The 229,740-nt window shown below is 35.5% G+C and overlaps 15 protein-coding genes, 1 long non-coding RNA gene and 2 pseudogenes across 33 annotated transcripts; 8 read left to right on the forward strand and 10 right to left on the reverse strand.

Annotated features, from left to right (window-relative positions):
• Positions 1-3,047: 3,047 nt before the first annotated feature.
• Positions 3,048-15,689, reverse strand: LOC129250320 (putative fatty acyl-CoA reductase CG5065). Its single transcript, XM_054889954.1, has 5 exons — positions 15,468-15,689; positions 8,064-8,458; positions 5,990-6,099; positions 3,848-4,283; positions 3,048-3,775 (listed from the first exon to the last, which is right to left on the reverse strand). Exons 1-5 carry the CDS (start codon positions 15,687-15,689, stop codon positions 3,358-3,360), a joined length of 1,581 nt encoding a protein of 526 aa, XP_054745929.1. The 3' UTR covers positions 3,048-3,357.
• Positions 15,690-36,971: 21,282 nt separating this feature from the next.
• LOC129250933 (uncharacterized) lies at positions 36,972-37,985 on the reverse strand. 2 transcript variants are annotated; one of them, XM_054890486.1, is made up of 2 exons: positions 37,648-37,985; positions 36,972-37,578 (listed from the first exon to the last, which is right to left on the reverse strand). In XM_054890486.1, exons 1-2 carry the CDS (start codon positions 37,870-37,872, stop codon positions 37,084-37,086), a joined length of 720 nt encoding a protein of 239 aa, XP_054746461.1. In that variant the 5' UTR covers positions 37,873-37,985; the 3' UTR covers positions 36,972-37,083. The 2 variants fall into 2 exon arrangements, with proteins under 2 accessions (XP_054746461.1, XP_054746460.1); XM_054890485.1 differs by having other exon boundaries at positions 36,972-37,587; positions 37,648-37,983.
• Positions 37,986-46,336: 8,351 nt separating this feature from the next.
• Positions 46,337-58,507, forward strand: LOC129240074 (uncharacterized). Of its 3 annotated transcripts, XM_054875558.1 has the most exons (15): positions 46,355-46,396; positions 46,583-46,718; positions 46,781-46,953; positions 47,011-47,445; positions 47,513-48,399; positions 48,450-49,253; positions 49,313-49,872; positions 49,937-50,111; positions 51,527-52,249; positions 53,366-53,506; positions 53,562-55,925; positions 56,973-57,120; positions 57,176-57,381; positions 57,436-57,673; positions 57,768-58,507. In XM_054875558.1, exons 3-15 carry the CDS (start codon positions 46,791-46,793, stop codon positions 57,932-57,934), a joined length of 7,011 nt encoding a protein of 2,336 aa, XP_054731533.1. In that variant the 5' UTR covers positions 46,355-46,396; positions 46,583-46,718; positions 46,781-46,790; the 3' UTR covers positions 57,935-58,507. The 3 variants fall into 3 exon arrangements, with proteins under 3 accessions (XP_054731524.1, XP_054731543.1, XP_054731533.1); XM_054875549.1 differs by having other exon boundaries at positions 46,337-46,718; XM_054875568.1 differs by having other exon boundaries at positions 46,337-46,718; positions 57,197-57,381.
• Positions 58,508-63,784: 5,277 nt separating this feature from the next.
• On the reverse strand, positions 63,785-65,104 carry LOC129247489 (beta-sarcoglycan). The gene has a single exon (XM_054886632.1). The coding sequence runs from the start codon at positions 65,001-65,003 to the stop codon at positions 63,999-64,001; it is 1,005 nt and encodes a 334-aa protein (XP_054742607.1). The 5' UTR covers positions 65,004-65,104; the 3' UTR covers positions 63,785-63,998.
• Positions 65,105-70,096: 4,992 nt separating this feature from the next.
• Positions 70,097-71,011, forward strand: LOC129245332 (c-Myc-binding protein homolog). The gene is made up of 2 exons (XM_054883422.1): positions 70,097-70,238; positions 70,300-71,011. Exons 1-2 carry the CDS (start codon positions 70,227-70,229, stop codon positions 70,819-70,821), a joined length of 534 nt encoding a protein of 177 aa, XP_054739397.1. The 5' UTR covers positions 70,097-70,226; the 3' UTR covers positions 70,822-71,011.
• Positions 71,012-72,123: 1,112 nt separating this feature from the next.
• On the reverse strand, positions 72,124-73,559 carry LOC129245322 (serine/threonine-protein phosphatase alpha-2 isoform). Its single transcript, XM_054883409.1, has one exon. It carries the CDS (start codon positions 73,376-73,378, stop codon positions 72,470-72,472), a length of 909 nt encoding a protein of 302 aa, XP_054739384.1. The 5' UTR covers positions 73,379-73,559; the 3' UTR covers positions 72,124-72,469.
• Positions 73,560-75,635: 2,076 nt separating this feature from the next.
• On the forward strand, positions 75,636-77,848 carry LOC129252978 (sialic acid synthase). Of its 2 annotated transcripts, none has more exons than XM_054891188.1 (3): positions 75,636-75,803; positions 75,871-76,086; positions 76,876-77,848. In XM_054891188.1, exons 1-3 carry the CDS (start codon positions 75,672-75,674, stop codon positions 77,653-77,655), a joined length of 1,128 nt encoding a protein of 375 aa, XP_054747163.1. In that variant the 5' UTR covers positions 75,636-75,671; the 3' UTR covers positions 77,656-77,848. The 2 variants fall into 2 exon arrangements, with proteins under 2 accessions (XP_054747163.1, XP_054747164.1); XM_054891189.1 differs by having other exon boundaries at positions 75,744-75,803; positions 75,878-76,086.
• A 132-nt stretch (positions 77,849-77,980) lies between these two features.
• On the reverse strand, positions 77,981-80,756 carry LOC129252977 (interleukin enhancer-binding factor 2 homolog). Its single transcript, XM_054891187.1, has 2 exons — positions 80,309-80,756; positions 77,981-79,018 (listed from the first exon to the last, which is right to left on the reverse strand). Exons 1-2 carry the CDS (start codon positions 80,600-80,602, stop codon positions 78,128-78,130), a joined length of 1,185 nt encoding a protein of 394 aa, XP_054747162.1. The 5' UTR covers positions 80,603-80,756; the 3' UTR covers positions 77,981-78,127.
• Positions 80,757-83,087: 2,331 nt separating this feature from the next.
• LOC129253088 (SUMO-activating enzyme subunit 1) lies at positions 83,088-84,400 on the forward strand. Its single transcript, XM_054891333.1, has 3 exons — positions 83,088-83,330; positions 83,393-83,821; positions 83,878-84,400. Exons 1-3 carry the CDS (start codon positions 83,224-83,226, stop codon positions 84,353-84,355), a joined length of 1,014 nt encoding a protein of 337 aa, XP_054747308.1. The 5' UTR covers positions 83,088-83,223; the 3' UTR covers positions 84,356-84,400.
• Positions 84,391-85,528, reverse strand: LOC129253089 (proteasome subunit alpha type-2). Its single transcript, XM_054891334.1, has 5 exons — positions 85,382-85,528; positions 85,251-85,327; positions 84,940-85,195; positions 84,728-84,883; positions 84,391-84,668 (listed from the first exon to the last, which is right to left on the reverse strand). Exons 1-5 carry the CDS (start codon positions 85,420-85,422, stop codon positions 84,476-84,478), a joined length of 723 nt encoding a protein of 240 aa, XP_054747309.1. The 5' UTR covers positions 85,423-85,528; the 3' UTR covers positions 84,391-84,475.
• A 2,718-nt stretch (positions 85,529-88,246) lies between these two features.
• Positions 88,247-89,474, forward strand: LOC129235605 (dynein light chain Tctex-type protein 2B). Of its 7 annotated transcripts, none has more exons than XM_054869534.1 (3): positions 88,247-88,268; positions 88,787-89,026; positions 89,075-89,474. In XM_054869534.1, the coding sequence occupies exons 2-3, from the start codon at positions 88,807-88,809 to the stop codon at positions 89,332-89,334; spliced, it is 480 nt and encodes a 159-aa protein (XP_054725509.1). In that variant the 5' UTR covers positions 88,247-88,268; positions 88,787-88,806; the 3' UTR covers positions 89,335-89,474. The 7 variants fall into 7 exon arrangements, with proteins under 7 accessions (XP_054725509.1, XP_054725510.1, XP_054725508.1 ...); XM_054869535.1 differs by having other exon boundaries at positions 88,254-88,268; positions 88,804-89,026; XM_054869533.1 differs by lacking the exon at positions 88,247-88,268 and adding an exon at positions 88,279-88,346.
• A 256-nt stretch (positions 89,475-89,730) lies between these two features.
• Positions 89,731-91,408, forward strand: LOC129235604 (uncharacterized). Of its 3 annotated transcripts, none has more exons than XM_054869527.1 (3): positions 89,731-89,875; positions 89,946-90,281; positions 90,339-91,408. In XM_054869527.1, exons 1-3 carry the CDS (start codon positions 89,830-89,832, stop codon positions 90,917-90,919), a joined length of 963 nt encoding a protein of 320 aa, XP_054725502.1. In that variant the 5' UTR covers positions 89,731-89,829; the 3' UTR covers positions 90,920-91,408. The 3 variants fall into 3 exon arrangements, with proteins under 3 accessions (XP_054725502.1, XP_054725503.1, XP_054725501.1); XM_054869528.1 differs by having other exon boundaries at positions 90,342-91,408; XM_054869526.1 differs by having other exon boundaries at positions 89,946-91,408.
• A 1,021-nt stretch (positions 91,409-92,429) lies between these two features.
• On the forward strand, positions 92,430-93,862 carry LOC129252994 (uncharacterized). 2 transcript variants are annotated; one of them, XR_008583688.1, is made up of 3 exons: positions 92,430-92,512; positions 92,567-92,630; positions 92,672-93,862. It is a non-coding gene; the product is annotated as an uncharacterized LOC129252994 (long non-coding RNA). The 2 variants fall into 2 exon arrangements; XR_008583689.1 differs by having other exon boundaries at positions 92,685-93,862.
• A 3,494-nt stretch (positions 93,863-97,356) lies between these two features.
• On the reverse strand, positions 97,357-114,883 carry LOC129235886 (uncharacterized). 2 transcript variants are annotated; one of them, XM_054869948.1, is made up of 5 exons: positions 114,073-114,883; positions 108,480-109,724; positions 99,237-99,372; positions 97,748-97,920; positions 97,357-97,667 (listed from the first exon to the last, which is right to left on the reverse strand). In XM_054869948.1, exons 1-4 carry the CDS (start codon positions 114,529-114,531, stop codon positions 97,784-97,786), a joined length of 1,977 nt encoding a protein of 658 aa, XP_054725923.1. In that variant the 5' UTR covers positions 114,532-114,883; the 3' UTR covers positions 97,357-97,667; positions 97,748-97,783. The 2 variants fall into 2 exon arrangements, with proteins under 2 accessions (XP_054725923.1, XP_054725921.1); XM_054869946.1 differs by having other exon boundaries at positions 97,357-97,920.
• LOC129236654 (U2 spliceosomal RNA) lies at positions 111,776-111,961 on the reverse strand (annotated as a pseudogene).
• LOC129236528 (U2 spliceosomal RNA) lies at positions 112,204-112,387 on the reverse strand (annotated as a pseudogene).
• Positions 114,884-135,311: 20,428 nt separating the features above from the next.
• LOC129244037 (zinc finger protein 704-like) lies at positions 135,312-187,993 on the reverse strand. The gene is made up of 5 exons (XM_054881668.1): positions 187,982-187,993; positions 155,455-155,508; positions 143,593-143,690; positions 136,606-136,815; positions 135,312-136,262 (listed from the first exon to the last, which is right to left on the reverse strand). The coding sequence occupies exons 1-5, from the start codon at positions 187,991-187,993 to the stop codon at positions 135,326-135,328; spliced, it is 1,311 nt and encodes a 436-aa protein (XP_054737643.1). The 3' UTR covers positions 135,312-135,325.
• On the forward strand, positions 136,927-141,718 carry LOC129250238 (histone-arginine methyltransferase CARMER). Of its 4 annotated transcripts, none has more exons than XM_054889876.1 (7): positions 136,927-137,164; positions 137,214-138,159; positions 138,253-138,384; positions 138,448-138,650; positions 138,709-139,267; positions 139,335-139,748; positions 139,818-141,718. In XM_054889876.1, the coding sequence occupies exons 2-7, from the start codon at positions 137,850-137,852 to the stop codon at positions 139,904-139,906; spliced, it is 1,707 nt and encodes a 568-aa protein (XP_054745851.1). In that variant the 5' UTR covers positions 136,927-137,164; positions 137,214-137,849; the 3' UTR covers positions 139,907-141,718. The 4 variants fall into 4 exon arrangements, with proteins under 4 accessions (XP_054745851.1, XP_054745864.1, XP_054745855.1 ...); XM_054889889.1 differs by having other exon boundaries at positions 137,656-138,159; XM_054889880.1 differs by having other exon boundaries at positions 136,927-137,161.
• Positions 187,994-229,740: the final 41,747 nt, after the last annotated feature.

A 229,740-nucleotide genomic window follows, 5' to 3' on the forward strand; every position in this document is an offset into this window, starting at 1 on the left:
CATGGGGAGCATTTTGCCGCATATATTTAAAACTACTTCGCAACTTTAAATTATTTTTTAAGGACAGAACGAAACATACACTGGGCGACTACTATCATTTATTAAAAATTTTGTAGTTTTAGACACAAATAACAAAACGCTCATAGTGCAAGAATTAGATCTTTTATGTATGTGTGGAGTTATTCAATAAATTTCATTAATTTCAATATAGATTTCACTACTACCAAACCTCCAGTCGAATTAACAATAACTGAAAATTGACGGAGAAAATGCTTTGCCAAATGCAAACAAACATATTGAATATGAATAAAAACAATGCAACATAGGAACATAATTTACGTATACTATTCTCTGTTTGAAGTTCAATGACCAAATTTGTGTGATTCAACAAGCGCGCAGCTTATTATTATGGCCTCTATTATGAGTTAGATTCGATCTTCGATATTCCTTGGTTGTCGAAGATCGAAAATCGAATGTCAATTTGGTATTATGAGCGGAGCAACTCTATCGAAATTTTCGTTGTTTACCGAATTTAGAGTCGAATGCAATTTTGCTTTCGATTGTGTAGCGTATTGTGGGAAAATTAGTTAAAATGTAAGTTGTTTGCGATTATTTATTGTTTTATAGTAACCAAATAATAAATATATACTAATTTTTATAATTTTACGCAGGTCGAAAGTCGTGAGTACCAAACAGCAATTAGAAAGGCTAGTTGCATTAATGGAAGAGAATCCACAATTCGCAAAAGGGATTTGCACCAAAGTTCAAGCAGCAAAAAAATGGAAGGAATTTACAACGGAGCTGAATTGTTTGGGACCACCAGTTAGAACGGCAGCAAAATGGAGTAATGGTTTTTTTTTGTGATGTTTATAGAAATACATTTTTATTTTCCCTTGGCAGGTATGGGCTGAAATACGTAGAGGAACTGAAATACATATTTTTTTCGAATGACGAATAATTGAATAAAGAAAATTTAAAACAGAAACAGTGGCGTAAAGGTCTCTATTTAATACTTTTTAGATTTTTCTATAATATTCTAAGAATTTCATTTCTTATGTTTTCTGCTTCTCCGTTATTTGACTCCACTTAAATATCTTCAGCATCATCGTTGGGGGTCTCTTTAAAATATTTGGAATGGATTTGGCTCGGGTGCACTGCTGCAACTGGTTTTCTGTACTGGACAGTAAACGCCTCTTTAGATAATCTAAAGTTCTTTAAAAATCTGTAAGGAAATTCTGTAACATTAAGTACGTCAACACATTTTGAAAATTCTAAACTTACTCAGTGGAAGCCATTTCTAGGGGGTTGGATGCGCCCCTAACTGTTTTCTACTTCTAGCTAATTCCACTAATCTTTTATTGTCCGATGAATCGTCGAACCACAACTCCGTTGTACTCATTTTCACGAAAAATACTTTTTCTAACTTTTAAAAATGTTGTTAGCAAAGAATTTCAACACAATCGGTTGTTCTTTTATTTTGATTTGCTGCATCAGCTGAGAAAAAAATATGTTTTGTAAATGCGTCGAGCGATCGAAATTCACAGTAGTCCTATTCTTCAACTAATGAGCACCATAATACCAAATGAAAATTCGTTCGATCAGTATTTTCGACAACAGTCGAAGATCGAATGTTGCTCATAATAAGGGCCATAGTTTAAATAAAAGATGCCTATATATAGCACATCAGCATTAAGATTTTGGGAAAAGATAGTCAAATAATCGATCTCGTCGACTTAGTTGTATTTTATAGTATGACTCGTATTTTAGCAATCGTCGGAAACGTGTTTCGAGCAAACCGAAAGTATTTTCCCCTAAAACAAGTAGATGTGAATGCCGCTGGTTAAGACTTTTTTGAATTTTTTTCCGCTCTTGCAAAAATAGATGATCTTCTAATAAGTAAATATCTAAGAACTTTTTGTGTGAATCAGAGATAAACTTCATGTTGAATGAGGTTTTTAAGTTTTAAACTAATTAGCTCTTGAGAAACGCCGATTTTTGTTTAAAATATGGTTTTCTTGAAAATTTGTATTCAGAGACCCTTCATTTTCTATTAATGTATCATCTTGCATGCTGTCATCCTCTAAACAGCAAATTTTGTATAAATACAATACATCCACATATAATTGTTTTAAGGATTGAGTTTTTGTCTGTATTTTCCTTGAAATGAAGTTATCGTCAGAATTTTGTTTTAAGTATCCTGAATGAATTTTCGACAACGATTTTCGTAGAAGAATGTAATAAACTGTACACCTCTCTTCTTCTTCGTACTATCAAAACAGTAGATTTATATCAATGCTGCCACTACCAATAAAAATTAACCGGATTGTTTTCATGGGAATTGATCGGGATTCTTAACCGGATAAACCAAAGAAACCCGTTACTTGATTTAATATTTGTTGAACAGGGATCCCAATTGATTTGCGAATTATAGACAATTTTCGATGAGCGTTTTTTTTTTTTTGCTGTAAAATACCGGAATGACTTTACCCAACCAACCTTGTCTTTTGTCCCTGGAGTATCTCTATGCAGCTGCGTTGCTCCAAACACTTTTATTCAGAGCTGACAGCGAACCTAATCCTGAATAATATTTCTGCAACTCCTTTGAATTCCTTATTACAAAGCCATTTTAACCATCATGCTTATGTAAATTTAGAACTTTGACTCAATTCACAAATTCTAATTCGTTTTTTTTTTCCTTTGCGATCAGCTGTTTTTCTCACTTGCAAATTCTTACAAGTAAAAATTTATCCAGTCAAAACTTGTCACTTTCCCTCAAAATGAAACGACACCTTGCCCTCGCACTTTCCCCTACTTTGCAATTTTTTTGGATACATAAACACCAAAACATGATAATTTGTAATTGTTAATTGTTACAAATAATTTGCTTCATGAACAGATCTAATGTGTGCTCTTTTTAGTAAAACCATATGACTCAAACATAAATATATTGCTTTTTTTAATTATGTTTTATTTCATATTAAATGAGCTTGTTTTTGGACCACCCTTATGTATGTATTTTATATACTAAGAATACAAAAACTTAGATCTTCTTGGCAAGAATCTTGGTACTTCAAATGGCAATATGTTTATTTAATCTTTGAGTTGTATTTAGTTTTACTGACTAATATTCGAAATCATACATACATACACACAAACATATGTATATAGATTTAATAAGGTACATATAGTACCTGTGCATGTATACCTGGAATAGGTTTATGTATAGATGTGTATTTCTTGAATTTAAAGAGTATATGTATGTAGACACATACCGACATATATATGTAAATATATACAAAGTAATGTAGTATTTAGTAAACAACAAAAAATTAAACAGGTCACTTTCAAACATTTAAACTACAAATGCACAGTTTTGTTGTAGTCTTTGTAAATTATCTGCAGAGAAGATCGTATTATTGCATCGCTCTGCTCCAAAAAGCCTTCTAAATGAGCCCACAAGAACCAAAAAACTAATATATAAAACGTGTATGTGGTTATGCGATCTAAAATATATAATCTGCGCAACACCCTCTTCGCTTTCGGAATTGTCTCTTCATTTTCGCCAAGTATGTACGTTCTCATACCGATTATGTAGCCTCGTATGTATTGCTCCCAATTCACTTGACCTACGGATGTGTCAAACAACTCCTGATCTGTTTGGTTTAGGTTATCACTTAAGCGTTGGAAATTCTCGTTGCGAAAATCCCAGTCCTTAGTGGTGTAGTACTGCAATAGTTTAAGTCCCGTTGATATCTTATTTTGTATATGCACCATACTAAAAAATAAAGACGGCAAAGTGCCATAATTGTAGATTTTAGTCAATAAAAATATGCTATGAATAACTTACAAAGGTTTTCGTCCAACAATTAGTAATAAAAAATCGATGATGTATGCCGGAAGATAATGAAATAAAATCACGCAGAATAGATGATGATAATAGCTCTTTTTGATCGATCCATCTGGAAACCATAATGCATAACTGAGCGGGAATTCGTAGAAAAATCTTTTTCCAGTCTCGATGCTTTCACCCCAAGAAAATAAGGCTTTCTTCGAAATGCAAAGATTACAAAATTCTATAGAGCCTTTTTCCTTTGATTTGCTACGTTTGTAACCCGCTACTATCATGCCATTAATAGCTTTATCCACTGGTATGACTGTCGATGAGTATTCAGGATTGCAATGCATTGAGCGAATAATACCGCGTGCTGCTCCAATCATTAAACCGGTGGGTCCGTTAACGCCCTCTATCCAACCGGGCAGAGGTTCCTTGATTGCTGCGGTGACTGAAGTGGATATTAAGTATAAATTCTTCCTTATTAGCACGTTTTAATTATTTTAATATAATGTATACATATATATGTATATATATACATTCATATATATATACATAACATATATACATTCATATATATATACATAATACCTATGTTTAAGAAGCTTAGGTGAAACGATATTTTTAATATGAAACTGTTATGTTACTGGCTAACATTTTCAATTCAAATCTGCATTCAAATTCTCCATGCAATTCATTCTTGTACACACCTATGAGTTTTACACGTATTAAATATTTCAATATTGACTTTTACGAATTGTTGTCAGTATTATTTTTGCTCTATAAAAACCTTTTGTGAAATATCTCAGGAAATTTAATAAAAGTTTAGCCGTAATCCGTAAGTGACCTTGTCCTATATTTCAAAATAATGTCGAGCCTATGTCTTGTATACTTTACAAGGTGGCGCAAAATTAATAATCCAATTTTGTTTTTGAATAACTTTTTTTGCTAAATAATAAAATATTTTTTTGCTAAATGATTTTGAGTGATGGAAATCTCTATTTTGACCTTTACGCGTTCCATTGCTTGTCTGTTTATATACTGCAGCTGACGCAACACGCAATTCGCACACACGCAAAAATTATATTGTAAATCTTTCTTTAGGGGGATTAATTTTGCGCTATCTGGTATAACAGAACAACTTTTGGACATAGTAAATCCCAAGTGAAACCATAGTTAGGTCCATACTTTCACATCAACGGTCATAATTTAAAGCAACGGAAAATGACAACAAAAAATTGTCTAAGAAGCCTAGAAACCGAAGAAATTTCTAAACTAGTAAGGAAACTAGTGGGGAAAGGAAGATGGGCATAGTTATTAACCTATTTCGCCTATTTTAAATATCAGTTAGAGACAAACGTCCTCATAAAGGGCAGTAATGTGCAATTTGAATATTCCAAAAGGATTCAAATCGGGAATCCTTCTAGCGATGAAAACTAAGAATTGTCTTATTCTTCGGTTACCTACAATAAATCAACTTTGCCAAAATCTTTTTTAGTTTTTTCTTAGTTTTTAGTTTCCTTAATTTTACGCCGGTCCAAGAACTTTTGCGGTAGACTTTGTACTCGTATAACACCCAGGCAACGTAGTGGAGAGTACTATGGTATATATTTCAATTTGTTCACTGTAGTATACTTATTAGGCCGGGTCGATTTGTGGGGAGGCAAAAAATCGCCCATTGCTCTGTGAAAATCATATTCTAGGGATCAAAATAAGAAACTTTACCGAAGGAACCATACCTCTAAAACGAATTCTGATGTTCCACAATTTGTGTCGAACTTTTTAGTTTCTTTTCTCATGTAAAGGCCAAAAATGGTGATATTTTGAAATGATTGTATGGGGAACGCCCCAGGGGAGTTCCAGGAGGTGTGCCACTGGCATGGGTGGATCGGCCGTCCAAAGTTAGTGGGGTTCGGTCATACATTTGGACTCGATTGGAGCACTCTAAATGGGTTAAAGTGGGATTTTTCGTTCAACCCAAATTGGGGGACATCAGAATTCGTTTTAGAGGTATGGTTCCTTCGGCAAAGTTTCTTATTTTGATCCCTAAAATACGATTTTCACAGAGCAATGAGCGATTTTTAAATCGACCCGCCCTAATACTTATATATTGAAACATTATTTTAGAGATCTAAGGCAAAGCGGAGAAATTCTTACCAATTGACGGTCGAGTAATAATTATAGGTAAGTTTTTTCCATATCGACATATCAGGTCCTCAGTAAGTGCTTTGCTGTAGGCGTAGGTGTTCGGAAGTCCATTAAGCAGTCTAACATTCAATGAAAATAAAAATCAAATTATATACTTAGAGTTAACATCTCAATAATAGGTACTATATTTAGGGTTAGTTATGAAGTGAGGGATGTGATGTTTTTAAAATTTATTCCTGGCTTAGTAAAAAATGTTGAAAATTGTCAAAAATAACAAATCGTGATCAGTGATTTCCGGCCAGAAAAAATCGTTTATTATGACTCTGTGGTGATTACCGTTGACCGAAATGGCGTTACCAGCAGCATTTTCAAAGAAAAATGAGTCAATGATGCAATTGTCCGAAATTTGCAAAAAACTTTCACTCTTTGAGGATATATTCAGTTCTCAACGATGAGAGTGCGCTTCGTCAGATCAAAAAATGATTTTGATTACCACATTACAATTATTGGAATCCTAAGCGACTAATTTTATTCCGCTAAGTTCTGATACTAATTTTCTGCCAAAAAAGCTCTTCAATACTCTTGACTCGTCCGATCAGAGGAATACTAAGGGCTGCAAATTCGCTTCCATAGCTGTTACCATCCCCCATCATTGATGAAAAACGCTTTCCAAGCATGCATTTTTTTAGGTCTGGAAATAAATGGAAGTCGCCAGACGCCAAATCTGTTGGCTTAATTAAAAATATTTTTTTTTCTTTTGAAAGCTTAGTCTTTTTTTACGAGTTTTTTCAGAATTCAGAATTGATTTTTTCCACAAACAAAATTTCTTTCGCATCCCAAAAAACTGATGCTAACGCCTTTTTGGCCGATTTCTGAACACGAACTCGTTTCGGAGCCGAGGAACTAGGTTCACACAACTCTTTAACCTCTTGTTCTGATTTAGGATAAAGTATGATACTCAAAATCCACTTTATTCATTCGAAAATGCTCTAAATGCTTCTGAGAAAGTCGTATTCGGATATGTTTTTGTTCCATTGTCAGCGAATGCGGCACCCATTGTGCACACAGCTTTCTGAAACCCAATACTTCAGTCAAAATATTGCTTACACTATCAATGTCAATCGGCGTTCTACTAAATCTCTTTCAGTCACTCGACGATTCTCCAATACTATATTCTTTTTTTCTCTACGATTTCTGGTGTTGTTGCGGTTTTTGAACGTCCTTGACGTGCACCGTCACGTTTAAATTCAGCAACCCGCCTTTCTGCTGTACTAATTGATGGCGAAAAGTCCTTATACACTTTTAACATTCGTTCATAAATTTCCGTTGCTTTTAAACCTTCCAAAATAAAAATTCAATCACCGCACGATACTTGATTTCTTCCATTGTAGGAAATACTGTGAGGCGTCGGTACTAAATGGCTTGTAAACAAATGTTGCATTGACAAATTTACATATGTACGTTCATATGAAGAGAGTACCAACATAACAAAAACAATTTAGGTTGTTAGCAACGTCCTCTCTTATAGAATCGAAACTTATTGAACAACCTAGTACGTACCTAGCCGTATTCACGCGCATCAGAACTAATATTCGAAACAGCTGTTTGCCACTAACGCCTGAAACGCCTGAAAAAAGTAGAAAATTCGGTTACATTCAGGTGTTTCGGGTGTTTCCAACTTGGCTTGTGGAGGTGTTTTCATATATAGTATTCTAAAGTGGCAGTTATATATCTTCTGAGACATACGCGGCGTATGCGGAAACGCCTGAAAGGACTGGTATCGAGTTATAGTTTAGGGCTTGCTCCTAAGCGCAGTATCATAGTGCTACTGCAAGAACGAATCCTACATTTTAGTTTGATATTTATTCAAATTGATACTTCCACACGACTTTTTTGCTATCTTCAATCGTAAATACTACTACAACTACGTGTAAATACTACGATTACGTACGAATCAATATAATTATACGCATATTACACTGAATTTCTGACACTTTTTTAACGAGAAATAGATCTTAAAAATGATATGGAACGAATAGGGAATCAATGTTTTTTTGTGTCTGATTGTGGTTTGTATTCATACCTTGGTGTTATTTCCTTCAAATCTTCATCATTCATTTCTTCCACCATTTTTATTACATCGTAAGGATTTTGTGGCGCTGGATAGGCACGTTCCTCCAGAACGCTTTCATTACACTGACAATATGACGTAGATACGTGTATGATAACTTTGAGGTTTGCCATTGTTTCTGCTAACTGGAGTACCTTCAATGTACCGGCAACATTCATTCGCACCATTGGTCGAAGTGGCTGGTCAAATCTTACATTAGCAGCACAATGAAATATCACTTCAACATTCGATACCAATTCGTTGGTGTCATTTGCGCTCAAGCCCAGGCCATAATCCATCACATCACCTTTGACAACTTGGATCTTATTCACGATATCAGGATTTTCCTTCAACACTTTGTTAAAAATCTGCAATAATATTGTGTAAGAGTAGTTAGTTAGTAAGTACGCACACACATATACAAACATATAAGTATTTATTATTATAAATATTCTATTGGGTTTGCACGAAAGTACCAGTAGTTGACCCATTTTATTTGTTTTTGGACACTCAAATATGGGCGTACATATATCTGTAACAAACAAGGTAAGAATTATAAAGGATTCCAACGATTTAAATAAATCTCTTTATAATACCAATATTCATAACATGGAATTGAGCATTAAATCAAATCGCAAACCCCTGCCATCTCTTTATATAACAGTCAAGCGCGAAGCGTCAAATTTATTTGTTGAGTTTTTTAAATCTATTTTTGTTGACGAAGAACTTGATCAGCCGTGTGACTTTTCCTCCGACCCAGATTACGCCTTGAACTTCGGAGATCTAATATATGCCTTTTTCCTGAGGATATTAGTAATGCTTTATTTAAACTGAAATCTTCCTTTTCTGGACTTTAAGCAGTTTTGATAAAAAATTGTCCCCTGAAAGTAATACTCAACAAAATGAAATCTATACCATTGAAGCTCCCTTGCATAACGCCCTTCTTTAAGAGTAGCAATAAAAATGACGTTAGAAATTATGGGCCTATGTAAAATTATCGACTATTTCCACAGTTGTTGAACGCGCAGTCAATGCAAAATTCAGCTTTGCGGTTAAATTTTTAGCATACAATCTGGCTGTTTTTAGTGAATACTGCATTGATTCTTTTTCGGCTGATTTTCAGGTCGACTGTACTTTTCCTTCCACAAGGTTTCTTATAGAGTCTTAAAAAGTAGCTTATTTTGGCTTTGATTCTGTTTTTCTGCAGTGGATAAATTGATCTTATTTGGGCAATATACATTCTGTTGTAACAATTTATGGTATTTCATCTACCCCTCCCTGCCCCCTCTGGTTTTCCGCAAGGAAGAATCTTGAGACCTCTCTTATTTGCCTTATTTATTGATGATATCAAACGTTTTTTTTCTCATTTGCTAAATTATTGCTTTATGCTTATAACCATAAAAACTTCTTAGTGGTAAAGACTTAATAGGTTGGCATTAATCTTCAAGCTAATATTGATAGACTTTACTTGTGCTGCCGGGTATCACGTCTTTTGCTGAACTTGTCCGCGTGCTTTCAAATGTCTTACTCGAAAATATTGAACATTGTGCGTACTAAGTACAGTAACTCGTCTTGCGTCCTTCAGTGTATTAAATAAAAAAGAAATAATTGGCGCGTACACTTCTGTTAGGTGTTTGGCCGAGCTCCTCCTCCTATTTGTGGTGTGCGTCTTGGTGTTGTTCCACAAATGGAGGGACCTACAGTTTCAAGCCGACTCCGAACGGCAGATATTTTTATGAGGAGCTTTTTCATGGCAGAAATACGCTCGGAGGTTTGCCATTGCCTGCCGAGGGGCGACCGCTATTAGAAAAATGTTTTTATTAATTTTGCTTTCACCGAGATTCGAACCAACGACCTCTCAGTGAATTCCGAATGGTGATCACGCACCAACCCATTCGGCTACGGCGACCGCCCTTCAGTGTATTAGTGACATTAAATACCTCGTACTCATACTTATACATCATTTGTTAGGTCCCATTTAGAAAATGCTGTTCTTATTTGGATATCATATAGTTAGCATGCTATCAATAGAATCGAAAGTGTGCAAAAAATGTTTCTCAAATATATCTGAACTTTATTGAACCCATATCATCATATTTTTCTCGTCTCATACTTATAAGTATCAAGTCCTTAGAAATTTGTAGGTCTATACTGTATCTGGCCTTTACTCATAATATTATTACTGGAGTCAGTGAGTGTCCCTACTTGCCTGAAAGGATTCAATTAAATGTTCCTCAGCGATCATTTAGAAACCTCTATCAACAGTATGGAGACATTTTTAAAACTAAGTATGCCAGTCATTCTCCATTACTCGCGCTAACATGAATGATAATAATGATGTTGTTCGTGGTTGGTTGTTCGCTTTCAAAAGTTGCTCTCTTAAGTCTTTTGAATTCTTTATTAGAGTTGTTTTTAAATATAAACAATTGGCTTTAGTATGGCATAATTCTGTCATGGCACTATTCTGTCACCGCAATTAATTTAAGGCATCGATGTGGTGACATACAAACAAAAATATGTACATACGCAGGTACAGTACACACGTACATATGTACAAATGCTCATGCAAGTAGAAACAATGTTGGGCATTGAAAAAATTAAGCACATCACTTCAGTTTTGAAATATTTACAGTTGACAAAATGTGTTCATATGCGATATTATATAGTAGCAAACAAATTATTTCGGTATTGTCTATTGCATTCTGAGGGCCATGGTTTAATTAAAGTAATCATTGGTTAATATTGTACAATTGGTTACATACATATGTAGGTATGTACATAAGTGCTTATTCATTTTAAGTTTGTCGCTTATTTGATGATTTACAAGTTGATTGATGGCCACTAATTGTTTGTAGAAGCTTTGGAAAATTTAAGTCACCAAAAATGTAAAGATGTGAATACAGGGTGATGCAAATGTAAGTTTATTTAATAATCACACCTCCACCGAAATCGTGATCCAGGTGGAGAAATATTGCAAACTTACTTTAAATGCAAGCACTATGTTGCCCGAATACTACAGTAGTTGCAGTTGAAAAGAAGTTTTGGCCAAAATGAAGCGTCTACCTCTCCTACTATGCCTACTATGCAGGGCTATGATTTGATCGATATTATTCAGACAATCTTGAGTGAGCCCTTAAAACGAAAATACGAGTTGCTGCACCAACGCGAAATTATATTTGACTCACAAACTGGCAACTGTATTTTTTAACATGCGAATATTTCTGTGTTAGTCCAGTCGAAATAGATTGCGCGCTTGGTTTGTGTATTATGCGAGTTTTTCGCAGAGTGACTCTGCTTATAGCTCCGATATCATTCGCTCAAGGGAACTCATCATGGCGACATGTTTACCAAGGGTGGTTCCAATCATGAGAGAACGTTGGAATCGTTGTGTAGAGTTAGTGGAAGACTATTGTAAAGGTCCTTGTGGCTCTTTGTTCCTCCTTGGAACCATTGGAAATAATAATAATTATAAAAGTCGATAACTGAATGTTCGTAACTTAATTTGCTTGTATTTTATTGACTAATTCCCGGACCTAAATTAAGGCGTCAGGGGTAGTCAGAATTTTCAAAAAATTTGATTTTTTTTAATTTTCTTAAAGTATAATACCATAAAAATGTTGTGTGAACATTTGGGGTGAATCCGACAAATACTTTTCGAGTTATTCAACAATCAACAAAGGGTGCTCGGGCGCTCCGGAGCGTTCGCAAAACTTTAAATGCATTTTTCTCAAAACTATGTTTTTTGAACTGTTGATCATTGTAACTTAAAAACCGCTTGGTAGATTTCAATAAAATTTATACTGCTTTTGAAAAACATAAAAAACTCGTGCCTGATCGAAGGATTTTTTTTTTCAAAAATTTCGATTTTTTTAAACAATTAATTGTAGGTTTTTTCTCGAAAATCTGAAAATTTTTTCCTGAGTCTACCATATTGTTAATTTTGAAAAAACCAAAAAAAGTTTCGATCAGGCACAAGATTATCTATTAACGAAACTAGTTTCTCTTGACCGATTGATTTTAGATGAATTACTAAGGACTTGTGATGATCACCGCAAGGGACTTCTGGAGAAACGGGCTTCACACAAACAGCGATAAGTTTTACAATTATTAATTGAAATTTTGCTAAAGTCAAGTCGAAACATGATGTATTAATGCTATGTTTTTATTTTTGTAAAATAAAGTAATTGGCTAACAAACAAAAAAAGACATTGAAAAACATAATTTTTTCTGGCCTGTAACTACCCCTAACCCCTTAACAAATCTTTTGGTCCAAGCCATTCATGATATAAAGTCAGAGAATGTCTATTGGTTTTGTACGTTACGCTAAGGTGAGGCAATCTGAGGCACCTATATAAATGAAATCATATGCCAAAATAGGGAATACTTGCTTTTGTTGTAAAACTTGTATTTGGACTAGCCTTAATGTATGTAAATACATATGTATGTATGCAGGCTATTTGTGAAGCTGTGAGGCTTTGTTTAAAGGAAAAGCGAAATATAACAGTTTTCATTTGAAAAAGAGCAAAAACACTCTCGTTTTGTGTGTAAACTTATGGGGCTGTCACAATTGGTCCTTTACGTCCGTTGCGGCAACGCATTTCAGTGAGCGGACGTGTAAAACGTAACGTGGTGTCACAATGAAAGTATTGCCGCATATAAACAAAAAAAAAACAACCATACATATCCTTGTGGTGAAAGCAGATATCATATTTCGTTGTATATAAATAGGTTTTTGTTGAAAATTAATGCTTATTGAAGCGAAAGAGGGTTTTAATAAAATTTATAGGAGTCGTAGATGGTGGGTGTCACTATAGCTTCGGAATCGTGACGCACATTCATTTTTCAGCACAATTTATATTAGTTAAGTCTAGCATTTTCTCTACTCTTTCAAGCTTTTATCGAAAAGGCTAGGGTGCATTTGAATTGACTTAAATCATTCAAATTTCAATTCAATACCATTTCTTTCTGCATTTAATTTGATATAATAAAAAGCACCATCGATAACAATTTGCGCGCTACAAAATTTTTCTTCTTTATACAGGTGTCATTTTCGCCGCACTTGCTGTACGACAAAAGTAGAAAGTTGCTAGTTTTCGTGCATTCCGGCATAGCGTACGACACGTATGTTGTGACGCCTTCGACTCAAATACATATAATCAATTTTGCTGCCAATTAAACTCGTTGTCAAGCCCATTGTGACTGGCCTATTGCTTTGACTTGCATCCTTTGCTGTAGCCGAGCTCCTCCTTCGATTTGAGGAGGGGCGACCGCTATTAGAAAAAGTATTTTCTTTAATTTTGGTGATTTGTGCCGGAGTGGGTTTCGAATCCTGACATTACCGAATGATAGTCACATACCTTCCCATTTGGCTACGGTGGCCGATGCAATATTTGTGCTTGCAATACTTAACGAATATCCAATTTCTTTACAAAATTCCTAAAAATTAAAAATATTTGTCTACTTAAAACATAAGAAATTTAAATTTGTATGCCCAAGGGACTATGCAAAATATGTATGTGAGCCACTGTATATATAATGTATGTAGGTATGCATGCACATATATCTAACAAATGATTTAATACTCTACACTGTAATAAGCTTTTTATGAATGAATATTAACTTCCGCTTTCAATATGGTGTAGTTGGTGTTAAACTGGCACTTGCGCACTCAAGTGGATAAATGCTAGCTTTCATCAATCCAACAGTTAATTGTGAAATAATTAAACAAGTAATAATAGTTGTTCTATTTACAGGTTTTTTCATAGTCATTTCATAAATATTATTACATGATTGAATCTATCTGTATATACTTACATACATACAGCGCATGCAGACTTGTCATTTTTTTATGAGTAGCCATTGAGTTGTTGTGAGTTTTATACACGCGCATTTATGCCCAAGTGTGTTATAATTTTCATCACACAACGGCTGTATGTAAAAGTATAAAGGAATCGAGAAAAATAGGTTCATACAAGTTGGCGCAAAATTAATCATAGAATTTTGTTTTTGCAAATCTTTTTTGCTAAATAGAAAAAAAATATTTTCAGGGATGGAAATCTTTATTTTGACCTTTACGCGCTGCATTCCTTGTCTGTATATTGGAGTTTATAGTGCACAAGTGTCAAATACAATTAACGTACGACGCCATATATAAAAATTTTACATCTTCCGATAGGGTGATTAATTTTGCGGCACCTCGTATATCCATACCCAAATACTCAGAATGATGAGAGGAGGTGGTTTAGCCACAATAACGCTGTGCACAACAATTCGACAAACAATTTATATACCGGGTGTTGAGCTGACCGTATGGCGTCAATGTTGGCTTGAATATTGCAATAAATCGATTTTTAAGCGCGCTATATGGCAAGTTGCGCCGTGCTGTTAAAACCAAAAGTCAAAAATTCAGTCAGTATGGCCTGATAGCGCTCGCCATTCGCAGTAACGGCAGCTTTTTCCTCATTTCGAAAGAAATAAGGACCGGTGATGCCGCCAGTTCTCTATAAATTTCGCAAACAGATTTTTTGTATTTGTTTTAATTTATTTATTTCCATAATTTTATTTATTTATTTTAATTAATTTATTTTTTTAATTTATTTAATTTTTTTTCTAAGTAAATTTATTAAATTTGGAAGCGTTGTTTTGGCGCTAAACGATTCATGGTGACTTGCCAAGCCTTAGTGAACAGAAATGTGAAAACACAGTTTACCATTCTCAGCAGTCAAGCCTTAGCTATCGATATCGATAGCTCTCATACAACTTAAAAAAACACCCGATTCATATTTCAATGAAACTTGGTATACATAGGTATTACTTTTTGTCCAAAGCAGTTAGGTTGTTGTTGTAATATCAATTCATTAGCAGGGGTTTATTGGTTATAGAAAAAATATTTAATATATTAAAAAAGTATGCATAAGAATTTTATTTATTAAAGTTTTCTGAAGTGAAATATTGCTATTTTATCAAAAAATACTTGTTTTTAACGATTTTATAGCAAATTTGTGAAAAAATATATGTTCCACATGTAAATAATTGCGAAACTTCTAAGCTCTGGCTGCACTAATAAATATTTACCGATTTCAAAATAAAAAAAAGGTCTATTTTTTATACATTCTTTAATTCTGAAGGGCGGGAGTTCGAGAATTCCAAAAAAAAAAATTATTATCCTGTGCATTTTAGACAACCTTAATGTTATGATCCCTCGGCAGTTAATGGTAAACCTCTGAGTGTGTTTCTGCCATGAAAAAGCTTCTCATATAAAACCATTTGCAGTTCGGAGTCGGTTTAAAACCGTAGGCCCATAAGTAATTATTTTGAGATTTTGCAGCTTAAACAAGCATTTAGATCACCTTTATCATAAAAATAACTTTTACTTACCACGCATTTAAGAAATTGATCCTTGCGTGCCAAAGGGTCAACACCTTTCTTTGATCTGATCAGCAGATAAATCCTGTTGACACCTGAGCAACTGCGCAACAACTTCTCCACTAACACTTTTCCCATAAATCCTGTGGCGCCGGTTATAAGTACATTTTTACCGGAATACCATTGGGCTATTTCTGAGTTCTCGCATTCGTCCACGGTAGTAAGGAGGTCCATTGTATAGAGTGATTTTCCTGCATAAAAACAATAATAAAAATAAAACCAATTAAAATATTTAGAAATATTAAAAAGGGGCCATTTGTATAAATATGTGCGTTTGTGTAACTTGTATTAAGTGGCAATACAGATGTGATTGAACCGTTATTTATTTTCGCATATATGTAGTGCAATTTTCAACCCTTTCGCATTACGGTTCGAAATGCGCGATGCACTCGAAATACCTTGCGTCGGCAAGATGTAAGACTTTTACTTTTTGTTCTAATGAAAGTTATTTATTTTCCTCAGACTTTAACAAAAAAATGATTTATTGCGGATTATTCCGTTCTTGGTGATAAGAGAGTGGTTTTGTTCACACGGTCTATTTCGCTCTTTGTGACCAGAGAGAGTTTTTGTTCGCGGGTTATTCCGTCGAATGATGCAACAGGGTTAAGCATATTTTTTTTTTAATTGCTATGTTGATTTAATTTTTTCAGCTTGTTGGTTACTTGGCGTTTAGATGGATTACAATTTTACAAAGTTTTTTTTTTTTAAATATCAATACGTTCGCAATTTTTACTAATCCATTCACAATTCTCTCATTGTCTATGATTTTTCAAAGAAGTAAATTTGGCAAATGGTTTGACGTAACTGGCCGACTTGGCGACGCTTCATTGCAATTCGCGAAAGAAATCAAAGGCGCGAAATTCAGAGAAAATTATTTTAATGTGGAGATTTTGGTAAGTGTTATTAAAATATTTTTGTATTCTACTCGTATATTTCACTCAAATCTAAATTCAAAAAAATTGATGTAGGTAGTAGCAAAAAATTTTACGAAACGAGATGTTTAATTTTCGTCCTGTGTCGACCACCTTGAGCTACTTAATAAATCCGTGATATTCTCTTGGAAAATTTACTTTTTATTTCAGAGAAATTTTAAAGAAAAAGTACTTAAAAGCTTAGAAATGAAAACTTTTGCAAAAAAAAGTTAGTATCGCATGGGCAAAAGAGGGCGTTAAATTTGTTCATGTCGCAAAAGACAAAATGAAAAGAAAAGATTGGATGAAATTCTGCAGTACTTCATCGAAACCAAGCAAAAAATGTGCGTGTATCACGAGGTCCGGCCAGATCGGAAGAGGGAGAAGTTGTCTAGTGATGCTCTTCCGATGCCTATCGAAATTTTTCATTGTTGGAATGAGCCCAAGCCCATCCTTTGATTGACGCTTCTATACAAGATTAGATTAGATTAGATTTGTAGGGGGGTTGGACAAGTCTAAGCACTCAGTCAGGAGACCATTGCACTACACCCGGATAGATTTCAGCAGAAAGAATAGAGAGATAGTAAAGATAAAATGTGGGTGGTAAGACGGAAAAATTAGTTTGATGTCACACTTCCACAAATCATTTGCATTCATTGATCAATCTTAAGAGATCCGGAAGCGAAAGAGTATGAACTTTATCCATACTCAGTATATCGCAATCCAATATCCTAAGTCTGATTCTGGAAAACGCCGGACAGCTGCAGAGAAAATGGTCTGCAGTGTCGTCATCCTCAAGACAGGTTAGGCATATCGGGCTGTCGACGACCCCCATGGCTGACCACAGTCGTTGTGCCCTGTGATTACACCCACCAGTACTCTCAGGTCCTTTCTGCTATTTTAAGAGAAGGGTCGCTATATTCCTGTTTGGTTTTTTCGCAAAGTATTTGGCTACTCTGCACGAGTTCAATCTAGACCAACATCCTCTATGGGTAGACCTCATGAAGTCGTCAATCCATTGTTGAATCGATGCAGAATTGACACCTAGAAAGGGTTCAGAGCGTAGTGGCATACTTAAGGCTCTGCAAGCCAGTTAGCCAGTTTATCAGCTAACTCGTTCCCTGTAATACCACAATGTCCAGGCACCCACATAAGACTAACTTTGTTGTGTTTTGCCACACTGTTCAGTTTTGTCTTACATTCACCGACTAACTTTGAAGAAAAGCGTGGGTTAGCAAAAGCTTTTGGTGCAGCTTGACTGCCACTACAAATTCCAATACTGCTACCCCACCACTTTTTCTCAATTAGCCAGTATGCCATGTTCTATACAAACAGAGCAAATAATTTTTTTAAACGAATTTTGATTTAGATCATATAACGTCCTGTATTTCACCTAGAAAAAGAATTAACCCATCTTAAGGAGCGTCTTGTGAAACTGGATAAATTTAAACCCAAAGTCAGTCAAATACCTTCTGAGAAGCAGATTAAAAAGTTGAAAGACACAACCAAAATAATTCATTTGGCTTGGGACAACAAGGCAATATCCAAAATCCGTACATGGATTAACATAAAATGAGAATGGAAAAATAACTTCTCTTTTTATTTGTTCATTTCCATTGTTAACACCCTGTAACCTACAACTGAAAGGTGTAAACCAAAAATTCCAAAAGAATTTTTTTAGTGCGAAATGACAACGAACATAAACCTTAAATTACTTGATCGATACTTTACACGAGATGTCAATCCATATACCAATGGATTTGTTAAGGGGTGTCTTTTATATGTCGGGATTTGGCAACCCTGGTATTGCAATCTGGCAACTGACAACTGTATCGCAAAGTTTGACATTTTTTGGCTTTTACGTACTCAGAACGTTTTGAAATACCAGCGCTATTTGTGGTGTTTACAGTAACTTAAAAGATTCATCTCGGTCCAAAAATGGAATTAAATCGTGAACATTTTCGTGCGATTATTTTTTACAACTTTCGACGTGGACTAACTCTGCAACATTGCATGGATGAACTTAATTCATTTTTTGGCGATGAAGCTCCATCAAGGACCAGTGTTTATCGATGGTATGGTGAATTCAATCGTGGTCGTAGTTCACTCCAAGACGAATTTCGTGAAGGTCGCCCAAAATCAGTTGTTGTTCCGAAAACCATTGATGCTGTGCGCGAACTGATATTGCAAGATCGTCATGTGACCTATCGTGAGATTGAGACAATCTTAGGCATTAGTGGGACCAGCATACATTCAATATTGCATAAACATTTAACTGTCAAAAAAAGTTGTTCGCGTTGGATCCCACACAATTTGTCAATCGCTCAAAAAAAGGCTCGTGTCGATTGGTCGAAGGAAATGCTCAAAAAATACGATCGCAGGGCTTCGAAACACGTCTATGACATCGTGACAGGTGATGAATCATGGATTTACGCGTATGAGCGCCCGAAAGTAAACAGTAGTCGACTGTATGGGTGTTTCAAGATGAGCCAAATCCAACAAAAGTTGTTCGCGCACGAAGCACTTCCAAGCAAATGGTCGCCTGTTTTTTCGGAAAAACTGGACATGTCGCAAACGTACCACTAGAACAACGCAGAACAGTAAATTCTGAGTGGTACACAACCATTTATTTGCCAGTTGTCTTCCAAGAAATGAGGAAAACCAATCGCCAAAGACGGATCACTCTTTACCAGGACAATGCGAGCTCTCTCACATCGGCTCAAACAACTGCATTTTTGAGCACCCAAAACATCGAATTAATGGGTCATCCGCCGTATAGTCCTGACTTGGCACCGAATGACTTCCTTTTATTCCCGTACGTAAAAAACAAACTGAGGGGTCAACGTTTTTCGACACCTGAAGAAGCAGTTGCGGCATTCAGAATGCATGTTTTGGAGGTACCTCATTCAGAGTGGCAAAAGTGCTTCGACAATTGGTTCAAACGCATGCAAAAGTGTATAGATCTTCATGGAGAATACCATATTTTGAAAAACAATAAAGTGATTTTCGATGATTAAATTTTGTTTTTGTTCTCTAATCCCGACATATAAACGGCACCCCTCGTATTCCCCAAAACTAATATAATATAATCCAGATCAGGCAAATGGTAAATCTATAATTCATTCCTGTTCCTTCAATAAGTATTTAAATAAAAATATTTTAAAGCGACATATACATAGATTATTTTTTAATGGTAACTAAAAACAGGATTTTTTTAGAATTTTTTATTTGCGTTTAGCTGTAACGCAAAGCAAAATTTATTGCCATTTTGTATTGCACAATATGTGAGCGATGGAATCTTAAATGACTTTGTTTGCTGAAGTTTTGAAGAAGCACACAATAACAACTAAAACAACAATTAGCACTTTTACTGCTTTGCACGCGATATTTAGTTAACACGCATGCATATGTATGGATGTATGTATGTATGTATATTTGTTTTGCTTGGTTTGTTTAAGCGCCTAGCATACTTCTATATTATACACACACATACATAGATCTAGATTCTGAACATATTACATTTATTTTGCGCTAATTTTTGCCATGTATTGATTACTCGTAGATTAAAGGTATAATAAGTTTATAACAGAAGCTGCGCCACAATGTGCCTTTGCATAATAAATAAATAATTTCGATTTTGAATAACAAAACCTCATATGCGATAATTGCATGAAGCCGGCACTCAAATATGATTACTAATTCGTGTTAAAGAAGTGCAATATTTTTCGAGATTTTTTTGTTTGTTTTCTATTTCCATATGACTTCTTTTTACACATTGTTTTCAGGCCGTGCAAAAAAAAAGAAAAAAAAAATATACTTAAAAGGTGTGCCAGCTCTGCATTGTTCATCTATGGATATACATATGTTTATCTACATACCATATATCTGGAGAGAGAGGTCCCTCCTTTAGACTCAGTCGACAACATGTTTGATTTGTTTACTATGCGTGTTTTTTTAAGTAATTTTTTAGTGGCATCGAGAAAATTAGTGAGGTTTTAGTCAAATCTGGTAAGAAACTCTCAGATATGTCCCGAAAAATGCAATTGGTTTATGGAGAAAAGCGCAGCAAAGTCAGCGGACGAGTGTAAAATGTTATTTGTTTTTTCAATATCCGCAATAATATTCGTTATGAATATATTCCTGCCGCAGGCACGCATTTTCCATGTGCTACCATTTACCATGTGCTATGCGGCCGCCGTAGCCGAATGGGTTGGTGCGTGACTACCATTCGGAATTCAGAGAGAACTTAGGTTTGAATCTCGGTGAAAGTCCAAAATAAAGAAAAAGTTTTTTCTAATAGCGGTCGTCCCTCGGCAGGCAATGAAAAAGCTCCTCATAAAAAAACGGCTACATAGGTCACCCAATTCTTCATTAATTGAACAACAGTTTTTGTCAAAAAAGGCATTTCAAAGTTGTCACACCCAACCCGATAGCGCTCTTTGTCACTTTTTTTATTCGCCAAGATGAAGTTACGGCTGCGTATAAGAGGAGAGTTCATCATCATCATCATTTCCTATAACTCCTGTGGGAGCATAAGGCCGAGATGAAGCATCCGAACCAAGTTCGATTCCCTACTAAATCTTTTATCTCCAGACAATATTTTCAAGCATTTTCTGCTTCCTTCAAAACGTTGCGGCGCCATGAAGTTTAAGGCCTTTCCCTTTTTCGGCTCCCTTGGGGATTATAGTCAAGTGCATAGCGATAGATTTCCACGGGAGGTTTCCGTAAAGCACGCCCGAATCAACCTCATTTTCCCTTTTTTATGATTATGGCGATGGGTTCGATGTTACAGCGTTAGTATGTATAACGACGAGTTACTTTTCAGAATGCGTCCCAGTACTCTATTTATAAAGGCTTGTAACCTGCTTGTAAGGCTGTCGTTAGCTAGCCATGTCTCGGAACCATGTAAAAGAACTGTGAATACATTCGATTTGAAAATGTTCACCTTTGTCTTCACAGATAAATTGGTAGAGTTCCATCTTTTTCGTAAGCTGGCAAAAGCTCCAGCGCTTTTTGCTAATCTGTATTCTATATCCCATAAAGTTGTGTATTTATTCCCTCCAAACATTAATTTTGCTATTTAATTTGAGTACCCTCGCTCACATTATAAATAGTGCGAGTGAAAAATCGCCTCAGGGATACCTCAAGAAACGTTTCCTTTAACAAATGCATTTTGATTTCCATTTTTTTATGATTCTGTTGCGAATTATGATGTACGCCGCTTTGGGCAACTGCTTTAACCTACCCTAACCTATTATGTCCCACGCGCCTCCGGAGATTCACTCAATTTTTAATATTGTGCAATGAAAATTTAGGAAAATATTGTTACATATTTCAATATGGAAATCGTCTGAATAAAGTAATACTATCTGTATTTTCTGTTTTCACTATCTGTATTTTGGTTTTTTTATCTTTAGTTTCAATTTTTCCTTTATAAAAACACCGTTCATATAATATTATAACAAAAACCATATAAAGAAAAGTTTCAAACTTTATACAAAATTTGTAAGAAATTTTCATCAATCATCATCTTCAAACTGTTTACTACGAATTTCAGAAAAATTTGCAAACATGCAACTTTATAGCTTATTAAATTTTAAAGTAGTAAAGTGTAAGTTTCAAGTAGGTCAAAAATCACATTGATTTTTCCGACGTGGTCTTGTGCATTTTCTCCATTTAACGCCAACTCCAGCAAACAACTTGCACTTTATTACACCAAATTCAATCATCTATTGTATAAAACTGCATACCCAAAATTTTTCTAAAAACTCTGAGTAGGTTAGGTTAGGTATATCTGGCTGATCTGAAAAGCTCTCACATAGGCCACAAGGGTCTGTAGTGTTACGAGAGAAACATAGTTCGTGATACCTGTCTTGGCGAAATTTAATAAAAAGTGTAAGCTTTCGTCAGCAATATCCTTCAGAGATAAAAAGTATACTAATCCCAGGCAGTTGTAACTGTAACTGTTGTAAGTTCTGCTTAGAGCAGGTCAATGGCAAAGGAGGTGTTCTAACGTAACCCGTTTTCTTCGCATAAACTACACTTGTCGTTCTGGACGAATCACATTTTAGCTGCCTGATATCGAATGAAACAATGCCCCGTCAGTACTCCAACCGATATTTTACATTCCTTCCTTGTGAGTGATAAAATAAAGTTGGTTGTGTTCGTGTTGCAGGTTCGTAACATTATTTTGGCAATCCTGTGGGAGGTCGAGGCTTCCCTTATAGACTGTGCTTCCAGAGTTAGTTCCTCGCCTATTTCCGTCTTCAAAACTGACAGTGAAGGATATATGCTCAACGTACTCATCCCAGGCAAGCGGGTGCCTACCTTAGCAAGCTCGTCAACTCTCTCACTTCTCTCTATTCCCTTGTGCCCTGATACCCAGTAAATTCTGAGTAAAAAGTTTCACATTTTTATGAAAATTTGCCAAATTTTATACGAAGTTCGAAACTTTGCTTTATATGCTTTTTGTTGTAGTATGAACTATAGTTTTATAAAAAAATAGTTGAAATTACAAAATAAATAAATAAATAGTTAAAACTTATCAATATGTGCAGTACAACTTCTTTTGACGCTGGTATATCTATACTAATATTATAAAGAGGAAAACTTTGTTTGTTTGTTTGTAATGAATAGGCTCAAAAACTACTGGACCGATTTTAAAAATTCTTTCACCATTCGAAAGCTACATCATCCACGAGTAACATGGCTCATATTTTATTTGGAAATAGGGCTCAAGATATAGGTCAAAACGTGGACCCGGGTAACCTTTGGTTGTGTATGTACAATATGAGTATCAAATGAAAGCTGTTAGTGAATGCTTTAGTACAGAGTATTTTTCATGCCGCTCCGTGACTGGGGTCTCGAGATATAGGTCAAAACGTGGACCCGGATAACCTTTGGTTGTGTATGTACAATATGGGTATCAAATGAAAGCTGTTGATAAGTGCTTTAATACGGGGTAATTTTCATACCTATTGATGACTAGGGTCTCGAAATATATGCCAAAACGTGGACCCGCCGTGTCTTTGAACCGAAGTATACCAAACTTACACACATTGTTAAGTAGGTATTGAAGATGATTTTCGTATAGTTTGAATACCTATTGGTAGATAGGGTCTCGAGATATAGGTCAAAACGTGGACCCGGGTAACCTTTGGTTGTGTGTGTACAATATGGGTATCAAATGAAAGCTGTTGATAAGTGCTTTAATACGGGGTAATTTTCATACCTATTGATGACTAGGGTCTCGAAATATATACCAAAACGTGGACCCGCCGTGTCTTTGCACCGAATTAAACCAAACCAAACCAAACACATTGTTAAGTAAGTATTGAAAATGGGTTTCGTAAAGTTTGGTTGTAATTCGGAGCACTGGCAACGGGTACAGCGTTCTTTTGAACCAGCCATAATGTCGTTTACTTTTTTAACGCTTGGGGCGGAACTGAACTGTCAAATTGACAGTGTGAGTTACAATGTGTCAATATTTCTTTCTAATTTGGATGCCATAAGGAAAAAACGTAAGTGCAACATGTAAAAATTGTTTGTGCATTTTTTTGGAGTGGATTTTGGAACAGTGAATAATTTCTTACGAAATTTGAGAATTTAATGTGAAATCCGAATGAAATTATGTGTTCGTGGAAAAAAAATTTTTTTTGGTTTTTTTTTTGAAAAATATAAATGGATAATTGTTAAAAAAGCTCCAATGCTTAATAAAACATATAAATTGAAACGAATTCATGGATGATCAGGAAAAAAGACGATTGTTTATTCATATGCGTTGATTTGAAATTTAAAAACAATCTTCTTTTTTCCTGATTTTCAATTTATATTTTATATTTACTCAAAAACAAATAGAAAAACAAAAAATATTGTTTATGCCAAAGCGCTTGAATAAAGAATAAAGAAATAAATAATATGAAAATCATATATTTTCTGTTCTAAACCATATCTATTCTATTTTAGTGTGCCCAGCGAAGGGGGCCGGGTTTGCTAGTTTAAGATAATTTCATATGTTTTTTCCTTTCTTAGTGGTATTTCCTTTACAAGTGGCATATTTTATGCTTGCTACTGTACTTGCAATCGTATGTAGGTATGTGGATGCGCACTTAAATCAATCGAGTAAACATTTAACAAATAAATACATATCTTTATTTTCGGGCATTCACATTCACTTTTTAGCAAGTTCGCAAAGGCCAGTAATCAAACTTCAATAAATGTAATCGCATTTGTAGGTAACGAATAATCTTTTTGACAAAGCTTTTTCACTTTTGAGCACTCTTTTATCATTATTGAAAATTTTTCACGCAAACTAAAATAATATTGGTCAACAGTTACAATCGGTTGAACGGAAAAAGTAACGGTGCCATTTCTTAACAAAATAAACTTAATTATAGCTACTGCTTGCAATTTTTGGTTGGAATGAAGAATGAGTGCACCTTTTATAATGTCACAAAGTACAAATATATTATCAATTAAAGTTTCCATTTCTATATGCAATTAAAAAAAAACTTTTTAACAATATTTAATTTCAATTAGTTTTAATTTTGTAAGAATTTCCCAATAATAATTTTAATAGTAATTGTAATAAATATTTAAGCGCCTTTCAGCACATATTAAGGCTATCATTAGCTACTAAACATTATTTATAGTCTACGATGCAAACCAAAAATTTATTTATTTTTAATTTTTTTTTATTATTTAGCTTGATACATATAATCACATTTAAATTCGCTGACACCACTTACGATCTTGATGATTGCTTCTATTTATTAGCACATCTGTATTAAGTTTATTTATAAGCAATTAAATATAAAATACCACTCACTTCCTTGATATACAGTAAAGTTCGTGACTATGTTTTCGCTGGCTAGGGCTTCTGTTGCACCGACTGACTGACTGACTAATCTAATGTAAACAACACACAACTTTTATATATTCAATTGCACGCAATTGACGACTCGGGAACTTGAGAAAATACTACATAAATTTCAGTTACTTGTTCCAACGACTATTTGTGGTATTTCCAATAGCAGAGCGATCGCCGCTGCACTGCGAGCTACTTAGCTTTAAAGCGGTTAGTTGTGGTTTTCGTCTGAAGTCACAGCACAAACTAAACTGAATATCATGAAACAGTAGGAAATTATATGATCTCCGTAGCAAAGGAGCCTAGGCCGAAAGATGTACACACACATGTACATATATACCCCTATTATGTAGTAAGTAGTTGATAATATGAGTGGAAAGAAAAACAAGAATAGGTAAATAAAGAAGTGTCTTTTGAGGTGAATCCGTTGAGTGTCAAATGTGTGAGTGTAGCAGTTACATGTAATTTACAATATTTCAATGTGCAGTGATTTGCAAGAAAATAGTTTGGCTCAGCTTAATATGTAGTAAATGCTAATTAAAGGCTGTGCACATTTATCAACGTGTTTACATTTCATTAACATGAGAATTTTGTTGACCTTCCTGCACTACCCATCTGCAAACATATTTAGTCGATGTATTAAAACAAAATTGTTGTTGAAAGAAGATGACTTAGAATGTTAAAACAAATTAAGTCTTTCGTCAAAAAGATGAATTATGGGTGTGAGGATGTTAGTTATATTATGAAAGTAGAATTATATAATACTATTGTAGATATCAATAACAATAATTATAATAATAACAATAATAATGAGAACAACAACAATAGTACGATTCTTTGCTTAAAAAATATTCCAGATTTAATGTTAATTATTTAGAATTTGTTGATTAAAATTAGAATTATATTTTATTTATACGCAAATAACGTAAAGAACAGCACTAGCACATGGCCATCGACTGGTTGTTACAATACATTGATAAAGCTAACGTCGGGGATGTAATCTTCCTCTTCTTCTGCTTCTTCTTCTAAGCGATTTTGGTCGAGTTTAACAAAGCAAGTCAGTCGTTTATTTCTCATGCTAATCGGCACCAGTTGGATACACCAACTGAAGCCAAGTCCTTATCCACCTGAGAGGAGGCCTTCCTCTTCCCAGCTGGTACCAGCTATTGATAGCATTGACAACATTATTATTTGTTATTGCAGTATAAAGTTTTGTGCATGAGCCCAGTAATCGTGTAGTTCACACGTTCAGTTATGCTCGGAAGTCCAGATTCAGGTGAAATGTTGCGGATTGGAGTGCTAAGGTTTATATTAGGATTGCCTTGTATATTTTGCGCCCAATACTGAAAATACAGTAAAATAATAATCATTGTTTTTCTAAATATTCTCCTTGGAAGTCAATACACTTCTGCATTCACTTTAACCAATTTCCAAAGCACTTTTGCCACTCAGAAGTGGATACCGCCAAAACGAGCTGTTCCAAGGCTTCAACAGCCAACAGAAATTGGCCTCGGATTTTAGTTTTGATGTTCGTTGGGTGATCCATTAATTCGATCTTTTGAGTGCTTAAAAACTCCCTTATGTGAGTCGATACGTGATTCGTCTTCGGCGGTTGGTTTTCTTTAATTCTCCGAAAACTTCTGGCAAACAAATGGTTGCGTACCATTCAGAAGTGACTGTTTTAAATTTCTCTGGTGGTCTAGTGGCGATATGGCCAGATTTTCCGGAAAAATCAAGCGACCATTTGCATTGAGATGAGTTATTCGTTTAAGCTCGTCTTTGAACACCTATACTGCAAATTGCTCTTTTGTTTCTGGCGATTACTGTTTTGGTCCTGGCAAATATGCATAGATCCAAATTTTGTCACTTGTCATTTGTCACCGTGGCTGAATTTCTTCAACATTTCTTTATACCAATCGACACGAGTTCTTTTTGGGTATCTATGATTCCTGTGGGGAAGTCGTTTAGATTGTTCTATGTTGACCGTGAACACGATTTTTTGTATGGTGATGCGCAAAGGAGCACTTCGGTGAAACACACCAGTTGTCAACCCTTAATGAGCCTGAATTTGATACTAGGGTTATAGTAATAACCTCCTCCGCCATCCTATTATAGTATATGGGATGATTACCGCGGTTACATATAATATATTGAGATTAGTAGAGAGTAAGTAATCGTGAGGCTTTCAAGGTCATAGGGCAGCCACTTTGCAATTTGGTTATGGAAAATTTCATGAAAAGGGTATTGTACTGTAAGCGTGGTCGTGGTGGGCATTTGCCTGATGTTATTTCCACTATTAATGGTATACCTTCCTCTTTATAATGAAATAAACATCCGATCATTTATATTAAAAAATAGCATTTTTCTTTGAACATCAAAATAACACCTCTTATTAGATAACCCTATATATTAATGAATTTGCCATTAAAGTTTTTCCTAACCAAGATGCAGCTTCTTATCTTACCTTGAGTGGTAGGAATAAGTAGCGTGTAGTTAGGCTTGCCCAGCCCAGCGAGTTCGCCCTGCACGATCCATGGTTCCTGTATAAGGGCTTCCCCCACCCTCTTCTCCTGCATAAAGAGGAGCAAGTCTACAAGGTGCCGGTCTACGAATTAATTTACACCACCTTTACTAGCTGTGGTGTTACTGCTGCTCTTGTGCTTCTGTTCGGGTAAGACCAGATTTAGGTCACTATTCCGTATCTCAAATTTCCGTGCAAGTCTTTGAGAATTTGCTCCGTTCGGTGGCTGATGCCCAACCAAAGATCTTTTCCGTTTCACTTATTTCTGGCACGGTCTCTCACTATGGTCCAAGGGTCGGGCTCATCTAATTGGGCACCATCTGATTATTATTATTTAGCGATTTGGGCAAGTTTAACAAAGCTTATTTCTCATGCTAACCGGTGCCAGTTGAACAAACCAAGTGAAGCCAACTCCATCTGCACCTCATCTTATCAACGCAGAGGGGGTTCTCCTTTTCTCTGTTACCACCAGCTGGTAAAGCAAAGTGTATGAAGTTCAGTAACGTTAGAATTGAGATATTTCTCTACCTGAAAGCGTACCGCAATTAATTAACGACTTCTGCAGTATTCGTCAACAGTCCTTAATTTAGACAAGCATTCTGGAAAACCTCTTTGCGGAGCATTTCACGAATCCCTCACCATTGCCAACTCATAATCCAATTCCCCAAGTGAACAGTGTGAAGAATGCTTCTTTGTCCTTCTAGGTTTCTTTCCACCAGGCTAATTCGCTTTCGCTGATTAAATACACAACCGGGTTTCCCTTCAGACCTGCCAATGAAAGGTTTTCGCCCGTTGCGGCAAACCATGCAATGAAAGCGTTGCTGTAAACAAACCAACTATTTTTGATTGGCTGCAAATACATTTTGGCAGCAAATGCATGGGAAATGCATTGTTCTCCATGCAAAGATACACAATTTACTCAGCTATCGGTCTCATATATTGGCGTAACGGGCGAAACGTATTATATTAATGATGTCAGGCCTGTGACCTTAATCGATTTCACTAATTCGCTAAAATGCACCAGCAAAATCTTAAACTTTTTTAATTTATTATGATGCTAAAACTAAAGGAAGTGAGATTGAAATTCGTTAGGTCGATTAAGTTAATTCGCAAGTTATCTAAAATGGTTTATGTGCTGAAAATACGCTAAATATGTTACGAAAATAAATATCCTTACTGATGCATACATATGCATGTACATATGTACATATAAGGAATGAGTAGACATTTTTATAATGGAAAACCTAAATCTAAGCAGTAAAATAATAGATAATGAAGACATTATAAAGAACTTTGTAAAAGATTTTGGTAATAGTGCACTTTAGTACACGTGTAAGTTGCCTTAAATGGCATCGCAGTTGCATATATACGCACTTGCATATACAGGGTTGGCCATATTAAACTGACCCATTGAGTAACCCTATAACTTTTTACTGTAATTTCAGATCAGCTAATGACATACCGCGTTGGAAGCGTCAGTTGAAGGAGATTTATACCATGAAACAGTACACCCCAATAGAACGCGCTGAAATTGTTCAGCTGTACATTCAAAATTCCTTCTCGATTGTAAAAACGCAACGTGCGTGGAGAAAAAAAAATAAAGTTAAAAGTGCGCCGTCAAAGAACGCAATCAAGCAAATGCACAAAAGATTTTTGTCTTCCGGCACTGTGGCTAATACCCGACGTCCAAATAAAAAGCGGCCAAGACGATCTAACGAAAATATCGCGGCCGTACGAGCCAGTATCGAGTCATCGCCGCGAACGTCAGGTAATCGTCGTTCTGCTCAGTTGGACATCCCTCGGACCACTCTACGACGTATCATTCGTTTGGATTTGGGGATATTCCCGTACAAAATACAACTAAATCAACAACTGTTGCCGGCCGATAAGCCTCGTCGCTTGGAATATGCCAATTTTGTCGTCCGAATGGCCCAAACTGATGAGGATTTTTGGCATCAAATCATTATGAGTGATGAGGCTCATTTCTCCTTGAACGGAACCGTAAATAAGTAAAATTGCCGTTTCTACGCCACTGAAAACCCTCAAATTATTGAAGAGGTACCTCTCCACGACCAAAAAGTTACAGTCTGGTGTGGCATTTACGCTGATATGGTCATTGGGCCGTTCTTCTTTGAAAATGGTCAACACCAACCATTGACCGTCAATCAAGAGCGTTATCGGGCCATGATAACCGATTTTGTGATGCCGATTGTTCGTGAAAATGGTATGGAGCACTTCTGGTTTCAGCAAGATGGCGCACCACCACACACAGCACGAGCCACCGTCAACTTATTGAAGACTTTGTTCCCTGGCCGTTTGATATCAAAAAGCGGCGATTTTGACTGGCCGCCACGATCACCGGATTTGACGCCACCGGACTTTTTTCTTTGGGGCTATTTGAAATCTAAGGTTTACGTCAACAAGCCAAAGACACTAGGCGCACTTAAGGCCAATATCCGACGGGAAATAGCCGCCATATCGGCCGAGACGCTGGCCAAAACTATGGAAAACGCCGAAAAACGGGCACATTACGCTATACGAGCTAAGGGCGACCACTTGCGCGATATCATATTCAAAAAGTGATGTAAACTAATCTCCTTGAACTAAATTAAATGTTTTTCACAATGAAACACAAAAAAATGTTTCTTTTTCCATATTTTTTTAATAATCACATGGGTCAGTTTAATATGGCCAACCCTGTACATATATGAATGCATGTGTTCATTCACTGAGAAATAAAAAGTGCATAAGTAGTTTGCTTTTAGGATGGTGCCATTTTTTATATTGCAGATATGTGTGAATGTGTGTATTTACAGCAGACCAAAAATGTTAAGGATGCAGAAGAAATGTGTTAATGGGATTCACAATATGAGCACACACATACATGCATATGGGCATGTGCAAAATATAAACAAGTTGAAAATGTGACAAAGAAACTGGTTAAGATGATTACTCCTTGCCTTGGCATGCATAGAAAATGAAAGTGAAACTTAGCCGGTTTGCGAGCGTATCCACTGAGTACATTTCGATTAGTTAATATTTCTTTGTTTCAGCCAAGCACAACAGTGCTCTCACATGACAGCAAAGTAGATACGAGTACACACTTTACATGCCATACGTACGTATGTAAATAAATATGTGGTGTAACTGACTCAGAATTAATTAATTAAGTGGTTAATATTCTTAAAGATTTTAAAAACAATAAAAGTAATTGCCTTCTTATACTGAATACTAGGGTTGCCAGCTTCGCTGTTAACTGTGTTGCAGAAAATATGGATAGGTTTAGCCCATTTTGTTTCCGCCTTTCTCGTATTCATTTAATTTGAATATCCATAATTTCCCAATTGTACAAATCGATGCTGATTACCGGTACTGAAGATTTTTATTTAACTTTGGGCCTCTTACTCATCTAGCCGATTAAGTGAACTTTATTAACCAAACTGATAAACTAATCCTAAGTTTAAAGTGCCTTTTAACTCTTTTTGTTTACTCAACTATTCAATTAGTTTTCTAGTTGCATAAGAAACTCCTGTAAGGAAGTAAGAATCCATATTTTTTTCACTTTTTTAGGTCGGATGGTTTTTTTAATTTCATCGCCTTAATTAATTTCAGTTCCCCTAAAATTTACCTTTACATTTTTAACAAGCTTTTGAGAGCAGAAAAATGTGTTTTTTGGCGCAGTAAATTGAGCTCTAGCGTTAGAGAACAGCTGAACTTCTGAACTTTTAACTTCTGAAAAAATCATCACCAGCATTCCGGAAATTTGTACTATATTTCCAAGTTAAAAGTTGGTTAAAAAGTAGTGAAAAATAGAAGTCAATATCAAGCCAAATCCTTGATCTTCTTGTATTTGTGATTTATTTTTCAAGTTAATAAATAAAACCACTTTTTAATTTTTGCATTCACATTTATTCAAACTTATTGTTCCCCACATACTTTTTTTCTGAATTTCTCTACATAAATTTTTCTGAATTTATTTGAAAACTGTCACGTACTTAAACTTTTTCCCAACCAGTTTTTCAGGCTTTCTTATTACATATCACTATCAAAGCCTACTTTTCCCCGACTAGTTTTTCGGGTTGTGTTGTAGCTTTTATGTGAGGAAAATAGTTTGTGGATGTGTGCGTATATTGTTGATAATTTATTGGGGGGGGGGTCTTAACTATTATATTAACTTATATAAGCCATTTTAATACTCCATATTTCATTTGAACAGACGAAACCTATTATTAGGTGATTTCTATCGCAGGCAAAAATGAATGAAAAATTGAAAATTAAGCGATGTATTGCTTCGACTCTTTCAACACCACTTCAGCGCTGAAGATCTATCTTATAAGTCAAATTATATAAACGTTTAGGTAAAATTTAAATTTGAGTAAAAATGATAAATTAAAATAATTAACAAAAATGAGTGAAAATTTATTTATTATTGTTTCTCTTTGAGGTCCTAAAAACTCCTCAAGTTAGAAAGAAACCTCTAAATATGAATAGGTCAAAATGTTCGTTAATGCTCCGAAAATTAGAATTTAAGTTCACGATGATGTGTTTCATTGAAAGCAAAAAATAAAATTGGTATCCGACATGAAAGGCACAGTTAGCTTTTTTGGCCGAATTTACTGCACTATTTAGTAATCAATGGAAAGAAAAACTTTGGTAAATTTATGTTAAATAATGCAGTATATACACACATATATACAAAGTGGCGTATTGTTTTTTTTTTTTGGAATCACTGTTTTTACGAAATACCAAAACGAATGACTTTATGGGATAGAAATTTTTATTTTGACCTTAACGCGCTCCATTGCTTGTCTGTCTAAATTTATTTCTTTCTTGTATGCTGTAAAAATAAAAGGAGCGGTTGTAGGTAATTTTAAGTCAGCATAGAACGTAGTGGCCAGAAGCAGGTCTTATATAAGTTATGCATGGCTAGCCCTGGGCTTAGACAACCCCGAAAGTTAAATATTTTGAATATCATTAAACAAATTCTCCAAGGTGGCGCAAAATTAATCATCGAATTTTGTTTTTTAATAACTTTTTTACTTAACAAAAAATGATTTTGAGAGGTGAAAATTTTTACTTTGACCTTTACGCGCTCCATTGCCTGTCTCCTTGTACACTAAAGCTAGCTTTTTCACAAGTGTCAAATATGATTGCCGTACGACAATATTTGTAATAACTATGTATAAACCTTCCGTCAAGACGATTAATTTTGCGCCACCTTGAATTTTCCCTAACCACTATAAATTCGTACTCCTACACCCTGTGGCTAAATTATAAACACAGCACGGTTTTTGTATAAAAATGTAGTTTATATTACAACAAAAAGCATATAATGCAAAGTTTAAAATTGTGTAATATATTTTTCAAAATTGCTCCAAATTTCATCAAACCTTTCTACTTTTTATCTGTAATTTTTAGAATTTTTCTGGTGTTTACAAAAGCGTTGATTTTTTTTTTCTATGCTGCCAGGCTTTTTCTTCCATATAAAAAAGTTCGAACTTATAATTTGTGTGCAAGAAAAGGCTTTCACGATTCAGGGAAAACATTTTATCAAAAGTCAACGATATTTCTTAGTGACATGAAACTTATAGAAACATGAAATTCAAGGCGTATCTATAAAAGGTGATATCAGTAGAACAGCTGATTAATTCGCCTAGGATACTTATGTCAAAAATGTATGCTTTGTTTACATATTTCATTGTTTACATTGCTATTGTATAAATTCGCCTTGATGAAATTCAGTCGCTGTAAAATTGCATACTCAGAAATTCTACAAGTTCAAGTTAAAAAGTTGAAAGTTTGTAGAATATTTTTATTTAATTAAAAAAAAGAAGTTTCCATTAGATATATAATATGGTTTTGGCCAATTGTCTTATTTAGCCAATCGCGTTGAAAGTTTTGGTAACACTGCTAAGTACTTACTTACATACACACCTTGGTACATATGCCCACACAATTACTAGAGGTAATTAAGAATAGCAATTTACCATTTTATTATTTGAGAGAATTTAATGCTTTGGCTTGAATTCGTATATAAAATTAATTAAATAAATGTTTAGCACAATTATATTTATTTGCGGAAGTAAATTTTGGCGCAAGTTTTTTCGCTAAGCATTGGTTATTTTTACAGCTGTACAACTTTATGTACATCCATACACATGTGTATGTATATAATATGTATGTACGTATGCATACATACATCCACTAATATGCAGTATTTTCAAATATATTTTTGCAAATATTTCTACGATTTGCCATTTTACACTCCTTATTAACCCGAACAGGCTATAAAAAGATAACATTTTCGTCAAGGCCACCGCAAAGTGACTTGCAACTTCAAAAAAAAAAATTCCAAACCTGTTTAGGACTGGACTTGTGGCCGCGTTGCATCTTGCATGTAAAACCCGAATCCACTTCTGGTAAACAAACTCTTTTTAGGCAAAAAGCAAAGCTGCACTCAAAACGAATGCGGGAGTTTAAAAATGCACTAAAAAGTTAGCAAAAATTAACCTGTGGTGATGTGCGTACATATGTATGAATGATGTACGTATTGATGTGGTCTGTGTAGTCTGTGCATGTACGAGTATGTGTGCATATACAGGCGGGCTTGAAACCTATCATGGACATGCAATTTCAAATACTGAAAAAAGGTTTTTTCAAACGGCGGTCTCACCTAGGCACGCAATGACAAGCATCTCATGGCAATGCAAAAGCTTCTCATAAAAAACCACCTAACAAAGAATGTACGCCCCAACTATAAATGTATACATTGTTGCTTAAGGATATAAAAAAACTTTACGCATTTGCATTTCATTGGATTGGATTCTAAAATTTAAATGGTAAAACTACCGTTTTTAAACACTCTTCTTCCTTGAATTGCCACATGTGTATGTGTGGATCGCTAAGGCTTCTTATATGAATATTTCGGTGATTTGGATGAGTGTTTTTGGTGTTAATATGTGCACATAGGCTTTACTGTCAAGATGAGAAGCAGCTGGTCTAGCTTAAATTTTGTGAATTATGTAAGTATTATATTTTACGAGTGCAATTTTTTTTTTTTTTTGTGATTGCTAAATAATTGTTTCAGAACGAACAACAAACCCGAATGCTAGCCCTGTTTTAGGCGAACGTAGCAAACGTTTTAACGACTATGATGACAAGCGGCCACGGTGAAGAGAATACAGAAGGTGTGACAATCCAATCCGCTGTCCCGCCCTTAGTGAATTTGACGTAATAATTTTATATGTATTAATTTTATTTTTATTTCTTATTTTATTGTTGTATGATTATTAATTGTATAATTGTGTAATAGAGTAGAAGATTGCACCCTGAGAATTTCTCTGGCGAAACAATAAAATGGGAGAAATCCAAGAATGGTGCAAATGATAGACAAATTTTCGCACGTTTGCGTAAAATTGTAGACTAATCAACATTTATTAGTTTATTATGAAAATTAGTATATAAATATACCTCAAGTATCTGTAACCATAGGCAATCAGAAGTTACTTAAGTGGAAAAGAAATCTATTGGGGCGTCTATCAGCGTCGTAAGTGTCGCATTGTTCAATGTCGTAAACTTTAAACGAAACTAGAAATACATTTAGGTATCGTACAAGTCATACTATGAATTTTCATGTAGTTAAAAAATAATTGACTGTCATTTGGAGTGCTCATCCGATTCTTTGTTTTGTTTTTCATTGGGGGAGGTCATTAAATAAACAGTCGGCGCACTCGCATATCAGCACCCATGTCACTGTTGACAGTTATAATTTTGAGGTTGTAAGATACTTTGTTTATCTAGGAACCAGCATAACACTGATAATAACGTCAGCTTGAAGTCCCACGGGGAATCTCTCTTGTCAACAAGTACTACTTTGGACTAAGTAGGCAATTGAGAAGTATAGTCCTCTCTCGACGAACAAAACTAACAGTTTATAAGGCTCTCATCCAGCCCGTCTTATTGTATAGCACAGAAGTTTTGACGATAATATCAACCGATGAAGCGTCCCTTGAAGTGTTTGAGAGAAAGATTCTCCGCAAGATTTTTGATCCTTTGCACTTTAGCGACGGCGAGTATCATAGGCGATGGAACAATGAGCTGTATAAGCTTTACGACGACATAGACATAAAAACAAATAAATAATTGTAGCGCGCACTTTTGTTAGGTGTTTAGGTGATCCCCTCCTCGTGTTTGTGGCGTGCGTCTTGATGTTGCTCCACAAATGAACAACATAGACATAGTGCAGCGAATAAAGATCCAGCGGCTACACTGGCTGGGTCATGTCGTCCGAATGGATACAAACGCTCCGGCTCTGAAAGTATTCGATGTGGTACCAGCTGGTGCTAGTAGAGGAAGAGAAAGGCCCCCACTGCGTTGGAAAGATCAGATGGAGGAGGACTTGGCTTTACTTGGTGTTTCCAACTGGCTCTGGTTAGCACGAGAAAGGAACTCGTTTTTTCAAAGTCGGCCAAAGCGCGTCAGCGGTTATCGCGCCAATCAAGAAGAAGAAGAATTTCGAGTTCTATAAACATTTATTTATCCGTTAAAAACTTTAGTACATAAGACAATACGACGCTAACACCACCCTGTTAATCACCTATTCCTCTGATGCCAACTGGGGTGACGTGCAATTTAATGAAATTCCAGTTGGCTGTGCGTCTGGTTTTTACGATGGCAATTAATGAAGCACAAGGACAGCCTTTCGCATGTTGCGTACTCAAGAATTGGAAAACGGAGTATTCTACATATTTATTTACGCACTGGATGGAAAAACGGTAAATATTACATAATTGGCACTAAGCCCCCTGTTGGATGTTTGGTTAAGGTCCCTTGTTATTATGCGTCTTAATGCTTTTCCGTAAATGGAGGACCTACAGGTTTATGCCGCCCCCGAACGGCAGATGGTTTTTCAAGAAGAGCTTTTTCAAGGCAGAAATAGGTATACTCGGAGGTTTGCCATTGACTACTGAGGAGTGACCGCTATTAGAAAAAATTCTTTCTATCGTTTGGTATTCCATGCCAGAGGTTTCGAACCTATACGCTTCGGAATGGCTAGAGTGGTCGCATCACTTTAATTCTCAATAATTAAAGCTCCAAAAAATTGTGTGGGCTGGCGAAGCGGACCGGACTGATGCTATAAATTCATAAAGTAATTGATATTTAATTTATTCCCATGTATGTGCCGACACATCAGTTTTATTAATTTTTAATTTAATACATATATTTATATTTACACACGTTCAAATATACATATAGAGTAGCTTTGTCTCTTTATGCGGTGTCTCCAAATTGAGCTTTCTTAACCACTTTTGTTGGACCACAGATTCGAGTTTCAGCTGCCTCGCTCATAGATCTTGGAGTTGCTTCATTCGAAATCTTTTTTTTGAGCGAAGCAGCGCTGGCTACAGCCCGCAAATTTTTTGATTTCTTATTTTGTACACTGGAGAGGCTACTAGCCTTTTGCTGTTGAGCTAGCTTTACCCGCTTCAGAATAGGATATTGCGGACTCTTCATTTGCGACGGGAATTGCCTAAATCCTCTAACAGACTTCTTTGTCCCTTTCGGTTTTTCTGGTGGTTCCTTGGGCTTGTTTAGCTCCAACGACTGCGGCGGATTTTGCAGAGTCATTATGGCATCCTTATTTTGTTTTATTCTTCTATATCCCTCCGGAGTAATGCTTCTGAATTTCGTTTCTCTTATGGCCCATAAAGTGGACGCGAGCTGTGCAATGACCGCGGTTGAATGTCTAACTTTTTCTTTTATTTGCTGCAATGACTTTGCATTGTTTCCATTAGTATTGAAGTATTGTGAAAGATACATATAAGTTTTATCTACCTTTTGATCTTTTTCGAATATCGTCAGCATAGATACGACCAAAAATGTCAGGAAAATGAGCACAAAGGAAGACAACAACATTGCGTCGAATGTGCCCACAGAGTCTAAATGGTTGTCGAAAATGAAACGGAATAATTTTGAGAAACCGTTACACATCTTTTGTGAATATGGATAGGCGCAGGTGAATTCAGTCCAAAATTTTAAAGTCGGATCATTATCGTCCATCCTGCCTTTTTCTCACTTGACGTAACAATTTAAAAAATTGAAAAAAAATATTTACTTTTAACTGATTTTCTAAATTATATGAAAACTAATTTTTTGATTGAACATTAAAATACAAGAGAAGTAGAAAAATGATACGCAGGAAAGTGTTTTTCTTAAATTTCATTGTTTTTTTTTCATCAAACAGCAAATAAAAAATAGAATCCAGGTCATGGGAGTGATTCGTCAGTCGAATTCTGCTCGATCATTTCGCATACATTCACACACTCGTCCAATCAGTAGTTGTTCAGACGGCAACCAAATGACATTGTGTTAATTTTTTCGTATACCACTAATACATTCTTAGTTTTTTCGTAAACAAACCGATTCGTAGCTCCTGCTACGTCAACGGCCGGTTGTGTCAAATTCCCTGAGAGCCGGCTAACGGTCTAATATTGGCCACACCATTAAACATCTTTTCCCCACGCAGCGAGTCTATTAAAGGATTTCGTCTTTTTCTTTTCATTTTTTATTTCCTTCCAATTTGCAAAACATTGTTGTTGGTCTAATGCCATCACCTTTAATGAATGCGCCTTACGTTTTCATCATAAGATTTTTTACAATTTCCGAAAAAGCTATGAGAGCATTCTTAAAATTGCACATCCATATACTTATATATATTTGTATTATAAGCAGTATTGCCACTTGAGAGCCATGATGAGAAAGGTTCATCGTCTGACATGTAATGCTACAAAAAGAATATGGCCAAAATGGGACACCAGGCGCTCAAGGGCGCTACTTAATCGATCAAGGAAAAACGTATCCATGCTAGTTACTTTGATCGCAGACCATTCAGTTGCAAGTTACAGGGTGTTAACAATGGAAGTCAATAAAGAGAAAATTAGATACATTTTACAGTTTTTCTTTAAAGGCGAAAATGCAAGCCAGGCCGCTGAAATTAATTGTGGATGGTGTTTATGGGGCCGATACTGTAACAGCTAATTAAATGCAATTTTATTATCCTCGAGTCCGTTCAGGCATTTTTGATGTTAAAGACAAAAACAACAAAAAAGCTTCAGACCTTCATTAATCGCTGCCTTAGAGTCATGTTGCGCATATGGCGGCCGAATAACAGGGAGTCAAATGATAATCTCCTCACCGGAGTTAGGTAAAGGCCAGTTCAAATTGCGATTCGCGAGCGTAAATGGAGATGAATTGGCCATAAAAAAATAAATAATTGGCGCGTACACTCCTGTTAGGTGTTTGGCCGAGTTCCTCCTCCTATTTGTGGTGTGCGTCTTGATGTTGTTCCACAAATGGAGGGACCTACAGTTTCAAGCCGACTCCGAACGGCAGATATTTTTATGAGGAGCTTTTTCATGGCAGAAATACACTCGGAGGTTTGCCATTGCCTGCCGAGGGGCGACCGCTATTAGAAAAATGTTTTTATTAATTTTGCTTTCACCGAGATTCGAACCAACGACTTCTCAGTGAATTCCGAATGGTGATCACGCACCAACCCATTCGGCTACGGCGGCCGAATGAATTGGCCGGATGAATTGGTCATACTTTGTGAAAATTTGCGACTAAAATCAACAAGATGTCTTTAAATTGGAATCCACAAGGCTCACACCGTAGAGGTAAACCCAAAGGATCTGGGAGACGAAGCTTGTACGATTCACGACAGCTGATGACTCGCTGGCATGACCGAAAAATCCAGGAATCGATCCCAATAGAATTTATTTGATTCGGCACTTTGCGCCCCCCACCGGCGCGCTAGCAAATAATAATAATAATAACTTTTTTGTGCCTAGAACAAGAAAGATTTTTTTCATCCTGTTTTGGGCCATCCTAGTGTAGAAATTTATTGGTTCAATCATGACATAATTGCCATAAGTAATCACAAGTATATATGGCAAAATGTTTAGAATTCCCAGAAAAACAAATGGAAAATTATCAGGCAGGTTCTGTGCGTGCAAATGTACGTATGTATGCATTTGCATGGATATTTCTTACATACTTTAAGTCTCAATGTACAATATGGGATTCACCACACTGGGGTTCTCGATCCACGTTTAAAAGTGTCGTGTGTAGATTCATATGTTCTACAAACATACATTCATGTATACTTATATATACATACATAAGATGTGCATATGCATATACTACTTATATATTAGATCAGAAACCGGATGGCCTTTAACAAACAATAAATTTAGTTATAAGGGGGTCTTCTACCGTCACGGTTTGAAAAAATCGATTTTTTTTTTTTAGATTTTTTAAAAGCTACTAATGTTAAGAGTATGCTATAAAGAGGGTTTTATGAAAAACATGTTCCTTCATGAGCATTTCGGGGAGAATACATGCATGCGCGTGGCATTTTCGAGCGTTTCTTTATCTTTAAACGCCTTTTCCCGAAAGTTGACTTTTTTCAACTTTCTGGTCACACATCTACTATAAATATTTGTCGAATTCATTCCATCTTTTTTCCAGTTATTCAGTGAACATCTCGCTATGTTTTCCCAGACCACTTTTTTCAATTTTTGATTAGTTTAATTTTGCGGGCCTCTAAAGTGTAAAAAAAAGAGGAAATTTTCAAACTTTTTTTTTAAAATCACGCATTTTTTACAAATTTCAAAATATTTAAAATCGCCACTGGGAAAACATAGCCAACGCTACACTTTATGACAAAAAAAATTTTTTTTTGATTTCAGATAAGTAAAATGGTCGATCGCGTGCCACAAAGTCGCCTAGGACATTTTTACAAGGGCAACCTCGAGGACGGTTCAAGGACACAGGGCCAAAGAATTCGATTTGAAAAATATATTTTTAAATAGTGCAAACTTGTGCAAATTAAATAAAAAAAATCTGATTTCATTATCTCAAGTGGTTGCTTTGTAATTAATTCCCAAAAATAGGCCCGAGATTAAGGCGCGACGGTAGAAGACCCCCTTATAAGGGAAAATAAATGCAAGTTATGGCATTTGTAAAGCTTTAATTCTGAGAACCCCAATAGTATCATATTAGCAAATAGCACTTAAAATATCTTAAGGGTATTTTAACGTTAGTCGCAACTTCTAAATTTAAATTATTCAACGCTTACTGGCTTTAGATTAGGTTACATATGTATATGATCCCGTTTCATATAGTTTGGCGACCGCCGTAGCCGACAACCACGCGACTACCGGTTCGAATCTCCGTGAAACACTAAAATGAAGAAAAAGTTTTTCCAATAGCAGGCAATGGTAAACCTCCGAGTGTACTTCTACCATGAAAAAACTCCTCATAAAAAAATATCTCCCGTTCGGAGTCGGCTTAAAACTGTAGGTCCCGCACGCCACAAATAGGAGGAGCAGTTATTATATATGTTGCTTCACAATACCATTAACTCTCGTGAGCCCAAATACCTTGGCGAACGAATTCAACTTACTGGATCGGCCCAATATCTCAACTTGCTTAGTATGAAACACAGTTGCCTTGTAACAAAAGATCTGAAGTACATTGTACTTTATTATTATTTATTAGGAAAAAAATATAGATATTAAACCTAATTGCATATAAGAATGCAATTTACATTGGTCAGGTTGCAAAGGCAGTGTTTGTTGTTTTAGAGCCGTCAGTAAAAATAGTTAAAAAATTTTCTTTTTTGTAGTTATTGACGATTTCCAAAAAAAAAATGTTAAAAACTTTCATTGGTAGTGTTGGATTTCATTAAAGCGTGCAGAGATATATCAATTTTGAATTCACTTATCAGCCTCTCGGATTGCATACTGATTTTATGGCATTTAGGCGGTATATTTATATCAAGAAATTTGCAGTATATTTTGCCCACTAAGTTGCTAATGTAGGCGCACACATACACACATAGGTCCATATATGTTCTTCTAATGGATCCTTGTTCTTCACTTTCTACTTCCAGTTTTTACAGCCTACTATTTTTTTTTTTCGAATACTTTTCTCTAAAACACCTCTATTTTTAATGTGTTTAGGTTTTAGAATTAAAATTAAAAAAATACGTCTCCTAGCAGAGTGCATATAGGTACAGCTATGAATGTGCTTGATTTCAGCAGAGCGCTCATACATATGTAACTCATAGGCACTCTTCTATTGCGATAGCGTTTATTTTCCAATGTGGCGTGAATGGAAATCAATGAGATATTATAAAAGTGATAATATTTGGCGAAACAACCTCTTTTAAGCCATAAATTAGATACCCCTGGCGACAGAGGAGTCTGCAGAAAGATTGAATAGTTGGAGTTTGACAGACACTTTTTTGAGTTTTTATTGTGGAGAAGTAACGGAATATTACTATGCCAGGCTTTAGACTAATGCTCGCAGATATACAATATTTCTCGTTGTTCCGTACGGTGCGTCAATAAATATCCGTGAGCTTTATTGATTGTCATCGCAAAAGCGAGACGTACAGGAAACTGCAATCTCTTGAAATCGAACATCATTCCAGTTGACGTTATTGGTATTCTTGGCAGTAGCACATCATCTTCTTTGTATTTTCCGTATGATCGTCGCTTTAATTTAATTGTTGCTCAACCTTTTCACAATAAGGCGAGTGCCATTACGCAGACGTAGAGCATCAATATTTCTCTGTAGAATGATAGGCTCGACAACTTTAATTTATCATCTGTGTGGATGGAGGCCTGGAGCGTTGATTGAACTCAAGAATTCAACTTGATAATTTACCGATAATATCAATTGAGTTTGTACGTCACTATATTTCCAACAATCCGATCCAAATAATTTTATTTAATGAATCAACTTCTGCAATTTTTTACGCAATTTATTAGTTCTTCCACATATATTGCCAACGTATAGAGGCTATTTGACAATGTGACTCACCTCATCGTGTCATCAACGGCCGTTTCCCATTTCTCAAATCCAACACTTTTACATCGCGCCAAAGAATGGGAAATTTCAAGCATGCGTGCAATCCATCTACGGGTGCAGATCGCGGAATTAGCGGTAATGTTTGCCAAAAATCTTCTGTAACCAAAAACAAAGCTCTACCAAATGTGTTTATTATTACGTAAATCTTGTAGTAATCGATTAAGCGCTACCAATGATTTTTTAGGCGCCTTCGATTCGCCACTTCTCTGCTTGCTATATCTGGGCTTTGCTAGCATTTCTTTATATGAACGCGGTAATCGTATTACTAATACTCATTAGGTGCTCCTTTCCAGTTTATGTATACCAGTTGTTTTTCGTCTATTCGGCACTTGCCAAAGCTTGGCGAATCGAAGACGCCTTTTATGTGCCATCGTACATTCATCCCAAATAATGATTCTACAATTTTGCAGTATTTTTTATTTTTTAAGAAATCTGAAATATCAAGAGTTAAGTCGTTGAAACTATTAAAGAGAAGTCGGTTCTGTTCTAAAGCAACTTATTGAAGAAACTACCAATAGAACTACACATTTCGATGTAGGGATAAAAAAGAGGTGGTGATAAGTAAAAATCTATGAAATTAAAATAAAATTAAATAAAAAACAGTGTCAGTCTCGGTACTTAATAGACACATCTCGTATAATCGCGTCACTATTAAATCTCCTCATAATGGGTAGTGCGTAGGCCTTAGTACCGGAGAACGTCTGTAATAGAGTAGCTGAAACTCCCGTACTACAACCCGTGCATGACACTTGCAATGGTAAATATCACATAAAAAGGTCAATTAGTTGAATTTGAAATGCGAGGGCCCTTTGAAAAGTCCGTGCAAAGTCAAATAGAACACTACTGGCGTGTATCGAGCTTATGTTTAGTTAGTAGCATCTCTTGGAAGAACATACAACAAGTTTCAGCCAGATCGGTGTATTTCTTTGTGTTTGGCATTTTTTGAATCGAGGAAGTCGAGTGATTTTCCTTTTTTCATCACGACAGTACACCAGCTCACGCCTCAGCAGTTGCAATATTAATGGAAATATGGTTCCAAATCGTTTCACATTGCCCATATTCTCCAGACTTACACAGCTCCCTTGGACTACTATTGGCTCCTCTTTTTGAAGAAATGGCTGGCGGGAAAAGGATTTTATTCAAGCGAGGAAATGATTGCAGAAACGAATGACTATTTTTCACACTTGGAAAAATCCGGTTATTCGAAAGGGATCGACAAACTAGCGTTGGACAAAGTATATAAGCCTAAATGGAGACTATGCCGAAAAATGAAAAAGGTTTGTCACAAGCGATTACCTAGTTTATATTTTGCACGGACTTTTTAAAACGGCCCTCGTTTTTATTGGAAAAATAAGTTATTTGTAAACAAACTTCGCATAGCGCACCAAATAATTCGGCTATAAGCACTGAGAGCCGACTAACGGTACGCGATTATGCACAAACTTATTTTTCTCTATACAAGTGATATCAGTGGTCGATTGGTAGAGTAAAAGTGTTTCGGTAAGCGTTAATCAACAAATCATACAGTGAGAAAACTGGCATGCCAAACGAAAGGAATGTGTTAAATTGCATCAAGAATTGTTTGTGGCAATATTGGGAAAAGTAAGCGTGAAAACCAAACTGTGTATACATAAATAACTGTTTATATTCGTCCAAAAATGATGATTGCACAAGGATGATACTTGTAAGGTTTGACCATCCGAAGCAAAATAGTGAAAGTAACTATGGCGACGTTATAGGGGATTCAACAGCAGAACTGTGCCCGTCCATTTCACATTTACTCTTACGCTCTTTCAATCAGACGTTCAGTCGTCAACGAAGTGCTTAGTCTTAGTTTTTGACGTGATAACGTCTTATAATTCGATTTAGCCGGCTGCACGCACGAAAAAATGTGTCGTTACCTTGCTCATTAGTGGTACCTTGCTCATTTGTCGTTACCTTGCTCATTTGTCGTTACCTTGCTCATTGCCGTTACCTTGAATGAACTGCAAGCGAAAGCGCGGAACGAACGACAAAGCAAACAAAGCAAACGAACGGCAACGTTCGATATCTTGCTCTCTCCTACTTAAGTGAGCGTATATGCGTATGTATATGCGCATATGCACATATATAAATGCACGTATTTGTATTTGCATATCCCTTCTTATTGATTATTATTAATTTGATTTACTTGAAGAATTTAAAATAAAACCAAGTTTGTTAATAATACCTGTTGTTTTAATGTTATTATTATTAATTTTTTTATTATATATGAAGGAAAAAATGTATGGTATATTAATATTTACCATATACCTTATAAGATATGTTGTATACTAATATATGTATATAAACATGCATATACATATACAATTTCGCGCAATTTGCAAAAAGAACAAATCTATATGTAAAGATGCATACAAGTCATATGGACATATCAAATATACGAATCTATTCTGTACGCAAGCAAATGTAAGCTAATGTGCTTGAACTGCAAGCGAGAGCGCGGAACGAACGACAAAGAGCACAATCGGCCCCCGCGTTCGGCACCGTTCGACATCTGGCTCTGTCCTACTTGAGTGAGCATATATATGTATGTATATGCGCATATGTAGGTATATAAATTCACATACTTGTATTTGCGTATGCCTTCTTCCTGTGTGCATGGTAATGAACCATTTCTCTGTTGAGAATAGGACGATGATAGAAAAAGTAGGAAACGAAAGGGAGTGTTTCGAGTGTAAAGTGTCTTGAAAAAGGCAAATCGATGATGGTGCCTCTTAGTGTTGTTGACTTATTAACGTCTGATGCACAATCGAAATTGAAGATATCTTTCATGAATTTGATAAATGTTTCGTCATTTTTCACGTTTGTGCAAATGTAACTTGACCCATTCCATTGCAATTCCATTTACCTCCTTCTCTATATCCATACAAAATATCTATCAAACAAATGAAATTAAAATTTTGTTTTGAAAATTGCAACCATTACATCAGTATTTTCTTATGACGTTGTCACGTTAAACTATCGTCAGTAAACGGATTTTACAGACAACCTCTTTTTAGTTTTTGCCAATCTTTGTTGTAAAGAAACCGCTGTCACTCAAGAATGATAGAATACAAGATTGCACCGACGGAAATAACTATGACGTCGACGAATCATATAAACAAACAACACGAAGATAAATTAGTTGTTTGTGAAGAGAAAGAGTAAGCCAAAGGCTTGGAGGCTGCCAACACACAAGAATTTATACATACACATGCACTACACACTTTCTTGCCATGGCGTCATCGGCAAAACATCATAAAAAACTGCATTCGGTTGTATTGTTATAGTAGTTGCACTGACTATTTAATATGCTTCTCTTCACTTTTATTAGTTGGTTTGATTTTAAAATTGTAAATATTAAAATGTTACCAAGCTGTTTGTTTATTTAAAGTGATGACGTCATCTGCTTGTACAAATCGAAATTAAAAAAGTAGCGGTTTTCAAAAAGCGCCACCTTCTGTATTCTTTTTACTGTGAATCATATGTCTGTTTTTGAAAGCCATATGGCAGCACTAATTTGGTCTTTCAGTATGCTTCCCATTATCAAATTGGTTTCCTTACATCTCCGGTGAAAATTGCGCGTTTGTGAGTTCCACGATTGTGTGTTCAGAAAGAAAATTAGGTATTTTTCATGAAATAATTGGAATTAAAACCATAATTTGACTCGGAAAATTATAGCTAGTGCTCGTTTACACTTTTATTTAGATATTTGTAAGATAAGTGAGCCGGTACAAGTAAAATATTCGCATATTTTGTGGTGCCCTGAAAGTGTTTTTTTCTCTTCTTTCAATTTTATTCTTCGCTATAGTCCGAAATTTTCTTACTTTATCTTGCTTCGAGCTTTCGCATTTTTTTGTTTATTGCATTTATATCCAGTGCTTTTCGGCCTATCGGTCAAGATGGCATAAAAATGAATACAAACATTTGAAGAAGACTTGATATAAGTAAGTATTATGTTCATTATTCTTTACTTTATCTAATATTTTGTTTACCGCAATAAATGTAGAATTGCACCAATGTCGAGTTCGGTATTTATTGAAAGTTGTGCCAAGCCCTTAACGAGCGGCGTAGGATCTGAAAATGATGTTGCTGTTTCAGGTTCACCTAACTCGAACTTGGTTGTGGTGTATGGAAAAAAAGGTGTCAACTTTGATCAGCGAGGAATAGAGAATCTTATTGGTAAGTTGATGTCCAAGAAAAGGAGTCTGTTTTTTTAAATACGTTTTTTATTTACAGAGGAAAAAACACTCTCTTCAATCAGTGTTATACGGTTGACTTCACCAACACCTAGTATGATAGATGAAGAAGAAGAAGCAGAGAGGACGGAAGAACTCTTGCGTAGACAAGCTGAAGGTTTGTCTGACGACGAATCAAATAGAAGTAGCAATAGGAACAGCTCTAGCACAGATGAGTGTGCGGAGAATACTGGAAGTGAAGAAGTTCATACAGCGGATGATGAAAAGAGTGATTGTGACGGTGAAAACTCTACTGATAATGGGAAATCAGAATGCCGTAAGAAGACGCGAAGGAATAGGCGTAAAATGCGCACAGTAACCAAAATCCACAACATTCAAAATAAACTACGCAAGGAACGTCCAGATATTGTTGGTCTAACTGTAGAAGAGTTTTATCCGCCAGTATCTGCAAAGGAAATGGTTAAAGAAGCTTTAAGTAATACTATTTTTTATAATTAGTGTATTATGAACTTTAGTTTAATATTTATTTGTTCTTTTTCTAGAGCTTGCAGGAGTACCTACATTTAAGCGCACTGCTGATTATGAATTTCAACTATATGTTATTAAAAACGATCATTGTTACACTCCCTTTACGTCGCCAGCCCAAATGAAGGCTAAGCTTGCAGAGAAATATAAGGCAGAAAAACACGCAGTAATCGGGCGAAAAATAATTCCACACACAGCGATAACTATGAAGCAATTACAACTGAAGAAGAAAGTTGTACCTGTTGCCAATGACTTCGCTGAACAGTCCACACTGCATTCTGTGAAAGACCAAAATATAAAAGTCTTGAATAAAATACCTTCATTGCCCCACAAACAAGGCGATACAGATGGACTTGTAGAAGGTGACACTGAAGCACATAGCTCAACAGCAGAATCTGACATTGACATACTCAGTGAAGAATCTGGGGATACCGATAATGATCGCGATAGTGACTTAGACTTCAACGTTAACAATAGGAAAGGTCGCAAGAAAAAAGATCTTGTATCTAAAGCAAAACGATTGTCTGCTGGAAAAGTATGTGTTAAGCGTCTCTCACAACCACAAGACGACGATGATCAACGTAATAAAAACATACGACCAGTTACTGGCAATATTTCCATCCGTTCATGCAAAATAGGGACACCTTTAAAAACAGCTGGTTGCGCCCCTATTGCAGTACAAAAATTGCTTTCAGACGCTGTTGCTGCTCTACCTCCCATTCCGAAACGACCCGTAACAGCACAAATAGAAGATAATGCTTTAAATCCTGTGCCACGACCACAAGCAATGCCAAATGTCATTCGTAGAGGGCCTATCATAGAAGTCGGTGTGCAAAAGGTACCAAACGTTCGCAAACAGTTGCTAACATCACCACAATCTGTAAAAGAAATTGTTATAAATAAGGTAATGGAAAGGAGAATTTATGAAACATAGTAAAACATTTTTAATTACAGGTTATGGCTAGCCCAAAAAGAGGATTCACAGAAATAGGTGAATTGCTTGCCCAAACGGATAAGCAAATACCAACCAGAACTGCTCCCAGTACTCCGACGAGTAGCACCAAGAATACACAGTTGATGGTTGTCCCATCGCCTTCAAAAGGATTTATGCCATTAGGAGTTGAAACTGCTGCAAAGAACAAGCTGCCTGCTCAAATTTCAATTCAAACCCACCAAAGCTCGTCCGAATTAGCAGCAAAAAGTAACATCTCCATGGAAGCACAATCAAGTGGTCATCCCGATACTCTCCCATCAAATATATCTGCAATACAGTGCGTGCAAAAGGAACAAAGTTCTTCAGAGTTAGCTGCAGAGCAATTTGATCTCATCGTTTCTATTGTAAAAGGCGAAATGCAAAAAACTGCCGCTGTGGAGGCCTCAAAGTCAAATGAAAACATACCAAAATTGGTTAAAATGTTAGAGAATGCCGAACATACGCTGGAATCAAATGGCCCACAAACTAAAATGGACAACAATCTCACCAATTTTGGCTCGTCTGCAGAAACCAATGTAGATGATATTGACATCTCTAACGCGCCTCTATTAGAAACACCCGATGATTTCCCTGACGATTTACTGCAGCATGTTGTGGATCTTATTGAAGATGATGAAACGCTACAAGAGGCTGTTGAAAAGCAAGTGTTCGGTGGAGATCATAACGAAGGAATTCCGTGTGCTGGTTCCGTGTCTGCTACGTCGACCAGATCTGTTGCGTCTTCTACAGTTCAATCACACACATCTGAATCTTTTGGTCCTCTGGTAATTTCTTTTCAGTCCTATCACACATATTGTATAAAATATACACATAATTTACACAGGAAACGAATCAACCTAAGAGCATTATTGAAATGGCTATATCTAACATACCATCGGTTTCGTCGGCACCCAGCAGTACAGTCAGTCACGCTGTTCGTGTGACTAATATTCAAACTTTGAAGACAGCACCGCCACCGGCGGTTCGTAAAGAGCCTATTCAAATTGTGCGGGGAAATGGCCGAGTTATCACGTTGCCTCCAATTGAAGCACCAACTACTCGTGCAAAGCGCAGGGCTCAAAATCAGCCCGTGACAGCAATTCATGGTGTGTGTGCAAACTCAAGTACGATTTTGAATGAGTCGTCCATGGATGGTTCCCTGCAATCTAATTCTTCAATTACCATTTTTGAGCACATACCTCCAGCGACTATTGAGAAGAAACCCGAAACGACAAATAAACGACGGGTTTCAAAAGAGTCTGGAACTGCTGGCACAGTTTCCAGCAAGACTAAAAAATCCACAGCTTCTGCAAAGAAAAGTGCAGCGGCCAAAACTATTGCGGGTAAATCTGGAGCGGAAGAAGAAGCTTCTGGTTCTCAAGAAGATGACGATGATCCAAATAGGTTCGTGTATTACAGTAAAAAATGTAAATGAAGTAACTTATCCGAATACTAACATATTTATCAGGCTTTGGTGCATATGCCGACAGCCGCATAACAACAGATTTATGATTTGCTGCGATGTTTGTGAAGATTGGTTCCATGGTACTTGTGTGAGCATCACAAAAGCGATGGGAATAGATATGGAGCAGAGAGGCGTTGATTGGACCTGCCCTAAATGTGTAAAACTACAAGAGGAAAAGGTTTGAACCGATATTTTTTTATTATTTATTTATTATTAATATTTAATATTAATATTTAATATTTTTGGTTGTGGAACGCTTTTCAAAGTGAGGTTTAATGATGAGATTATATATTTTTATTGCTGGCATTATATCTATTTTATTACCAATTCTTCTAAAGTGTGCTAATTTCATTGCAATCTCCCTGCAATAATAATTGCTCCTAAATATTTGATTGTGTTAATTTTTTTTTTTTTTGTAATTCAAATGGTCCACTAATGCTAGTTTCTACCATTTTTGTCTTTTTTTTCATTTAATTTAACTTTGTTCATTTTTAACCCTTTAGCAACCTCGCCTATATGAGCTAATATTTTATTTTTACATTATTTCTCCTTAACCATAAATCAGCATATTAGTGTTATTTTACATTTCCTTATAACCATTTCCAAGTCATTTATATAGAAAAGTAAATTGCATAGGTCCCTGTTGTACTCCTTTTTTAGTCTTTCCACATTCCGATATCTTACCATTTACTTTCGTTCTTTGGTGTCTATTTTCTAAGTATGACTTAAACCATTCTAGTACCACGTCTTGAATCCCATATTTGTACTTTTTTTGTAACGAAATCTCTATCAATTATCTCAAAGGCTTTCTTAAAATCTTAAAAAAAAAACCACCATAATGTTGTTTGCGAAACTCCGATTGGATTTTCGAGAAAAGTTCATTAACTTCCAAATATTCTATAGGTTGTTGTTGTTGTAGCAGCATAAACATTTCCCATGCATATACGGGGAATTCTGCTAGAGTGGCAGTCCTTGGCTGGATATAAGTCCGGGTCGTTCCGGTAACGTAGAACCGACTGTCGTAGGAACGTCAGTGCTGTTTCACCACGCTTTCCAAAATATTTTCAATAGTTTTTCATGTCTTAATAGGCCTAAATTGGACCGGAGTTATCATTGACTCGTTCAGTGAATTTTGGATTTTACACACTGTGTTTATGTTTTGATTCCCTATTTCACTGTTTAAATTAGAGGTTAAGTACAAAGTTGCCGTTGCTTGCTTCTTAACTTTAATTGTTTTTAATAAGTGAGAAAATAAAAGATAAAAATCTTACACATTTATTTCACTAATGACACAGAGGTCGCCGTAGCCGAATGGATTAGTGCGTGACTACCATTCGAGAGTGCGTTTGAATCTCCATTCATCAAACACCAAAATAATAGCGGTCGCTCCTGGACAGGCAATGACACACCTCCGAATGTATTTCTACCATGAAAAAGCACCTCATAAAAAATATTTGCCGTTCGAAGTAGGCTTAAAATTGTAGATCCCTCCATAATAAATGATTTCCTATGTCACCAGGATATCTAGTAAACTTGTGTCTTAGCTAATGATATTGAATTTTATAAAAAAGAAATTTTGTTTTCTATTTACAGAAGCAAAGAAAAATCACTGACATGCTCTTTCCAAAGGTTTCATCTACTGAAAAGCACGAACAATTGGAAGTTGATGCCAGAAATGAAGAAACGACAAACTCATCTTTAGATACCAGCTGCGCAAACATCACTGCTTCATCTATTGAAAAGTCAAATTGGATGGAAACTAAACAAACGATTGAGACACCAAAAACTCAGTCAGAACAAGTCCCCCCTATTAAACTATCATTAAAGAAGGGCGTGGCAGCAGCAAAAGCAGCAACGAGTTCCCTGAAGAAGAAACAGGCTTCGAATGCAAAGCGCAAAGGATTAAATACGCCAATTTCACAAACTAAGAAACAAATTCCCTTTTCACAGCAGGAACCGAAGCATGATTCCACAAAATCACCTTTAGCAATTCAACCTGTGAGCAGTCTACAGCAAACGCAGAGAGATTTTCAAAAGTCGGCAACAACCGAATCAATGTCAACTGACCCGCATACTTTCTGCATTGTGTGCAAGAAAATGGCGCGACAAAATTCAATATATTGCAGTGATGACTGTATTCGAAAGCATGCACAGAATGCTCTCAATGTATTTGCAGCAGCTTCTGCAGCAGCCAAGTTTCCAGAGCCAACAGTTGCTTCTAGCAGCAATGAGGAAGCTGCCTTAAAGAAAAAGAAAGCAAAAGGTCTATTTGAGGATATCCTTTCTATGGCAGACCGAAAGCCGAAAGTTGAACGGGTAATATAATATTTTGTTTACTCTTTTTATAATTTTTAGCATCTTAATTCATGTGACTTCTTATTGACTATATTAAACAGATCCTGGTGTACAAGGGTATAATTTTGTTCACCAATCTTATTTGATAATCCCCGCGTAAGCATCACTCTTTAGCTGCGGGGAATGAAGCGACTGCCGCGCTTTGTTAAACTCCGACAAAATCGCGTATAGCACGAACACGGCAACGGTAATCGGAATTACCGGCGCAGTTAATTATGATTAAAATTGCAGTGTGACAGACAGTTGATACGCGGATTAGTGAACAGCTGATTTGCCTGTTGAATAGTTTTGTCAGTAAAGATTGAATGCAACAAGTACGGATGTTAGCTGCTCTGGTACTAAGAAATAATTATTAATTAAAAAAAAATTGAATTGCAATTTCTCAAATTGCGCAGATATGTCAAAACAATTAACCCTCCGTTGGACACCTATTTTAAAACCTTCGACTGGGCACGCGGGTCTGGCCTTTCTTGTTCTTCTCTTTAAAAGTTTCATTATTTTTCATTCGCAATAGATAATAACTCATCATCATCTAAAATTCCCCTAATCCGCTTAAATTATGATAATTAAGTCCAATTGAAATGATTCGAAATTGAGTCGTTAAAGAAGAAGAAGATAAACCCCCAAAAAATAGGAGAAAAAAATTTGAAAAAGGGGGTCCACACCCATCTTGGTCCAGGTATTACTCTCCGCCTCCTCATTTGGGTGCAACTCGTATTTTTGAGATTGGGTAAAAAGCGTGCTCACTCTTATGTTAAGTTTAAATTTCTGTCCGTCCGTCTGAAGTTGCAAACTATCTAATTGTCTAAGAGTTCGAACTAAACTTTGCTAAAATGTGCACGGGGATATAAAGTTCGGGCCGGGCCGTAAGGCTTACGTGGTATTGAAGTCGGTAACATTCAAAGAATTTGAAATATCCTGTTCTTGCGCAGAATTCAAAATCTACATGATTACCGCTGTATTTCTCTTACTTTTGCTATACATTTTTCTTATTTATAATTCTGATTTATTCAATTTCTGAGTTGGCAGCTTTTGAACAATTTTTAAAAATATTAAATATATTTGATACACCCGCAGGTGCATGTGATTGACCGAAAAAGTGGACGTGTACTAACTGGGAGCAATGCACCTACAACTCTCAATCTTAAGAAATGGCTTCAAGAAAACCAAACATTTGAGGTAGTGCAACCAGGAAGTTCCCAAGCTCAAGAAATTGAAGTAAGTTATACAAAATTTAAGTATGTTTTAATAATACACTTAATATTAATTTCAGAAGAAACAAAAGCAGCGGCTTCCCCCACTATTATCTCCTGTAATAAATTCTACTGTGGGCAAACATATCCCACAATCACCACAAAGTGCACAGATTGCGCAAATAACTCCTCATGTTACACCTATTGCCAAAACAGCCCAGTCGCAAAAGGAATGTGAGATCACCGCACAAATGCAAAAGCCGGCAAAACTCTTCATTGAACAAATAGTGAAAACAGCTCCAAATAGTCCTCGACCTGGTACACCCAAGCAACTACAAAAGTATCCACAACAAGTTTCTATTAAACCAGATAAGGTCCCACGTAGCGATTCAAAAGAAGATACAAAGGAAAGAAAGGAAAAATCATCAAAACAGCGACCATCAGTTGAAACCGTCGTCAAAAAGCATTCTGATACTGTGGCATCTGTAAGCACTAATTCGGAACCTATTCGCTTGAATGTTCGCCGAACTCTAAAAGAACAATTGTTGCAACGAATGAATGAATCTGAAAGTGAAAATGACAGCAATTTGCCAAAACTAAGTATAGAGGAGATAGAGAAATTTGTTTTTGAAACAGAAGCTGAAATGTACGAATACTTCAGTCGAGACACCGGATCTCGATACAGGGCTAAATATCGTTCGCTAATGTTCAACATTAAGGATAGAAAGAATCACACCCTTTTTGCGAAGATCTGTACAAAAATAATACAGCCCAAGCAATTAGTACGAATGTCACCGGAGGAGTTGGCGAGCCAAGAATTGGCAAAATGGCGCGAAAACGAAGCCAAACATCAATTAGAAATGATAAAGAAATCAGAACTTGACTTGCTTTCTTGCGCTAAAAATTACGTTTTAAAAACACACAAAGGAGAGGAAGTCATAGAGGGCAAACTAGAGGATTGTGTTAATTTGGATGTAACCATTCCCGTTGAAGATGTGGTGTCTGTGCTAAATAGCTCCGTTGTGAGTAGTAGCAGTTCTGTAGGTGAAAGAGCCAAAGCTGATATGGGAGCAATCTCTTTGTCCTTTGACCACTCACAAAGTGATGCAAGTCGTTTGGATGAGGAAAAACAAAAGAATCACTCGAAGGAGAAGGATAGGGAACGTGACCGGGATCGGGACTGTGAGAGGGAACGTAACCGTGAACACGGTCGAGATCGTGAACACTATCATGCGCGTGCACGTTCTCACGATAGCGATCACAGTCGCGAAAAGCAGCGAAAAAGCAAAGACCGCCATAGAGATAAAACAAGATCAAGGAAACGTAGTAGAAGCCACACTCGAAGTCGCAGTCGGAGCCGAGAGAAACGGCACAAAAGTTGCCACAAGGAGGAAAAACGAGAGAGAGAGGACCGGGAGCGCGAGAAAGATAAGTTTAAAGAGAAAGAACGTGAACGCGATCGTGATCGTGATACTCGACAACAAAAAGATGAATTTGATAGTAAATTGATTGATAAAACTGCAACTTCAAATATACCATTGGTTGGAAACTCCAATAAGAATAACGTAATTAGCAGCGGTAAAGACAAAAGTAGCATAAAACCCGCAACTACTTTAAAACCAATTGAAGCTTACAGTTTAGTAGATCAAATACTAGAATCTACCAAAACGGTAGAGGAGGCGGCAAATTTAATAAGTGAAAAAGAAAAATTAAAGGAGAAAGAAAGAGAAAAGCTAAAGAAGGATTCTAGCAGACAAGCCACCACACCTCCTCTCCCTACATCGTCAGTAATTCAATTTGTGTCTGAACACAATCACTCATTTTCCAGTGGAAGCACAACTGATGATCAAGAGCCAACCAGTACCGTATCCATAGCTACACCACCACAAGATCCATACATACGTTATGCCGATGCTGACTCTCCAACAATGAGTGGAAATGTATCTACTTCTGGCATTTGGAGTGGCAACATTAATATGGTAGACGTTGCAACGTTCCAGATTGTTCTACAAGCAGTTGTAGGGAATTCGCAAAATCTTGGAGCCTTATTACCCGAAGAATTAGATGTGGTTGGTCGCATTGGGCCTGACACTGTTTGGGAATATATATCGAAAATCAAGAGAAGTCCTAACAAGGAGATCGTCATTATACGTCTTATTCCTGCTACGGAGTCAGAAACTGCAGCTTACAAAGTTTTATTTCAATATCTTGAAAATAGAAATCGTTTGGGTGTTATAAACACTGTATCGCCACAGATTAAGGATTTCTACATATATCCATTGGGAGCGGGAAAGACAATGCCTTCAGTGTTGTTACCAGCTGAAAAAATAGAATTCTATGAAGATCCTTACAGGCCGGATATATTGGTCGGTGTTTTAGTGAGAATCATTGGAAAACGTCACTCGGCTGTGCAAATTATTTCGACATCCTCATCAAACTCAAAAGTAATAAAGCATTTCATAATTATTTTGTGGAATATTTCTTGATTACAGGATTTTTTATACTCAATGCAAAAAGACATTTGCACTTAAGTTTCTTTCCAACACTTAGATTAGGTATAACCAAACTAGAAAAATATGTAAAGAAGTAGTGAAACATGTAAAATATTTATTATATTCATGTTAAATTTCGTCAGATAATAACAAACCTCTGCCGGCATTTCGCCATAAAACCCATTTACAGTTCAGAGACGTCAAAAAAATTGTAAGTCTCTTCAACCATTGGAAAAAAAGTTAAGGCGCATGAGACACTTTTTTTTTTATATTTTATGGTTGTTGTTGTTGTTGTTGTAGCAGCATAAACATTCCCCATACACATATACGGGGAGTGCTGCTGAAGAGACAGTCCTTGGCCGGATACAAATTCGAGTCGTTCCGGTTACGTAGAACCGACTGTCGTGGGAACGTTATTTTATTGTTCGATTTGTTTGGTTTTTAGCCAAGAGTACTCAAATTAATTTTAGGAATTTTGGAACTTTTAGTATATCCGTGATGGCGTAAACTTTTGGATATGCAAATTTTCTCAAAAATATTCTTACTAAAGCAAGCGTTTAATACCATTCGTTATGATCTCTATAACCTACATAATTTTGGTTTTGTACCAGGAATTACTGCTTAATCTCTTTCTCTATTTGATGTTCGGAGTCGTTTTAAAACTGTAGATCCCTCCATTTTGTAGAACAGTCACAAAACGCGCGCTACAAATAGGAGAAGCTCAGTCAAGCACCTAGCCAATTATTCAATTATTTATTTTACTGCTTAATCTCGTGCTATTTCTGCGTCTATGTGTATGTTGAGTAAAAGCTTATGTTGCCAAAATTGGACTGCCATTCCTGCAGCATCTCCCGAAATGTATGGGTTATATTTTAATGCTAGGGCAAGGGCAATAATATACAATCCTTTTGAATAACGTCTACGAAAATATCAAAAGCAATTGAGAATCGTGTAGCATAAATTCCAAATTTTTCCAATAATCTTGTTTATTTTTCTCAGTCCTATCGCCGTGGAACTGACACCGACAGTTTTACGCCGCCTGGAAGTCCGAAAAGAAAGCGGCGTATGCATGCATCCACACCAAAAGTTGATGAAATTGACGTAGATGCTATAATAAAAGCACCAATCACTACAAAGTCACACAAAGGTATGAAAGTCGAAAATTCAGTAAAATGATATACCAAAGTTTATCTTATCGTTAGCATCTACAATACCATCAACAGCTGCAACAGATGATGCTGATGAGCCATATTCACCTGGAGGAAGTTCTGAAGATGATACTCCCATAACGTCGAAAATGGCTGCAAGATCCGATGACGATGATCTAAAACGCAAAATGGAAGAACTAAATCGACAAATTGCTGCACAAGAAAAGGAGATAGCTGGATTGCTGAATGTGGAATCAACGGTAGGATGAGAAATGAAACAATTAAGTTAAAGTATACATTTCCCCATTTTTTAGTGTTTTGCAACTACATCATCATCTAAGACTTCCGCAGTTTTGGCAAATATATCGATACCTTCAAATCTTTCGCAAATACTTGCTAGCATAAAGGGCAAGCCGGAAGCTGGGCAAATGCAATTCTCTACAACTTCAATCAAGTCTCAATCATCCGTTACTCACGCTACAACAAAAACTCGTAGTAATTCGGTTGAGGATGAGGAATACAACCCTGAGTTGGTTTCTTTTGAAAAAAGCAGTAAGAATATTTTAAATTTTTAAATTAAGATTCAATTTTTCTCATATTTTTTTTTTCCAAAAAGTTTAATTCATATCTTTAATCATATTTTCAGCAAAACCGACGGCTAAATCAACCAGTCGTTTAGCTCAGTTAAGCGAAGCAGAACTGCTAAGCATGGTTCCTGACGATATGATAGATACTCCGCCGGCTCAAAAATCTCTGCCATCTTGCACAGAAATAAAAACGCATTTTGAGGAGCCACCACCACCTGGCGTTTGAATTATGAAACACACATAATTGCACTTGCCCTCATGAATGATGAAAGCAGCTCATGCGTGTTTAATGATCACCTTTTTATTTTATGTACATTTATTCGAATTATCAAATTAGTCATTAGGATAATTGCGTTAAATTATGCATTACTCATACTTGTATGTATATGAAAATCACCAGCTATTCATTTGTGGACTTAAGAATTTACACCATTCTCAATTGCTAATCATTTAATTACACAGGGTTGTCGTAAATTGTTATTTCACCAAGCAAAAGTAATTAACATGCGATGACAAAAATAAAGGAGGACGGATAGGACCTGAGGTCCTAAGATTCCATGCAAATAGATGCATCTTTGTTATCACCTTCTGGTTTAGAGCTTTCGTTAAGGTTGCTTTCAAAGGAACTGGGTACTATTTAGTACCAATAGTGCAAAGTTCGGGCACTTCACAGATAAACGTGTGTAGATTATATGAAATTTTATATTATATATGTTCTTACTTATGCTCTAATAATAATTCATTTGTAGTTGTATAATAGAAACACTGCTTGTAAAATATAAATAAAGTAAATGCAAAAGCTCAAAGGTAAATAAAAAAAACAATTTCTTATTTGCAGTACACGTTTTTTGTTGGCTCACAATTTTAAATTATATACAAATATAGTTTCTAGTGCATAATTCGCCTGTGTGATGTAGAACTATGCGAAATTTAGAAATACACAAACAAAAAATCTTAAATGAGTTGATACATTCTTGAAAGATGTTTGGGAGAAGCCTCTCAAATCTGTGGTGTGCTCGTGTTAGGTAGAAGTGGCAGTCGGTCTCTAAACATATGAAGAGCCAGGTAATTCTGTTGCCGAATAGTAAATTGTGGAGAAGCTGTTTCATTGCAGAGTTGGATTTTTCATAACCCACCAATATAAAATGTTTTCATAATATTATGTCGGGTTTGGGAATCGAAATCCAGGGTATACTTCCGGTATGTCAAGCACACTGGAAACGCCAAAATCTTATTTTTTTATTTAATCTTAATTGAAGTGTCGGGATGAAAATCCACAACACGCCAGAGTATTCCACCGTTTGCGAGTTCAAACTGTATTCTACAGACTGCATAAAACTACAGACTACCGTTATTAAGGCAGCTTCCAGGTTTTTATGATTTCTATCGTTTTATTTTTAAATTATGTTGAATAATTTTTGTTTTTATCGATGGCTTTAAATTTCTTTTAGTGTATTGCCTTTTTATTAGTTAATTAAATTTCGTATGTTTTTATGTTATCTTGGAGGCGAATATATTATAATTTATTAACTTATTGATATAATTACTTTTTTTTTTTTTTTGTTTAAAAGTCTTCAGTAAAAAGGCTACGAACTTATTCCCCAACCCAATATATTCATTTAAGCGGAAGTTTTTGTTTTTTTAATTCGTTGCAGTTTCTTTAGATAGATTGATTTTCATTTATATGTAATTGTTTATTTTTATTATACGCGATAGATCTAAACAACCTTTTAATCGGTGAGCCATTTTGTGACTGACCCAAAATTTTATGTACTATACAAATTTAGCCATTTTTAAGTGTGTGTTTGTGGCTGGTGAACTAAAAATGTAGCCAGCCAATTGAATGCAAACTCGCAGGATAAGTTTGTCTTTAAGCCAATTAGAAATATATCTCTCAAAATCGGTGCACTAGACTGAGCTAATTTACTGGAGCCGCAGCCCTTTGTCGGGAAAAACCCGAGTCATTCCGGTAACATAGAACCAGCTGCCATGGGAATGAATTTATAGTCTGGTTTGACTCAAACAGGAAACACATATTAGCTACTGGACGGGAAGTATTTTGCTCCAAATCTACTCGATAAGTGACGTTAGGATCGAAATATCTCTAAAACTTTTTGTTGTTGTTGTAGCACATAAACATTCCCCATACACATATACGGGGAATGCTGCTCAAGTTACAGTCCTTGGCCGGATATAAATCCGGGTCGTTCTGGTTACGTAGAACTGACTGTCGTGGGAATGTATTTAAGGTTCGATTTGGCCCAAATGCAAAGCATAGCTTCATGAATAAAAATATTTTTAGTTGGCATATTTTGACGTGATAACGTCTTATAATTCGATTTAACAGGCTGCACGCACGAAAAAATGTGTCGTTACCTTGCTGATTAGTGTTACCTTGCTTATATGTCGTTACCTTGCTCATTAGTGTTACCTTGCTCATTGCATTGAATGAACTGCAAGCGAAAGCGCGGAACGAACGACAAAGCAAACGAACGGCAACGTTCGACATCTTGCTCTCTCCTACTTAAGTGAGCGTATATATGTATGTATATGCGCATATGTACATATATAAATTCACGTATTTGTATTTGCATATGCCTTCTTATTGATTATTATTAATTTGATTCACTTGAAGAATTTAAAATAAAACCAAGTTTGTTAATAATACCTGTTGTTTTAATGTTATTATTATTTTTTGACGTGATAACGTCTTATAATTCTATGTAGCCGGCTGCACGCACCAAAAAATGCGTCGTTACCTTGCTTGAACAGCATGTTATGTTATGTTATGATATGTTATGTTATGTTATGCTATGTAATGTTATGTTATGTTATGTTATGTTAAAGTATATTATGTTATGTTAATGTTACCTCATTCTCTATATCCATACAAAATATCTATCAAACAAATAAAATTAAAATTTTGTTTTGAAAAATGCAACCATTCAATCAGTATTTTCTTATGACGTTATCACGTTAAACTATCGTCAGTAAACCGACTTTACAGACAACCTCTTTTTATTCTACGCTACGAACGGCCCGGATTCAGATATATAGATTCTTCATTATTATGGAAACATACATAAAAATCTTAAAGATTATTTAGTAAAGAATATACGACAATATTCTAAATGGTCATCTGTCAAAAAAAAACACAATTAAATTGGCATTTAATACAAAATTTGTTCCAAACCGATTGCGCAAAGCTTAATTATATTCGTTTACAATCAACTGTCTATAGTTTAAAGCGCTAGTGACAAGCAAAATTAGACGATTCCATCCGCCTGAATCAATTCTATTAAATCTATTATCAACTTCATCTTGGTCTAAGTAGAATTGCCCAAAGTACCGACATCTAATTTGTTTCAAAATTGGGCACCTCCTAAGAAGTGCGCTATGTTTTCTTATTCGTTTGAGTTGCAAAAAGAGCACTTAAAATTTGTGAGGTAAATATGTAAGATTGCATGTGGCCCTCAAAACCCAAAAGATTTTATAGTTTTTAACCCGTTGAAATAGCTTTTACTAATTTTGTGATCTAAGTAGGCTCTTGAATATGCGCGTACTTTTCAAGGTTACCCAGCCAAGGACTGTCAAACACGCAGCATTCTCCAAGATTATGGGGACTATCGTATCCTGTTACAAACATGACAAGTTTTAGTTGAACGATAACATACAAAGTTATGCACTAGAATGATTTTATTTACTTTTCCATTAATTTCATATCAAATTGAGCCGCAGCGAGGCGCTGTCAAGTTTGCTAATTATTAATACTAGTATGTAACCCCCGAAAATCGGGTGGGCTTTTTTCCCACGGAAAGTAAACAGCATATGTGACACTTTTATATATTAAAAGTTATGATGATTAGAAAAGTGTATATTTTTATTCATGGGTAAGACTCCGTCAGAAAATATGAGATTTGCAAGTGGTCTTTCGATTTCTTTGAAACTTTGGGAAATATTAGTTCTAGGTAAGATACATTCGAACCTAAAAGGATTTTGAAAAATTTTCAAAATTGAGTCATCTACGCCATGTTGAAAATCGGGACCGTGTTTTTTTCAAAAATCAATATTTCTTGAACCGTTGGATGGATTTCAATGCAATTTACAGACAATATAAAAACAAATAAGTAGTTTAAATTAGTATTATGTTAAAAAAAAAATTTCGAAATTTTGACCAAAAAAAGTCAAAAAATTTTTTTTAATCAATTTTTAGTTGATTTGGCCAGTTTTTTAGATTTTCTGTTATACACGTAACGATTCCTTATGATTTAACCTTTATTTTGAAAAAAAAAATTTTATGGTGTCTATAATAGTTCTCGAGATATTGCGATTTTAGTGGAAGCGCGCACGCACGGTTCGCGTCCGCACGCACGGTTCGCGCTGCGTTTTATGTTCCTGTATGAAGTGACTGAAGCAGACTGCTGCAGGTGTGTGCTCGTTTTTCTACTCCCGCGCTGCGTAACCGCGAACTTCACGGTGCGCGCTTCTACTAAAATCGCAATATCTCGAGAACTATTATAGACACCATAAAATTTTGTTTTTCAAAATAAAGGTTAAATCATAAGGAATCGTTGTGAAACAATCGTATCAACGCTGAGATATGTGCGCTCTTGACCAGATAGCGTATCGACTATACTCGAGTTTATGATGGCACATTGATCATTTTTTGGACATAATATGGCTCGGCCTTTTAAATTATCGATTTCTACTATTCCATTGTTTGGTTGGAAAACCCAGTCAATGAGGTTTCCGTTTTTTAAAAGAATTTGATCAGAAATTTTTACTCTTGATGCATTATCTTGCCCTTCGCCGTGTCCTATGCGCAAAAGAAAATTACAATAGTTAGGTTCTTGACTACGCATATTGATTGTGAGCTTAAGGGGGAAGTCTACTGTGACAAGGGAAAAAACAGGCTTATTTTCCGGATTTTATTTCTAACAAAATATTGCTCGTACATAAAATCTATTTAAACTCTTATCTTTATTATATATTTAAGTTTTTGAAAAAAAAAATTTTAAGTCAAAATATTCAAAATGGCCGCTGTGGCACTTCTGCAAGCGCAAGTCCGCTTTTCTTAGGTGCCTAAACGGTGTACATGAAATCTTACGTTTCGGTGATCTAAAACAAAAAAACAAAATATTGTTATCATATACATAGTATTGACTCTCGTCTGACGTAGGATTATGTCGATAAAAAATTTTGGCGTTGAAAAAAAAATTCTTGAAATTTTTTTCTTTTTTTTGCCTAAAATTGATGTTACTATTGTTTATAACAATTTAACAAATAACGATATCAAAAAAATCCTATGTCAGACGAGAGACACTATTACAGAGAATATATAATTAAATTTTTAAGCTGATTCATTTATCAGAACTCGAGATATCGTGTACACCGTATACAAAAACTTAGTTTCGAGAAAAATGCGTTTAAAGTTTCATGTGCCGCAGGTACGCGCTTTGGAGCGCTTCGGGAAAAGGTCGAAATTTCAACGAAGTAAAATTTAGCCAGCTGTAACACATATTGTACCTTATTTAAGAGGGTTCAAAGTATTTTTTAAGCTAATAAAAAAAAATCGATTTATTGAAAAATTCACAGTAGACTTCCCCCTTAAATGATTTAAAAAATTTCCACAAAGAGCAACGCTTTAAACAATTACGAACTATGCCAGTTTGCGTATTTCTCGGTACCACAGGCAAAACTTGCCTAAAGTCTCCACCCAGAATAATAATTTTCCCACCAAAAGGCGTCTCATTTTGGTGAATATCGCGCAAAAGATTAAAGAGTTCTTTGCCCATACAATGCTGTGCTCATTAGAAAGAGTGTTAAACAAAGCAAACGTACTAATATATATGCATATATTTGTGTGTCATCCCGCTTTGCATAGACATCGCTGTTATCAATATGAAAATTTTGGTAACTTTACACGCAAATATTTTATGAACAAATTAACCAATTTTAATTTTCATAATTTTCCGTAAATATGCTCATCAAAACCTTTCTTTTGATATATATTTCATATCTGTACATATTGTAGTTTAGTCAGAATAAGCGCCATGTTTTAAAATAATACTATAGATTTAAATACAATGCAAATACGTGTACATACATACATACACTTGTATACGTATTACTCGTAATACGAGTAGTTTTATTTCGATAAATGAATCAACGTTTGTTAGTTTTACGACAACATTACTAAGTAGCTACATATACATATATAATTTCATATTAACATACGCATGATTTCACTAAGTGATACGTAATATATAAAAATGTATTCAGACGTCCATTTAAGCACATGGATCATATTTGACGTTGAAATGTGCACAGGTTACTTTGGGCCCACTACGTGTTCGTGGTACTGGTATTCGAAAAAGCTTGCCCTTCGGCATGCAAACGCAAATTTTGTATTGAATACTGCCAGTGCGTAAACCGAATTCTGAACTGACAATAGGTATTTTATCCATATCCAAATAGATACCAGCACCAGCCTCCAAAATGGTCAAACCTTCGGTTGAATTGACCAACATGTCATATGATAATGACTGAAGCAAGATATTTGCTGCGTCTAATGAAATCCCTTCAGAGCCTTTAAATGAAACTCCTAAATCTGCTTCCAGATTGAGTGAACGATCGATGGGGCTCGCTATGCGGCTGGCGCTTACAGTTCTTGCAAGTAAGTTTCCAGTACCTGTTGGTATATTATAATGTGGACGATGCGAAGTGAAGATAGTGTGGCCACTAGTCGAATCTTTAACTTCAAAATTGTTAACTGCTTGAAATTGGATGCCGGATTTGTCTAGAGTCAAGCGATTGAAAGCCTGGCCGTTCTTGTGCAGACGTACATAGACACCATCATCGGCCGTAATGGTAACTGGTTGATCTATAAAACCATCGATTTGGCCAGTTTGTTTACTGTATACACGATCTAAATCAGTATAACCATAAAACTTCACCAAATCATGTTCAGGGATTATCTCTATTCCATTAATGCCGCGACCAAGATGCATTACTCCAAATATCGTTAGCATAAGTATGAGATTGCCTATAGTAAGTGCCAGTAGTATAATGAACATTGTCCAAAAGGCAAACGTTTTGCGGCCTTTTTTAATAGCGCCGTTACTGCCGCCATCATAGCCACAATTAAATTCCTTTTCTATACAGTTATCAACTTTGGATTGCATATGAAGATTCGATTCCATAGGAAGCGTAGCTGACATAGCGTTCTCCGACGTTGCATCATCAGTGTATGAAGGCGAAGGTCCGCGTACAAAAGTATTTCCAAAGCTGTGCATTGTAAATTGATTTGACTAAATTATTTATATTATTATAGGAAATTTGTATTGAAAATGTACATATCTAGTATAGATACAATTTTATGCAGTGAAGAACAAATGTCAGAAGTGTCATATCGCCTTAAATAAAATATTTTAGTTTCAGTGCTCATGCGCAGGATTTGGCTAGATTTGGCATTGGGATTTAACAGGAGAGGTAGAAAAATTAGAAAAACAAACATATACAATTCCTAATATTATTATTATGTATTTTTTTTAATTTATACTCCTTTGAACGGAGAAATAGCACCATTATAATGCATAACATTAAACCGAAGTTCATTTTACATTCATTCTCACTTAATTGTTCGGATGCTCATTTGCGCGATAAACAATTTTTTTATATTCAACTGAAACGAAAAAATCTACAGTCTTTACAAACACCCAAACGACGTTATCACTAAAAAAGACTTTGCATGTTATTAGTCCATAAAATTTAAAAGACAAAAAAAAATTATAATAACTTGTTTCATTTAATTTTTATTTTAAAATTTGTAAGGGGTTACAATATTTCTGAATGTTTTATGTTAGTTAGGTTAGCCAGGTTGCTTGTCTAAGACAAGATACTCGGTGGCCCTAAGGCCCATTGTCCAATGCAGGTACATTTGATTTCCATCCCTAGTTGCTTAAACCATTTATATCTTTTTAAGAAGGTAACTAGTCCCTTCAGTGAGACATTTTGCAAATTTCCCAGGTATTCGAAGAAATAATCGCCAAAATATTTGGCACGGCTTCGTTGAAGTGCAGACCATTCACAGAGGAGGTGATGTTCCGACTCAATATTATCTTCATCTTCACAATTCCTGTCATTGTGAGGTACACCCATTCTACTGACTAGGGTGCCAATAGTGCAGTGACCCGTTATAACAACTGTAAAGACGCTGGTAGTTGATCTGTTGAATCGAAACAGACAATTTGATATTCGGTATTTTCGTTATCGCTCTCATCGTCATTGGAAGTTTTCAATTTTTTGGATGGTTGAACATACTCAGTTGCCAAAGAAATGTCCTTTATTTTATTACTTTAAAGCCAGTAAACTTTATAACGCTCAACGCGTGCACGTAATATGGTTGTGCAAGTTTTTTGCATTTACTTTCGACCGATTTTTTTTTCCTTTGAGCTTCATAACAGTTGGCGTAATTTTGACCGGCGGTACTTGAGTCGTGAAAAGTTTTATACCGCATACATTTGGTTTTGCATTGGTCATATGAACTCACGAGCCTGTGATGTGCTTAGTATGCAGTTTTTCCAAAATACCCTTTCCTTTATCCATTTGTATCTTTTGCAAAGCCAGGTTATTCTTTAATTCATTGGATTTTGTAGACACTTTTCGTAAGTCATCGATAAGCCTTCGAATATTGCCTTAAACAACTCAGCACTTTCCGCGTGCCAATTATATTGAACAGTTGGCAGCAAAATGAAGACCCGTTGTTTGCCCTCTAAGGGTGCGGCCAGAGTGAACGCTGAGAGCCGAGCCGAGATTGTCAGTGCGATAAAACTGGTTACATACAAGTCAATACAAATAAGCTTGTGTATAACACAGTGAGCGCCGACAAGAGCAGAGAGCAAAGCCGATGAGTGCGAGAAAACAGTTTCAAAGCGTTTTGCTCGCTTTTTTGGATTGTTGATGTTTACTTTTTAGAGTGCAGTTGTGTTTTAACACACTTTTATTAGGTCGGGTTGTATGTATGTATGTATGTATGTATGTATGTATGTATGTATGTATGTAACGGAATCTTTGAGCTTAATTTTCACTGGCTTCTAAAAATATGATCGACTTGAAATTTTGCACACCTATCAAGGACCGATGACAATGCAATAATTTGATAAAAGTTTTCCATTATCCTTATTAGGATTGCCAGGATTAATATTTTCTTTTTTTACCTGTGGGCAAAAAGTAAGGTGAATTTGGTTGTAAAATGAAAAATCTTTATTTATTCTTGTAAATCAATTTCATCCCCTTCAAAATAATCCCCTCTCGATAAAATACACCTATGCCAACGATTTTTCCAATCCCCGAAACATGCCAAATAGTCCATTTCCGGTATAGCCATCAGCACCTTTCGATTCAGCTTTTATCTCCTCCATCGACTCGAAACGCGTTCCCCGGAGTGGCCTCTTGAGTTTTGGGAATAGCCAGAAGTCACACGGAGCCAAATCAGGCGAATGCGGTGGTTGCGGAACGATATGCGTGGATTTTTTGGCGAAATGGTCACGAAGAACGAGTGCAGTGTGAGACGGTGCATTATCGTGATGCAAAAACCAAGAGTTGTTGGCCCATAATTCTGGTCTTTTTAGATGAATTGCTTCACGTAAACGACGTATAACGCTTAAACAATATTCCTTATTAACAGTTTGGCCAGGTGGAAGGAATCCATAGTGCACCACACCACGAAAATCGAAAAAAAACTGGCCAATGGAGTGGGGTAGCCGTTTCTCAGGCTCCCTCCACGAAATAAATATAGGATAAATCATTATATAAATGATGAAATTCACCAAATTCATTCCTTTTTAGTGTAATTGGATGTTTTCCAAACTCTTTTGTGTTAATAATTGCATTAATCACACTAGGAGAAGCAAAATACCCTTCATCAGATGAATCCATTACCGTGTACAGCAATTTTATAAACACAAATGAACAACAAAATTAAATGACATAAGAGCAAAAAAATGGCGGCCGCCGTAGCCGAATGGGTTGGTGCGTGATTACCATTCGGAATTCACAGAGAGGTCGTTAGTTCGAATCTCGGTGAAAGCAAAATTAATAAAAACATTTTTCTAATAGCGGTCGCCCCTCGGCAGGCAATGGCAAACCTCCGAGTGTATTTCTGCCATGAAAAAGCTCCTCATAAAAATATCTGCCGTTCGGAATCGGCTTGAAACTGTAGGTCCCTCCATTTGTGGAACAACATCAAGACGCACACCACAAATAGGAGGAGGAGCTCGGCCAAACACCTAACAGAAGTGTACGCGCCAATTATTTATTTTTTTTTTTTTTTAAGAGCAAAACACATGGAATAAACAAAATTTCAGCGCTGATTCTCGCATTCACTGTGTTATATACAAATTTTCTTCTCGCATGAAAATAAGCGTCAATAAGCTCGGCTCGGCTCGGCTCAGCATCAGCGTTCACTCTGGCCGCACCCTAAAGCGTTGATATCGTGCATAATTGTTTTTGCAGCAGTGTTCCGAATTACTCACACATCGAACATGTCTGAATAGAATTTGAATTTCTTGATTACATTCTTGTTAAATTTATCTGCTTTTATTGCCTTGTACAAAATCCTCATTATCAATAATAAAACTTAGATTATTTTTTTTCACATCTGCCAAAAAAGCCGTTTACAATATAAAATTCAAAATCTTCACTTTCTGGCTTTATTACGTAATTATTAACTTCACTGGGTTACCCATCTTTACTTTCCGAAGAATTATGTACCGCTTTTTCAAAACTATCTCTTGATATCTCTTAACTAGCGCGTTCTTACAATGTATGAAACGCGTGACCATGACTAATAATCGAATCATGACGCGTGACTGAAAAATATTACATATTTTTTAATTGCTTCAAAGAATAGAATAATCTTTTTTACAGTTTCGGCATTTTTATTTAATTTTTTTCGGCTTTAAATTTCTACATTTATCAGGTTTTAGTGTTTGATAGGTTTACATATTTTACTTGCACGACGATTTTTATGTCGTGTCGCTTTTGCATATTTGCGAGTGCTTAATCATTTGCAATGATAAAATACATTAAATGGAAGAAAATCATACACTCGCGAACATTCCAAGGCCGCATAAAACTTCCACTATAAGTTTCTGGAAATGCCGTTGAAGTAACAGTCCTTGGCCGGATATGTGAATGTATATCCGAGTCTTTGCAGTAGCGTATGCCCGATTGTCGTGAGAACGAGACAATGACCTTCTTATCTTCTTTTTATCGTTCACCTTTGTAATATAAAATTGGGCAGACAAAATTACGGACATGTTAAAAGGGGGTTTTTTATTCGTCGAAAAAGGAGTTTACCTTATTTTCCCAACCAGTATAAAGTAGCGACAGTAGGCCAAAATTATTCAGCTTTAGGCTTTTCAAAGCAGACAATATAGTCCTGGTTCAAAGATATAGGTAATTTTGATCAACGCTGATGCGTGAACTCATCACCGTCGTCAACGAAAAATTACGTGAAATAAAAATTGAAAAAAATGAAGTGTTCAAAATTTTTTACATTTATTTTACTAAGCGTATGAATTTCACTGTCCCCTGTAAGCGCCACCTTCTGTATTTTCTACATCACGCCTTGCATCTCACCATGGTTCAACCATTTTTACCAAGGTAAATTGAATACTAAAGGTGGCGCCTTTCTAAAACAATTACTTTGTTTTTCGTGATTTCGACCAGTGTGACGTCAAGCACTATAGTTATACAAAAAAAAAAAAAAAAACAAAGAGAAGAGAAATTACATGTTTGTAAGAATTTAGTGAATGGTTTGGTGATATTGCGGTTTATGGAAACGAACTGCTGCGTGTTAAATTGTGAACGCACGTATTATAAAAATACCTCCAAATACGGGTTTTTTGCGGATGACGCCATGACATGAAAGTGTGCAAGTGTGTATGTATAATTTCCTGTATGTGGTTGTTTCAATTGCTTTCGCCTACTATTCCTCTTCACAAACAAGTAATCTCTCTTCATTTTGTTGGTAATTATATTCTCGGATCATGACCTCGCAACGAATTCGGGTGATGCAATCTCTTATTCCATCTTTTATCTTGTCCAAGCATTCTGCCCGCCCATTTCGCTCGTATTCACTAACTCGTCGAAGCAGTCGAAGTAATGAGAGAGGAAACTGTATTGATTTTTTCGTTTATCGACAACACAATCTCAGTTTTGTTGTTTTGTAAACAAACCGCTTCGTGACCACAGATACGTCAGCCTCGCACCTGATTCTATCATATTCGCTGAGAGGTTAACGGTCTGATATTGGCCACACCTATAGAAATATTTTGACCATGAATATTTCACCACAAATGTATAAGAAGCTCCTCTGCATTATTGCTTTCGGCTAGACTATTCGATATTTTTTCATTCTTCGGTTTAGGCATTCTCATTTATGGATTTGAAATCCTGTTGCTTACTTTTCCATCCCGTTTACTTTAAGTATCAATATTAAATTCAGCAGAAATATGGCATTCAAGGTATAAATATCTTTTCGCTTAATTCTGCTTTGAAAGGAGTAAAATGTAATTAAAATTTTAGCCCATAGATCCTAAACGTGACGAGTTTCGGCGCTACCTTGAGCGATCCGGTGTAATAGAGGCCTTGACGAAAGTTTTTGTACGAATTGCAAATGAACATCCAGAAAACCCACTCGATTATTTGCGTCATAATTTAGGAGACTCTCTACATCAAGCAGACAGTGTGGCATATTTGCAAAGTGAACTTGAAGAAGCTCGCAGTGAAATTCAACGATTGCGTGGTATTATTGAAAGTGTCCACCCAGAAGCTCTTTTGGAACAGCCACAGCTTCGTGAGGTAGTGGACAAAAACAACGAGGACGCAGCGTCAGAAAATCAAGAGGTATCGTCTGATTCGGTAACAAAACCACAAGAGGAATCTGAAACATCAGGACGTCCGGGCAGTGGAGCACCACAAGTTCCAAATGTAGATAATATTCAACAGGATGATCTGGATAAAAATTTAGAAACCCCTGATGATTCTTCCAATACTAACAATCCGATGCCGACAAATGCAGCACAAAATGTAGACAATAATTCTTAAAGTATCTAACCCGTCCAGCATTAAATAGCTTAAGTACAATTGGTACGCAGCTAAGTTCCTTATTTCCAAAAATGTAGGAAATATATTATATGTATACATACATTCTATATACCTAGTATAATAAAGTGATTTATATCATAAAAGCAAGCCTAGAGCCAAGCCAAAATAGTTGGTTTAGTATCGGATCGAACATTTATCTATTTGCATTATCACTTGGGGGGGAGATTCTTCTAATAACGGTCGCCACGCGGCTAATTACGGAAAACCTCTGGGTGTATTTCTATCTTGGAATAGCTTTTCAAAAAAAACATTTGCTGTTCGGAGTCGGCTTAAAACTTTAAGTCTCTCCACACCACATATGGGAGGAGTAACTCGGCCAACACCCAAAAAGGGGGCAAGCAAGCGCCAATTATATATATATTATTACTTGCGGCAGGGGATAACTGCAAGAGCATTTATTAAACCGCAAGAAAGTACTGCTACGCAAAACTTGATAAATATGCGATGTTTGAGAACAAGAATAGAAATTTCAAAAAAATTCCCCAAATCTTTTTGCGAAGCTTTTTCAATACAAGATACTAACTATTCGTATCTTGAAGGCTAAAGAACAAGACATAGTTACGCCAAATATTTATTTAATTCATTTTGATAAGTTGTATATAATGTATCTAGGTATTAATACATACAAAGGATTTTTAATAATACAGATCTCGATTAATAATAGTATGCATATATGTGTTTATATGAAACATCTTACTTTAAGGGTCTATTGTTCATGACAAGATTTTAAACAGAAATTATTAAACTTAATCCGAAAGTATAAAGTATTTAATAAACGAAATGTAAAAATATTTTTTTTACGTTAACTTTATAAATTTCTGTTGATTTGGTTTCCCCTCTACGGGCCTTTACGGGAAGCAATAGAGTTATAAAATGAGTACCAGAAAAAGTCACAAGAATAATAAAATTTTGCAATCTGGAATTTTAAGCGGCGTGTTAATAAACATCATGGCGTTAATTAAGACGAGACATCAATTTAATTAAAACTTGGTTAAACAAAATTCTTCACACGGTTCAAGTAATTGCAGCTGTTTTTTTTTTTTTTTGTGATTACCTTTTGGAATTTATCAGTACAGTGAAGAGTTCGAAACAATAAATTTAGAATATCTTTCAAATTCAAATACTTATGATTTAAATTTCACAAATGTTTGCATACAATAACAATGGTTTACCATTAAATGGTTAGCAAGGCTTTAACTCAATCCGATCTAGAGTGACCGTCCGAAATGAGGGCAATTGTCAAACCGTTTGTTGTTGATTTATTCATGCAAGTTTCTAATAAGTTACAAACTTGGACATAATGTTACATTTAAGTAAATTTAAGAAAATGTATTTTTGTTAATTTTATGTTTTTTTAAACTTATTATTTTAATTTTTTTCGTCTCGTCTGCTTTATTGTATTTCCCTTGGCTTCATATCTCTAAATCTGGTTGATTTCCTTTCTCTTCCTTTGATTTTTTAATTCAAATAAGTTTTCTAACAAATATTTCGTCTTGTGTTTGCTGTTGAAGTTTTGTTTAGACATATGATTAGAGCGTGTAGTTGTTGATGTTTTTTATTAGTGCACTTGCAGCGATTATTTTTCGGCTTATTTTTTACGTTTATCTGCCGGTTTCAATATCTGGAAGGAGCACATCAACGTGTCATCCACAGACATCATAGCGCCAGCATTGTCAAACTCGCCGCAATAGTTGGGTGCTGAAAACAGCGTGACCAACTGCCGTTTAGCAAAGAACTCGTACCCATCCTCGACCACCTGATGTGCACGGCAAATCAAATCGAAGTCATGCTTTTGCAGGAATTTACCAACCACTTCAGCGCCAAACGTGAAACTTACTCCACGATCGTTTTCACCCCAGCCCATTGTATCCTTGTCTGGATCCGACCATAGCAAATCGCAAAGCAACCCCTGATCAGGGACGTCGGTAGGTCTCATTATACGTCGAATTTGCTCCATTGATGACAAATCAGGGCTGAGACCACCATGGCAGCAAAATATTTTCTCGTCAACGATAGCAGCAACTGGCAAACAATTGAAACAGTCCGTGAATGTTTTCCATAATTTTATGGTATAGCGACGTTTGCACTCGTCATAAAATCCGTAGATGCGATTGATGCTGGCGCATTCGTGATTTCCACGCAACAGGAAGAAGTTCTCAGAGTACTTAATCTTGTATGCCAAAAGTAGGCAAATCGTTTCCAGCGACTGCTTGCCACGATCAACGTAATCTCCCAAAAATAAGTAGTTGGATTCTGGAGGAAAGCCGCCATATTCGAAGAGGCGCAGCAAATCGTAATACTGACCGTGAATATCACCGCAGATCTTTAATGGTGCCTCTAACTCAAGCAAAATGGGCTGCGATAGAAATATCTCGCGCGACTTAAGACACAGGCCGCGAATTTCGCTCTCCGATAATTGTACATTCTTTCCAGGCCTTGCCCCACGCACCTCCAACAATCGCGATATGATGCTGTCAATGTTCATTACGTCAGCCATATTGGTTAGCTATTTGCGATTTCAAACGTGTGTACTAGTAATTTTCACGTTTATTCTTGCCAAATCGAATGTGTGTTCCCTGTTTAAATAATAATTAAATGTTTTTAGTAAATTTTTTCACAGCTACTAGAAGATCGAAGAGCGAACACACAAAGACTGACAATCGGGCCGAATTAACCCAGCACACGAACGCCTACAAAATGCAATCGATTCGTTACAAAAGAATATGGCCGAACAATCCGTTTCGAATCCGTTTGTGCGGAGTATTTCCTGATTGACAAGAAAATACATAATATTCCACACAGTGTGCAGACTGTAAAAACTTGTTTAGTGGTAGATAAGCATTGAAAATTGGTGAAGATTCCAAAATAATGTGGTAGATTTACCTATAAGTATTAAAATGCGAAATTTTTAAGTTTCTCGCATCTTATATTAGTTTATTACTTTATGATTTATTACTTATGTGAAAGAAAAATAAACTTTCACTATTGCATAGTTATGCCAAAAAACATTGATACTTATTTCATAAAAAAAAATTTCAAAAATAAGTATGTATATATTTATCGAAACATACATACTTGGACAAAATATCATATGTGAACAGATTTATGGAAAGTATTCGTCATATTCTATTTTTAAACCGGAAAATATGAGCATATAATTTAAAAATGTGTTAGCTTTTAAGCTTATGGTGGCAGATCTGATAAAAATAAAATTTGGAAAAAAGTGGTGCATACTCTCTTTAAGAAGGATGCTAATCAAAATTTATAATTTTTCAGAAAACGCGAAAAACTCTTTTTGAACTTACATAATATTTAAAGAAAATTATTTTCTGGAAATAGCATATGTCCTTACATCAATTATAATGTTTTTAATTCTAATAAGTAATTACTCTCAGTATAAACCCGATATTTACTTAAAAACTGTGTCTAGCTCTTTATATATCAAATATTTATAAATTTAAAATTTCAAGGCTGCAATATTCACATAAATTGCGTAGTTTCCACTTTTTTTGTTGGTGGGTATAAATAGGACTTTCCAAGCGGTAAATACATTTGTACCGATTCAATTCTAACCTAAAGTGTGTATATGTAAATATACAAACACATTCAAACATGTGGAAATGACATGAAGTGATTAAAAAAAACAAAATGAAGCCCTCTACAGGATTGCATTTCGCTCAGCTTTGCTAAAAGCCAGTGGACCTGTTTCATTAAGAACAATTTCTCAGTGAAGGTTACAGCAAAAGTATAAATATATGTATTATATTTCATTCCGATTTTCAGAATCTTTATATGAAATTAATATAATTTATAGCATTTAATGAAAATTCTGAAATATTTGACTGGAAAAACAAAAAGGGTGGGGATTCATTAATCCTCTACAAATTTCAAAAACTTGTTTTAATAATCTTAGCAGTTTGTCGAGAGAAAGAAAATACAATCTCAATACATCATGCCTAAAAATTTACCATGTGAGTTTGGCGAAAGCTGGACAGCGGCAGAGGCAATTTTCTGTACTCTCCTCATCATCCAAACAAGTTTTACCCAATGGGTCATTGATGATGCGGCTAAGAACTTCATTTCTGCTGTATTAATTTTTGTTGTTTAAATCTTAATAAACTTCACATTAAAGTTCAATGGGCATATATTTATTTTCTAAGTAATTAAAAAAGCATTTTCGCAACATTTGCTAAATTAACTTTTTTTGTAAGATGAGAAATTTTAATATTGATTAATAACTATTTTTTTAAATGGAGAAGAGAGTGTTTGGCCGTGCTCCTCCTACAATTTGTTGTACGCGCCTTAATGTTTTTCCACAAATGGATAGAACTACAGTTTTATGCCACCTTCGAACAGCAGATGGTTTTTTTATTAGAAGTTTTTCATGGCAGAACTACACTCAAAAGTTTGCCATTGCTTGCCGATGTCCCATAGAGGGCTTCGAATTCGGGTTCTAACGAATGGTAGGTACGGACAAACCCATGCGGTTATGATCGCATATCCTTAGGTGAATAGGCATATAAATAGTAAAAGATGTTCTGGATATAATTATGAAACTTTGAGCGGTACAAGTCCCACGCTACTGTAGAAGTAAAGTGGAATTTTTATGAGAAGAAGTTCTACATTTTTTTGTTAGAAATTTACTGGTTTAGATATATATCAGCAATACTCGTATAGCAGCAAAGCTCTTGTTCAAAGTATGTAAATGTTTTATTCTGGCATCATTGCAGCCTCTTTTAAACTACATAGTCGTTTAATTAATTAACTCAATTAATAGAGATAGCACTTTTATGATGGCAGCAATAAAATTTGGAAGTAAATATATTTCACCCAATGGAGATATGGTATATATTATTGCAGAAGTTGGACAAAATCATCAAGGAAATCTTAATGTTGCAAAAAAAATGATTACGGAAGCAAAAGTATATCTGAATAAGCCTCGTATCTATATATTGTATTATTACATATACATATACACTTTCGTTTTAGAGAATAGGTTGTCACTGTGTGAAGTTCCAAAAAACCTGCCTAACTTCTAAATTCACCAAATCAGCCCTAAATCGTCCTTATACATCAGAAAACTCTTGGGGTTCGACATATGGGGAACATAAGAAATATCTCGAGTTTAGCGAGGATCAGTACAGGGATTTACAAATGCATGCGAAGGAAATTGGAATAGATTTTACTGCTTCAGCGATGGATGAGGTAAGCACTAAGATTGCATTATTTTAGCATTTTTGTCTGCGGGTTTGCATTTATTGAGGTGATAATTGGTGTAATGTTGTTGTTGTTGTAACAGCATAAACATTCCCCATACTTACATACGGGGAATGCTGCTGGAGTGACAGTCCTTGACCGGATATAAATCCGGGTCGTTTCGGTAACGTAGAACCGACTGTCGTGGAAACGTGGTGTAATCGTCGGGGCTGGTTAACGTTAAGCAACACATGCTTTAGAAGTTGGTTTTATTACCACTTGTCGACTTGAGCAGAGCGCCTCCTCATTTTTGCACAATACACCAAATACAAGGTGGCGCGTTTCTTTAATTCAGTTTCAATAATAAAGCATAAATTTGGGAGGCATATGTACAAAATTTTAAATTTTTCAATTGATTCTTTCACTTTATATTAAATTAATTTGAAATTTCAACCTTTTTTGGGTGTTGGCCAGGCTCCTCTTATTTGTGGTATATGCCTTGTGGTATACACCCACAGATTTATGCCACTTTTGAACGGCGGCTGGTTTTTACTCATGGTAAAGATTGAGCTATTCAACAGCTTCTGTAATTCACTCCCGACTGCATTTCATTGAAAGTCCCTGGTAATTGCCTTGAAATTCACTCGGCAGTAAGTTTCCGAACCTGAATGTATGTAAATATGTGCATAATTTCTTTTTTAAAATTCGATATATTCGAGTAATTTAATCGTAAACATTATATTTTAATTCTTATCAAAAAATATAATTTGTATTAAGGCAATTTGTAAACATTTTTAGATCTCCCTAGATTTTTTACATGCGATAAAGGTTCCTTTTATAAAAATTGGTTCTGGAGATGCTAACAACGTGCTACTTTTGAGCAGAGCAGCTGGATTAGATATACCCCTAATTGTGTCTACAGGAATGCAAACTACTGAAACAATTGACAAGATTGTTCAGATCATGCAGAAGAACGGCAAAACCAATTATGCCTTAATGCACTGCGTTTCGTCATACCCTACAAAACCAAAAGAAAGCTCACTTCGTATGATACCACTTTTGAAAGAGCAATACCCAAGCGTGGTTATTGGATATTCGGGGCACGAAAAGGGCATTGAAATAAGTAAAGCAGCAGTCCTGCTAGGGGCAAGAATCATAGAGCGTCACTTTACACTGGATAAAAATCAGAAAGGCTCAGACCACAAATGTTCGTTGGAACCCGCTGAATTTGAAAGTCTTGTTAAATTTATTAAAAAGTTCGAAAAGCTTGGTCCGTTGAATAATGACCAAGTTTTAAATATACTACACAAAAATAAAGATGTCGAATTGGCCTTAACGGAAGTGCAGTCCCGAACAATACTTTTAAGTGAGTTGCCATGTAAAATGAAATTGGGAAAGTCGATCGTTGCTGTCAAGTATTTAAAAGCCGGTGATACATTGAAGCTAAGAGATTTATGTATTAAAGTAAGCGAGCCTATGGGTATTTCTGCAGAACACTTTGATTCAATCTTAGGCAAAGTGCTTGCAACTGATGTGGATGGAGACTCCCCTATAATGTTTCAGCATCTTTTAGTTTAAATTAGTTTTACTTTCTGTATTATATACCACGTCAGCAACTCTTACTCAAAAGATCCCATTACAATTCACTCATTTACAGTACGGAAACAAATATATATGTATCTTCGTCATTGAAGTTCCAAAAACACCTGTAAATAATGTAACCAAGAAAAAGTAATAAAAATAATATACCAAGTCAAAGGTAATCTCGCTATATCGGTTTCCCTTTTTTTTCAGCTTGTTGGTTTGAATGCCAAAGTACTCTGCTTCTTTATTTGTTTGTTTACATTCTCTTTGAAATTTTGACAATCAAACTACCAAATTGCAAAAACGAAATACATGTAAATGTTGTTGCTCTGGCGAAGTCCCATTCTATGAATACGGTGGCTTTAATTCAATAAGTTATTAATTATAAGTAATCAATTATTTGTATGTAGATAAGTTGGTATGAACTATATTTTTTCAAATACATTAAGAAATTGCAAAGTTATCTTTATTCAACAGCGTCATCGTCAGCAACACCATCGTTTTCGACTGCTTCCATATCCTCCTCGCCCTCGCCGTCTTTCTTATCAGAGGGTTTCTCATACACTACTTCCAAAGGTGATACCACCACTCCATTCCACACGGACATTTCCCGTACGATACTAGTATTTCCTTCTAGGCCAAGTATATGTTTATATCCGCCGTGTGCAAGCACTCGTAGAAGTGTTTGAGCTGTTAAACAACAAACATCTTGTTGCTCTAGCGTCATTGCAGTATGCACGCGAATGTGCCCTGGCTCGCAGGGATCAGTTATACCAGCTGAGCCGGGCAAAAATAAACCAGCAGAAAGCAACTGAAAGACTCGCCTGAAAGCCAAGTTTATAGGCAATGCCTGACGAGATGGATTATTCATGATAGACAAGTGTGCTATCAAATCTAGCATCCATGGCGAAAGTGGAGTGAATGCCTCAAATCTTCTTGTGAGATCTTTTAGTATACGTATTAAGACCTTTATAGAAGAGTGGTGCGCGTTTTCTTCAAACCATCTTGTATGACGAATAGCTGCAAGATGAGCTTGCATAAGTTTTTGATCTAAATGTATATCGGCTTCTAACTTTCGCAAATTCTGTGGGAGCGTTGCTATTAAGATGCGAACTTTTGCTTGCCAATTTGCTACATCAAATCCACGATCATGCGTAGTGGTGTATATTTGGTCAGCTTTTGTTAATACTTCCGTCTTCATAGCGTTCTTAAGATCACCTTCAACTTTTTTAGCTAAAGCTTCGCAAGCTTCTTTCGTGGGTAAAGTTTTCAGTATTACAACAATATCAGCGACATTGTTGCCAGATATCATGGTACCTTTTTTAAACGATCCCACCTGCCGTACTTCTTCCAATTGCTGAAAAATGTTTGGATTTTATAGTACATTGCTATGTCAACTGAGTGAAGTATACTGCCGCACATACGTATATAAAAATATAAGTTCACACACCCTCTTAATTCAGTTATTTTACTTATTTATTCAATTATTTAAAAAATGTCCAAATTGGTTAATGCTTTTGGATTAAGGGTGCCTGTTTTTCACTGTTAACTCCAAATACAATTTATGTCATACATTTACTTCATTAAAAAAAACGATTTCCAAGGAATGTTTGTATATTTTGCATCAACCAAATGAATTCCGGGGGCAGAAAAAATTTAATTATCACCTTGATTTAATTACAAGTCAGGAACTAGTAGTGGATTCGTTCACATAATTTTGAAAAGAGGCGGCTTTCCTTTCAGTCGAAAATTGAAAGCAAGGAAATGACATATTAAAAATCGAACAGGGCGATTGGTTGTCCCGCAATAAGTGCGACAGCAGAGATTAGATGAGTATGTTAGTCATTGTGTGACAACCCACAAGACCTGTAAAAAAATTAGCAGCCTATTATGTGGCCCTGGGGCGGGCTAAGGTACACGTTTTCCGTGAGCGACTCGAACGGTTGGAACTTGTACCACAATCACCCATCATAGCGGCGCAAAGGCCAAGAAAATGTTACCGCGGTTCTTAACGGAATAACTTCGGATAATGTCCACAGTGGGAGCAAAAACCATTGTGTATAGTTAAAGGGAGACTATATATATATATATATATATATACAATTGGCGCGTACACCCTTTTTGGGTGTTTGGCCGAGCTCCTCCTCCTGTTTGTGGTGTGCGTCTTGATGTTGTTCCACAAATGGAGGGACCTACAGTTTCAAGCCGACTCCGAACGGCAGATATTTTTATGAGGAGCTTTTTCATGGCAGAAATACACTCGGAGGTTTGCCATTACCTGCCGAGGGGCGACCGCTATTAGAAAAATGTTTTTCTTAATTTTGGTGTTTCAACGAGATTCGAACCGACGTTATCTCTGTGAATTGCGAATGGTAGTCACGCACCAACCCATTCGGCTACGGCGGCCGGAGAAAGGGAGACTATGGTGCAGGGAAATAATATAGTTTTACTCGTAACTTAATTGGCTTGCTTCATTGAGAAATTCTCGGGGCTTAATCACCATGCCTCGTATATCAAACGATTCCTAGAGATCTCTGGATAAGAATTGGATCATAATGAGGTAATATTCTCCTTTTTCTTCTACCACTATTAAATCGCGCGACAGTATACTACAGATTAAATGTATGTATTACCATATTATACTTACACAAGTATTAAAGTCACCCGGTGCCACCACTAAATTATCGAGAACAGATTGCACTTTTGTAACCAAATTTCCGATCGAAGTTTGTTCAGCTGGGGTGGGACTCAGATCTTGGTTACGCTTCAAAAGTGCTGCTGTAAGAGCAGAATCATCGACCTGTGCCGACACCTTTGGAAATAAGACCTCCGCAACTAACGTTAAATCGAAAGGATGCCTCGGAATGAATGTCTTCTTAAAAGGCGGTCGATGAAGCCCGCCTCGCATGGGTCTACCACCACGCATGGCTCCACGCACCATTTTTCTATTTGCCGAAATAATGATTACAAATTCTTAATAAAACTGATTGCGTTCAAAAAAAATTAGCACACTTTGAGTGATGAAAAGCTAGAAAAACGATTGGGTAGTTTTAAAGTAACTTCGCTGTCATACAGTGGTGATCAGAAACACTCGCCAAAGTGATACGCATGTATACGATATATCGATGTTTTTGAAACAACGATTAATTTGGCAAAACCCTTAAGCCGAGCACAAACGACGAACATATGCGAACGATTTATGCGCGTGCTTTAGCCAATACGAATTTATTATAGGTGACAGCAACCACACATAAGTAAAAAATGTATTTGTTGTTGCCTTTCGTCCAAGCATCAAGTCAAAATCAGCTGTTCATTTGCAGTGTATTTTGCTTGTGAAACGTACACTGGAAATAGTCACAAAATAAAAAGTCGCCACATTTCCCCCAGTTCATTGAAGATTTCGTGTTTAGCTTATGTGCAAGGTGGATTTATTATGTGTGAATTGTAAGTTCTTGTGGATATGAAAGACATCATTTGAGTTTACGGTATTTTAATTATTAATACATACATATTTCAGCATTTGCCACGGGCATGCATTAGGTGAAATTGAATGTAGAGAGTGAAGTTTGAACGAGTAAAAGTTTAAAATAGAGAAACATAACGCAAAAAAACTTCGAAAAAAGGGCAAAATTAAAGTCTCACTGCGTACAGAAAGTAATATTGAGCTCAATTGTATTTGTATCACATTTTTAATTTGCAATTTTTAACATGTGTAATTCTTTATCCTCGTAGGATATTGACGGCTATCAGAAATCCACCTTGGCTGCTAATGACTATAATGACTTCATACTAAATACTGTTGAAGTGCGCATACCATATTGCATGAAAATGTTTGCTATCATGTTTTTTGTGGAAAATCGATGACTATGATTGACATCTAAAACTGAACACTTAAAAATTCTGGATAACAAGTTTGTAACATGCTTGTGAATTCATTTTATATAATTCACCTTTATTGATTTTATTCGACATCTGAAGCTGAGTATTCGCTTCTAGCTTCCAACAGTGCATGTGGTAATTCGGCAGCTTAATTATTAATTATTTTAATATTGATTTGAACTCAAATTTAAAAATTTCAACGTACAATCACAAATGTAAACATGAATGTAAACATACCAATACAAACAAAGCATATCATTTTGACGTAAGCCATATCTACGGCGAAAAATTCAGCTGGGTGAATGCTGTCAACTATAATAAATCCACCTTGGCTTTAGCCCAAAGGCGACGAATAAATTTGTAAACTTAATTTCGTGCTGTACCGTTGTCGAATGCACCGGTCACTAATTTAACTGATGGCACAGTAAAACTATTAGTGATTCATATCGACTATGCGAGACCGTTTGGAGGAGTGATATTGCTGACAATGTATGATGTGCGTAATAAGCACATCAAACCGTTTACCAAATCTCAGTGATTCTGAATGAATCAGCAGACTTACTGACAAAACAAGGATGTAGTTTGCTTACGAATAAATCAATGCAGCCAGTACTGATCGTACTTTGCTGCCGCCTGAACAAAGACTGATGGAAGAAGTATGTAAATAGGTGGGAAATGAGCGAGCAGAATTATGCTGCATATTTCTCTATGACTTTGCAGCCGAAGTTACTCTCACAAATTCCCCTATCGTCCTTGCCTGTGATGACTATTCGGCCCATTGTTATTGTTACGAATTTGTTGCGTTTGTATCCAAACAAAAGGTCTCACAATAATTCCACTGAGTTCGATCACTGAATTGTTAAATAAAACACACATGTCACAATTTATGTTTGTGTTTTAGTTATCATTCGCTCCCTATTGTTGCCATGAGGTTTTCAAAGTTTCCCTACAATATTGTTGCGAACCGAGAAACTTTGCGAACCGACTGGCAACAATAGCAATCGAACGAGATATCAAAATAAAAACTTGAATCCGCCATCGTCGAGACAGCAGATGGCGAGACAAAACCCGCCAGAAGATATGAGTTGCCACACCTAGAAATTATGATAGTTGTTAAGCATATGTGTATAAACAGAGAGATGCATGCATATAGGGTATTCAACCGCAAGGTGAACGTGTACATTTGAAGTAAAGTAGTTAATTATTGGGAATAAAGTAAAGAGACTTTTATTTAACAATCCAGTGATCGAACTCAGAGCAGTTATTTATTATTAATTTGGATTTTAACGTAACGAAATTCGTAACAATATATAATTTAATATATATATTAAGAATTATTAACTAAATTATCTAACAATTCGCGATGACTGCTAGAAAGGAGTGCTCACAGCTTCATGCTAAAAATATCTCAAAATGTAGACGTCTACATGTTGAGATACAATTTCAAACGAACTGTGAAAGCCCCAAATGAAGTTTCTACGAATACTAGACACAAATGAAAATTATCGATAACTTGCCTTCCGTTAAATGAGGTTGTGTCGTCTGTAGTTTTATTGAAAAACTATCGTGCTATTGGTAGAAGTGAGCGTCGTTGTTTTTACTAGTGTTAACTTTTTATACTTTTTTTTATCCTGAAATATACAGCTCAGTTTTTTTTACTTTGCATTGAACATTTAGAGTAAAATGGAAGTCGATAAGAATGAAAGTGTTAATGGAGTAGAATTAACAGAAACGGAAAATGAGTTATATGATAGGCAAATTCGTCTTTGGGGCTTGGAGTCGCAAAAAAGGTAAGTTTACAACCGGCTTAAGAGTATATTTGAAATTTTATGACGACCTTCGGCAATTCTAGATTACGTACGGCAAAAATACTGGTTGCAGGACTAAATGGACTTGGTGCCGAGGTTACAAAAAATATCATTCTTTCGGGCGTTCATTCGGTAAAATTGCAAGATGAAAAAAATGTGACAGAAGAGGATTTTTGTGCACAGTTTCTTGTATCGCGAGAAGCAAAAGGTCAAAACCGCGCAGAAGCGTCAATCAAGCGGGCTCGCGGTCTTAATCCTATGGTGGAGATATCTGCGGACACAGAAGCACTTGCATCCAAAAATGTTGACTACTTTACACAGTTCGACGTTGTAATCGTGATTGGGGCATTCATTTCAGAATTAAATCGTGTTGACACCATTTGTCGCCAAAATGGCATAAAATTCTTTGCTGGTGATGTATGGGGGATGTTTGGTTATTGCTTTGCTGACCTTCAGGAACACCAATTTGTCGAGTAATAAATCTAAATTAATTTGTTTGAATTTAAAATTCACATCGAATGCTTTTCAGAGACGTGGCAAAACACAAAGTTATTTCGAAGCCCAACGAAAAAGTTAAAACTGAGTTAGTTACTGCGGCCGTTCAACGAACTTTGAATTTCCCACCTTTTGATGCGGTTATTGAATTCGACATCAATGCACCTACGTTCCAAAAGAAACTTAAGCGTACAGGACCTGCTTTTCTATTATTGCGTGTTATGCAAGAATTCCGAGAATTATTTGGTAAAGATCCTAGTTATAAAAATCGTGAGAAAGATTTTGCAGATTTGAAGAGTATACGAAACACAATGACCAACGAGAGCTCTTTGACGGATGATTATTTTGAGAATGTGTTCGCACAAGTTTCTCCATCTGCTGCAGTTGTCGGTGGTGTTTTATCTCAAGAAATTATTAAAGTGGTCACAAAAAAGGAGGCGCCCAATTGTAACGTATTTCTGTTTGATCCCGATACATGTTGTGGTTATATAGAAACAGTTGGTATGAATTAATATTAAAAATCTCAAATTGAATAAAACATATAAACTTAAAGTTTATTGTAACTTGTTTTATTTTTGTTGAAGTTATCTAAGTTAGAAGGGTTGATGAATTATTTGTTCATATATCCACCGTTAGTTTGCATTAGACAGGTGATCGTCTATCTCGGTGGGCGTGAGACGTCTGAATCCCTTTTCGGTGCAAATTCCTACTTCGATGTTATCTTTAGTCATTACGCCCTCAAATCCACCTTTTAGTGTACGCATAGCGTCGACAACTGCATCGTCCAGCGATTGGGAAACGGAGTTATTTGATTGCAAGTTAAATCTGAAAGAGATATAGTTTTTATCATACATAATTTTATTCCAAAGCAACAAATGATATACCTCTTTTCCATATAAGTTTTACAACTTTGCGCATTTTTACCCAATGCAGTGGCTCTCCAAGCAAAAAATGCGCCGGTTGGATCGCATTGAAACAAATATGGTTTACCCGAATCCCAACCGCAAATCAGCAAGGAAACACCAAACGGCCGCACTCCTCTGGAAGCAATTAATAATTAAGCTCTGCAATGTGCAGTTTAAATATATTAATCTACCCCGATTGTGTGTACTCTTGCATCACATTGGCAACTTGCTGTACCAATTGTGAGACGGGCATAGGTTCTTTGTAAACTAAGTAGTACTGTTGAGCCATTTTACGTGCCCGTTTAAGAAGTGGGCGGTAATCTGGCACAAGACCGGAATACACCATTCCAATATGGTCAGTGATGGGCTCAACTCGGTGTACGCTATGCTCTTCATACAAAGGTGACTTGTACTTATTTTCAGTGGCAATTACAACACCATCAGATGCTGTAAAAATAATTGAAATAATTATTTTGTACATAAATAGTATTGCTGTACTTACCAACGATACCTACTGACGTTGCTCCAGCAGCAACTGCTGCCAAAGCATATTCTAATTGAACCAATTTACCTGATGGACTGCAAATATTAAACTTTAGAATTTCTTTAGGTTATGTGTTTACTGAACTATACCTGAAAGTGGTTAACGAAAAGCTGTAGCGTTCGGAAGCCATGCTTGCTAGATAATTCTTTAAATATAATATGGAAAAGTTTAGCAAATTCTAAGTCCAACAATATTCCAAATGACACAGCAAAGCTAAACATAAGATGTCAAATTTCATCATTGTCATTTCGGCACGCCAAGCAGGGCTGCCAAATTTCAAAGTTTATACCAAAAATTGCAGGGTTGCATGAAATTTGTGAAGGTGTACGCGTATTACCTAGCAGACCGTTACTCGGTTCTAAGCGAATTTAAACGATATGCCGACGTCATTCGCTTTATGTTTCTCAAAATTTAGCTTTGTGTAATAATATAAGATAAAAATCGTCACAGCCAATGCTTCTACCATTGGTCTGTTTACGAATGCGGTAGATGCATCCTTGCCAATTATGATAAATACCGGGTTTGCTCGATACGTATCGTGAAATAAAAAAATGTAGGGGAGGTTTGGTTTCGCGCACTTGGTATATGTTTCACAAAATTAAGCATATACTGACATACGATAAAAATCAACACATCCAAAGCTTATGCCATTGGTTTCTTTACGAAATACAAATGTGCAAAGCTACAAAATGGTGCGCGAATGTTGCTGCGTAAAGGTAGACTATCTACTTTTTCGTGCTTAACTCACAATCCGTAATTAAAAAGCAAGATTATATAATATATATATATATATAATTGGCGCGTACACCCTTTTTGGGTGTTTGGCCGAGCAAGATTACCCATACAAAATTTCTCTCCCGAAATCTGCGATTATAAAATAATCCTAGATTATTACCACACTTTTTTAAATACAACCCTGTGTTATCGATAATTATTTTTACGAATGTAAGGAGAATCGTCAAATTAAATAAAATAGACGCCGGCAAGAAAAACAGGTTTGTATACATAATTCTAATAAAATGTTTGTTAAATGTTATTAATTATGCACTCATTTTACAGAAAAAAGCGATCGCACTGGTACAGAGAAGCAGTCACGTTTCGTTTGGAAAAGAAACACACTTGAACGGAGACATGGCAGTAGAAATGGCCACAAGAGGCTTTGTGTTTTCGTCGAGGAAAATAAAAGTCAAAATTCACAATATAAATAATAAATAAATGAGTTTAAAATGAAGAATATGGAATAAATAAAATTTAAAATAAACATAAAAACGAAGTGATTGATTCTCTCATGTTTTCTGAGCTGAATTTGTGCTCTTGAATGTAGTACGTCGGCTCTGGCTGCTCTTGTTGATTTGCGAATTTAAAATTTGTTTGGTTTTATCAATTTTTTTAAACCTTTCTTTCAAGTTACTGGAAGCGTTTTCTTTTACTCTCCTAGATCAGAAAAGTTGGTAATTAAAAATCTTTTCGCCGCATCTGGTCGTTGAATGGTAAGGGTGAGGCTTTATTAGAAACTGTGTAAAGCGAAATTAATTTGGCTATTCTTTCTCCTTGTCTTTTCTACATATCGTTAATAATAATTAAACAAACCAAAAACTCTAAAATATTTCCCAAAGCAATGTCTATGAAGAAAATCTTTCAAAACAGGAGTGACAGCTGATTGTCAATTTTGCTGGTAGTTTGCCATATGTGAACGGGTAGATTAATTTTGTGGATTTATTGCTAATTATTGCATATGTGAACGTACTTTTAGCCAATTGTGAAGAGTGGTTTGTTTTAATTTAAATTAAATTTAGCTATATTCGAAAATCAATTAAAATATCAGTTTTAATTAAACCACTTTTAAATACATCCCAAGTGACATCAGCACATCTGTCAAATTCTTTCAGAGTCGAATAAAGGTCTGCTACTTAGTACATCTTTAAAACTCTTTTCACCATGTTCCTCACACGGAATATTGCTCCCTGGGCGGATATAAATCTGGGTTGTTTCAGTAACGTAGAACCGACTGTCGTGCAAACGCGAATTCGCTGTGTTGTTAGAACCTAAGAATAAACAAACAAAAGGAAGGGAAATTACTTGTGTCTGAAGAAGAAAAATAGGCAAAATCAATGGAAACAACCAAACACAAGAAATTATACGCACATATTTTCTTGCCATGGCGTCTTCCGCATAAAAACGCAAATAAACTGCATTTGGAGGCTTTATATACAATATATTAATTTGTGTTTTCACAATTTAACACACACTTCGTTTTCATTAGTTTGCTTAGTGATATACCTTACTGTTAAGGTCAACTAATTTAAGTAATAGGAGAGATATTAATAAATATCTACAAATATGAGTTAGAAATTTTAATTGACAATTTAAACATAAAAAAGAAAATTGAAATAGTCAACCTGACCATTCAACAAACTTAGCGTTTTAGTTGAGGATGTGTATAGTGTAAATCTAACAAATCACAATATTACCAAGCTATTCACTAAATTTTCACAAACATTTATATTTTCTCCTCCTTGTGTTTGTTTGTTTTGTATTGGAAAGGAGCTTGACGTCAAACTTGTCAAAATCGCGAAAAATAATGAAACTGTTTTGAGAAGATGCCAACTTCGGTGTTCAATTCGCCTTGGTATTAACCCAAAAGCAAGGTGGATTTAATAAGGTGACAGCATTCACCCAGCTGAATTTTTCGCCGTAGTGATGGCTTACGTCAAAATGATATGCTTTGTTTGTATGTATTGGTATGTTTACATTCGTATGTTTACATTTGCTTGCTGATTTTGACATGATGCTTGCACCAAACGCAACAACAAATACATGTAGGGTTTTACTTATATGTGTTTGCTGTCACCTGTAATAAATTCGCCTTGCCCAAAAGTGATAGAAAACGAATTCAATTCGCCTTGCAAGTGCCATCTATATTTTGTCTTTGAAAATAAATTTAAGTGGTATGGCAGCTACTCAAATAAACAAAAGGTTTATTTACGTCGGTTTTTATTTTTTATGTTTTTAGCTAACTACAATACCCAAATTCCCTCCAAATTTGCATATATTGTATTAAATGTTTTGTTTTGATTTTTGTTAGTTATTTAGTTTACGACCCCGGTGCCAAAATTGGAAACAAAATAGGTATCAGACACTATTTGCTAAGGTTTTATTTTCCTTACTCATTTTGTGACTACATTTCAAAGATACAGTCAATTAATATTCAAGTTTCGTTATACGTCAATTTAGTGATTTGATGAAAAAAGTGTTAGTGATAAAAAGTTCCACTTTTTCGGAACTTTTTTGTCAATAACTTTTGAACGGTTTAAAAGAATTAAGTTCTGTTTTTCGTATCCATATTGAGTACTTTTGATCAATTTTGGCACTCCGGGCGAAAACTATATAATTACCTAATTTTTTTAGTGGTTGCTAAGCAATGATTGCACATTTACCAAGCACAAAATAATAAACAATTTTTTCAAAATACAAAAACTTTGGTTATCTAATAGTATCTGTAATTATAAAGAAAATGGAAACAATACCAGATGAATCCCAACCAATCGACGAAGAAAGGCGAGGAACTGATTTCAGCGAAACAAATGAAGTGTTGTTAGCTGAGGATGGAGCAGACGAATTGGCACCAAATTTGTCAGTGACTTCATATCGCATGAAACCCTCGTTAAGAGAGCTTTTCCCAGCATCTCAAATTAAACAAATTATTCAGACAACTATTTATGACAAACTACAAGGTAACTTAAGGAATTACGGTGAATTCTCGTTAATAAAATGTCATTTAGGGAAGGTGTACAACGCAGATGAAGCGCGTAAGTGGACTCAAGAGATCTCCGATGCAGTTAGTTTGGCTGTGAAGGAAAAAGTTCAAATGCCCCGTTTTAAGCACGTTGTGCAAGTAAGCTTGGGACAACAATTGGGTGCCGGTTGCCGCTATATAGCGAAATGTTGTTGGGACGCCGAAGCTGATTCCTATGCATCCGACGTGTTTACCAATGCCAGCATATTTTGTGTTTGCACTGTGTTTGGTGTATATTTATATTAGGCTCCTTTAAAATAACTTAAATTTAAACTTGAATATATGAACACATCTTTAATATCAGATATACACATAAGAAACAGATATAGCATAAATGTTAATTATTTTTTTAAATTAACTTGAATTAACAAAAAAAAAAAAATATTATCAGATATTTGATTAGGATATTACGCCATTTAAGAAATAAATGTAAGGCTTATTTTTAAAAAATCCTAGAGGGTTTTCTTATTTATTGCGGGAAAATCGAGTTGTATATATATTTATGAAAAAGATAAGTTTTGTGGTATGAATATAATTTATCAATATCTATGTATGCAACACCCACGTTGTGTTGCATCAACATTTTGATAGTATAATTTAGACCTCTACAACTCTGGCAGCCCTTTTATTTTTTCTTTTTTTTTGCTAATATTTCTCTATACGGACATAATTGAGAATACAATTTTTAAAAAGATAGCCGTTTTAAACTTAATATCAGCATAAAGATAGACACTATTTTTTATGAAAGCTTTGGAAGGTCCTCTAATGAGTGTTATGGATTTAAGTAGTAAGTGTTAAAAGGAGTTTTAGAAAATATAATACCAATACATATTATCTAAAATTCTTCATTGCAACAGTTGCTTCAAATGGTAATAAAGTGAAAGAAAAACGGGAAAGGCAACCAAATTGGACGGAAGCTGAAAAGCAATTGCTACTATCGCTGACACGCATACATAAAGTAATTTTGGAAAATAAGGGCAGCGACACAATGACAATCAAAAAGAAATCGGAAGCATGGGATGATATAGCAACAAATATGCGATCTGCAGGCTATCAGCGCTCAAAAGATCGACTTAAACAACAGTTGGGTCGCATACGAGCTGCGGAGGCAAAGAAAGCAAAAGACGCACTAGCTAAAAGTCAGCCCCTGGATAATAGTTTGGCAATAGCAGGCTGCTCATTAGAGTCATCTGGTAATGACGAGTACATACCCCATAATATGAAATTGGGAAATTTTAATTTTATTACAGCAGCGTCTCTGAATAGGCAAAGCATAAGGAATATGCCAACGCCGATGCATGAAGTGGCAATTAAGATTGAGAAAGCTATTTCTTTAGAAGATTTTGATACATTATCCAATGGCAAGCAACCAAATAAAAATCCGAATGACGTATATGGGTTATCTGACTTAAGTTCGCAATCACCTATACCAGTCATTCATGAGTTAAACAAACGGATGTGTCAAGGACCTCAATATCTCAGTTTAAACCAACAAATTGTAGGCGAGGATGGTGCGAGTGAATCGGAGTGTCAGTTGCCTCCCATTTCTTCTACAAGCCAGAATAGTCATTTTAAGTGCCATTGCAATCATAAGAAATTAAAGCATGTTCGTCTTCGTATTAACGGTTATGCTCCACGCACTCGCGCTCAGCGAGCTCGGCAGTTACATTTGTATCGAGTTGCTGTGGAAAAGGAACGTTTGAAAATGCTTCGATTGCAACAGAAGCGTGATCGAATTTTTTACCGGAAAGACAAAGAAATACAAAACTTGAAGTTGCAAATTTTGAGTAATCTAGCCGTAAACAGAATCAATCACATCAATTTCACCTAATCATTTACGAAGCTTACTAGATTTTGTGCGCTTGAGCTTGAAATAATTAGATTTTAAATTTTTTCGGCGTTTCGCACGTTGATTTAAATTGCATGTGTTTGTATTACTAGCCTATCTTCGTGCAATGAATATGACATTGGAACTACAATTCTATAGATGAATTAACCAACGTGTTTTAAATTTTTTAACCTTCACAAACAGTTACTAATTTGAAAACTATGTTTTTTATTATTAAGGTACATATTTGAAGGGTTCATATTTGCACTCATATGAGCAGCGAATTTTGATAAAAGCTGGTAAATGAGTTGATATGAGCCAAAGTGAGGGTTTTAGTGCTGAATTCATCACCGAATTTTAACACAGGGAACGTACACTTCTGTTAGGTGTTTGGCCAAGCTCCTCCTCCTATTTGTGGTGTGCCTCTTGATGTTGTTCCACAATAGGAGGTATCTACAGTTTAATTCATACTCAACAAATATAGCTTCTAACATCGGGTGGAAAATTAGTCTTAACTCTTTTACGATCTCAATGATATTTATGTCGGATCAAAATAAATTAAAGAGCAATAAATGTAATAGTTTGAGTTTTATTAAGTCATCACCGCCAATTTTGCAAAATTTTACTTGCGCCGTATTTATGCTTTTGGGTTTATTATATGAATATACCAAATATGAGTAAATATATTTGGTTTTTGGAAATTACCGTTATATGGGAGGTGGAACTGGCTATTCACCAGTAGTATTTGATACATCAAGAAATAAACAACATTAAACTTTAAAGTAGTATTTATTAATTATTTTGCTCTTTGCTCATTTCAACTCCGCAGTGAAAACTTTTATTGCGCTTGATTAACAGGTGATGGGCATCAGATTGTAAAGATTTGTAATCGTGACGTTGGCACTTATTTTGCATAGATAGGTGAATGTGACGCCGAAATATAAAGTACTTTATTTATCTAAAACAAACTACACACTTTCTCAATATATTATTTATTTACAAGAAGTCTTTCGATTTTAAATTCATAACAAAATTTCAATTTTCAAATTACAAATTTGAATGTAAATACTACGTTGCGTCTATAAGTTTTGTGCGAAAAAAACATATCAGCTGATCAACTGCTGCCATCTTTAATAGATTTCCCTAATGCTAATTTAAAAGACTTCGTGCAACAATGGTTGAATATTTGATAGTTGGAACCCATGATTCAATTATAGAAGGTTAGGTAAGTAAACAGCTTTCTCGCTCCCTCTTGACATATCGGCTCCCTTATTTGAAAACGTGTTGCTTCTTTACAAAAAAAGTACCTATTTCACAAAAAAATGTTTGAATTGTAGTAAAAACTAAACTTTTGGTGCAAATTATTTGGTCGGCAACACCGTTTCCACTTTGCCGCTTTGTTTTGTTATTATTCGTTGAAATCTTGTATCTGTTTGTAAACATTCAAGTAAGTATAATAATAAAAGCTAATTACTTTTGTAAATTAATGTCGTTTTTCACTATTTAGGTCGATTATGTCTTACATATGGTGATAGTCGATTGTTTGGAGTCGGCTTTCTGCTGCAGAAAACCACCGGTTTGTGAATTTTCATACATGTAAGTCCAGATCAGACAGTTGTAAAAATTCTTATTAAACTTTTTACGTCATAGGTTTTTATAGCAGCGTTTTTGCAAATATAACAGAGACCACCTTACATACAATACATAAACTACAGTAAGTAAGTTCTTTTAGAATATTTGCTAATAAATAAAAAGTTTTTATTTGTAGGACTTCACAGACGAGCAATTTCTGCGGAAGGTGTGTGTTGAAGAGCTAGGCGGCACAACTATTGTGGTTTTTAGAAACGAAAGAACGTATGCGCGTATTTCTACCATTGTCTCATGTGGTGCTACGAACAATTTCATAGGAGACATGGAGCGTGTTGTGTATGATGGTGCAAATACCTGTTTAACATGTGACGGTTATTATGTGCCTAGTACTGCTACCTCTGAAATGAATTTGACTTCCGAACTGGCTGTCCACGTCGATACCTTACCCCGTCTAGAACAATATGCTGTACGTAGATATATGCGCAACACCTACACGAGCAAGTCCTCGCGCTTTAAGTCTACAATTACAGATAAGTTGTAATGATATATTTGTGAGTTATTTTTAAGTTTTTGGTTTACAGGTTTTTGATTTCTGCCTGAAGTAAGTGCAGCGTTCCAACACCTATACGAGCAAGTGCACCCACATTCCTCATATTTCCACTCTGATTCATTACTGAGACACGTGGTATTGATATACGTAAATTTAAAAACCATCACAATTACTAAAAGTGGATTATATTACCAATATCTTAAATTTTTCGATGTATTAGTTTTAGTTTATATTAATACATTTTCCTGTTAATATTAGGGACGCAAAGTATATTAAGGTAGACAAATTTTAAACTATAAACTAGTAAATTTGTAATTTTTATTGCAAACTATTTTAACTCTTCTAATTTCAATTTTTTTCTTATATTTAGAAATGATCGACTGAACTTCTGCTTTCGCAATGTCTTTACGGTAACATACTACATATATCTACATGTATTGTTATGTACGAAATAAGAAAAAAAAAATTAAACTTTCTGTTTCATCTCATTCCTGTCGATTAAGTAAAGCGTTTTTCAATAGGTGCGCTTCAACTTTTTTCTGATAGGGAGGGCGAACGACGCAATATTTTTTATTTTTCGCTTGTCATTTGTAAACTTCATTAGTATACATTAAATGTATATGTTCAAACTCGATAATAAAAAAAAATTAGTTAAAAAAGTCAAACCGTTTGTGTTTTATTCAAAAAAAAAAGTTGAAGCGCTCTTACTGAAAAACGCTTTATATTTTGACCTTTGGTGTATTAAAAGACTTGTACTATTGTAGTAAATTAAACACATTAAATTCCTTTATTATGACTATTTTTTGTTCTCTTCCACAAAATATACTCAAATCTATTGCAAGATTATATATATATATATATATATATATATATATATATATATGTATATAATTGGCGCGTACACGAGCTCTTCCTCCTATTTGTGGTGTGCGTCTTGATGTTATTCCACAAATAGAGGGACCTACAGTTTCACGCCGACTCCGAACGGCAGAAAAAAAAACACATACATAAGTAACATCACATAGTTCTGCGTGCTCTTGTGTTAGATAAACATCGAAAATATTCTAAATAAATATTACATTTGTTTTAAGAAAAAACTATAATTTTTCTGTCGTTTTGTTTTAATGTAGATTAAATAACCAATATACTTGTTTTTCTCTTAGTACAGGACTAATTAGTTACTTTACGTACTTTTTTACTACCTTTAGGCAAGAAGGGGAAAACATTTTTCCCTTTTTCCCATCCTTCGTAAATGCAGCCCTAAAATAAGGGAGTGTCAAAGCGCCCTTGTCACTACTTACCTAACCTTCTATAATTGAATCATGGTTGGAACCTAAGTGGATTTATAATAACACAGGCCTGCAAAAAAATGAGTTCGGAATGTCCTATAAAAGTTTAGTGTCATTTCCGAAGTAATTTTTGCGTAGAATCCGAATCCGGGGTTTAAATTGCTCTATCACGTCAGGATTTTGAGATATCCTAACCTAAAAGTGCAAAAAACGCTGTTTTTGCTCATTTCTGAGGTTATGTAGCTATGCAGATTTTGCTCTTCATAACAAAGTAAGCATCGTATTTTAGGGGTATAAGTCTTCCTCTTTTAAATGCCGTTGAGTTTGCTTAAATATCTTTATTTTTCACTGAGATATCGCATTTTGAAGTTTCCATGTTTGTGAATTTTTCGATATTCGAAAATCCATTGAGATAACATGAGACGTGATACACATAGTCGCACAAAAATAAAATAAAAAAAACTTCAAAATGCTTTAAAATACTATGTTTACTTTTTTATGAAGAGCAAAATCTGCGTAGCTACATAACCTCAAAAACGGGCAAAAACAGCGTTTTTTGCACTTTTAGGTTTGGATATATCCAAATCCTGACGTGATAGAGCAATTTAAACCCCGGATTCGGATTCTACACAAAAAATTACTTCGGAAATGATCCTGCACTTTTATAGGACAAAACATTGCCGACCTGTGTAATAAGTAATAAATACGCTTGGTTAGAACGCTATACTTTTGCTAAAGTTGCCAGAATTTCACATCGAGCGTGATACTTTAAAAAATCGTGCAACTTCTCGGGTGTGACTGCAACTCGGAATAGCACACTACCGCAGTTATCGCAGTAGTGGTATTGTTGTGGAATCGATTCTCGAGTTTTTTATGCTTTATATTAAAAATGAGTTTCATATGAATTTTCCAAAAAACCAAAAATATTTTTCGTTAAGATGCAAAGGCATAACGATTCATACCTTGATTCAATTATTAAAGCTTTTGGAGCGTGACAAAAAGGATAATTGACACTTTTCGGTTGCCATATTAACCAGCTGACAATTAAGTAGATTCAAAAAAGCATATGAAAAAAGTGTTAAATATAGGCTGCGGCAGAATTTTGAAAATACAGAATTGTAATCCAAATTAATTGAGGCTATTTAAATTGTTTAAGAATTTTTACCGGACAAGAATATTGTAATTTAATTTTATTGAAATTTAAAAATACTTATTTGTCAAAATTAAGGTATATTAACAAAGTAGAGGTGCAACCCAGTCGAACTCTCTCATACATGACTATTATGTCTAAAAACTGTAAACCAACAAATTAACCCTTTGTGATGATTATGCCATTTTTGCTAAAACACAATATCGTTTGAAATGAAAGTGTCTGTAAATATTAAAATATATAAAATTATCATAATAATAGCTAAACATAGTACATAAACAAACAAGTGTCCTGCTCCTCACCATATATTGAGTTCAGTCAAGTGGAACAAATCGTTAAGACATTGTGAGCGCTTAACGCCCAGTGATAGCGATTGGCTTCAGCCACTTTTGAATTTCCTAATGTGGTCGCAGCATAACCTTTTCCCCAAATAGGTGTCGAGGCAGACCGTAAAATTTGTTTAAGCTAAATACACACCAGGCAACCGTTGCAGCAACTCGGCCATGTTGAAGCAACCGTTGCCTCGTGTGTAGCTGTGTTGCCAAATGATTTTCGTGTTGCTGCAACCGTTGCCTGAAATATCAAATAAATTTGATTTTTGGGATAGGTTGCTGCAACCCAAGGTGGATTCATTAAGGTGACAGCATTCACCCAGCTGAATTTTTCGCCGTAGGTATGGCTTACGTCAAAATGATATGCTTTGTTTGTATGTATTGGTATGTTTACATTCGTATGTTTACATTTGACTACTGATTTTGACGTGATGCTTGCACCAAACGCAACAACAAATACATGTAGGGTTTTACTTATATGTGTTTGCTGTCACCTGTAATAAAGTCGCCTTGCTGCAACCGTTGCTTCGTGTGTATCATTGTTTACTGCTTTTACTCGTTCAGTTCGTTGAACACAAGCAAAGAAGAAGGTTCGTGCGGAATAAAATAAAGTGAAAAAGGAAAAAATGGCAATTGAAAATAATGAAAATTATTTTAATTTGAGAAAATTTGAAAATTATAAAAATTTGAGAGAGCTGTGGGATATAAGTAGTGAAAAATATAAAAATAAAAATTTTAGAAAAAAAGCATACGAACAATTAAAAAATGAATACAATAAAATTGATAAAAATTTCAAGTCCGCAAAAGCGTTTCCTGTTGCAAGATACCGCAAAGTTATTGCCAGTCTAGTTTCTGCTGATATTGCCTCTCTCATTATGGTATCTTGTTTCGTTATTTTGGCCTTTACGCAGTCCAACAATTTTCTAAACAGGGCTTCGTCCATCCTCATGTAGTTTTTATAGTCCGCTGGCTCATTTTCCTTCAGTTCTTTCAGCAGCCTCTCGTTCGAAAATTCGATTTTTTTTATAAGCCAATTTTTCGACAGATTTTTTTTCTCTTCTTTTATTGCATCTCTTCTTCCTCATTTTCGTACAAAAGTTCGTCAATTATAATAAGAGAAGTAATTTTACGCATTTCGTCGATCATTTAAAAAAATTAATTTTACGTATCTTCCGCTTGTACCTTTCCTGCACCACAGTTATACACAATACTGAGATTGAAGCAACGGTTGCAACGTGTTTCTTAAACAAAGGCAACACGTTGCTGCAACCGTTGCTTCAACGGTTGCCTGGTGTGTATTTAGCTTAACGATAGTAGTTTCAAGTAAAACAAAGAAAACTCATACTCTCGTTGCCAATACGAAACAAGAATAATTAGAATTTGCAGTAGAAATGTAATTACGACAAGAAGAAAAAAGAGACTACGCAATAGTCGCTGGTCATGCTCTCACCAATAATTTTTAAATTTTTTAATGCACTAATAATAAAAATAAACAATTTTTCTTATTTTATTATGTACTTTATATTGCCTTTACTTAACAAACAAAAAGAAAAATAATTTTGTCCATCTAGACTATCAAAATATCACTGCCTTGTTAGTTTGCTCTACTTAATTCTACTTTCGTGTCCTGGCAGTCTAACCCAAACGTGGATTAGGTTGCTTTTGTGCATGGAGATGGTCTGTCGGTCAGTGGTCTAGATGGCGTTGAAGGCATCGAGGAGTGGTGTATATTACGGTCGCGTTGGTTTGGGGTTTTGTTCCAGTCTATTATGCGCCCGAAAGGTAGATGCTATTAACGTGTTGGAGGCATGGTAGGTTGGATGCATCGCTCCAAGTCAATCTGGTACCGTAGAATTGAAAATCGTGACACTGCTTAATTTTTTTTTTATGATTGTTGCATAATATTGTATCAGGAACTACCTTCATCTGATGGATGTGCGACAATATGGTTTTATGTTACTGAATTCGCACATTCAGAGGGTTTAAGATACGACCGCTCATTACAGCAACATCTAGGTCACGGTCGATGACGAAAAAGAGAAACGGATGGTTTACGGAGATCTGGATGGGTTGAGTTTGTGATCCATAGTTGCCTAAGAATAAGAAGTAAGGTTTAAAAAATACGCATTAATAAAAGTGTACAACCAAAACCGAAGCTTGGTGTAACAGATTTCAATTACAGAAGAAGTTTTTTTCAATGCCTACAGTTTTATGCCGCCTCCGAATGGCAAGTGGTTTTCTTATAAAGAGCTTTTTCATAGATTTTTTTCTATTACAAATAGCGATCACGGTGAATGGAAAAAAGTAGTATGGGTTTTTCAATAGCAGGTGTTACAGGTGAATGGATTGCTCTATAGAGATGATTAACGACTTTTTGTGGCCGGAATTGGATGGTATTGCTCTGGACAACGTTTATTTTCAACAAGACGACGCTACGTGCCAAACAAGCAACGAAAAGTTTCCGGACCGTGTTATCTCTCGAAGAGGTGATCACAATTGGCCACCGAGATCTTGTGATTTAACACCTTGTGACTTTTTTTCTTTGAAGCCATGTGAACAGCCCAGGGTCGATTCAAGGCCTCAAAGATGGAAATCGTGAGACTATCGAGGACATAGGGCAGGATGGGCTATGACTTAAGAAGGGAGGAGAGGTACTTGAGGCTACATCACAGCAGTGAAGTTGGTGTTATGGTATGGGGAGCAATATCGTACTTTGGTGCGTTCGAGTTGAAAATTGTAGACTACAAAATGACAAGAAACAGCGATAAAGTTCTGTTGGAATCGCCTTTTCCTGAGATTCGTGAAACATTTGGACCTATTAATTGGATATTTCAACAGGATAATGCACCTGTACATACCTCAAGAGTGGTCTAAACTTGGATTGCGTCCCAAAACGTTGAAACTTTAGCATGGCCACCGATTTCCCCAGATCGGAACATTATGGGCAACAATTTGAAGACAAAAAGGCTTTAATTCAGATCATGAATGAATAATGAAATTCCATTATATGGAGAATTGGTGGAGTATTTACGAAGTAATTTAGAAGCAAGGTGGCAGAACAAACTATTAAGCTTTAGAAAATAAATGTAAAAAATCCAAATTTCCTATCAAATATAGGATTATATATTATTTTCTCTTATTTGGTTAGTGCCACTATTCAAGTGAACCAAATAGATTAAGCACAGTATTACACGTGCTGAAGTTTTACTGCTGCGAAATACCGTTAGGTGGAATAATATTTTGATGCATGTTTATTTTCGAGCAAAGTACAGTCTTTACTTGAGAAAGGTATAATTCGCATTTTTGCTTTTTTAAATTTTTTTGAATAGTTTGTCTTGAAAACTTGTCAATGTTGTGTTTTTGCATTCTCTTGTTCAGGCAGTTCTTAATTATGCTAATATAGACTTACGTTTTAATTGATTTATTGGATGCGTTCGTATGTTGACGTTGATCGATTGCTCGATGTGTTTTACATAAATACCCTTTTCATCTGTCATAGGTCGAAAATCTGCTCGGATAGGTTCAAATATGTCACACACACCCATCTGAAATTTGAAATACGCATATAGTTTGTCATGAAAGTGTTGCTAAAACTAAGAAAAGTATCATTAATGCAAGTCTTTAGAATATTTTTAGGGATGCAGTTTTTTAGCTCATTAAATTTCAGTATTATGAAGTGCAAGTTTTAAGGCGCTTAAAAATTGGCTTTATTTTTTACAATTTTTCTTTGCTCAAGATATTGAGCATTTTCTTCCATGTAAAATACTTCCGAATATGTGCGCGGGTATGTAAAGTTCAGTTCGGGCCGAATTTAGCACTTCTCTACTTATTTTTCGCTATATGTTTTGTACAGATATGTACGTTTGTCACTGTACGAAGGCTATTTTTTTCACAGAGTCGATTTCAGTTATTGGAAAGGAAAGGAATATCACTTTTTTTGCATAAAAGTTTGCATTTAACAAAAGTAAAAAATCATCATTTGATAACACACAATTTATTCGTTCATAACGATTTTGTAAAAAAGTTTGCCTCCACATTATCAATATATGCTTAGAAACAGGAGTTTGTCCTGATCATTGTAAAAAAAGCAATTATAATACCAGTTCACAAAGCTAAAGAAAAGTATTTTGAATTTAATTATAGGCCAATATCATTAATTTCTAATGTAGCAAAAATATTTGAAAAAGTAGTGCATAAAAGATTACTTTCCTTTCTTAACAAATATAACGTGTTAAATAAAAATCAATATGGCTTTCGCCAAGGAAAATCAACAAAAGATGCATTAGCTCATTTTGCTGAATATATATATAAAAATCTTGATAATAGTAAACCAATTATTGCAATATTTTTAGATTTAGCAAAGGCTTTTGACACGGTTGACCACAAAATTCTAATACAAAAATTAAGCGATATTGGTATCCGTGGAATCGCCTTGAATCTTATAAAGAATTATCTTACTGGCAGAACACAATGTGTAAAGGTAGATGGTATTGTTAGTAGTGAAATTATTGTGGATATTGGAGTCCCTCAGGGGACAGTATTAGGACCTTTATTATTTTTGATATACATAAATGAAATATATAGTGCTGTACAATTTAGCCAAAAAAACCCTCACAATATAATATCGTATGCTGACGTATGCTGACAACCATTCTTATAAGTGGCGATACTTGGGAGGATGCTGAATTAAATGCAAATTTAATTGTAAATAAAATATTTACATGGATGTGTCAAAACAAGTTATCTGTGAATATTAATAAAACGGTATTTCTAACTTTTGGAGTTTATAAAGATTCTGTACCTGGAAATATTAATATATTTATGCATAATCATGATTCTATTAGTAAATGTAACTGTATTCCAATAACACGGGTTGAAAGCACTAAATATCTTGGCATTTTAATTGATTATAAGTTAAAATGGGACTTTCAAATTAATGATTGTATAAAGCGAAATAAATATTTAATCTTGTTTTTGCCAAATTAAAATATATATTAAACAAAGAACAATTATTAACTATTTATTATGCCCTATTTGAGTCAGTCATCTCTTACGGTATCGTAGCTTGGGGAGGTGCGTACAAATCTGAACTAAATAGGATTGAATTAGTACAAAATAAAATATTAAAAATAATATTTAAGAGTAAACAAAACTCAATAACAGATAATTCCTTAAAGATTAACAACATTCTTTCGATAAAAAAGTTGTTCTACTTTACAGCTTTAATACAAAATTACAATAACTTAAAGAATTCTTTTCTATCAAGGATAATAACTACTAGAAATACACAAATTGAGCACATAAAATTTAAATTACGTATTGGTTCAAAATGTTACATAAACCATAGCATTAAAATATTTAATCAGCTTCCAAAGAGGTTAAAAGCCTATGATGTAATTAACGACAAAATAAAAAAGATATAAAAATCTGGTTAACAAAAACAAATTTACACCTATGATATTTGTTAATATCGCGTTTTTCATTGTAAAATAAAAAAAAAAGAAAATTATTTTATGTTCTTCATAGAACCGCTAGATATAAGTAAGTTTGTTGTTAGTTAGTTAGTAAGTCAAATGTATGTTACGTATGTTACATACAAAACTTATTTTGTTAAATGTTATATTTAGTTTGTAAGATTGTCATTATAAATGCTACTAGCCTACGAACAGACTTTTAATAGTCTCTGTAGGACTTACAGTTTATTGTAAATTATAATGTATTATTATACTAGTAATAAATAAATTCAAATTCAAATTCAAATACATACATTTAAAATGTGTAATTAATTTTAAAGTCTAATCCTCAAAATTTCGCACTTGGTGTTTTAAAATTTATTTCAAGTCATATTTTAAATTTTGATTTACTATCCATGCGTAAATTACCACACCTGATATATTACAATTGTCACAACAACATTTTTTTCTTTTTAATGTTGTTGTTGTTGTAGCAGCATAAACATTCCACATACTTATATTTGGTCAATGCTGCTGGAGTGACAGTCCTTGGATATAAATCCGGGTCGTTTCGGTAACGTAGAACCGACTGTCGTGGAAACGTCTTTTTAATCGGAAGCAATGCATTTACTGAATGCGAAGGCTTAAGATATTCCCATTTTCAAAATAGACCAGTTTTTAAACGTCTTAATTAGAACCTAAAATTCTGAAATAGACGCATTGTGATCCCATTTTCTTAAATTAATATTTCAAGCAAAATATTTCAAATGATTTCATGACTTGAACTATCTATGAAAAAACAAAAAAAAAAACACTAAAAAGGGCACTAGGCATTAAACCACTTTTTTACCGTTTTAATTTTCAAAATTCAAGAGGTTTCGTCATAAAGTTTTCCAAGTTAAGCAAAGCCCGTAAAGCAAGTCTGCGTCCATATCGTTACTATTGTTGCTTGCTGTGAGCAAGTTGTTATTGGTGCCAGAAGTGCCTGTAGCAAGTAGAGTATACTCTGTTCCCATTTTACATGAAATAGCTGTCAAAATCTATATAAAATTTTGCTGCTAGCAACACTTTCTCACCGCTGTTTAAACGGCACTTTTCTGAGTGACAAATTACAATTCGTCGAATTTAAAAAATGTGTTCAAATTGAATTTCAGCAAAAATTGCAAAAATTTGCCTAAAAAAATATTATATGATGAACTTTTTTTTTTATTACAATAATTCATTACTCAATAGAAGAATGGTTTAATAATGGAAATATCCAAAATTCAAAAAAAAAAAAAAAAAGAGAGAAGGGGAAAAAGGTGGTTTTCATCGCCCAAATAAACAATGCCATAATTCCTACACCTCCCTGCAGGCAGCTTATTCCAATAACGACATTTTTTTAAACTTAAATATTTCCTGTTTTGACTCTTTTTATTTTGATGTGTTTATTTTTGGCAATAGCCGCTATCAATTGTTCGCGTGATATAAAATTATGTTGCCAGCGAAATTCTCGGCTGTGAACAGAATCCTTAATGTACGGCACAAGTAGAAATAAAAAAGGTGTTTTTACCTGCTAATGCTTTTTTTTTCGTTAAATGTACGAGTATACTTCAGCTTTATCAATAGTTTCAATTTCGCCCGAAATATTTCGTTATCATTTTTCACTTGATTTTGAAAGGCGAGCAATAATAAAATAATTTCAACGTGTAACTTGGTTTTTATATAAAAAATAATTATAAAAGTAAGAACTAATTCCATTTACTTTTATCTAAGGAGTAAAATTACAAAAAAAAAACTCAATGTGACATTTTGTTGGGTAATATGCAGGAAAAGTTGGACATTGTCAAAGGCTTGTAAGGGAGAATAAGGAGATTGTAACAGAGTTTTCAAAATAGTTGACGTTGGAGCAGAATAGCACGGGTGCTCCAGTTAAAAAATAGTTTGATATAGTTTGAATAGTAAACTGATATTACTTTGATGTAATATTTTACAGGTTATTATTTAAATATATATTTATAAAATAGGCGTGGAATGGCCAAAACGTTACCTGCTAAACAAGGAGTCTTTAAAAAAATGCTTGGAAAGAGGATAAGGAGGGCAGGCGATTAATTTAAATATAATTTAATTTAACTGTGCTCTAGATCCTATGAAAATTGCCGAGTGGCACTTCTTGAAGCAGAAGTGGAGAAGCTTAAAAACAAACTCGCTGAATTTGAAAATCTCCAAACTAGTGTGCAACCCATTTAAACGGAAGGGCAGGTGCGTAAACTTAGAAAGGAGGCTTAACAAGGCACCAGTTTTCTGGATACGACTAAGAAATTGTGGCTTGTAACGGTACAACTCTTCGCCATTTCGACAGCTACGTTGCTTGTTGTGTGTTCGGAGCAAGTAAATGCCAGCGCCGACGTTAAGATGCTTTTTTTTTTTCAAAACAAGGACGCATTTAAAGTAACGTAAATAAAAAAATACCAGTCTAACGGTTAGACGCGATAGAAGTGAAACCTTCCGTAAAACAAACTGAGAGAGAATGAGACGAAAGCAGCATTAGGAGCGGGATAATTATAGGTTCATTATAATATTGCTATAAAGTTCATATTTTATTTTCTTCATTTTATTATTATTCATCCTCAATGTTTTCAATTTCAACAAATGATACGAGTGGCTTATGATAGCTAAAATATGATACAAATGCTTTGGTTTCGATGTTGTCAACATATCTTTGAAATACCGCGTCAATTGTTGTTTTTGATCGTGTTGTCGATTCAGTGCGATTGTTACACATTTTTAAATTGAATGCTGTATTAAGAAAGTCAATTAAAGGAACCGCTGTGTCCAATGCAAAATTGACGTTAAAATCGCCACTTAAAATCATTGGAACTTTATCGTAATCTTTTTTTCTGTCGATATTCACGACACTTTTCTGCATTATTTTTCGGCATAATTGCGGTAAATATTTAAAAATGAAAATATTTACGAATATAAAAATACGGACGCAATACACCACACGCGGTTGCTATTATGAGCGTCGTAGCACGTATATTACACAGACGTACTAACATACACGCAAACATTCGTAGGACGCTTGGTTTGAATTTTTTATACATATCGCACCCTAAATACAAAAGGGGCACAACTCAAAATTTTCCACACTCGAGCTTGACTTGTTTACAGTAGCACAGAAAACAAACTATGTGACATATCACGCTGAAATTTGCCATGTAAGCTTATAACAGTCCTACCAAAAAACAAAAAAATTTATTTTTCCCATATGTCATCCGCGGACCGTTTTATTGATAACGTCTCGTTCATATTTGAGCAGAAGTACATTTTGAGTTGTGACCCTTTTGTATTTAGGGTGCGATATGTATGTATGCTATACTATTGCCTAGCCTATGTACGTACATACATATTTGTGTTCTGAACTTCCAGCAAAACAATGCTTATTAATATACACATATGCATCTACATACAACCGCACACACAGGCCACTCACTTTATTCCTGTAAATGCGTATGTCGTCCAAAGCTAAAATTCTATGCCTAGCGACTACAAGAACAAAATGCATTAATAGGCGCAGGCGTAGCGGCCATCATCCTAGTTGCCTAGCGCTGAACAGTTGCGGCGGCGCCGAACAGTTTCAACTATTGAACTGTGCAACAAAAACTCATCATCAAAAAATTCATTGATAAATTCGAGCTCATAGTTCTAAGAGCAAGTACTTTCATTCATAAAACGAGCCGCCCATATGCTAATTTTCTCGACAATTCGAAAATAGTCAATATTGGAATATTTCGCGTAGAATTATTTGCCAATATTCAATTTTTGTCAAGTCGAGTGCCCGCGGCTCCGTAAATATGTTTGCACCCATATATGTATGTAAATATATGTTTCTAAATGCTCGACAACCGCAGCTGCCTGTTCAAGGTTACTGTACATTAGGCCGGGTCGATTTGTGGGAAGGCAAAAAAATCGCCCATTGCTCTGTGAAAATCATATTCTAGGGATCAGAATAAGAAATTTTGCCGAAGGAACCATACCTCTAAAACGATTTCTGATGTCCCCCAATATGGGTCGAACTTTTTAGTTTCTTTTCTATAACTCACATTCATTCATTTACATATGTTCTGACTAAATAAATTTCTTAAGAGAAAAAATAGATAATATTATATTGTAAATAAATAAAAATAAAGAAAAAGCATAGCCATTTAGCTGATTTTTTCATGTAAAGGCCAAAAATGGTGATATTTTGAAATTTGGGGACATCAGAATTCGTTTTAGAGGTATGGTTCCTTCGGCAAAGTTTCTTATTTTGTTCCCTAGAATACGATTTTCATAGAGCAATGAGCGATTTTTAAATCGACCCGCCCTACTGTACATGCAATGCTGTGCCTATGAATGTGCGCTGTGCCTATGAATGCGCGCTGGATTTCTTGAGAAATTTTACCGTATGTTTTGCTGTGGCGAGGCACATATGTACATACCCACAACATATATACATATATCCGCATATATGCATACAGTGGGGTGCACAAATGAGTACATGTTTGTACTCCGTACACTTCCAAGTGCATAGCAGTAACAACAATAAAGCAATTCGCAAAATTTTTTTTCAATTTAATTTTTTATTCAATTCTTAGTAAAATAAATAATAACACAAAACAAAAAGGAACAAATTCTAGGAAATGAGCGAATAAAACAAAAACAACTTCTATGTACTCAATTTTGCACCTGCAAGATCTCAGTTTTCTCTCAATAATATCAGCGAAAAAATTTATTTACCGTTGGTTTTTTTCTCGAAAATTTGAAGATTACTTAGTTTAAAGCAAACTGTGAACGCGGCACATTTAAATTTAATAAAATAGAGGAAGTTAGTGAAACAATTTAATACGTAATTAAAGTCATGAAGAAATGATCGCGACAAATTGAGGACAGTGTTATATCCATAACAAATGCTGGTTCCGCGATGCGAATAATAGCCAAGCAGCTGAACATAAGCCAATCAGTGGTTATAAGAGTCCAGAAAAGGAGAGGGGTGGTCACTAAAGCACAAGTTAGAGGTCGCCGAAAACTTTTAACGGATTTGGATGCACGTGTCATGATGTCACAATTGAAAAAGGACAAATGTTTAACCCTAAAGGACGCGACTATAGCTATAAACAAACCCGTTAGCCGATGGACTGCAGCAAGAGCCCTTCATAACATCGGCTATATCTCAGCGGTAAAAAAAACAAAACCTGCACTGTCGGAACGAAATGTTAAGGCGCGCTTGAAGTTCGCCAGGGAACACCAAAATTGGACTGAAGATGACTGGAATCGGGTAATCTGGTCAGATGAATCAAAATTTAATCGGTTTCAGTCCGATGGTAAGCAGTATTGCTGGCGCCGTCCCGGAGAAACCATACAAAAACACCATATTAAAGAAACGGTGAAACACGGTGGCGGAAACGTCATGGTATGGGGCTGTTTCACGTGGTGGCAAGTTGGGTCATTGCAAAAAATTGACGGAATAATGAGGAAGGAGGAATATTTGCATATTCTAAAGACTCATCTTCCCCATTTTGTTGACATAGCCGCTTATCCTGAAGAAGAAGTAATATTTCAACAGGATGTCGACCCCAAATATACGTCCAAAATTGTGAAAGAATGGCTAGCTGGGCAAAATTTCGAGGTAATGCAGTGGCCCGCTCAAAGTCCTGACCTCAATCCGATTGAGAACTTGTGGTCAATCGTGAAAAGACGGTTCGGACAATATCAAAGAGCCCCAGCCAATACAAACGAATTGTGGCGGCGTGTACAGCACGAATGGCAAACTATTCCGGCTGAAATTAGACAAAATTTAGTAGGAAGTATGCCAAACCGTATGAAAAATGTCGTACGTAATAAAGGTTTATGGACAAAATACTAAAAACATACTCCATCCGTACAATTGGTGAAAGGTGCAAAATTGAGTACATAGAAGTTGTTTTTGTTTTATTCGCTCATTTCCTAGAATTTGTTCCTTTTTGTTTTGTGTTATTATTTATTTTACTAAGAATTGAATAAAAAATTAAATTGAAAAAAAATTTTGCGAATTGCTTTATTGTTGTTACTGTTATGCACTTGGAAGTGTACGGAGTACAAACATGTACTCATTTGTGCACCCCACTGTACATATATAAATTCACAAATTTAAATTTGCTTATGCCATCCTTCTGTGTGCCTGGTAATGAAGCATTTTCTATACATACATATATATACGTATATCTTTTTTCTTCTTCTTTTTGGTGTCGCTTTTTCGTTTCATCGAGTCTCAAATCACTCCCAACGATTCTAAAGAAGTTTTCACTTCAAAAATTAAACAAAGGAATTCGAAATAAAAGAAATATTAAAAAAGCCCTTAAAATATAATAATAATTAATTTAAATACTTACAGTCAGCTTGTCACTTAGTTAGTTATGTAAATAAAATCGTGACTTGGGCAGGGAAACTCCAAACTGACAATGAGTTTTAAAATATGCTATTTTCATTCAAATGTTAATTTTAATTTATTTTTTAAACCGTTCGCAGTTTGTTTCCATTTAATATAAGTAAAAACACACTTGCTACCATTTTTATCAAAATGGAGTGCCAAAACTCGAGTGTCACAATTGAGCACACTTTTAATAATTCTATCATGAGATTGCACTATGTTTATAAAACATCAGGCAACTCCAAGGGGTTGGGTTTGTCTCTCAGCTGTCTCCTAGTTGCCCGATGCTTTATCTTTATCTTTTCTTCCTACTTATAAATTTAAAATTTTATCAAAGCTGTCAGATAAAGGTTCGAATCTCGGTGAAACACCAAAATTAAGAAAAACATTTTTCTAATAGCGGTCGCCCCTCGGCAGGCAATGGCAAACCTCCGAGTGTATTTATGCCAGGAAAAAGCTCCTCATAAAAATATCTGCCGTTCGGAGTCGGCTTGAAACTGTAGGTCCCTCCATCTGTGGAGCAACATCAAGACGCACACCACAAATAGGAGCAGGAGCGCGGCCAAACACCCAAAAAAGGTGTACGCGCCAATTATATATATATGTCAGATAAACTACTACACATAATATTGTACGAGTACAATTTTCTATGTTGCTGTCAGAGTTTATATTCTTATATTCGAATAATATCAGCTGAAGTGAAATTTATTTCGAAGGGAGTTCGGGGTGAAACTCATGATAAGTCTGATTGTTTATATTGTTAACTTACATTTTGAAGGTCGTTGGTAAGAAACAGTATTCCATGTAGCTTAAAATCTGGTATAATGGCTTGAACCCATTTCGGTTTTAGTTGCTTTCTCATCAGCCGTAACGATGGGGCCAGTCCAAGTGAGGCAGTCGCTGTTACTAAATCTATTTGATAGTCGGGGAGTAAAATCATCAAATTGTAGTCCGGTGTATCCAGCTCAAGTTCAAGAACACTCATTTTTAGTTCTTCAAAGTATTTAAAATACAATACAGCATTGTATACTTTGAATGTAGTGTGAACCAGCTGTTGGTTTCCTAAATAGAACACGTGACTTATGACATCTGTATTGTAACCGTAATTGCTTTTAGCATTTGCCACATTTAGAAGTTGGGCATCTAGTGTTTCAACTTCATATTCATTTGTGAATTGTCCTAATGTCGCGGGTCCAGTAGTATGCTGGGATGGAAAAGTATGATGCTGCTGGGGAAAGAGTGTAACAAAAAGATTAGTGTCGACCTCTTTGAGGCTAAACAAATGTCGTTTATGCCGAATACTACGCGAGCGTGCAGTTTGCGGTAAGTATTTATGCTTGGGCGCAGATATCAATGATAAAGGGGCTTGCAATTTAGAGCTTGGCTGATGTATTGGATGCGCCTTTTGTAATCTCTGAAAAGGTGTTGAATTCAGTTCAATGGGAGCCACAAGCTCGGCGACATCGTTTTCGTTTCCCTTAATTAGTGTAGGAGTTGTTTCATCATTTGTTTCGGTAGTTACGTCTTCTACTGTTGTCGTTGACAACTCTGAAGTTACGGTGGTTTCTGCTGGAGTCGTGACTTGCGATGGGGTCGTGACTTCCGCTGTGGTTATTACTTCCGCTGAGGTCGTTATTTGGCTGGCTATGGTTGTAGTTTCATTTGGTTTCTCAGCTATAGTTGTGGATTCCGAGGTGGTAGTGAGCATTGCAGGTGAAGGTGTTGTGTTAGCTCCATTCATTAGTTCAGCTTCAGAGGTGGTTGCCGTGCTGAAATTTGAAAGTTTTGTTGTGACAATTTCGGGCATGATTGTTGTTGTTGCCATTGCTATTTCATCAGTTATGTTGGACACCGGCGTTGAAGGCGATGGCATAGATACAGTAGATGATACCATATCTATTCCCAAATCGTAGCCGTAAAACATCAGTACAGTTTCATAGCTGTGAGTAATCGTCACATTTTCTTTGTTGAGACTCAAACCTTTAAGCGGGTTTTCGGAACCGAAGAAGTAAGTCTAGAAGTATATTTAATTATTATGAATGAGTTAAATATGAAAAAATCTTTTAATAATTCTACGAGCTTAAGAGAGGGCGGGGTAGGAAGTTGTTTAAGCCAAATTTTTGTGCTGAATTAATATATTTAGTTTATTCATTTTATTGTAGATAACTGACGCCGAATGGGTTGGTGCGTGACTTCCATGGCGAAGGTTCGAAACCGCGGGCTCGAAACACCAATAGATAGAAAAAAGTTGTTTCTAATTGCGATCGTATTCGGCAGACAATGGCAAACTTCTGAGCGTATTTCTGCCATGAAAAAGCTCCTCATAAAAAATCCATTTGCCGTTCGGAGTCGGCTTAAAACTGTAGGTCAAGACGCATGCCACAAGTAGGAGGAGGGTCGCGGCCAAACACCTAACAGAAGCTTACGCGTCAAATATTTATTTATTTTAATACCTCTTTCGGTTTAAAATTAAGTGAGTGCGTTTTGTTTTTACGAGGAGGAAGAGGTTTTATATTATTTAAATTAATTATATGTACAAAACTGAATTATACTTCCTGAACATATTTCATTAATTTAAAGCGCTTAATTGACTACTTTTTAAATTTTTGCTCAAGCTACAACAGAACACAAACACAAGCAAAAATTTATTTCGTCACTGCCGACAGCTGTTTTTTGTTTGCAAATGGTGGTCGAAAAGTGTCGTGATCTCTTATAATTGAAAAAAATGTCTACATATAAACAACAAAGCTCGGTACTTTTCCAAATTCGCTCAAAGCGTGTAATCAACATTTGCTGATTAGTGATTTCTTTAGGTTGAAAAATATTGAAGACTTATATAGCGTTTTTCAATAGGTGCGCTTCAACTTTTTTCCGATAGGGAGGGCGAACGACGCAATATTTTTTATTTTTCGCTTGTCATTTGTAAACTTCATATAGTTGCATGGAACGCTACACACTTGAGCGACGCGTTAAAGTTATTCAGGCTTATTATGAAAACGGGCGTTCAAATCAAAATGCATATCGCGCACTTCATCTTCAGTGAGGACGCACGTTTTCACCTCAGTGGCTTCGTCAATAAGCAGAATTTCCGCATTTGGGCGAAAGATAATCCAAGAGAGATTGCCGAAAAACCAATGTACCCACAAAGAGTGACTGTTTGGAGCGGTTTACATGCCGGCGGCGTAATTGGCCCATATTTTTTCGTTGACGAGAACGATCGCCACGTTACTGTGAATGGAAATCGATACCGCGACATGATAAACGATTATTTTTGGTCGCAATTGAATGGTATGGACTTAGACGACATGTGGTTTCAACAGGACGGGGCCACAAGCCACACAGCACACGCTACAATTGATTTGTTGAAGAGTAAGTTCGATGAGCGCATTATTTCCAGAAATCGACCGGTCGAATGGCCGCCGCGCTCGTGTGATTGGACGCCTCTAGACTATTTTCTTTGGGGTTATGTGAAGTCATTGGTCTACAGTAACAAGCCAGCGACGATTTGTGAGCTCAGAGCCAATATTGAACGCGAAATTGCTGGAATTTCGGCCGATTTATGCAAAAGAGTGGTCGAAAATTGGGTTCAACGATTGGACTTCGTAAAACGTGCACGCGGTGGTCATGCAAAAGAAATCGAATTTCATACTTAAATGTATATGTTCAAACTCAATAATAAAAAAAAAATACCAGTCTAACGGTTAGACTTGATAGAAGTGAAACCTTCCGTAAAACAAACTGAGAGAGAATAAGACGAAAGCAGCATTAGGAGCGGGATAATTATAGGTTCATTATAATATTGCTATAAAGTTCATATTTTATTTTCTTCATTTTATCATTATTCATCCTCAATGTTTTCAATTTCAACAAATGATACGAGTGGCTTATGATAGATAAAATATGATACAAATGCTTTGGTTTCGATGTTGTCAAAAAAAATACCCAAACGGACCGAAGAAACAGACTTACAAATTTCTTCAATTTTCGTCTACTTACTTGTATTCATATAAAAATTTATGGCTCTTCCCACCAAAGCTAAATGTATTAGTATATTTTTTCTTGTATTTATTCAAGGCCGAAATCCCGGCGGTACTGCAATACCGGGTCAACCCGTGGCAGAGGTGGAGCAAGCCCCTAAAACACTCCGCCCATTTCCAAAAATCAGTTTAACATTTGTTGTCCTCCGATGGAGGATCTATCAGATGTTAAGCTGATAGGAACAGATACCACACTACCTACTTCAATAGATTTTCTAATAAACCTTTTGAGAATTACACGCTCACAAAAATTAATGTACGAAATATTTATACCGATTCACTTAAACTGACTTTCAGTATCTAAACCAAAAAACTGTTTTCAATAAATAGTCAGAAATGTCCTACAATGCAAATTTCAAAAAAAAAAAAAATTCCATTTTCGTCTACATGTATTCATATAAAAATTTATGGCTCTTTCCACCAAAGCTAAATGTATTAGTATATTTTTTCTTGTATTTATTCAAAGCCGAAATCCCGGCGGTACTGCAATACCGGGTCAACCCGTGGCAGAGGTGGAGCAAGCCCCTAAAACACTCCGCCCATTTCCAAAAATCAGTTTAACATTTGTTGTCCTCCGATGGAGGATCTATCAGATGTTAAGCTGATAACCACACTACCTAGTCAATACATTTTAAATAATAAACCTAATAAACCTTTTGAGAATTACACGCTCACAAAAATTATTTATATCAACATATAATATAACGCTTCGTAACTAAATAACTTTTAGGCCAGCGACGACAGCATGGCGCGGTAGCCGAGCGACTAGCAATGCGAGCTTCCGATCCAAAATCCTTGGTTCGAATAACAAGAAAAAATAAAAGTTATTTTTATTTAGTTCGTCGCTACTTTTATATCAACATATAATATAACGCTTCGTAGCCAAGAGGGTCGCTTTTTCGTTTCACTTTTCCTCAAATCACTCCCAACGATTCTAAAGAAGTTTTCACTTCAAAAAAAATTAGTTAAAAAAGTCAAACCGTTTTTTATTAAAAAAAAAAAGTTGAAGCGCTCTTACTGGAAAACGCTTTATAACGGGCATTTACAATAGATGAAAAATGCACAATTATAAATACATGAAAATAATGTAATCACTAAAGAATACTCGGACAATGACTTAACTTCAAAATTTACTCAGGAACTGCTTGAAGAAATGCCAGAAGACGCAATGAATTATTTTTAGAAATGGCAGTTAAATTTTCAGCAAAGTCTGGCGAGTGGTTATCTAAAGGTAAGATTTATTTTTATATTAACCGTACATACTTGATTAACAAATTTGACTAACGAAGAATGTCTGTGACAGACGGTTCTTACGTGGATTAGTGAACAGCTGATTTGCTTTTTGAACAGTTTTGTCAGTGAAAGAGGGACCGAAGGCAACAAATACGAGTATTATCTGCCCTGATAATAAGAAATATTTATTTATTAAAAAAAATCTTAAATTGCAATTTCTCAAACTGCTCCGAAATATCAAAACAATTAATGCGATTTCGAGCGTGTTGGTGTAAGCTAACTTTCTAGTCATTCATTTAGAAGTTTCATTATTTTTCATTTACAAAAGATATTGACTGCCATCGAAAATTCCCCTATTCCGCTTAAATTATGAGCATTAAGTTTAGTTATCAATCCGCATTAGTTGCACGGATAATTTCGAATTAATTCGTTAATCCCGATTTACGCCACCGTCTGTCTAGGCTAGTATAAATATTCAAGCATTGAGCTAAAAAGAGAACTCGTTCAACCGAAATCTAAATCAAGACTACTAAATATTTAATTTCATGAGGGCTATTATTAGCTTGACATGAAATGGACGCTGAAAGTGTAATGCCCGTTGCGAAATATTAAAGCTTATCAGCGATTGCATTGATCTCCTTGATTCAAGTGACTTAATCCCTAAAAGCATACAAGGGGCATTATATGATGGCAAAGGATCAGAGAAGTTAAGTGGTTCGATGGCAAGAGAGAATAAGAGAGTTCAATAAAAGTTTTGTACTATACGAATCTTTAAAGTATCTTTCATAGCGGTGAGAAAAAACTTGATTAGAGTACTTATAGACTTAAGAAAAATTTATTTAATGCGATTGGCAAAGTTAAATCCCGATTCAAACATTCATCTGGGATCCACAAATTTCTCAACGGTAGCACGGCTAGAACCAAAAAGAGAATATGTTAACCTAATGAGGTTTACATATATTTTTACTTTTAGTTTTAGAGATGTTTATGCGAAAACATTTTCTTAAGACATAAAGATGTAATTTATTAACTGTACTCCAGTTAGCCAAGATATTCAGAGATCATCTTTCAAAGGCAGAACATTGTACTCACCCGCAATCTACGATGTATGTCACGATAGCCTATGCGTATGATATCGCGGCTGTTTGGAAGCAGCAGTACGTTGCGCAATTCTAAAGCACTTCGTCCTGCAGAACCTTCGTACAATGCTATTAGCACACTCATCAGTGCCGTAGGGGAAAAGGCGAAGTTATTTCTGTTGAGTATTGAATGATAATGAAGGATGCGATAGGCGAGAGCGTTGCTCAAATCAGCCATGAGTTCCGCTGGTGAAACTTCTACTGAGCCTAAATGGCGTGGTACTTGTTTTATAGGAGGCAGTGGTGGCGGTAAAAGTGGTGGCCGAGGAAAGTTGTTAGGCTGAAAAGCATTATGATCGATCTGTATGAAATGTGCATTAGCGAAAGGTAGCAGTTGTAGAACTGACAAAGTTAGGATCACACTACTCCAAAAAATACTGTGAATATATCCTTGATATTCAAGTGAAAACATAGCGTAGCTGTATATTCAAGTATACTACTTGACAATTGACTCCCGCGTGATTCGCGTTGATTCGCGTTTAACCAGAACTAATGCAATTAACCAAAATAAATAAAGTTTTTTTTTCTGTTTTTGGTTAACTATGCAAATGTAACTGTTCCACTGAAGCATGAATTTATGCCGTTCCACTGCACACTTATAAATTTTTGTGAGATTTTAATATTTTTAACTTCAAATTTTATTATTTACTATTTTTGGTTTCGAATCATTTTAAAGCTCATGACGATTGGTTGTTTATTAACCTTCGACCGTATTAAGTAATTATATTAATACATATATACGTATAAACAACTTTTTTGCTCATTTCATCGTTGAAGCGCGGGCCGGATTTTTTTGTGAAGAGTTTAGTTTAATTTTCCTTTGATACTTTATTTAACAAAAATAGCAGCCTAAAATCAGAGCGCTTATAAAATAGCTACAACTGCTCCATGTACGTTGCATGACTCAACTGATCCACGCGGTATAAAAATGTTGTTTAAACACTAGTGGGTGCTGGTCACTGACGCCGCTTACATTGTGCAACAAAATTTTAATTTCTAAAAAAAAAATACTAAACGCTTAGTTGTTTCCTACTTAGTGTAAGTATTTTGCATGCCGAACTTACCGACACACCTATTTTTTACGAAACGTTATGTAATTTAAAAACGTAAGACAGGTACGAACAGTGGCCTTTGAATGCGAAAGAAAATACGGAGACGTGGTAGTATTTTTTATGCTGTATAATGTTTCTGTTTTCATTGCGATTTATAGACAATTACATAAACGATTGACACTAGATTGATGTGCTATTGATGAATTTAATGCGATAGCGGAGTTCCGTCTCGTTTGTTTTAGGGCGGCACGAAAACATTTGATTGCCTTGTATCATAGTTGTTGCAAAGATAATTATGTCCAAAATAAAGTAATATCACATCCAAGTTCCGTTATACGACATTGGAATAACTAAATTAAATGGTTTAAACAGTAGTAGGAGTGGAAATATGTTTACAAACAAGATTACTTACAAAATGATTGCAGCCAATATTTTTGATTAAAAGCCGAGATTTTATTATAACTTCAGAAGATGTAACCTTCAAGGAACATTTTAACCCGCTTATTTCCTTTGTTGTTTTATAAATAATATTTTCGATAAACTATTCATACTTTCGGCCTACAAGTTGAAACTTTAATCTCCCGTGACAAAAAACCTAACCTCTCGGGATTAGTATTGTTGGTCTGGAAGGTATCCGCTTTCATAATTATTAGCGCTAGTTCGTGTTGCGTTGCCACTGTTGGGCAGAGTAGTATATATATATATATATATATATATATTATATATATATAATTGGCGCGTACACCCTTTTTGGGTGTTTGGCCGAGCTCCTCCTCCTATTTGTGGTGTGCGTCTTGATGTTGTTCCACAAATGGGGGACCTACAGTTTCAAGCCGACTCCGAAGGGCAGATATTTTATGACGGCGTTTTTCATGGCAGAAATACACTCGGAGGTTTGCCATTGCCTGCCGAGGGGCGACCGCTACGAGAAAAATGTTTTTCTTAATTTTGGTGTTTCACCGAGATTCGAACCAACGCACATAGGGGTATTTGAACAATCTAAGGGGCCAAAAGTATTTTTTGGGTTTAACGTGTGCTAATGGATGTTTCTGAATAAAACCAACTGAAATAATGAACTTAAAACATTTATTGAATGAAATATAATATGAGAATGAAGAAAGATTTACAAGATCAAACATAAAAAAATATAAACAATTAAAAAAAAGCATCCAATCAAATGGTATTATCTAGATTTTCTTCATCGCTACGTGAAGAAAATTCTAGGTTTGGATCGGCAGGCATGAGCATTTCCAATGTTTCTGGCAGAAATGATTGGGACTTTCTTCTTTTTATTTGCCTCCTAGAGCTCATTAAGGGGTCCGAACTTAAAAGGAGGCGGTTAAAAATATCCCTGTTGCAATTTTCTCTAGTAAATTTTCCGGCAAAATCTAGCCGGTAAGAGCGGAAATGCTTATTTCGGGCTTCTGCAGCCTCTTCAGAGAGCTGGCCAATTGGTAACAAAGCACTCTTTATTATAACAGCTCCATGAATAAGTATTTTGTGCATTGTGGGTGTCATGGGATGCCACGGATAAAGATGCACATATAATCGAGCAGTTTCTGTTGCATAAATATCATATTTTTCAGGATTAATTTTATGACCACTAGAAATTGTTTCTAGAATAACTTTCAGTCTATATATTAATTCTTAGCTGATGCCTGTTATATCGGATGCTAATTGAGGATTGTCGAAAAATCTTCGGCTTGTGTTACCGTCATTGGTATTACCGAAATTCGCCTTTGGCATATCTATTAACAATCCCGTTTCTTGGCGAAACCTGTCCTGGATCTCTTGTTTTCTCTCTTTCTCGAGGCTTTTTTCAGTTTCTCTTTCTCTTGCTCTATATTTTTTTACTGGCAACTTACAAGCCAAAGGGAGAATGCTCTGAAATATTCTTATCCTGGCATGTAGTACCGAAATTCCGAATTGAATAGCCTCGAAATTAACATCTATTGTTTTATCCAAATTGTTGAAATCCTTTGAGGTTGTGCCGCAAATGTAGCAACGACTGGTTGATGTGGTTCTTGTGGCAGCATTACAGACCTTTCCGTCAACCATTGTCATTATAAATTCGTGTTTCAATGAATAATGTTTGCCACTCAAGTCAAATTCTGTTGCAACCAGACTGTTTATCTGATTATTGACGTGATTAATTTCTTTCTCCGTTACATCAGTAGTCTCTTTGATAAATTTAAATCTTATAGGCCGACAAAATCGAGGAGAAGATGGTGTTGGATTTTCCCATATAGTCTTTTCCATCTTTTGGCCGCATACTAATTTAACAGGAACAAAGCAGCTTTGAAAAATGTTCGTATCTGAATCCGTATCATTTTCAATCTTTTGTTTGAACTGGGTCTGTTGGGACCCGTCGCAACCCCATTTACGAATTAATTTAAGGGTCTCACATTCTTGGACCTTCAATGTTGTTAGTACCTCTTCCAGGTAGTCCGATAATCGTCTAACGGTAAGGTCGACCAAAGGTTGCAATTCGGCTTCCGCACCTATACTATTTACAGTGCAACATTCTGGTGGCGGATAACACTTCTTTTTTTATTTTTGTAAAAGACTATAACAAGGAAAGAATTTCTTATTTATTCTTCTTATTGTCTCGTATTGGTCTCGTGTTAGATCTGCATCGATGAACATTTGCATTGCTTCCTGGACAGATAAGGGGCAAATTTTATCTTTTGATGACTTTGTTCGATAATAGGCCTTTTTATATTTGATTGCGCGAGTTGGCGAAGTAATGATTTCTTTTAGCACATTCGAAGCATCTCCTTTTCCTGACTTTCTTAATTCTACTTGCGCAGCATGCACGATAAGGTTTTGATCAAAATTAGAGCGCATTTCCTCAGTTTTTCTTCTTTTACTTCTTTCGCTCAGATCTCCAAAAGATTTACTCGGTCGTCCTGTTCGATTTGAAGGACTGTCAGCAACAACGGGAATGGCGAAGGTTCCGTTCAGCTAAGATTCATTACTTTTTAGGAATACCGCTTCTTTATAATGAGCTTTAGTCCATCGATTTTTAAATTCTTATTTGAAATGTGCAAAATTGCTTTTCAACGTCTCAATTTGATTGTCAGAGAATCCTTTAATAGACATAAACTGATCTTTCAAGAAATTTAGCCTTGCCTCTATGTTGGGTAAATTGTCATTGTTCATGAGGTCAAACAAGTATTTTCTAGTCACAATCCTCATTCCCGATGCTCCCATTGAACCTAACACAAATAAATATTTCGCTTAATCTCTTGTAAATGAAAAGACCTTTTTCATAAAATTTTACCAACAACATTCAAAGTACTAAAATACCGTTTATCCGGACTTATCCGGATCAAATTCTTTGATGAATTGTCAAAACAAGGTACATTCTAAACAATTACAATCGAATCTTAACCGGATCTATCTCGATCGTATTACTTATTGACTAACAAATATTATTTTAAGAAAAAAAAGTAGTTTGAGAAGGTGTGTACTTATAGGGTTGAAAAGTTAACTTTAATACTTGAAAATTATAAAGATTCTAATTGATTTCATTCATTACTAACCTGATGCTTCAGAATCCATAACTCTTTACTCCACTGTTGAACACAAAACATAAAATTTCACTTTTAAAGTTTGGGTTTTGCAAGAGTGCCGAGAACAGATAACGTACACGAGGTGATACGATCGAATTCCGACTGCCGTTATCGTATGTCAAATGCTTGTAGGGTGCGCGGGAGGGGCTGGCTTTTGTTCTCGGAAGGGTCAGGTACCTCAGGAAGTCATTTTTCTAAATGTATTTATTGTTTTGTTAAATGGACTTTTGACCCCGTAGATCTTTCAAATACCGGTATGTGCAACGTTCTCTCTGTGAATTCCGCGCACCAACCCATTCGGCTACGGCCGCCTGGGCAGAGTAATATGGAAGGTAATTCCATTTCGATTTTTTTTCGATTCAAATTGGTTTTAGAAGATATAAGATATAAGAACAAGGTCTCCCTGCGACAATGGACTATGAGTCCAACTGTATCTCATAGTGGACAACCTTTACAATCTACTTACTTACTTACTTCGGTGGCGCTATAACCGTATGTCGGTTTTGGTCGAATCCAAAATACTGGCGCGCTATTTTGGTCCTATCCTGCGCTCACTGGTGCCAGTTAGATATCTCAAGAGCTGACAGGTCCTGCAGCACTTGAACCTTCCAACGAATATGCGGTCTTCTACATCCTCGTCTTCTTTTGAAGTACCGCGTCGTAGATTCGCCTTACTGGAGCGCCTTCGTTCATACGCGTGACATGGCCAAGCCAGTGTAGCCGCAGTATTTTTACCATGTCCATGACCCTATATAGCTTATACAGCTTGCTGTTTCACCGTACACGACACTCCGAACACGAACGCGGAGGCGACCAAAGATCTTACGGGGAATTTTTCTCTCAAAAGCTCTCAAAACTTTCTCATCTGCTGTTGACATCGTCCACGCTTCTGCGTCATATAGCAGGACGGGATTGATAAGCGTTTTGTAGAGTGTCAGTTTGGTCTTTCGAGTGAGAGCTCTACTTCTCAATTCCTTACTGAACGCAGAGTAACACCTGTTGGCAAGAGTTATTCTCCGCTTAATCTCCACAATCTAACCTTACTTTTATACTGAAAAATTAAAATCATGTACATATGAAATATGTATGTAACATTATATCTCCGAATGTCAGCATTTATTGTATGTGTGCATGTGTGTACATGCATATACGGTAGGCATGCCGTCCTTCTCCTTATCTTTTCTTCGTATCGTGAATAATACAAATTAAACAAACCAAAATATTCCATCAAAGCAATTTCTATGAGTAAAAACCTTTCAAAACAGCCTTGGTAGCTGATTGTCAATTTTGCGGGTAATCTGCCATATGCGCACGGGTAGATTAATTTCGTGGACTAATTACTGCATATGTGAACGGAGTTTAAGGCCCGCCACTGCTGAAAATGTATGATAAAGGTTAGGTTAGGTTTGGCAGCCGCATCGCACATAGAGACAGCGATGCCACTTAGACCACGAAATAGGTCCGTTGTGAGCCGCAGGGGCTAGGCTACATTTCCCTATCCACATTGAACCATTGTCAGCTTTTGACAAAGCGAAAAGGTTGTGGATACCTAAATTGTATAGATTGTCTATATTCGTTAAGAAGTAGGATCTTAAATCTCGGTTCCTGCTTCGGGCTAGAGCCGGGCATGTGCAAAAAAGGTGTTGAATTGTTTCCAACTCCTTCTCATTCCTGCAGCTACGACAGAAATTATGCATGTAAACGCCTAATCTCCTTGCATGATTTCCTATGAGACAATGTCCTGTGAGGGCCCCTACTGAAGTCTACTCAGTTTTATAATACTCTTGGACAGAAGTAAGTTTAGCCTTGGCCATGTTTGCCCAGCAATTTCACAGGCATTGACACTAATCCATCTTTGATTTACAGAACTGATTAGTGCCAGAGAAAGATGTCTGATAAGAGTATTTGATACATTTTGACGTGATAACGTCTTATAATTCGATTTAACAGGCTGCACGCACGAAAAAATGTGTCGTTACCTTGCTCATTAATGTTACCTTGCTCATTGCCGTTACCTTGCTCATGTGTCGTTACCTTGCTCATTGCCGTTACCTTGAATGAACTGCAAGCGAAAGCGCGGAACGAACGACAAAGCAAACAAAGCAAACGAACGGCAACGTTCGACATCTTGCTCTTTCCTACTTAAGTGAGCGTATATATGTATGAAAATGCGCATATGTACATATATAATATAAATTCACGTATTTGCATATGACTTCTTATTGATTATTATTAATTTGATTTACTTGAAGAATTTAAAATAAAACCAAGTTTGTTAATAATACCTGTTGTTTTAATATTATTATTATTTTTTGACGTGATAACGTCTTATAATTCTATGTAGCCGGCTGCACGCACCAAAAAATGCGTCGTTATCTTGCTCATGCGTCGTTACCTTGCTTGAACAGCATGTTATGTTATGTTATGTTATGTTATGTTATGTTATGTTATGTTATGTTATGTTATGTTATGTTATGTTAAAGTATATTATGTTATGTTATGTTATGTTATGTTATGTTATGTTATGTTATGCTAAAGTATATTATGTTATGTTAATGTTAACTCATTCTCTATATCCATACAAAATATCTATCAAACAAATAAAATTAAAATTTTCTTTTGAAAAATGCAACCATTCAATCAGTATTTTCTTATGACGTTATCACGTTAAACTATCGTCAGTAAACCTACTTTACAGACAACCTCTTTTTTTTTAATTTGAACTCTTCTACAATACCAAATTTGGGCTTCAAACAACGGTAATTCTTTGTACATATGTAATTATTTATTCATTCTTATATATATATATATAATTATATATATATATTTGTTTCAAATACATGTACGTATTCTTTTACAATCTGCTTGGGTACATATGTATATGTGTATTATTTTGGGATCATACTTAATACTTAAAATTAAATTACACGTACAACATTTGTTTTTTGTTACAATCAGTTATATATCCATAAGTTATACTGAAGTTTTGTGGTATGTAGGTACTTATAAATACGAGTGCAAGTACATATATTCCAGTACTTGCAGTTGGTAATAGTTTTTTCTTGGTTTCCCTTCTATTTCATGCCTTTTTACTTGCAAATATGTACTGGTAATGTTTATGCTGGTATATAATATATTTATATAATATTTTTGAACTTCGAAAACTACTCTCTTATTTTATTTCAATATTGTGAGTTGTATGCATGTAAGCAAATTTCATTATTTAGTTTTACTTTTATTTTTAATAATTGCCTACGTGTGTGTTTGTGTGTGTGTTTAGAAGCAAACGATGTACCTATGATTGTTGCAAGTAGTCTGGTACTCTGATACTTAAAAACAAGTAACAATGACGGTAATTAATCGTAACTTTTACCAAGCAATTTTTATTTGTTTTTCATTGTGGTAAAGTGCGCGTACAACCAAGAGAATTGCCAATTGCTTATTTTATGTACTTATGTGCATATTCGCATATACATTATTTATAATTTTTTGTTTTGATAATATTATATATTAACCGGCCATATATTTATACATATGTGTACAGTTATGAGTACATAATATTCATTATCAAATAATTAAGTTCACGAAGACATAATAATCATTTAATAGTATTCAAGTACGTTTGTTAATTTGTAAAAATTTTCGAATATTTAGTGCCGAATTCGTCAAAAAGGTATACATATTTTTAATTAAACATTTTTTTATAAATAATTTCGCATTTCAGTCCAATACTCAGTTTACTTGGATACTAACATATTGTACACACGTATTGATTTCAATTGATTTGTATTTCTCAGTCGAATTTGTTGTGTCGCTCCAAAGTTAATTGGTAAATAAGTAATTCTTACATTTAAATACATATTAATAGCTTAAACATTTCAAAAATCATTGAATTAGCCCGTAGCGCAAAATTAATCATTCAATTTGGTTTCTGAATAACTTTTTTATTAAATAAAAAAAGTGATTTTGAGTGATAAAAATCTTTATTTTAACCTTTACGCGCTCTATTGCATGTCTGTCTGTATGCTGTAGCTGTTTAGTTCATAAGTGTGAAGTATGATTGAAGTACAACGCCATTTGCAAAAATTATAAATCTTCCGTTAGACTGATTAATTTTGCGCCACCTTGTCTATAGCGAAATTAAAGTTTTCTAACCTATGTGGGCGGTGCGATAATATTGGAAGGGATAAATGGAAACATCACATTAGCTTTCTAAAAAATACGCATATTCTACAGCTGCAGTCAAAGCAGTAGTAAAATACCCAAAAGACTAAACAGCAGATATGTATGTACATATATGTGAGTGAGTAATATTCGGTTTTTATGATTTTGTTTTATGTTTCTTAATAAGTTTACTAAATTGCAAATGATAATTGCATTTCAGTTTACTTCAATGTAATCCAGTGCATTGCATTTTGAATTTTTCTTACATATACTTAAGAATACACACAGAAAATTTAAGATCGTTCCGGTGAATATTTTCGAAGTAACACGCAAATTTGAAAGACGTTTCAGAGTGCTTGAAAGTACAAGGCCGGAGTTTTAAACGCGTTTTTCTCAAAATGGTATTTTTAAAGTCGATGACCAACATTACTTGAAAACGGCTAAACCGATTGGTCTCAAATTTTAACACGAGCTTCTTAAATATATTTTTTAGTAATTAATCAAAGATTTTTTCTCACCGATAAATATATATTTTTTTATAAACAATTTAAGGCCGAAATTTTCTTTGCTTATTCCTTCGATTAATTACTATATTTAACTTTTTTTTTGTTTTTTTTTCCTTGTTCACTCCACTCGGGAGCATAGGGGCTTGACGAGACTTAGTTTGGCGTTGGGTTTGTTAATCTATTTTGCTTTTCTGGCAGGGTAGGTGATTAACCTGCCGCTACTAGACATTACTTTAACGAAATCTGTTTGGTTTTTTAATTTCAGGGGACCCAGTTCAGAGATATAGTGGTCACCGCAAAACCTTTTTTTTCGAGAGTAGCCCCCGAAGACCAACTGTAGCCCCGTTCCAAATAAATATTTTTACTAATACTAAGCCTTGAAATCCAGTTAAAAGATAACATAATATCTGTACAAGTTTTAGATCAATATATTTAAAAGTTTTCTCAGAAAAAATTCTGGAAAATTTGCTCTTTTCGGCCTTCTAACTGTATATAACCTCTTAAGGGTGTAACTTCGAAAATATTCACCGGAACGATATTAAATTTTCTGTGTGTATTCTTAAATATTATATATGTACATTAAGAAAAAAAACATAAAAATCGATCTTTTGAAAATTCTACCTGTATATAACCCCTTAATGAAGTGGTAGTATGGATTGTTGAATTTAATTAAAATAAAAATTCGTTTATTTCAAAAATAAGTACTTTATTTTATTTGTTTAATTTCTCTGCTTATATTGAATTCACTAAGGGTTCGCATTTGTGAACGCTGCTGTGGCTTTCCAAGTACCCTTCAATGTCTGTCAAAATTATTGTACAAATTATTTCTTCAAGGGAAAATGGCCACTAAATGTGAAACCATAAAACCTCTGCCGGATTAAGGAACGACTGCTGTAAACGCCATTTCATTATTCATTCATTCATTAAGACATTTAGCTCATACCTTTTATTGCGTGCTTGGCCGAGCTCCTCTTCTATTTGTGGTGAGGGCCTTAATGTTTTTCCACAAATATAGGTAGGGGACCTTTAATGCCGCCTTCGAATCGTAGATGATTTTTTTATGAGGACCTTTTTCATGCCAACTATACACGCGGAGCTTTGCCATTGCCTGCCTAGGGGCCACCGCTTTAAGAAGAAACTTTTTCCATCTATTTTCGATGTTTCATGACCGCGATTTCAAACCTGTGCACTAACGGATAGCAGTCACGTACCAACACTTTCGGCTACGGCAGTCGCTCAAATCCTTTGGGTCATTGTCATCTATTGGAAAAACTAAATTAGTGGCATCTCATCCTCAACAGCGCGGTCGCGCTACTTGGAACTCAAACGGTTAATTTTGAATGCACGAATTGCTTTAAATTCATAAATGATTGCTTACATATAATAAGCGCTACTATTTTTTGACCACAGTTGTAGGCATTTCCTTTTGACTGAATCGATCGAGTTATCGTATTATCGACTGCATACTCATATATATCGGGTGTTCTTAAGAGCTTGAGAAACTAAACGATAATACAAAACAGATATATTTTTAGAACGATTTTTTTTTTAATTTAATCTGGTAGATAATTTCACGGCATTTATTTTTTGAATATGGTATTCTACATATCGTCTTAGTATTAGTATAGCCTATAAATTTTTTATTAAAATAGCCTATAAATTTTTTGATGTTTTGAGAAAATGAATTTCAAACTTTTTGTCGAAAGTAGCTCTCACTCAAATCTCGTTATGTCTGTAAATATTTATTATTTTTTGACTGACGTTTTGACCCACTTTGTGGAACTAGAATTTGACAAAATTTTAACCACATATAAAATCGACGCTGGAGAATCCAAAAATTCAATAAAAAAATAATAGCCTATGAGCACATAGGCTATTGTTATACTAAGGGGACGATATGACCGCCGCAGATACGAGTTACATGGTCCATTCGATCAGTCAATTTCGGTCGTATGGCGTCTATGGTGGCTTGCATCGTAATGGTAGCTACTTCCTCATTTCGAAAGAAATAGGGACCGATGATGCCTATGATCTATGAACTTCGCGAACAGATTTATTTTTTATTTTTATTTATTTATTTTAATATATTTATTTATTATTTTTCAATGTAAATTTCCCCAATATGGAAGCATTGTTCTGGCGTTAAACGATGCATGATGACTTGCCAAACCTTTCTAAACAGAAATCTCAACACAGTTTGCCCTTCTCCGGTGTCAAACCATAGTTATCGATATCGATAGTGCTCAAGCAGCTAAAAAAACACCCGATATGTATTTGAACTTTTGCATATGTATGCACATATGCATATATATACACGTATATGTGCTTGTATACTAAAGGGTTTTCCAATAACAGGTGTTATTTTGAATAGAATAGAGATGATTAACGATTTTCTATGGCCGGAATTAGATGGTATTGATCTGGACAACGTTTATTTTCAACAAGACGGCGCCACGTGCCACAAAAGCAACGAAACCATTGATCTTTTGCGGGAAGAGTTTCCAGACAGCGTTATCTCTCGAAGAGGTGATCACAATTGGCCACCCAGATCTTGTGATTTAACACCTTGTGACTTTTTTCTTTGGGGCCACGTGAAAGAGAAGGTCTACGCCAACAGCCCAGGGTCGATTGAAGACCTCAAAGATGGAATTCGTGAGGCTATCGAGGACATAGGGCAGCCACTTTGCAATTCGGTTATGGAAAATTTCATGAAAAGAATATTGTTCTGCAAGTGTGGTCGTGGTGGTAATTTGCCTCTTTATAATGAAATATCATTCATATCTGATCATTTATATTAAAAAATAGCATTTTTCTTTGAATATCAAAATAACACATCTAATTGGAAAGCCCTTTACATCCAGTGAGCTGAGAAAAGCGCAGTTAGTTTTTTCCATACTCGGCATATCAAGCATTTCCTTTAGAACTTTCGCGCTTGACTAATGCAATGCAATACTAAATATTTGAATGTAGTTCTAATTAGTTGATTGGGAAAATTGAACACCTACATATGTACATACATGTAGGCTTGAATACAAAAAAATTACTAGGATACTATTTGGACAACAAATTACATTTTTACGATTAAAACATCGCCTTACAAATAATCTTAACTTTCATAAAAGCAAATTCTTTAGAAAATTTTAACACTAATATTTGATTTCTTTAAGATTTTATTTGAATTTTCAATAATGAGTTGCTCGCTTCGGTTGGGATGTTTTCATTTACTTTGGTAAAAAATTTCGATTGGTTAATTCAGAATTCGAAAAAATACAAATTTGTATGTCTTTTCTGCCTATTTAATAAATCAGTCATTTAATATAATTTTTTAATACGAAATTTCCACACACATGCTTATGTATGTATATACCTACATTTTGTACATACGTACAAGTAAGGTTGAATATTAAAATGTTTTTTCTACGCATGTGTAAGTATGTATGTTTGTAGACCAGTGAAGCAATGTTGTGTGTGATCGAGTACAGGTCCAAAGTGTGATTGTTCAGTTGTGAGTCTGCGCGTATTGCTTCTTTAGCGTAAATTTGAGAAGCAGCATACATATGCAAGAGGTTTGTGCTTACAATAAAGAAAAGTCAAAACTAAATTCATATATTTACTATAAGATAAAAAAAAGTTTCAAGCGCAATTTCGTGGAGAAGTAGAATGTCAATCATATTTTTGACTTATGAGGCACGCATCACCAGCACAAATAAAATAAAATAATTTTGTTTTAAGTCTAATACACCGATTAGTTATTTATGTGTTTATGTAACTATATACATATATATGTACATATCTTTACATATGAAGTAGATTACGTTTAGAAGCGAATGCACTTTAGAAGTCGAGTTAATGATTGGCAGTGTTAAAGTGTATTATTTTTATCAGTTTCGCCAAAAATTAAAATCTTTGGTTTCTTCCTTATTCGTTTTACAGTTATTTATAAGATTGTACAATAAATAATTTTGATCGCGCCGATTCCAAAGTAAAAACAAACAATAAATTCAATGCATGCAATCGTGAATATTAAAAATTATCACTCATTTTATATGTTTTTTAAAATTGTCTTTCGAATTTAATATAATAAGTTGCTACATATTTAAAATATACATGCTTATATGATTTGCATATATGTATGTAGATATTTTTGCGTGGGTGTTAGTTTCTGAAGAATGCGAAAGTCTTTTTCCGATCGTATTTATGCGTAAATTAATAACTAAATGCTTATTCAATGATTATTTTTAATAAAAGTGTTTTTTTATTTTAATAAATACTTTACCTTCTTATTTTCTTAAAGCTTAAATATACATATGTACGCACGTAAGAATTAAGAACACCAATTTCGCATAAAATTATTTCGATTTTACGAGATCGCATAAACAATAATTAATAATTTTGTATACGTTGTCAACGTGTACAGAAGTTTTTAAAAATATTCGTTTGATATAATCTTTTTTGTTTTTATTTTTGCTTAAGAACAAAAAGAAGTAAATATGGAAGGGGTTTGTAAGCTTGCATGCAATATTTAATTGTTACAAACCATTTGGCCCATTCCGAACTATCCAAGTTCGATTTAAGTCGGTGTACATTTTTACATACATTTCTACATACGCAGGTATGTAAGTTTGTATATAGGTAAATAAAATGAGTGGTTGAAAGGCTGAAATAGTTGTTGGAGGTCAAGGGTCGACCGTAGTTTTGGGAACAAACAAATTACACCATATCTCGGGTGAATTCCATTTTTTTCATGTTGAAGAGAAATCGCACAAAGCACAATAAGGACATTCACATCAGTCTCGCTTGTTTAAAAGTTTGCCAAAAACAGTTCAATGAAAATTTTTTACTATGCACGATGTACGAAATGCAGGTGTGTGATCATTGCTGATTGGTTGACGTAATCGGAATAAACGGAACAAGTGCGACCTCACACACACACAGCAATTCTGTCAAATTCACTGAGAGCAAAGTAGCGGTACCACGATCGGCGCCATCTTATTATTCTCTGCATCGTGCGAAAAAAATCAAAGCAGTCTCCACCAATGCTACTACGGTGAAAAATGAGCAGCCTGAATTTTGCTGCCGAGTAACCGGTGTCGGGACAGCCGAAGTTATTCTCACAATTTTCTCTGTAGATTGGAGAAAAATTTCCATAATTTGTAAGGCGGAAGTGTTTGCATTATGAAAGGCCAAATCGTTGAAATAGTGGGTAGACAAAAAATAAAAACGCAGGAAACACAATTTAAAAAAAATATATATTTTTTCTTTTCACTAAAACTTTTTTTCCCTAAAACTTTTTTTCAATAACATTTTTTTGGAAAAAAATTGTATATTCTTAAATTGCCAACCTTTTTTTTACTAACATTTTTTGGAAAAAAATATTATCTTCTTACATTGGCGCACGGCTGAAATTAAATTGTCGTTATTCCAACTTAAAAAATCGAGGCGTATAAAATTCCTCATCTTATAAACTTAATAATCTTTACTTGGCATCAAAATACATATAATTTTTTTTGTATTATAATCTGCTGTATTTATTTATCAGCGCCTGCAATGAAGATAAAGATTAAACGAAGATCTCGGCTTAATATTAAATTTTTTATATTCGAAACGGCGTACGGACGACGTACGTTACCGGAATGACTCGGATGTACATATGTATATCCAGGACTGCCATTCCAGCAGCATTCTCCGTACATGTGTGGGGAGTGTTCATGCTGCTACAACAACGAGCAGAACAACAGAATGACCTACGAGTATTACAAATATCCGCACCAAAAAGAAAAATAGTGAAACTGTACTTAAATAGGCAAATACCAACAATGCATTATATATTTCAATATAGACGCATTTATAGGCAGGTATAACCACGTGTAGAGCAGCTGTTTTGATTTTTTCTATTTATTTGGTCTCTAAGGCGTCAATTTTTGCAAACTACTCTAAATTGTCAATCTTTGTTTAGGGATGTTGAGACCGAGTTTAGAGACCAAAAGCAAAAACAAAATACATTGCTTTTGTTGTTCTACCTGTACAAACTGTTGTACCTGCTAAAACGGATTTTTATTGAAAAATATTTAAAAGCATTCTGTAACGCAGGTACTCGTATCCGTGTAAAACTCCAGTCGTAGAGAGTTTTAATTAAGAATCAGTTAAAATATGTTCACTAAATTTTAAATTTGTTTGTATGGTGTGAAGATATTAATTGTCTTATATGTATATATATTTTTCCGTGGTTCCTATGTGGAACCTAGGGCCTCGACCTGCTTTAATGTCAGAAAAAATTATCATTTTCATGAAGTGAATACAGTTTTTTCGCCATCCACTATTACGATTTGTTTGATAACACTTGAATGGTTAAAAATGAGAATTTTTTGAATTAATTGAAGAACAAGTAATTTGTACAACAAACTTGTATGCAATCGATTGGCCAGGGAAAACGATTCTATTGTATATATGTATATATTTGAAGCTGATTTCAAATTCTATAAAAACTTACTTTGGTATTCATTGAAGATTCATACACATTTTCTTGTTAGCCTCCAATACATTCGCATAGCGCATATTTTTAGGCGCACGCTCATCCTACGTAAAAATAATTGGGGATATGGGAAATATAGCAGAATGGGTTTGTGCGAGTTGCAATCACAACCGCTGTGTTGCACGATTTTTTAAGTTTTACGTTCTATGTGAAATTCTGGTAACTTTGGGTAAAGTAAAGCGTTCTGTCACACGTACGACGCCATTCGCCAAAATTATAAACCTTCCGATAGGGTGATTAATTTTGCGTCACTTTGCACTGGGGAAATATGTCATGGTTTTTTAACTCAAGTAACTTGAGCGTAGCTTACGGCAATAAATCGATGGCACAGATTCTTTGTTGTGCTAATAAACTTTTGCAGCGAGAAGAGTGATTCTACCGATTTACTACCACAACGTATTTAAGCCTTATATGATCTGAAAAAGTTACCAATAAATAATTATTGGCGCGTGCTTGGCCTAGCTCCTCCTCCTCCTCCTGTTTGTGGTGTGCGTCTTGATGTTGTTCAATAAATAGACGGAACTACAGCTTTACGCCGCCTCCGAACGGCAAATTCTTTTTATGAGGAGCTTTTCATGCAGAAATACACTCGACGGTTTGCCATTGCCTGCCGGGGGACGACCACTTTTAGAAAAAATCGTTTGCTGTAATTTGATGCTCATGCAAGTTCCCATACAAATAGTTACCAATAATGCAATAAAATGGTTGCATAGGAAATTTCAAGAACAGATCTCAGATGCAAAGTTCAATATGGTATTGAAAATATGTTCTCGTATCTAATCGCAAGGCGCTCGGGCCCATTAAAATTCTTGTACGCATAAAATTCTCGTATTGCATAAACCAGATTAAGCGAGACTTAACAGACGTTCCCACGACTGCCGGTTTTACGTTGCTAGAACTCCTGGACTAGCATTCCCCGTACATGTATAAGGACTCTTTATGCTGCAACGACAGACTTAACGACTTCATTCCATCGAATTTTAATGCTCTTAGGAATAATAAGCAAAAATAATAGGCCTCTGCTATTCGCCAAGAAGGCATTAGGGTTAGCTAGGCTAATCATCTACCCTGCCAGAAAGCAAAATAGATTAACCAAACCAACGCAAGACTGAGCCATGTCGAGGCCCTGTGCTTCCGAGTGGAGTGAACAGGGGGAAAAATTGAAATAAACGTAACTTGGCATGGCTGGAATAAGGCTGCCTAAAATTACATTCGTCTCACACTCATAACTTTTTTGTTCCTTTCACATGCAAATGTTTTGTCAAGTGAGCCGAACAGAGGATAGCGAGCAGAGAAGCGGTGAATAGAAGAATCCTCATACCATTACAGTGTCTATTTCGTTATGTTCGATTACTGAAAAGAATCCCACAAAATTTTTATAATTCATCCTTATGATTCAAGTTGCGTGGAAGGAGCCAATTTTCTCAAATCAGCTGTACGTCCAACGTCGAAGCCAGGGTCCCAGGTTTATTTTGTTGTGTTCAAATAAAAACCAAAATGTTCAACAAAACAAAAAAAAACAAAGTTTAGTTTTCGTTTTGGGCTTTTATCTTTAATTATAAATAACAATTGTTTATTAAATTTTAAAATGTAGGTATTGTATTTATAGTTTCAATAAACTCTATGTATGCATGCATGAATATAGGGGAAGTTGGGCGTGATTCTATGCAAGTGAGTGGTTACATTTTTGTGTTCTTCGGGTTTTCCATAATTTTTCTTCTTGCTTTTGTATGTTGCTATTGTTATTGCGTTGTGAGTGTTTTTGTTTTTGTTTTTAATTATGCTTTCTTATGTCCTATGAAACTTTGTAAAAATATCACTTACAAATAGTTTTTGTAATTGCCAAAAATAAAATCAATAATAATAGAATTGTGTACAAGTGTTTGAAAATTATTGTTCAGGAGAGAGAAATATGAGAGAAGAGGTAAATCAATTTAATTGCGCAGCATTGATATACATACGTAGATATCGAAATGTATGCACAAATTATAATTTTTAAAATGTATTATATATATTTTTCAAGATACACGTACATACTTAGCATTAATGTTTGTCTTAATTTTTATAAACGAAAAATGATAGGTTTCAAAATGAAGACAAATATACTCGTATTTATATACAATGGCCACTATCACGAATTTCATTTAAATCACGTTTACGATCAGATCAAAGGGAACACACACCCAGAGATTTACGAAAAGTACGAAAAGTAAAGATAATTAAATACAAATATTCGTACATATGCACATATATAGTAAATATATATATATATGTATGTATGTATGCATATAAATTAGATCAAACGTTTTGAAAATACCGTTCGTTGACAACAAAAGAAATACATTTGCCAAAAACGAGTACGTATGTAAGTATGCAATCTTTTTTGAATTTGAATTTGAAGTGAGTATAACTTAATAATATTCTAGTCGAATGAAACAATGTGATCGAAGTGAAAAACTATTCTTATCATCGAGTGTCATATTTTAAGTTGTCAATGAAATTCATAATAGCAGTTATACATATGATAATTTTCATCCAATCGTAATTTTAGGTACAAAAAAGTGTTTAAAATTTTAAACAAAATGTATTACATACATATTTCGAATGAAGTACATATTAAATAATTTATTGTAAATTTAGATTTCTAAGCATTACATAAATTTGAACACTTCTTTTTAATTTCATTATCTTGCGAGAGTTCTACGTTACTACAATTTGCGTTTCTTTTACTTGCTCGAACTGTCTTTTTGTAGGAGTTTTTTGGTAAAAAAAACGAAGCGGTAGAATTAAAAAAATTGTGATACGTGGCATTTACTGTATGAAGTGTCTCGACTTTCACGTAAATTTTAATACAATAATTATATTTTCTCTAGATATGTTGATCACATAAACAGGTTTTCGGTATCTCCACCTCAACTCAAGTACTTGCTCAGAAACATACATACATATGCACATAACGCTCATTTGCTGCAAGAGTGTCATAATCCAATTTTTTTTTTGTAATAACTATGCAGAAAGAACTACCAGCTCATCTTGTATGCTGTGTAAAAAATTCTTGCTGCTATCGATTAATAGTATCGCACTAGATAAAAATGTGTTGTTGTTGTAGCAGCAATGTACGAGGAGTGCTGCTGGAATAAAAATGCGTCTTTACTTTTACTTAAAGAGGCATAGGTGAAGTGGTTGAAGTACCAGACTGGTACACCCCAAGTAGCGCCGTTTTAATAGAGAGGCATAGTAAATTCAAAACTTTGAAGCCTTTTTTCTGGACATTTTGATTTTTTGGATTATGACAGTTTTGCAGCAAACGAACGATGTGATTCTCAAGAGTTGAACATTTTTAAATTGCTCTTCGAGTATAAGATATTTGTTCTTGCTACTCCAAACTTCTTATGAGCATTTTCCCTTGCTTAAAAAGCCTATTTCCAGTCGCTACCTTAACCAGATCAGAATTTCAAGAATACATATTTAATACTTCTTCTCAGTTCAATACACATGCATATGTAAATACCAGTGCAAAATATTCTACATATTATGACATAGAACTTTCCAATGTACGTATTTTTAAGATAATCAAAAGTCATTACGTATCACAAAAAAAGGAGAGAAAAAAAAACGTAGTACATATTTTTCTCTAGCACTGAAAACCTTTTGTTTATTTCTTTATACTTCAGCAAATGTTTAGCATTTGGAGTTAGCATTTGGTAAATAGTACAAGAGCAAACGTTGATTTTATAACTATGTTTTCAAGCGTGATAAATGAAAGTCCACTGAAATACCAACTAAAAATCAAATTTGAAAATGAGACTTTGATTTGTAGAGTTTGTAGGTGAAGAAGGTTTCTTTAGGTACTACTTGTTTGTGTTTAGTTTATTTTGTTGTATTGTTGTATTACTTTGTGTGTATGCCGGCATAAACGTAGGTAGTTATTTCCACTAAACCCTTTTTTTACATTTAACCTAAAAATTAGTATTGATTTCTTGTCTCGTTTGCTTTCTTTTTCATTTGTCTTGGTTTAACATTTTTCTATTTAACTGAATTTAAACATTTCCGTTATGATTACTATGATTAATGTAAGTAATGCTTAAGTATCTATTATGAACTTATGCAACATACACACATATGTTTGTTGATTTGCCTATTAACATTGTCTATTTATAATACAGATACACACTTGTTTGCAACTTCAAAAGTATTTACTTTCACATATATTTAGATTGTTTTTTATGTAACTTTATTGTAACTTTATACCACTTTTCCTTGAACTGTGTCTGTATAGATGTCGCCGGTTAATATGGATAAATGGATAAAGGTAGAGTCACGCAAGGTCGAAATTCTTAATACTATACGTATTTATGTATATATTTTATTAATGTAAAGTTTTGTATGTATATATGTATGTATGTATATATATTTATATGTATGTAATAATAAAGAAAAATTTTTCTAATTCCATAAAATTAATCTATAGTGTAAAATTGCCGTTGTAGGCGGATCAAATGAATGATTAATCAAATAAGTAAAGGCAACAAAAAATAAACAATAACAAAAAAGCAAAATATTGTAAGTCATTTCTTAAATAAATAGAAAAAAAAACATTTTATGATAAAAATTGCAGCAAATGTTAGCGAACATAGCCGATTTTGTGTTCATACAAATGTTCCTTGCTGTTGTGGTTATTGCGGCTGTTACATCGTCGTCCTCATGCTCATCATCGAGGCCAGCAATAGTTTTATATTGCAAAGGGCACAGCCCTCATTTTGTTGTTTTGTGGTGTTGGTGCTTAAGGAAAGTATTCTGTTGGCAGAGACGTTCGCATACAGGCGTCCGGTTCAGCGCTTGAGGCAGCAATGGTCAGCAAATGATTGTTATTAGTGCTGTTGCTGTTATTGGCAGTTGCAACAACTTTCATTTGTTGCTGTTGTAATTTACTCTCTACATCCGTGTTTATATCATAGTTATGGTTGCTAGACAGCGGAGTATGGACAATATTGCTGCCATTGGCAGTGTTGTGGTGGTTGTTGTTGTTGCTAGCAGAAATTTTACTTAAATTATTTGGTGGCTTTACAATAACGGAGGTGGCCACGGCAGTTGCTGGTGCGGAAGCTGCCAAATACTTGTATTTGTGGGTAGCATTTCTGTTGCTGTTATGGCCAATATTATAGTTGTTGCTTGTTCGCTTGTACTTTGTATTTGAATAGTTTGACGCAACCAGCATCTCTGTGTTCCCAGGGTCCATTTTATGCATTGATAATGACTTTGATTTCGCTCTCGCTGCCAGTTCTGTCGTTGTTGTCGAAATCATTTTCGCTGTTCCTATCGCTGTCGGTGTCGCCGTCGCCGCCGTTTCCGCCGCCGCCGACGTTTTGGGCCTTTTTCAGTCACCGAATCGGCTGCATGCTTTCTTCCACCTGCACTGGGTGCACCATTGATCACGGCGTTCCATACCATATACTTTACGGCATTTTTTGTTCTCGCCTCGAGTTCGTCTATTTGGTGAGTTCGGTGAGTGTTTAGTTGTCGTGGCGGCAGCTACATGTTGTGAATGCTGTTGCTGGTTATGATGAGACGTCTGTTGATGATGTTGTGGATTATGGTTTACGTGGGCTGTAGGGAGTGTCACTATAGTTCCGGCAGCGCTGGAGTGCGTCGTTTGTTGGTGGCCATGAATGTGCTGTAGTTGCTGTTGCGGTTGTGGTTGTTGCTGCTGATTGCTTGGATAATTTGGCGTAATAGTTACTGCCGGTACTTGGTGTTGCTGTTGCTGACTGTGATGAGCACCACTATGATGTGCCGTCACCGTGACATTTTGTTGGGACAATTGCTGAAGCATATTGTTGGCACTGCTATTGTTGTGTACGATGGAACTGCTTTGATTGTTACATGCGTTGCCATTGGCGCTGCTATTGCCATTACTGCTAATGCACGCATTCGGACTGCTGCTGTAATTATGATGGTACGTTGGCGATGGATATGGCGCGGTCGACTGGGACGGACGTGGCGATGATCGAGCGTGTTTAATATACTGTGGCTGCGGCTGCTGTTGAAGTTGCTGACTTGAGTTTGTTGTCACCGCTGAAGTGGCGGTTTGCGGAGCTAATACTACCGGTACTGAGGATGACTGCCAGTAGTTGTGGTGAGTTAGCGATGAAGTCGATATGCAATTGTTCTGCATTTGATGGTTATTTTGGCTGTTGCTACTATTGCTATTTGTAATAAAAGTGCCGCCGTGAAATACCGTCTTTCCGTTTATTAGATTTTGACCCTGACTTTGTTGAAGCTGTTGCTGTTGCTGTTGATTGACACGTCCTTGCCTGTGAGAGAATGAAACCAATGTCATTATTTGTTTACCATTGAACGTGCGATTAAGTGAGGTTATGTTGTTTATTATACGTTCTGAGCCAATTGATAAAAGATTTGCAAAGTTAAATATCGCACGCTAACCTCTAAAGCGACTCAACACTAAATACATCTAATTTTAGGCCGATCATATATACATACATATATTATAGGGTTTTATTACTACTTCATGACATTTTTTTCTATAGATCAGTTGCAACATAAATATGTCCGCGCTTCTTTATAAGTTTAATGTGCGGCACACGCATATTCCTATTACACATTAGTGTATCTACTTTCGCAATATAGAAAACTCACTTATAATTTCCCACTATTTTTCTTTGGTATTCAGGATCTTCGTGTGGTGGCCGTGCCATGTCGCGGTGGCTGAGTGTGGGAGGTGATGTAGGGCTTGGTGTTTTACTATCTTCCTCCTCGTCTTCAATTTCCGTATAGTAGAATTCCTCCTCATGGTCATTTTCGCTGCATGATTCATCGTAATCTGCGGAGCGACGCGCTTTTTTATTACTTTAAATAAATAAAAAACATATATGTGTGATATATTAATTAATATATTTTTTCCTTTTTCAAATTGTATGGTTATTTTTGTCACTGTTGAAGCAATGCTAAAAATCTATTACAAAACTATGCAACCCTTCTTTTCAATGGCGAGCACGAGCACGTGTGCTAAAAAGAGATGACAAGATGTGTATGAAAGCAAAGAACGGATGTAGTAGAACAGCTCCGCAGGTATCGTTGCACCAACGGTGAGGAATGAAATGACGCGATTCTTGATTGCTGGCATTCGTGTAGTTGATTTGTGGCCGTGTGGTGCTGTTGTCAAAGTGAAGTTCTTATTTTTTGCAAATATATTGTAGTAAGGAATAAATATATAATGCAAATTAATGCTAATAAAATCATTTCAGGATATTAAAAACTTCTTGAAGTATTCTGAAAGAAGGGGAAGGTGGTTCATGTTAAAATAATTGCTGGCAATTTAATAAGAGTAATCTAAAACGTGTTCGCAACAAAGAAACCTCAAGCGAAGAAGAAGAAGACAAAACGGCATTAATCGAAAGACGCCCGACAAGCGGTGGAAGTAGCAAACAAAGCGAATCAATAGTAAATTGACAAAGGAATAATCCATTGGAAATAATAATAAAACCAATTTGTCGCGCGTTTGTTGTGAATTTTATGGAGAAATATTAAGTAATTTGCCAGCGAAAACATTAACTCTAACCCCGGACTAAATACATTAGTACGAAAATCTACTGCACTTATTAATATTAAAGGAACATTTCGTTAAGAATCAAGTATATATTCGAGTAATTGCATCGGTTTACTGTGAACTCTTTTCTCTGGTTTTAGAGCTCTGCAGGAGTGTAAATGCAATATATAATCAACCTAGCTCAAAAGCATATATTTGGTGGAATACATCCAAAAGCACGCTTGTTAGGTAATAAATTCGTCAAAGCCAGTAAAGTCAATTACTAGTAGGCAAGGAAAGACATTTTAAGCATCATTAAGCAAAGAAGTATAAGCGGCTGTGTTTAAGAGTAAAGATGTCAACTAATATCAATAACGTTGTTCATGAACGAGTTGAACGCAATAATTCCTCTTCATCCCTGTGTACATTGAATAGCAGCGGTCATAGTAAACACAACAGTGGGGTATTTACAGTATCTAACGTTTGTGGTACCAGCGGTGGCGGCAACGGGGGTCTTAGTGCAGACGGCACTTGCAGCTTTAATGGAGTAGTAATTAGCGAAGTTGTAGATGAGACGAATCTTAAATTTAGTTGCAAGTATAAGAACAGTTGCAGTTTGCTATGCATTTATGATCCTCAAGGAGTGCTGTTAAAAATTACTCTAGGTTAGTATGAGAAGTTGTTCGAATGTCAAAAACAAAAAAAATTATTATAAAAATGATTTTCTCTAAATATATTAAATTCCTTGAATTTTTTAGATAACGACACTTCGAATGTCCTTAAAGAGTATTTGCTTACTTATGATACGGATGCCGCCCAAATAGGCCGTCAAACCTATGCGCTTTCTCTGGATAGCGACAACTTGGTTTTTCGCTTTACATCTGTCTATGGTAAGTCAATTTAAATAAATGATAACCTTATATGTCAAGCTGTCAATCTATTTCGTTTTGCAGAACAGCAACGGTTTCGAAAACTAGTCGATAGCGTAAAACATCTTCGACCAAAATCAGTATTTTCACAACGAACTGAAGAGTCTTCCGCTTCACAGTATTTCCAATTTTATGGCTATTTATCGCAGCAGCAGAATATGATGCAAGATTACGTTCGAACGAGCACATACCAGCGCGCCATACTTGGGAATTCCATTGACTTTCACGTAAGATCTTATTGCATTTTGATGTTTGTACGCCAATAATAACTTTACGCTTGTACAGAACAAAATAGTGTTGGACGTTGGAGCTGGATCAGGAATTCTGTCGTTCTTTGCTGTTCAAGCGGGAGCTGCGAAAGTCTACGCTATTGAAGCATCTAATATGGCACAATACGCACAGCAATTGGTAGATTCAAACAATGTCCAAGATAAAATTTTTGTGATGCCCGGTAAAATAGAAGAAATAGATATTCCTGAAATGGTTGATGTAATTATATCAGAGCCAATGGGATATATGCTCTATAACGAACGCATGCTGGAAACGTATTTGCATGCCAGAAAGTGGCTGAAACCGAACGGCAAAATGTTTCCTACCCACGGTGACTTGCACATTGCCCCATTCTCTGATGAATCACTCTATTCGGAACAGTACAATAAAGCCAACTTTTGGTATCAGTCTGCGTTCCATGGGGTCGATTTAACTACGCTTCATAAAGAAGGAATGAAGGAGTACTTTCGACAGCCTATTGTCGATACGTTTGACATACGCATTTGCATGGCAAAATCTGTACGCCACGTTTGTGACTTTCTCCGTGATAATGAGAATGACTTACACAATATAGGTATGCAGACTATAAAGAATGCTGCTGTACTACCAAATATTTAATTTCATTTGCTGCTCATTTTCAGATATACCACTCCAGTTTCATATTTTGCAAACCGGCATCTGCCATGGACTCGCTTTTTGGTTTGATGTTGAGTTTTGTGGCTCTAGCCAGCAGGTTTGGCTTTCCACGTCGCCAACAGCACCACTGACTCACTGGTATCAAGTTCGTTGTCTATTGCCCATGCCGATTTTTATTAAACAAGGCCAACTTTTAACCGGGCGTGTGTTGCTTGAAGCTAATCGACGACAATCTTATGATGTGACGATTGACTTACATATAGAAGGAACATTGATATCCTCAAGCAATACGTTGGATTTGAAAAATCCTTACTTTAGATACACAGGTGCACCGGTGCAGGCACCACCAGGAACTAGCACCCAAAGCCCTTCTGAGCAATACTGGTCACAATTAGACACCACCCAGGGAACTCGAAGTGGTAAGTTTTTGCGCTTATAAGTGTGTTTTGCTTGTTTTTGTTTTTGCTAATAACACTGAATTATTTTAGCAAGCAATTTACCGAATGGCATAACTGTTAATGGACTTTCGGAAACTTCAATGGACATCACACACACGCTTATGAATCCTCACAACTAAATTAAGTAGTTCAAGGCACTTTCGAATTGTGTAAAAACATGGTCAATTTTTTATTGAAACTATTCGATTCTGGCTACACGACCATCCGGAAAAGATAACATTTAAATGTCAAGGTGAAATCGTTTAAAACCAATATTTATTTATTTTTTTTGATTATTAATAGATTTAATGCTCGTTTGGATTTGGTACACACACAAACACAAATGATTTTAAAGAAATGGACGAAGATAGAGTACTTTTTTTTAAATCAGTGATTTTGTGGTGCGTGGTGGTTTTCGCCAGAATGTATTTGTAAGAAAAGAATTTATTTAACCTCGAAATGTTTTTTTTTGTAAATTAGTACAGACGGCTATACAGAATACACATATACAAATGACTCACTCATATACACATATGTTTTAAGTGCAAACTGATAATACACCAACATACAGAAACCGTAACTAGTAATAGGAAGCTATTGAAGCGAGTGGCACTGTAAGCTAAACTTTAAGAAACAATCATGGCAGACTAACAATGTATAGATGTTGTGTTTCTTTAGTAGTAAACATACAGTAAATAGAATGTGTATTGAATAATTTAAATTTAAATATAACAATAAACCACGTAGCTTAAGTGCAAAAAACGGAGTAACGCGATTGTATTCACGAAGCAATGCAATTTTCAAGATGTTTTACTGTATAACCAAGAGAAATGTTTTATTACCCCAGATATATACATATAAAACGCTTGGCAAGCCTGCTTATACATATACTGATTTACAGTTACAATAGAAGAGAAGTAAACATTATTGTCAAAGTCAAACTGATTAGCGAAAACAAAAAAACAAAAGCATTTACCTTACGTCTAACAAATATCGAGACTGCAGCCGTTCAGGTCTTGCATTTGAAGTGTAACTTAATTTCTTAAATTCACTTTAGTACCCTTTGCTGTACTCCTATCGTTTGCTAGTTACGCTTGGCATTCAAATTAACTTATTTATATGAAATCGAAGTATGTTACTTTACATTAAGCCTATCCATAAGTTTCGATTAGTTAGATTTTTAATTTTGTGTAAGACTAAAGTGGAAGCCAATTTTTGTGCTTTTTGTATTTAGTATTTAGTTATACATATTACCACTAAATACATAAACGCGTATTAACTGTACTCCTTAATGTAGGCTGTAGTTCATAGTTCCTAGTTATAAGCGTTGTAAGCATCTACATCCATTTAATATAAATATAAATATTAAGAACGCCAGCGGGCTCTCGTTTTCTAGCATGCGACTTGTCGCAATGTTGTGCTTGCTGAAATTTATGATATTTGCCACTATTTATGTATTTATGCAATGCAAACCTCTTTCATATCGTTTGAACGAATTAAAATAACTTGTATACTGTTCCTTTCACCCTTTTTTGTTAGCAGTAGGCATTTCTATTTCTCCGTCTCTTATTATAGAACGTCGTCCTAATTTTTAGTTACGTTTAATTAAGGAGATTATTATGTTAATTTTCTAACGGGAGCAAAACGACATCTTGAGCAACACATTTACTATTTAAATATAGATATAAATATTGTATCCAAATGTTAAAAGTACATTATTTTATTTTGATTGTCATTGCATTAAGTGGTGGATGCAATTTCGCAATCTAGTTAGACATTTCATTTGTTTGCAAAAGCTGAAGTTATATTATTGTATAACCATTTGATGTAAAAGTATATGATAGAGGATGATATTGAAGAATAAAGTTCGCTTCGTATTAGTGTGTAGAGTTAAAAAATATATACCTAAAATTATAACGCGGAAATAGATCTGTATGAAAAAACAAAATCAATTAATGTGTGTCATTTTTTGGGTATGTTGCTGGAGATTTTTAAATGCATATTAAGCAACTTGCGCCTACTTATGCTTAAAAAAAAACAACAAAAACAAAATTGAAACGCTTGTTATCTTTCGATTTGTAATTTAGGGCAATGCCTATTAAAAACGGTAGCTTCCTGAAGTGCAAGACAAGGGTAGGAAACCTTGGCCTCCAAATAAATACAAATGTGCATCTGTATGTGCGTAACACTCGCCGTCACGAATGCTCATCACAAATACGAGTGCACTCGTTTGCGCAAATACTTGGCTAATCATATAGAGCCGTTGTTGGTGATTTGCCATTTTTCATATTAGGCACATTTTAGGTACATAATAAAACATGTAGCCATGGTGCAACTATATACTATATATATGCATGGGTATGTACATACATAGGTATGTGTACCTGGCCCAGATTTTCACATCAGCGCAAATGAATCTAAATGTAGAAACGAGTCGAGAGATAGACGAATGACAAAGAATTCGCCTCTGCAGTTGTTCTTGTTGTTGCTGTTGCCGTTGCCGCTGACGCTGCTGTCGGTGGTTGTGGTGGTCGTGATGGCGGTGCCATCGATGTGCTTGTGAATTGCAACGACTGTGGCGCGCATTTGCCCACTTGTGCCATTTAGCTTGCACTTTGCTTGGCTCACTGTGTCAAGGTGATTGGCGTGAGTGTTTCCTTGGTTAAAGTTAGCAGCGAAAAAACGACGTTCACATTTACTCAAGGACTTTTCATTTGTAACAGTTTTTCCTCCCAACTGCTTTTATTTACCAAAACTTAAATTGGAAACTAAATTAGTGTATTTTTTAAAATGCTTATCACTTTAGATATAACTATTGCAGGAATTTTTCTAAGATTGAAAGATCGGCTATTAATTTAGAGATGTCTAAATGCAGTAGATTTCGATAATTTAAAATTTTTTCAACATGAAATGCTGATGTTGCAACAGTGAAAAAGTTTCTCAACAAATTTTTGCGAATTACAGTAAATTCTGAATCGTCTGCTGCGACGATGAGTGGATTTGTAGGGCTAAACTATTAGTTGATGCGTCAACAACACGTCTTAGTAAGTGAAGATAAGTGGTCCAAATAAATTTGACGAAGCCGAAAAGGTTTCCATGACAGTAGGTTCTACGTTACCGGAACGACTTGGATTTACTCTATATCCGGCCAAGGACTGCCACTCTATAGCAGCACTGCCCGTTGATGTATGCGGAATGTTAATCTTAAAGAGGGGAGGCATACACATTTAAATGGACAGGGAGTGATAGTATGTGCCACGTCGTATGCACTACCGGTAAATGCCTTCACAACGACTTCTGCCGTATAGCAGTAAAATACAGTAGCAAATTAAAACCTGATCTGCAGATGCTTTTTCGCTCTTGTTTCGAGTTCACTATCTTGTAAATATCGCAATAAACCAAGGGAGATTAGTTGGCACCAAACCATGCGAGGTCGAGGTGCAAACCTCCAATAAATCTAAATCTAATCCAAATTTCGTAATGGATCTATGTGCTTCCTAAGAAAATATAAAAATATATATGTATATATAATTGTCACTTAGATCCTTTTTGGGTGTTTGGGCGAGCTCCTTCTCCTATTTGCGTACTGTGTCTCCATGTTGTTCACCAAATAGAAGGGCCTACAGTGTCATGTGGCCTTCGAACGGCAGATGGTTTTTGTGAGGATCTGGCAGCAATTCATTCGGAGGTTTGCCATTGCTTGCCGAGGGGCCACCGCTATTAGAGAAAACCTTTTCTATCATCTTGTGCTTCATACCCGCCACGGGTTTTGAATCTGAGTCTTACTAAATGTCTATGTAGTTGTATAAAACCAAGGCACACTTACCCTAAATGAACATTCCTTATGTGTCTCTCGATCTTCTTGGGTGTGTGCTCTATGTGTTTGCAGCCTTTCCAGGTACATCTGAATCTGGATTTGTTTGTCTGTAAAGAGAAGAAGAATCAAGATTAACAATTGCTTCCCAACGTAAATATTTATAAGAAAATTTAGAATAAAAATTTAAATGTTTAAAACTTAACGAAATTCATTTCTCCAATTGCATAACTACTAAGCACATATTTATGTAAATATAAGTTTGCCTACTTTTAGGCTGGTATGTCTTATTTGTCTGTGCCGATCCCGCATTCCTCTTTATTCTCCAAAGCTCGCTCCAAAGCGTTTATGACAATGGGTATTACTCAATGAATTGGTAGTAGAATTCTAATGTTGATTTCTTAATCGATTTATTACTTGTAATATTCACCGTTGCCATTAATATTTCGATATCAGCATTGCGCGCGCAAACAAGCCGTATAGTCAGCCTACAAAGGACCGCCAAGAGAAATCTCCAACTGACGGCGTGCCGGTTCTAACTATGAATGTGTTAGTGCGCCATGAGAAAATACCGCTAGCCGGAATGATAACACGAAAGGCGATGCAAAAATCGCGACTCCAAAACGAGTCCATCATGTACATTCCTTTGTATATATATATGTATGTAAGTACGTATGTATGTATGTATGTACTCGTATGTACAGCATGAAAGTGGGTGAGGTTGAAGAGCTGACCAAGTGGTGCGAGGTGACCGATTGCTTCAGACCGATTAGCCGGCAGGGCAAGTTTGGTTGGGAGGAGTGCAGTGCATGTGCAATATTAATATTTTGGCGTATCCTTGTAACGGTACGTATGTACGCATAAGTTGATAAAAAAGCATGCAGGCATACGAGGACGAAAACGAAAACGAAAACGGGAACGAGGACAAGTATGCCAAGGAGAAGATTCAACACTAAAACGGCGAATAGCAAGCAGACCGTACATACATACATAAGCATATATTATATGTATTTTGATGCACATTATTTACGTGCGCCAAATATAATACATAGATCTTTTACTAGGTCAATTGCATTATGGACCATATACAAATGTATATACTATATACATATGTATATGCACATATGTACTTATAGGTATATATATTTCTGCATACAACATATATATGTACATATTATATTTGTTTGAAATTATTTAAAAGTTGAAAGAAAACTTAAATTTGTGGTCTTCAATTTCGTTTTTAAGTAATAATAAAATTATCCTTTTATGGAAACGCTTTTTTTCCAAATGAGAAAACCTCCTAAAAAATGTATTATGGTATAGTATTTATTTATGTATGTATCTGCATACAGAAACGTGGAAAACTATTAATGCATCGATATACATACCTATGCATACAAACATCAAAAGTCAACTCTCTTCATGCCTTTTCTCCCTGACATATATTTTGTCATATGGGCAGATTATGTTCTTACTGATGTATGTATGTATGTATTTCTGTATATCCTCTTTTTTCAAATTGATTAGCTTAAGGAGAGTGTGAGCCAGTTATTGGCGGGGAAAAGTGAGGGGTAATATGAGAGGCGAGTGTGAGTTATGACCCTGGAGCTGTTGAGCATTGATTTCATCTTGATAAGCTCGTGTGGGGTCGTGCTGATGGAATAATCTACTAATATGTGATGTGGTCGGCTGATTAATGTCAGTAGTAGCCCCCTAGATTTTTAAGAAATAAACAAGAAGCGTCTTTATTAAAATTTTCTGAAAGTTACATACAATCAAAAATATTTTAAAATCAGAATTCAGTGAAAAGTGCGCACAGAAATTGCGTAGTGTGCGTTATGAAGAAAATGTTGACACTAAAAAACAACCTTAATATGAGGAAATTTTTATAATAGGGAAATTGGGAAATCTCATCAGATTTTGTGTAATTTAGTGAGCACGTTTAGCTCGAACAATGTTAAAGTTGACGAAATTGTTAGGTGTGGTCAACGCGTCACGTAAAGACATACCCAGAAAACAATTTGTCACGACGCGGTTTGTCCAGGGTAAGAGCGGCGTGGCTTTAATTTGGTAAAATTAAATCAATGTTTTTTTCCACTTTCCTCTATTTTGAATTTCAAAGCTCCACTCAATGATTAGCTTTCTCCCTAAACTTTGAATTGCTCTTGACCAAAAGTTGTTTCTCTCTATAAGAACTTTCGAAAGTTTGTGGGGCAATCTTGTAGCGTCATATTCAAATAAAGTTTTAAAAATGTATTTAAGGTGCAATGTATTTAAATGATAATTCCGAGGGTTAGTTTCTAAGAAAATACAAAAAGATGGCGTATGTGTGGGGCAGATGAAAAAACCTCTTTAACAAAATATAATTGAATTTTGTCAACTTCTTCGAATATCCCAAATTCCCTCAAAGGTAAGTGCAAAATGGAAATAGTTTTTAGCCTCTCACTAGAGCGATAGAGTGTTATGCGGCGCAGGTATGGGGCTTTTCATTATCCGACTAACTTCTTTCTCTTTCCAAAACTGAAATTACTATTTCCAGGCATCTCTTTCAAACGGCAGAAAGCATAAAGATAATTCAGAGTTGAAGTCGATACAGAAAAATGCGTTTGATAAAAGTTTTCACAATTGGTTTATTCTTTGGCATAAATGCATTATTTTGGAATGGGCGCACTTTGAAGGCGACACAATAAATGGAATGAAAAATAAATATTTTGTTTTTTTATTGACCAACTTCCTGGAACACAAGCATACATTTGTGTGTGCAAGCCCGTCCAACATAATTTCACGAACCAATCCAGTGAACGAAACAGAAATAAAGATACTGGCAAAAATAGGTCAAAGTATAAACAAACACAAGTACATACATACTGCGAGAGTAAACACCGATAGAAATTTATAGCGAATGTGGAGTTATCAATTAATGTGTTGCGCAGTGGCCAGGATGTGAGGCACAGAGTACCGCAGGTACCGTTAAAGAGAGTTGCTTAATAAACATAACTGAGTAGATAAATAGAGGGTGAGAGTGTTGTTCGTTAGTTGTAAGTTGTGTGCGAGTATAAATTGACATGTTGCTTTCCCTTTCACCAAGTACTGAGAGTTGAATTGAAAGAGTTGGATTTGTATTTGGGAGCACGCCAGATAAGAGCAAACTATTCTGGTGAGAGTTGCTAAAGGACAAACAATTAAGAGAGATTAAACGAAAGAAATTAGGTCACCGGGGAAAATGAAACCGTGACTAACTTTACGTTTATTGCATACATACATATGTGCAATACTCCATGAAAAGTGAAAATTGCAAAATTCTTAAGTTACTAACGGAGTCATTTCTAGTGCTATGGAATTTATAGTGCCTTGAGTTTCCGTGATAAGATAAGATTAAGAGAAACTAAGAGCACTTTTGAGGTCGTTTTAAAATTTTATTTATTCGAAGCGTTATACTCAAAATTTTGTATATGTAGTATATGAGTGTGTCAAAGGTTAGTCTACCGAAATTTTGTACAATAGAAGTATGCAGAATGTTAGTATGTATCATTTGAAAGCATGGAGTTCTTTTTAGCCCATAGGGACGCGAAGGTTAAACTTTTAAAATGCTGTAGGGAGGAAAATCATTTTGTATCTCGTCGTTATACATATATGATATACATGTACATACATAGAGATACACACGCACATACGTATACTTATTGCATATGTATGTATATAATTTAATAGGGGATAAAGTTTATCGAAACTTATAACTTCTCTTCAACAACAATTGCGCATATTTTGCCGCACAAGAAACTCTTTTTGTGCATTATCCTGCTCTTACTTCGGGAGTGCGGACTTTACCTCACCTCAAATTATGTATCTGCCATGCAAAGCAAAACCATACTTAATACGAAAATTATGAGTCACAATAACCAAGTACATTAAAAAACATTTGGCCTCTTTCCCAGTGGTATGTGTGTAAATAGAAACGCATAACTCCTTGTATGTATAAATATGTGTACTTATTATACCTACACAAATACGATTACTGCCCTCAGACATGGGAAAATAGAGTTTTGAAAAACTTTTGAATACTTTTCATAATTCTAGGTTAGGTTATTGGGTTAGTTATTTATTGTTTTGTTCTATGTAATTATTCTATTCTAATGAAGGCAAGTACATACCTATGCAAGTATAATTAGTTTATATATATATATATATATATATATATATACATACATATGAAGGGTGATTGTTTAGCTATTATTTCTTCCAACAGTTGGTTTAAACAGCTGACGCACGTTTCGTGTTTTGTTTCACTGTCAAACATCTTCAGTTTGGTCTATAATTTAACCATGAATCGTCTTGCAAACGAACAACGCTTACAAATCATTGAACTTTATTATAAAAATGCGTGTTCTGTTAAGAAAGTTTAAAGTCGAAAAATTGTGTTCAGCCACGAAGCTCATTTTTGGATCAATGGGTACGTAAATAAGCAGAATTGTCGATTTTGGAGTGAAGATCAGACAGAAGAATTGCAAGAGCTACCAATGTATCCAGAAAAGGTCACAGTTTGGTGCGGTTTATGTGCTGGAGGTGTCATTGGACCGAACTTCTTCAAAGATGCTGCGAATCGTAACGTAACTGTGAATGGTGAGCGCTACCGTGAAATGATATCCAACTTTATATATATATATATATATACATTATATATATTATATATGTTAAAGCTCATGTCTATTCAGACAGGCCTGCTTCAATTAACGCATTGGAAGACAACATTAAAGCATTTATATGTGAGATACCGGCCGAAACATTGGGAAGAGTATGCCAGTCGCGGTCAACATTTGCATGAAATAATCTTCAAACATTAAAGTATATGGACTGTACTATCTATTTAAATAAAAATTTCATGCATTTTTCTGAATTTTACGTGTGTTTTTTTGAAACACTTTCCTATAGTTCTTAAAAAATCACCCTTGGCGCGTACACCGTTTTTGGGTGTTAAGATTATGAAAAAAAATTAAAAATTAGTTTTTAAATCTAATATTGAAATACTTCCATCTGCATTTATGCGTATACATATGTGAACATACATGAAGGCACCTTTCTGGTCTAGAGACGTGAAATTTGAAAATTGAAGAAAAACAATCGGTATCGATTGAAGATCGTTTTTATTCATTAGATCAAAAAACATTTTTTCATTGACAATAATAAAAAAAATTGCTTCCCCTGACGTAACACTGGCATAACTGAGTGGGCTGCTCAGGTACGTCTGAAAAAACAAAAAAACAATTCGCTCGATTATTCATCAGGAGATATGTCGCTATGGTGGGTAGCACATTTACAAAAAAAAAAAAAAAAAAAATTTCTAAATATTTTATCTGTTTATTGGAAAAATAGGATATGTTTTTCACGTTCTGGCTCTTAAAAAAATAGAAAAATGGTTTATAAAATTATAATTCTGCTACCCGCGAGAGCCACAAGTCTACTCAATAACATATTAAAAATTCAAATCAATCGGTTCAGTACTTTTTGAGAAATTACCAACGCCAACTCGGAAAAAATAGATTCGAGAAAAATACGGTTAACGCGCTTATATCTGGGCGTCGTACTCCAAACCGGTCTTACATTACATTCTGTTACATTTTCCTTATTGCGAAGCCTCGCTCTACCAACAAGTTACCTGCTCTAGGCAACATTGCCCGAAGATATTTGGTATGTTGGACATCTGCTGTGGTGCAAGTGGCGCCACGAGCGTTAAATATAGCGAAAGAATAAAGTAAAAAAACCATGAACTGCAAAGCAAAATGAAGAAATGCGAAAAATGCAGCACTTGGGTAAGTAAAATTAATAAAACTTTTTACATTGCAATTGCCAATGATGTGGGGTAGAGAAAAGAAACTAAGGAAATATAAAATTGGCGCAAGCATGCAATCGACAACAAAGCTGCTGACCTAAATATTCAGTTAGTAAAAGTGCAGTAGGTTAGCACTCATAAATGCTACAGATTTTCCCATAAAACTACTTATACATAGTTCTGCACTAGCTGTAGTATGTGAACGCACAAGTGCTCTGGATTGGCGAAAGCAGAAGAACTTCGCACCCCAGCTAATGCATACTACACAACAAATAACTGCCTTCCTTTAAATTCGTTGGCCCAGTGAAGTGAAGTGAGGTAAGAATAAAATGCAATATGAAACTCTTTAAAGTAAGAAAAAATTTTAATAGGAGAAAATTTCAATTGGTGCGATTAGCAATCCAAAGTTAACCCATAACCAAATATTTATTACAAGGACTAAACTTTTAATTACTGCAATGAAGAGTGAATATTTGAGGCATCATTTTAATTTCCTTTGTATATTTGCGTAGAAAATAAACTATAAGGAAATGGTGCTGTTGGTTTGCTGCGGAGTCGCGGGTCGGCACGAGTCTAAGCCATATACATACATATGTACATTTGCGAAGGACGAAATTGTGTTAGCATTGAATTGAAAGTGATGCTGTCCGCTTCTGGTTTGACCTAGTTTTGCAGCTTTAGTTGTAAGTGCCACAGCCAAAATAATGCAATGCTTGCAAGAGCAGCCAAACATGTGCTGGCACAACGCAAGGCTTCGCATAGCATTCATTGAATTTTCCCACAATACGTAGATATGCTTATGTTTTATGCTATATGCATTTATATACTTAGTGTGCACCAACACATCTATGATACTTGCATGTACTGCGAACTGTTGTGGGAAATGCACTCCTACATGAATGCACATATGTGCGTATGTATGTGTGTATATATGCATTTGAATGCTCGTATTGTGAGAAACGAGTTATAGCGGTTGGGTATGTATATAAATGAGTACATATGAAATCCTTTTTATGCTATGCTCAAGGTAAATTACGGTAAATGAAAGCGGGTCAAGCCTTGCAAAGGTCCTATAGAAGTGAGGGACGCCTGTACAGAGCATGCGGAGCAAGGCGAAAAAGTTAGCAGCAGCAACGCGCAAGTGACACAAGGACAATCAATTTCTATGCAAGCAAATTTTACAACAAAAAAACGTAATCGACATTGTTGCTGCATATGTGTGGGAGGGAAATGTGTAAGTGCAGGTGACTGAAGCTGCGGGTGCTGGGCATTTACTTCAAATTTTATTCAGCAAATTCGGTCAAGGTGAATTCAAAAAACATTACGCATGTAATTGTGGATGCATGAATGTGTAAGTGTGTGTGTGTGCATAAAATATGTTGCCGTGATCAAGGATGTTCAGCTTAGGCGATAAAGCAACATTTCGTAATGCCATGCAATTTTTTCATGCTTGTCAAGATGATGACCATTCATGATGACATTATTTTGCTCAATAGCCGTTTAATATATTACTATATATTCACTTTTATTATGTTTGCTTTTGTTTGGTGTGAAATCCATTGTGGCATCGATGTGGAAATCTGAAATCGCTGCACTAAATATTGTGTAAGCCACTACTGTAATAGAACTTAAAAATTTAACTCAATTGCTGCATTTCTGCCACCCACCTAGCCTTGCATTTGCGGCACTTAGCAAGGCCGTGTCGCAAGTTTTGTTGCATGCATGCAACGGCGTCGTGATACACTGCGTTGCTGTAGGGTTGAGTGGATAACACTGGGGTGGAGTGAAAAGTAAACCAGGTCAAGCATATTTACAGTGCAATTTATTCATTATATACTCGCAGCAGCATATATGCATATAGAATCATATAGTAACATAAACGAGTACACACACACATATAGGAATGTACATATTTGTGTGCAAGTATATGCTTCGTATCTATTTGCCATAGTTACGGAGGCGCTGCTACTGCGGGTGATCAAAATACATACATACATACGAACCCAATTACATATGTGATACATTTTATGCAGACCCATATGCTAGCATACATACCTACATATGTATGTATATATGTACATAAGAGCTACTCCTTCATACATTTTTATTTGTCCCACTTAGTTGCTGTGTTGTTGTTTGTAAGCATTCAATGTCTCAACCCAGACCTCGAAACGCATTGCTGAAGAGCATTAAATATGAATTATGTATGAGTATTTGTGTAACATTTTTATATTTGTACACACATACACCTATTACTATTCATTAGTCGCAATCACAGGCAAATTATGCAATAACTGTTAGTTTAAAATGCATTCATAATTTATTTTAATTAATTCATTTTCCCCCATTATGATTTACTAATTTTTTTTTTGTTTTTTGGAAATTCCTAGAGAAGTAGTAAAATGTGTAACAAAATTTAAGAGACTAATAAACCGCTAATTTTCCGCTTTCAGTGAACGATGCGCTAAATTTGAAATTTTTCCAATATTTTCAAATATTTTCCAATATTTAAGCAGATTACTCAAGCAAATATGTACAGAAAATGTTCTCGCACATAGTTATTTAGTGGGGAAACAAGCGCGAGAAGTCCCCATATGTGCTTTTGGAAAACATGAAAAATGCATGAAGTGAAAAAAGATCGTTAAATACATGAAATTAAAAAATTTTAGTTTAGAAGTATGAAACGCTGCAGTAGTTTTAATTTTAAAGCACAATTTTATTATACAATATAAATAAAATAAATAAACAATTGGCGTTTACACCCTTTTTGGGGTGTTTGGCCGAACTCCTCCTCTTATTTGTGGTGTGCGTCTATGTGACTATCTGCACTATCAAAACTGCTCATTTACTCGTAAAGACATAAATAATAATAGTATAACGCTTACTCGTACATACATATTTGATAAGTCTAAGCGTATTTGCATACAAACCGTTTGCTTTAAAAATTAAAAAAAAGTGGGGAAAACACAGTTGTGCTCTCTCTGCCCCTTTTGTACCTATGTATGTAAGTATGTGTGTATGTAGGTATATGCACTTACTACTGTGAAGGGAAGAAACTTTCCAATTTAAAAATTTAAAAATTTATTGTTTGTGCACCACGAAGCCTGATTTCCAATTAAACAAAAATTTTTCCAACACCAAATTGAACTTAAAAATCCAACAAAGATAAACTTCCAGTAAAATAAACCCAGCATTTTGAAAATTGTATCATTCTTTTCACTAATTGAAAATAATGCTTTAAAAGTGAAAAAGAAGTGAAAATAAGAAAGCATACTTCCGAAAAAAGTGAGTTTGTTGTGAGTACCTTCAATGATAATCATCCTATTATAGAGAGGTCGAACGCTGCGTATGAGCAACTTTTAATGTTAATTTATAATCCGTAGAAAATGTCAGCGCAAATGAGTGCATGTACAAAATGCTCTCACATAATGCCATTTAGCGGCAATAAATTATATGAATTCATTTCTTTTAATTACACAGAAAACAAGCGAATGACTATAATTCTTAAAATTGGATGAAGAAATATGGTTTCACAAGGGTTCGTACACGGATTTTCTAATGAAATAGAAAATCTCTTTGATAATTGAACTTTTGGCTTTTTTATTTTAAGGCTAGTACTAAGTTCATAGCCGTAAAATTTCGCCAGCAAAATGCGTTTGGCTTGCCTATTTGTAGTGTGCGCATTGATGTTGTTCCACAAATGGAGCGACCTACAGTTTTAAGCCGATTCCGCACGCCAAAATGGTTTTTATCAGTAGCTTTTTCATGGCAGAAATAAACTCGGAGGTTTGCCTGCCATAATAAGTTAGTATTAAGAATTAATAAAATGAAAAATTCATAATTAGTATATAAACTCTAGAATATTTGTCTCGTATGGCTGGACATTTTGTTTCTCAACATTTAAAAAAATGTATTTTTTGTTACTGGACAAATTTTATATGTTGGTTTTTGTAAATCAAGACATTTTACACTCTTTAGGGCACTTTAATAAGAAGTAATATAAAATTTTAATTATTTATTGATACAAATTCTACAAAAATACTGGGCAAATTTTATATATTGTGTTTTTTAAGTCAAGACATTTTGAGCGTTTTTTACACTCTTTTTTGAGACAAACTATTTATTTTTATACTATTTAGGGCACTTTAATAAGAAGCTATTTTTTGATTATTTATTGAAAAAATTGTATGTACTCAATTTGGAATCAGCACGACTCAACTAACGCATGGGATGAAAATCTGTATTTAAATGTGTAGATAGAGCGACAACATGCCCAGAAAGTCCGTCACGCTTTGCGTTCTTTGCATTTCACTGATCCAATTCCATCCCAAAAAATTCGGTGCTTGCGCATCAACCTAAAATCACTAGATAGAAGAAGGACTATTCTCTCCCTAATTTTCGTTTTCGATTTGATAAATGGTTGATTTACCCCCCATCGTTACTCGAGAAAATTAACTTCACAGCGAAGTTTACGAAATCATGCCCTTTTCTGGTTAGAGACGGCGAGCACAAATTAAACTTCTAATGCTCCGATTTCTAGAACTTTGAGAGAATGCAATTTGCTGCCAAGCCATATTGGCCTGATTTTTTTCCACAAAGTACTACTTAAAAATGTTACAAAATGAATGCCTTAACAAGATTCTATTTTTTCGCTGAAATGTCACATTTTCTCCATTAAAATGAAATAAATAAACTTTAAGTTTTGATTAAGTAGCTTAGTATTAGTCTGGTTTTCATAGACTTTTTTGATATACTCCACTTTTAGATTATTTATAATTAAAATAAATTAGATAAATAAAAATTATAGAGTTCACCCCAATTTTTCTATGCTTCAACTTTTGCTTAAGCAATGATTTCCGCATATTTTAAATTAAAAAAAAAATGTTTCTTCACAAAAATGTAGGTAAGCGCTATATTTACAACAACCAGCAATAGCATAAAAGCCCATGCTTCTGCGAAAAACGCGTAAAAATAAGTCTATGGACTCCTGTAGTGTGCATGCACATCATTGCGCAACTGCTCCCATTTGCAGTAAAGGAAGGCGAAGCAGAAAAATGAAGTTGAGACTGCCGCTGATGGGTGTGGGCATTCGTGTAAGAAGCTATTTGTGGGGGAGTAGACGGCATGGTGGTAATTTGGGTATGAAGTGTGCACAATTAAATTTTCGCTGTTTTATTTATACGCGAAAAATGGCGCGTACTTCACGAAATTTCACCAACCGAACACTTTCCTGATGCTAAAATCATACGGGCATACGAATTATTGCAGCTGGAAAAGCATTTCTGGCCAGGGTGCTATTGGATTTATACGAAAGTACTCTACGTGCTCCAACGCCCAGCCAAGGCGAGTAGGTGCAATGAAGAAACATTATTTTCGTATAATTTTCCTTCATGCCACAAATCGAGTTTCGCGTGCACGAATTGCTGCTGCCTTTTGACTGGACGGGTGAAGAAAAGAGCAGCGAATTCAACTGAAATGAACCAAACTTCACTGAACTGTAATACAATGAAATGCAATTAAATCGGACTGCAATGCATAAGACGGACCGACCGACCGACCGAATTGAAGTTAATAGAGTTGTATTGGCCAAGTGTACTATTTTTAATACATACATTTGTTTGTTTTTCTTTTCCGAGCTTAGCTGTCCATTTGACTGATAGCAAATTTGTAACGATAGCAAATTGCACATATTTTCCATTGCGGTCGCGCTAAACTCTATTTTCCTCCTTTTTTAGTGTAGTATCTAAATGCTTTTTCTTTTCATGCGATGGCATAGTAAATTTGGAGGGAAATTTTCGATTTAAATTAAAATGGAAAGTCATAATTTAACAATAATCCATTTTTAGCAATTATGGCAAGAAAAAAAGTGACTTTGACGTTTGACAAATGCAGTTTTGCTTCCGCATTTTGATGAACAGAATTGGGAGAAATTGGTAATCGAAGGGATACAGTCTTGGTAAGTTGATGCAGTCTCGGCAGTTTGAGCGTGCGCAAGTTGAGTTATTTTAATATTCAATTAAATTATAATTCTGTTACGCAAAACTTACTATAAATTGAGATCCTATTTGCTGAACTGGTGTACTGACTTCAAAGGGACTTACCTGAAAATATAAAGAAGGAGAAAATATTATAAAAATTGTTTAAATTTATTGTAAGTAAAAATTAAGAGATGAAGAATTTTTTGTGTAGTTAATAATTCTTAGTTTTCCATTTTATTTCATTCAGAGTAAAATATAATTTTTATTGTATTTGTTTGCTATAAAAAAATTGAAACCTATAAATTTTAGGGCGTAGAGAAACTTAGTGTAAACTCAGTCGCAGTCTAAGCAACGATTTTATATCTGCAAATTTTGCTTGAGATATTGTATGGTATAAATTTTAGATATATGTACACGCAAATTCCATATCAGTCAAAATAAAGCTACGAATTTTTAATTCCAACGCGATTTGCTATTTGACTGCGAATCCTGGCCGCTTACATTACATTTGCTTATCCGAAGGCTGCAACGTCATCGTCAACGCCTACTTGCGCAAAATCTTGAAAATCTTTGGGCTTTGTGTTATTTCAAATCAGGAGTTGCTTAATTCGACGAAAGAACTTCCAGTCGCCGAAAGAACTCCCCACGATTTAACTAAATACGTCACACTTTGCGCAAATAAGCCGGCGAAGTATGAAGGGCTGCTCCATGGTGGAATCCGCAAGATGCTAGGAACCGAAGAAGACCAAAAACCTCCTGGCGACACAAGGTGATGTGCTAAAAAGTGGGCGCTATTGTACTTATTTAAAAAAAAAAGTTCAACTATCATACATCTTTTTTTGAGATCATTTTACTTAATATGAATAAATTTGCTCGAGCAAATACAGAAATGATTTATTTTTGTGCAAATTTGAAAATAATTCCTACCGTATAAACATACAATTAGGATAAATTTGAAACGCATCTATGTATATATACTTATACAGACATATAATAATTTTAAATTTATTTATTTTGGCTCAAATTTATCAGAAAAAAATCAATCACGCGAACACATACTAACATGCAAATACAATCCGTAATGAATTTGTTGGTCGTTAGCAATTTTCATGTGACTAAAAAATAATAATGAGATAACAAAAGCAACGCCTACGCTCAATTCTAAAGAAGTCCTAAGTTTTGTTTTTTCGCCGATCAAATTGCATTTCCATACACATCCACATATGAGTGTGTACATATTGCCTTTTTTCCAATTTAAAACACAAAAATGCTAATTAACCAAATTATATTTAAATGCACTTCAATATAAGTCAAGATGTAAACAACGAATAAGCGAACCGAGAAAAGCAGCAGCAGTAAGTCAAAGTATTTGCAAGGTGTCTAATTAATAAAAAAAATAATAATTATAGGGTGAAGTTTTATTCAAATTATATGAGCAAGGGTTAAAGACATTTCGCAGGCTGCTGGCCAATGACAGAGTGGCGAAAAATGTGGATTAAAAAACAACATAAAATAAATTAGTATGAAAACACTTTGAATCAGTTAATTGTGGGAATACGAGCACGAATGGGAAGTACGACACTTTTTGTTGCATGTACAAGGTGGCGCAGAATTAATCATCCTATCGGAAGATTTATAATTTTTGCAAACGTGAAACACATTTGACACTCGACAGCTGTAGTAGACAAATAGACTAGCAGAGGAGCGCGTAAAGACTTTTATTTAGTAAACAAGTTTATACAAAAACAAAATTTGTATGATAAAGTTTGCACCACCTTAACCTGTTAGTCGATTAGTTTTTCTTAGACAGCTCGATTTACTGTGCTAAATTAATTTCAAGCGATGGATTGTCGATGTAAAACCGGTTTTCAGCCAAATATTGGATTCGCCGTGCGCGTTGGCTGAACGATTATGATAACGATTATCAGGAAATTCAGTGTTCATGCTTACTTTATAATGTCAAAATAACAGGGAAATTTTCGTTTTTTTGCTTAACTTTAAATTTCATACACGACATTAACTAAAAAATGAACTTTTGAAATTGATGCATATATACGATATAATCACTTAACAGGTTAATAAAACCTGCATACAAAAATACAAGCAATAGAGCGCGTAAAGTTCCAAATAAAGATTTCCATTATCTAAAAACTTATTTTTATTTAGTAATAATTTTTTTCAAAAACAAAATGGATGATTAATTTTGCACCACCTTTTATGCAAACAGACAACCATTGGAGCGCGTAAACTTCAAAATAAAGATTTCTACCACTCTAAATCTTGTTTTTTTATTTAGTAAAAAATGTTTTCAAAAACAAATGGACGATTAATTTTACGCCACCTTGTATGTATACAAACAGACGCGAACAATGAAGCGTGCAAAGTGCAAAATTAAGATTTCCATCACTCAAATTTTTTTTTGTGTTTTTTTCTTATCCAGTAAACAAGTTCCTCCCCCCAACAACAAAATGGATGATTAATTTTGCGCCACCTCGCACTTGCGTAAAGTGCGTCGTTGACGTTTGTTAGGCAACCGCTAATATTCAAGGAATAACTTCTTCGTAAAATCACATAGGGAAATGACGTCATAGGCGCTAAGAGAAAGGAAAATAACTACGTAAATATGTAACTACGTAAGCATCCACATGTAGGCGTATGCATTTATTTTCGGAGCTTACTGGAGTGATGGATGCCTATGGGAAGAAAAATCTTTAAATACCGCAGAGGAGCGCAGATAGTACGATTTAATGCATTAATATTTTGAAATAGTATACCAAGCCTAAGAATTAAAACTAAATAAGCGAATAATAAAGTTCATTGCCATTTATGTGGTAAAGAAAACCGTGGTTTAGAAAATTTCGAATAAAATTTTTAATCAACATTTGATTATATAAGTATATATATATGTACATATATACATATATATAGATTTATAGATACATATACATATATGTTATAATGTTTCCTTTAACCTTTTGACTGCATTCACGTTGCTAACGAAGACTACGCGAAGGCATACTCGTTAAATGGTAGGCAGCGCACAACCTTGCATGGGTTGCATAGGTGTGGGTTGTACGTTTACGTTGACATTGACATCATTTCAGTATGGTAGGCAAGCATATCGGTATGTACGACATGTTTGCTGTTTGTACAACCACCCACACAGCAATGCCGCTGCTACTTACTAGAGACGTACAAATTGAGTGTACGCATGAAGCAAGTTGGAAGCAATAACGAAATGTGTTAGAAATTACATACATACATACATATATATATATATATATAAATACATGCATATTCGCAGATTTTATCGATTGAAAGTATGCAAAGATTTACAGATTATTCACAGTATAATAAATATTAAAAAAAATGTTAAAAAAGCTGTGTATTGATTTGATGTTTAGTAGTTTGTTTTCAAACTTTCGCTTAACGTTTTTTCACTCTGAAATACGTGGATGTTAAAATATTCCCTTCTGTAGTAATTTGATATATAAAAAAATTTATAAAAATTAAATGTATGGAGTAACAATAAGGAAAATTTAAAGTCTCCAATGAAAAGGGAATTTCGAGAACTGAAACTTTCATAGTCGAATTGACTACATTGCATATATACCAGGTATATATAAATTTTTTTTATTATTATACCGAAAAAAATCCTTTTTATTTGTATTTAAGATAAAATTGAATACTTTACTTGCTAAAAAATATCTCGTATATTTTAAACGCGCATGCATCCTTTGCTTGACCGAGATTTTCCTTATTAACACACTAGTCGAAGAAATTCTTAAAATACTAGGTGGGAAAAGCAAATAAATGGAATCCAAAATTTAGTTCAGCATCTATACAAAAATGAGTTTTTTAAAAAAAAGTATCAATATATTACATATCATATCTCTATCTATATATTTTATTAAAATAAAATATTTTTAAATTTTAATTATTTAATATTTAATATTTTTATTTATTTTTACTAAAATAATTACATAATAAAATTTAAAATTATGCGCCTTTAAATGTTTTATAACTATGCGACAAACTTCCACTGAGAGAAAACGCATTTCGTGGCGCTGGGTTGCAGTCTTGAAGATCTCGATTATGCGGACGATATTTGTCTGCCCTGGTGCAATCCAAGCTGGAGCGCATTTGTTGCTCATCACCAAAACGAAGATGATATGCATCAATACTACAGAAGCCCAATCTTTGCAAATATGCGGTACAAATATTGAAGAAGTACAAGAATTTTGTTATCTCGGGAATGTCATCAATAAAGACGGCGGCACGGCAGTTGATATACGTAGCTGTATATCAAAAGGCCGTACAGTGTTTGGCATATTGGACAGGGTGTGGAGGTCATCACATATATCTAGGCGCACGAAACTCGGAATATTCAAGTCCATTGTAAAGTCAATTGTTTTGTACGGATGCGAGACCTGGGGCGAGTCTGTACGTGACATAAACGATCTATGTGTTTTTAGTAACCACATTTTCTGGCCGAATACTGTCTCCAACAACAATCTCTGTACTATGATAAAACAAACGCCTGCCCACGTTGAAATTCGGCGTCAGAAATGGATATGGGTTGGCAATACTCTACGGAAACCCAATGGTGACATCACTAAAGCAGAGAATATCTAGGGAATGTTTTCAGGATTACCAAATAATCTGAAAAATTCTCACAGGATTAGCTATCTTTGTCCCTATTCTATCCTACCTCTTTCTCTGTGTTACTTCTATGCTCTCCTCTTTCACCATCTACCCCTTTACTTTCCGCGTCAAATGATTGTGCTTTTATAGCTTATTAAATTTTTGTACAAATTTAAGTTATTAAGTCATTGGTTTTTTATAATTTAATCGCTGACTATCTTAAGTGCGATTAATGGTGCTTTGTTCGAATCGATTCGCCAAAACAACAAGTCGATTCCAGCTTTAATTCATAACTATCATATAAAATCAAAACGAAGCAGCACAATTTAAATGAAAAAAAAAAATGAGAAAATGAGACATTAGTAGGGAGTAATCGCCAATGACAGTTTTCGCCAGATATGAGCAAGCAAACATCTGTATATGTAAATATACCAACGAAGTATAAACCTACGTACATACACATTTACTCAACTAGCAACAACTCGTTATTAACCATAAAATGGCGTGTAGGAGAGTACAAAGCTGTGAACACCGACATCGAAGTAAAATTTCGCACACAAACACAAACGCAGGATATATTCTGGGGCAGACGTAGTGGGATCTTTTTCATTGTTGTTGTTAGTGCCACTGAGGTTAATCGAGTTATTCCTTTCGTTTTCCTGTGCTTGTGCGTAGGTTTGGCGTACATTTGTTTGAAAATTGTCGGCATCTAGACATGCTTAGTCATCCACAAAACTCGTGCCACAATCGCTGCAAGCTTGGCTGGAGGAATGGAAAATGTGTGGGAGCGTTCAAATTCAAGGTCAACTGAACGAAGAATGAATGCGTGAGTTGCAGGTGGCAGTGCAGTCGAAGTCTGTGAAGGTAGTATTGCTGCTATGGTGAATTCTGCAGAATTTTAATGGCAATGCGGTCGTCGTCTGCTGTTGCTCATAGTATTGAAAATGTCGCAGGAAAGTCATTCGCCACGAGTGCTGAACGTTCGCATAAAAATGAAATTGGAATTTATAACGTGCGTATGTATGTGTGTACTTACCGTAGACGCAAATCGGTATGATAAGTAGGTGAATTGCGTAAAATACTACAAGGACGTTTTTTGGCCTCGCAGAAGTTTGTCTGGCTGAAGTATTTTACACTCGATTCGTTGACTCTGACGCGGCTATGGTGTTTGGGGATGCACTACAAAGTTGTATGTGTATTTAGTTTGGCTACTTTGTGACTACTTTAAGTAAGACGGGGTAACTCATTTAATGAGCCAGTATGTGATGTTAGTTGAGCAACTGACAGTACAGAGGCTGCAAAACTTCAGAGAGAGATTCATTTCTAGTGTCCGGTTGCTAGGCCTGCGAACCAACATAAATGACAGGAAGGAAGCGAAGGGAAAATTTGAAGTTGAAAGGAGGTCTGCTTACTATAAAATTGGAAAGAAATCAGTGGAGTAAAAACCATCGAAATACAGATAAAGTAAAAAAATTGTAATTAAAGGATAAAAATAGGATATAACAAAAATAACCTTCATTCCAAAACTTCGGCTTTTTGAATTTGCACAAATTAAAATGAATAACAATAAAAACATAATTATTCAATTTATGCCTTAAGTTCTCTTATAAATATGTATATGTATATATCTTCTGAAGAAATCATTGAAATGGAAAATTGGCGCATTTAGCAAAATATTTTGAGCGTTGCTTACTTATAAAGCCTGGAAAATATGTTGAATGAATGTAAGCTGATAAAAAGTTTCAAACACGTGTTAAAGCAGAGCTAGTTCGCAAACTTTTTTGTTCGACGACGCCTATATATGCTTGCAGGCACACACATAAATTTGAAAGTAACCCTGTAGGGAAAAGCTAACATTTTTTTTAGATATAAAATTTTAAGACTCACGCACTGGTGTGATTTTAAGTTGAATTAGGCACTTAAGTTCTTTTGGATATTGGGAAAAACATGGTTGTTGTTGTTGTAGCCATCTAACGGTATGCTCAGGCAGCATACTGTTTCTTCAAATTAATTAACGCGCTATGATTAACGATTTTTTATGGCCGGAATTGGATGGTATTGGTCTGGACAACGTTTATTTTGAACGGCGCTACGTGCCACAAAAGCAACGAAACCATTGATCTTTTACGGGAAAAGTTTCCGGACCGTTTTATCTCTCGAAGAGGTGATCACAATTGGCCACCGAGATCTTGTGATTTAACACCTTGTGACTTTTTTCTTTGGGGCTAAGTGAAAGAGAAGGTCTACGCCAACAGCCCAGGGTCGATTCAAGACCTCAAAGATAGAATTCGTGAGGCTATCGAGGACATAGGGCAACCACTTTGCAATTCGGGTATGGAAAATTTCATGAAAGGATATTGTCCTGTAAGCGTGGTCGTGGTGGTCATTTGCCTGATGTTATTTGCCACTATTAACGTCATACCTTCCTCTTTATAATGAAACAAACGTCCGATCATTTATATTAAAAAATATCATTTTTCTTTGAATATTAAAATAACACCTCTTATTAAAAAAACCCTTTACTAAAGGACGAGCATTTTTCCCTACATGCACTGTCTGCTAAGCTCCTATTATGTAAATAACTATTAAGAAAGCGCTGCAACAACAATAATCAGCAGCAATAAAATAGGCATATATTTGCAAAAAGGAATTTTGTTTTGTTATTACATACAATTTTGCTTTTATTTTCTCCAGCAAGCGTGGCTGTGGGCTCAGCCGGCCGGCGCCTTGACCTTGGCGTTCGAGCAAAGGGCGATGTAATACTGGAAAAGTTGAATAAACCGAAGTCTGATATGGCTAATGCTGTCTAAATTTTTGGCGAAGGGATTCTCCTTTTGGCTGATACTTTGTATGACTACGTACACCTCCCATTGTACACGTGTATGTGCGTAAGTATGTATCTGGGTATGAGTGTTGCTTACGCAACGCAGGACATCGACAGCAGCGCAGCAATGAGAATACGCATTATTTATGTAAAATTGTCAAAAGGAACGAAAATAACTAATACGGCGTATGTCTAGACAGTTAGTGAAGGTTATTTTGACGGGGCAAATGAACCGGGCGCGAATGGCCGAACGAGTGAATTTTCGGGGCAACGAACGATTGCATACAGACATTTGATGAGGACTACTACACTCGTATAGTTGGTAGCATACGAGTATTTGTGTACGTACACATTTATGTATGTCTGCTCCAAAATATGGGCACCTACATTCGTACTGTGGATGCACAACTACTCAAACCGAAAACTGATATATGTAGGTAATGAACAGCAGTAGACAGATTATAGGCAGCAATTAGGCTGGTACAAAAAACCAAATAAAACCAATTTAATAATTATGAAAAACGCATGCTGACATGCACACACATACATACGCACACCGAAATAGAGATGTGGAAGTGGTTATTGACGCAAGATTGGCTGGTGGTTGTGGTGCGTCTGTCGGCGGTTTTGGTTTGGAAATCTAATTATTCCTTTTAAAGAATGTTGAACTTTCATTCACGTAAACACTGCATTTAAAAGTGTCAATGGCATCAGTTGTAATTGGACAAAACCATATTTAATCTCTCAGCAAGAGGAAGTTAAAGGATGCAAGCAGTGAGTTTTCGGGTTCAAATGAGTAGAGGTGAATTATCAATACAATTGCGGAGATCTGGCAACGCTATTGATCGACTATATAGTTATCGCACGGCACTAGCTAAAGAGATGCATGATTGGCAGAATACTTTAAACCAAAATACTTATTATCAAATGTATTGCTGAATTTCTGGAGGATTACATTGTGCTCTTCTATTGAGTTATTACCATAACTATACTTATTTACATGTTTGTGCATGAGATTAGAATGCATTCCGCACTACAAAACGCTCGCATGTGAATGTATGCATTTTTTTGATCATTAAACGCACATAAAATCAATGCGCAATGCCGTTGAAATTCTTGTACGTGACTAATGCCAGTTCGGAGGAATGATACATTTTGTACAGAATTGCGGCCGTACTTGTGCGCATGTATGTACATACTTACAGTTATAAACAGCGAAAACGCATTAACCTGATTTTTCAGTTTCAATTTCGCTGAATGTTGATGCATGTTGATGCCTTCTGCCGCAGTCGACCAAATTCAGGTTGGATGGAGGTGACTAAACTGGGACGGCATTGCTGGAACTGCAGGCCGGTTGGAGGGACGGCACCAGTGCCTGTGCGCGCGGGATCAATGGCCTGTGCCGGGGAACTTGTTTCGTGCAGCAGGTTCAATCGATATGGGGGAGTGCTAAAACGCTGTGCGCATGTACAGCTGAGTTCGTAAAAATAGTACTGTCGGTGGGTCATAATTATTTGTTTATTTGTAGCAGTTAGAAAAGTTTACAACACTTGAAGCTAAATGTAGAAGAAGGCCAGAATTATTAAACCATCACATTAAATGAAAAGTACACAGAAAGAGTTGTGAAAATAGGAATAGTTAATTGCTTTTTTATAATCATATACATTTTGAGATTTTCAAAACTTGTATATTAGGGCGGGTCTATTTGTTCTTCAAATATATAACGACTTTGTTTTGCAGCTACTGGCAATTTTCAACAAAAAAACCTACGGAAGCATAGTTCTAAAATATGCTTCGAGCCTTCTTATTTTTAACCCTTCGTTGCACACCTTTTTTAAAACTTTCGGTTGGGCAGCCCGATCTGGCCTTTTTTCGTCCCGCTCCAGTATCCGTTTTAGAAGACTATATCTATACATCGATAGAAAATTAAATTTTAGGAAGTTTTCTGGAAGCTCAAGTCGTTAACTATAATAGAAATATGTTCAATTCACGTCCAAAGTCGAAAAAGTCTGGCTAGAAAAGGGTTAATTTCACTCATTTTATTTATAAATTTTTTTTTTTGCTAAAGTTTGCTGAATAAAAATTTTTATTATTATAATAATGAAAATTATTATACGCATGTATGTAGTTTTTGGCTAAAGGAAATTAAATTTTTGTGTTTATTTGGCTCAACTCCCTTTCTTAGAGAGCGTAAAAGGTTCTCAATTTGACTACATTTGAAGGAAGAAACCGGATTTCCGCTACTTCAACTATAAATAAAAAAAATAAAAAAATAAATGCTTATTGGAATTATTTCGTTTGAAATGATTAAACCATATAAAGAAAACTTTAAAGTATTTCATATTAAAAAATCCTGCACTGAAGTGTTCCAGAAAAAATTTTATTCACTAAAAATCACTATATTTTTCCGTGGCAAAAAAAAATTTTTTAAATACTTTTCCCAGGAAAAAAGTACTCAAGTAGGAGCATAGTAGAAAAAAATTGTATATTCCGAATTTTGAATTCATTCTAAAAATCTGTACTTCGGGTCGAAAAACCAATTTTGCATAGGTTGAAGCATACACTTGCCCTAACTTTATATTTATTAATTTAGTCGCTGAAGAAATTTTGCATTTCGTTCTAAAGAAGATAGTTAGCTGCTTACAGCGACATAAAAAGTGTAGATATACCTTAAAGAATGCCAGAGCAAACCAGCTTGCCAAAGAGAAACAAAAGAAAAATTTGAAAGTTTTCTAATTTTTTTTCATTTTAAACAGCATTTGAAATTACTATTTTGTTTATCGGCGGATATAAAAGACTCTATGCGAATAAATTACTTTCAATTCTCTTTTCAGCGAGTTACAAATTTTTGATATCGACTGAGGCGCGACGTAGACTGACCGCTTGGCTCTTTTTCTTCATCATAAGTGGACTTTTTTGTGCAGAATTTGCCAGTCAAATACTTAAGTTGCCGAAACCAAGTATAGAAAATTGTAAATATCAGTTTTCATACTGCATCTTATAGTAGTTTAAAAAACGTTGAAAAATTGTGCTGTTTATGAAAATAGTAGTGATTGCTTTCATGGTGAAAAAACACCAAAAAAAAAAAACTCAAGTTGAAGTAAATGCTCCATATTCCACTTTGCATGCTCTCTCTGCTGTAAAATTTGGTGGAAATACATTCAATTATTTATAAAGTCATTACACTGGCGTGACATACTAAACGAGGTCTTTATAACGCCTCACAGGGATTTGAGCCTATTAGCCCCTGGTGACGCTCAAGCATGCATGCCCAGCAGGCTTATATGTGAGCGTGTCGGGTGATACTCGTACTTGCTTCGTGTCACACATACTTGTTGTCGGCTTTTGCATGATGAAAATAAAAAATTTTAGATATTAGCGTCAAGCACCCGACACGCACACATATAAGCTGCAGAACATGCATGCTTGAGCGTCACCAGGAGCTATATACTGTGTTCTGATTGATGGGTTTGATGTTGCCACAAGTTCTGATATTCCTCTATTTTTTTTTTTAATTATATTCCATTAAAAATCAAATTTGCATATGCGGTCTTCATCTAAAGGCTTTATTTTGATTCCCATATTAAAATACTTGAGCGCATCTAAAAGGTGTTTTTTTTGGTTTCGCACCCAAATCTCTGAAATTTGTGGAGTTTGGTAGTACTTGGGTAGTATCATTGCCACTGAAGACAGTGCCAATCGCCAGAATAAATAAAACGAACGGCGTCTATGCATAGCTGCGAGCTGTCTGGCCTTTGAGCATCCTCAGCGTACATACAAAATTACGGATCTTTAAGACAAATGGAAGTGGATCGGGCATACGCTTTGCAAGGACGCAAATCAAATCTGTCGTCAAGCATTGGATTGGAATCCACAAGGTGCTCCCAAGGTTGACCATCCAAAAATATCTTGGAGGATAACTTGGAACGAAATCAAGCTTCTTGCAAAAAATAGAATCAGATGGAGGTGTTTCACTGAGGCCCTATGTTCCAGTGCGAGAAACAGGAACCGATGATGATGATGAATCGAATCGTAATGGAGTATATGTACATATATATTCTCTCCCTCTCATTTAGCTTTGGTAATTCTTATGGGATAATTGATTGCCACTTTCTTCCAAAGTTCATAAATTTTCATATTCCTCAATGCTGTCTTCGGATTAATGAACTTTTTTCTTGCAACAAGTTAGAAGTAGTTCTATGAATGCACCAATTTGTAGAGCTTTAAGTGAACTGAATTGCTTTAAAATTCTTTATTATTATATTTTTTTTTTCTTTAACTCCATAACATCTTTTTAGCCTTTGATTTATTTTTCGCCTAGTTAATAATTTATGATTTTCTTAAACGAATTTCACAGTTAATTTGAATCAGATACCTTACCTTCAATCTTTAAAAATACTTTAACTTCTAAAATATGGAAGAAAAATTTTAGTGTTACATTAATTCTGGTAGTTTAAGCACAGAACTGTCAACAGTCTGTAAGTGAAATTTTATTACTTAAGACTGAAATAAATAATTAAATTAAATACAATTTTAATCTGCGAAATATTTACACCCTTGCACAAATTGTAAGACAGAACATGCCAGAAGAGATTTTCAAACGTTATGAGCTGCTACCCTCATTTTTCATATTTTTATCAACGCAACTGTGCTTACTGTTCATCAAAACAACTGCGCTGACAAAAACAGGAACATGCACATTCTGATCTACTGATACAGATAAAGGTAGGTATATGTGTCTGTGCAGGTATTGCAACTCGATCTTTAATATTCAAATATTTAATACATCGCCGACCGAAATGACTGCAAATTTGTTTAGGCGCTGCTAATAACCGTTTTGGCGCTTCTCTGTTTGTTTCTTGAGCAAAGTATTTGAAAATCTGCATGCGCTTATGTAATTGGATCAAACGAGATAGTGGCTTTGTCTTTCGCACTCCATTATTGTATGACTAAAGTTGCATGTTGCCTCATTGTTTCACTGCTTATCTCGATGTTTAATGTAGCCGCTACGAGCCGGAAGTTTATTGCGCACAAATAATTACACGAATAATGACACAACTGCATGCCCATACAAGCATGGGTATATATGTATATATAAATATATATATTTTTTTAATACAGTGAAACCTCGATATAACGAGGCAGGAAGTAATGCGTGCGAGATCTGTTGTAACTAAAGGTGTTTATTTTTTATATTGCAGTTGAAATAGAAAAGATTTAGAAGTTATGAAATTTTAATATCATTCTTTACATGAATTCAAAGAAAAGCGGCGCTGTAGGGTCGTTGTATCCCTTAACGCCCGAAAGGCCCCGCTACGGGGACATAGTACTTATGTGATAAAAAACTAAAGGCCCCAATAAGGGAACATGAAAATAATTCAGTTTTCATTTCATTAATTTATAATCGCTGTAGTTTTCTTTAACAAATGTTCCAACTTTGTACATCCCTGGTTTGTTGATCATATAAAATTATAAATCAAGTAAATAAGTATATTGAATTCATATAATCATAAATCAGTTTACATGTTTAGTTTAAATTTTCATCCTTATAAACATTTTAGAATTTCACTTAATTTTCCGTCGTCTTATGGGCGAGTATTACAAAAAAGCTTTCGGCCGTTAAGGGTTAAAAGTCTGTGCAAAAATAAAAACTGCTTATTTGTTTAGGGTAAACCATTTCTCGAATCTACGCGCTTCCGAATGGTACTCACGTATCAACCCATTCGGCTACAAATATCTGATATCGCTAAAAAATATCTGATCATATACAATTGGTTAACTTTTTACTAAATAAGTAATATATAAAAATAAGAAATAAATAAATTTGAGTTATGGAAGTCTTCATTTTGAGCTTAGGCTTTTCTGTTTGTATACTGCAAATGTCCAAGCATCACATTAATAGTTTTTAAATCTTCCGATAGGATGATTAATTTTGCGCCACCTCGTATGCATGCACGCGTATACTTATTTTTAAACAAAATATGCATACATATGTACGTATATATGTACTCGAATTTATAGTAAACCAAAATTAGAAATTTCCCACATCTAAGGCCAATTATTACCCAATAGCCATAAAAGCATGACGAATTGTGCAGGGTGACATAAGAAATTCTTGCATAAACAACAGATAGCACATTGTATCTATACAAGCATGTATGTGTGTAGTTATTATTGCATTATTGCAGGCGATGTGGCTGAATTTTAATGCAAAGTTCGGCCACGCAGTTCGTTAGCCGGCGCGGTCAAGTTGAAGGTCATTCATTTCACTAAATATGCACTGAAAGTGGCTGGCCTAGCAGTGGGGCATTCACCGCAAAACTACTTAGGAATACTTACATACATACAAACAAATAAACAGCCATATTTGCATGCCTATAAATGTAGAAGTAGACAAAAAGGCATGAGGCACATAAATGAGCAAAAGTTTATATGAATACCAGCGGGTTTTTTTATTACCGCTGAAGTAACACAAGCGAGAATAAACAACAAATGCAAGCACATGCATATGTATGTACGTGTGTGTGTGTATACATACTTGTATGCACGGGAAAGTGCAAGTAAATGCTTTTGAAATTTGTTGTTACAAACTTATAAATCACTAATGCATTTTTCTGTGCAGGTGTGTATGTGTGTGCGCATTTATAGTATAGCCAACTAGTAAATAGGCGTTACGAGTGTAGCAATAAAAATTTCGCGTTTTCTAACTGCTAATGCAAATAATAAAATGAATGACAATATAGGTAGCAACAGCAATAAACAACGCCAACAACAGCGTTGAAATAATAACAACAACAACAATCGTTCTACTGCAGTTGGCAATGACAATGACGGTTATACGACCTTGGTGACAATGACCCCAAAATTGTTCTATACACACACACACTCACACGTACGCATACTCATAGATAAGCGCAAGCCCATACTTAGACGTTTGACAAATAACGATTGTAAGGCTTTCGATTGATGGCGTAGAAACAATACCGTTCGAAATGGCGAATCATAAGGAGGGGACGTTATGTTATTTGCAGTCGCTTGGATTGCTGATAATGTAAAAGCTATGTATATTATAAGTAATATATAATATAATATATGTGTGTTGCTTGTATGTATGTATGTACGTCTTTATAGGCGCTTACAACCTCTGTTAGGTTTTTGGCCGAACTTATACCCCAATTTGATTGCTTTTATGCAATTGAAGATACCCACCAAGCATTTTATGCTGCCTGCAAATGACGGATATTCCCAATGAGCGACTGTTTTTCTAAACATACACGTGGAAATTCGCAATCGCTATTAGAAACATTTTTGTTTTATCATTTTTTGTTTCGCATCCACAAAGTGCATTGAATTTGGGACTAAGTAAGTGATACTCATGCACAGAACTATTCGACTACGTCGTCGGCTAATGCTTTGCAAAATTACGTTCATTATCTTTCCGTCTATTATGCGCGTCATTACCAAAAAAAAAAACAAGACCATTTTATAGTGGTTTTTGCCAAGTGGAAGTATTGATAAGATATAAATCACAAGAAAAATATGAAATGAATGAAATAGCTGCGGCGTAAGAAGTCTTGTAAAATCGCCGGAATACTAATGCCTACTTTTTTTGAATCAAATCACATACGTAATAAAAACAATATACACACATACACCTATAAATAATATACATATGTATGACTATCATTTGGGGAGCTCCGTTTATTCAATTTCAATGCAACATATAATGATTTGGGGCTAATTATCTCCTGCAAAGCATTTGAGAAAAGATCTTCCATACCAAAATAAGGTTTATTCTTGTTACCGTTTATGCTAAGGTAGTGTAATTCGGTACGGCTACATACACTGTTCTAACAGCGAAAAATGGTAAGTATGGAAGGCCAACAAAGCACTCCAACCACCTCATGTAAATATGTTTTTCCCCGTTTGTATCTATTCAGACCAATATTCAGTTATATTTTTTTGTTCGAAATAAACCAAAACCAAAACCAAAAAACACACACAATTACAGTAATATACTATATTAAAACATTCAATAATTTACATTTGGAAGTACTTACGGGTGCCATTTCGCGGATCGCGATTTGAGTTAAAATACCAAATAAAAAAAAAACTACGCAGTTTATGACACACACCGAGGTTGTTGTCTGATAAGCAAAGTTAAATGGTAATGAACGGATTTGGAACAAACGACAATAACAACAAATATAAACTACTCAAATATCAGCTAAAATGTTGACAATTGAAAACAAAATAAATTACAATGAAACACAATTCTTATCAGATGCCAGCCTTGGCAAAGAAGAGTTCATTCAATTAATTTTTGTATTGTTGTTGTTCTAGATTTCATTTAATTCCTAATCGTACTACATATACATATACATATGTCTGTGAACATATTTTTATAACAAAAAAAACAACAAATTAATAGAAGAATATAAAAAGAATAATAAACAAATACAAACGTTTCAGTTTTTTGTTTTTAAATTTTGAGCAAACATACTTGTATGCATTTACATATGCCCAAACATGGTGTGCTGAAATTAGCCTGAAAATATGATTCACAAAAAGTTTTCCCCTTAGCGAACTTAGCGAGTCAAATGTAAAAATGTTTTGTCCGCAAATATAACACCAATATTAAATTGCATTGTGCGCAAATATTCTAAATTTACAGGTTGATCACTCTCCCCTTCGTCAATCAACACTCTGCATAGCTGCTGTCATTCGCATATGGTACGAGTACGGTCGACAAGTCAATGTGCTGCTATTCGTGTTCGTATACAAGCAAGGCTTCCCGGCTACCACCTCGCATAAAAGATGCGTGCAATTCGAGTGAACTAAGGGATTTCCGGGATTTAAGTTCACACATACCTGTGAATTATGTTATGTATGTATGTAGTATGAGTAGTTATCCAAGTATCTATGTATGTAGCTGCATGTACATTTCTGCTCTATTATTTTACGATGCCCTCGCTCTCTTTCCCCAAAATATTTGAATCTAGTAATATTTGTGCACTTGTGTGTATGCATAATATGCAAGTAAATGTTTATGGAGGAAAGTATGAGTATTTTTATTTTCCACAGTAAAAAAGTGAACGCTAAGCATAGCTTCGGTAGAACGATTGAGCGATTTTCCTGCGCTGCAATTCTTTAGGTTATTGACATTTTGTTGTATTCAAAGTCTTAAATGCTGCACCGCATTATTCTGGTATGTATGTAAGTACAGTTGCTACTTTGCATGTATTTCCCCTCCGCATAATTTTGAAGCACATTTTGAAGCACAAAGAAAGGATCGGCATTGTTGCTAGCTATGTAAGTAGGATCCAAGGTTTAGGGTTCGTGGTTTATTTTAACTTATACAGAAACGTGTTTGTGTGTGTGCGTAGGTATGCATATGGTTACTTGCGAGTGTGTATGTATGAATGTGTTTGCTTTTCGACGAGGGTGAAACATGCGGATTAACTGCATGTTTGCGGCCCTTTTTTCTGAATCACAATCGTTCGCCTCTCTCTACATTTTTGATCTCAATGCTTTTTCTGAAACCCCAGTTTGCATTATGAAATCTAATGTTTTCCACTTCTAGTTTAAAGTATTTACTTATAACACGCGCAATAGGCTTTCTGGGGTGATATGGGTACACCTGTACATATATTTATACTTACAGCTATAACCTGGTTTAAATATAACAGGTGTTTTTTCTTATAGGACAATGTTTTGTTATCTTAAGAATAGTGTAATGCGTAATATATGCATGTATGTATGTACCTGTGATAAAATTTCCATAGAAAGTGAAATATGCAGTTCGCTTGGGATAGAGGCAATAAAATGTGGATTTTAAATGTGTGATTATGTGCAGCTTATGAATAAGGATATATGCACATTAGTGGGGGTCAATTTGTATGGAACTATTTTTTTTTAACTGTTCACGGTTTGTTTATAAGCTTATAAGAAGAAAGTGTACTAAAGCATAGCTCTAAAGTAAATTTCAAGCAGCCCAAATTTCCAGAGAAGCGAATTGGTACGTAGAATTTATTTTTAAAAATAATTATTAAAAATTACTTAAAATAATTATTAAAATATATTAAAAATAATTATTAAAAATTAATGAAAATAGTTATTAAAAATTACTGAACATAATTATCAAAAAATATTAAAAATAATTATTAGAAACTACTAAAAATAATTATTAAAAAATATTAAAAATTTAAAAGTAAGTATTAAAAATTACTGAAACTTACTATTAAAAAATATTAAAAATAATTATTAGGAATTACTAAAAATAGTTACTAAAAAATATTAAAGATAATGGTCAAAAACTATCAAAAATATTTATCAAAAAATAATTTTTATTTATTTTTTTATTTTTGTTTTAAGATAAACATTTGTGCTCGCATAATTAAGTCACTAAATCTTTTTAAAAGTTTCGCAATATTTTTCATGCAAATATTTTTTTGTAAATTCTTGATAAAAACACATTCAGTGTATAGCAACACTTTTAAAAATCTTCTTCTTCATTTTCATTTAGGATTATTATCCTGTTTCTAACAACAGCTTATAATCAAATTTTCTACAAAACTGATAAAAATTAGCAAAAGGTTGCCATCTAAATTTCAAATTTTTTAATCAGAGTCTTCAGAAAACTTCTGGGTATGCAGTTTTATAGTCCATTCAATTTTTAGTATATTAAAATGGAGGTTTAAAGCGGATGAAAACTTGCATTTGTTTTTGAAATTTTTTTTTCGCATGCGATGTTGACAATTTTCTTTTACATAAAGCAGATGTTGGAAAGCCTTTTACGAGTGTATGGAAGAATATGTGCAACATTAGTAATATACTACCGCAGGCATTTTTGAAAGATGCCTAAGCAGAGCTTCGCATTCAGTCTGTGATGTGCATGCGATGCTATTCTACGAATGCAGGGAGCTACAGATTCAAGTTGCGCAGCAAATGTTTTTTATGAGAAATTATATCATAGCAAAAATTCACCGCTGGCCACGTTTGTTAGCAAAATATTTTTGGTGTTTAATGTCCCAGGTCACGATAGCCCACAATACCTAAACTAACTCTCAATTCTGCAGCCAACGAGTTATATCGTTCTATCGGTTTCTGTATTTTATTTTCTATTGAATAGAAGATCCCTTCGGAAGCATTATGAAGAAAATTTTTTCTGGGAAGAGTGAAGAAAATTTTTTCTGAGTAATTGGCCAGAGCAGATCAGATATAGTTTACTTGCTGCGCGCAATTGTTGTAGCGCATTGCTAGATATTGTTTTAGCAAGTAAGCTAGTCAACTAATATTCATACACACATATACCATATTTAAAAAATATCCATTTCATTTCCGTAAATTCAAACCAAAAATGTTCCATAGTGGCAAAACCATGCTCCTCGTGCAATCTGACTTCAAACAAAAGCATGGAAACGTACATTTGACATCGCCATTCTGCTTATAGTTATGTTACATATATGTACATATGCATATGTATGTATGTATGTGCCTTGAAAAGTTTTCCGCCTACGCTGTGGTGTGTAATGCTTATTGCAAAAGGCGGCAAACTTCAAATAAAAGCTCCCCACGTGAATTACTGCAATGCCACACATGAAAAGAAATGACAGCAGCGCAAATAAAATTAGTAATAGTAGGGGAAAAGTTGTAGAAGGAGAAAACGACTGCCAGGGGTATTTAAGGCTATTATGGTTGGTGATTTTAAACATTTCAGAGTTGCTCCCTGTTAGTTAATAAGTAGCAGATACGCATGAGCGATTCGATTCAAGGGCTATTTTCTTTAACCACTTTTTGTTGTTGGATAATGCCTTTGGCAAAAAAAAAGTTCAGCAGAAAAACAAGTAGTTCTATCTTCGGACGTTGAACTCTTTTAAGCTGATGATCGGTATTTATTGCTTTCAGATCACTTGTTGATGAAACTCTCTAAATAGTGGGCACGTTGACATTTAGAATTCGCATTAAATGTTATCTGGTTTTATCCTAAGAAAAAAAAAAAATTATAAACAAAATTAATGGTGAGTGAATTTTTTAAGCTCAGTCTACTCACATAAGCTTTTACATCAAGCCATTTAGTTTTGTCAAATGTTGATTCAGGAAACTATATTGAGTGTGTGGGAACACTAAAGTCTCTAACTCAATTTACAAATTGCCTCAATTAAGGCGCATGCCTGAACATAGTGTAAATCACTACTCACCAATAGGGAAGAATTATAGAAAGGATTTAGCAACGAAAGGCTGTCAAATCATCCAGAGAAAACCCACATCGTGTATGCCCTTCCGTCTGGTTACTTTGCCATTTTTATATGTATATATTTGCACCAAATATATTTTCATGCGTTGTTCATACACATACATACCGCACACCGTGGAAAACGGAATACCCTACGCATAAACATACACACGTATGAATCTATTCAGTTAAATAAATGCGCGCGTAAAAAGTACAAGTATGTGTGTGAGCAGGAGGATGTGGACGTGCCTTAACTTTGATAGGCACTGACGAGTATACATCGCATGTATGTGTGCAGTTAGATATGCCAATGAACTTAGCTGAAACGCCCCTCGATTTGTGTGCATGCCGGGCTATAATCCAAACGGAATTCTGGGAAAGGAAAGTCAAAGTGATAAGAGTTGCGTAAAATGTTGTTGCGGCAATTTTGGGTGGGTGAAAAGTCGCTGGCAACGATCTTTTGCATAAAAGTTAGACACTAAGCATTCTGCTTACGCTAGGACTCATTTGTGCCAAATTAATTCAAAGTTTTGATAACAGCAAATAAATACTAGTTTGAGGAAAGATAAATCCATTTTTTTGCGTAAAATTTTAGCGCAAATGGTTTAAAACTGTTTTATGGGCGAGCTTTACCTCCTGAGCGATTGAAATGCCGGTCAGTCTCGAGTATTTCTGTGATTTTGTCCACATTTTCGACATTATTGACATTTTCTTTAACATCAGAAATGCCTGAACGAAATCAACGAAACCAAAGTGGCACGTAATTGGCGGTAATCATCGGCATCATAATCGCTATTCACCATTTCAGCGGCCTGACTTGCATTTTCGCTTTTATCAAAAAAAAAACTGAAAAATGTATCGAAATTTCCCTTTGTTGACACCCTGTAACTCGCAACTGAATGGAACAAACAAAAAACAGGAAAAGAATTTTTAGTGTAAAATGCCACCTTGTCAACGAGCATAAACTTTCAATTGTTTGATCGATACTTTACGAGATATGCCTATCACTACCCCCATCCATCGAGAAAATAATGTATTTATATTTCCCTATACACAGCGTTTTTTTACAAGGCGGCGCAAAATTAATCACCCTATCGGAAGATTTGTAATTTTTGCGCATTGCGTCAATGTACGTTAGTCATATCTGACACTTGTGAAGTAGACAGCCGCAGTATACAACCAAAATAGTTTTTTTTTTATTTTGTAAAAAAGTCATTCGAAAACAAAATAGGATGCTTAATTTTGCGCCACCTTGTAATAATAACTATCACACAACTTAATTTATGCTTAAAAGCTGCTATTCTGCCTAGAATTTCCAAGTTGAACACAACGCTTGTGCAAAATTTGTGCCTTATTTGTTGTCATCGCTGAACTGCAACTTGCGATTGCTGCCACAATGAGCCAACTGCAACAACATACGCACGTACTATGTATGTGCATGGCGAGTTAAACTACAAAATAATAATTGCAATAACAACAAAGGCGCATCGAAAGTTGCAAAGAGTGCATTGGCAGCAACCGCTTCCATTTCCACTTCCATTTCCATATCTCCATCGCCGCCGCCTTCATCCCCACCGGTGCACCACCGGTGGACAATCAAAGCTGCAAATACACACTCGTATAATACTTTAATGCTGGCTGACAGCGCAACATGCTCGTGCTCATGTGCAGTAGCAGTAACATAGATGGTTTTTGCAGATACCCGGCGCATATTCGTGGCAAGACAAGTCAGTGGAATAGCAGATGCAACAGTTAACAACTCGATCGAGCTGGTGGCACGATGCGCAAAAATGTAAACAAAGCACAGTCAAGAGCAAAGGGGAGTTAAATGTCGAAAATAGTGCCGGTTTGTTGTTATTGCTATGGGTGCTGTTGCTGCTGCTGCCGCTGTTTGTTTTGCAAAAATTTAACCAAAACAAAGAAAGCAACAAAAGCCGTAAACAGAAATTGCATCGGTTGTTTGCCACAATACGGGCGACGGACGCCGCGTCAGAGTCAGTGTTGCAGTCAACGTTGACGTTGGCGTAGTTACGTCGTCGTCGGTTGTCGGTTGTCGGTCGTTGCTTTGTTTATTAGCGGATAGCTGTCGCTTCTTTGTTTTGTTATGTTAGTTGTTTTTGCTGCTGCTGCTGTTGCTTTTGCAACAGTTTATTCCATGACAACATTTAGCTTCTTCTTGTGTCTTTGTTTTTGTTGTTGTTTTTATGTGTGCATAAATGTGTGTTCTGTATAACATTTCGTTTTGATTTTCTTTGACTTTGGCCCATCACTGCCCATGTCACGATTACGTGGCCGCTGTTTGTTGCATTTGCGGCATTTGTTGCGTTGGATGCAATTTTCGTCGTTATTTTCCTTATTTTGTGTGAGTGCATAGAACGATAGAGACAATGATTTTGACGTGACAGTGATTTTCGTCTCGACACTTTGGTTTTTGCTATTATTGCCGCATACTAAGTGACTATTGGGAAGGAAGCAATTCGCGAAACTAAGAAGAACTTCAGATTGCATATATTTTTTTGTTGCAAAAAACAATAAATAAAATCCATAATTAGTAGAGAAGAAACGAAGTCACAGAATGTAGTGCTAATCTCCACCACGATGTTCTGCGCAAAATTCAAAGTTCTTCCCGCATAGTGGATGAAAAAAGAGTAAGAGAGGAGGATAGTAGACTCGAAGTATTCATTTACATACACACGAGCAACGTTTGAAAAGTGCGTGCAACAATAAAATCTACTTAATAGTTTGGGGTAAACCTTCTTTACTTTTCGACATAGTCTCCATTTACACTTCGTCCAACTCTGTTCTAGTTTGTTGATACCTTCCAATAATAGAATTTGTCCAATTCTGAAAAATAGCCATGCGCCTCTGCAATCACCTTTTCGTTTGAATAAAATCCTTTTCCCACCAAACATCTCTTCAAATTGCGGAACAAATAGTAGTACGAGGCAGCTGAGTCTGGAGAATATTTGTAGGTAGGATGTGAAACGAGTTGAAACCCTATTTTGCTGAGGTGCGAGCTGTTCCGTTGTCGTGATGGAAAAGGACTTTTTTGAAAATCCCTCGACTTCCTCTTTTTAAACGAATGCCAAAGGCGCTAAAGCAACACGCGTCTGGCGTACTTCTATTTGAGGTGCGAAATGAAGCGCTAAAATTTCTGCTGTAAACTGACAAAGAAAAAAAAACAGGCCTCATATAACAACGGTAACATTCTAACTATTTTTTTCCAGTACTTCTAAGACACTTAGGGTTGGTTTCTCTCGTGGCCTTAAGCCTACAAAATTGGGCGCTTAAATTAAGTTTAACTCGGAAGCGGAGCTAAACTTGCAACGAAAAAGTTTGCAGCTAATGCATTAAGTAAATATTAGGTTGAGGAAAAAGAAATCCATTATTTTTGCGTAACATTTTTGTACAAATGGTTTAAAACTGTTTCATGGTCCATTTTTAGCTTTTGGGTGATGCCACAACTATTGAAATGCCGGTCAGTCTCGATTATTTCTTCTGATTTTTTTTTAACATCAAAAATGCCTGAACAGAATCGACGCCACCAAAATTGCACGTAATTAACTGTTAACGGCACAATAAACACCATCCACAAATTTCAGTGCCTGGCTTGTATTTTCGCCTTTATCAAAGAAAAACTGTAAAGTGCACCGAATTTTCTCTTTGTTGACTTCCATTTTTGACACCCTGTAACTCACAATTGAACAAACAAAAAAGAGTAAAAGAATTTTTAGTGTGAAATGTCACCTTGTCAACGCGCATAAACTTTAAATTGATTATTCGATACCTAACGAGATATCCATCACTACAGCCATCTACCGAGAAAATAATATATTTGTTTTCCCCCAAACTAATATTAGCTATTAAGAGGGCAACATCCCATTAAAATGCCAACGATGACGCATACTCAAGCGATGCAATTTCAAGCGAAAACAACAATAGAACAACAACAACAGAACGCATTATTAAAGCAACTGAAAAAATTAATTTGCCATTTACCAAGAACTGGGACAATGCCACTTCTCGGTAGCTGGACGAGCATATGTACGTGTGCATGTATGTATATGTACACCAACATAAACAAGCAACGCTAACGCCCATACACACGAGTGCTCGTGGATCGTACTGTAAATTATGGCTTGTATCCACCACCAATGTGCGCTGCGACGATTAATTTATCATTTAATCTCGAGTTTGAGCTGGCCTCTGCTCGCCGCAATATTTACGTTGATCTTAGCATTGAGATACAAGGTGATCGACCGTGATCAACCACAGGAGATTGAAGAAGAAGCGGACATCATCCTTGCCCTACTCAACACTTGATTTTTCATTAAGTTGGCTGGAGCTCATAAGCATCATAGACTTGATGGTTGCGAGAGTCCTCTCATTACGAAAGTGTTGCCAAAAGAGGAAGCATGCACGAAGCAAATGAGAGCAAAATCGCTCAAAATAATCACAGAGTGGCACCACTAAGTGCACATTTGAAACACTACAGAGCGTATTTGTAGAGAAAATCGAGTAGGATGACTAAGTGAACATTCCAAATTGTGCGTCTGTGATCCGTGCTTGCTTCATAAAAATGCACCATCATGCACATGACCAACAACAGTTTGTTTTTGTTTGCAAAAAACTGCAGCAACATTGAGTTGGCGCGCTGTTTACGAGCGAACGCAAGCCATTGTACTCTGAACGCCAATAAAAGCGGCTGCAGAGGCAGCCGTTGTAGCTGAATTGTTTGTGCGTAACTACCATTCGGTAGAGAAGGGGTTCGAGGCCGACTGAAGGCATAAAACACCATGAATGACATGAAAACGTTTTTTTGTCGAATTGCGAATCGCCCCTCGGCGGGCAATGTCAAACCTCTGAGTATATTTCAGCTATAAAGAAGTTCTTCTTAAAAAAACATCTACTGTTCGGATACGGTATAAAAATGTAGGTTCGCTCCATTTTATGAAACAACATCAAGACACACACCACAGATTGTTAGGGAAGCTCGATTAGATAGGCAACGGAGGATATACTCCAATTTTATACATACATACATTTACATATGAGAAGGTTACTAGGGAAAATTTTAAGAAAAATACATGGATTAGTAAATTAAATGACTTAACTCATGCGGAGGACTAGTGAGAATTGTTAAGTTACAAAGGATTAGATGGCCAGGACATATTTTAATAGAATGCAAGAGAGATTACACGAGTCGAAGGTGAGAAGCGTACGAAGTCAAGGAAGAGCCACACTAAGGTGGAAAACCGATAACAGAAGACCTTTTAAAAATGGCATGCAGAAATTGTTAGCAAAAACAGCACGTCAGGACGTCAAGAACGGCGAAAAGTCGTCTTGCAGGCCAAGGCGCACAAGGAGTTGTAGCACGTAATCGCTTAATGATAATGATGATGTATGCCTTCATGTATGAAATATGTCTAATTTCCAATGATGCTGCTGCATAGATTCGGCTGAATTCGAGCAATGGGTTTACAAACTGGGCCACAGCCTGTCTGTAGCGATCCATCCTTATTAGAAAACCCTATACAAACATTAAATACATACACCGCAAAGACAAAACTAATAAAGATGAATGCAGTTTTTGAGTTGCAGCGGTTTGGCTTAACATCGCCTCAATGATGAGTCTTCTCGGCACTCGATTTTCTTGCATTTAACTTAGCTCGGTGTGTTTTTGACCGGTCATTTGATTTTTACTCTAAGCATTTTATGTTACTTTTATTGCTTTCGTTTTTGTTTTTGCACATACACAGCTCGTTCAGCAAGCGGTTGTGCACAATTCGTGGCCGATTTCAATGCATATACAGTCATGCAGTTCGTCGCTCTCTTTGGCTGATCGGTTGGTTGTGGTAAGTAAACAAAAAAAAAAAGAAAAGAAGAAAAATAAAGAAGGAGTCATCTTCAGCTTAAAATTTTTTTTTTTTTGTTTTTCTATATTCACTGCCCCTTTAGTTCTGTAATTTGTATAGCAGCACTGACCACGTCAACGTAGGAGAAATGGTTATGTTTTTGTATCATCGAGGTTGCTGGGAGTGCTTTGGGGATGAGTAAGAACGTAAATTTTTTAAATGAAATCGTAATACCTGAGCCTCTTCGCGTCTATTTGTGGAAGAAGAAGTATCATCAAAAGTTTTTATTCTCAATTTTGCCACTGTGGGAGGGAAAGCAGTAGAAATATAAATTCGAGCTCGAAAGCGATAGAGGAAACATTTTGCCTAATAATAAGATTATGTTTTAAAGGCCTAAAACTATTAATTTTTCGCAATACCTCACTGATGGAATACAAAAGCACTTTTTATAAAATACCAAGTTGTAAATTAATTGGTCTCATACACCTTCTTTCTATGCCTGGATTATGGTAAGCTCAATAGCCTAAATAATCTTGAAACCAAAAGATTTATGTGTTAATAGGGTAAGTGTTTTTGGTGTGATCTCTTTCCTTGATTTTGGTATTAGCTTTTTTTCATTATAGAGAGAAACAAATTCTTTTCAACACTTTTGCAAGTCATCCGCGAAAATGTGCACTATTATTTTCTTCGAACACAGACAGATTTCGTTCCGCGAATTAACGAATATCAACGTCTGTTGCTGCTGCTATTGTGTAAAAAGCGTAGGCCCGACGCGCGCTCTAGAGCTGATCAGGGTACGCTCTCAGTTCCTTCTCAGTCGGGTACTGCATATAAAAAGTATCTATTAGGTAAGAAACAATGTGTCCATATTCATGCTATCTGTAACAGTCAAGCTTCGGCTCGGGGACGAAGTGAAAAATTGTTGCTGGCATCATGTTGCGCGGTAATTTCACGGCGTGAACTGCTTACTACTTTGCCGTGATATACATACGAAATTTCAGGCATATTTCACGGCAATGCAATTTGTAGGACTTTCGACAGCCATTTCACGTGAAACGCCAACTTAGTAATATGCTTTAGAGAAAAACTCTGCTTGCATTTTAAATTCTAAGACAATTATGATCTCGGAAGCACAGGTTCTATCAGATTTCGAACTACTGAAATACCTCCTAAATATACGATATTACCCTTTCTGTTTCAGGGGATTCAGAGTAAAACTATGCAGCTTTACAGTTTTCAGAATTTTCTAATACGGGGTTAGGGGTGGTCAGAGGGCCGAAAAATAATGATTTTCAATACTTTTTTTTTTGGTAGTCAATTGCTTTATTTTACAAAAAAAAAACATAGCATTAATACATATAATGTTTCGACTATTAGTTTTATTAATAGATAATCTTAACCTGATCGAAGCTTGTTTTTTACTTTTTCCAAATTAACTATATGGTGGCCTCAGGAAATATTTTTCAGATTTTCGAGAAAAAACCGACAAGTAATTGTTAAAAAAAAATCGAAAATTTCGAAAAAAAAACCTTCGACAATTAATTCTTAAAAAAAAATCGAAATTTTTGAAAAAAAATTCATGCGATCAGGCATGATTTTTTTATGTTTTTCAAAATCAGTATAAATTTTATTGAAGTCCACCGAGTGGTTTTTAAGTTACAGTGATCACTAGTTTAAATAACTTACGTTTTGAGAAAAACGCATTTTAAGTTTTGCTATCGTCGGTTACTTGCAGCTACTTGCTCTCGAACGCTCCGGAGTACCCGAGCGCCCATTGTTAATTGTTGAATAACTCGAAAAGTATTTGTCGGATTGACTTCAAATTTTTACACAATATTTTTTTAGATATTATACGTACTTTAAGAAGATGTAAAAAAAAATTCAATTTTTTGAAAATTCTGACTACCTCTAACCCCTTACGTCATTATAAAAAAAACAAGCATCTATGGTAAAGGTTGAGAAAAACGGCTTCACTAAGTAAAAGTAGAGACATATTTTCTTCTAATGAGATACTGTTAGTAGATCTCGCCATGAATTTTGCTACACAGCATAAAAGAAGAGCTTCTTGTGATAATTTCTGCATACTTATCTAAATTCATGTTTGTTTTTGACTATGACATTATCGAAGTAAGCGATATTTACCAAATTCCTAGTCTCAATACATATGCCCTTCTCATGCCATGCCACAACTTCAAAGAGTCAGTGAGTCGGCATTAGTAAAATGAGCGATTTTCAAAATGGAATATATCTCAGAAATTACTTGACACAACTTTTTCAATTTCCACTGGTGATTAGAATAATTACGTGCATTTACATACCAAACCTCATACCTTTATGTGAAATCAAAACGAAGTGATGATACTGACGAAAGCACGCCGAAACGCTTCGTGTAAATGCATATACATACGTACACTCGTATGTTCTTGGCCTGCCGTACTTGGCTGTGTCGTGCGTCTTGATTTTTAATGTGCAGGGATTTTTTACAACCCAGTTTGATCTTCACGCAATGGTATTAATGACCGGCCTCGACCCCAGCTCGGCTTATTGGCATCAGCAAAACAAAAACAAAAAAAAAAATAAAAATGCTGAAAAATGGTCTGCTTGCTTTATGGCAGTTCTTTGTTCGTCTTTGACGATGCACAGAGAAAAAGAAGTGATCGTAAAATTAGAAGAACAAAACAAAAACATGTAAACTTTAAGGTATGAGAAATAAATGAGAGGAGCGCTAGAATTCCGGATAATACGAATGCGCAGGGAACATATGGTAAGAATACATATATATGGCTGGACGCAAAGAAGTGTCACGTATGCCTATGTATGTGTATAAATATGTGTATGCATGTATGGGTAGGTGAATAATAACGCATTACTGGAGATGTTGAAAAAATATGAATGCGTACGATTTTTTATTTCAAAATTTGTATTGTTTACAAAGCTATGCAAGTATGTACGCATGTATTTCACTTCGAAATGCCAGCAACGGTCTCAATGTGTACAGACAAATGGTTTTTTTATTTGTGTCGTTGATTCTTATTCTTCAACCGCAGCAGTAGTGGGCGTCGGTGTATCTGGAGTGCTTTGACTCTTCTCTTCGTGATTCACGTTCCTTCAGTTCTTTCTTTTGGCATGCAACTCTTTTAGTTACTGTTGTTGTAGGCGATTAAAAATTCGTAACTCTGAACTCTGTTTATGAAGGAGCGCCGTCGACTTGGAGCGAATGCCTGCTTTTTTGCGGTTGATGAAGGTAGGTAGCGGTTTCGGCGACAATGCGTGACGCATTCATCGGCATCCATATGCGAGGCAAGTGGCAATGCATTTATTGGGGAATACACTACCGTTATACAACAGTATACTCCAATCGTACACACACACTTATGCACACACATATACGGATTTTTAATACTGTGTATGGACCTCGACCTTAGTTAGATTAATTATGACTTCTTCGCGAGCAAGCGATCAGTCTATTGACTTTATGTTTCTTCGCATTGAGTTGCGATGTGTTAGCGACATGCATACATACTTACAAGGTGACGCAAAATTAATAATCAGTTTGTTTTTGAGAAATTTTTTGCTAAATAAAGAAAATTGATTTTAAGTGATGGCAAATTTTATTTTGATCTCTACGCACTCCATTGCTTGCCTGTTTGTTGTATACTGCAGCTGTCTCATTTAGCAAAAATTATAAATCTACTGGGTGATTAATTTTGCGCCACCTGTTGGTTATCAACACTTCATATATCATTAGTAAACAGTCGACAAGGACGATTGCCCATCGACTTTAATGGTTGCCCACAGCATTAAAAAGGCGGTGCCTAACATTGACAATGCGCTCGTATGCGCTCTTTGTTAAATAAATTCTATTATTACGAATTTTATTTTATTTTGAATTTTATTAATTAATTGATTTATTATTATGAATTTTATTAAGATGGAGGAATAATTTTTTTTAATTTTTATTTTTATCCGGAAAATCGATACGGCGGTACGAGAGTTTCAAATTGAACTCCGTTCAATCCCTACCCTTAATATAAAACTTTTGCATATGGGAACACACAAAAATGTCTATAAATATAAATGTTATGACTTACATACTCGTACATATGTACATGAATAATGGGTCAGAATTTGATGTTTTTTTATTTGACTTACCTGAAAAGAAAGGAAAAGAATGAAATTATTCACTTATTTCGTATAATATTATATTAAATGTTTATAATTGAAATAGAATTTTTATTATTATACTTAAGAATTGCATAAAGTATATGTACATACATACATACATACATCAATGGTCATTAAAATAGGTACGCTGCCTTTATCTACCGTTTTTCTTGTGCCTCTCGGAAAAATGTAAAGCTATTTATTATTGATATTTCCCTTTTTTTATAAATAGCGTCACTCTTTCATTGTGAATTTAAAAGACCTGTTATATTTCCCATTTGGGGAAAAAGAAATTCATTGCTTTTGCATAAAATTTATTCGCAAATTGTTTACAACTGTTTTATGGTCGATCTTTGGCTTCTGGTCGATGTTACGAGTACTGACATTCCGGTTAACTTCGATTATTTCTGTGATTTTATCGATATTTTCTTTAACATCAAAAATACCTGAACGGAATCGACGAAGGGAGAGTATTGAGATCCCATGACTAACTGCGGTCTGCTCCTGGAAAGATGGGCTTCGCGCCAACTCAGCGAGCGTTGAGCAAGTACGAGTACACAAACTTGTAAGGTTACGAGATCCTTCTGGCCACGTGTGGATCGGGGACGCTCGTGCGAGCTTCTGAGGTTGACAAAATATCAGCTCTCGAATCTCGTGGGTTTTTTTCACAGTACACTACGCGCAAGGAATGCGTGCTGTGAGACTTGGAGTTCTTTTTGCGTTGGATGTATGGAGGATGAGATGGAATCATCTCAGCACCCTCTCCTTAGCTGCCCTGCTCTGGCGGGGTTAAGATCCAGGCATCTTTGGGCTTACTTCTTTGCTACGCCTGCTGATATAGCTGGCGTTGACATTAAAAATCTGATGAATTTCATCAGCAGCACAAAGGTGTTGACGCAAATGTAGTACAGTCATCGTTCATAGTACACACACTCTAAACCACCCTCTTAATCATCTCTCCACCACCTCACCCCGCCCTCTCCTTTCTTCCCACTGGTTTTCTCTTTCACCTCATCTTCTTCATAATGGTATCACAAAGGACGAATCGGTTTATCTTCGTCCAAGTGCTCATTCCTTGGGCAACCATTCCGACCTCACCTAACCCCAAACTAATATATTACCAATCCCATAGTTCTTAAGTTCCATTAGGATATAGATTTCATAGGGAAAATAGAAGCTTGCAGAAAAGCAAGCAACCTGCTCGAAAAGCACAACAATTAGATCCGAAGAAAACATGAATTATGGCGCTCAATTCCATTTGCTCCCTCGCAATTTCTATCAGAACTTTCTCGTATGACCTCCATCATTTTTGCCATGCGTACCCAGTATTAGTTGCATGGAAAAACATTCAGTCATTTTTGCACTCTTCTATTCTCGTACTTTTCTTCATTCTCTTCTGCCATTGTTTTTTTACTTTATTGATCATTGCAGTTGTTCGTATCTTCCTTGAGCGCATATTTTGTTGTGCGCGGCTATGTCTATGCGCTCCCTTGCCTGAGACACATTGCGTCTGCGTATTAACTTTATACATATGTGCCGCGGATTGAATTGAGGAGAAATAAGTAGCACATTTATATATCTACGTATACGAGTATGTGCACATCCACACATTTGTATTCATGCTTTATTGTGCGTAGAATATCCGATTAATTTCATTTGATATGAAATTTTGGTGGCATCGATAATGTCAACAACGTCTATTTCACAATGGAATTAACTGCAAAGGAAGAAGTTGGCCAATCAGTTATGCCTATTTGGGTTTGTTTGCAAGTCTGATCGAGCCTCTTTTTCTTTCTGTTTATCCGGTTCTAAATGCGTTGAATCGACAGCGAATAACAAAAAACAAGTACAAATGCGTTGTTGATTGTCCTCTGCAGTCGCTGCTAGATTTTTTTAATTTTTATTTTTTGCTATTTTTTATCGTATTCTTACGTTCTCCGTTCGTGTTCTGTGTATCTACGCTTTAGTGCAAGGCGCTCCCTCATACCACACATCCATCGGAAACTTCATTTTAGTCATTTCAACTACTACATACATACATATGTGTACGTGCATATGAACATAATATGAGCTCACATACATACATACATACGATATGCTTTGGAATAGCTCGCAAACTTCGTTTTACTCATATTTGCGTTCCGCTTTCGCATTATTCCACTGCATATTGCTTTGGGTGTTGTTGTTTGTGTTGTTGGCGTCAATAACTTCAGCAGTGCATTTGTTTTGAATCGTGTTTTGTTTTGGTACACGTATTTCTTCGGGATTCTCTATTTTGTTCCACTCATTCTCACTGTGCCATTGCACTACCTCACCCCTCGTGCCCGCCTCATGTCAAATTGCAATCAACAACCACCGCTGCATATTAATTTTCCGGCTTTTCTGGTTGGTGGTCTCCCTCTTCACTCGCATTCTTTCTCATTATTCCTCCACTTGTGCTCCGCTTTGCTCGCTGCTTGCGGTAAGTGCTGATGGTTGTGGTAGCTCTGCATTTTCTGCTTCCTCTATAAAGTTGAATGCTTACATACATATATACATACTTACATATGTATGCACTTATATATGTATATGTATTTATCTGCTTGTCGCCCCTTTTTATATGCCTTGGTATTCCAGTTTTCAGTGTTTTGTTTTACGAATACGCTGCTCTGTCTTGTTTTTATGTCCGCTGCAGTTCTTTCTGTCTTTCTGCTTAGCGCTTCTCTTGCTTGACGCTAACTTATGTTCCGTCGTAGATTGCGACATTATCGTCCACTTGTGCCTCTCCTTCTGTTTTGTTGATTTTGTTGTAAGCCGGTTACCCGGCCGGCGTTTGCGGTGGTTGTTTTGGCACTGCTGTTGAGATTGTCCTGTTGATGTTTTCAGTTCGCTCACCTCCAGCGCCATTGCTCCGGCGTTTCATTCGCCTTTGTTTGGGTATGTTTTCATCTGACGCTGTTTCTGTTGCTGTTGCTATTGCTGCCGCTGCCAGTCTTCTTTAACATACTCGTATATGGTTGTTGTTACTTTGTTTACAAATGCAGCTGCGGTGCGGTACACTCAGCTGTGACGTCACTATCGAAGGGCATTCACTTTGTGCCTTTGTTTTGATGTTTTTCTTCTGTGCGATGTCCTCGTTGCTGCTGCAATTCTAGCTGCTGGTAGCAGTGCACTTTCGATGTGTTTGGTTGATTGCGTTCTGTTGTGCTGCCCATATGCTGTGGCATTCTACGATGGACGGACGGCAGGCGAAACAAGCTGGCGAGTTAGCGTGCAAGTGATTGTTTTTGTATAAAGGTAGAAAATAAACGTTTACCTTTTAACGGCTTTTTTATTTTTCATCTATTTGGGTACATATGCACGAACCTATAATATATATGTATATATGTATATTAGGCCGGGTTGATTTGTGGGGAGGCAAAAAAATCGCCCATTGCTCTGTGAAAATCATATTCTAGGGATCAAAATAAGAAACTTTGCCGAAGGAACAATACCTCTAAAACGAATACTGATACCCCCCAATTTGGGTCGAACTTTTAGTGTCTTTTGTGGGGAGGCAAAAAAATCGCCCATTGCTCTGTGAAAATCATATTCTAGGGATCAATATAAGAAACTTTGCCGAAGGAACCATACCTCTAAAACGAATTCTGATGTCCCCCAATTTGGGTCGAACTTTTTAGTTTTTTTTCTCATGTAAAGGCCAAAAAAGGTGATATTTTGAAATGATTGTATGGGGAACCCCCCAGGGGAGTTCCAGAGGGTGTGCCACTGGCATGGGTGGATCGGCCGTCCAAAGTTAGTGGGGGTCGGTCATATATTTGGACTCGATTGGAGCACTCTAAATGGGTCAAAGTGGGATTTTTCGTTCGACCCAAATTGGGGGACATCAGAATTCGTTTTAGAGGTATGGTTCCTTCGGCAAAGTTTCTTATTTTGATCCCTAGAATACGATTTTCACAGAGCAATGAATGATTTTTAAATCGACCCGCCCTAATATATATATATATGTATACATACATGTACACGTGTGTATGCATGTGTCTACACATTGCTCGTCTCATTTCTTAGCGTGGTTTTCGTTTCAAGGATGTTTGTTGGCGTTGGAAGGTGGTCATTGCCACAGTTGCATCTGGCTAAGGTTTCCAATATTGTTATTATATTTTACTTAAGACTTTTTCCGATATACGAAAAAAAAATCAAAGAAAAAAATTTTTAATCGTGTATGAGTCGGATATACTTGCCTCTCAGAGTGCAGTCACCTGCACTGTTTTTGCACGGTATACATATATACACACATATACATATGTTTGTATGTACAACATCCATGCATTGGCACCAACTGTGATTTCAATCCTCCCTGCTTTCTTATACCTCGATTTCTTTCATTTTTGTTACGTTCTTCACAGCTGTTTTGGCCTTCTTTAATACCAGTCTGCTGGTGGTTTTTTCTGCGCGTTTTGAAAATATTTGTAAATTTTCCTCTCGAATTAGACATTAGTTTGGCAGCCATTTCTTCTAAGACTTTTTTATCAGGTCTAAGTGAACGCAAGTTTCGCTTTATTCCTTCACTATAGAGTGATCTAAAATAGTTCCCAACAGTTTCTCATAAATATTTTTGATCTGTGCCTCGATATTTTACCACAAATGGAGGGAAAACCGACAGGTTTGATAAGCACTCAGAGATCTACTATAATTCTTGAAAAGTGCACGCTGCTTTTAGGAGGTCAACTCAATGAAATGAGCAAAGATTGGGGCATACTCGGGAGAATTCGTTCTTAAACGAGAACCCCATACTGTGCGGCCCAGCCCTCATAGTTTCGAGCGATAGGATTTGTCTAGGACGTCTGCGGCACTTGAAGCGGAGTTCAAGTTTTACTAGAACGGATCACCTTAACGCAAAGTAAAAATAAAACTGGGTTTAGGAGAGATAAGGACAAGTTCACCTTCCACTCGGCACCGCAAAGGTCTATGAGCCTGAGTGTGTTCCACAGTGGACAACCGTTTCAACCTAACCTAACCGTAACAAGCATTTCGGTGGCGTATGAACAGTGTAAATGCTCAAAGTAGTGTGAAAGCAGAGGAACCGAAAAAAATGTCTTTATAAATGTCAACACTTTCTTGCTTCCTAGTCATAGAAATTTTCTTAATACAGTTTCGCTTCCTCTTCACGATTGACGATGTAAGTTAATGTTAGTTTATATCATTAAAGTGAGGCTGCGCCGGCTCTGAAAGTGTACGACGTGGTACCAGCTGGTGGTAACAAAGGAAGATGAAAGCTTTTTTTGCGCTGGAAAGGTTAGATGGAGAAGGATTTGGTGTGTCCCACTGTCATCGGTTAGCACGAGAAAAAAACGACCTGCGCGCTCGGCCAAAACCGTCAATCAAGAAAAAGAAGAAGAATTGGAGGCCGACGGCACAGAACGACCGCAACTGTAGTAAGCCGAATATCGTTAACACTATTTTGGAAATGAAACCATAAAAAGTTTGAGGCGATCTTTAGCATTCGATTGCAAGTAAGTATGACCCAAGTTCACACCTTTTAGACTATTATCCGTTGGCCCGCGCTCCAGCAACTCGGCTATAATGACTGCATTTGAACAGCTCAAACACTTCATGTCAATCCCGGGTGAGACGAAGACAGGTCTCTTGAATTTTGAATCAGGTATGTGGAAGAAGTTTGCCGTTGTATCATTTCCATTGTCAACCGTCAATTATGATTGAATGATTCATAAAAGTACCAAAAAGTATGTGCCTGATGCATTCTGTAGGCACAATACTTCTAGGCCATAAAATAGGAATTATAGTTTTACATATATTTTTTTTTATCGAAAAAGCTATGAATGCTAAATCACTAAATGTGCTACATTCTTGTTTTAGAAATCCTATGAACCCTTCAGGCATCTTTGCATGTCTAAGTTACCGTTTTTTATAGACGTCGTCGTTTTTTGTTTTTTGTGCTTGTCAATATTTGGCTTGTTAGGAAGTACTAAAAAGTTCAAATAACAAAAGTTTCACTTATTGCCATTGCTTGCTCTCTGTCACGATAAATCAATTACCCTTTTTGAACTGTACACGACAACAGAACTCATTGGGCTTCTTGCTTGCCAAGTGTCGATCTGCAGTCGTCGGGCGAAAGAAAGTGTTGCAGTTGCAATGCAACGCTTGGCTGGTTGACTGAGTAGTCGATCGTTCAGTTTGGGCTATTCTACCACCTTTTACTTTACTCTGCCTGTGCCCCCTTGCTGTACTTATTGCGTCGCACAGTAGCGCACCACAGCTGACACTTAGTACGTATGTTAATGTCGCTGACAAAGCTCTGATGCCAAGTTGTCGATTGTGAGCGGCAAAACAGCAGCGTTGAAATGTGTTGCAAATGTGGCCTTAGCTGAATTTGTAATTGAATTGCATGCGGCAGTGCAAGCGGTGCAAAATGCAGTTGGTAAGGCAAAGCGCTGATGAGCAAACAATGACTATGACTACCGCTGCTTTCGAGACAGCAATAGCAGTAGAACGCTATCGGCAATGGATCCATAGATTCCATTTAAATTGTCATTACAATAAATTTTGATACGTTGTCGTGTACCGAACATTTCCACCGACATTATTGTGCACATATATTTCGTTGTGTATTGCCATTTTATTGGTTCGTTGGTGCTGTTAGTTGTGAATTTGCTTTTTTTTCGGGCTCTTGGCTCGGAGCAAATTATCGGAGGATACTAGCAAATCGCGGCTCAAGCGGCTACAACTCATTATGTTGCACGATCAAGAGTGTCTTCAGTGTTGCTTTGCAATTGTTGTTATTACTGTGCAACTACTGTTACAATATTACTAAGGCATTTATTGCTGCCATTTGTCTGCCACTGCTGCATGTCCGTTTCATGGCTAATCATTAGCGATGATAGCACCAACAAAGCAGCTGCTGCAGAAGGTGAAGGTAAGTGCAAACAAAATCAACGATTATATCTTCTTTGTTAAGAAAATAGGCGGAAGAGAGAAGAATGGGAAAATCTACTGCTATGGAAATGGTGGGAAAACTGAAAGGGGACAGCAGAAGTAAACAATAAGTGGAAACCAATATTTATGTATAGATGTACATAAAAGTAATTAGAAATAATAAGAACGTTAAGTGCTCCATATTTAGGTATTTATAAATTCTCTATTAACCGATTAAGCTGCAAGTTGTGAATATTATATTATTTGATTTTATTATTTTTGAATAACTTTAAAAAAAATATATATATTTTGGGGCCATTGCTTGTCTGTTTGTATATTGCAGTGTCAAATAAAAAAAAGTTGCAAAATTATAATTTAGCTATAATTATTTGCAAAAGATTATAAATCTTCTGTTAGGGTGATTAATTTTGCGCCACCGTACACTTCGATAAACACCTCTATTTCATATTTCATTGCCAAAGTTAAGCATTCTAACCACGAATGTATATGCAAACCCATATGACTTTAATACTAAAAATGAAGTGATCAATTATGATCAGTTATGTTCAGTTAGAAAATACCTAAAATTAAAGTGATTTTTAAAAATTAAAGGATCTTTCAAAAGTAGCGCCTAGATGTCAGTAGCGAATTATGAATGCCTAGACGGTAACTTTTTTATGTCTTCTTTGACATTTATCGAGCAGACAGCTGCACAATTTTACACGGCAGCACAACGCGTTAAAATTATTGAAACTTATTATGAAAATTTTATGATTTTGTGGGTGGAAATAATCGTCCGAATGGGTTGGTAATTCAAAGGTTGCTGAAAACATTGCAAGAAACTGGTACTGTCGAGGATAGAAAAAGGACCAATCGAGCAGACCAAAACCCTTGCTGTTGCTGTAGTGCAAAGTGTTGCTGAAGAACCTTCAACGTTGATATCTCGACGTTCTCAACAATTCCACATTCATGAATCGACTGTTTGACGAATTTTACGTCTGGTGGACAATTAAAGTAAAAAAAAAATTAATTTGAAAATATTTTTTTTTTTTAATTTGAAATTTAAATTTAATTACATTTAAATTTAAAAAAATTGAATTTGAAATAATTTTTTTTTAATTTGAAATTTAGTTTTAGTTTATATTTTAGTTTAATAAAATTTAATTTGAATTGAAAATTTATTTTTTTTTAATGAGTTTTCATAGCTACTAGTTTCAAAATAATTAAAAAAAACGAGCAATTTGTAGTGAGTTGGTGCAAAATAAATTAGTTTTGGGATACTCTTCTTCATCTTCTTAAATATTCTGGAAATAAATAAGCGAGTGGGCATTTCAATGGTGCCATTTTTTAAAAACAATTTTTAAGAGCCGTGTTGATAGTAAAGATAGTGAAACCTCAAAGATTTTAAATTTGTACATATTTTTTTTTAAACAACATATAGACGAATTTTTTGAAAAACCCTTTACAAGTAAAACTCCCTTAGTGCAATATCGTAGCAGTGGCAACATTGCATATTTGTCAACAGACACGGTTTATATCAAAAATTTCGAAGTGAAACTACCTTCTAAAAATTATTTGATAATATTACCAAATATATTTAAAAAAAAAATAAAATAAAAAATTTTAAAAAAGGTTATTAGTGGTATTTTATTTTTTTTTTTAATTCATTCTAATTTAGTTTACTTACTTACTTTTTCTAATTGCTTTTTTTATTTCATTTTCATAATTCTTTAATTTTCTCACTTTATTAAAACTATTTATTTGACTTTATTTAATTTTTTCATAGTTATTTTAGTTTTCTTAAATTTTTTAATTTCGTTATACTAAATTTGTTCTGTTTTTATTTTAAGCTTGTATTTGATTTAGCGTTTGCTACTTCAGCTTTCCTATTGCATTTTATTATATTTTACTTTATTTAAATTTTTTTTTTCACTACTCTTGATTTTATTATATATTATTTGATTATTATTTTATATTTTTTATATATTTTTGGTATCTTTTTTTATATTTCTTTAAGTGAGTTCTACATCATTTAATGCTTTAACGATTTTTTTGTTTTTAATGTTACCTAATTCATACATTCATTTATAGATATTTATTTAAAAAAATATTTTTAATTAAAAAAAAAAATTAAATACAAAAAATAATCATCCAATACGTTGGCAATGTGTCGCACTGTTTTTATTTTGCCCGCCAATGTATGTACATATTACACAGTACAAGGTGGCGCCAAATTATTCACCCTATCGGAAGATGTTATAAGTTTTGCCAATGGCGCCATACGTCAATCATTCACTTGTGAACTAAACAGGCAGGCAATGAAGCGCGTAAAGGTCCAAATAAAAATTTTCAACACTCAAAACCATTTTTTGTAATTTAATAAAAAAGTTATTCAAGAACACGCTTGGATGATTAATTTTGCGCCACCTTACATATGTACCATATGTTAATACAAATGTGCCATATGCAAATCAGTCATAATTAAAAGTGTTGAAGAGTTACTCTAAGCTAAACAACGACAACGACGGCAGCAGGACATGGCGAAATAAGCAAACAAGTTGTTGCATGTTGCAAGGCATGCCTAATCATATACACGTAAAATTTAAATTTTTTCTGAGGAAGCAATTTCTTTTCCAAGCAAGCTGAAATATACTAAACAGCGCGTGTAAATATTTGAGCCTGCATGTATGCATAAATATATATGTATATGTGCATCTGTATATATGTAAGCATCTTCGTTCGTGTGCACATGACATTTCACAGCAATTATCGACTAATCGTGCAGTTGTTTGTTGTTTCTGGCGTAGAACACCAGAATACAAAAAGGTAATTTGAAAGGAAAAGCGCAGCGCTCAATATCCTGTAGCAAGTGACACATAGCCACGAAGCACGAATACGAGCTGGTGTGATGGCTTATGAAGCAAATGCTTTGCTATGGACAAGGTCCATGCCACCACCTACATACATACATATCTGGTCAGTGTGTGTGTGTACGCGTGTTTTTTTCTGAGTAGTATATGCAGGTATAGCGGTGTCCTGCAATCTCTACATAGCCATGGCTATAGATGAGTGCACTTGGGCGTGTGTGCGTGTGCATAATTCATAAACATCCTCGATTGCATTCCACATGCTGCTGCTACGCTGTGCTCGTACAATCGACGCGTCACCTAAACTCTGAATCGCCGCGCCATCAGCTGCACTACATTAATACTAACGTTCAACGCGAGACGCCTGGCGCCAAGTCAATGCGACTCCAGCACTTTTTGTGTACCTTTTTCATTCGATAAGAAACGTTGACTTCGGTATGCCTTTTGTGTGTATTCATATTAAATATAGTAAAAAAAATTGAATATTGTAAAGAATGTAAAATACATCGAAAAATGGTTTTCAAATGAAACCAATGCCAGCGATAATGGTTGCACAGCGATTTGTTGTTGCATTCAGACAAATAAATAAATGTATTTCTTTATTAGTTTCTTAACGAAAGTTATTTCTATACCATTAACATAATTAATGATAATTATGCCATTTATACATAAAATCCACTACTGCTGGCAGCTGTTGAAGCACCCCTTTTTTGCCAACTTCATTTGGGGGTTTCTAGTGAATCTCTTGAATATTATTCATTTATTATTTTTATTATACTATTCCTATGAAATTATATTGAATATTTCTGTTACTTCTCTCCTTTCCCCTTTTACTTTCCAAGGTTTTGAATACAAAGGGCTTTTTAGCCTGAGTGTTTTAGGAGTTACCAATCTTTCGGTGCTGTGCAACGCATCTGCGCACTCAGAGTGGCTTCTTCATACAGAACAGTATTTGAAGCAGCGGTTGAAGTTATTAGCGGAACCATCCCAATAGATATTTTAGCACAAGAGCGCAAACGGAGATGGGAGGCAAAAATCTCGGGAATCCCAGTAGCGCGCTTCTCCGATATTAGAATTCAAACGCTCACACTTGGGCAGGCAAGAAGATGCCACTCTGAACGGTCCGGTAGATGGACAGCGAGACTAATACCCCATATAAAAAGTGGATAGAAAGAAAGCACGGGGAAACTAACTATTACCTCACATAGTTTTTGTCCGAATGGCAAAATTGAGTCTACCAAACTGCATATATGGAAATACTGACCACCTTCTTTAAATGCGAGAGGTGGGACATAGAGAGAACAGCTCTGCAACGATCTATTGGTGTATTGACACCTGAAGAAATAATTGAGAAAATGATGATAGACGAAGAAAAATTGAATGCCGTCGCAATTACGTGGAGGATATTATCCGAAAAGAGAAGCGTGAAATGGAAACTTATGCAGAAGAGTATTGAGCATAGGTTTCTCAAAACTGGCAAAAGGTGAGTAAGTAACTATCCCTCTTAGAACGCCGTCTTGGTCCTCTGCCTCGAAGCAATGCGGAGGCAGTCCCGGGATGGAGGGAAAAATCCAAGAGAAGAGGAGGAATGTTTTTAGTGGAATCACCAGACACATAGTAGCGATGGTTACTATATGGTGCGAAGGCATTTTTAATCCAACCGCACCGCAAAAAAAAACCATTTCCCGGTGCTTCTTGGCTCGCCGTTTTCAAATTTCAAATTCATCTAGAAAGGAATTAATTGTACGTGACTTAAGAAGCAATTACGAATGTATACAGTTTTTGGGGATCCAAACTAAACGTTTCGATCGATAGTAACTTTGTTAAATACAAAAAATAAAAAATAAAAAAATAATAATAACCTATAGAAGGCCCTTATACGAGTATATAATTAATTATATCAAATGGCGCAAAATTAATCATCCTATTTTGTACAACTTTCTTACTAAATACAAAAACTATTTTGAGCGCTGTAAATATTTATTTAGAAATTTACAATTTTTGTATGTTAAGTGCATAAGATGATATTCATCAAGGGACTGCCACCAGTGTTGGTGCATATTTATGCCTATTTTATCGCATCTTCCGTAAGATTTCCGGTGATAACTGTTCACATTCTTGTCGAATGTTCTCCTTATGGACTGCGATTGTCTGCGGCCTACTGGCATAAACTCGCGACTTCAAGTAGCCGCCAAGAAAGAAGTCTTGGCCAAATCGAAATTTATGCGAAATTTGGACCCTCAGCGTACTCAAACCAAATTTTACCTCAGCTCGAAGATTTTCGATTCTATTAGAGCTATTGTCAACGACCCACAAACTTTTAGATTTAGGCCCAACACATTGCATGCAATTATGCCCATATGCATGTATGTCTGTATGCATAAAACATTAATGGCAGGTATCTCTGGCTTAAAGCCAACAACCGCTTTATCAGTTACCATTAGACAGACGGACAGGCATCTTTATAGCTGCCACACTGACATAAAGCAGGCTGTTATATTAGGCACAGTCAACATCAATCTCTGCAATCGTCCTTTATATTATTGTGAAGTCACTTTTTTCTTTTCGTTATTTGCTGGCGCACATGCGCAGCAAGCGCTACATCGGCACGACTTCCATTCGTTTACGTACGGCAAATACTCGTATGTATGTTAAGCGCAAGCAACAACAACATGCTTGGTATGTTGGCAGACCAGTAGCCAGTAAGTTGGCGTGCTCGCGCCGGTAGCCAAGTGAAGTGTAATGACATTAATCAATTGCTGTCGACTGTCACTGATTTGGATGTGGCGCATGCGCGGTGCCAAGCCTCCAGCGCGATTGTGGTAATCAACAACAATACTCACTTTAGGTAGGATTTAACTTGGCGTGGATCAGCAATTGCTCGATTTTTTTCCAGTTTTTTATAAGTGCACACTTTTGTAAGCGCAGCTGAAAAGTTAACCCATAGCAGCCGAGCGTTATAATTTGGGATAGGTCACTTTTACGATTGTTTATTTATGTTTTTTAAGTTATTCTTTTGTATAACGGATGCTACCGCAATTATTTTTTAATAATAATGGAGTTCTGAGTAAAAATTATAAAAAAAGTGGCTGAGGAAAGTGCCACAAAAATACTCTGAGAGGAGATTCAATAAATTAAACGTTGCTTTACATCAAAGGCGTTCTAATAAATATTTTTATATTTCTCATATAATTTTTTTCTTATATAAATATATAATATAATAATACGTAATATATAATGACGTAAAATAAATCAATTAATAAAAAAAGTTATTCAAAAACAAAATTGATGATTAATTTTGTGCCACCTTGTACTATGCATACCTATACATACATTATTACAAAATGAAATGAAAAAGGGGAGAATTAAATGAAAGTAAAGATGCACATATTTGCAGATGGCTAACAGTTCATTGACCGCAGGGTTAAAAAAATTACTTATACGTATTATTTTATATTTCACACTGTCAACGACCATACGCCGCTGAAAACATCGGATTTCATCTGATGACTGAAATTAAGCAGCGTCGTGCGCGCTTAGTGCTTGGATGGGAGACCACTTGGGTACACCGCATGTTTGTTGGCGTTTTAAGGCGAAGGCTATAGTAGCCAGTATTTTATTTCTTTAAATGGAATATTTATTTACAATTCTTACTATTTTTTTAATAAATAAATTAAAAAAAAATATTTCGTATTAACAAACTTTATAATACCATTTCTGGTTTACTTGTTACCGACAAACTGGTTAAAAAATGTCATGAGCGCCCTCTTAAGTGCAGAATAATGCGACGAGTAGCCTTAATTAACTATTCATAAAAAATATGAAGGTAAGAGTGCAATTAATACTTAACTTCTCAAAAGCGCATTTAGATTTAACCGTTTCTGTGCCATTCATTCATATAAGTGAACACAACTTAAGCAGCGCTAAAGGGCACTGAATAGATGTGGCAGCGGGGATTCAATGAGAATAAAAAAATGTATGTATACGATTTTTTAGTCCAAAAAGGGACAATTATTTGTGTGCGAGAAGTGAAGGTGGGAGCGTAGGTGGTGTTGGTGACTTAAATAAAAGCAAATATTGTATACAAATCCAGGTGCTGCAAGCCGACAGCGTTTATATTTTCATGTTTAGATAGTTGTTTATATGCTTATGTACATACTTTAAATGGATGTGCACTTAGTTTGCTCAGTATGGAATGTCAACTTTGTACAAGGTGACACAAAATTAATTACCCTATAGGAAGATTTGATCATATCTGGCACCTGTGAACCAGACAGCGGTAGTATGCGAACAGACAAGCAATGAGCGCGTAAATGTCAACTTAAAGATTTCCATTACTCAAAGTATTTTATTTATTTATTTGGTAAAAAAGTTATTTAAAAACAAAATTGTTTAATTTTGCTCCACCTTGTATATAATCTGCTAAATTTGAAGTTAATTGAAAGAGTCGTATTTGTAGAATAACTAGAACTACCTAAATTTAGTTTCATATGCGTAAATCTGGACGTTATTGAAAAATTTTGGTTACTAGAGCTTTAGTAGCTTCCTCATAAATATCGATGGTTTTCGAGAAAAGCGACACAACTCAAAATTAACTCAAATTCGGAGTTTTGCCGTTAAAAGCAAAAATCAACTACAGAGTTTATATATTTTTATCTGGAAAAGCGTCATAAGCGAATCTTGAAGCAATTCTGAGAGATGGCGTTAGTGTCGTTTTGTCAGGTGATCGAATTGGCGCGTCACTTATCTAGAAAACTGACCCAACTCAGTATTTTGTATTTTTGCATTATGCCATTATTCTCGAAAACCATCGATATGTAGATGTGCAGCGCACACAGACACCCAGAATGTGAGCATCTCTCGGTAACTTATAAATAAGGATTTATTTACCAAAGTGAAGTTGCATGACCACTTCTTAACATCACTTATGCACCACTTTTTCAACATTTATTATTCAAAGACTACATTTTTGGCAAAAATACACATACACTTACATACATATGTCCCATGCATACTCAATGACTTAGATTAACGTTATCGCATCACATTTATTTTATTACTCGTACTTGTATTGATATTTGACTGTTTTAAATTATCACTGATTTGCCAAATATACGATGTGTGAGCACCTTGAAATAGGTAAATGAACCCATGCATATAGATGCACCACACAACATACATGTGCAGTTGATTGAGAATGTGTACTCGAGTGGTGTGGGGGCCAATCACCTGCTCCAATGCACGAAGTTTCGATTTTGTTTGTGTGTTTGATACTTTGCTTTTAATTTATTCACTTGACTCTCAACTCTCAACTCTCACTCTCTCAAACAGAATTCATTCGATTTTGCACCAAATTCTTTGTGCATGTGACCAAAAGTAATTAGTAATAGTAAAAAATATAATAGCAAAAAATGTTTTGGTGTAAAGAATAATAAAAAAAAACAAATTAATAAGAAAAAGAAAAAAGGGAGTACATATTAATATGTTAAATGTGCTGCAATGTAATAGAGAGCTATGGAAAATGCAATGCTTTTACCTTTGTCACATTTTTATTTAGTTTAATGCCGAAGCACAGGGTAACATTATTTTGTAAATATCGAGAAAAATTGCTCTCAAGTTTTCAATTGACGACCTAAGTAAAAGTAAAGGTGATAATGGATACTTTTAATAAACTCACACTATAATCATCATCATTTCTGTCTATTAACTACCTAAAAAACATTGGGCAAAATAAAAATACACTGCGTTAAGTTACTACAGCACAGAAACTTATTTAATTTTAACCATTTTTTATGAAAATATATTTCACACTCCTACAAAATTCCCCATACAAATGCAACTCTGAAGCGATTAACAAAAAAAATCAACAAAATTTCAAAAAATCTCGCAGCATGGGGTTTATAGCTGATTAAATTTTGATAGAGTGCAAGTTTTAAGTGGCTTGAAAGCCCCGTTGAGTTTTAGAATTTGGTTTTTTGCTGACGTTGTGGGTGTTTTTTTTTATATGAAAAATTTTTGAGTATGCGTTAAATGGAGAGCATGGGCAAGACCGCGGCAAAAAAAAAACAATATAAAAAAAATTTTTAATTCAACACAATTTTTTTTTATCACTTGAAACGTCTATTTTTTTACACATTTTTTTATAAAACTGAATATTAGACAATTTTCTAAAAATTCTGATTAAAAAGTGTAAAATTTTGATGAATATTTTACGATTTTTTTTAAATATGCACAAAGTTTAAAACTTGGATTCAACTAGTTTTTGTAGGAAAAAGAGATATATTTTCATGCATTTTTTTTAATATAATAAAATATAGTAAGAATATGGGTACTATTTGCAAAACTTCTAATGTCACTTTGACTTTGTGGTATATCGTGTATGGACTTATGAAAAAAGGTAATTTGTTCATGGTTTTTTTACACATTTTTGATAATTTTTCATGATTAGAAGATAATTTTGTAATGTAAAATTGATAAGCATTTCTGTTGCTGATAAAATTTCAATTTTCCAAAACTTAAAATTTGAGCACCTACACCTTGTTTGAGTTCATCCTTTTATAAATAATGAGTGCATAAAAGGAAAAAAGTATGTACATATAATATATTGTTCAAAGACCCTTAGAGTATTGACTTGGATCCTGACAATGCATAGGAATTTTTTATTTCGTAAGGTAATTCAATTTTCATTTATGATGAGTAAAAGTGTTGTCATGTACAAGGCGAAGCAAAGTTAATCATCCCATCGGAAGATAAAAAAATAAGCAAAAAAGATAAGAAATAAAAAAGAATGACGCTTGCGAACTGCAATATACAAACATCGAAGGAATGGAGGTCAAAATAAATATTTCCATCACTCAAAATCATATTTTTCTAAAGTTTTTAAAAAAAGAACAACAACAAAAAAAATAATAAAAAGTTGATTAATTTTGCGCCACTTTGTATATGACAACGCTTTTACTCATCATAAATGAATGCTTGCGTTAGATCTTTTGTAAAAATTTCCGTTTTTCTCAAAACCCTGAGCCTGCCCCTGATGCCCACAAACGTATGTATTTTAATTAAAGCTTTCCCCATTAATCATTAACCAGCGCAAACATTCCACATTTTCCACACTTGCATTAGGTGGACAATATGAATGCTTGTATGTTGGTAAGTTGCATGGTATAGCTGCCAAACCTACCCCTCCCTAACTCTCCATGTGCAATATGACGATCAGCTATTTTTTCTCAGCTCATTTTCAATTATCTCAAATTAACAAGAATTTACACGGAGTAATAAAATCGATTTAATTAACTACAAAAACAAAAACAAAAACACTTATTACTAAACAACGAATATTTTTACAACAATTGCCAATAATAGCGGCAACAACAATACGCGACAAATCAGTGACATTGCAAAAATCAAAATTCCGTTTCCCCATTCATTGACAATGGGCAATTTTATGGTTAAACGCATATTCATACGAAATGCCAGTGCACAGCTGAACACATACGCGTATGCATGTATGTACATACGTACGAGAGCATATACAAATGAGCTTACAAAAGTTGAGGGAAACGGAGAGTGGCTTAAAGTGGAAGGTGAGTAGTACGTCCAGTGGAACGGATGATTGCATTATGTGGTGACACCTGACAGCATACAGCGGCACAGCGTTGGGTTAATCACTTTTTAGTGAAGTGTGAGTGAGTGTGGGTGAATTGCCAATGTGAGTAGGAGCCTGATTGACATGTGTGGCAACATGCAATGTTGTCGGCGTCATCGCCGCGTGCCATGTGCCTCGCTTCGCCAACGTGTAAATGTCACAGTGCAATTACTTATTTATTGCTCGAAAATTTATGATGGCATCGGTCCAACTGGCCGATAATTCCAGCTGATTTGCATAGTGACGCAGGTGTGCTGACAGTGGTGCATTCAGTTTCTTCGCCAATATTTGAGTTTGTTGAAAGCAATTTTCCATGGAAATGTTATGACTTCATTGGGAAGTAATTTCTTTAAGATGAAGTATAAACGATATGCAGCGCTGCAGACAGTTGGAGAAATAATTTTCTTAGTGAAAGCAAAATTAACGTTTTTTTTTTGAAGTTTTATGTGTGGATTTGCGATTGGGTGCCGCTGTAGGTAAAATGAGTTTGTACGTGACTATCATTTGGTTGGCCCACTGCAGATATCAAACAAACATCAAATGATAATAGAAGTGATTTCTAAATGCTCTTGCGACTCAGCTGTTATTATGGAATATATTTTCTGCTAACAAAAAGCTTTTCATGAAACCCATCGGCTTGTGTGAGTCGGTACAAAACTGTAGTTTGTGGAACAACATCAAGATCCACACCACAGGGTGGAGGAGAAGTTCGGAGGACGAATACACAAATTATATACATACATACGTATGCCAGTGTAGATGGGGAAATAAGGAAGTGAGACTTCCAATTCGTCGCGGGTAAGGTGAAAATAAAAATGTTTTAATGGAAAAAGAAAGTAGATATTTTTTGTACTTGTATACGAGTATAAGCGCAAAATGGGGTATTACAACAAAAAAACAAAAAACAAAAATTGAGAAAAAATTGCAAGCTAGTAATATTTCAAAAGCGAAAAGCTGAACGGGAAATGGAAGCATTAAACATACATTTACAAAGAAGCAATTTTCGCATTAAATAATAATGAAAACAGTAAAAAAACCATGAATATAATGGCAAAGGCGTTTTATTCGTTTGAAACAATGAATCATTTACGGACTGCGACCGTAACATGGCTTACTGCTACATACATACATATACGTTAGTAGGAATGTATGTATGTAACGCAAATTATCAAACAACAAAAACAACTGCAACTAATAATAATAATCACAATTACATTGCGGCCGACTATACTCGTATAACCTTTGCTACCCGTTAATACAGGTGCATTGCTCCATAAAAGTCGTGGCTAATGTACTAATAAACTATGACGTGCACATACACTGCTTTACGAGAATGCATATGTATATATGTAATATACAATAAAAAAATTTTCAGTGGAAATATTAATTTTCAATAGTTTATTGTTTGGAGTAAAAAGTTTAAAAAATAATAAATGCGAGAACCATAACGAAATGTGAGTTCAATTGTTATACCATTCGTTAAAATAGATGGTATAAAAATATTTGCTATATACCCACAGTATTAGTGTAATCCTAAAAAATATTTAACTATGCAGGCTAAATTGGAACTATTAATTAGGAAGTTGACGTCTGACTGAAGCCGAAAATTTGACCGTTAATATAATAGATATAATAATCCGTTCTTTTCGAAGGTGGTTTTATTAATAATTTCCAAAGTTACATAAATCTCACAACTTTTTATTTTATAGCTTTATTGCGATCTATTTTTTAAATATTAAGCAATATTTTTACATAAATCTATTTAATTTATTTAAGAGAAAAAACATTTATGGAACACACCCTGCAGCACTGGGTTTACTAATTTTAAGATACGTAATAATTTAGACTAATTTATTATCATATGAAGTCTTCTGTAGATTTTCTCTTCAATCTGGTGAAGATTATGGAATTTGCAGTTATTTCTGTGACAAGAGGGCTTGAGTACGATTGGAGTTAATTACACAACTACAACTAAGTTAACAAATATGAGCTTAAAACTAATAGTGAGAGCCAAAATGTAAATTGTTGTTATTGTTATGTAACAAAGAGAAAAAGGTAATATCATTAAAGAAAAGATCAGTTAGTAAGGGAGTAAACTAACAAACGTGAAGAAGTAGGAGAGGTAAGGAGAGAATGCGTAAGTAAGGGTGTGTAGTTGGTAGTGGGAGCACGGATATGTGACTATATATAAGCAATATGTATACATGTAAGGGGAAATGTATGTATTACAAAGTGGCCCAAAATTAATCATCCTATCGAATTCTTATTATTATTATTCCATTATGATTGGCAGAAAAAAAAATCGTTGCAGCAAAGTTCAGTTAAGTGGTTGAACGTTCACTTGTTGTTCATGTCCAGCAGGCGTTGGAGCCATTTTCCCATTGCTGCTCAGCTTTTGTTGCTAACTTAATTATATACAAAACTACAAACCACAAAACAAAATAAACCAATCAGCATTTCCTATTGCACAAGCAATTATTTGTCATATTTACCCTGAAGGAAAAACCTTAACAAAGTTCTGACGGTCAATTCTCATTCTGTGTAAACGTGAAGTGAAAAAAAGTTTTCATTTTCATTTACTTCAGACACTTTTCACTCTGTCCTTTTACAAATGTTTATTTTGCGTTTCCCGTTTGTGCCATAATAAAAGTGTTCTGTTTCCACTGCAGCCATGAAACTTTTGCAAGTCTATTATTAAAATTTCAAAACAAATGTCAAGCTAAGCAAAAGAGTTTGTGAAGAGGAAAGGTAATAATGGATACGTAAAATTGACCAACGTAAACCTACACCCATATCAGCTGACACGATGAAACAACGATCTACGATACTACGGAACGGAACGGTGATGAGAATTCATTTACATGGGGCTCTCATTAGTTTCATCGTGTCAGCTGATACGGGCATACGTTCACGTTGGTGAGTGTGAGCACCATGAGATATCGTGGCTCTCACGTTTTTGCTACACCTGCGTATATAGCAGATTTACAAGTAGATATCAGCAACGAGGTGAATTTCATAAGTTGCTTGAAGCGGTTCACGCAATTGCACTTAGCCACCGTTTCGTGCTATCTCTACAACAAAAATAAAAAGTGCTTGGACGTCATTCTCCTCTAACCCAAAGTCCCCTCCCTTCCTTCTTCCCCTCTGCTTTGTTTTTCTCCATCTGATTTCCTCTGTATGGTACCATAATATACTTGGGTTCTTTGTCCAAGTGGACTCCTACATGGGCAGCCATTTACCCGAAGGCAATTTTTATATCGATACGTTGAATTCTTCAGTTATTATACGAGAAAAATAGACGAATATAATTAACTAATAGCCGAAGGTCCTGGCAGCCAGTGCTCCTATTCTCGTGTTAAAATAATTATATTATTATACCACGTTTGTAAATAAATAAATAAATAATTAACTAATACTCGTACCAATGAATGAATGAATGACGTTTGCACTTCGACTTAATGATCTTTTGTGCCCTACTAATACCAATGCGCGCAACGATTCCATACCTGAAATATTTCCTGCAGGGCGTGTGTATTTTGTATAGGCCAGCGTTGCGCAAAAGCGGCAAGCGCTCGTATAGTGTCGCACACGTGAGCAGCCTAGCTGGATGGCTGGCTGGTGGTTACATGGCAGACTGCTTGACGCCAAAGCGTTGCAATGTTTTCAACGATTGCTGCTACGAACAATGGCTCAGTAACAGTACATTAGTGCAAACTCATGCAATACAAGTATCGATTTGTATCGGCAAAGCGTACATTCACACGCGCCCGCCCATACATATGGACAACTGCATGTGTAACCAACACGAGCACATGTCTTGACTTACGTAAATATGTATGATTAAATGTATGTATGTGCATGCAGTAATCAACATTCGGTATTGTGGAAAATCCCCAAGATTTTAATGGATCGCCTCATTGTACTTCAGATGCACTCGTTCGCCCATTTGAGTGGCGCAGTAAATGTGAAAACTTACAAACCAACTCAGCTCATTGCTAGTCAAGCATATACACACAAACACCTGTAGGTATGTACGTACATATTTACTCATATATAGGCGACGCAAAAGTAATTAAAGTAAGCAATAAAATAAAGTTTCAAAGAAATAAGAAAAAAAATGTTTACCATTTGAAGGTGAAAAGTATGTAACTACGTACATATCTATGAATATAAATCGTCGACCGCTTTTCTAAATTATGGGAACAAAAGGTGTTCCGAGTATTATGCATAGATGCACTGGAGTATTTGCGAATCATCAGTGGTGCGCGGCTGCACTGGCAACCCATTTCCAATGACTGCAACACTTGTGACAATCAACAGCCGTGCAATGCAATGGGCCACATGTGTATTTATGTATGCATGTATGTGTGCATGTGTGCACTCGGTAGATAAGTGGAGATTAGTGGAGCAGCAGTCAAGGCAAAGCGAACAGGCAGCGAAAGGCAGCACCAGATGTTTATGATGCGCTGTATGCGAATGAGTGCCGGCAATGAAGCGGAAAATCTGTAAACAGGCGTTAAACGCGATGGGTTAATGGGCGCGCGAGTTGCCAGATGTTAGGCCACACAACCATCACAACAACTGATATGATCGCTTTGTGAAAGGCGTTAAGACAAAAAGTCACTCACTGACTTAGCTAACAGGGACAGTGATTTGACAAAAGTGGAAAGTAAGTTAGGATATAAGAGAAGTCGTAATTCAATCAGTCTGCCTCGCATGTACTGCGCCGACTGGTTCGCCGCACAAATAACAGTTCTTTGCTTTCGTAGGAGAAAGGTAGGAGAAGTGTAACGAATATTTCGTAAATGTAAAAGTTTAAATTACTAAAATTTAAATTTAGAAGAAAAAAAGCAAAAACAACAACCGTTAAAATAAATAAAATACAACAACTATAATGAAATAAAGAGTATTTTGCACTGAAAACTATTTTGAACACAAAATTCGTGTATATCTCGTCCCCTTAGTATAACAATACTATGTTATACTATGTGCTCATAGGCTATTATTTTTTTATTGAATTTTTGGATTCTCCATCATCGATTTTATATGTGGTCAAAATTTGGTCAAATTCTAGTTCCACAAAGTGGGTCAAAACGTCAGTCAAAAAATAATAAATATTTACAGACATAACGAGATTTGTGTGAGATCTACTTTCGACAAAAAGTTTGAAATTCATTTTCTCATAACATCAAAAAATTTATAGGCTATTTTAATACTAAGGGGACGATATAAGGTGGCGCAAAATTAATCACCCTATCGAAAAATTTATAATTTTTGCAAATGTCGTTGTACGCGTGAAAACGCCATGCTAATTTTTCTAATACAAAGTGGCGCAAAATTAATCACTCTATCGGAAAATGTTATAATTTTTGCAAACAGCGTCCTTCGTCAATCATATTTGACACCTGTGAACTAGTTAGCCGCGTTAAAGTCAAACGAAAGATTTCTATCACTCAAAATAATTTTTTCTAATTTAATGAAAAATTTATTCAAAAACAAAATTGGTTGCTTAAGCATTTTAAAATGACTACCCAATCTGAAAGTTAGTTTTCTGACTTTAGAAGAAATCGGAAGGAAAATATTTGTAGCAATATTTGAAAGAAATTTGACTTCTTAATGCAATCGCTGAGCAAGTCATTCTATGAGAAATTTTCAAATGCATTTTTGCCATTATTAAGGCCTCTCATAAAAATAATTTTTATTTGAAAGTAGGTAGTCAGAATTTTCAAAAAACTGTATTTTTTGTTTTTACATTTTCCTAAAGTATAATATCTTAAAAATATTGTGTGAAAATTTGAAGTGAATCCGACAAATATTACTTTTCGAGTTATTTAACAATTCACAAAGGGCGCTTGAGCGCTCCGGAGCCCGATATCAAAACTTTAAATGCGTTTTTCTCAAAACTATGTTTTTTGAGCTGGTGATTACTGTAACTTAAAAACCGCTTGGTAGATTTCAATAAAAGTTTACTGCTTTTGAGAAACATAAAAAACTCGTGCTTGATCGAAGGATTCTTTTTTCAAAAATTTCGATTATTTTTAAACAATCAACTGTCGGTTTTTTCTCGAAAATCTGAAAAATATTTTCTGAGGCCGCCATATTGTTAATTTTTAAAAAGAAGCTGCGATCAGGCACAAGATTATCTATTAATAAAACTAACTTCTCTTGTCCGATTGATTTTCGAAGAATCTTCAAGGACTTGTGAGGATCACAGCAACGGACTTCTGGAAAAACGGGGTGCACACAAACAGCGATAACTTTTACAATTATTAATAATATTGTTTTTTTGAAATTTTGCTAAAGTCAAGACGAAACATGATGCATTAATGTTATGTTTTTATTTTTGTAAAATAAAGCAATTGACTAGCAAAAACAATTATTGAAAATCATAATTTTTTCGAGCCTCTGACTGCTCCTTAAGGAAATAACTAATTAAAAATGTATTTCTTGGCTTTGATTTTTTTAAGGTTTGTTGAGATTTGGCTTAGCGAGTCGCTTGCGCGAAGTACTGGCAGTCCGCCTTGAATGCGATTATCACTGCGGATATTAAACATCAACATTTTTTTCCTAACAGCGCTCAAACTTCGGCAGGTAAGTGCCAACATTCGAGTGTATTTTAGGCAATAAAGACGCATCTCACAAGAAATTAGTTATTTGCCGCTCGCAGACGACAGAAAGCAGTAGACCGGCCCCTCTACTATATTTTTATTTGGTACAGTGATTTATAGACCGGTGATAAACGGAGTGCAGCTGGAAAGTCTGTCAATTCTGTGCTTACGGCGATCGGCGTATATTTACTCGCAGAATTTCAGAAGCCGGATGACTGTCACTATAATACTTTGATTTTTTAAGACCTTCTATTTTCCACAAATGTATGTACGAGCGTTTCTGCTTTCGAAATGATTTTGATTTGACGTGTTGCAGTTGGCAACGAAATCAATGCGCTGCACCAACAAATTTTTAGGGTAACTAATTAAGTAATCGAACGTAAAATGATCTTATAATTCAATTTTAGCAAGCGTGAAATTGGGTTTCAACGCTAATGCAGGTGCAGGCGCATAAAGCAAATAAGCGACCTACAACAGTAAAATAATAATTATAATAATAATTGAATAAGGAGTGGCGGCACCGCATTGCTGTGATTGGCGGCGGCGTCGAGAATGGTAGAGTCGACATGGCAGTGGTAGCTTAAGTGAATGCCATTTAATAAACCAAATGGATATGTATTGAATGTGCAAACGTTTGAATTAATGTGTGGATGTATGTACAAATGTATGTGTGTATGTATGTGTGTACATGCATTGATAGATGGCTTGTGAAATATGCCACAGCCCACGAGTTAATTAATGAACGTCTGTGTTAAAAAATTGAAAATCCTTGTAAGTTGTGGCTAATGCTTGCAAGACATTGTGAGTTGATAGGTACATTTTATAATCGTGTTAGAACACTTTTGAAATTCAAAATCAATGTGATAAATTGGCAATTAATTTAACATTCAGATAAGTAGCTTTACAAAATATGGGCTGCAAATTGTAGACTTGGCTACTTTCCTAACTACCTGCGAAGCACTACATTGCTGGTTTTGCATTATTTAGCCTAATAATAACTTTTTGGTAAAAATTGGGTGAAAATATTGAGAAAATATATAATTTAATTAAATGGTATTAGTATTATTTATAAATTAGTAGTAGATATTCAAATAAATTTAGGTAAATAAATACAAATAAATTTGAAAAATACCACAAAAAATTAGAGGAAATATCCAAAAAACTACTTGAGTCAAACAAGTCCGTTTTTCCAAAGTCCATAGATGTGAATATTGGCGAAAGCGAAATTTTCTTACTCAGAAGTCAAATAGAGCGAAGCGATGCTCTTTCGTTTTCCCCATAAATTAAAAAGAATATATATACAGTCTGTTTCAGAAGAAAACAACCGATTTTTTTCTTGTAACTTCAAGATATATTTCGCTCTGTTTTTTGCCGCATAATAGTCGCACTCAAGGGCTACGACGCCAGTGCTAACTCAGGTTAGTGTCGTTCGAAACTTTCCTTTAAACGCAACCAAACAAAAATAAGTGAGAAGTACACGAAGCCTTCCGAGGCGGCATTTTTATGCACGCATTCGAAAGGGCCAAAATTATCTTACGCCGCGGCTAAAAAAGTAATTAAAAAATCAAAAAGTTTGTTGCGATGTGGAATCAGCGATACAAGGTGTAAAAAAATGTTGATGACTTTTCCGAACGCCTCTTGAAGCGAGTGAAGACGAAAAAGCAGGATAAAGTGATCGTCCAACTTTTTAAGCGGGACCCTTTTTTTGCCACTACGCCAAGCCCGACGGTAACATACCTTATGGAGAGCGAATAGCGATTATATTGTAAAATGCTCTTATTAAAACAAGTGAGATTATGAAATGAAAATTCCCTATTAGTGTAACGCTTCTAAACAGTGTCCGAGGGGGGGAAAAAAAATTAAAATCCTTCCTGTGACACAATGCGAGAGAACACATGAGAACCATGGTGAAGAGATTTTTAATGGTGTGACCAATATCAGAACATTAGCCGGCTCTCAGAGAATTTGACAGAATCAGCTGACAGCCGACTTTCGGTTCTACGTTACCGGAACGACCCGGATTTACTACGAGTATATATCCGGCCAAGGACCGTCACTCCAGCAGCACTCTCCGTACATGTATGGGGAATGATTTTGCTGCTACAATACCAACAATACAGGTGATTTGAGACGAGTTCGAACCCTATTTCCAAAAATTTTGCGACCACAACTGCTGAGGCGTGAAATTCCATTTTTTGAAAATCACTCGCACGCACTTCCTCGATTAAAACGAATGCCAAACACAAAGAAATATAACGATTTGGCTGAAAATTGGTGTGTGTTTTTACAAGAGATGCTACTAACTAAACATATCCTCAATGCGCGCCAGTAGTGCAATGTCTCTGATTTTGTGCGGAGTTTTCAAACGACCCGCGCATTTATTGGAAATTAATTTATTGATAATAATAATAAAATACTGCTATATATTATAGGTAGACTTATATGATTTAAAAAAAGTGTTAAAAAAGCTTGGAGCTCTTCAATTACATAGTTACTTTTTTGGTGTAAAGAAATTTTCGAACCACCCTGTTTTATCGATTTTAAATTTTTAAAGATATCGCATTGCCATCGATAGAAATATTAGTATGAGTACTATAAATGTTTTAAATTTCTATAGCCAAACACTCGACTTAGTTCAGACTGGCGTTACTTAATTCTTCAAAATTGCGGTAGATTCGTCCTTGAGTTGGATTGCTCTAAAGCCAGTTTTCTTGCTAAATTATTTCCTGCAGTACTTGCATTGTGTATTGTTAATTCTCTGTGTATGCCATTAATTACTATTTGCAATTCACAATCAATTGCTTGTGTTGTTGTTGCTCACTGTTTGTGCTGATGGAATTATGAGGTGATGATTTGACGTTTTCATGTCACAATAAACTTGTCCAAATTAATTGAAACTTTTAGCTGGCTAATTTATTGCAACAAATGAGAAAAAATGTTAGAAAAATGGCCAACACTTACACACATGCATACACAAATGCACATACACCACAGGGCGCACGATCTTTCTTAGTGTAGTGCAGTCGCAGCCGCAGTTGGCAAAGAGCCCACAAAATTTGCTTAGAATGTCAAACTGCTATTTGTTGTAGCTTTTATCGCTGTTTGTTAATTATTAATAACCGCTTCAAACAATAAAAAAGCGGATATTGTTGCACACGCATATACACACACATAATTATTGTTAATATAATTTGCAATTTTTTTTTGGACTGTTTGGTGGTTTTTAATTGTTGGTCGGTGTATTTTGAATAATTTTTCATGTTTTCGAGTGCAGCATTTTTAATTAATGGCATTGGCATGAATTGTTAATTGCGATAGCCGACCAGACGGAAGATGTGTCGACCACCGGTGCTACGTGGAGCATTGACTGGAGTACGCGTGAATCGCACTTTTTTATGCCCAATCAGGATTTTTTTTTGAAAACATCAAATAATCAACTCAAAGCTAATTAACCCTTTGAGTGCCATGTTGCACGTTTTTGTACGACAACTAATACTTTCTTCAAAATAAAGATTTTCATCACTCAAAACGATTTTTTTTATTTAAAAATTTTTTATTTATTCAAAAAAGTTGTTCAAAACTAAAAGTGGATGATTACTTTTGCGCCTTCTTGTATTTTTACATTCTTTCTAACAAAAAAAAACCTGCTAGGCACCCTGTGAATACGTTTCTCAAATGCCGCTGACGCTCAATGTGTTAAAAGGAGAATCGTTACTTAGTACTTGATTTTTCTTGCGTTTGGCTGCATTTGAGCGCGTCGCCATCAAGTGTGACTGACTGTTTGCGATTGCAAGATAAGACCAGCGCAGCAATAAACACTTTATGTGAACTTCTGTGAAGTTATAATTAAATTCTTAAATTAAATTAAATATTCAGAAAATCACACTTACGTACTCATTTACATACATACGAACGTATTTGGTAGCCACATAAGAAATCAGTAATTTTTGAAAATTACCCATAAAACGCGAAAATACATACTTACTCACTTATATTTGCATATTTCATTTGGAAATGTTTATGATTATATAATTTGTGGATTTCTTGCGCATGCAGTCATTTTATTATTTCTGCAGCTATTCAATTTGCTTATGATTAGTCGACGCTTTTTAAATTTATTCTCGCACATAAATATTTTTTATTGTTGCCATTCGCTTTTGCATGTTGTATTTGTTTTTTATGTATGTGTATTCTTTTTTTTTTTTTGTGTGTAAACTCACAAATTAGCAATTGTTAGACAAATTTAGTCATTGCCTTCTGTTTTTGTCTCAGCTGTACTTCATCACTGTGTCGCCGCCTCTTCAGCCACTTAGCGGACGCGCCATGCAACAACAATTATATCGGAAATTTAAACAAAATCAAGTTGTTGTTGTGGTTGTTGCTTTTTGTTAATCTTCTTCTTTTCTTCCATTTCATACTCTCCTCCTTTTATTTGTTTGTTATTTTGTTTTTCATCATTTTGCTTGTTGCTCTGGCAGCAGATCGCTATTTGTTATTTGCACTCAATTTGCACTCAAAACGATTTTTTTTATTTAAAAATTTTTTATTTATTCAAAAAAGTTGTTCAAAACTAAAAGTGGATGATTACTTTTGCGCCTTCTTGTATTTTTACATTCTTTCTAACAAAAAAAAACCTGCTAGGCACCCTGTGAATACGTTTCTCAAATGCCGCTGACGCTCAATGTGTTAAAAGGAGAATCGTTACTTAGTACTTGATTTTTCTTGCGTTTGGCTGCATTTGAGCGCGTCGCCATCAAGTGTGACTGACTGTTTGCGATTGCAAGATAAGACCAGCGCAGCAATAAACACTTTATGTGAACTTCTGTGAAGTTATAATTAAATTCTTAAATTAAATTAAATATTCAGAAAATCACACTTACGTACTCATTTACATACATACGAACGTATTTGGTAGCCACATAAGAAATCAGTAATTTTTGAAAATTACCCATAAAACGCGAAAATACATACTTACTCACTTATATTTGCATATTTCATTTGGAAATGTTTATGATTATATAATTTGTGGATTTCTTGCGCATGCAGTCATTTTATTATTTCTGCAGCTATTCAATTTGCTTATGATTAGTCGACGCTTTTTAAATTTATTCTCGCACATAAATATTTTTTATTGTTGCCATTCGCTTTTGCATGTTGTATTTGTTTTTTATGTATGTGTATTCTTTTTTTTTTTTTGTGTGTAAACTCACAAATTAGCAATTGTTAGACAAATTTAGTCATTGCCTTCTGTTTTTGTCTCAGCTGTACTTCATCACTGTGTCGCCGCCTCTTCAGCCACTTAGCGGACGCGCCATGCAACAACAATTATATCGGAAATTTAAACAAAATCAAGTTGTTGTTGTGGTTGTTGCTTTTTGTTAATCTTCTTCTTTTCTTCCATTTCATACTCTCCTCCTTTTATTTGTTTGTTATTTTGTTTTTCATCATTTTGCTTGTTGCTCTGGCAGCAGATCGCTATTTGTTATTTTATTTGTTGTTGATCATAAATTAGCCGCTTCCAAATGGCATTGTGCGATGACGGTTTTACGAAATTGTCAAGGTCGTAGTACCAATGTTTATTGTTAATAAAACTATATACAAGTTTACACTTGTCTGCGCCGATATTTGTTGTTATTTTAATGATGCGTCTTGCGGCTATTTTACAGGAAATTACATAGCAAGCTGGATAATTGGCGAAAGGTGCCTGTAAATGTGAGGGAGTGGCTGAAAATCAGGGTCTGCAGGAAGAGCCAAGCAGCTTTAAAGACCGTATAATTGGATGAATAATTTTGCGCCACCTTGCATAATACGGCGGCAAGTCTTTCGAGTTAATTTTTGTTGTTTTTATTTTCTTAAAAACTACTGTTCATGCTTCAATGAAATCCGTATAAACCAAACTATGAAAGCATCTAAATTTTCTATACTTTTAGCTAAATTTTTCGAAGGGTGGTTAAATTTCAAGGGCCCATTCAACATGTGAACCACACCTAAACCTCAACGACACCGTTGGACTTCTTTCTTTGGGATTATTTGAAACAACAATTCAAGAGCTGAAGGATGAGATAATTCGGCACATTAACGGCATAGAACCTCAATTATGCCTCAGCGTCATCGAAAATTTGGAACATCGGATGCAGGTGCGCCGCCGAGGCCGCGGCGGCCATTTGGCCGATATTTTGCTTCGTACGTAATTGAGCCATACCAATATTATCATAGTAAAAAGAAATGACAATAATTTCCTAAAAAAATTGTATTTTATTCAAAATCAACATCGGCCCTTGAAACTTAACTACCCTTTATTTGGGTATGTAGTAAAATGGCAGATGAAATTGGAGTAAAATTAGACCAAGTTTCAAGCGGTTAAAAAAGCGCGTTAATTTTGAGTATTTCGATTAATTGAATGATTAAGTTTGCGCCACCCTGCATTTCTTGGAAATACAGATACTTGAGAATTGAACGCTAAATGTACGCTACTCCCTTATATGAAACTATTTATATACATACGCGTAGATACACACACACATACATATATATATTTATTATGTCTTTCGCTTCAAATGAATAAATTTAATTGGCCACATCAAAAATGGTTTATTTAAAAAGCTGCTTAACTACAGGAAACGGGTGCTAATTGCTTGTGGCGAAGTGCAGCGCTTTTGTCAGTTAATACATAGAAAATAATGCCATTTTTGTTGTTTAAAGATTAGTGAAGAAAAAAAATTCTTTTCACTTATTACTTCTACACTGAGCTTATTTCTATTGGCGTTTGCGAGCGATTGAAAAAAAGAGAAAAAATGCAACGCGCACACAGAAAAAAATTGCTGTTGGTATATCCGTAGATAAATTTGTTGTTGCTGACCGCCCGTTGATCGCTTCATATGTACATACATTGCTATGTTGGTTGTTGATCGCCGCTCGAGCGTGTTTTTGTGTTATTTTTTGCACTCGTCATTTCACGTAATTTGGCCGATTGCAAAACATTCAAGGTCAGTCGCAGATCGTTCATTGCCAAATTATTCATTTTTAAACATGCCTGAAGGTGTTCCATCAGCTGAAACCACACACGCTTTCATGCGAATACTTTTGTACGAACGCATTCAAGTGCAATAGAAAATAAACCAAAGTCAAAAGTAGATAACAAAAAAATACCAAAAGAAACAATTAAAGAAGTGTCTAAGTTCGGGCGATAGCGAACTTTAACTACCCAGCGCATGATTTCACTGAAATACAACATTCCAAAGTTATGGTAACGTAAGGTTCGTCCATAACCGTAAGGTTATTTGAAATAACTCAAAAAGTCGTAGAGATGATGTTTTTAATGATATTTTAAGGTATATGCTGACATTTATTTTAAGAAATCTACAAAATAACATACATAGGTATGGAGATAGAAATCAATATTCCCATTAGGAGCGAGAGTCAATGGGCCTACATTCACAAATTCGATTCCATTGAGTTTTTACCCAACAATCTTCCAGGCAGAAATGCATGCCATCAAGCTATGTGTGAGGGATGTATCCGTAGAAAAATTTCTTCTACAAAAATTGCACTAAATTTTGCAAAATTTAAAATTACCAACAATTCCACTTTAACATTTTTAAGAATTACGTGGAATTAAGTGGTGCGCGCGGCCATTAATATATTTTGCCTATTTTTAGCTCCAATTGCCCTCATACCGCGATTGGAATGAGTACAGATTTTCGTTAAGATATATTAAATTTTGCTGAAGCTATTTATCAAACCGATCAGGAGTAATCGCACAGCTCCGCTCGATGCTCACTATTCGACAATTTTCGAGCTTCAGCTTGAGTACAATGAGCTTTTCGAGTGATTCAAGCAAAACTTTTGATTACATATTTTATTAGAAAGTTTTCTAGTTTTACTAATTCTTTCTACACCGTGACAACGTCGTTGGAAAACTGAAGAAATCTTAATAAATAAATTTGACAATTTTTGTTTAGCTGCTCAAATTATTCAAAAGCTCGAACATTTCAAACAAACATTTTTGTACTAGTTAAGCACTGAACAAGGCGCATTCATTAAAGGTGGAGGCACTAGACCAACAACAGTATTTTGTACGTTTGATTGTAACGGAAAAGTATTGGCAATGTAGAAAACAAAGAATGAATTCGCCTTGCTGCTTTCTGGGCTGACGGTCACATGGATACGGCGAAAGAAAAAAAAAATACAAATCAGCTGATTCGCCGAAACCAACTTTAATAGATTCGCCTTGGCACTGAACGAGTTTCGAGTGCTGGAGCGCTAATATCTACACACGTCTACTTCTATTCGCTTAGATGGGCAACGATCAAACAATGCGCAAAGAAAGTTAAAAACACTAGTGAGCTAGCCTGCACGGGTATAAAAACTAACACACTTTGAAATAAAAGAGAAGAGCAACAGTTTTTTATGCGAGTTTTTGCAATGCCGGTAGATTGCTTTGTTTGTTGTTGGGGTAGTAGCGCGAGGCCGCATCGACAGTTAATACCAATGCAAATAGCAACAAAACGCTGTAGGTAGCTAACAAGAAGAAGAGAAGAAGAAAGACCAAATAAAGGAAGATGTAAAGCTACAACAACAAAAACATAATAAGAAAAGGATTGCCGCGCGATAATTATAAATTATTCAGTGCGAATTGCGAAAAAAATTGAAATGAACTGAATCGTAAAATATTAAAAAAAAAAAAATAGAAAATACTAACAAAATACGAAAAGCCAGCAAACTGGCTTAAAAAGAGTTAGAAGTAAAAAAGTCTTAGTAAAAAAACAATAATTTTCGTTGCTGGCGATTTGGCGCATTTAATTATACGCCAAATTAACAAAGTTTATAAAAATAATGATGAATTCCGGCGGGTGTATGACTTTGTGTGTGTGTGTGTGTGTTTTGCATTGACGTGATGTCATCAATGCAAATGAGTAAATATAAAATACTTGCAATTCATAAATAAGAAAAAGAAGAGATTAAAATGTATTCTATGATATAAGCAAAGGGAAAGGCAGCAAATGAGAATTGAGAGTCTTGCAGAATTAATGGCGCAGAGTCATAATCTAGCGAATAATAAAGCCAACCTTAGTTAGTAAAATACTAAAAGGCTAAGAGAAAAGTGACTTTATTTTGAATACCTATCAGGAAGTCATGGTCAGTTTATTATTATTATTATTTATTATTCCATTATCAATGGAATCGATACTAAAGTGGCGACACTGCAAAAAAGCGATGTCATGTTGGGGGGGAAAGTATTGTACACCAACTGATGAATATTCATATTTTGACGGATGATTTTTTTAAATTACGGATTTTGTATTTTAACTAAGAATTTTTTTAATTAATTTTTTTTTTATTGTGGGAAATATTGTAAATCAGCTGATGCATATTCATATTTTAACTACGGATTTTGTTTTAATTCCTAACAAAAAGTGGCTTTGACGTTAGCAGTCATTAAAAACAACTTTTAAGCGAGAGTCCATGCTTTTATACGAAGAAAAAGCAGAAAAATAAGAAAACGTCGACAAATGAAGCAGAATATTTTACTTGAAATTCAAGAATACCTTAATTTATAGAATAGTATCCCACTTATTTTCTGAATACACACAAGGTGGCGCAAAATTAATCAACCTATGCGCTTAGTAAAAGTCAAATTAAAGATTTTCATCACTCAAAATCAATTTTTTGTTTACTAAAAAGTTATTAAAAAAAATGGATGACTAATTTTGCGCCACCTTGTACACATATATTACATATAGATATAACTTGAAACATGATGTAAAAACAAACCAATCGTAAATAGTTTTCAAATATTTCCAAACCGACTACGAGTATTTAATTAAAATTCCTTTCAGAAGGCCAGAAAATACCAACATAATTGGGCTGCATTCACACAGGAATGCTTGAGGGCCAGCAGAGAACTTTTATGTGAAACTGTGATTATGAGGCTAAACTGAGTGAAAGGATAACTGTTTTGAGCTTATGTATTGTTGTTTTTGTTGTGGTTGCAGCAATACAAGCGCTGCCATCGAAGTGTTGCCTTCGTCTAACCCATCTAAAGGTAGGCCCAGGAAACATGGTGCTTGGGCAGGTTGGGTCCAGAGGGAGAGAGGTGTTAGGTGAGTGGGTTTAGAGGCGAATATGAAAAGGTTGTTAGTGTCGTGCGGGGTGCCTTCACACGCCGGACATATGTTTGGTATGTCGGGGCCAATTCTGGATAAGTAGGAGTTTAACCTGCTACCATATCCAGAACGTAAATGTGTCAGTGTTACGTGGATCTCACGGGGAAGCGGGAGCTCTAAAACTGCTCTAGGTGGTGGTGGGACTCCGATTACGGCGTTCGGTGGTCGGGAGCTTAATAAGGTGGTGATGGTCTTCTGATGAATGTCGTTTATTGTCTGTCTAAACACTGTCTCTGGTCCAGTGTATGGCTGTTCGTTTTGTCCTGGATCTCATCGGCTTATGTCTAGCATACCTGCTTCTGGTACCGGAATTCTACTTAGGCGATGCTTAGTTATTAGTGGTAAGACGTGAGCTTAAAAGGTGGTAAGTTGCAGCATCTCCAAAATTGAAGAAGCAACGAGGAAAAATATTAAAATTATTACAATACCAGTACATATTTTTGATTTTGTAGATAGGAGCGCCTACTAGAAAGAAGTAGTCATATAATACAATATTTCAGCACGTTAATGATCTAAAGCACACGCGCCAATCTCAATCCGATAGTGAAAATGTGCACCGATCGTGAAACTACTTTTGAAACAATGGCAAACAGCCTACAGTTTTATGACGCGTCCGAACGGCAGATGGTTTTCATGACTCGGAGGCTCTTGGCCTTACCTGCCGATGGGCGACTGCTAGTACAAACACCTTTTTCTGTCATTTGCAGGCTGCGCCGAATCGTAGTCACGCACGAACCGATTTGGTTACGTTAGTAGCAAACCAAAGTATTGTGTATGAAAATATAGAAAATTCCTTGAGTTTGGTGTACAAATGTTTTACATAACTCCGTACATGCGAGTTTTTTCCATAAGATTTCATAAGATTTGAGTATGAGATGCAAATACATACAGTGGCACAGTAAAGTCTACATACCCCATTGAAAAGTGAGGTTTGGAGATTTCTGTGAACATTGTAGCATTAGAATATATTCCAAACAAATCCAATCTAACAACAAACAATAAATTTTAACAAAAAAATTTTAATCCAAAAATATTTATTAACAAAAACAAACAAAATTCATTTTCCAAACACAGAAAAGTCTGCATACGGCTTTCTAGTGGAGTACACAAAATGCAGTTCTGTACTCAAACAGTGCTACCAATCACTTCAGGCGTCTTTACTAGATACCGTTAGTTAGAAAGAAGTTTAGTTCTTCGATATTAATATTGTAGCTGTGTTAATTTAACCAAAATGGGTAAAGAAATCTGTGTTAAAGTACGTGAGCTAATTGTGAAATATTATAAGGAAAAAAATCTTTAAGAGAGATTGGAGAACTGGTCGGACATCCAAAATCAAGCATTCAAACAATTATTCGGAAATATAATCACACTAATAGTGTAGAAAACAAACCAAGAAGTGGTCGCCCACCTAAACTGACTCCTCGTGCTAAGCGAAAAATATTGTTAGACGTGCAAGAAAATCCAAGAATAACAGCAATAGAAATTGCAAAAACCCTGAAAAATCAGGATATTGCTTCACTGCATCCAGAAACGGTGAGACATTTATTGAGAAGCAATGGAATCCACAACCGTATGCCTCGAAAGAAGCCATTCATCAGCAAAATAAATATGGTGAAACGAGTCGAATTTGCTAAGAAATATATTGATCCATACGAAGATTTTTGGGCTTATGTTTTATTTAGTGACGAAAGCAAGTTCAACTTGTTTGGCTATGATGGCAAACAAAAAGTATGGCGTCGAAATAATGAAGCATTATTGCCCAAAAACTTGCTTCCTACGGTGAAGCACGGTGGTGGCTCCATAATGGTTTGGGGCTGCATGTCAGCAGCTGGGGTGGGTAATTTTGGACATTGGGTATATTTGGACATTCTCAAAGATAATTTGAAGCAATCCACGAGTAAACTGGGTCTTACGGCGGGTTGGTACTTTCAGCAAGATAACGACCCAAAACATACCGCTGGTGTTGTCAAAGAATGGCTACTATATAATGTGCCCCATCAACTTCATTCCCCACCCCAGTCACCGGATTTGAACCCCATAGAGAATTTATGGGATGAATTGGATCGTCGCATTAGGAAAAGGACAATTAAAAATAAACAGGACCTCAAAAATGCTTTACTTGAAGAGTGGAATTTAATTTCGAATAATTACACAAAAGTATTCTTAAATTCCATGCAAAATAGATTAAATGCTGTTCTAGAAAGTCGTGGCGGACCCACCAAGTATTAATTCTGTTGTCTTTTTATTTCCTTTTAAGTGAAACACATACATTTTACAAAGTATGCAGACTTTTCTGTGTTTGGAAAATGGATTTTGTTCGTTTTTGTTAATAAATATTTTCGGATTAAAATTTTTTTATTAAAATTTATTGTTTGTTGTTAGATTGGATTTGTTTGGAATATATTCTAATGCTACAATGTTCACAGAAATCTCGAAACCTCGTTTTTCAATGGTGTATGTAGACTTTACTGTGCCACTGTATGTCCTCGTTTGTGCTCACCACTGTATATGAAACTTCATTTTTTCACTTTTGCACTCAGATAAATCCCTACTTCAATGCCTGATGCATTAAGTTTAAAAAATTTTTCCATCATAAAATTCTGACCTTAGAGTTAAAAAAGCATTGACACAAAAATTCATTTCATTGACCGCAGACGCGCATGTACGTGTGTGAGTTATACTAAACCACTGTTCACCTGTAATTATTTCATAATAATATAAAGCGAACACAGTAAAGCAATTCAAGAAGGAACAATAAAATCCGGTAATGAGAACAACTGTGCGCCTGATATGCATTTAAATTGCGCAGGAAATAAAATTTTGCCGAAAAGGTAATGAATGCAATTTAAGTAGCTCATACATATTTACAATTATATAGCTATGTATGTCTGTAAGCATGTATGTATACAAATATATAGTTCGGCATGCAAATATATAAGTATGTATAAGTGAGGTAAAGGCGAAATGAATTTATGTAAATATTGAAAGCCGAGTATCAATGTCGATTGGCTTGGAACAAATAAGAAGTGGTTTTAAGTATTTGCTAAGTTGATTTTTAAGCAAATGTGTTTTATTTTGTTTTGTGAAATATGTTTTCTGATAAAAAGAAGAAGTTTTTTAGCATTTAATTGAGTAGATTAATTTGCACTGAACGTCACAACTGAAGCTACCATGGAAGTGGTGCATACTTTCGTAAAGAAACACCGTCGAAAACATATACAAGGTGGCACAAAATTAATCACCCTATCAGAAGATTTAAAGTTTTTGCAAACAAACAAACAATGAGGTGATCAAAATAAAGATTTCCTGCACACAAAATCATTGTTTATTTAGTAAAAAACTTATTAAAAAACAAAGTTGGATGATTAATTTTGCGCCACGGTGTATTTATGTGTATAAGGAAAATCTCTGCTTGTTTATTTTAATCTATTTGTCCATATAAAATACATACATACATACATATCCACATATGGAAATATATTTATGCATTTGTGTATATTTGTCCTTTGACTGCTGCCACAAAAATTAAACAATAAATGAATGCGTGAAAAAACGTGATGAGGCCATTGAGATTTACTCGCGCTATTTGTTGACAATACGGTGCAAAAGCAACAACAAAGAAGGGAAAAACACATAAACAGTAGAAAAGAAAGAAGAAATTTCGGCAACTGAAACAAGCAAAAAGGCAATACACCACACCGTTGTACCGTTATTGGAGATTTTTTGTGATCATCTATTTTGGGAAGCAACCGCATGACGACAGCACACGAAGAGCGCAAAGTGGGGAAAACAATAAAAAACAAAACAAAAACAACAGCAACAGAAAATAAGTTATGCAAATAAAGAAATGAGTATAAAGTCAAGAGAAGGCAGTAGATAAGAGGTAAATATGCCAGCGTTATGTATGCATGCATGAATGCTTGGCTGGGTTGAAGGTGTGGCTCAATTTTTTGTAGTATTGCTGTGTGAGCTCCTCTCCAGCTGCTTCCTAAGTTCAATTTAAATGAGCTGAAGTGTTTTCTAACAAAAATATACACATACACACATACATATGTATGGGTGTGTGAGTGCGTGTGTATTTTTGTTAAATGATTAAAAACAGTTGTGAAAAGCACTTAGACGAGTAGTTCTACCACTTGTCACGTCACATTTTATTTATTTGTGCCGTCAATTAGACCTCAGCTGGGAAAACATTTGCATAACTACATAAATAAAAACATATGCACACACACACATATATGCATACATTTTTTACAAGCGTCTTAACCAAGACAGTTCGCTGAGGATGCACATCCATACATATGTAAATATATGCGTAGGCATTTACGTAGTGGATGTATGTAAATGTGTGTGTGTGTGGAGGGAAAAATATGTCATAAATGCAATGCGTTGCATTTTTGGGGGAAAAATCTTCTATATTTTCGGCGAAAATTATCTTAGAAAAAGCATTGAATAAACATATGTAACTAAAAGCAATATTTTGGACGTCAGAGTTTTATAAAGAACGTATTTTAAAAGGTGGGGTGAGTCTAAATTTGTGATACGGAACAGTAAGCCAGATGAATAGCAGGCTTCATTTGTAGAAGTGAGGCCAACCACAATAGACTACGTTGAAAGGCACAGGGCACTTTTTCCAACAAGAAAAAATTGTTTTTTTCCTTGTTCACTCCCCTCGGGAGTAGGACTTCGAAAATACTTGTATTGCCTTGGTTTCGTTAATCTATTTGATTTTTGGTAGGGTAGGTGATTAGCTTGCCGCTATAAAAAAAATTATAATAATAATAATACTACTAATAAAATACCAACTACTACTATTATATAATAATAGTTAATGCATGTGTTTGACGCGAAAACGTAATAATAGGAGAAAGGCGGAAATAACGTTTGAAAAAAAACATGGATAAGAAATTTATGCACTCTTAGTGTCAAGTTGGTTTACTCTTGCAAGTCTGCTCTGCATCTAACTTATCGAGTGTTTTCTTACCAGTAAATTAATATTGTTTCATAAATTTTCAGTAACCGCTAATTTGACCCAACGTCGCCCTAGCAGTGCTGATATTTGTCACTGCATTACTTATTTAAGGTAGAAGAGTGCGGACATATAGGATTATATCCGAACCACTCCCGAATGTATTAAGGAATATTTTATAACTGCATCTGAGGGGAAATCTAATTAGTCTCAGCCAATCTCATTAAAGAGCAATTGCTTAGCACACATTGAGAGACAAGAGAGATGTGAACTATTGAATTTGTTTTTCGAAAGTAAATAAAAAAACACTTAACCGTTAATGTGGGTTCTAAACAAGGATGGTCGAAACAAGATTGCGCCCATCAGAGAGTGCGCGACGTCACTTCGGTGCGTTTGCATGAGAGAGAGAGGTGGAAATGTGAGCAACAATGCAAGAAGAAGACGAAATTACACAAAAACAAGACACGAATACATTGCACAAGTGCGATGCTATCAAATTCGCTAAGAGCAAAGTAGCTGTGCCACGATCGACACCACCTTATTATTCTCTTCATCGTGGGTTCTAAATATATTATCTAAATGAGTCATGAAAGAGCACAAATAACTTTTTTAATTGCTAACATTTGAGACCTGGCGAGAAAAAACAATATTTTCACCTGTCATATGAATTTCTAAGCCACCGGTTAGTTAATCTACATTCAGCATGGCATCACTGAATGCCACCCTCTTTTTGCCCACAAGCATATGAATCTCTAAAGAGAGCTTGGCTGTTAAGTGTTAAGCCGCATGAGCGGCGACAGTCGACAGTCGACATTATGGCTTGTAGTCAGCGTTTCGTATGGCATATACTCGTATTGTATGTATGTACGAGTATTTAATTGTGCAAATGTTTTCGCCTTATTGTTATTGTTTGTCTTCCTGTGTGATTACTGATCATTTTGTTGTTAAATACATAGAAAGTGTTTTTTAATTAATTATGAGTACTTGTGTTTTTTATTTGTTTTGAGTTCGTACTGTACATATATAACCCTCTTCGTAGATATGTATGCATGTATTTGTGCGCTTGCCAAAAAGCCAAAATTTGTGTTGTTTTATGAATGCTTTGTGACAGCTTGCGCCCACTACTCCCTCGCATCACATTTCACACATCTATTTTATGTGCTTCATATACATACATATATAGAGCAAAGGGAGGGGCGGGTGGTTTGGTGTGCGCGCGCGCTCTTTCGCTTTTCTAGTCACTCGCGACAGAGCGTCTGTGTCAGCAGCATTGCGGAGGTTGTGGGTGAGCGGTGATCAGCGGTGATCGCAGCGGTAATGCCATTGACCGCTAGAATGCAATCAACCTAGTCCAAGGTCAAGTTTTTTGCTCGTCAACGGAATTCAAATAAAATAGGTGACTGAATGAGTGAGCGTGTGAGTGCGATGTTGACGCTAACGTTGATGACGCTAACGACGAAGCTGAAAATATCTTTTTCACTTGTTATTGTTGTTTCTGCATTTGCGCAGTCTTTCGAGCACCAAACGATCCATAAATACTTGTGTGGGATACATATTTATGTATACATTTAGATATGCATTTGGGTAGGTAGCAGCTATAGGCAGCATTAGATGCTGATTAGCAAGAATAATGCAAACAAACAATGAATATTTAACAGTGGCGTATGAGCCAGCAAGTGCTGTCAATATGAGTACACTCCATTCCAGAAAAATGGGACATTTTATAAATGAGTCCGTATAAATTGATCCGAACACAAGGTGAGAATTGATCTATATACAAGGTGGCGCAAAATTAATCAGCTAATTTTGTTTTTCAAATCCCTTTGTACTAAATAAAAAAAAAAAAATTTCAGTGATAAAAATTTCCCTTTATGCGCTCGATTGTTGCCTTTTTGTAAACTGCAGCTGTCTGATTCACAAAGTCTGAGCTCCATTTACAAAAAATTATAAATCTTCCGAGAGGGTGATTAATTTTGCGCCACCTTGTACTAGTTCAGACCTTGTACTAGTCCAGCACTGCCATTTCTATGCAATAAGTATAACATTTGGATCAAAATAACTTTAGTTTGTGTGCACTGTACTGTGGCCGGAGAACGAGTTTCAAGCCAATAGTGCAGTGACCCGTTATAGCACCTGTGAGTACGCTGGTACTTAACCTATTGAATCCAAGCAGACATTTTGTTTTTTTAAGATTCAGTTTTGAGCAGAGCGTTTTGAGGCGCCCTGCAGTTAGTAGTCAGATACCACCTTTTATTGGTTTTCGCGATTACGCACAAGTCAATCGTTTAGAGGAATGCTTGAATGCTTATGCTCTCTACGACTGGCTGAGGGTCTAGCTCAGAGCCTTTCCTTGCACACTCATCCGCTCTTTCATTTCCCTCCACTCCAGAGTTGTCAGGAACCTAACGTGGTGGCGTGTTGTTGGACAAGCGAGAGCGTCCTCCTGTATTCTTTAACACATCTTGAATTGATGCGCTCTGAAGCCAGAGCCTTGATCGTCGCTTGACTATCAACAAAAATGGTAGGGTTTGCCGGAGGTAACTCCGTTAGTCTTATCCTGTTTGCTGCTTTGTGTATAGCGTAGAATTCAGCACGGAAGACGCTACACTGGTTTCGGAGTATAAAAGGGCAATTTAAAGACAATCATTCTGAGTGCATTCTGAGCGGCCTCGGTAGTCTAGCGTAAAGTGTACTAGCCTGCCATCCCTGACGTTGTGGGTTCAAATTCCACGTGAAGCACAGTCTGCGCACATTCCCAAATTTACCAACTTTCCCTGTTTCTAAAAAAAAATCTCATTCCTCAAAATCAAAAATTTATCTCTTCACTGTTTCTAAAAAAAAAAATCTCATTCCTCAAACCCAAAAATTTATCTCTTCCATACTTACTCCCGCGCATTATTTGCATTGTGGCTGCTAAAACAAATAAAAACACACAGTTACACATTGGATCAGTGGTGCCAACAGGAGGAAGCGCGCAACCGCCGTAATAGCGCAGACACACCAAATTTAGCGAAGTCCTCAACCATCTGTGCGATCCTCCTGGCAGAAAATGTGAAACACAGAAGGCGCTCCATACAGTAGGAAGCCGTTGTTCTTAAGCAACGACAGGTGGGCATCCCTGTATCCCATTATGTCTGGACTGGTAGCGACAGGCTAATCAGCTACCCTCTCAGAAATCAAAATAGATTAACAAACCAACGAAAGACTGAGTCTTGTCGAGGCCCGAGAGGAGTGAACAAGGAAAAAAAGTCATTTAATATGACTCTGGTCTGCCAATCCTTTCCTTATAGTCTTTGTTCCGATCTATCTTGAGATCCAGATAGTCTGTTTTCGATGCTTCTCGAAAGTGTTCCACAGAGAGTAGAACCGATGCATGTCTGCTGCTTTAATCCTGGAAGCAGATTGAGCCGCTATCTCTTCAACGCATATATCAATGGTTGGAAACTTTAAATTAGAATGTAAACGAAACAAACGAAATAACAACAAAAAAGCAAATCACTTTGACGTTGAAGCCGCCAGTGAAGTGACATCTCTTCGGCTATACTGACGAGATTCTGAATTAAACACAACTATGACCAATTCCTGGATCTGAAAGCTTATACACAAACATGAAATGACATTCATTGGGAGTCTCTTCTCTCCAGTTTTCTAAACTCCCGACCCCCGTATGACGTCATCGGAGTCCAACCACCTCCTCTCATTCACATGCACTCTTAAACTCCTTCATTTAAGGGGTATTAGGGCCATCCCTCTAAACTCAAGCTGTCGAAACAAGATGAGTTAGACAAAGACTACACCGCACTGGCAGGGCTTGCTGAACTGCTACACAAACAAAAACAGAAAAATACAAATCAGCTGCTCTACTCCTATCACCTGGCATGAATCCGGCTTCATGTTTGAATCGGTTGTTTCTGTTTGAAAAATAGCGCGCGTTTTGTTTTTTTTGGAATAGAGCGTGCAGGCATTACGTCTGTATGGACAAACATAAATTACTAAACAAATCTAAAAAAAGATTAGGAATGACAAATTATACAATTTTGGATTGCCGCACTAAAAAGAATACTCATGCATAGCGCTACATACATACACATACATACATACGCACACATGCACGAACATGAGCAACTGATTAGTATAGATTATATATGTATGTATGTGTGTACATATGGGTATGACATTGGCATTGCCAATGGTACTGGCACCGATACTATCTTCAAGTGCAATAAAGCGGGCCGAGGCATCTTAGATTGGCAACGCGGGTGCAACAACAATATTTATTTCTCAGTTAGTCGTTTAAACCTTTACACAACTCATTCTTGTTTATTAAAAAAATGCTTATAAATGTTTTTGCTGTATTGTGGGTTTTTCTCTTTCGCGAATATTTTGCAATTTAGAAAATCGTATTTCATTTTCATTCCGTGCCGTAGGTGACGGCTATAGGACAATGACGCATGTGGTTTTGTTTGGCGAATAGCTGCTAATGCGCACATTTGATATTCTTATTTAAATTCCCGATTTTTTATGTTTTTTAAATTGTATCTTATACTCATGTATGAGTACGTGTGTATATGTGTGTATGCATATGTATATGTGCGCTGGTTTTTTCTTCTTTACTTTTTGCTCGATTTCGCACGGAAATTGAAAGTTGCCGCCACCGGCACACGAAGCACATGATTTATTTAATTATATTAATTTGTTTTACTTTCATTTGAGATTAATTTAGATTTCAGGGTAGAAGCAGTGCTGGCTTTTGCAGCTGTATTGAGCTACTTTCGCTTGACGCTATTTATTGTTTGTTGTAATAATAATACGAAATAATGCTAAATACTAGTGAATGTTTCATTTTCAGCGGGGCACTTGAAGTGCTGCTGCTTTGTTAAGTGTTTTGAAATACGATTAGGCGATCACTCGTGAAATACTAACGGGGAAAACGCTAACAAAGTATTTGTAATAAAATAAAGTATTTTATGTAAATGCAGACTTTTTAGTTCTTATATTTTTCAACAACGAATTTTACTTACTTGAATAAGTAATCAGTTTGAGGTGTGTGGAAAAAGTATTTACTCACCTGAAAAAAATATTAAAAATAAGGACATATTAAAATAAGGAATACAACAAAGGAATAAAAGGAAAGAGCTTATAACTAACTATTAAGAGCTTAATTGGTATTTTTTTGTGCATAGAACTACGACTGAGAAATTATGTTGTTTTTTTCAAAAAACAAAATAATAATAGAATAAATTGAAAAAAAGCTCCTCATAAAAAATATCTGCCGTTAGGAATCAGCTTAGAACTGTAGGTCCCTCCATTTGTGAAACAACATCAAGAAGTACACCCAAAAAGGGTGTAAGCGCCAATTATATAAAAAAATAAAAATATATATAAATAAAGCGTCAATTATAAAAAAAAAGAATAATTAAACTCTATACTTTCTGCAAAGACTTTCTAAATCAATGAAAAATTTTA

The sequence above is a fragment of the Anastrepha obliqua genome, chromosome 1 (genome assembly GCF_027943255.1).
Source record: "Anastrepha obliqua isolate idAnaObli1 chromosome 1, idAnaObli1_1.0, whole genome shotgun sequence".
NCBI classification, from domain to species: domain Eukaryota; kingdom Metazoa; phylum Arthropoda; class Insecta; order Diptera; family Tephritidae; genus Anastrepha; species Anastrepha obliqua.

Excerpts from the sequence above, each read along its gene's own strand:
- LOC129250933 (XM_054890485.1), bottom strand. The coding sequence starts at position 37,872 with ATGGACGATAATGATCCGACTTTAAAATTTTGGACTGAATTCACCTGC. Across the intron at positions 37,588-37,647 it reads TATTCGAAAAAGATCAAAAG|TCATTGCAGCAAATAAAAGA; the intron begins GTAGATAAAACT and ends AACAATGCAAAG.
- LOC129253089 (XM_054891334.1), bottom strand. The coding sequence starts at position 85,422 with ATGGCTTCCGAACGCTACAGCTTTTCGTTAACCACTTTCAG. Across the intron at positions 85,328-85,381 it reads TTTTCGTTAACCACTTTCAG|TCCATCAGGTAAATTGGTTC; the intron begins GTATAGTTCAGT and ends TAATATTTGCAG. Across the intron at positions 84,669-84,727 it reads AAAACTTATATGGAAAAGAG|ATTTAACTTGCAATCAAATA; the intron begins GTATATCATTTG and ends TATCTCTTTCAG.
- LOC129252977 (XM_054891187.1), bottom strand. The coding sequence starts at position 80,602 with ATGGTGCGTGGAGCCATGCGTGGTGGTAGACCCATGCGAGGCGGGCTT. Across the intron at positions 79,019-80,308 it reads CGGGTGACTTTAATACTTGT|CAATTGGAAGAAGTACGGCA; the intron begins GTAAGTATAATA and ends AACATTTTTCAG.
- LOC129240074 (XM_054875549.1), top strand. The coding sequence starts at position 46,791 with ATGTCGAGTTCGGTATTTATTGAAAGTTGTGCCAAGCCCTTAACGAGC. Across the intron at positions 52,250-53,365 it reads GAAAGCCGAAAGTTGAACGG|GTGCATGTGATTGACCGAAA; the intron begins GTAATATAATAT and ends ATACACCCGCAG. Across the intron at positions 55,926-56,972 it reads CATCCTCATCAAACTCAAAA|TCCTATCGCCGTGGAACTGA; the intron begins GTAATAAAGCAT and ends TATTTTTCTCAG.
- LOC129235605 (XM_054869534.1), top strand. The coding sequence starts at position 88,807 with ATGGAAACAATACCAGATGAATCCCAACCAATCGACGAAGAAAGGCGA. Across the intron at positions 89,027-89,074 it reads TATTTATGACAAACTACAAG|GGAAGGTGTACAACGCAGAT; the intron begins GTAACTTAAGGA and ends AATGTCATTTAG.
- LOC129244037 (XM_054881668.1), bottom strand. Across the intron at positions 143,691-155,454 it reads AAATAGGATCTCAATTTATA|ACAAACAAATCCAGATTCAG; the intron begins GTAAGTTTTGCG and ends TTCTCTTTACAG. Across the intron at positions 136,816-143,592 it reads ATAAGGAATGTTCATTTAGG|TAATAAAAAAGCGCGTCGCT; the intron begins GTAAGTGTGCCT and ends ATTTATTTAAAG.
- LOC129250320 (XM_054889954.1), bottom strand. The coding sequence starts at position 15,689 with ATGGACCTCCTTACTACCGTGGACGAATGCGAGAACTCAGAAATAGCC. Across the intron at positions 8,459-15,467 it reads ATCAATTTCTTAAATGCGTG|ATTTTTAACAAAGTGTTGAA; the intron begins GTAAGTAAAAGT and ends ATATTATTGCAG. Across the intron at positions 3,776-3,847 it reads ATTGTTGGACGAAAACCTTT|TATGGTGCATATACAAAATA; the intron begins GTAAGTTATTCA and ends TTTATTTTTTAG.
- LOC129253088 (XM_054891333.1), top strand. The coding sequence starts at position 83,224 with ATGGAAGTCGATAAGAATGAAAGTGTTAATGGAGTAGAATTAACAGAA. Across the intron at positions 83,331-83,392 it reads GGCTTGGAGTCGCAAAAAAG|ATTACGTACGGCAAAAATAC; the intron begins GTAAGTTTACAA and ends CGGCAATTCTAG. Across the intron at positions 83,822-83,877 it reads CAGGAACACCAATTTGTCGA|AGACGTGGCAAAACACAAAG; the intron begins GTAATAAATCTA and ends AATGCTTTTCAG.
- LOC129252978 (XM_054891188.1), top strand. The coding sequence starts at position 75,672 with ATGATGGCAGCAATAAAATTTGGAAGTAAATATATTTCACCCAATGGA. Across the intron at positions 75,804-75,870 it reads AAATGATTACGGAAGCAAAA|AGAATAGGTTGTCACTGTGT; the intron begins GTATATCTGAAT and ends CTTTCGTTTTAG. Across the intron at positions 76,087-76,875 it reads CTGCTTCAGCGATGGATGAG|ATCTCCCTAGATTTTTTACA; the intron begins GTAAGCACTAAG and ends AAACATTTTTAG.
- LOC129235886 (XM_054869948.1), bottom strand. The coding sequence starts at position 114,531 with ATGTTTTCACTTGAATATCAAGGATATATTCACAGTATTTTTTGGAGT. Across the intron at positions 109,725-114,072 it reads ACATACATCGTAGATTGCGG|ACTTACTTCTTCGGTTCCGA; the intron begins GTGAGTACAATG and ends ATATACTTCTAG. Across the intron at positions 97,921-99,236 it reads TCCAATAAATCAATTAAAAC|GCAACTATGGATCACAAACT; the intron begins GTAAGTCTATAT and ends TCTTATTCTTAG.
- LOC129245322 (XM_054883409.1), bottom strand. The coding sequence starts at position 73,378 with ATGGCTGACGTAATGAACATTGACAGCATCATATCGCGATTGTTGGAG.
- LOC129250238 (XM_054889876.1), top strand. The coding sequence starts at position 137,850 with ATGTCAACTAATATCAATAACGTTGTTCATGAACGAGTTGAACGCAAT. Across the intron at positions 138,160-138,252 it reads GCTGTTAAAAATTACTCTAG|ATAACGACACTTCGAATGTC; the intron begins GTTAGTATGAGA and ends TGAATTTTTTAG. Across the intron at positions 138,651-138,708 it reads GGAATTCCATTGACTTTCAC|AACAAAATAGTGTTGGACGT; the intron begins GTAAGATCTTAT and ends ACGCTTGTACAG.
- LOC129235604 (XM_054869526.1), top strand. The coding sequence starts at position 89,830 with ATGAAAGCTTTGGAAGGTCCTCTAATGAGTGTTATGGATTTAAGTA. Across the intron at positions 89,876-89,945 it reads GAGTGTTATGGATTTAAGTA|TTGCTTCAAATGGTAATAAA; the intron begins GTAAGTGTTAAA and ends TCATTGCAACAG.
- LOC129247489 (XM_054886632.1), bottom strand. The coding sequence starts at position 65,003 with ATGCACAGCTTTGGAAATACTTTTGTACGCGGACCTTCGCCTTCATAC.